This window comes from Gavia stellata, chromosome 11 (assembly GCF_030936135.1).
Source record: "Gavia stellata isolate bGavSte3 chromosome 11, bGavSte3.hap2, whole genome shotgun sequence".
Classification (NCBI taxonomy): Eukaryota; Metazoa; Chordata; class Aves; order Gaviiformes; family Gaviidae; genus Gavia; species Gavia stellata.
Window position 1 is genome coordinate 17,797,691 of NC_082604.1, and position 288,358 is coordinate 18,086,048.

Sequence of the window (288,358 nt, forward strand, 5' to 3'; positions counted from 1 at the left end):
GAGCACTTCTCTTACTGCTGAGACTCTTACCAAAGAGGGACATTCAAGGAAGGGGAAACTGCCCTGTGAGATCTGAGATGCACTGAATGGCACTTTGCTTTGCTCCTGCACCCAGGATCTTGCCCCCTCTATTCTCAAATCCCCACTGGTGTGGAGCACCTTTGCAGAAAGATCGCGGCCAGGCCTTACCACTGGGCTAATCCCAACCTGCATTGTGAAAAGCAGGCACAGAAAGAGGCTGAACATGCCCAGCTGTCATAAGGACAGGAGCAATCAAGCAGACACTCAGCAGTTACAAAGCTCAGCTGCACCTTTGCTTCGGTCACATCCACCTGCCTGCTGTACAGTTCCAACAGGAACCATAAAAGACTTTGGGACAAGCACTGGGCATACAAATGGGATCAAAATGGTCGTGAAACACTAAAACAAAAGACACTTTGGAACAAAACTGGCACAGCCACAATCCCCACAACACTTGCATAAGACAGAAAGAAAGAATCCCTAGTTCGTATTTATCAAAAGCCATTTTATGCAGATTTTTTCTTCTGAATATTTAAAACATGGTGAATATTAAACTTCAGAGATTCTTAATATGTTCCAAAGCCCCATGGACCTTTGAAATGCTAGCTCATCAATATGCAACATCTAATATTGTCAAAAAAAAAAAAAAGAGGGGAAAAAGAAAAGCTATTCATCCTCTGCACATAGAGGTTACAGCAAGAATCCCAAGGAAAAAAAAAACAACTTCCAGCATCTTATGCAATAGGTTAAATTTACTCTGGTTGGGAAAGTTTCACTTTCTGCAAGAGAGAAAGTGCCTGTACGTGCACTGCTGCTGGAAGCTTCTTCTGAAGTGTGAGGCTGAAACTGTGTAGCTGGATTACAGTAAGTCGTTTATTAAAAATAACAAGGCTTGTGGCTTTGCATCCTGTTCCAGTCCAATGTAGTCTCAGGATCCCCTCTCCAAAGGCTAGCAGACAGTGCGCCACCTAAAAATCCATTCTAGTCCAAAATGCTGTGGTTGAAATGGCTTTGCTTGTTTATAAAGTTTAGTGTTTCGTATCGCTTGCATCTGACCTTCAGCAGAAAGAAAAGCTCAGTTAAATTGTGCAAATATGTACCAAATGGGAGCAAGGGAAAGCAGCCAAAAATGCTGCATGAGCTTTTGCAGGGCTGCAGCCTTTTAGGAGCACCAGTGAGATGAACTGGATGAGAGGCCAAATTGATTTAGGCTCCAGGCAGGAGCTTAAAACACCATGACATCCAAATTCACAAAGAAAATGTTCTGTTACTGCAACCCCAAATTTCCTGCCCATGAAAACACTGTTTTCTTTCATTTTTGGGAGATGCTCGTTCTGTAATCCGACATTTAAAAATGAACAAACAAACAAGAGTCAGCTGACAAAGGATTCTTGCTGGTGAATGGAAGTAGGTCACTCTGAGTATTTTGCCTTTACAGTCTGGCTTAATATTAGTGTTGTACACAAAACAGTAACAAAACTACACTGGAGACAGGGATAGACTCTAATTTTGTCTTTTCTATGAAAATTAGCATTAACATTCTGCATTAATGTGCAATGCCTCCCCAGTACCCGATATCTGGTTAATTAAAAAAACAACCACAAAGCAAACCACACACTAAATTAAACAACAACAAAAACCCCTTACTGGTCAGCCTGCATTTAAAGACATCTAAGTATGAGTAACCGGGCAGAGAGGAATTTTCCTGAAGGAACATAAAAGAAAATGAAAGCTCCACATACAAGACCGAATAAAATCTGTCTCTCACGAATGCAAATTCTGGCTGCCCTTTTACACAAACATATTAAAGGAATAAAACTGGAGGAAAAAATAAAAGAGGAAAAACTAATAAATTTGTTTTTGGAGAAAAAAAATGTTTAAAAACAAACTATCCTTCAAACAAATTTCTTCATGATAAATCCCTGCAATCATGTGGTTCTAAATTACATGGTTAAATATGACTGAAAAAGTAAGGCACAATTTCATAATCATTTTAAAAGCAATAATTATAACAATTTTCTTTGATATCCATGTGGCAGGCCACTGATACTATGGATGCACAAAACTACTTGATTAAAGATCTGGAAAAGTTTTTCCAACTACTAACTAAGACTCACAATACCTCTGTGAAGTAAGTAACATACCATCTTCACTGCAAAGATGAGTGCACGTCGAGCAAACGGAAAAAGTGGGTAAGAGCTGCTTGCGGACAAAGGGAGGCAGAGGCAAAAAAGTAGAGACACCCCAAATACCACGTTCCCAGCGAGGGACTCTAACCCCTGGAAATGTAAAGGTAATGCCACCACCTGGGGCTTCTGTTTTCTTCCTCATTTTCTAAAAGGTCATGAGAAATGTGGACAAACAGCAAAATTTAAAAAAAAAGCTTGAACAGAGTGCTCTTGATACCGGTGATCAACCCCATTGCTTCCAACATGTAAAAAGAAACCAGGAACACACATTCCACACACAAGAGACTGAGAGACACATTCCACAAAGAGACTGGGAACACTTAGGCAGGAATAAAGCCCAGTGAGGCTTAAGTAGCAATGCTCAATATTGCACCCTGTATTTCGACTTAGTTGTAGCCCCACAACCACCTTACATGGGTGTGTGAGTGCGTATGCCAAGGCAGTCTGCAAGTGTTTGAGCTTAGTTTTTTTCAGATCACTGCAGAGAATTTCCAAACTGAAATGAGAGCTGTTCCCCAATGTCTACCAGGAAACCTACTGAGGTCATGTTTTTTTCCTTACATTTTTAGATGCTGGGTCAATGTTATAATTTCACAAGTTTAAAGTCTATTCTCTCTCATGCTCCAAATGACAGTCAGGCAAGCGATGGTTGCAAATTCAAACTTGAAATGCTGAGGAAGCCAGGTAGTATTTCTAGAAATGTTTAAGGAGAAATGCCATTCCCAAGCCCAGAAGGGTATGTGGAGATTGAGTTCAATCAGTATCTCTTGATCTTCATGGCAGTTGCCATAATGTGCTTACATTCTTCAGTAATTTCAGGGAGAAAAAAAAAAAAACAAAGAAGAAAATTGCAATTGCCACAGAAAAAGACCCTGGCACTCCCCATAGCCAGCCACTCCATGGCTTTAAGACAGGAAAGAAAAATGAACCCAACAGAAGTAACACTGTTATTTTAAGAGTCACATTGTTCGGATCGTTCTAACAAACAGTGACTTCAAAGTTAGCAAAACTAGTTAAAAATAGGGGAAAAAATCTTGTGAAAAATTTCAAAATTTATCTCACCAGGTCCAATACTGAACCATTTTTAAAGAACACATGTGCTTGTTTTTAAATAGAATTTTTATCCAAAGAAGTTTTCAAAACTGTCACAGAAACTTTAATTTACCAGCAGAAGAAACCCAAGAACTACAAAAAAACTGAGAAAGATGACATGGGTTTTTGAGAAATAAAAATACTTGTTAACAATTCTGAAATTTATTTAGATAAAAATTCAATATGGTTTTAATTATGATAACACGAAAAGAAACTGTTGTGGATAACATTGCAAAAAGAGAGAATTTCTCATTAAAAAAATGGCCCTTCTGATATCACATTATTTAGTGTAAAAATTGTGACCAGCTGTAACTGGAAATAGTGTTCTCTCAGCTCTCTCTTAGTTTATACTTTACTAACCTCTAGATAGTACTAAGTAGTTCCTGCTATCCTTTGGCAACAAACCCTTGATTACCATCACTAGTGTTTTCTCGTGGCAATTTCACCACAGTGAGATTCTTCAGCATGTCTCTCTTTGCTAGCCCTGACTTACAGCATCCAAGGTGTAGTCAACCCAACTCGGTGAACAAATAGCAAATCAACATGATGAACTGCAGGAACCAGATATCAATAGAAAACAGTTATAAACACAAATCCTTGTGTTTATAGCACAGGTGTCTAACATTTATCTCTGATGCTGAAGGAAGGCAAATACACAGGATTTCCCTCAAGGACCTTCTCTTGGGTCCTGTTATCCCTCATCTGCTGGACTTTCTCAAAATCAAAAGCAACCAGCATTTATCAAACCTAAGCTAGGCTTGGCTGACCATGGCCAGGCAGCAGCCGTCAGAAGTCCAAAGAGATTTCAGTAAACTTGTCGCATAGTCTCTTCAACAACCACCATTTCTCTAAAAGACACTTCTTTCTCATCCTTCTCAGGCACGTTTTGCTGATAGGCAGAAAGTCACCTTAAGGCCTGCATCTCATGAAAGTCTTGCTCCTGCCATCAGCTGAACACTATTATGTAGAGTTCACTATGATAAACACTTTGGTACTCCCACACCACTATGATTAAGCCATTACCCAAGTGTTTCGCAGCTCCAATAAAAATATGAGAATTCAAATATTAAAAAAACAAAAACAAAATTAAAGGTGCATTATCTGATAGGCTAAAGCAATGGTGTTGCTTTCTGTTTTTAAAGGCAGCGTTCAGGCAATGATTAAAATAAGTGACAATAAAACCACCACATTCACAAAACACTAGTGTTAGCCTTGGGGATATGCTTAAGGATTGGGCTGTAACCAAGGCAACCCAATCTTCTGGAGAAAGTTTAAGTAGACAGTTTTAAAGCCATTGTTCAAAGATACAGTAAATCTGGCTGTAGGGCTACTTGTGACATATGGAAAGTGCCACAGCCACCCAACATGAAGCACTGATCTTGTAATAACTCATCCTCCAGTTGTCCAAATTTTACGTTGGATCAGCCACTGGGTGCCCTCCTGCAGTTAGCATAAGGGTGACACAGGAGCCATTTCATATGTTCTGGGTAATTTGACTGTGCCCACATCCTACCCAGATCAAATCTGTATGACAGGGTGATACAGAATCAGTCTGGTATTAATGACTGTAAACCCCTGGCTTATGTCACACCATGCAATGGCTTTAAGCCTGTGCTTAAACAAACCCGATGGGCTTAAATATTTTGCTAAATTAGAACCCGATCCTGGACCCTCCTGGGCCCTGTCTGGCCACACAAATCACGGGATCAGACCCTACTTGCCAACAAATGCTAGACAAAGCCAAAGCAGCATAAGCAAAAATTCTGCAGACTTGAACAGAAATGCCTGCATGATCTTCCAATTCTTTCTGAAAGGAACAATTTGGACATTGCCACAGCCACAGATGACGTGAATTTTTATCATGGCTAAGAAGTGCACCTTAAGAAAAGCAAGGTCTCTTTGGCAAAAAGACTCCTTCTTTGGAACAGATAAAACAGGATATATTATAAATATGTGATAAATATTGTGATGAAGCAACATCCCAGTGGTTCTTAATTGCAGTGCAATTGAAATAAGTCCACCAGCATTTCCTAATTAAATCCTGACACATCAGAGGGGAGATTTCCATACACATGTGGATGATGAGAGCCTCTGTGATGTATATACATTTATGCAATATCTTCTGAATATATTTATAGCAATTTTAGAAGCCAAAACCACATGCATTACAGAAAATAAAGAAGAGTGCTTTGGACGTTCACTCCTTCTAACAGGCAGATGGCTTTGGTGTTTCAGGAGTGAAAACAAAAGCATGACAGTACCTTTGCCCAGATGTTTCATGTCTAGAAATTAGCCACAGTACCTCAAATATCAACACTGCTCAATCTTTGTCAAACATCTTCCATCCATGGAGCATTTAATACTTGAAAAGTTTGGGTCTCACCTCCCTGCATGCCAGCCCAACTCACCACAGCACCTTAACAGCACAGAGGATTCAGATCTAGATCTTCTGGCTGGCCCTTAGCTTTGAAATGGGCTGGAATCCCAAACCTACATACCAGCAAACTTTTCTGGGAAGAGAAGACAGAACTCCAAAAATCAGTAGTTGGGCCAATCTGAGATTAGTTTAATTCCCATAAAGTCCCTGAGAAGTTGGAAAGAAGCGCTCTCGTCCAGAGGGCATAAGACGAGAAGCCATATGACTTGCTCCAAGTCCAACCTATGGCAGGGCCATGAAAAGCCCAAAGGCTCTGGACTTCAGTTCTTCTTAGTCTAGGCCACATTCTGCAGGAAGGCACAACAGCTCATTTCCATCAACTACCCCAGTGTTGTTTAGGAGAGTCTCATCAGCCACTTGATTTAGCACTAACAAGAATAAGGAAGATCAGAGCTATGTTTGCTGCCTGATGAATGGCTTATTCTGCACCCTAATGCATCATGTCCTCCCCTGTGCTTGCAGAGACGCAAAAGCCTCCATGGGGATACAATGGTGTTAGCAATCCCAGCTCTGACCTCCTGTGTTTTTGTAGGGTTAGTTTAAACTGGATTTGCTCAATAGCTGCGAGGTTTTTTTTGACTGGTGGTAGTGCAGACTGCACGTAAAGAAGCAAGCTCAGAAGTACCTTACGTGCCACGGTTCAGGGAGCAGGAGCCCAGATGGAACCTGGCAGGAGTCACGGTGAAAAAAAAAAAAAAACAAAAACAAAAAAACCACCCCTGTTTATGTCTGAGGCAGTAAAATTCTTGAAGGCCAGGGTAGAAATCTAGTATAAAAAGGCAAACTGCTTCAGCACAGCTACTATGGTGGAGAATGATTTCTTTTGCTTAATGATGCCACCCTTCTACAAAGAAGGATTCATTCTGAGCTGTGAATTTTGGGAATCTTCCCTAACACTGGTGGAATTTGCCAACATATAAACCATGTAAGCAACAGAGGTTTCAGACTGGTATTTCTGTATTTGAATTTACTGTATACAGCTAAAGCTATCAAATTTCACAGTGCTCTTCCATAAAGGTTAGTGCTAAACTGAAAGGAAATGCACCATTTGCAGGAGCTGTAGTGAGTATCTCAATTTTTCCTCTTTGTTTCCTATCGGTCTAGCTCATCTAACTTTTCTTTTTGGCATTAGTGGGTATAATTATATCAGGCTTCTGTTATAGAGAATAAAGATGAAAGCACCACATTCTTACTGTTTTTCAGTGGGTACATGAAAAAAATTCTTATAACTTACTCTTGAAAAGTGCCAGTTTGTCACTTATATGGTCAATCAACCTGCAACTGTTTCAGTTCTGCTTCTTAATTTGTTAAGTGCAAAGAAAGGTATTTTCTTTGATTACATCTGCAAATAAGATATTAATGTCAATTCAGTGATATGAAAATTACTCCCTCACTATGTAATTTGCACCTTAGTTATTATGGGTTTCATGAACAAGAATATTATAGCTGCTCAGAGTGCTGTGGATTTCTAATTTTTTTTAATTAACCAAACCAAAAAAGTCCCCACGAACATGAAAAAAAAAAAATTATCATCTGTGCCCAGCTTTTATTTACCTTGGCATACATATTAATTCTGGACAGAAGATGAAAATGCTGCTGCTGGCCCAGCGCTCTTCTGCAATGACATTTCACCAGAGAGAAGTTATAAGTGGCTGGGACGAAAATGAAAAAGGAAAAAAAAATGCTTACTTTTTGGAATGGCATAGAGAAGGGTTTAATACCTTCTTCAGCTTTCTTAAGATAAAAGCTGAACAACAGCATGTATTTAGGAAGATCCTTTTTTGCCGTTGTTGAAATAAGATCCTTAATTTTTTTAATGAGAACTCCAGATCATGCATGTTAACACCAGAGAAATGTGTATCTCAAGGCCTGATTCAATCCCTGTTACAGCTGAAGGAAAATCCTCCCATGGCAATAAACAGGAGATGGAACAAGACTCTATTGCTTAAATGTCTACCCAGAAACCAACACTGCCAGTGGTCCCACTAGATCGGGGTGTGTGACAGAGTGGCATAAGAGTTTTTTTGAGCATTGCTTTGCACTGCAGTTCTGTGTAGTCTTTTTTTTTTAACCACTGGGATTTTAAAAATGTGTTTCCACCCCCACATCCTTAAAAGACCTTCTCAACGGACATGATTGGCTTATACCTCTGGTAAATCAAAAGCACATTGTGTGTGTGTGTGTGTGTAGTGTATAGTGTGTGCAAGCTCACATCTTTTTGTGATTGCTCATACATTGTGAATTGGAAGCATCACTACTGAATAAATTTATGCAACAGCAAAATACAATTTCATAAGAAAAAGAAAAACCCTATTGAACTGGAAGGGAATGGAGACAAGTAAGGGCCTAAGATAAAAGATATAGATAACAAATCTGTGTCCCAAGGATACAAGGTCACATCTACACTCTTAGGTGCAGTACAGTTGAAGTTGCATTGTTTGTGTTGTGATGAGAGGAGTGCTGGGCCTGCTCTCACACCTTCTAGGGCAGTGGAGCTGCTTCTGCTGGTGATCCAGATCCTACTGAAGTCATAGGGAAGCTCCCCACAACTTCAATGAGAGCTGATCAGGTTCTCAAAATAACTTGGGAGAAGGAACTAGCTCAGCCATCTTTCAACTTCTACCTTCACATACTTCTTAAGAGACAGGAATCACACACAGAAATATAGTTAGGACCATGTTCAGACCTCCTTCTACAGGCAGATAACTTAGGTGCTGTGACCACTTATCTCCATCAGCTGCAGAGACAGCAGGTGGTCTGACTCACTCGCTGCCCTCCTGAAAAGTCGTGTCTAAATTAGGTGCCTGTCATGGGCAGTCTGAACATGGCCTCTCAAACTGCCCTCTTGTTCCAAGGCCTTCCAGTTTTATTTTTTTTTTTTTTAAAAAAAAAATCAACAGAGATTCAGACCCTAGGCTGGAAAGAAATCATGCAAAGCTTGTGCAATATCCCCCAACTGGCATCCTGGGGAGGGTCACAGTTGATACTCAGAGATCAGTGCTGGCCTTGGCAGTCAGAGCCTGGATCCGAGCAGAGTTGCAGGTCTTGCAAAGGATGTGCCCGTCCAGAGGGTAACAGCCCTGGTTGTCCCCTTCAGACAGGAGGCCGCCACAGTCCTAGAAAATAAGCAAACAGAAAGAGCAAAGTAAATAAGAAAGAAGAACAAGATTAACCAAAGAATCTATTAGTCAAAGAAAGTCTCTCCTCACTCTCCACCGTGTAACAAGATCCAGCCTGAGTCAGCATAAAGCATGAAGCTGAGGTACGTGATGTCTTTCACGATTAAGCTATTTCCTGATAAGAGACAATGCTGCGGAGAAGATGGGTTCCCAAGCTCTCTGCTGAATTTAATCCAATTGAAAATAAAAGGAGATTATTCTCTTCACATTTCTGAGGAAGGAAAGGTGTTTAGCATTGGAGAAAACATCAAACTTAAGCACATATTTATTAATGCAAAAAAGGATAAAATAGAAGCATCACTGCAAAGGAAGTTTGGTACCAATATCTGACTACAGCTAATCTTCCTTTGGAAGAGTTAATGCCACAAAGCTATAGCATCCATTCCAGGGGTGACAGCTAAGCAAACTCCCTGCCTGTCTCCCCTTACCAGAACTGTCACCTGTGTTTGTACTGCAATTGGCCCAAAAGGTTGTGGCTGAAAGGAGGATGTCACTGAGACAGGCATGTGGAAACACCGCTAAAAGGCCCAAAACCTGCTCCAGAGACCTCAGCCTCTAAGTATATAAGGCTCAGTATAGCTGCTAGGGAAGTTGGGAATAATCCCTCACTGTGTGATCAGGCAATCACTTGGCCAAAGACTGCTGATGAAGCTCCGGTGAGGGGATTACGGCTTGCTTAGAGATGATGCCTCTTCATCATAAATCGGTGTTTGTAAATACACCTGGAAAGCAAGCGGTGGAAAGATGAATATCATTGTTGTTCCTTTTGAGATAGTTGAGGCACATGGAGATCAAGGCCAAATGTCTGAGTCCTGGGCTCTCTACTGCATCTACTTTTGACATTCATGTGTGCGAAGCCTAGGTAGCTCAGCAGCTAGCATGAGGACATGCTGTATGATTAATTAGGCTCTACAAATTTAGTGTAGGAATGCCCCCACCTCTTTGAAAAACTGGGCCTAAGTAATGGGCTGATACGTACCCTGGAAGCCAACCAAGATTGAGAAGTGAACCAGATGCCTCACGTCTCAGCCTAGACCTTTAAGCCTTAGTCCATCCTCCTTTACAGTTAAAGGTATTAAAACCTGCAACTGTGGTAAGAAATACATTTGGTCTCATTTTCTAACCCTGCCATCTGGCTGATGTATTATCCAACAAGTAACACTCGCACTGAAGAATCTTGAAGATTCCCTAACACAGCTGTTCCCACATGTTAATTGCTTTAAGGTGATTTTTCTTCTCTGTCTTCAGATTCTTACCATCAAAATTATATGAAGTGCATCATGAAACTTAACAGGAAAGTAGCACAAAAAGCATTGCACAAAACAAGAACGATCATGTTTATGTGTCCATTAAAATTCTTCAACCCAGAGCCATATGTTGAGTTTCCTGTACAGTCTTGCTCAAGTTCTAACATCCATTAGCTTTCATTTTAAGAACCTAAACATGAGCAACGTTTGTGTCCAAGCTATAATTTATGATGTTCTCAAATATTAAGCCCTAATTACCTGAGTGACATTCTCTTGCTCTCCTAATGAACCCATTATAAACAAGGGACCTGATTTTCTTCTCATTTGTGCTGATAAAAATGAGGAAAAATTCCTTGCATGCAGAAGTCAATGAAGTAATTTGATTGTAAAGCCAGTGTTACAATAGGGTATGCCTGTCGTGTGTATAACATCAGGCGCTGATGAAATTAAGCCAACCTTTGCTTTCTGTCCTTCACATGATTAGAATACTAACCTCACACCGGTAGCACTGGACATGGAAGTCACGATCCAAGGCAACAATGCGTACAGTCTCCTCTTGTCCTGGGGCTGGCATGATGGGCTCCTTACATACTGAACATCTTGGTGCAAATTTCCTGAAGAAAGAAAGAAGGTCCCGGTCATCCTCAAACTCAGAGTGAAAGTTTTTGTTAACTGCACCAGCAAGCCAGAAACGTGTGTGTTTGTACAAACACACACACACACACACGTACACATATGTCAGACTCCGCAGCTTTGCACAGCTGCCTGCTTGGAAAGAAGACAGGAAGGAGCACTTCAGTCTTACAGTGCAATTTCAGGCTTGCACAATATTAAAGAGCATTTTGCAGGCTACTAGGAGAGGACTTCAAGAACATCTGACAGGCAGCAAAGCATATTCTGCTTGCCCTAATTAACAACTAAAGTGCCTGTTGAATAACCCATGATCGTAACACCTATGCACTGCTGCAGCCCTCAGCCTAACTCTAAGAAAGTCCATGCAAATCCCAAAGTTAGAAAGATGACCAGGATCTGCTTCAAGAGCATCTCTTGAAAAAAAATCAAAATATTAAAAATTGGAGATTGGAACAAATAGGTAAAAAGTCTTAATAGAAATGGTAAAAATACACTAATGAGGTTTATCCCATCCACTTTAAACTTCTGAGCCATCTTTCCCATTTATGCACACAGGAGCATGCTCCTGGCTGTGCTCACTCTCAAACAAGAAGCATCAAGGCAATTCTGACTAGCTGTGTTTTCTAGCTAAAACCAGCTCTCAGTTACCCATTAGCGGGTTGCCCAGGCTTAAAAGGGAACAGGTTTGGGTGCAGAGACACCAACACTGTCTCTTCCAGTCAGCCTGAATCACAGTTGTATGGTGCCAATCTCTCATCGTGTGAAGGGACTGGCTTGAATCAGCTGGTGTGGTCAGCTCAGGGATCAAGAGGAGCACAGACCTTTCTTTTGCCCTTTATATTGCACACTGGCTAATTCACATATGTTCTGTATTAGCTCTGGTTTTGCTCCCCTCCCCTCCAGTTGCTCATGAGAAGTGGCCATCTCTGCTTCCCGGCAGGTGGGGATGCTTGAGAACATTTAGCCTGCGGTGAATCATTGTTTGCTGTTTTGATTCAAAACCTATGGGTACCAATTCCCTGGCTGCAAATTCTGCTCACAAAAGAAGAAACTTGTACCTACAGAATCTGCTGCCATGTAATGAGAGCTGGGGTCACGGGCTATGGAGCAACAGAGGGCAACGCTTATGGCAAACATCAGAACATGAGGAGATCAAAGGCCTTTCTCTTCTGAAAAGCCTAGGAAAGATTGACTCTGCCACCCAGCCTGTCACATGAGCCACCTCAGAATTAACTAGCTTAGGAAAAAAAAAAAAAAAAAAAATCTATCTGAACTAGGAATAAAGAAAAATATTAATTTCATTGGCAGCAGATGAAAGATGTCTGTGTAGCTGCGATCTAACGAAAAAATGAATTAAACAGTGGCTATAGCGAGTTGTCTGAAAAATAACTTAAATGGATCACGATATGACCGGAGCTGTAATCGCAGTTAATTATATGCTGCTTCATGCAGGCGCTTCCTTGTGCTGTTTAGCTCAAATGTGGTGCTTAAAAATACTTCAAAAATTTCTCTGTCCAGGCCACTGTGGGTAATTCATTATGAGCCAAATATTAACTCCCAGGACCCAGAGATGACTCCTGCAGATTTCAGGGTAAGTAGATGTGCTACTGCAGGTCCCAAGCTCAGGGGGTAGCTAAGCAACAGTGTAAGCATCAGGTACAGTTTTGTTATCAAGAGGGTGTACAAGATGTAGAGCACTCAACCTCTGGACCAGGAGGACATGTCATCCCTCATCAATTAAAACTGGGCTGGCTGAAGTGCTGCTAAACGCGTGGTTGGCCAAAGACATTCTGAGTATCCCATTAGGTCTTGTGTTATTCCCATCATCTTCCCCTCAATCTTTCACTCAACGATTTTGTGTCCTTTCCTTGGATTGACAGCCTCCCACCACCCACTCTCAGAGCCCTGAGGTCCAGATCCAGTCAATGCCAAAAGACTTCAAGATGAGACATCAGTTCTTGCTCCCAACCTTTCTCCAGAAGGCATATGAGCCCTTGGCCTGCATGGCTTGGGGAAGGAGCAGTCTCCAAATCATAGGGGTGTGTGAGGGAAACCCTTCAGGAGCCTGAGTGGTGCTCCTGCTGGGCTTTTGCTCAGGACCAAATTTTACCTTTCACACAACTGCTGGCACAGAAAAGCAAGGCAACACAGCAGCTGCCAATTAACCCAGTCTATCTGAGCTACAGGAAACATCCTCATGTTGGATTTTAACATGCCAGTTGATTGTGGCTGCTCCCCTTTCTGTCAAGTCAGCCTGCTTCTTTGAACTTTCAGGCCACGCACTGATGTCACGAGGCTCTAGTTAAGCCTACCCCCTTAGAAATTAAGAGATAAATGGTTGAGATGTAAACTCACATTTGTCAGTATTGATTTCATCTTTTAATTGAGGGGTGTAATGTGTCTGTCTTTTTCATACAGGGGAAACATTTGTGCTCTGATTATATCTACCTGTCTTCCCTAGAGTACTTGTGATGATGGGGGTGGTAGCGTGGCGGTGACAGAAACTACTTGCAACTGTACCTTTCAACTTAATTTAAATAGCAGTTTCACTATAAATTATTACCAGGGCCATATTTTTAACAGCTTTAAAAAGCTAATTAGTGACTAGAAACAAGAGGAGCTGCGAGCGTCCTGTGGCCACCTAGATCCCTCTAGCTGGGAAGCAAACACCTGCAGAGTGCAACAGTACAGGACCTCTCTTAATTGCTCAGTGGAAGAAGGGGGGAGACACTGATGTAGAAGTGCAGGTACAGGCAGTAAGGAGAAATGTGCACATGTTAAATGCAGGAGAAGGCAGAGGGAATGCAGAGCATTTAAAACAGAAGAACACAAAAGTTACCCATAAATTCAGATCTAAGCAAAACCGAGATCAAGCAGCGCTGGCCCCCAACCAATTAATCTTGTATGCCACGGTGTGCCTGCTTGGAGCAAAGCTCTGCCTATTATTTAAGAACCTATTTAAGGAAGTGGCAGAGCGTTCAGATTTTTTTTTGACACCCAGAATTAAAAAGGAGAATTTTTAGGGACAAAAGAGAAAGTCAATAAGCAAAGCCACTGATTGTAGCTTGGGCCATACTTATGGAAATCTTCAATGCAGTGGATGTTCCCACCGGCATCCACGGTGAAGGGGATCCCGTCCAGGCTGCGATGGCACATCACACAGGTGAAGCAGTGGGGATGGTAGGCCTTCCCAGTGGCTCGGAGGATCCTTTCCATGATGGGCTTTGCACAAACGCTGCATTGCTCCAGTGTGTTCTGCAAAGAAAACATATGCAACAGATGTGAGCACAGTCTTGGCAGGACGTTTACAGAGGTCAGCTGGGTTGGAGGCTGCTGCTGGTCTACTTAGAAGCTTTAGGTACTTTCTTTTAATTTCTTCTAGATAAATGCAGTAGAGTCAACAAAGAGTATGATAACAGCACAGGGTCTGGGTCAGGTCTTTAGTATAGTGTGGGAACACAAACCAGAGCCTTCTCACAGCAGCTCTGATAAACGATCAGAGATGGCCCATCAGGTGGGTGCATCTGAGACATTGCAGCTTCTGTAGCCAAGAGCACACAAAGGAGTCATGCAGCCTGCACTCCTGGGTTTTTACCTCCGGACTGCCCAGTCTGAATGACCTTTTGCAGCTGAATTGATTAGAGACAACCTCCACAGTGTGCAGTGCAAAGCTGAAGCGCAAACTCCTGGGGCTACACAGAGACCCCCTAACTGCTCTGCCAATACAGCTCCCATAAAGGATCTTTGTCTGCCTTGTAAGAAAATCTTGGTCTTCCTCTCCCACCACGGAGACTACTGTTGAGTCTGGGGAGAAAACAAAGCAGTGTCTGCAATGAAAGCATCACAAGGACAGGAGTTCAGGATGACTTAAACTGTTCATTTATCTCTGGCCCACGATGTTTGAGATGATGACTGTGAAATGCCAGCTCTAAGGCCATGCTCCTTGCCACACAGGTTTTACATACTGGCCTGCTCCCGAAGTGCTGGAGCCAAAAAACCCCACCTTTCAAGTGGGGTCCATTGAATGATTCATCTCATATCAACCCTTACTCACCCTCACAGTCAGTTACAGAAACACCAACATAATTTTGCTTCAGGTGGTTGTCTGTGAAGCACACTAGTCATCCTGACACCAGCTCTGCAACTTACCCTTTTAAACCAAGCACCTTAAAGACACACACCATGAATGGAGGATGCAACCCACATAGACAGAAGCAATCAATGAATCTGTGGCAATGATTTGCGTCATTTCACTGGAATTCAGGAAAGCAAACTTCACCTACTACTCTTGCGCGATGCATCTGGTGTTATCAACCAATGTTTGAATCTTGGATGAGGTAAAAAGTCTGATTACAATACTGATTATGATTAAGATAGACAGAAATAAGGAGTGGGGAAAAAAGGAAAGGAAAAAATCTAATAGTATAGAAATACAAAAAGCCGCTGGAAGGCAGATCATGTTGACAAACACAGGAAGGCTAAAGTTCTTCTGCTTCCTCATGCAACAAAATTCCCAGGGAAAGTAGGGCTTTGACTGACCGCGTTGTTATTGCTTCTTTGAGCCAATATTCTCAAGGGCAAGATCCAGCCCTTACATGTGCAGCCAAAATGTATTGTCAGGAGATGAATCACCCAGGAGTTCAGAGAGGTTACTTCTACACTCACATATTTGCTATCAGACATTATCTCCGGGCTGCAAATCACTGGTAACACACAAACATAGAAATACACAGGTTCATATCTGAAGATCAAAAGGATTGTTTTTGGAAAGGTCAATATGAAAAGTCCTGAATTTCAACCCATATGAGAACTGCCTAACACATTTGTAAAGACAGCACAGCCAGACTAGCATTGGTTTCAGAGTGGATTTTGCTTTGTGCCTTGTAATAATGGGCAGGAAAGAATTATTGCTGGCCTTTCTGTCTGGTTGCTGTCACCACCATCATCATTATAACAGTAGCTAGCATGCCAGAAAAAGCAAGGTCAATAATTTTCTCCTTGGAGAAATAACCTGGCAAATTTACCACTTCGCTTTGCATAAGCAGATCACATCATTTCAGTCCATATCCATGCAGTTCTCTGTATTGCTAAGGAAGGAATGCAGCATACCTGCAGATAACGACGGAAGATTGTGCCACTCGTAAGGCATTTGCTATGACACCTTCTGACTATGCGCAGGTACAGAGCGTTTGCCTCACCAAGTCACTGCTTGCTTCATTTCCAACAGTTGCCAACAACGGAGGCCAAGGCATAAGAACAGGGCAAGCAAAACACAGCAATTCCTTAGGATATGCTCCCAGCCTCCAGCAATTTCTGGCTTAGGGACTTCCTGAGCCAGAGCTCGTCTTCTCTGTACTTCGCCTTAAGCGGATGTTTCTCCCATGAACTTTCCTGATCTCTTTTTGAATTGTGATAAATATTGAGCACTCACAACATAGCCAGGAGTTTCATGGCTTACCTACACGTCGGGGGCTGATGTGCTAAGCAGGTCCCCCGGCCTGCTATCACAGCCTATGTAACAGCGCTCCAGACAGCAAAACTGAGCACAGTCTACCTAGTACTGTGAACAGAGCAGAAACCTGCAGCTGCAATCCACCCTGCAAAGGGATTTAACACCAAACAGCGTGGCCTGGAAATGCTCTCACTATGGATCTTATAGAACTCCTACTCACGCGTTTCAGACACACAGAGTTTAAGACCGCAAGGGATCGTTACAATCATCTTGTCTGACATCTCGTGTTAATGCTGACTTTGGTGGAAGTTTTGCAGTGACCACGACAGCAGGTAATCACGCTTCTGGATTACGCCTTCAGAAAACATGTCTTCTGCTCCCAAATCTCAGCTCAGTCACGCTGTTTGACATTCTTGCAGCTAACTAAGACAAGTGTTTTAAATTAACCAGCTCTTGATTAAACCTTCTATACAACCTGAAAATCAGACCTGAGAAGTTTATTCTTTTCATCCTTCCAAGTCTGTACCAGTGAGGAAAAACAAAGTCATTAGTTGCAGACTCCAGCTCACTCCCTGTCTGGGAGTATATTTGCTTAAGCCTCTTCCCTTGCTAGAATCCTGGCTCAGACCCTTCTCTTCAAGGTGTTACCAGAAGATGCCAAAGGGAAAGCTTCCTTGATTCACACCCATTTGACATCAGGTTGCTTTAAGGCAGGATTTGGCCTGTGGAGCTAACAGCGTTTTCTCTGGTTCTTTAATCAGGTTATCCCACACGCCTAAATGCTGCCCCAGCAGCTAACAACCTGCACAAAGGTATTTCTGCATATGATGGGAATAGCATCTCTGTAGGATTGTAAGTTTGGCTTCTTGATTTTGCTCTCTTTCACAGTTTAGCTAACTCTCCTAGCACCTCCTGGAGCTTTCAGGCCTTCAAAAAGCCAAACAAGATGAATAAAAAAACCTAACAGCCCTGTTTTTCTTCTTTTCTCCCAAGCTGCCGCTGCCAGCACCCTCTGTAATCAACAGGTAGAGATGAGTGCATCTGATGAGCTACACAGAAGGCCAAAGCAAGGCACACAGAAGAAATACAAGAACCTGCTAGGAAACAACAGACCTGTGGTCAAATTCATGTCATAAGAATATGGACCACAAATTCAGCATGGGCTGAGGGGAAATTTTACCATCCTTTTCCCATGTTTTTGGCTAAGAGGCAGGGAGTGTCCTTCTTTTTTGGAGACACTTGTGTCTCCAAATCCAGCTAGTTTATTTGGATTTGAAAAGGCTGGGGAAGGAACCATCCATTTCTAAATAGAAGGTTGGTTCATTGTTAAAGGCTGATTCTGTGTCCATGTCTCTTGAGGGCAGAACTGCTTATCCATGGCAAAGAAAAAGAATCTCACCTGGGGAGAATAAAGCACCCTAATACATCAGTAAGAAAAATAACCCCAAGCAAAGATACACTAAAACACAGGCAAAGAAGAACTGAAATGACGAGGACATCAAGAATCAGCTTGCAAGTAAAAACTAAGAAACTTAAACATGTACAGCACAATCAGCAGGAGAGTGGGAACAAGCTGCTTGGGAACAAGTATCTAATAGCCAGTGGTGGTGGGAGTTGTTTGAGGGCCTCCCTGTAGTAATACCTGGCCCTTCAGAAACCACAGAAAGCCAGAGGGACTTGCTCTGCAGATGTTAGGTTTAAACGTGGGACACAAAGTGAAAATCCGAACTGCTGGGAAAGCCGCCTGGGGTGCAAAAGCCATTGAAGACTGGAAGTGGTTGAATCCCCCCCTGGAAACTTCGCATCTCAGATGGAAAGCTGGAAAACAGCTCCGAGGAGCGGGGCTGCAGTGACAGCCTGTGGGCTGCAGCTCATCCTGCTTCCCTCAACCAAATTTGGGGTGACAGCAGTAACTCGCAGTATGGTGCAGCACAAGGACCCTCCCACAATGACCCAGCAATGAATGCAGAAGAAAAGCCACACAGAGATTAGTCATTGTTTCTTATGTATTGGCAATTCATCCGGAGCTCTAATGAACATAAATAATCTCTCCTGCACTCTGAACAGCAGACTGAGGAGAGCTCACACACAGGGACATGAGCATGGCATAGCTTATTTTGCTGGGAGAGAGGAGGGAAGTTGCTGGAATAAATTACATTGGCAACTCATACACAGGGACATGAACTCACTTTCTGTGAGCACTGCAGAAGAAATACATTTTTTGGAGTGCCTGCACAGAGGAGATGGTATTAGCTGCGGGAATCAAAAGTGACTGTTGTGCTAAAAACAGGCACATGGTCAACTACTGTAGCTGAACTGTAACTTAGTAAAGTGCGGTAAGTGAATTGCTTTAAATCTTGTGACTCCGTCCTTCATTTCCTCAGACTGCGAGGAGAGCAGTGCAGGAGACATTTTCCCCATTGTGGGATAATTTTTGAGGCTTGAAAATGTTTCCATACTTAAGTGAAGACAGAACACTTTAATCTCAAGAAGTCTGGTGAATTTATAAACCCCAAATTAGATCAGGTCAATTGAAACACTGCACTTCAAATAATTTCAAATGGTTTCATTTAGGTTTTGGGTCTGCAAATATATAGTTAGATTATAAATTAAATATAAAGCAGACATTGGTGGAGGGGTTAAGTGTCAAGATGTAATCTCAACACTTTCAAAACCTTTTTTTTTTTGGCATTATTTCTACAATAGGAAAATCCAAGACCCGACTTCTTCCCCCCACAATCCCCAGCCATCCCCAACTGCTATCTCCACAGATGGGTAAATCTTGGCAAACACAACACTGAATTCCCTAATGGCCAGCATGAAACTCCTTCCTCTGTATTTAAGGAAAGAATTTGAACATGGGTGAGTTAATCTTTCTCACTTAGCTTGACCAGCTGGACACATATTAGCAGTGGGTGATGCTCTCCTCCCCTTCTGCTGCTCTCAGAGGGGCAGGTCCAGAGAGGGGGAGCCCCAGGGAAGCACCTTGGCCAATTCTTTGATTTTCAGGCCACGTTATCATAGCTGCATCAGTGTGTTGCGGCAAGAGCCCAAAACATCCTGACAAAAACCCCTAATTCAGACACAGTGGTAAGCAGTGAAGGTGCTCTTTAGCTGGTATAGCTTGTTTTGCTGGAAGATGGGAGAGAAGATACTGGAATAAATTACATTGGCATCCCTGCAACATTACCAGCACGATGCGAGTCTGAGCTGGGCATACAGCTACCAAGTGCATAGTGTAGACTCAGGCCCTGGAGGCTGCTGTATTCAGTGGCTCTCAAACCGTTCTTCCATTTGGCTCAGTTTTTAGTGGCTTTCCCAGCACAGTAGCAATACCACGGCTGGCATGCTTCCCCTCTGTTGGAATCTGCTTTTCTTGTCAGGAAAACCTAATTCGGTTTTGCATTTTTGGACTCAGAGCAGCCAGAGGTGAATCCGGCAGTCTCCTCTCAACATACAGGCAGAAGGAGTCCCTTCCCCTTGCCCTGTAACTATTAGAGAAAGACTAGATATATTTTATGGCTTACGTTAGTAGGAAAGATAACAATGACATGCAATTGAGTCCACAAATGTGCAATAACATAAAGGCCATGATGAAAATGGAACAGGGCTTGAGAAATGCTTCACAAATGATATGCAGATGTCAAAATATGCTCTACAGCGAGAGGAGGAAGGAGCTCCATTTGCTCCTTCTTAAGATAGCTGTCTTACCAAGTGAAGGCTAAGGGATGGCTTTGCCATTGTCTGAGCATAGCAAAGGCTGGAGAGAAAACCTAGAGAAGGCTGCTGCATCTGGCAGGCACACAAGCTGGCCATAATACCTGGAGAAAGGTATATATTTTTAATGGTGAATGTAATTAATGTTTGGAACAACACAGGCAGGGACGGGATGACTTCTTTCTTGCTCAGCGCCAGTTTAGGTAAGACTCACATCCATCTCTAATACCACCAAGTTGAGAGTGATGAAGGAACGTCAGGGTTAAATGATCTGCTCTGCATTAGGCTCAACGTCCAACCACAATCACACTGACTCCTTCCAGCTAAAAATCCACAAGAAGCCTGATGTTGGAAATTACTTAACTACTTTCTGGCACTCAAAGCTACTCATCTTCTGTACATTCCTTGCTCTGACAACACTGAGATCTTTGTCACTTTAAAACAGCAGCATTTACAAATGTAACAAATGAGGGATTCGTTCTCTAAGCTGGTGGGTTGGAAGATAAAATGCCTGGATTTTACTTCGGGTTTTTCAACCAAGTAACTGTCAGAGGCAAAGCACTCCCATGTTCTGTGTCTCAGTTTGCCTGTAAATAAAATGGCTGTAAAAGTTATATAATCCAGTGGGAAACTGGATACTGTTAGGTTTGATAAACATTTGTAAAGTAGTTTGTGTGCCCAAATCATTATTCTATAGAAACAAGGTATTTTTAACAGCAACACCACCATTTTTTTATCTATAACTACTGCACACACCTCAAAAGTCAACAAGGTCTGACTTTGGGAGGCGCAGTACTGGGGAACAGCAGGTCCAAGCTGTTACTCTGAGTACTCCAATGTGACTGCAGCAATTTGCAAGAGAAAAGATTTTAATACCAGGGAAATGCTCCTAACTCACAGGTGACTTTAAAAAAGCATGGAGAATAAAAAAAGTCTATGCCTATGAAATTTTTTCAACAACAATAATTATAGTCGCACATAATCCTACAGTAAGCCAAGCAATTGAAAGCATCCTTAGCAACTACTAGGTAAAAGGACATTGCTATATATCTTTGTAATCAGTTCCTGTTCCTTCAGTAATTTTCCTTCTGGTGGAGATGCATTTCCAAACCTTCTCACATTTTGTCTACTGACACCAAAAAAGAGGAGCTGCACATTCTCCACAAAATCGAAACAGTGCATGGTGTATGTTGGTGCACGCAGCTCATGCTTGCTGTTAGCACTGCCAACCACACCGCACACCAGGTACGAACCCCAGTATAACTATGTGAAGTTGGTCACGCTACACCAGGACTGCATCTGGTCCAGAAAACATCCGACCACTAAGCTGGGGCAGGCTTTTGGAGTACTGGAGAGATGAGTATCCCTAAAGCACAGCAGCACCAGCAGAGCACAGGAGACAAGCCTGCCTTGGCAGGGAGGGATGATCTGATAAGACAGTTTCCATCTCTGATTTCTTCAATCTGAGGAGATCCTGAGCTCACAAGCAGACCTTTGGCCCTCATTCCAAACCGTTGCATAATACAACGCCTGGCACAAGATGCCGATTTTCAAAGATTTCCAATTTGAAAGGAAATCCCTCAGAATCCCTCCCAGAATGCCAGAGGTAAACAGTTTGTTCAAGGCTTCTGCAGCTCAGGCAAACTGGCACAGGGCTACCGCCAAAAACCCTGGACCCCGTCGCACAACAGCAGCCATGGCTCGGAAGATTAGTATTGCGCCATACCACTGGGGTCACTACCTAGAGAGAAATCACCCGCTGGCTTTGACGATCGCAGAAAAATGGCTTTGAGGATTTGTTAGGCCTCTTTTTCCACTGAAGTAAACCTTGGTAGTTTTAAAAACTACGATATTCTATTAGCTTTGCTCCTAAGGGACAGGGGGAATACCTCACAGGTTCTGATAGCCTGTGCTTTTACCTGTTATTAACACCCACACGTCAGGTGAGAGCAACTACAAACCATAATCATAACTCAGGGCTCCATGGTACAAAGTGCTCTGGGGGATAAAGCAAAGCTGTTCCCTATGCCCAAGTGCTTCCAGTCTTTGCGTTATAGATGTCATACTGTTTGGCTTACATATTCTCACCAAATCCATCTATTCTTTCAACACATGATGTGCCTAACCCTGTATGCTATCCCGGGAGTTTTGCCTAAATAAGGACCGAAGGTTCTGTCCTGTTGTGATTACTTTCTGCACAGGCAGCAAAATTATATGCAGCTGGGAGATGTGGCAAACAGTGTGCAGATACACTCTGCTCCTTGTTTAGGTACAACTGTGGACAACACAGAGATTTCAAGCTTAATTAGCAATGCCGAGGAAGCTGTTAGAGAGGCATTTCAAACTGCTTGCAGTTTAAACTGATTAGAACTTTGCGAAAACAAAACAAAATTGTGTAGCAAATTGTTAGGCTAAAATTCAAGTCAAACTGAACCGCATCAAAGGAAATACAAAAAAGTGACTATCGGGAAGAAGCGGGCTTTTTTCTTTTCTTTTGGTAGAAAATTTAATTTCATAGTCTTTAATAAACCTGATGCTCCAATCCAAGCTTGCCGCTCTGGCAAAGAGCTTAACCAAAATAACACTGGAACTCATAGCTGGCAGACAGAAGAGACTATAAATTGGTCAAATCTGGGCAGAACACAACAAAAAAAAAAAATCAAAAATTCCATTCAATATTCCTGTTTTAGAATTTTGATGTAACTGACCATTGACATGGAAATGTTATCTTGACCTTAACTGCTAAAGCTGACTTGTGGAGGAAAAAATGACTGACTTTGTGACATTTCAGTGGTTATTTATAGTTCCCCTCACCCTCCTCTTTCTTGGTATTTTTACATTAGAAATGAGTTCTTGCCTGCCATGCTTTTCCTGAAGGACTGTCTGAGCAGTGCAAGAATTTGTGACATACAAACCATCAAGAAAATGGAATCGTGTTGATTAACATGGAAATCCAATCCTAGTTGGAAACTCTAGTAAACTAGCATCCAGCAAAGATAAGCTCTTTTTTGGTTACAGATTGACCACCACCAGCCTTTTAACTACAACCTGTTTAAAGCTAGCATTTTATGCCTCCTGTGCTCTCCAAGAGAGATTTCCTGGAGAAACCAAGGGAAAAGATACGGCTACTATTTGCAAGTCCAGGTACTTCTAAAGTTTGCACAAAAAAAAGGCAGAATCCTTCCCCTTCGCTCATCGAGGTTAAAAAAACCTCATTTCTCTAAGCCACAAGGAAAGGCACACAACCCATTTTCCTGTGATTATTTCAAGTCACAGCTAAGGGCATCTCTAAGTTGCTTCTAATAGGTACCAAAGGTTAAATATTTCAGCTGAATATCAGTTTAACAGCTCCCCCTTACCACCTAAATTGCTCAAGCAAAGAAAATGCAAAGCTTCTTATGTATCTCTCATACAAGTCACAGAGAAAGCCGTGTTTTCTAGTGGCAGGGGCAGAGCACTGGAAACTAAGGGTGCCTGGCTTCTGTCCTTGGGTTCACCAGTGACTCTTTCTGAGAGTTTCATTTCATTATTTTCCACCTCTGTGCTTCACATTATCTGTGGAGTGGGTTTAGTAAGCTATTGGGAAGCCTGTGATGCTCTGACAGAAGTCACGTCTCTATTACGAACACCAAAGTTGGCACATAGAACTACCAAGAAATAAACAACTCCCCAAACCGATCCAAACCAAAAAACATGCAAGAAGGTAATGAGATTTTGCACAGAATTTCATGGAGCTTTCACTGAAACACCTTCTGAGTGCAAGATAATTTTTCAGTGTATACGTGCAAGTTGTGAAATACAGATCATGGCAACAGTTCAGCATAAAAATAGCTGCTTTTAATAGATAATGTAATCCAGTATAAAGCTTGGAAAAAATCCCCAAAACTCTCACAGCACTTGGATGCTGCTGCTACCTAAACTGACAGAATATGATTCTCCCAAATCCCTGATGTGTTTCTTAAAGAGTTGCCAAATGCATTTAAGTCCCTGACGTGAGGAGAACGTGTTGGAGCCCTCAGGGCAATGGGAGACTTCTCTGTGCCTGGAATACAAGGGCTGAAAACTTTGTGGGTGCTCTGCAGTCCTTGCAGGGGGAAGGGAAAAGGTCGTTTCTTATTTCCTGAAGAAATTCTCTTGAGTGAAATGCATATTTTAAAGACTTTGGAAGAACACTGGGCAGGGACCACAGGCAACCAGCACTGGCCACTGTCAAGAATAACAGAAAGCAGAATTTAGTGAGTCAATGTAAGATAAGAACTGTGTTTCTAAACTCTTTCCCCTCTATACCAAAACCAGGAATTCAGGTTTTTTTGGGGGGCCAGGATTTGTTCAGAGGCTTGAACTGAGTTATCCCCTGGAGCAACACCCGTTCTTCTATCTAGAGTCAGACTCTAATTGGAAATAAATGCAGGCTGATGAGTAAGTCCAGGGCCAAATATATCACCTAGCGGGTAACGGGATTATTTTTAGATGCAATGATATCCCTATTCTTTTCATTCAGATGACCTGGATGCTTGCTTCAGTTCCCTGTCTGGAGAAGCAATTTTGAGCCACCTGCTGAGATAAGAGTGACAAAGAAGGAATTGGTACAAAAAGGGAAAATGAGGAAAGCTATGTAAGAAGAATCCAGACAAGGCATGGCACAGATAAGAGAACTTCCCAAAGAAGTCAAATGAGATGTGAGAAAAGCGAAAATCCATCTGCTTTCTAGCTGGAGACTGATGTTCCCACCCTAAGAACCCATCCATTGCCTTCCTTCCTCCACTATGAGATGATCTCATCCACAGAAAGACAGAGATAGAGAAGATAATTTACATCAGCCCCTCTGCACCTCCAGCACGCCTCTGAGGGTGCTTCTGCTAGAACTCAGCTCGACGTACAGTCGGGAGAAAAAGGATGATACATTATTCCTTCCAACCTTACAAATTGATACCCACGCTACAGATCAGATCCTTCCTGGAACAATGTGTGAAAGTAAACCAGAAGCTTTGGGCTACTCTTCTGTTCAAGACACTGTGATGGGACTGTTGGGGAGAAGATTCTTTGCAACACAATTGCCTACATAGTTGATTTATCTCTTGGCACTGTTCTTCTGCTCTTAAACTAGAAAAATTAAGACTCCTTGTTAAAAAAAGAAGTTTTCTTACTTTAAACAGACAACATGGAGACTTGGATACAGAGATCTTGGATGGCAAAGCCATGGGAATGCAAATAAAATGTCTTGGGCTCAGAGATGCCATCAAGAGCAGACGGGCATGTCTGAATAGGTGGTAATTCTTTGGTGTCAGCAGGGTTAGTCAAGGATGTTCAGAGCAGGAAGCCTTCACTCTAAAGTAATTTCTTTCCCTTTCATCACTGCAAGAAATTTTGGATTAATTTAGAATATGAAGGACACTGGTCTGAGCTGTTGAGAAGGTTTATGTCAGAGGAGAGCAGACCAGACCAAAACTCAAGCTGACAGTTGGTATTTCTTTACCACGTCTTTTACCTCATTATTTAAAGTTGAAAAGCACAGCCACTGAACACTGTGCTAGTCAACTAACTGTCAGCCCCTAATACATACTAAACAGTTTACTCCTGAGTTTGTGAAAGCAACACCAAAGGTTTTCAGCCAAATATTACATTTAAAAAAAGAAACAACAGTTGAGAAAAACCAGCAAAACCCAAACACGAGTAGAGCTTTTGAAAAGAACAGATTCACTTGGGCACACACAGCAGTAACACAAACTCCACAGTCTTGTGACAGCACTTGAGAATCAACAAAGCAAAACAGCAACAGAAGGAGAAACCAACTTGTACAACCTCACTGTTTTCCTAGTGACACAGTTACATAAGAAATGTGCATTTATATAAACGCACTGAATGTATAATAGATATTATATAAAGTGTCCATTCTCTAGTCGATAGCGTCCTCTCAGTGTATGGACTCTTGGGCTGAAATCACAGTAGTTATGGAGTATAGGGGAAAAAAAGTAACATTATTCCAGGATCATTCTGTTCTGTAACTGTTCCATTCTGTTACGGGGATTTTCTTTCCATAACAGTGGAAAAGACTGTTCTCTGGTGCTTCACACAGTATTTTAAAAGGTCTGAGATCCCCTGCACTAATGGTTGTTTCTCATTAACATAACTGCTGAATTGCTTGTCTCCATCCTAACACAAGTTACTTCCAACTTTCCTCTCTGAAGACCAGAAATTGCCATTTCCCCAGCAAGAACATCTGAACACCCGAAGCAATCTGACCCTCACCTTTTGCCAAGCAGCTCACGCAAAGTAAAACTGGTATGGCCCACATTTTTCCATAGCTGCTGATTTAATGGACCCACTAGGAACAACAGAAGGAAGGGCCATTCTTCATCAGGCTCTAAGTATGGACCAGATCCAGATGCAAAGGGACAAGACAGTCTGATACATGCGGCTCATGTACCTGATTGATCCAGCTAATGCAGGCAATAGGGACAAGTGCTGGTGGTCTCTTAATGAAAGAAACACATTTTGTTGCTGGCACCACACTACCCTACTGTGCAAAGTGGTCCCTCCCTGCACACACTGCCACACCAGCTTCCAAAGAGATGAGGGAGAAGGACAGAGGGCCAGGGAATGGCAGTGAAGGGTGGGGAGCAAGGAAGCGATATAGGACTTTCTGAGTCATCCTCTTTTTCCGGGTTTGCTGCTGGGGCAGCATAGCCCAACTCTGCCCTACCTGTAAGTTTTCCTATGGAAAAGTTAACATTGGCTCCTTCACATGCAGCGTGAGTCCAGCGAGCATCCTCCTGCCAGTTCTGCAAGGGCAGCTAAGGAGTCTTGCTGGAAATCTGGCCCCAGAGAGAAACAGCAATGGAAAGCAGCCATTTCAGAAGCACATTATTAAGCCATCAGACCAGTAGCTACAGGATCCCCATGGAAAAGTTGATCCAGGCACTTTGTATAATTACTTGAGCCCTCCCAGAGTCATTTATTCCCCTTTGTAGTTGGCAGGGAAAGTCAATATCTTCTGGAGCTGCAAAGTCATAGGGCTTTTTAAGAAGCCAGGTTTGTAGGTGAAGACATTTCTCTTTGCAAAATCTTCGCTTCGAGTACACTGTTCAGCTGCGATCTAGGCTTTTTGCAGAGCTAATGCAGCAAGTTCAAATGAGCATGGCATGCAGGCAAGTTTAAGCTTTCCATTTGCTTTACCTACATATGTTTTAACACTCACATTTTTAGATGGAGAGGCATAAAAATAGCTTAATTGTGCATATTGCCTACAGTACTGCTGGACTCCACCTGTGGGAAGGAACTGGAGTTTAAATTTTATTAAAGTTACACATGTTTCCAGGAGGCTGCTAATTATCCTGCGTGTTTTATACACTATTTCTGGCTCCAGGGTCTTTCTGTACTTTTCTGAAAGAAACCCAACACAAAAATATTTGAGCTGAGATCTGGAATGCGTGACTGAAAACCAGGCATTCACTCCAGGGTTCATCTGACCCCATACATCCTTGTTCTTACCAGGCTTTGGAAAGTGCTTTGAGATCTGCTGGTGAGAAAATACTGCCTGGATACCAAAGACCTGTCTTTCCAATTTAATTCTCCTGCTTCCATGCACTTTAAATTCGCCTGTTTGCCTGGCATTCCTAGGACTACAGCTGGGTGTAGAGCTGGTCTTTTTAGGGCCTGATGTGTGAATTAATTCACTTTGGTTACAACCCTCCTTTTAACTACCAATCGCTCACAGTCACACACAGCAAAGTGTCCTCAGGGATGGGGTGTTCTATATTTTAGGGTGGTTAATTCAAACCGCCTTTTCTTAAAGACGGTCTATGCCTGCAGCTTGAGTTGGGGTATGTTCAGCATCTTGGAAAAACAAAAACAAACAAAGCAGCCCATAGTCTCTCACGGAGAAGACAAACCACAAGATGGCTAGAAAGAAGGCCAATTTTTGAAAACACCAGCTTTTACCTCTTCTGACCTAAACGGCTGACCACCCCAAGCACCACCTCTAAGTGCTTTTCTCTTGCTCCTTGAACAAAGGCAGACAAATCTCCAGCGGCCGTAAATCATCACTCTTCAGTAGTATCAGCTGGAGTTACTGACATCTGGACCTGCCATGGCAGTGGTCTAACAGGAGGAACTTGTTAGCTAGTGCCATGTACGCAGGGAGCTTGCCAGCGTACGATGTGCATGCTTCCCATCTTCCCACCATGCCTGGGCTCGCTGCTCTCTTTTGGGAACGTGACAAAAAGAAAACAAAACAAGGCACCAACCCTTCTACCCCAAATCCACAGTTTGTGAGGTCCTTAGCGCTATCACAGCATTGTTTCTGTGCAGAATCCCTGGCAACTGATCCACTTATGACATTTAGTGCTTTACAGGTTTGACTAAATCAGGACTTCCATGACAGTGCCCAGGCCTAGTCTGAAGACATCAAGAGATGAAGACTTATCGCTTACCAGTCTTTTGTTCCAGTAGTAACCACTCATATTGTTAAAGCGTTTCTCTCATTTCTACTGCAAGTGTGTTTGATTACTGCTTCCACCATTGTTCTGCCTTTCACCACTATAAAAGTTTCTGTATTAGCCAGTACTTTGCCTTATACATGACATCACACCACCTCTGCAAAGCTAAAATATCTGAACTGACTTTAAAATATTTTTTTTCTCCGCCCTTTGGCTCTTCTCTCCACCTTCTTCAGTCTTTCAGTGTCCTTCTAAGGTATGGACAGGCACCTAGATAGGGGATTCCACTCTCTCACCAACACTGAACTTGATATAAAATGACTCTTCAACTTACTCTTTTTGCAAGGGCTGGTATCAGCCCTTTTTGCCACAACACTGGAAGTCTTCCTTAGCTGGCTGTACAGAAAGCTCTGCTGCTTCTTAAGGAAGGCACTTTGCAGAATGAGCCTCCAGCTGTAGATAGAGCTGGTGTGCCAGATGGTGATGGTTTTGTTCCTGGACAGATAGACGGCCTCACAGTTGGGGGTATTAAACCAATTTTGCTCAAACGAGCCCAGGATATTCATCAGTCCATGCCTCTCCATTCCACTGCTCTGACATCTTACTAATCCACTAATTTTATCAGCAGTTTTTTTTTTTCCTTTGTTGCTAATAACAGAGTCTAGATAAGCATCAAGTACTATCAGACATAACAGCTCTGCAGTACCACACTAGAAATCTATTTCAGCCATGCTCTTTCACGTGGTTTCTCTTGCAGGGACAGTCATACTGGCCCCAAAGACATGGGGACAGATGGTTTCTCCTAGGCTACCCAGCTACCATCACAGGGAGTCTTAAGCAGAAGCCATTAACGGGCTGTGTGATTTAATGGCATTTCAGGGTTTGTATAATATGTGGTAGTTACGCCACATGTCTATACGAAATAAAAACTTCACTGTACAAAAAGTTTTGTGGAAAGATTTAAGAATTGCTTCAACAGGAGGAAAAAGTATTACCTTACTACGGGCAAAAAAAAAATTAAAAAAATTGCTTATCACTCTGACAAGCCCCTGGAAAGCAACAAGCTGACTCTGGTTACTATTGTGTAGGTGATAGTTGCATTTAGGCATGTCTGAGTGACAACATTTTCAAAGCTACTGGTCAAGCCTACTTCTGCAACAAGGATGCAAAATCACCAGGCAGAGATGATCCCAGGGCTGGAAGCATGGAAAGAGCTTGGAGACTGACTATCCCCCAAAAGACAAAACCGCAGTATAAAAGAAAGTGCATTCCTAATGCCAAACCTTTCATAAACAGAACCAGGAGAAAGAGATGTAAAAGATCCCTGTGGAAGAAACTAGGAAGCATCTGCCACAGCCAATACAGAGCGAGCGGAATCTCTGAAACTAATCTAAGTATAAGGTAGTTTTATGCAAATATAACTCCATTTCTGTAAGCTGCAACTTTATAAACTTTTTTAATTATTCAGTGTCTTTTGGATGTTACACTTACTTGCTGTAACCTTAACTCAGTTTGGATTAATGGTGATGATATTGCATTAACTTAAAGTGGAGTACCAGGAGCTTCTAGTGATGCCCTATGTCAGTAATACACTGCTGCAGAGAAGAGAATGTGTCTTCCCCAAGCTGCTCTGGCTAGCCTAGGAGATGGTAAGGTGTAGAAGAGAAATCCAGCTAGGAGAAGCTCCCAGCACCCCAGGCCCGCGGCCATCCAGTCAGTGAAGTCTGAAGTCACGCCATGCAAGTCTCAATGAACAAACAATTAACATCAACCCATTTCTCAGGGAGGTAAAACTGAGGCACAGGGAAGCAACTCAAGCTGAGCAGAAGACAGACATAAGGCAGCAGAATAACTGAGAGTAGGAGCAAGGGCTGGGAAATATGGACCCAGGACTGCATTCAAATAGCTTAGGCCCAGCTACTTTAAGTTAACCAGATTTCTCATTTCCTTGCTCCTGGCTTTAGGGCACTCTCAACAGCTTAGGCACACTTGAGGCCAGCGCACAGACCTGCTGGATTATGGATCTAGAAGCTAAGGGAAGCACCGAGGGGAAGGACTGGTAGGCACTTGAATGGTCATAATGATGCTCTGGGCAGGAGGAGGAAAAAAGCCATTTCCCAGCTGGCTCCCAAAGCCCAGACATTACAGAGTACAAGAGTTAACCCAAGCACCAGGAAAAGATCTTGGGGGAATGTGGACAGAAAACCTCAGGGCTGAGTGCAGCTCTAGCAGCTTGGCCATGCCACCCAAAATAGATTGTATGTAACCCATATGTAACCCATACAGGGTAAATGCAGCACCATAGGGCCACTTTGAGACCTCTTTGCCATGCAGCATACCAGGAGTTCCTTCATTTGGCAGACTTGAAGGGCTGGTTACATTTTCCTTTCCCATTCCTACAGGTGCTGCCATTTGGCACATACAGCTGACACATCAGCTGCACGTGCGTCTGAGCTTTGTACATCCCATGTAGGAACATGGTAGCTCAGACATGCAAGATGAAGTCAATGCATAATAGAAGAAGAGTGACATAAGTAGACCCCCATTTTTCAAATCTTTGGCAAGGATTTCACAGGGTAGCGTAGTCTCTACTCTGTTTTCATATGCCAGGATATTTTCCAAAATGGCTTGTGCTTTAGATCCCATTCACTTCTTAAAGATATTTTTCACCAAAACCTGCTGGAAAAGAAATCTATCTACAGAAAGGGGCAGCTGCACCTTGCAGATACGCACAGCTGAAGATCTTTTATGTAAGACTCCCCCTGACCGTGTGGAGAGCTGTTAAGATGTCAGATCATGGTTTGTTGCTCTCAGGGAGGCTGCTGCAGCACTCAGTCAGAACAAGTTTACATCTTGGAGGAATTAATTTGTCTGAATAATGTCATCCTGGTTAAACAAAATGTTAGGGAAAATATCGCAGTGTTCTGGTGCACCTCCCTGAACTGATGCCTATATATGGGGATTAGCCAGCGTGAACGGGATCCTGCTGAGTCAAACTGGATTATAGCAGTATTATTTTATAGAGACAGACGAGAAGGGGAGGGAGGGAGGAGCTAGGGAAACCTTGCAAAAATATCAGCCGTTTGACATGTTAAAGCAAACAGCACAGATGTGAAAATACTGCCCGCTTACATGAGTGCATCAGAGCCAAGTCAGCTGACAGCAGCAACCAAAAATAAGTTTTTACCCCTTTTAGCCCTGCACAACCCAGCTCCCAGAAAGCAAGGTGGACTCCAATCCTTTCCCAGGCACCAGGAGATGCGCTGGCTGTGTTGCCACCAGGCACTAGCCCCATGGTGGCACCCTGGTGGTAGTGATGTTCCTCACGTGGGGAGGATGTCCCAGGGAGCCTGGCTAGGCCTGCCCAGTTGCGTAAACAGCACGTAAGGGAGCAAACGAGCTTGCAGACTCAGCTCTCAGAGCCCTTGGGGAGCTGGTGCAGATGGCAGGATGGGAAAACATGCAGGCTTTCAATAAAGTCCCTGAGGTGCCTCCATTTTTCAGCACCAGGCATTCACACAACCATTTATGCACTGATTGTTCAATGCTGGCTAGAGACTCGGGGCTGGTGGCAAGTCACAAATGGGACATGCCCTTGTACATCTTGTTTGCAGAGCTGGATCTGCAGTGTGTTCTTAGAGCATGCCTGGAGGGCTGGTGTCCTCTCTCTCCAGCAATCAGCTTGACCTTACAGTGATAGCATCAATTCCTCTGCCTGTCTCTCTCTGGCCCAGCAAATATTTACCTGTGCAAAGCAGAAACGCTTGCCCAGGAGAAAGCAAGAGATGCCCACACCAACCATTTGCACCCTGTAATGCAAGCGGAAAGTAGTGGGACGTGGCTTGATGGGCATGGTGTTGTGTGGTGTGGGTGGTTTTTTGTGTGTGGGTTTATTTTTTTTTGGTAATGGTTGGACTTGATGACCTTACAGGTCTTTTCCAACCTTAGTGATTCTGTGATAGATTGGGGGCTGCCTTCCAACTCTCTCTTCAAAAATCAGCCCTAAATAGCCTGCATCTCAGGTCAGTGCTCTGAACAGTGGGACTGTACAAAGGGCCTGAGGGTGGGTGAAACAGACCCCCCTACCCTGCTTATGTCATTAAGGGACAGACCCTGCTTAAACATGGAAGAGCAGCAAAACTCAGGCAGGGAAAGTGGTGGTATTTTTCAGGCCAGAAAGAGATGCCAAAATAAGAGGCAAGGCTTGTGCCTCTCTCTTTGTAGTGCTTCTATTCAGCAAAGCTGGCCTTGGTGGATCAAAATTCCCATGCCTGCTCCTCCTGGGAAGTGTCAGAGCCTAACTGAGTGTGGTGGATTATGCTAAAAGTTGTGCTTTGCAACACTGAGCTGAAGACCGCTGTGGTAGCAGTGGAAAAACACTCCTCCATCCTCGACTGCCCAATGCCAGAATATCAAATGCAATGCTAGGCTAGCCAGGGCTTACAAACACATGGTTCAAAGGGAAAAATTCAAATGGATTTGAGTCATGGGAGTATGAAAAAAAAAAATTCTCAAAAAACAAACAGAACATATCAGTCATGTTGTAACTTAGCCAAAATTTCCTCCCAAAGCCAGCAGTGAAACAGTTTCCAAGATTCCAGGGCGCATCTCTGTCTGGAGCTAATATAGACTTTTTTTAATCCAAGTTTCAAGTCCAGTAAAATCCATTTCTGACAATAAGAACCCCTCCTGGCCGGCCAGCCAAAGAAATCAAGCCACTCCTCCTCAACCCACCTTTTCCTCCGCAGGTAGCATTGTAGTCCATACAGCTGCACCCCTCCAGCATTGCCATGCCTATTGCGGTGCTCACCGCGTATCTGCCATGCAGCAAGACCCTTTTCCACCCACTTTTTGCAGTTGGCAGTATTAGTCCTGTGCTTTTCCAAGTGGGGAGCTGGAGCAGGCTGGGAGTCCACGGTGGGAGGACAGGCGCAGTCCTGACCCACATCTTCCCAATGAGCACCCCCATCCCTTCCCTGCCCCTGCACATCCCAGGGTATTTTCTGCATGCTGGCCTCAGCTGGAGCTGCAACGAGACCTCTCTGCTCGTGTCTCCCCTACATCTCAAAGAAATGGCAGTTTTGGGGTGGTTTTGTCCTCCAGTTGAGGAGGTTTCAGAGCCCGGGTCACTCATGTCCAGGGCCCGTTTCCTAACCACATACATCCCAAAACAGTCTGGGCGTACTGCACCTCCGCTTTCTTTTCCTGGCTCTGTCACAGAAAATGGTCAGAACTGCTTTTTCTGGTGGAGCCAGCCCTGAACGAGGGTGAATTAGAGCATGACTAAACAACCAGGTCACTCGGGAGCTATAGGTGGAGGAAAACCTACTTTCTAGGTACTCAGATGAGGCTTGCCTTAAATACACCGAGCAAAGCTGACACAGACACTGGAGTGATTGCAAGAGGGTTGTAGGTAGGGCTGGTTAAAATATTCTTCCTTGAGAGGTACCAGCAAGTCTCCATCACTCCCAAGAGACACGCATGTCAGACCAAGCACGTGGCTTGTAGCTAGGTGAAGTTATCTGGGATGAATCCCACCACAGGCATCAGACACATTTAACAGAAATCCAGTTGTCTCCAAAGCAGACAAAAAATTTGCTCCCTTAAAGAAACAGCAGTAAAAACAGAACACCCCCCCCAATTCCCTGTGTGTAAACATCAACAAAACCTAAGTTGTTTAATACATTTTGCAAAAGTAAAACCAGAATAAATGCTTTGCCTCCAACACATAAGGAACATATTATTACCACATTGTCTTCAGTGATTATTCAAGTAATGCATTTAAACATTCAGGGAGAAGAATGTTTGCTAAAATATTGTTATGTAACACGGGGAAAATGACTAATTCTGCCCTTGATCTTTTCGTATTTTGCTCCAAGTAAGAGTCACTAGATCTTATTCTCTGGCTGAAGCAGCAGCACAGCCAAATTCTGACCCAATTCCCCCAGTGGCTTTTACAGTGGGACGAACCTATCCCCTGCAGCTGAGTTACTCCAGACATACTGAGCATAACTGGCGTCTGAATCAGCCCTTCAGGCCTGCACATTTCCAAAGACAGGTGGAATAAAGAACGCACATTTCTCCACGCTCCCTGCTGAACAGAGGTCAGAGATCATTTACTTCCAGTTCCTCATGACTTGCGCGGAGTCTGGAGCCTTACGCACATACTAAGCGGGGCCAACTCCATTGAGCAGTCATAAGCATACTCTAGCAACTGCTGATTCATGGAGTGGGTTTGCTACACGAACTCCTCCCCACTCCTCATAGCAGATGCAGAAGTTATTGAAGATCTGTCCTGTGTGTATCCTTAATTCCAGTTCATTTGCATCAAGAATATACATAAAAGACAAAGAGACCTGTCTGATCTTACAGACATCTACTAGAAGCTATTTTCCTATCCTAGTGTAAAAAAAAAAAAAAAAAAAAGAAATTTGGGGTTTATAAACTTTAAATAGCTTTTTTTAAGCTGTGACCCAATCCAACCTGTATTAGAGTGAAACCTGTCCCGTATACACAGAACAAAGGTGACACTGACCCTGGAGGGTATTTTCAGAAGAGCTGTAGATAGGGCTGGTGAAAAATATATTGTTTATAGCTTCAGAAATACCCCTGACTTCCCCTCCCAAATGGAAATTTCCATGAGCAATGTCTCATCCTGACATACTTTTGAGAAGCAGCTTTTCACTAGTGGGGAGAATAAAAGAAAAATCTGTTCTTGGGGTTTTCTTTCAAAGCTTTTAGATTCCATCCTTCAAAACATGTGATTAAGATTTTCCTTTTGGAGGATAAATGGGGTGAAAATAGCAATTCCCAACCATCTTCAGCTGAAATCCATTTCTTGTGCAACTCTGAGTACACGTCCCTAAGTCACTGGAGAGGTAGTGATGGGTTTTTGCTCTCACAGGGTTGTGTTGCCCCATCAGGTGATGCATCACAGCTTGGGTAGCTGCAGTCCTCATCAGGCTGGGATTGAGTTTTCATCCTTCCTATAACCTCCAAGTAGGAGTATAAGGCTATGCATGATGAGATGGACTGGACAAGTCTAGGTCTTGTTTAGCTTAGAGTTAAGAGGGAGGACAGTTACTGAAATCAAGAGTTTGGGATTTATCCAGATATTCCCACAGCCAGAATCCAGCTCCTTGGAGCTGACCCTGTAATTCTCCCTCTTTTCCTAAGGGCTTCCTCAGATTGAGGTTCAAAGGCAGTCATGAAACTCTGTCACTGCATTAGCCTGTACCAGTGAGATCTACCCAACCTGCCACAGAGGCCCTAGTCTTCACCCACTGAACACCTGCTACAGCACTTCTGTTATTTTTAATTAACAACAGCCAAAGTAAAATTACTAACTCAGTCCTCAGTGAGTCTGACTTGAACCTGTGCTCCCTCAGTAACAGCTATGTCTGCTGTACGTGGAGGAAAATGTATAAACCTGCTAAGGGATAGTGAGCCAGAAAGCCCCTAACCATACCAGAAAGTTTCAGAAGGCAAACAAGGCTCCTTCTTCAGCTAGAGCATCAGGGCTTACTTAGCAATTAGGAAAGAGAAGATAAAGGGACAAGTGAATTTCCTGCTTTGATGGGGCATTTGCAATACAGTCCCTATAACTACATCTTGTTGCTAGCGGTACCAATCTACACAGTGCTGGGTTATTATGTAGTGTCTTGGACTGCTTGGAGGTAATAAGCATTCACCGAAAATGGACTGCTATTAGCCACCGGCAAAAGCTGATTATAATAGTGCCAGCACTGGAATATGTTTTCCACCCATTTACAAGAGGAGTAAAATAACAGAAGGAAAAAAATAAATCACATTTGCCAGTGTTTGGAGCGTAGTGTGCTCTACATACAATTATCGAGAGAATGACAGGAAATTGACCCATTTACTCAGAAAAGTTCCTATCGTGTTCTGCACTATTTCATTTCATGCCCATTTGAGAACAAGTCATTTCTCTTCAGGGCAGAAGATAAATTGTCAGCTCGTACACACATCTCTTTTCATTGCCAGGCACAAAAATATCACAAAGAAACATTTCCCTGCCCTCTGCTTAATTTTCTTCTTCTTCATCTTCTCTAATAAATGGTGCTAACTATAAAAGTCAACGGACTGTAAATAAACTCAATTCTATTCCTACCTTACCTTATGATTGATTTTTGGACATAATGTATTCCACCCACAAGGTCTCTTGTCTGATTCAACCGCTCTTCTCAGTACCAGAGAAAAATCAGATAACAACCTCGGTGGAATAGCTTTATGTAAAACCAGAAACATTTGGCAACTACAGTTTTCTTAATGGCACATTGTAATACATGCTACACCGCATTACGGCCCAGCAGACAGGTTTTGCGTCAGTACCGACAGCATGTGTCCTGCAGTGGGAGTCTTCTGTGCGGGGCCTTCGCTGTGCATTTAGGCAGAGATGCTGCCAGCATTGCCACTATAGAAAAAGCAGCATGAAGCGGTGCTTAGGTTATGGTAGGTATGTGTGGTACAGGGTGCGGGGAAGCCTAGCCATCTTCCCAGCTCTGCCCTTCGGCTTAACCTGTCATTTGACCCAACCACTTCTCCTCTCACTCTGGATGTGCTTGACAGAGAGGGCAAGAGCAGCAACTGGATCACGATAACAGACAGCAAATTCACACAAAAAGAAGGAGCCAGACCTGAAGACAGCAAGGTCCATGGGGAGAGGCAGCACTTATGGGTAAGAAGAAAAAAGGATGTCATGGAAATATCTCTATCTTCGTCTACATCCTGAGCTCAGGTTTCTAGAGAACTGAGCTTGTTGTTGTCCCTGCTACTTTCAAGCAACGATGCTCAGTCCTGGTTAATATCAAGGACATCAACGAACACAGAATTAAATGGCATCCCCAATGGAAGTGCCAGCAGTCTGGGTCTGCAAGCAGAACACAGCTGTCTCCCGTGCTGTATGGCTGGAGAACTGCTAATGTAAGGATGATCCTCTGGCACGGAAGAGCCAGCATGGCAATAATTTTGTACTCCCCAGCTCCAGCCATATCCTTCAAACACCCTTCCAGTCCTCAGCTGTTTTTTTTCCAGTTTCTTGAGGTTTAAGTTAGAGCAGCCCAGCAAACCCTGAGTTCACAGAACCGTTCCTGCAGCTGGCATGCTGGCCAGCACACCTCAGCTAATCCTCCCAGCACTTGCTCTGCAAGGTGTAACCTCCTCTTTTGTATGTCTGTAGTGCATACAGTGCTGAACACACTGTTCATTTGCTCTAGGACTTCATATTCAATCGGATTACTTGCCACAGCTCTTTCACCTGGATATTAGCTTCCCTGTACTCTACCATCCTGGAGCATCATTGACAGGAGTGAAAATTACCAACCATTTGGAGCAGGAAATGAGATGGGGAAGGGAGCCCAGAGTGAGGACCAGCCTCAGTAGTTGCAGCACTTCAATCCTAGACTGAGAGCAGCAAAACTCATGTTTTGCACAGAAACTAGTCATGGGAAATGTTATTCTGACCACAGGTTTGATTATGATGGAGCTATGCAGAATATGAGCTTGGGAAGTGTCTTGCGAAGGAAAGAAGAGCCTTTCTTCACAAAGAAGCAAAGATGTTCAAGGTTCTGCTAACTGACATCCAGACTACTTCCCTCCCTACCCCCCCGCCCAAAAATAAAACCAAAGCTGTTCCCCAGTTAGAAGAAGGGCTTAGCAGACTAACAAAAGGAGGAGTTTCCAGGTCAAGAATAACTTGGAAATTATAGCCAAAACCAAATTGTTGGGGTCTGCTCTTTGTCCCGGGAAAAGCTGTTTGCTACTGCTTAGTACAGAGTGCAGCTGCCTCTGAAACCTGCAGTCTGCACATACCTATGGGGAATGTGAAAAAGAGGGTGAGAGAAAGAAAACAGCTCTCTGCCTCTCAGTGAGAGGGTCTTGCTCCTCACTGGCTGACAGCATGAACCTTTGGATATGTGCAAGAGAACAGCAGAGAGCATTACCTGCTTCGGAATAGGACTGCTGTTCGCCCCTGTGAGGGCAGCCAGATTCGCTCAACTCCCTAGAAAAACAGGGAAAGCATTAAGAGACACTTTTACCTTCCTGTCTTCATCAGCTGAGGAAAGAGTTTCCTGTGGCTAATTACACATTTTAGCACCAAGATAGTGATTGTCCTCTAACTGCAAACATCTGCCTCTAGCCTGGGGTAAAGCCCAGCTCTGACCACAGGACCTTGGGCACTGGCATCATGCAGTTGCAGGACGGGATGGCGGTCCCTCACCTGCCCAGTGGGTGATGCAGACGCAGCTACGGGAATGTAAACTTTGCTGAAATGGGATCCATCACTGGAGGTGCCGGTTGCTGACTGCACAGCCTCCCGCTACATGCCAGCCCCAACCAGACCTCCTCCCAGCCGCCATCCTTGCCTGCTCAAAGCCCACACAGGAGGCCTTCAGCTCTGCTAGCTACCAGGAGGAGCTGAGTTCTTCCCTTAAGGTTGGGCTCAAAGCCCACCAATCCACGTATATGTGGTAATTTTTCCACTGATGGGATATGGCTCTAGCTTTTATCAGGTAATTGCTGCTTATCCAAAAGCCAGGCTCATTGGGATCACTCTTGGTCCCAAACTCTTCCTAACATTGAGTAAAAGAAGACAGAGCCCTTCAAACGCATGCCCTACTCCCTCTCCTTGCTTCTTATTCCTTTGTTTATAAATGTTGAAGTATGAGTTATACCTTGACTGCTGCCACAGCCCTTAAGTCACATTGATTCCCATACAAGGGTGAGAGCAGGGATATGACCCATCCACGCAGGAGCAAACTCCCTTGCACACGAGGGAATTTGCTTCTCAACTCCCCATCTCACTTCATACATCAACGCTCACATTCTCTCAACTCAAAAAAGAAGGAAGAAAGGAAACAAACATCTTCCTCTGCCAACACATACATGCATACACATGTACAAATATTTTGGGAAAATTGAAGAATCTGTAGATGGAGGGGTTAGTGCCAGATTTGAAAAATTATTAAACATTATGTACAAAGAAAACATAATGAGCTCCTATGGGACGCAGAAAAAATTACCCATGAATGAGGGGAAAAATGGATAACCACTCCTGGGTTTGCCACTGGTGAATTATTTAATAATCACTCCCCAGCAGATGGAATATATTTATCCACCCTATTGGAGCACACTTTGCAATTTATTTACACTGCTTTACAATATGATTATTTATTTAAAAAATAAACAAGGTATTCACAAGGGAAAAGGGAAGTAAACACAAGCTGAAGGGGGGAAAAAAAGCATCTTTTTAGCTTTTCAGTTAATTTTAGGGAATTTCCACTAAAATTCAGATGAATCCTCTGTACTTATCTTCAACTTTCAAAACTAGAATTTGAAAACTCTGTTAATGTAGACAGTCTAGTCTTCTCACACAATCAAGAGGGTCATTTTATGAGATGGGGTCTATGCCTCTTACACTTTCATTAACCATGTTGTCTTGAGTACCAGAAATCTGATTCAGCTCCCAGTAATATCAAAGAAAATATTCAAATCAGGATCAGTGGGAGCAGGCCCATACCTTAGACTAATTGGATTTACAGGATCAGGTCCCTTGCCTCATCTAGAGTGACTCTACACCCGTGGCCTGCCAAACAGCACTTAGCCTTGCCATTTAATTAGCTACTTATTCTAAAACACAAAGGGTGCCATTTAGCAGAAATTGAAAATGCAAAAAGTACCATTTAGTACCGTATAAGTGCATGAGTATACCGCCTGCTCCCAAAATTAAAATAGCAATTGTGAGCAAAAGGCTTTGCCCACTCAACAGCAAAGTGTGCTACTAATAACTGCAGAGTGGTTTGGACAAACCTGAGGGAAAGTCCACAAGAGGAAGCAATACCTTTCCCAGGCAAATGCCAAGTCATTTCAGACTGAATTCAAGCTTCCAGACTCTTTCTGTGCAAGTCTGTATGTATGTAAAGGTATACATTGGCCATGGAAGAGCATACAGGAACTTTACTACCCAGTTGGGCACAGAAGCTTTTGGGAGCCAGAAGTCATCTGGGAGAGGAGAGGTCAAGAGACAGACCCCCACAGTGTAACACAAGTTTTCATACTTTACCGATACAAAAAAAGACAACCCCTAGCCCAAAACCACTGTCCCCTCACCAAAGAAACAGCTAGTTGCTGTTGGTGAAACCTCTTCAAAGTCAGTTTTTCAGTAATCCATTGTGATTTTCTTTAAGACCAGTGAAGGTTATTTATAGATCTCAAAATGTGGGAGAGTCCCACGGCAAAACCACCATCAACGGCTATTGGAGAGGCAACACCTTCAAAAGTGACTAAAGAATAAGATTACTTAGTAGTAAGAGTTTAAGTCTCATTGTCAAGAGTAGGTTAGCAGACCAAAAAGCAGCAAGTTCCTCAGTCATTTATGTGCTCTTGAAAGTGTTTCTCCAGGTCTCAAAGATAATTTCTTTCGCATACTTGTTTCCCCCTCCCAGACCAAGGAATTCCGCAACTAATATGGATCAAAATATATATTTTGCAAAAGATACCACCTTAAAAAGTAGACATATGATAGACTTAAATCCAACTGCAGGCATGGATGTCCATGCCTTACCAGCTAGCTAGTTCAGTAAAAGGGCTACTCTATAAATAAACTGGTATAGTGAATGCTATACATCTTTCAAGTTAAAATGAACTACTAGAACACTATTACTTAAAGAGTTCAGACTGAAGAGAGGCAAGTCAATGTGTCCTGCTTGCTAGGAAAGGGCTCAAACATAAGCAAGTCCTCTCATGAAATGGGAATGCTGCCCTGTTCAACAAGAAAGCCAAACTGACTACTACAGCCTCAAAATCCTGGAAAAGTAAAAGCAAGTTCACTGCATATTATCTGTGGAAAGACAGGCACTAGATTTTAAAAATGGCTTCCACCACAACAATCTAGCACATGATTATAGACACAGCTGCAGATGTGCACTTCTCTGCTGGGATACAGATGTTGCAGGCCAGGGAGCAAAATGCTCCCCTACTCCCTTCCGAGAATGCAAAATGGAAGTGTCAAACGCCTCATGTGGAGTTATGCACTCATTTATTTTAAAGACAGAAAGGATTAAATACATCTACATAAAGGAAAGAAAAAGTGTTTAAACAACAATAAAAAAAGATTTAGTGGTATTAATAAAGCACTCCCTTAAACCAGCATGTCACCATTAAGGTAATTAATAGGGCATGCAAGACACTTCAGAAGAAAGCGAGCAGTACTCACATTAGAGCCTTTTAAGTTTTCACATGACCTCAAGACAGACTACGGCATTTCTGTGCAAAAGTACCCTCTAAAACAGAGATGGGGGCATTCAAGTCTATGAAATAGTGATTTTAAAATTTAACTGATATGGTCTAAGTCCAAAATGCAAAGGTTAAGGTAATATTAGAAGGGCAATAATTCTATCTGATTAAACTTTTATCTGAAGTGACAATAAAATGTTCAAAATGAATTAAGGTTTTTATTAACAGATGCAGAGGCTCTATAAAAGAGTTTGAAATCTAAGTAGCAGAGAGGAGAGGTTTTATGTTTTTTTTTTTTTGTCTGGATGGAGTTGATATTGCTATAAAACATTAATCTTATTGCCATGCCACAGTGAAAGTAAACCTGTCAGAGGTAATAGAGCAAATCAGGACTACTTTCTCCTCCTTCTCTATGTTGCAAGGGCCTCTTTCCAGCATATAAGTAAGAATACGTACATTCTACATGCGGCATTGATACTATAGGTGACAGACATATGTAGACAGGTTATGTGCTGGTGATCCACCTGTACTTCTGCTGGTTGCAGTAGTCCCAAGGTGGTAAGTACAGGCAAGTTATATGGACCATTCCAAATGAGTACTGAGCAAAAATTGGTGCTACACCACCAGGGACTCTTCAGAACATTTCAGCCTTTCCAAAATGGAATTAACTATTTCAGGACTGTTTCAGATGTTTTAGTTGTTTATTAGTACTTTTTTGTAATAAGAGGATCACACCAATTTCTGAGCCCTTGAACAAATGCATTTCACTACCTTAGAGTGATTAGTTTAAGCAAGCCATAAGTCTGTGAAACAGGATAAAATACAAGACTTCTGTGAAAATTATTACTAAAAGCAGGGCATATATTACTTAGAGCAGAGCTCAGCCCCACTAGAGCAGTTTAGGCTCAGTAGCATTTGCCAGCCATGATTTAGGCCATCACTAATTTTTCCTTCTGCCTTGCTGCCACTAAATTCTGGCAACTTGGTTGCCTTGGTGATGGCTGCACTGTCTGTGGCAGATGCACTGGAAGACATCTTGCAAAGTCAGTTGGCTTTTCTGGGAGCTCTTGAGCCTTTTGCATATTGGCTGTCACCTGTGCCACGGTGGCTATTCCACCACCCTCTGACCCACCAATGCAGCAGTGGGCACAACCTGGCCCCCAACCCGCCCCTGTCCCACACTGCATCCTCCACGTAAGGACCCAGAGCTCAACCTCTCTCACGCCCTGCAAAGCCCCATCGTGTGCTACAGCTGCCCCTACTCGCTGCTGAGGAGTGAGCCCAGAGGCAGCTTCAGGGATGCCCATACCCTTCTTTTGCCCTACACTACCCACAAGTAAAGCACAGCTCCTAAGAGGAGCAACCAACTGCAAATTGCCAGGGAGACTAGGATGTCAAACAAATATTTTTCTTTTCACAACAGAACATAAATATTTGGCAGCACATTTAATTTAAAAAGTCTAGAAGTTACTCAAATAGAGTGGAGAACATTGCTGCGATGTTCGTTTGCTTCCTAAAATATGACCAGTCACAGATGGCTTGCTGTAGGAAATATTAAATAAATTTTTTAAAGTGTTGTCTGGCTTTAACACAGATTGCATTTACACAGATACCTCTGTTGGTGGAATGCCAAGATGGTGTACTGGTTCAAACATGTCCTTAAACAAAAAACTACATTGTCAGGAGCTAATGGAATATTCATACTTAAAATCTCAATCCCTGATAACATCTGAAAGTTAATTTACATTTCAATACTGTTTCCACACACACACACACACACCCCTTGCTATATTTCCCTTCACAAGCAAGGGAGAATATCCAGGTTTGGTCAGTAGCAACTTTAAGGTTTTAAGCACCATAACCATTATTTGTTTAGATTTTCAGAGTAGTTTGAAAAAATACCTACACAAAGAGCATCAGGTAACACGAGAATCTGAAAACAACAGAAGGCCACTTCGTGTTAAAGAGTCAAACAGCAAGGATGTAAATACAATAAGCTGCAGCATTAAACTATCACGTTAGCAGATTAACTTCAGCAAGACAATAAAAATCAAAACAATACAAAGATCTTTTCCAATCCCCAGTGTCTGCAGGAGCACATTCCCACGGTGCCTGAAGAAGCCTATCAAATCCCTGCTTTATACCTGAAAGCAAAGATGTTACAAGGGTTCTCAGTTTGGTTTTCTTTCCGAGTGAAGCTCCATTTTTGACAACAGTGAAAGCCGTTCGAAACACAGGCATGTGGCGCAAAGATTGCCACCAGTTTTCGATTCCCTGCACTGCCTCAGAGAGCTGGGCCGTAAGTCTGCTCAGAAGGTTACAGCTTCAGGTTGCTGTGAAAAGCATACATGGTGCTTCTACGTCAAACATTTGTGAGGAAACAGCAGCCAGGGAAAAGCAGGGGCAAAGCTGTGCGGATCTCATCACACTTTTTAAACCACCCAGACGCCCCACCAGCTCCGCGCTTGCTGATGCGCATGGTGCCATCGCTGCCTCGACTTGTACGGATGGTCCTCGCAGGGATGGGCGCAGACACAGGGACCGCAGGTCTCGCTGGCCACATTAACCAATGTGCTCTCTGCTCCTGTGAAAGCTGCTACCTACCACTGCACAATAATCTCTTGTCCCCAGCAAATGCTACAGCACCAGAGCTGAGCTATAATCTAGTCTTCCTTCTGCCCAAAATACCCCAGTGGATGATTTACCTCTTCTGTCAATATTGTACCTGGCCCACAGCTTTATAATCAATACAGCTGAGAAAAACCAACATACTTGCAATTTGCTTTGACCCTCCATGAGCACCAAACACTCACCATACTCTTAGAATCAATAAACTTTTTCTCGTCATCATTCATGCTTGTTGTGCTTTCCCTAAACTGGCATGATTTTGTTTTTTTTTCTAACCAGAAATCTACAAAGCCCACTGGGGTTTGTGTGTGTGTGTGATGGCAAGTTAAACAGTTTCCTCTACCGCAAACAAACACTGCACGCAGGGAGACTGATGTCCTGGAGTGAAGAAACAGAGGCACGACGCTAGAGGGAGGATCGACTCACAGACTGAGCTTTTGCCAGAGCAATTCCTTGGAGTGTGGCTTCACCAAGGAGACGGCTCAAGTGGCACGCTGCAAAATCCCGCTCACCTCCCTGGCACACAGGCTTGCAAATCGCTGTCTGGACCAAAGTAAGAAGGCATCTGGAATCAGAAAGCGAGCGAGACAAGACTTTCTGTTCTCTGCAAGGCTGCTAAGGGGAAATCATACCTGCTAAATCCAAACACACCCCTTCCAGGACAGATTCAGCTCTGTTACTGGCAGGTATCACAGCCTGGCTGCAAGACCTATGCTTCACCAGCAGCTCTGCTAGCATAGGATCAGCAGTGCAAAATAATCAAAACGGTTTGCTAAAAATATTAACCCTGTATTTATTTCAGTGAGTTCTGATTTTTTTTATCTCTGGACGCTGTGCAGCACTTTGACATCACTGCATTAGGAAGGACAGAGCAAACTCAGTAATACATGGATCTGATGGAAACACACACCTAAATTACAGGCCCTATTTCAAATAAATCACAGCCTTTCCGAAATAATTGTCTTCAGCAGTTTGAATTGACAAATAACTATGGAGGGCTACAAGCAAGCAGTAGGACTCCATGGAAGGGAACACTGTTGTGGTACCTCCCACCCTCCTGGGTTTTCCATGAGCCCTCACTCAGCTTTCAGCTGCTTGTTCATATTCATGCCCAGTCCCTCAACAGCAGGCATTTGAGAAGGGGAAGAAAAGAAAGGTAGCTCCTTCACTTGAAGATCTTTGCAGGCTGAACTGCAACTAGGCAGAACATTGGGACGTGGAAAACCTGAGCTGTACACTGCAGGCCGTGTTTGTGGTCCTGGACAGGTCACTTGAGCTCAGAACTGAAGGAAGCAGGGTTAGAAAAGACCCCTGGGTTGGCCCGTGCCTAGAGAAGTCTTGACTAGATCTTAACTGTTCTTTACAGACGTTTGCCGCACCTGTCCTTGAAGGCTTCCAGCAGTGGAGATCCACGCCCTAAACAAACTGCATTTAATCTTCTTGGGGTCAGTTCTCTACCTGCAATATGGAGGCAATGCCACTGCCTTTCCCCCCGCCCTGCTGCTGTTTACCAGAAAGGTTTTTAGAGGCAGAGGCTATTGCTTGTCATTCACTGACACACCACAATGAGAGTTTATTACAGTGGGATTTCTAAATGCTACTCAGGTAGCAAAGGGTGAAAACAGCAAATAGTTTGCTGAGAAGGTGGTGAAGTACAATTGAAAGAAAAGCAGAGATGAATGCTATAAACACTAGATGTGGCTTGCCACCTAATACCCATCTACACTTGACCGCAAATGAGGAAGATTTTTCCACTACTACAAAGATGCTGGTGCATAAGACTTTATTCTTTCCTTATAAGCTGTTTCTGCTAGTTTTCAAAGGAAGACAAGAGTTGGGCTACCTTCTAAAGGGAAATCTCAACACACAGCTTGAAGTAATTGCTAAATGACTTCATCATCCCCTCTACTGTAGTATGATCCATAAGCAGATGTACAGCCAGGAGCTGTAAAATCCCACTGGTCCTGCAGAAAGGGAGACTATTTCTTCCTAAGAATATACAATCGGTCAGTGGAATTCACCCTGAGGCAAGAAATTCACTGAATGGCAGCAGCTGGTCCTTCACAATATCATCTTATTTGTTAGACTAAGAACTCTCTCCCCAAAGTTTCCCAAGGTGTAGTTTTTCTAGACTATACATGTCAAATAAATGCTTAGTTCATAAGTCAAATATGAAAAATGTTTTAATTATAAAAGCACAAGGCAGAGAAAAGATGACAATTCACGTTGTTATGGCTCCCAACACATGCAGGAGGAAAGATCTGGATTCTACCAAGCCATCAGAAAAGTCTCAAGCAAGCCCAGGTGTGGAGGAGGAGTCTTCAGCTAATAAGGACACATTCTTAAATACGGGCTATGGAGAGGAATGGGAGATGATACATCTACCCCCAGCAAAACTTTGAACTACTAAGATATCACTGACCTAGTTAATCAGCACTTCATGCCCCATCTTCCAACACAGATGTATCTATTAAGATGCTGTCCAGCACTATGGTGACCTTTCCAAAATTACCCCCCCCCATAACACTGCTATCATTGGTAGCATCAAGTTGCTTTACCTCCACAATCCATAGCTGATCCTCCTCTAAAGCAACACTCCACTCAGCTTTCTGGAAAGTCAATTATACCAAGGTGTGGCCTGATCCTCTCACTATCTACTTCAATATCAATCAGCTGCATTCGCAACAGTCAACACTATGAAGGCAAACAGCAACTGTAGGTTGAAAACAGGGTGCACTACACCTTTAATCCCACCAAGTGATTCGGACCAGTTAGTGAAGCACATCCTGCTGCACTGAGAAAAGAGTAATTTCATCCTCTAAGCCATCTTCAGCAGACAAGTGTGCGGTCTCACTCAGAATCCTCCACCAAGGTGGACCCAGCGCAATTCTTGGCAGGGCTCACGCTCTCATGCCTTCTAAGAGTACGAGGAATTTTTCCTCTTACAGACTTGGTTTGTAGACTTCTTGTCCTGTCCTTGTCAGACAGCGAGATGAATTGGCCCTGTCCTCTTTGATATGAGCCTCTGAGTCTTCACAGAGGAGTTCCTATATAGCATACCCCATCATCTCATGGCATGCTTTCTCCTCTTTCTTCGTAACTCCAGTTTAGAAAGGTTATTGACCTGTGCCCCCCCCTCCCCAGAAGAACCTTTTCCTCCTGTCTAGTGACAAAATAAGAGGTATGACCCACCCCCTGTAACAGCTGGTAGGCCACTGAAAAGACAGATGCAGGCTTCAAGAGGGTCAGCTAAGTTCAGCACCCATCCCAGTTTTGACAGAAGCTGCTTCATTGACATATTCTCTCACACACACACACGTTTTTGTACCTCCTAGACTCGGACTCCTAGAAGCTCCAGGTGCAGCCTATGCAATAGCACCCCATCCTCCTCTATTTTATGCCCTGATTGCACAAGACTATTTACCACTCAAAATAGTAGTGCTGAGCTTATGGCCACCACTCCTCCCCCAGCTTCCATCTGTATTTTTTATATCAACTGTTGCTGTGTGGTATTAATAGAAAGGGCTGTTACACTCTAAAGGGATTTATTCATTTTTCAGTTTTACAAATGATGATCAGTTTACCGGGAATGACAGTCTTCCTTTGCCATGATTTTTTTTTCCAAAGATGTTACCCGTTGGGCCTAGACTAGCAAAATTATCAAAGCTAACAATTACTAGGATTAAAATAGGCATGTAACCAAACCAAAACTCTGGACCTGTTTTGTGTCTGCTATGCCCACGGACCTCTTCTCTTGTGGGTAAGAAATACCCAGGGCAGGAGCCCACTGCCGCCTGATGCGGCCAAGCTGCATCTCTCTGCTATGGCAGCTGAGACTTAATGCTTTTAGCTCCACAGGTCACAGGTTCAGCTCACTGCTGCTGATGACTCACGCAGGAGCACCGCACTAAAACTAGCAACACCAGCTTTTTTCTCGGAGAGGACTGAAGAAGAGCATTGATCTCAATGAAATATTTTGAAGGCAGAAAAATTCCACCACGTAAAGAGTGCGTGACTTCTCTTTAGTTTATTTTATATTTTTGTTCCAGTTGTCATTTGGAATTCAAACTCTTTGGAAAGCAGGCATAATAGTCTTAATGATCCCATTGAGCAGTCTGAATTCAAATTGTGGAGCACTTGCAATACCATGCTGGCAGCACTTTCCATAAATTACTCTCAAATTCAATACGTTGCTTGACAAAAACAAGAATAAAGGGCTTTTTACTTTAAAAAGAAGAAAACTTGTATCATAAAAAAAAATCTTTAAATTATAGTTTCTCTTTTCTGGTCCAATTTAAATTGTTACATGGTTGCTAAATTAGTGCTGTAATCTCCGCTTACAAATTGCAGAATTATTTTTAAAAATAGATGTAATTTTACTGCAGGGATCAACCTTACACTTTAAACTGTATGTGCTGGAGGTAGCTGCTCTTGCACAGCTTTCAACCAATGACACTCATGCGCGCACACAGGGCGAGGTTTACAATATCGGTCACACTGAAGCCGATAGCAGTTTTACCAGAGATTTCAATGAGAGCAAATTGAGTTAACACTGTCATTTCAGAACGATTAGCAAATTTAAGCTTTCCCAGGATGCTCCGTAGCATCAGTGACCCTGGTCATACCACTTCCTAGAACATCAGCATTTCTCTTGTGTTCTGGACTGAACTGTCTTCTCTTACTGAACTACAGCCTCTGAGAGGCCAGAAGTTAGAAGCTAGTAAGAGAGAGAAACCTTGAAGATATGGTTCTTTTGCTCACAAAACAAATAATCGGGGAAGAAAAATGGAGTGCTATGATCCTGAGTTTAAAGCTGGGGAATGGCAGTGATCAGGGCATGACTTCCACACACAATTCTTCCCTCTTCAAACACTTCCACAGCTTTACAACTATGGAAAGATGAACCTCATCCTGCAAAATCCTTGTAAGTAATCTTTGGGTTAGAGTTTAAGGTCATGTCCTCAATATCTCGCAGCGCACAACAGAAACAGGAAACCTTGATCCCTGGGTCTCCACAGGGCACTGCAGAGCATACCCTCCATCTTCCCCCACTCTAGCTAGACAGACAGAGACAGTTTCTTTCCTCTCCTTCAATCGCTCTTCATTTCTAGCCCACCACTTCTCTGAACTCTCTTTCATCTGACCCTGGCTATTTCTGCTTTGCTTGGTTAGTTATTTCTGCTTCCTCATGCCCTTCCCCATCGCATCATGGTCCTTTCCTCAGGGCCCAGCAGTGAGTCATGTTGACTTGGACACAACAGAAGAAACCCTTGAGGCCAGGAGCATCTGCAAGTTCTTGCTGCTTTCTGCGCTAACTGCAGGTGCTCAGCACCTCCCAACCTTCAGCCTCAGAGAGTTATCTCCAACTGCCAACCACTGGACTGCCAGGAAAGGGATAAAGAATGGAGGAAAATGTCCATGTCCTGGAGAAAGTCATCAGGACATCAAAGAACTTCCCATTCACAAAACAGCAGCATCACTCTTGCCAGACCTATGTGTCTGGTTAACCTTGTGTTCAATCCTCATGATAATACCACATTTGGAAAGCAGACAGCTGGCACTGCTCTAACATCTTGCTCTTCAATCTTTTATAACAATGGTTCCACCGATATTACTCTTAACCTTTTCTCTGCACTGGACTCAGTGCTAAAAATCTCTTCAACTACTTAGAGGAAGCAAACCAAATGTTTTTTGTCAGTAATTTGCCCTGTAAGGGAGGGGAAAAGTATACTGATAACACACTGCAGACACAGCATTCATCATGTGTACAGCAGTACGCTGGTTATACTGGAAACCCTATCATGATATTTCAGATGTTACTTGACTGTCGTAATGACTAGGAGACCATCTGTCTCCTATTAACACTTTATTTTTTACAGTTGCTTTTAGTTCAGCAGAAGTGTCTTAATGGAGAAGACTGGTACCCTTTTAGAAATAACATCAATAATGAAAGAATCCTTGGATGCACAGCAAAACCAGCAAACACATTGGCAACAGAACTCACTGCATTTGTAAGATGTAACAGGAAATGATAGTGACTGGCTTTTGGGTGGGGGGATTTTTGTGTGAAAGAAATTAACTCTGGTATTCAAATTCCCATTAGGAAAAAAGATTTTTTTTTAAAACAGGTGATTGATCTCCTTAGATGTTAAGTCAGACTTTTGGGGAATTTAATCTTAACTAGGTCACTGATAAATAAAACCAGAAACAAAAACACAACCCTTCTGCAGGCTGTTTAGGCTTGGTATTGACTAACCAGTAATTAAATACAGCTCTTTGCAGTAATCTTAATTATGGCTTCACTCCACCACAACTAAGAAGAGTCACATAATAAACTGAGAAGATTAGCCAATTCTAACTGTTGAAAAACGTGTATTTTTATTTTTGTGCATAGTTTTTATGCACATAGGGCCAGAAATCACACAAGGGAATTATTAAAAAAAAAATCAAAGAATTAATGAATTTCTATATCACAACCAGGCAAATATTATGGTTCATTTTCTTTATATAAATGAAGCAGTTTGGCCTAATGGCTTGCATAATAGGTCAAGAGGTTTGGACTTGGGGAAATGGGAATGTGTGCTAGAAATCAGTGTGAATTAGGTAGACCAGTAAACAAGCTTCACTGAATTACTCAGATTTATACCAGCTGAGAATCCTGTTTTCTCAGCTGGCCACAGCCATGGATTAGCTGTGCAATCTTGGGCTAGTCACACAGGCTCCACCTTTCACAGGAATTCAGGTCCATAGGAATCTGAGTCTGGGTTCTTCAGTCCCATTGATTTCCTACAGAACTAGGGCTCCAAGTGTCCAAGTTATTTTCTGATAATGGGACTTGGAGAAGCTCCAGAAAAATCAGAGGCTACAATTCAGCAAAATCCTTAAGCACAGGCTAGATTTTAAGCAGGTCATTAACTCTCATTGACTTCAGTATGACTGCATCACACATCTAGAAGCAAAAGCATTCAGGTTGTACCTCAGCAATTTAAGGGCCCCCAATCCATTTGCAAGAATAACTTGTAAGCCTAGCTCAGGCCCTCAGCATCCTACTGAATCCAATGCAGACGTCATTTCATTAAAAAAAACAACACATCAATGAGAGATACACTCTATGACAAATTCCTCAGGCCTAAAGCCAATAGCATGGCAGGTGCCTTGATCCCATGTAGATCTGGCTTTCGGCACAGCAGAGTCCTGAGCTTTCTGAAGGGTATTGAGCCTTAGGCTCCCAACACTTTTTTCTTCCACATTTAAGATTTTAATGTATGCTTGGGTGTTTTTGTTGGTTTTTTTTTTTTTTTTTAATTTGCTGCATCAGATTGCCAGATTCCTGCTTTCCATTTCCCACTCACGGTACCAGCTGTCCAGCTCCAGCTACGTATACGTAGCCCCATCAGCACCACCATCCTTTCTGCTGCATGTGCAGCAGCAGATGGATCCAGACGTGTTTTGGGTTATGTCCATAACCAGGTTTTTGTTGACTGCATGGATAAACATTTAAAGGCCCCTTCTGGTTATATAAAAGAAAGCTATTAAACGTTTACTCTTTCCTCTGCACTCAGAGCTGCAAGGCCGTATCACAGAACGTACAAACGCAGATGCAACCAGGCAATTATCATTCCTTTATCCCTTAAATAGATAGAAGATAAATTTGAAAGAAAACAAGGAACAGAATCGTTCTCCCTTTCCTTTTTTATCTTTTTATCTCCCAATGTAGGAAGTTTACTGAACCCTTGCCAACAATTCACTCAGGCTAATGAAGTGTATAAGTAATGGGATTAAATAATCTTAAACCATTACTACAGTGGCTAATGCAGATGTTTTCCCAAACTAAAGCAGATGAGTGGTAAAGAATGCGTGCTTGATTTAAACAAAGAGGAAAAGAAAGCATAAATTTGCAAGCAGATGAAGTCAGTTCCAGCCTGAAGTCAATGAAATGTTTAATTCCAGTTACATAAAGTTGCTCCAATCATATTATGAACTTCCTAAAGTCTGCAGTGCTTTGTACATGGTCAAACTTGCCACAAAATTAACCTTAAATTTTTTATGGTGCAATCATTTTAGTGCAAACAAAAATGGAAATGGTTTAAAAAGATACATATGCCATCAAAAGATCATTTAGTTTTTAAAAGCCAATTAACAAGGCCCATATATCACTGCCATTGTAAGACAGAATCCTCCGTTTTTGTGTTAAATATTTCAGCAATAATCCCACTGCAAAGGCTTTTCAGAAACAGAAGGAATAATGGGATATTGGTGGCATTTTCAGAAATACATATTATTGCTTTAATTATTATTGGAATGCCAGAAATATCAAGAAAAGCATCAATTTTTACTTTCAGAAGAGCAAATCCAATTCTGGAAGGGTCTCAGATCCAGTGTTCATAAGAACTCTGAATGGGAGGTTTAGAGAAAGACCTATCAATGCTTTAAGAATGTTTTGGTGCTTTTCTTATTCTAAATTACAAGGACTAGCCCTATATACTGTATGCTAAGATCACACCAAAGGAAGGCCTCAGGCACGTTATGTGATGTTTTAGTAATTTGCAACTGTTTCCAACTAGCTCTTATGAGAGCCTCTTAAAAGGTGCAGCTCCTCTGAGCAACTGTCAATTGTTTGCTTTAAGAGCTTGTTGGAGGCATGAAATGAAATTTTATGGCAAGATAAGCTTCAAAAGATATCCAATTCAAAGACCCTTAGTTCAGTAGAAGGACTGCCATCAAGCAATACAAAGGTCTTGATTTTTGAAGTTCCAGTGCTATCCTGCATCCCACCTCTTAGTGGGCACCACAGTCTGCAAGTATTTTGGTATCAGGTTTCTCAACACTGAAAGCTTCTGAGAGCAACACTACCACTTAAAAAAATCACTGCATAGTCTGCTCCTTACAGAGCTGAAATAATCACAAAAAGCACCTCTTTCCCCTGCTTTGGCCACTTCATTTCAGAAATAGGTTTAACCAGGAAACAAAATTCACTGAGGAAGCTGAAAAGATCAGAGTTCTTCTGAAGACCATGGAAAAACTGGTGCCCATGGTACTGCCATGGGATTGTCAGGTTTTAACTGCAAGGCAACTCTACAGCAATGAAAGCAATCAATGTTTCCAATGCCTGTGCATTAAAATCAGGGTGCAGACAAGAATGGGTACTTACAATATAGCAGGGTTCACAGTAGGCTTTCTTCTCCACTGCATAGAAAGGCTGTCCCCTCAGTTTGTTGTTGCACATCATGCAGGTGAAGCACTCCACGTGGAAGACCTGGTCCATAGCCGTGCAGCCGGTGCCTTCCCCAACAACATTCTCCCCACAGCGGGCACAGCGGCCTGTCACCAAAGGGAAGAGACATGAGTCAAAGCAAGCTCCTGGTCTCAACTGTGGAGTAGGTCCTCCCACAGGCCTCTGTGCTGCATGGCAGGTAAGAGGGACATGGCAGGTCAGTCAACAGAAGAACAATCTGTGCCACTGCTGGCAAATGTCCAGCGCCCCTGGAAGGCACTATGGTGCTGGCCCATATGAAAAGATCTAGAGAGGCTTGAAACCGGCTCCCGAGACTGCACCAATATCAGTTCTACCACTGCTGCTATCCGGTGATCATCATAAAGAGTCTGAGCCCCAGATGCAAACTATTCAGCTATCATCTAACCCATCTATATAGTCATCCTCAGCTCCTCAGTTAGATGGGATAAACCTGTTCCTAAAGCCTTGCCTCCACATGAAAGGATTTTGTGGTAGGATACCTCGTAAAGCTGCCTAGTGGCAGCACAATTGTTACCATTTAAAGAGTAGTTTTTGCTTGTACAGCTTAAACCAATTCCCTCAATGGAGCCAATTATACTGGCAAAAGGATTTCACTTTTTATGCTTTTGCCAGTATAGCAGTATCGATCCTTGCGCTCTTGCTAACATGCTGATGCTGAGCTAGTTGATATTTTAAATAAAAAGCAGTAGCTAAAGACTGAGTGATTACAAAGAGTGCAATATCATATCTTACATGGAAAAACGACTTTTTTTCTGTTTGAAGATTAATACGGATTAAGATATTGTGTCTATTTAAAGCACAGAAACTATTCCTCAAGAAACTGATGTGTGGATACTTTATTCTTACCGTCCTTCAAGAAAGGTGTATCAGAAGCTGCTAGTAAGGACTCTAAGTAAAGACAAGCCCTAAGAGCTCTCTCTGTTTCTGACAAAGGTCCCTAATGCCACATACAAAAATACGTAACACAAAAAAATCTGTGCACACATGCACATACACACGTACAAAAGGCTTGCTGCCTCATTCAGATTGCTGTTGAAAATGTTATGTGGCAGAGAGATTTAAAGTGAAGACAGGATTTCAGAGAAAGAGGGTTTCTCAGATCATGGGAAAGATGTTTTCCTAGGGAAGATTGTGGTACAGAGATGACAGAAGGTGGGTGGAAGGCACACCTTTGCATTTCCTCTGCCATTTATTTGAGTTCTAGAAAACAGAAATAGCCCATGCAGATCTGATGTTGAAAAATCAACAATCAGTGTTGAAAATAATTCATGCACAAAGTCATGGAAAGTATTTAGGACAACCCCAGCCACCCTACGCAGGACAGTCCCACTGAAGGCAACAGAGCAACTATGGTCTGGTTCTTTGTCCCACTCAAAACAGTATTCTCCAGTCTGAGAATAATTGTGGTGTCTCCAGTCTTGGGACCCTGCATTTCTCCTTCAAGGCTGTATGGGTGGAGTGGTGTTGTTGCTGAGGGTGGGAAGGAGGGGAAGGGAAGCGACAGCTGAGGTGCAAGCAGGAAGGCTGACTAAGTTCAAAATAGAATTACTCATAAATGTGTATAGAAACAATATGTCCCTAATAATAATTAAACAATCCAGCAATGATACGATGTTCTCTCATACTACGGTCTGTGTTTATTGGCCTTTTCAAACAAACACTGCAAAACTTCCTAAAAGGAGTTGGACATTCCTCGTCATCCCAACAGGAAGGCTGCTGTCTTTGCGCAGTGCAACATCAGTGTCCCCGCACTCACAACTTCTTCTCTGCCTGTCCCAGACTCCAACAGGAAGGGAATATCCAGGGAACAAAGCATGTAGGCTACTTTCAGATCCCTCAGGATGCAGCAGGATGATAAATATACACATCCGAGATATATTAGGAAAGCTTGGAAAAGAACTCAGATCATTCTGATTTGCTACAAGGGCACAACCGTAGTTGGCATTATACAGGACAGACAGTTCCTGACTCAAACAGCTCCCAGTCTGAGCAATTTGGAGACACAAGTCACCAGATAATCCAGACAAGCCTGGAAACCCCCCCCAAAGGAATTAATAATGTTGTTTTTATACTTAACTTTCTTTAGTATTTGTTATTAGCATTTTGATTGACAGTGTTGTGCTTTAATCACTCCATTGTAATACTTCTTGTGAGGACTTCTTTTTTATGAGCAGAGAAGGAATGCAGGGTTCCCAGCATGGTGGTGAGGCTACAGAGCATGGGGGAAGAATGGAAAAAAACCCATGAGGACTAGGAAGAAGAAGAAAAAAATCCCACTGGAGAGAACCATGGGAGCAGTACTGCTCTGGGAATGAGGCAGAAGAAACCTACTGTATGCACCACAGGAGTTGCACATACAACAGGAGAGCACTGCTTGGTCCTGTGTGTGGACAAGACCGAGCGTGTTCCAGGGCCTTCTCAAAACTGCTTGTGTAGCTGGGCTGTAATATGAAGAGACGTCTGGGGAGCAGTTAATATCTCTATATATAAAACATTAAATTGAAAGCCATTAGTGTATTACTTTACACAGTGTTTTTCCAGAGGGAATATTCCGCTGAAGAATTTATTTTCCCTGGTGTGCCATTCTGTGATCATCCAGTATTATTTTTATGAGGCATTTGGACACGGAATAATGTAGTGTCTATGCAAACACTTCTCAGCTTTCTTTGTTAACATCTGAGTAGAATGTGGGAATCTTTTCCTCCCCTCCTCCTCTTCTCACATTCATAATTTAGCCAGCTCTTGTATACTTCAACATTTATCTTCCTCTTTGACCAAGGCATCTCTCCATTTGCTGGAGAAGCTGTCTATACGTAGACCATGCTTCTGGCTGTACTTCTTGTGTCCGGAGACCTGGGTCTGTTTCCTCACTCAAATATATACTCTTGTAATCTCTGACAAATCACTTGGTGCCTTTGTACCTCCATCCTCTCTTTAAGCAAAGGGCATAAAGACATCTTCTCTGCCTCCCAAAGGTGCCCTGAGGCCACATTCCTGCACGGCTCCGAGGCATTCCCCAGCTACACTGCTGGTGGCCAGGTACAAACCAAAGAGCAGCACAACAGAAGTCTTGGCCAACCTCTCCCCTTGAAGTTGGTATTTCCTTAGGCTTTCCTTCCTCTTTCTGGGTTTTTCCACAGAAGATTCCCATTCAGGCAGCAACAGACTTAACCCATCTACATTTATGAGAAGTCCAGCTTCTGCTATTACGTACACAGACAGAAATGCTCCTGTAAACTGTCACACAGGAAAGCTTAAAGAAAGCTTCCTTTTTCATAAGTTTATATGCAAATTGTAACACTGTGGCCTGGAGCAAACCATGTTTTTCATGAGACATGGCCACTCCAGTGAGAATCAAAACACAAGCTCTGTGCCTAGCACCCCCCCCAACTGACTCACTCGCCCAAAGGGTACAAGTAAGCCAAAACATTCAAATTTGGGAGCTAACAGTTAGGTGGCTCGATCCACATAAAGGCGCGCGGGCAAATACACTACCGATCTGGCTTGCAGCGATGCAGCCATTAGAGGCTGCACCTTCTGCAGACTTTGGTGGTCCGGGAACTCAAAAGACTTGTGTAAAACCAGGTCTCTTGCCCCAACTCCTGCGCCTCGCTCAAATTTGGTTGAAAATGGCTATTAGTTTCAAGCGCTATTGGTGAGGGAGGAACTGACAGACAGGCACATGCACACAGGCAGTGCGATTGCACAAGCCTCATTTCCTTAGAAAACCAGAAAAACCCCACCAAAAACAATGTATCTATCATTATGTCTGATAAAAACAAAACAAAGGTCTGCTTTTCCTGTGTGCCAATTACCAACAGCGAAGGTATTTGTGGTCGGGCTCACCACAATTAAGTGCCCACACATGTTCCCCATTTTAATATTTTCACACTGGTTGAAATAACCCAGTCCGTTGTGCGCAGAATACCCATGAGTGAATACAGAACAAGTTGCACTGCTTATTGGGAAAGAAGTAGCAAAGGCAACGCTTGCAAGACTCAAGAACAAACAGATTGCACAAAAAAGATTACACAAATAATCTAAGAGAAAAATAGCAGGCAGTGTATTACAGTAGAAACATAGAACAACGTGACCCATTTGCTTCCCACAGAGACAAACAGCACTTAAAAGGCAGCTTAAAGACAAAGGACAAAATTAGTACTGAACTGCACGAAGATGAAACTATGTCATTTCAACATTCATCTTTTGCCCCTTCAGCTCTTTTTAGGTCCTTTTTCAACATCAGTTCAGCAAAACTAGAAGGCGATACGTTGGCAGCAAGCCTGGGAGACTGGGTCCTCTATTTTTGCATGAGAGAGGTTCATAACCTTGGCCATGACCTTCCTTCAGCCTAGCCTGGCTGCCACATGTTGGTCTTACCTTGGGGGGACATACAGAGATGCCCACAGAGGCTTCTCTGCTGAAGCTGCTGGAAGTGCCATCATTACTGAGTGGATCACAGGGAAACACTTCAGCAGCTGAAAGGAAACATCAGCTATGACACTTTATTCTGAAACCTCCTCATTTACTGTCTTCTGTTGTACAAAAAATTTGAAATATTGTGAATCTGAAGGAAGAGGGGGAAGGGAGGAGAGGAGCTCATATTGCACATGATGCCACGTTCTAACTTCTCGCTATTTTATTACTATTATTACATGTTTTTTGCTTGTACCAGCACAGATCCTGGCTGCTCAGATTGTGGAACAGCCCTGTTGTGCTGGGTACTGGACAAACACAGAATACAAAGAAGGGCCCGACTGCAGGAGTTTACAGTCTAATACAAGTAATAAAAACTGGGTATAGATAGGAAATACAAAGAAGCAATTAGACAAAACCAGTCAGCAAGGAAACTGTGGTCTCAGCACTCTAAACGTTTTACTATTGACAAGGAGTCTGTGGACAGCCCAGCAAAAGAAAAGGTTAAGGAAGAATTTGAAAGAGGATCCGGAGGGAGTTTGAGGGAAGTTTAATGGGATGCTTCTGAAGAAAGGACATAGACAGCACAAAAGGGAACGTAAGTGCTTGAAGATTGAACATAGACACCTGCAGACGGGAAGGATGAGTTGATATGTCACTAGAGAATACTAGAGGAAAAAACATTGGGAATAGGTCATTACAGGCCATGCAAGTAAAGACAAGAAGCTTCTGTTTGATATCATGCAGAAATGAAACCAGAGGAGAGATTAAGAGGCAGGAATGATCTGGCCTAAGTTACAAACTAGAGAGTGATTTCTGCAGCTGCATTCTAATTGAGCATGAACAGGGAGAATTTACATTTTTAGAAAAGGATGTTGCAGAGATTCAAGGTCACTGGAGCTCAGATGCAGGTTTTATCTGTGAAGATGACCAGGAAAGGCCATAATCTGAGCTGTTACTCAGCAAGATTGTTAAGATTTGGCCAGACTCTGGGCGTGATCTGGAGATGAGGAATTAGATACAGGGTGTCCAACCTTATCTGGGACATGAGTCACTTTTAAATGTCAGATTAAGAATGTGAGCCAATCAGACAAACATCTACCACTGAAGATGGATGATGGAATAGGTACATGCCATACTAATGCTTATGGCATAATATTCCGATAGCAATCACACTGGAGCCAAATACAGAGGTAATGTAACTCCATCCAGCTAGCTTGAGATGCTCCTGTTTGTACATCCAAGGATTGCATTAGCCTCTTTTAGGCTACAACATTATTTGTCTGTCTTACCTACTTAGACACTAAGCTGTCGGGGGCACCGACTGTCTCTTGCTATGTGATGTAGTGCCTAACACAGACAATTCAGGCAATAACTAGAGATACTAAGAGTAAAGAAAGCAGAGAGAAAATGTGCAAACCTTCTCCCTACAAAAAGCTTAAATTCATGAATTCAAAGAATGCATTCTATTTAAAGAGGAGATAGGGGATAATTTTCTGATAAAAGCATCAAAGTAGGAAGGTTCTGCGTTTGCTGAAATGTGGGGAAAATAAACGTTGATATCTCAAAAATTTCTGCGTGATGGAAAAAACTGTTTCCCACCTAACAGTACTGTGGGAATACACCTCAAGGTCATATCCTCGGTGCCTAGCAATTACACAGTTTCCCTTGATCAGCTAAGTGTAATCCCCAGTTCTCATTGCAGCCCTGATACACTATGCAAGAAAGAACTAAAGAAATACAGCATACTGCCTTCACAAAACTGTACTAAGAACATTTTTAAAATATGTAAATACATTGAACAAAATATCTTGCTAAAAGTTCCCCTGGCAGCCTCGAGACACCCAGTATTTCCGCTGCGTTATTTTTCTTATCATCTCTGTTTAGAGTTCGCCAACGAATGCATTTTAGAGATTCATGACACATTACGCTTTTGGACAGTTTTGAATCAGCTGGCAGTAAATGTGGAAAAATCATTATTCCTAATGAAGAAATATTGATGACAAAACAGCATTTCGAGGACAACGTTGACCATAAGTCAACAATGTAACAAGATTTTCCCCTCTCTCCCTCCTCTTTCCTAGTGACTTTTATCCAAAGGTTTTCAAGCATTTCCCAAGCACGTAGGATTCCTCAGGGCACCTAAGTCAGACAGGCACAAGTATTCCATTTTAAAGGGATATGGGAGCTGAGGTTCATCCATTAGGGTAACAGTGTAACAGCAGACCTTAACTACCAGTACACCTTTACAGAGTTAAGTCTCACTGGTAGCAATCCTGCACCTCATAAGCACCCAATGGGTCCTGGGTTCCTTGATTTGTCCAAAGGGAAAGAAATAGGAATGTCTGATCCACAAGAGAGGATTTATTCCCTTCCTGTGGAGCATGGGAGGTATGTGTCCCACTGTGATTATGTTAGGGAAAGATGCGTTGATCATATTTGTTCCAGAGTTATTCCAACACTTTGGCACTCCGGGCACTGCAATGATAGTATGAAGGCAAACCCAAAGGTAGTTTCCACATTTTGTAGGAAACTAAGGTATTTTTCTCATCTTATCCTTGGCTTCTTTAGCTACCCTTTGTTTTTTGAACTCAGACTTCTCACTGAGTGGGAAGCCCTTGGCAATGGTTTATTGTGCCAGGATCCGAGCTTGAAGTTTCGCCATTTGACAGTAGCAGGCTGTATGCATCAGTTGTCTTACACAGCCTTTGGACATGAGACAGATCAATCTTAATTCCCTCTTCTTCAGCAGACGTCAGAAAACACAATCTTTCACAGCAAACAGAGCTTCATGCTGCAACGTGTGCCCGTAACACTTCATAAATTAAATCCAAGGCTGCGATTTAATTACTGCGTCCTGGTTATTCTGCTTTAACTGCCTTGCACTTGTACTCCAGATGTACAGGTCCCTGCAGTGACCTCTTTGTCATTTGTACTGTGCTTGTCCAGCAGTAGCTGCACTCCCGTGTTGTTTGCATCCCTTTCCTCCAACCACAATACATCTTCATATTCTCACTTTGCTTGGCTGCAAACCTGACACATTCTCAGCATGCCCTGGAGGTCCCATTCCACTCTGCACAGCAAATGCACTGCAACTGTGCAGGCTCACGCTGCTAACGCTTTACTGTACACCTTTTCAAACACTTCTCCATGCTGCTCATCACGAGGTTACTATCCCAGCCAGTCACTAGCTCTCATGGTGAATCTTTCCAACACCCCAGGAAGGTAGAGGACTGTTAGGACATCCAACATGCAGGCAGGGAACTTGAGACCCACACAAGTTAAATAATTGTTCGAGGGTCACACAAAGAGTTTGTGATGGAGCCAGGAACTGAAACTGCATCTTCTCAATCCCAGTCTAGTCTCTTTAACCACAAGACCATCTCTGAAAGGGCTTGATAGTGAGACAGGCTTGCAGCACAGAAACTCCTCCATTTCAGAGGGAGCTCCCAGCACCAGTCCTGCTGGAATCCCGTCCCTGGCAGGAGGAACGTGCTCCCTGTGTGGGCCACAACGTTGCTCTCTGGTAGCCTGGCTAAGCCATGTAGCAACTGAGCACAGAGAGTTTTGTGCCTCTGCTACTGTCCTCTGTTTAATGAGAGAGGAAGAAAGGCCTGTGTTTCCTTCAACATCCATGTGGTAATGGTCCCTGTCCCTTACAGATCTACATCACCCTCTCCTCAACTCCCTGGGACACAAGAGACAATTTAGCTTGTTTCTGGTATAAAGCAGATTATGACGAGTGCTTACCAACACGGTAGAGGTACCTTCCTAAATTATTGCAACTGCAATGCATCACTGCCACAAAATAAAGGTTTGGAGAGGAGCACTCCTGATTTTCCCACAAAGCTATAAAAATTCAAGTTGAACAGGATCTTCAGAGGTTATGGAAACTATCTTACTGCCTCGAAGGCAGGATCAACTCTCTCTAAAACATTCTTGACAGATACTTGTTTAACCTGTTCCTAAGAACCTCCAGCAACGGACATTTCACCAACAACTTAGGCAAAAAATTTCAGTGAGTACCTAACTTTACAACTAGCAAGCCCTTCTTTCCATCCAGCCAAAATGTCCCTCGCAGTAATCTAAGCCAATGCCTTTTTACTCTACTCACAATAGACATAAAGAACGCCTACAGGCTTGGTTTGGTCTACACCAGTTGTATGGGACCTAAAGCAAATTTGCACCCCCTCCCTCCTCAGGCAAGACACCTTGCAATGCAGGCAAATGTTGACCTGACTACGTGCCCAAGACATCGATGAGGTACCAGTCCCCAACTTGGGTGATCTGCAGTGAGTGTCCCAGCCCAGTGGGGGTCAGTGATGCTCTACAATATTTAAGGTCCCAGATACTTGTTTTGCAGCATGCTCTGCCCTTTTTTCCTTTTTTTTTTTTTTTTTTTTTTGTTACATTGTGTCAACTTTTTGGCACATGTTTTACCATGTGCAAAGGGGTGGAAATAGAGCCTCAGTAACATCTGGAGCCAAAAGAAAGGGAGTAAAAAAAAGAGTGCAGAGAGGAAACATTCCTCCCTTTGCTGATCGATCAAGGAAATGCAAGGGAGAGAGTAAAATGTACTGTATTTCCTTTAGAAATGTTTCCTTTAATGCTGATGAAAATTGCCAGATGGCAGAGACTACAGTTGTATATCCACTGAAGAGCTCCAGCTCAGGAAACAGAGGAGCAAGTTGTTTGCATAGCTTTGCCAGGCGCTCTCAGCTGGGGCACGGGACTTGTCTCTGGAAGCAACAGCAATTCCTCCTCCATCCCCTGCCTCCCTCCCAGCTCTCCAACACCGCAAACAGGGTGCCATGTCCTATGGTGCTTCCTGGGCACTCCTTGCTACCTGCTTCTCTTCACTACTGCTCCCAGCCTGGGCTTAACACTAGGCATGGATATGATAAAGAAAAGTAGTTTTAAGTTGCAAGTATAGAGTTGGATGGAAAGAAGTAACATTTCATAATTTTTTTTTTTTAAATTAAAAAGATGTTTGTGTTTGGGGGCAAGACTTTCAAAGCATTGATTTGCACCAAAAACCCCAGCTGACAAACACTTCAGTAAATAAGGAATGCAATCACTTCATTTGGTAAAAAAAAAAAAAAAAAAAAGTAATTTAAAAGAATTCCTACTTTCATAGAAGTCCCTCATCTTCCTGTGCCATCACTCCTCTCCTTCAGGGGAAACTGATCACATACAGGAAGTTAAAAAAGCAAGAGACATAAAAAACTCCTTTTTTCCAAAATAAAAATGGGGCAAAATTTGTAAAGGCTGTGAGAAACTGGGGCTTTCCCATGCTTTCAAAAGCTGAGAAAGCTCTTCTTTTATTTTACTTTCATAGGAAAATGAGAGTTTTTAAAGCAAAGATGACTTTTCTCCTTGGAACACCTCACTAACGTCAAAATCTTACTTTTTAGCGAGACCTTACCATTACATGGCACCCAGGGAACAACCTCAGCTGCTCTTCATTAAAACCCCAGTGAGGGGGTGAAGGTAAGGGTATCAGTCAAGTCCTAGCGGGGCAGGCAGGAAACCTCTTTCTGGGCAACTTACCCCAAAGCTGATACTGTGGGGTTTTGCCCCTCCCAGGAAGGAACTTAGCGAGGGAAACTGTTGCTGGCAGAGCTGTGGATGAGACAAATTTTGGCAGTTCTGGTGATCCCAACAGCAACCACCACTGAGCCAGGTCCCTTTGCACTTACACTTGCAAAGCCACGTTGCATGATAAACCCTGGACAGTGGAAGTACCGAATATAAGACAGCACACAAGCTGAGTAACCATGCTTGTCTGAATCTCCTGCAGGGAAAGGAAGGCAGGATAGGAGGCAGAAATCACTCTTCCTCCTCCCACTCCTGTCAGCGGCAATGGGCAGGGGGGGATTTCCTGGGCGATCCCCTGGCCCGCTGGGCTCGCTCTGTGCCAGATTTCAGGATCCTCTTTTGGAAAGCCACAAAAAATACCTTGCAATTACTGGGAGGGCCAGTGGCAGAAGCCCCAGCCAGAGGCTACACGGAGGCAGCTCTCCCTGACCCATCTAGGTCCCCTTGCAGATGTCTCTCTGAGCATACCGTCCCAGCCCACTCGCCCACTGACACAGAAGATTAGACTTGCTGGTAGAGCAGTGGAGGGTAGTTTCAGTGGCTGCTGCACACAACCCTGTACGTAAGCAGTGGCTGCAAAACAGAGCAGATCTGGAGGCCAGACAAGCTGGTCTCCTCTTCAGATGCTTAGAGTTCGTTATGCAACGGTTCGTGCATCTTCTCCCACCCACTCCTCCAGGTGGGGAGGACCAGCGACCGGCTGCCCACAGGCTCATGCTGCTGCTGAGTTCAAGCATGCCTTAAATGCAGATCGAATTCGCCTTAGCATTTGCTTTCTTAAGAGCTGAACCAAGGGTGCAGTCAGAAGGGACCAGCTAAGACTCACAATAATATAGATAGCAGCCTTTATGTCTAGGTCAAAAAAATCAGTTGTCTTTTATTGTGTTCCCAAAGGACTACAGTTAGGTTTGCCACTTTCAGCATGAAAGCAGTCCCAAAGAGCCCAAGTGATAGGTCGAGGCCCTGTGCTGAACAAAGACAGAGCAAACAATGTCCCCTTTCCCAAAGACTTTCACCTCCAACTGCTTCCACGTTGTGCAAGGGCACTTCAAACCACTTCTGTTCCCCAGCCCAGACAACCCATTTCATAAGCTCAGGACAGGCACCATCAGTATGTTCACCAGAGTCAAGCCCAGCCAAAAATCACATCCGTTGCTGGGCACGGAAGACTCAATTCACTCTTCCATATCCTGGCTGTGCTCCGGCTGGTATTCGGCTGCTTGCCTGTGCCTCACTGCATCACTGGGAGGGCGGTGGCACGAAGTGATTTTTACCAAAGGCTCTGTTCAGCAGAGAAGGTGAAAACGCCTGAGTAATGGCGAAGTTTTGAGTCAGAGGTGCTTCCTGTGCCAATGGCTCTGGCCTACCAATCTGGCACGCCTCCCGCATGCCTGCCTGGGGAAAAACGTCTGACAAAAAACAAGAAACAGGGAGGGAACCTGTCTTACCCCTGCCAAAAGTGAAAAAAGAAAGGGAAAAAAAGGTGGAAAAAGGCTGGATCCCACAAAGAGTAGAGTCCTCAACAAATGGCAGCTCGCATCTCTCTAACAGCTTTGAGGCCTGGGGTTTTCAAAGGTGTCTGACTGCAGTAGAAGAAGATGTCCCACCAAATTTCCACCAACACCTCATTTATTTAAGGTCTTGTGAAAACCCCGCCTTTCACAATCCGGCACCAGCCCAAAGCTTCCTTGCTGTTTTAAAACATGAGCTGTCTGCGTGTCGACAGCAGCCCTGCCATAAATCATATCTGTCAGGTGCTGGAAACTGCCTCACCTGTATGCTGACCATCCGCTGTCCCTTGCACTGAATTCCATCACTCCAAATTTCTGAGCAGCTGGAATCAACTAACTGTTTTTTTCTCATTAAAGCAACCTACTGGACAGAGGTTTCCTTCTTTGCCCCAAAATCTGGGACTCTTCCAACCAGGTGCAAGGTCCAGTATTTGTTTATTCTCTTGGACAAGTAACAGGAGCTTTACAACCTGGGATGGAGAGGCACTCCCATTCTGGAGGGGACGTGCAACATTTGTTTCTACTCAGGATGACCAGACATGCCATAACCTTAAAATGTGTCATTGGTAGTGACAGCGAGAGTCCTTTTAAAATAACATTTGAAGTTGGTGACACCATATTAATTATACTCATGAAATTATGCAATAATTACAATTCTGCTCATCCTTTGGGTCATGGGACCTGCTTTTACTGGCTGAGGTAGATGGAAAGTAATACTGATAACTCTCTGAACTATTTTCAAAATGACCTCCCTGTGGCACACGCTGTATATCTGGAGTTCATGATGGAGCAGTACGATATCAAGTATCCATAGATGATTATTCTCACCTGATTGTCACATTCTCAGATCCTGATTGAAAAGGAGACAAAAGTTTTCTTGCTTGGCCCTCATTAGAAGTGAATTAATTTAAAATATGAGTTACATATTCATAAAAATTATTATTTTATTTAAAGAAAGTATGTGGAAAACCCATCTGCACAATTGCATGCGTCACTCACACATCCTACAGCTTTTGATTCGTAATTAGCAAGGCTTAAAAATAGTAAGTTAAAAAAAAACCTCACACCATAAAGCCAAGCTCTTCAGTGGCCCTAAGACTGCTCTGAGGTGGTGGTTTAGACTCTAGGGCCTGTTGACTAACAGTAGGAGACATGGGAAACATGGGTTGTGATCCATATTTATCATGATACAGATTGTCCTGACATTTAACCTGAAGTCCTCCATGAGGAGGCTCTGATGTTGATCAGCATCTACAAAGGCGCGCTCAAACTATTACTCATCACATTTCTAAGATGGAAGGTTCTTTCTAAATTGGCTTCCGCACGAAGGGCACCAATCTCTGTCTCCTGAATTATTCACACAATTCTTGACCTGAGAATTTTGCGCTGATGGAAACTGAAACCCCAAAAGCTTTCCCTCCTCGTGACAGGTCTGAACCAATCGGAAAAGACCGATCCGATATCCAGAGGTCATGATGAGTCCTGCCAGTCCAATGCCCTTGAGCGGGCATTAGAAAAGGCTATCATCAGTAGGGGTTATAAGCGTTTGCCAAAAACTTGGTGTCAAAAAACATCCTGAACATCCTGAACCAGTGACGGCAACCTCCATATGAAGAAAGTTGGCAAATCGTTGCGCTCTGAACTTTCAGGGTGCTCTTTACTGGTTTCCTACATACATAGGAGTTCACTGCAAAGATGGTAAGTATATTTAATCCTCATTAAGCACTTTGGTATGACAGTGGGGAAAACTGATGGCCTTGTTTACATGCAATAACAGAATAATTTGAAATCCACTGGACCTCCAAATTTAGATCTGAGGTACGTGTAGAGACACTCATTTCAGTTTACCCCAAGCCTGATTTTAACTGATGTAAACTTAGTCAACTTCAGGTACTTCTGAATTTATATGACCAATCCCAGAAAGCCAATGCTGGTTTAAGTCAGTTGGTTTCCATTTGCACCTAAAATGATGCAACTTTGTTATGCTGAAAAAAATCAGATGTGATGTGTAGATTGGGGAAGCTATTATTCACACCCCAGCATAGGAAACCGTGTGGGAGATTTTCACCCCAGTGAAAGGCCACAACTTGAAAAAGTGAGCATCCAAAACAGAACTGCAGCAACGTGAGACCCAATGCAAATGTTTGAGGCTTCAAACATTTTGGAAATATCTTTCATTGTTTTGCACTGCTCTAAGCATCCCCTTTGCAGCCTCCACACAAATGAGGACCTGTGAAATAACATGCATTATGCAGCTCCTGGGAAGTCTCCAGCCCATGTTCTAGACCAGATGACTCCAGAAGCATTTGAGTTAAGCTTCAGATCCATGCCCAAACATTAGAACACCTGGAAAAAGTCTGAATTCCAGTACTGCTACACAAGATAGTCAAAGCAACCTCTCCATAACAAGAAAGAGATAGACTGGCATTTTGGAAAACACAGACTAAAGACTTAGGAACTTCTGTTCCTGCAGATGAGCCCTGTCTGAGGTACTAAGGGTCACCATGGGATACTCCTAGCTAAGAGGGACACAAAATTAGTAAAATACCTGCCCAGTGGAAACAATACGAACATCTCATTTTATTGTGTTATTTGCACTGCATATTGTTTTGTTCTCCCCTGTCCCCAGAGCACAAGCATGAAGCCACTGCACTCACTGATCTCTTGAGAGCTTAGGCTATATTTAGTCAGCCAGACTTCTAGCCAAGCTGATGGCAGTTCGAGCATCTTCTAGTCAACACACACCTATTGAGATGTGACCCACTATGCATCACGATTAGACCATGCTCCAAAACATCATCCTGTAAAATGTTATTGTTCTTCCAAACAGCTGCAATTTTCCTAGGCCAGAACAGGTCTTGTAATCAGACATTTGCTAGAGGCACACCATTCCTACTTGCTGCCTAACAGCTGTTACTCATAGTCTCAGGACTTTAGTCATTTACTAGAGACTCAAGGCCACAGGTCAGCCTTCTTATCTTCTGTCCTAAATGAAAGTAAGTTGTTCTGCAAAGGCCAATAGGCAGCAAGACTGTGTATGAACACCTTGCAATTCTTCAAAACACAAGGACGCCAAGGCTGGCAGACCTGAAACAGCTTAGTTATGGCTCCTCACCCAATGCCCTGCTATAATCAGAGCAAAGAAATAACAGGAAAACCACTGAGATCCCAAGACTAATTGGCTTTCTATGAAGTATTGTTTTTGTTTAAAAGACCAAGCCACACTTAGATCAATGGGTCTTATGAACAAAGCCCTCTACTCATGAACATGGCATGATCAGGGCTAGCTCAGGGTACAGATCTGCAACCCCAGATGGCCATGTCCCTCTGCTCTAAGCTTAGGGGTGCCCTCTTTTCAGAAACCCATCTCTGGCCCTCCTGCTGAGGCTCCTGAAACTTGTGTTATCTGTGCAGTTTTTCCCCTAGGTCTTCTAGACCAGAAAGTATGTGTCTCTCCCCTACATGAGCAAATAGAGCAGTTTCCATTCCTCACTTGGTATAGAGACAGCAGTACAGAAAGAGACTGAAAGAGTTTAAACGACAAGTTTTTACTAGGAGCTGGCCATATAACTGACGCAGCCCTTCTGGCTCTCCTCTGAAGCTCTTCTGAAGGAGGGATGCCATAGACATGGCAATGCACCAGCTGTGCACATCTGCAGTGCACATGCTCCACTTTCTTCACCTTTTGAATTATGCCTGTGAAAAAGCAGTAGAAATAATTCTGACCATAAGCAACCTCCCTTTTTCACTCCCCTCTTCTTCTTGTTGCCTTGCATGGAAATTGAGTATACATAGAATAAGAGGTTATGGTTGTTTCAGCATCAGTAGTGGCCTAAGAGACTTACACAAGCATGGCACACTGGAGCCTGTGCTTTGTCATTTTATCTTTAGAAGAAGCCAATGTTTTTAGACATACACAGATAAATGATGGACTATTTAAAAACGTCCCACTCAATCATCTACTCTTATTGTAGCCATACCCTCCCCTATCCTGTCCTCCCTCCACACCTTCCTCCCTCCTCTAAACACACACATCAGATTTGCCAGCACCGGAGATAGTCATACTTCACAAGACCATGTAGGCATCAAAAGCTGGATCAGTTGATGCGAGATGTTGAGATGGAGAATGGGAAAGAAGGGAATGCCATCAGAATCCAGGGTCCAGGCGGCATCTTGCATTTTATATATATGCACACACACACATATATATGCATTTTTGGATTCTCACTAATTTCAGCCATGGGACAGGAATGAGAAGCAGCTGCCCAGCTTGTGGAGATGACATTGAGAACACATGATCAGAATTAGCTCCACATTGGCAATGATGACCACAAGGACTTTCCTGTCCAGAAGAGCTGACTGCACATGACAGTCTTCTGCAGAGCATAAATGACCCACATTAGTGTCCCTTCCAAATGTCTCTCTCCAGGAAAGCTCAGCCAGACACAATTCGTTAGCTCATGTGATCACAAACAATCCCCATGTTAAAAAGAGGTGGAAAATCAGTATTGTCATGTCCCAGCCATTCATCAACACAAGAGAAAAGTCTGCTTTCTGCAGGTTTTTTGGAAGCCAGCAGCTGGAACTCACTTGCCTTTCAGGGCAAGCAGATAATGAGCAAATAGTGGCATTTTAAAAGCTGGGTTTTTTCAGAGTGTAATTTTAAACAACAACAAAAACAACCAAAAACCCCACAAAAACTTTCCCTACATCCAACTCACCCTCACATAAAATGCTGCACATCATCTTCCCGCTCTGTCCCTGACAGCACAGACAGAATCAGAACACATGCTTAGTAGATACTAAGTTATTAACCTCTCAAGATATTGTCTGGAACCAGAATTTGTTGAGGAAATTGTATATTAAAGCTCAACACTGCTGCTAACTGAATACAGCTTGATTCACAGCTTTAAACAAACAGTTTAGCATGGCTGGGACAGTAATTTGGAAGGATCTATGAGAGAAAATCATTCACATCCCAAGTCCAGGTGCCTGTCTTTAGCTGCGGACAGTGTCTTACACTTTGGAAGATGGTTGCACCCACGCTTCTAAACTCTATAAATTATCTGTTATTGCCTCAGTGTTTTACTGAACCACTGTGCTCCATGTGGAGATTAGTTTCGTCAACTGTTAAAACCCATACACCTACCTATGCTGTCCCCTTTTGACCCTGGTGCTGTGAACATAGTTTTTCAGGGGTTAAGCTCTCACTCTTAAGCTCATGCTACCAGAGGTGACTATTTCTACATCTCTGTGTATGCCTTGGCAGACACACAAGAAAAAAAAGAAAAAATAAATGCAAATGAGCAAGTTCATAAATGAAAGCTGGTGACAAGGTATCAGATGTGGTCTTCCATCTCTGGTTTGCACCCACAGTGATCCTATTGCTATTGAAGTTTCCCATTTCCCTCAGCGGGGCTGGCTCAGGCAGGGCCACGGGACAGGCACGGTGCTTTGCCACACTCTCTCAATCAGCTGACAAAATCTGTGCTGGCACAGTCCAGGCAGGTGACATCTTAACAGCAAGTTTCACAAGTCGAAACAGGTTTACTCTCAGCTGCTGGTAGCATCCCAAATGTCTGCCAGGGCTGGCTTCTCGTGATCTGCCTGCCAGTTTGGGATGACAGTCTCCTGACTTTTTTGAGCAGTGGTTGTGACCTTGGGTTGTAGCCAGAGACGTGAAAACTGTGTTCATGTCCAAGATGACATGATGAACAGCAAGATGCATTAGCAGACATGAAAACAGTGCAACTCACTAAAAGCAGCAGGAAAGTTTGGCTACGTTTGATTCTTTTCATTCTTTTAATCCTTCCCTACCTCTTTGCACCACCGAGAAACACTCTGTATTGATTATGCTGACATTGACAGCAGAGCTGGAATTTTTTTTTTTTTTGCACATCTCAGATGAGAAAGTGGGTTATGATTCATCTCACACAATCTGAGTCAAAGTGATTCCTTAAAAAAAAAAAAATAAAGAAAAGAAAAGAAAAAAACCAAACAGTTTTGATGCATTTCTATCAGAAGAGAACAGGCCGGAGAAGAACACTCAGCAAATGAGACAGCCCTGTTAAATTCTTTTTTTACCACATTTCACTCTCAGATAAAATCTGGCCTTTCCCCCCAACTAAACTTCAAATGACACTCAAAATACCCCCAAAAGTTACTGGCAAGAGACAGCATGAGACGAAAGCCATCAGAAGAAGAAAAAACAAATGCCACACCATGCCCCCCGCCCACCCCTGCGGAACAGTGATTGCTAGACTGGAAAGTAACAGATTACTATGGTGAATTATCAATTTTCCTAATAGCCTTGAACTATCTAAATGCTGAAGTGTGATAGCATTAGCGAGTACATTATATTAACAGCAGTTAAAATTACCAAGTGTGATCCTGGAGTGCTTTTTCCCCCTTTCTTATTTTCACAGCCATGTTATTAACCCTGGAAAATAGGGCTTGTGATCTAAATGCTGGGAAGAGCCTCCAGACCGGTTGTGATCTCTCATCAGACAAGGCTCACGAGTCCATTTTGTTGATTTTCACATAAAATAAAGAGCGAGGCCAACGGCTGTGGGTAAAGCATGGGACTTGAAGGAATTCTAGGCTCAATTCCCACTTCGCTACTGGTTCTCTGCATGACTCTGGGTGAGTCATCTAAACTCTGCCAGTCAGCCCCTTGTTTGTAAATTAAGGACAATAATAATTTCCTAGTCCTTACTGTATTTTCAGTTTGGGAGCTCTGAGGGGTGCATACTGTTTCCTACTTCATGTTTAATTTGCACATAGTGCAGCATGACCATAGATAGTCTTGCTAGCAGGCCTTAGGTGTTACTGCAGTACAAATAAGCCATAAAATAACACAGAAGCAACTGCAAATTCAGTGCAACCAGTTTCAAACAACAGGTGAGCTGTTTTCAGTTTTAAAAAAGCAAAAAAAGAGTTCATTTATGCCAGGTCATGTGCATAACTAACTCAAAACAAAGAGAAATTAAACTGTTTTCATGTTACTGGGACAAAGATTTGTCCAGGACTGCATGGCTAGAAATGTGGTTTTTAACTCCAGCTCCAAAACTGACCACCTGTATCTCTCTCCACAACTTAGCCGTAAGTTACGACCAAAAAAAGAATGTCTTGAGGCTTAAAACATTCCAAAAGCTCTATCTGAAGTGCAAATTATTTCTATAAAACTACAATGCAGAAGAACGTTCTCACTCATTCATAGACACACATACATACACCCCCTCTTAAAATACCTGTGTGTGAGAATTTAGTGCTTATGAAATCCTGTATGGAAACTCCTGTTTTATGGAGACGAGTGAAACCAGATCTAACAGGAGGAGAGGGAGAACAAACCTTCTCTATCCCACATGCACCTAGACTAACAGTCTGCCTCCAGCTCCTAGCCTCCTCGAGGAGATTCCCAACCAGGGGTCCTCCAGGTGCCACAATTTATGGTTTTTAGTGAGGCAATGACGTACCCACAGAGAACCCCCCTGAGACCAGCCAACTCATTTCACGTGGGGCAGGAAACAGCCATAAGGTAGGTCACACTTTCACTTCTTAATGACCTGAGTTAGCTACGGACTAACCTGCAGCCGAAGACTTGACGGCTCATTATCAATTCTTCAGCCATTTCAGTCCATAGAGAGTTTACTTTGGGCATGTAAGTTTATCATGAAGAAGCTGGATTCTCTTTGAACTGCTTCTTAAATAAAGGTAGAAAGATTTACTTCATTTTCATGTAGGACTATTCATTCTTGGGGGTTTGGCTAGTAGCCTCATCATTGTCCAAAGTCTTTTCAGAAAGAGGCTGAACTTTGCTATTCATTTGTACAGCTCCTACAAGCTAAGGGCCCTTTCACAACGTAAGAAGTATCTACCACCCTCATGGACTAATTTTTTCCATGGATATGTCCATTTTTAAACATGCTGAAGAGTCCTGTAGAATACTTTAGAAAGACACATCCCTGATATTTCATTATCACATTTCACTCCTCTTAGAAGACAGCAGGAAATTGTCAGCTTTCATTTACTGACTGTTGGGACAAACCTAATTCCACTCATACCCTGAAACCCACCTTTCTTTCACAGCACAAAGGTGATCATGGAAATCCCTTTGATAAAATGCTAGCTTGGTACTCTGCACTTATTCTCCATTAAATGCCTTCTGCATCAAATCAGTTCTGTTTAAAAGTAAAAATATGTCTAGGTTGGCCGCCAGCAATTCAAACTAAACCAGGGACTTAAAAACACCAAGGAAGTCATGCTGCTTGCTACCTGTTCCAGCTGGCATTTTATCACCTACAGTAACAAAGGGTAATTTTGGGTTTGATGCAAGATTTAGATCACATCTGTGAAGCAGTGCTGGTCTCTGAAGAGACTGCGCTTCACAAACACTCATGATGCAAAGTCTCATCCACTCTTGTGCGGGTAAGAAGAGGAAAAGGGAATGTGAGTCTCCTGCCTCCTGGCACATGTGGGTACCAGGTGTTCAGGGCTTTCAGGAGTGTAACCTTCCCTCATTCCTGACTGCTACATCTGCTTGATCTTCATTAAGAGATGTGCACTCAAGACTTTACAATACTAAGATCCCTGGCATAAAAAGATCTAGGTGCTTAGCTTCACAAAACATGTTTCCTACAATTACTGCAGAGTAGAATGTGGATCACATCAACAGCAGGAAGAATCAAACTTTTGCATCCATTTACTGTGTCTTTCAAATGCTGAAAAGCAACTTAAACCAGTTTACAGCCTCTGTGTTCCTGTTTTCTCTTGCCTTTCTCATGGCTGGAGATAAATGCATGTAGGCATGGTATATTTTGCTCTCCAACCACTCCCTGGCCTCCCCTTTTTCTCTTCCCACTTTGGAACTGTGGGCAAAAATTTACTCTGTACATTGCATTGAGACTATCCTTATACATTTGCTTTCCAAACTCTACCTGCACTTGCAGTGCAAGGATGCTGACAGTCACAGGACCCCCTGAAAGAAAGCTAGATGGGGGTGCCAAGCATTGACAGAACTGAGACTGAAGAAACAGGCTCTGAAAGCCATTTACCAGGGAAATTAAAGCCCCTGGGGAGCAGAGGGAGGGTGACTCCCCTTGCGGCAGGCCACAAGAGGGCAGCTAGATGTTGATGGTACCGCACTATGACCCCCCTGAGCACAGGCTGCTCCCAGCCTTTGTAGCTTGTGCACAAATGCTGGAATATGGCTTGAACATAAAAAATAATAACTTGAACTACAATGGAGAAAAGGGTCCCCATTATATGTCTGTTCTTCCTGCTTTTGTGAGTGGTTACATAACAGAAAATGACCATCAGCTCATCAGTTGTTGAAAATCTAACCTACTGTTTTCTGACCCAGATATTGTTCAGATGAAGACATATGCTATCTTGCACCAGAAACCCTGCCTTTAAAGAAAAGACATGATGACGCATCACATTACATGGCAAAATTACGATGTAATTATGCTCTCGTAATAATAAGCTGCATCTTTTAATGATAACCTTTTCAGAAGAGACCTAGGAATACAGGCAAGATAGGACAACTTTCATTTCTTTTTCTGGTGGCAATTCAGATGAAACTAAGAGGCTACCTGAGCCTCTTAGAGGCTACGGAAATGCCTGACAAAAACTGAAATGCAATGCAGAACATGTTCAATTTAGAGACATTAGAACGGTTCAGTGCGCTCAGTCATGTCAAAGGAAACAAAGATACAATGAACTGTAGGAAGCCGTACCTGATTAAGCTAGTGTGCCTCCTCATCTGAAGCTTCTATGACTCTACCACGCTCTCTTCCATATCTTACTTGGACTGCTATCTGCTAACCCATGTCCTGCCTCTCAAGAAGTAAAATTAGGGAGCACCTTCGACACCGTTCGGACACCAGCTCTTTGGTCCTAGTGAAGGATTTTTAGCTTATGAATGGAAGCTTAATAGAGATGCAAAGCCAGTGAGTGGAAAGGTTGACAGAGCCTTGACAGATTCAATACTGGTGCCACTTATTGTTCTTTAGTCTTAACCATGACACAGTGTCTCAAAGAACCATTGGAGATGAAGGCGTCTCTGTGGGAGGCACTCTGCTGCTGTTAATCAGCTCCTGTCTGAAGCACTATGCAGATTAAGTGCCCTACAAACAGGGTGAAAGGGGAAAAAAAAAAGGAATTTTGAAAGGTAAAATGATCTGCCGCAGGTCTCACAAGAGGTCAGGATGAGAAGCAGAAAAGGAAGTCAAGCATCCTGCTTGTTGGCCTTGCTCCTCAGCCTAACTTTGCTCCACCTCTCCCATTGTCAAAGTCAGAGCATACAGCAAATACACGTAAGAAAACTACATATCCTGAATTATCAGCTCTGAGACAAATCAAGGTCCCTTTATTGCACAAACTGAGTATTTTCAACAGGACCATCTTAGTACCTCTCTTCTCCCCATGTGCATTCCTACAGCACCCTGGAACTACAAAAGGAGACTGCTAAGTTACCAAATACATAAAACTGGTGGTTCCTTTGGTAGCTCTGAGTGCTTATGGTAAAATACCAGTGAAAGTTTCTTCCCACCAGTCAGGGAAACTCCTCTGCTGTGGGGAGTGACTCAGCTGGGACATAGTCCAGAAGGCAACAGGAGATGAGGGGCCCCGATGGCACTTTTCCAGTCTTAATCAGCACTGTATGCATGGTGATGGACTGATAAGCTGCCAGAAGTCATTTCTTTCTATGAGACTTGAAACAGTGGTTCAGAACAGTTGTGATCTTTGTGTGTGTGTATTTTGTTTTTTTTAATGCAGAATCAAGGGCTTTAATGGTGGCCAACAAACACTTTTGATAGTTTCATCGTAATCTCCTGTAAATATCCATTTCTACTCCCCCAACCTTACCCAATTTCCACTCCACAAAGTATTCTTTTTTTCAACAAATCAGACAAGCCTATCTACAATAGCACATTTATCAATGGGGAGGGCTGTGACAGAGAGAAACCATCCCTACTGCACAGTGCATAACACATTTGGGAATCCTTTCTAATAAAAAGGGATTTGATTAAAGACAGCCAACTACCACAGATCAGCAACTGAATCAGCAGCAGAGAAGGAAGAGTAGCTTAGACTTAAGAGACTTCAATTTGCTGATCTGCCAAGGACTTCCCAGGAGAAGGCACTCCATAAGTCACTCCGTACCCTACATACACCAAAGATCGGGGTGCTTAGACTTAGTATGGTAGCGTGGCCTTTCAACGAAACTAAGTTAGACAGAACACCCAGCATGCACGTTTAACTCCTAAAAATTCAGAGTGGTTTTTTTTGCTTAGTGATGATATTTCCATGCTTAAGCACCGCTTTGCCAATGGCAGCTAGAGGATTTCCCAATGACTGGATCGTGCTGCTGTGGTAAGTCTAGGCAACAAACAGCTGCAAACTGTGATCTTGCTGCTCCAAAGTGTGTCTCCAGCATGCTGCTTCTGGCTCTCACCATATACCTGGGCTCCCCGGGAACGCAGTGGGAACCATGCCATGTTGCCAGCTGTGTGTGCTTGCATGAGTGATTACTGGCTAGAACAGTTCCTCTGACTCTGAAACCACCTTCAGTGGTTTCCACCCACGGAAACTGCAGGGAGGCGTAGTGAGCACAGACTTAATGGAAGTGCTGGCTGTCCTGCTCCTGAACTCAGCTCACCTGGTCTGCCAGCAGTACCAGCCAGCATTTCCAGGGCAAAAAGACAACTTTAGTGGCTCCTACTCCTCTTCCCTCCCCAGGAACCTCCACTCTGCCCATGCTAACTCCAGAATCAAGATGGCTTGATCGAAAAGCAGAGATACGGCAAGTGAAATTGTGGAAGGAAGATGGTTACAGAAAAGATCCCAGAGTGCTGATGGGCCAAGTAAAATGACCTTTCTCCAGCCTGACAGTTCAAATGTAATTATTCCAACAAATTATTTTCATGACTTAATATAACGCCTTGCAGCTTTCTAGCAAGGTTAATTAGATTCCTCAATTCAAAACCTATCTGCTCTTAACCAACTTCTAATACGCTGAAATCCAGTTTTCTAAATTCAAACTAATAAAAGTGATTAGCTGACAGCTATCTGGTATGCTACAATTACCATGGCATTTAGACCTCAGGCAGAAGATATTTAATGCAAATCAGAGTCAATGTCTCTGCCCATTTGTCCTTTTACTGATTATTTGATCAATGTGCCATATGAATCTTGTACAATCCACGCTACCATGCTAAATAAATAAAGAACAAAGGCAGGGATATTGGTTGAGACAGTTAACCAAAGTTAAAAGACTCTTTTTTTTCCTCCCACACTTAATTTGTTCGTTCCACATGATCATGAAGTTACTGAAAGGCACCGGCTGACAGCTCAAGTAGATGGGTATTTAGCTCTGACATAGCCAGAATTAGTACAAAACTCCCGGCCTGCACTGCCATATCAAAAAGCCGCATCCACTGTGACTCCAGAGGCCATCTTCCTCTGGGAGTAGCTCGGGCTGGAACAAACCTGGGAGGATGAGGGCAGCCTATCTCTTCGATTTTATCCAACTATAAAAAGCAGTTGTGCTCCAGAACTGCTGGTTTTGGTTTGTGTTTTTCTTGGTAGGTATATAATTAGTTGTGGCCGTGTCTCCCAAATGGCTGCATGGGGCACAGCACACTTAGAGAGCTGAGGAGGAGTTCAGCCCAACACATGGTTCTTCTCACATCAAGAATGCCAAGGCTGGACACTGCTTCAGAGATGACCTTCAGTGGCATAGACTCAGTGCAATTAGAAGATCAATCAGGTGCAGCTTGTAATTAAATGTCACCTGCCTGAGGTAGGACTAGGGTTGGTGTTTGGTTTTTATCTTCCAACTTACATGATGCATAATTATTCCATCTTTGATCATGCTACTGCTTATATAAACAACATCGGCAAAATTTCTGAATGCTCTGGAGCCTCCTTTCCACTTTCTTGTCTCCTGCTGAATTAAGAGCTCTTGGCATGGCAGTGGTCTGACCTCCTATCTGATAGCCAAATTGATGACTTAACGTTGAGAGACTTTATGTTCCAACCCTTTGAGCTATGCATCCCTTTTGGATGAAAAAACTTTGATGTACCACAGTCTTAAACAGAGCAGAGCCATCTTAGTGATACAGTATTAGTCTGCAAAACCTGAGCACTTCAGCTTCATAAATACAGGTGCTGAACAAAACTAAAGCTCCACTTCAGGAAGCAATTTCTGAGCTGTAAGGAAAATTAATCACTAGAACAGCTTATCAGGGTAGGTGGTTGACTCACCATTGCTTGAAGTCTTTAAGATAAGATTAGATTATTTTTTTTTAAGTCATGATTCAATCATGTTTCTGGAAGAAACTGAGAGTAGGACATTAGGCGGTATAATGGCAAGGTCCTCTCTGACCTTGGATCCTGTGAATCTCCAAGTTCTTTGTTCACCTGCCTACCTTCTTGGGCTACGATGAGAACTGGGTGGGCTTTGGTCCATCAACCAGTTCCTGCCACTCACAGCTCTGCATTAAGAAAATGACTGTAATAAAAATCTCATGCTTCAGGGCTTCAGTGATTTGCCGGAAGGGAGTGGGAAACAGGTTTCTCCCTCTTGCCCGCCCACACTAATGGCTAAATACATGTTATGTTTGTTTGGTTGTTGCTTTGCTTTTAAAACATCAGAGAATGAACACAAATGGATACAGGCAGAGATGAAGTCAAATGCAGCAGCACAGAAAATGCTCTCTGGTTATCCTCTCTTAGTCATTCTTGCTCACACCTCATATCTGTGCTCATCATCAACTCTGATGACTATCAGTGTTTATAGAGAAGACATTTCAGCTGTGAGGGTGGAGAACATAGAAGGTAGAAGGTACTGATGGAGAATAGGGACTAATATCAACCCCATCTACAAGGGCAATGTGAGTTTGATGAGAACATCTTGACCTTCTCATGTAATCAGATCCTTGTCACTGCAAGATCCTTGTTTATTAGTGAAACCTTGATCGCACCTGCTTTCCGATTAAACCAAACCACAAAAGTTTCTTTAAGCCAGAAATGTTTTGGTCCAAACAAAATCTATAGCAAATATACCTAGGGGGCAATCTAAATGTAGTTTTAAAGAAATTATGAAATAAAGGAAGATAATGAACCCAGAACGAATGGCCTACTCCAGCGTTTAACTCTACAAACTACAGCAGTTTGTCTCCTAACAACACTCTCACCCAAGCCTACAGAAAACTAAGCGTACAGACAAGATGCATCAAAAGTGCCCAAGGCTCTTGACTTTAATGCAGAGTTCAGAGGCCATATCACCTGTGTTTTATATAAAGGCAAGATAATATATTTTACACCTATAGATGCCTGAGATAATTCTGTTCTATACTACTTAAAAAGGAAATTAGCTGCTTATCTTTTTCCAGGCAAGGAAGAAGACATGTTTATGAGCCGATCAGTTCAGATTTGTCTTCTTCATCTTTGCTGGACCCAGTTCTGGGCTAATGTAAAACCAACCTGATTGACTCAAAATGTACTTCCTTTTAATCTATGCCAGCATACAGAAAATGAAAATCCATGCCTTGGGAGCAGAACACATTTACGCTGCCAAGTTTTTTGCAGCTGCAATGAGAAGGGATGGGGCCGGCGGGCAAGAGAGCGCACCACACCTGAATTCAGCCGGATAGCCTAAAAGCTGGGGACAGGTGGTGTGAAAATGAACCAGACACTGAAAAATTCAACTTTATAACCAGAAAGACTATAAACATACAGCAAGTGAGCATGAGATTTATGCTGAAATTACGGAGGAATTCCTATGGATGATTACACTTCCAGCCCAAGCATGGAAAGCAAATCCATCAATACGGATGTCACTACATTAAGAGCGCAGCTGCCAGGCCTCCCCGTTACCAAACCTGGTAAATACAGAAAGGGGCTACAGACACTTGTGATGTGGCACTGCTCACCAAAGTAGTCATCAGAGGGAGGATTCTCCATGTCATACAGCATTTTCTTGGTCAGATGCTCCAGCTCATCCTCAGGCCTGAAGGCAGGAGTGCTTGATGCAGGTCCAGAGCTTGGATACCCACTCTGAAAAAAAAGGACAAACAGTGTCTTATGCAGTATAAAAGCATTTGCCCACAGTAAGAGGATCTATTGGCTGTTCATTGTTGAACTTCATTCTTTGTCTTATTTTTGCTTTTCTTAAAACCCAAGGGATTCATGCAAGTAAACATCTCATTTAATGTAATGAAAATGGACTCCTAAAAACATCCAGTGAAGTGCTATATATCCTCCTAGAATGAGAAGTATTCTGTGCCTCATAATTAGGTGTCTACTGGGTAGCACATAATAATAAATAAAGGAGAAAATTATTCCAAGGATAACTTGATACAAACATTTTCCAACACTGAAAAAGGCTTTGGAAGCATTTCAGTTTGGATTTGGCAAAAGCTTCCATCACTTAACAACGCAATATAAAAGATGCTAGAACAATCATTCCTACAATGGTGGAGTATATGGACAAAGACAGATAATCCCAAGCTGCTAGTTATGTTCTCTTCTTGTTTGTTTTGACACAAATCCTGCTGTTAACTTTAGTGAGAGCAGGAGCTGGTCCACAGATTTTTAGTACTAGGGATACAAAGGTTTTAATATGTGCTTAGAAACTGAGACCTCTTGGCCTTCATATGCTAACAGCTGGCATACAGTATTTGCAGTCTGTCTCAGTGAGTCTTCTCCCTGGAAAACAGCAGAAGTACAGGCATATTTTGAGAAGCACAAAAATAGTCTCATGCCTAGAAGTTTCTTAGAAGAAGCTAAGTCCAAAATGAGAAACACAGTCATTTCAGGATTAAAAAATGCTGACACCAGCTTTCCTTGTGTGCACTGCTTTCTTGAAAGACTTGCATGCAAAAACTAACTTATTTATGAAATGCAGCATTTCAGTAAAGCAAGTGATTTCATTGATTAATTGCTGCCTTCATCAAGGTCTGGACCTTAGGTATGAAACTTATGAGCCTTAGTCTACAGGCAAGCATTCTTCCATGCTCCATACCTACTTAAATGGAAAGAAAATGTAAAATCACTGGAGAAACTATACACTGGCCACCTCTATCTGGCTTAGAGAGACTACATGTGACATGATGAATCTTTATTGAGCCAGTCATGTTCAACAGAAAACAGCAGCTTTAAAGCACTGCAAGAGAATTAACTAAATGCTTTCACGCTTTTTTCTTTCGGGCAAGAAGGAGATTTCAAATGAGACATCAATCAATGTAGAGAAGGTCTCAGAACAGCGCTTAGCAATAATACTTCAATCATCCACTCCCAGAAACCAAATACTTGCATGTTCCTGACCTTGTCATATTTATTTTTCTAGGGCACATGCTAAGCTGTACACCACCACCCCCCTCGCTTGTTGACCTGATCTGTCTCACAGGCGTTGCACCCACGAGCGCTGCAGCATGACTGCACTCCCTGGAAGTGCTGAATTTGCCGTGCACACACAATACAGCAGTTGCACCCGCTGCCTGCCCGCCGACTGCTCTCTAACGGAGTAGCAGCAGTGCACAAGGAAGATAGGTGGCAAGGTCCTCTGGAAGAAAGGGCACCTGGGATAAGCCCCAGGCTGGATGAATTTCCCTGGAGGGCTATGCGAGGTCTCTTTGCCATACGTTCAGCCTCCCTGACTGAGAATATAGATTGGACCTACCATAACTCAGGTTTTCCCAGAGATGTTTTCTTTTTCTGCTCAGGGATTTTTTTTCTGAGCAGTATTCAAGGATTTTATGCATTTGTCCAGGATTTCTGGATGCCTAGCAGTTGTTCTGAGGAAGCTGTTGAACATTTGGAAATCCTGAACATCCATACACAGCTCAGTAGACTCTATTGTACAAATGCAACCATGCCAATGTGTTTGGGTTACCACAACTTACTTTTTCATATGGGGAGACAGGTCTGTATGGTGCACAGGACTTGCATTTGCTTTTTAAGTCATGTAAGTGCCATCTCCGTGGGATATATCATTTTGGTGGGGATAAGGTCACTCATATGGCTAGGAGTTTCAGAGCCAGGTACTTGACCCAGCACACCCAGATCCCTTGGCCAGTGCTTTGTGGCTGTTTTTAGAAGGCTAGTCAACAACTATTTAATTAGAAATAATAAATAGCATAACCCTAAAAAAAAGGTTTATTAATAAGCCACTTGAAGGTGCCAAATGTAAAGCATTTAATTTTGGAACAACCAATTTTTTTCCTTTGCTCTCTTGTTCCTAAGAGCTGATCGTGAATCTCGCCTGAACATATATTTTAACACAGCAAATGCAGCCAAGGATTTATTAGCTTGAGAAATCAATCTGGCAACTGAGCCTCTTAAAATATGATTCCATCTATTGTACCTATTTCAGTTTCCATGCAGAAAGGAATGACCAGTGCCACCCATTAACTGAAACTCCTCCCCTAGACTTTGCACAGGGAAGACAGTACGGCATGAAGCTGATGATGGCCCCCATCCCTGTATTTCCCCTGTTAGCAATCACCAGTGCAGCACAAACGCGTGGAAGCGCCGTGCTCCAGCCTTTCTGCTGGGCTCTGTCCACACATAATCTGAAACACTGCTTTTACCCTTGGGCCTTATAATATAAATGGACCAAAACAGAAGGCACGAGCTGCTGTCTGTTCACAGAAAAGGGATGTGAGATGCATGGAGCTGAAGTGATTTGCCCATCATCACACGTGGGCTCTAAGACAAAGACAAAATCTGCAGCCAGGCTGCTGCGAGCCCCCCATCTTCAGCCTCGCACACAGCCCGCCGGCGCTGGACTCAGTGTTGCAGACCTACACCGACCACTCTCTGACCCAAAGCCGCCACATCTGCAGGCCACCACCAGCCAAGCTTCAGCAGGACACCCTGGGCAGGCGGTGCGTGAAGCCTCTCCCTCTCTTCCACGCCAGCTTCCCACACCTCCCGATCGGGGGCCCTACTCGTGCCCACTTCAGTAAGGACTTGGGCTGTGCTATTTAAAATGAACGACCAAAATCTGCAGATTTTCAGTTCTGTCTGACTTTCTCTGGTTTTGGAGGCCACGTTGCCTTGTACACACAGTAAATAAGCTGCTCTCGTATTTTATCTACATCGCACTTTTCCAAACCAGAGAGATTTCTTATCCAGTACCCAAGTCAGCAAAAATAACAAATACCAACCACAATGTTATGAGACGCTTTAACTTATTTTGACTAAAATGCTATGCCTTTTTGACCATCACTTAAGCAGTGCTAGGCACATCTTTTTTCTCCTCGCATGGCACATGCTGACTATGTGCCTCCAGGAAAATGAATTTCATGCATATGAACATGCTGTTGAGTTTGCTGGGACACGCACGCACACAAACATAGAGAGAAAAGTGTATCCGTAGTCCAATCTAAAATGCTCATTTCAGCAAAACAGTTTCCTTCCTCCACCTTTGTTAGGTCAGGGAAAAAATAGAACTCTGGCTTTCCTTACAAAACAGAGTTGTGGTGTTGTTATTAAACTTCCTCTCTTTTCTCCTGATCTGTACAATGATCAAGGCTGTCTAGAAATCCAATTTGCTGTCTAATCTACCATAGTTATCTTCATGCATTCTCTTTTCTCCACGATGCCTCGATGCAGGCAAATATATATTTCTGAGCTACAGACAGGTCAAAGCTGGGTCCACATTGAAACATGGCCTCCCAAATCCTCTGAGCATCACTCTGTCTGGCTAATCCCTGGAACATCAGAGATGATAAACTGACCCATGAAAATGGAGAAGAGCCTTGGTCAGCAAAAAGGCAGCAGGAGGGACCATGCTTTGGGAGCAGGAGCACCTGAGTCCAACCCTTGTTACTGCTATCAAATACAGAGCAACCTTAGGGAAGAGCATGACAATTACAGTTGCATGTGCAGATGCAAATGCATTCAGTAAGAAACACTGTCCTGTATGCTTAGTTAATGGGGTGTCTAGGAAAATGCCAGCATTCCCAGGGTTAAGCCCCATGGCAGAAAATATCTTCATGCTATAAACAAAAGGAAGTGAGTTAGTCGCTCGTGCCACTCTCAAAATGCTGCAACAACATCTGGCTCATCTTCCTCATTAAAGTTCAGTTCCTAAAAAGCCACGTCAAAAGAAGCAGTCGCGTGGAATCACTGCATAATTATTTTGGTACACAAAGTTGATAGTTGTTTCAGTGCTTCTCTGGCGCATGTTTTCTACTGCAGACCTCACTGGTGATCAGCTGTCTCTGACGTAATGGCTGCCCAGCAAAGGGAGCTCTGCAGTTAGTGAGGTGCAGTCACCACATGAACCTTCCCTATCCACATAAAAATTTTTACCTGAATGGGTAAAAACCACAGTGTAAAATCTGCAAAGACATCTGAAGATGGTACTGTGATGAATGCACCATCATTCAGAGTGCGCTATATGTGGTCATTTTTCGTGTCCATTTGCAAATGTTGTACAAGCAGCTTCTTCTCTCTGAGAGAAAATAACTTCAATTATGTGTTCCCAATTACAGAAACGTGGAAATTATCTTCTTTTCAGAAGGTAGAATTAGCCCAATTTGGAATTGAAAGGCAGCCAGAAACATCTTTCACTGATACTTACTTTCCCTTTCATTTTTTTCTTCTTGTTCATCTGCATAAAGTTAGCACTTCCCTTTCACGTCACTCACCAAAACTGATCAGCAGTTAAATAAACAGTTAAATAGCATCACAGCACATTTTTTATTCAATGGTCTGACAAGGACCATACTTTTCCATTTAAGTTATTGACTGCCCAAAACAATCGCAAACTCTCAGACCGAAAAATCCAGCATGGTGCCACATCTCTCATGAGTCGAGCTCCCAAAGAAATAACAAGATTGCCTGCAGCTGTAATTCAGTTTATAATTAAGGCCAACTGATCTCTCTTACAGAGGAGATGCACTGGCAAAAAAATTTTAATTCTTGATTTATTTTCCCATTGAAATGTTACAGCCACCAGAGTACATACAGATTCCTGAAAAGACGATTCTGCCTAGATTCCCAGCGACACTCACATTCCTGGATCTACTCCTGGTCAGAGAATAATTCATCACGATCCTTTGAAGAAGCTGCCCTGCACAAGAAGGTACCCACTGACAGCCAGTGACTTTTTGCCCACACCAGCAGCCCGAAATCATAAGTCTTTGGGGAGGCAGGAGGAGGACGAGCCACCAGTTCCCTCGCTGCCTACCTGCCCTGCCACTGCTTTCCGCAGCAAACCAGCAATCCAGAATGGGCAGTTCTGGCAGCAGAGCCCTCATTTGTTAAATACTGGCTTGCTTTGAAATAGGACACTTTTGTAACTACTTCAAAGCTCTAGAGGATATTTTTCTTTATTTTTAAACTTCATTATTGTAACTGTATCCTCACTTAGCTATCCATGCACATTCCCAGTCCTATTCTAATCCTGCTAAGCTCTTAGTTTCAATGATCTCTTGTGACAGTAAGTTACACAGAATTTGAGCAATAATAATAACAATAAAAATATTTTTCTCCATTTTAATTTCACAGCCTGCAATTTTGCCCAAATATCTCTTTTTTTTACATTGTGAAACTGAGATGCAGACAGGTGGAAGAGGAGGTATCTTGTCTGACAGTTTTAAAAGGAAGACAATAGAGCTAGAATGCAAAATCATTAAATAGCTGAGAAGTTCCCAGGACTTCTGAAAATCAGGCTGCTCATACATATGCCTGTTTTGACTCTCTGGAGCCCAGGTTTTAGCTTATATTCATGGAAACAAAATCGTGGTCTCTGTGTATTGATACTGAATTCATTACAAGCACCGTACGTGTATCCTAATTACTCTGTAAAATGGGTTTAACAATATTTCTCTCTTAATTAATCAGTGCCTGCAAAGCTCTCGAAGCTTCCGCAATGTAAGTGACTACACAGAGACAGAGTGTTTTATTAATCATCAAGCACAGTAATAAATGAGCATGACTGTTTTGTCCTTGGATTGTTTGTATTCTATTATATGCAAACAGACTAAGTAGTTTTTCTTGCTATTCTTCACGTTGTCTCTAATGTTTTGAATCTGGAAGGGCTGGTTATTTTTCCTAGGTGTTATAAAAGTTAGATAATCTGTAAACACGACTTTCTGCTGCTTGCTTCTGCGTTGAGCATGACTGTGTTAAATGACAGCTTCCACTTCTATTATGGAGAGTTGTTGTTTCTGTTGGATACTGTGGTTTGTTTACATATTCAGGGTTAATAGCAGATGAGCTAGATTTTTAGGGAGCAACATTGGCCATTTCTCATTAGAAAAAGCAAACCAAACAGATCCCCGAGTAATAAATTTTTTACATGTTATCTCAGGAAACAGTAGATTTAAACTATATTTCAAATCAGAACACCTATAAAATACTAGATTTTAATGTCCCATTGATGCTTAAATCTATATACAGAAACAAGTGCAGCAGTGCCCAATCTTGCCTGGGGCCTTTTGGCCCTATCGCTACATAAATATGCTTTACTTGTCAAAGCTTATCTCATATGAAAAGGAGAGTGGGCTGTTTTGTTTTGTGTTTTCCTATTAACCTGTTGGTAACAGACATTTTAGGCACTTTTTAAAAAAGCCAGGAACTCAAGGCACAAGCTGGATGGTACTATTGAGAGGGAGAATGAGGCATCACCATTATACCAATACATGGATAAAGAGATTGCATCATTTTAGCCCTATGTTTTTGGCTGGAAGAGCTTGGTCTACTTCATAAAATTACATCAGGAGGTCCTATGCTTACTTGTCTGTTTGTTTCAAGATTGAAGGCTTTATTCTGCTCTAAGCTGCTTGCCTTGCCACATCTCTCTGGGCTCTCTTACTCCCATGTATCATCACCAGCAGTAAAGACACTATAGGCTGCTTATCAGTTCCCCTCCTCTTTATGTCATAATACTGTAGGCTTCCAGGGCTGCCTTCAAAGCATTAATTAATTAAGCATTATATTTACTACTATCAGCAGGTCAAAATGTGCATTTCAGAGCAGGAGCCAGCCATAAGCATCCATAGGAGATGACAGACTCCAAGCCTTAGTCCCAAGCTGTACAGGGAAGTGCTGTAGATGGGTTTGAATTCGCTTCTTGTCATCTTGGCTATACATCTTGGGGTACATAGTGCCATCTAGGGCTTCTTGCCTGGGGAGATGATGAGCCTCAAGACCTGTACAGAGCTCCCTTGTGTAAATCCAAGGTAGCACTACTGAAAGACATAGAGCTGTGGGGGATTCTGGTCACAGCAAGTGGCACTACAAAGTGGGGCTCATGGTCTTCCTAGCAACAAGCCACATTCCCATCTTATAAGACAAGCACAGGGGCACACCTAGTAAAAATGGGAATGCTCCAAAATTCATACTGATGAAAAGAGGGGTGTTTCTGTGTCAGCACACAACTAGCCCAGGCAATTCATTGCCACAATAAAATCACCAAAAAAGTACTCTCCTTCCAAAACCTACCCTTCCAGAAGCAGCCCTAAAACACAAGGAAATAACTCAGCATTGTTCTATTTACATTTTTCTTTTGCAAAACACTTCACAAAGGCAGAGCTCAACCATTTTCACAGACAATGAAAAATGACACTGCACGACGGGCTTACACACACCTCTGGTGTAGTGCTTTCTCTGACAGACCACAGCGACAAGGGAGCTCACCGCCATTCACCATGTGGTGCCGGGGGTTGGCCTGGGTGTTTGTGCAATGAGCACCACCTGCCCTGTGGTTCAGGTTCGTCGCCTATTGAAAAAATAGGCTGTCCCAGCTGCAGTGCCTTATCAGGTAACAAAAACAGAAGTGCTGGGGCATCACTTGTTTCAAAAGAAAAATAAATCTCCCAATTATAATGGTACTAATTTTGCATGTGAAACTTGCATTCATACTGTATTAACAGTTTAAATATAGCTTTCTTGCCAGATGCCTGAATATGCTAGAAAAGATACTTAAAATATGCAAATTGTGTTTCTGTTTTAATACACAAAGAAACTTAAAATCACATCACTTTCCATCACCAAGACAGGTTTCAATCTAAGCTTTTTTCATGTGAAAACTATAACAGCAAACAAATGGTTAACCAAATGTGTTTAACCCATTATCTGTAGTCTCACTTTTAGTCAACTGTGACATGGGCCATTACACTTCCCAAGACACCAGTGACTTAAATGAAGACTACATATTTTGCTTAACTTTAAAAGATTATATATATAAATTGCAGTAAAAAAAGCTTCTCAGACTGGAGTGGGTGCTTGGTTCAGCATCCATAGCACTGGAGGGCAGGATTCCTGAGTTCTACCCTCAGCAATATTCTTAACCAGTCTCATCCTGCACCCTGCTGTTATAAATGGTGTTCATAATGCTTGGCTGTCTCAAGAGAGTTTGAGAGTCTGAATGAACTCTTGATTACAAAATGCTTTGAGATCCTTGAATGAAAGATGCTGAATGAGTACAAATTATGACTATTATTAATTATATTTGGTAGCCAAAGTTGTGCCTCCTTCCACTCACATGTGCCTATGTTTTGTCTTTTAAGATTAATACATCTTCAAAACAAACACTGGTCTCCCAATGTGCCCTCAGCGGTCCTGTTGTATAAATAAAAGTGATAAGAATAATATTAGTGAAAACAATAGTGTGGCAAAAGCAAATTACATTCCTGCTGGACTTAGAAATTTCTTCCTTATCTCAGGACAGGAAGATTTCTCCATTTTACCCATGTTCTGATCCCAGAATCACCTGTTCTCTTTTCCTCACGTGTAGCTGCTTTTGCTGGAAGAGTTTTGCTGTTTTGCTTTTAGCTTTGCACAGGCCATGTTTCCTGAAGTGCTTACTGGAGGGTCCCAACCCCTCTTAATAAAATGAGTACAAGTTCCTTTGGAAAGCAGATGGGGAGCTCCGAACATGTCAGAGAGCGTAAGCGCTGAGTATGATCCTTCATATGACTTTCAGTCTCTCAGGTGACTGAGTCAGGGGAAAGGAGGCAGAAACTTAACAGACAGACCAGACATCTGGATTCTGCCCAGGCCATCTACTGTGCTTGCCCCTCAGCTGAGGCGTGCTTCAAAGATGACAACAACAACAAAAAAATGACACGTCTTCTAGTGATGCAAGAGAAAAGAGAATTTGCAAATAATAAGATTACTATTCTTCAAAGTCAGAGGGAGAGCTCACTTGTTTGCAAATCGAGGACTTGTGGTGAAAGATTGTAGAGCATTAAAAGGGTACTGACACCGCTTAAGAGAATATGTAAGCAGTAAAGATCAGAATTCATCCTCTAATTTCTGCCTCAGAGTGTTTCTGTATTTTACAACATCTATGTGGATGGTTTTGTTGCTGAATTGGTTTATACACCTTTAAGAGACTGAAGCTTTACTGCATTTAAAACAATTAATCCTCCTCATGAAGAGCCCTCTGCAGGTATCTCTAGGTGGCTTGAACCCCAGCTCAGCCATCTAACATCATGTCAAGTACCATTTGCATAGATGCATTATTTAATTCATGAGGGGCAATTGCCCAGACCGTCAGTGCTGAGGCTCACAGCAGCTCACACGTACCACTTCTACCAGCAAGCCCTGGCCTCTCTGTTATCTCCAGCCCAAGCTAGGACAAAGGCCTCTTCACAAAATTACCACACTGGAGTTGATCATAATGACTGGTGATTAAAAACTTAAAGATCCCTCTCACCTTTTGTGAAATGGAGGTGTCCACCAAAAGCAGGCAGTTTGCTTGCAGACCTCATGCTACTTGCTCACATTAGAGTCTGGGAAAGTCTTTGGCAGCAAGCTTGCGGTGCAGCCCGCATCCAGAAGACATTAGCTGTACTTGCAGGTGCTACTGTGATGCTGGGCACTGCTAGGCGGAGGATACGACACATTGGCAGTAAGGAAAAAGGTGGTGAAATTCAACAGTGCCATCAGGAACAGAGGGAGTAATACACAAGAAAAGAAGGAGAAGAGAGCAAAGGGCTGCAGCCCCCAGTGAATGTCATAGCCTAAGCACTGCTGCCTTAGAAGAGACATGTACATGTTTCACTATCAATTACCTCAGGATAATCAGAAATAATATTTTCAGAACAAAGCAGTGCCAAATTCTATACAGCACTTAGGGGAAAAAGGCCAGGGCAAACGCTCGTCATCTAGATTATCATTTATTTCACCCAATGTACTTATGAAAATGATCTCTCATTTGGCTCACAGCAGTAGAAATTTCTCAACAAAGTCATAATTCTCCTGTAATACAGTCCAGGGCAGTTAAGTATTACTCAGATAAAAGCTCCAAGTCTCCCTTGAAACACTGTCCCTGCTCAGGAATTTCCCACAGTCAGAGGGAGGTGGGAGCTGAGGAAAGGGCAGGAAGAGATGAGGAATGATTTTCCCTCAGAGAGAACCACAGGCTGAGGACCCAGCACGTCCCACCTGGGGGCCAAATCGTGGCGTGGAGGCAAAGAAGCAGGGGTCATGGGCTATTGAAAAATGCTGCAGGAATTTTCACCACAGCTCTTCAATATTCAAAGGGTCTCAACCTTCTCCTTGCAACCTGGTGGAACAGGAGTGAAGACCTGAGTACACTGTGCTTGCTACTCACGGCTGTTGTGGATGCTACTCAACCTGCTTGTGGAGAGGGCAGGAGATGGCCCATGGAGGAAAAGAGCCACAGAAGCAGAGAGGTCAAAGTCAGAGCTGGAATGAGGACTCTGGCAACATGGGGAAAGAGCCAGGGGAAAAAAGCAAATTAGCCTTTTCCAACACAAATATAATAATTAAAAAAGGTAGAACTACAAAGGCAAGAGAGAAGTGCTGGCAGGAAGAGGAAGAGGGGAAGACCAGTCAGAAGGTAGTGTGCAGTAGGGGGTTTGAGGCAGACCCCAGCATCAGGGGACAGGATGGGAAGAGACAGAGAGGAAGGAGAAGGACGTGCAACCTGGCTAGGAGCTTTCAGAGCTGGCAAGAGCCCACAGAGAGAGGGCTGTGTGCACCCACTGCACAAAGGAGAGTGGCTTAAGGAAGACTAATGTGCAAGGGAGCTGGATGAAATGGAAGAATGGACTAACAGCATCCTCAGAGCAGGGAGCAAGCAGAAAAGCAAGAGCAAATGAGAGGTATCAGCATCAGCTGATTTTACTGAATCAGCTCCCTTGTACAAAAACTATCCAATGCTAACCAAAAAACACCAGTTTTAGACTATGGGATTGGTCAGATGCTTCCGGACTCATGTGCGTGTGTGTTTTTGCTGGGGCATCAGGGAGGGTGGGCACCCCAAGCAGAGCACTACTCTCTCAGTCTCACTCGATTCTCATATGGAAGGATTATATGGGGTTCAAATGTCACATGCCCTCCTCTCTGTTTCCCCTGCTGCATCTAGGACGTGATCCCACGTCCATCACAGGCACGCTTTCCAGCCAAACGGAAAACTACTTTGTGGTCGCGATGGTCCAGATGGTAAGTACATAGGTGCTTGTGCTGTGGGGATTGTGCTGTGTACTGCAGCAGTACTTGTGGTCTCCAAGCCAGATCAGGTTAGGAATAAAGAGCAAGGAGAAGAAATTCCCTGCTCAGCGCTGGAGCCAGAAGGGGATGCAGGGCTCCCTGGATTCAGAGCCATTCTACTGCTTTCCCTCATCCTCTGCTTTGCCATCAGCCTCTTAAAAAGCCCCAAGATCTTGGCAGGCAAACCAGGCTGTGCACTAAGGGAATCTGAATTTCCCCAGCTGCAGCCTCTAAGGCTGCCGCCAGCCTGAGGGTGCAGTCACTGCACTGACATACAGACCTAATGATCTGGGTTGTTCAAGGCATCAAACGCTTGAAGAAACTCACCCAGCTCAGAAGGCCACGCTCAAGCTGTATTTCTGTGCCGCCTTTTGTGTGAGTCTGGGACTGACTTTGAGGAGGTCAGGAAGAGCCTGATGGCTCAATAAGTAAGAGACACTTGGGAGAGTTAGCAGAACTGACAGCTCAACAAGATCCATGTTTACCTGTCAAAACATTCCTCCATGTACAGAGATGCAGCTAAGAAGGCTATCCACATACCTCCTGGGCTAGAGACGAACTTATCTTGCTAATTGGTCAAGCGGTACTTCATGGAGAATGGAGTGAACCAAAAGAGGCAGTGGCATGTGCAATTAGAGCTGAGGAGGCTGAGGGCTGTGGCAGGACATAACGTTGCGCTTGGACCACTTTGATGTATTAAAAATATCACTTTGTCCGTGAAACGTTTTCGTGTCCTGTCCAACCACAACAACAGCAGCAGCCCCCTTCTTCTGTTTTTTAATGATTAAGCAGCTCGCAGGTTGACTGAGCAAAGGCTGAAGGGGAAAATCAAAGAGATATATATAATTCTGCTTGCAGAATTTACTTGAAAAGGATGGGCTAGACATTCAGATGGTGCAAATCAGAGTCGCTCCAGGGAACTCGCTGATTTACACAGCAGCGGAGGATCTAGCTCAGCGTGCCAAAGTGAGCAATGTACTCAGGTGTACATCGGCTGGTTGAGAGGCACTATTTGAGTCAACAAGGCTGTCCAAGCCTGGCCCAGACTAACTGCAGCCCCCTGAGCCCTCAGCTGCATTTGTCTTTCACAGGAACATATGACACTGGGAGAAAACCGGCCCCCAGGCTGCCAGACCAAGAGCAAACACTGCAGACAAAGACCCCACTCTCTGGGGATATGGGTGATTGAAACCTGCTTCCTTGCAGGTGACACTCTAGGGCCTGCTTAGTTAAAGTCCCTGTCCCCAACTATGGGCCCCTCTCAGTCTGGCTTTCATAGACTCTGGCTACCACCTCTCAGCTCAGACTAACCTGTTTTTCAGGGCCTCCTCCCTCCTTGCTCCTTTTGGGGATCTGGCTCCCTCTTGGAGAGGACCTCGGAGCAAGCATGCCTCCTCCACCTCCCTTCTCACCTACACTTGCTCCTAAGAGCCAAGTAAATTTCAAAAGCATACCTAGAAAAAAGTTGTGAATGTCAAACACTTTGCAGACTCCTTCCTCTTTCTTTCAAAACTATGTATTCTGTTCTCCATCCTCCCTTCCTGCCCCCCTGCATTAGTTTTACACTATTAAATGAGGGGCTCAGGCCCCCTCCCTGTGTAGGACACACAACTGAAAATCACTCACACACTTTAGAGGGTTTGCAACATGGAAGAGGAGAAACAGGGAGGCCAACAAAGTGCTGGAAGAGATTGCATGGGGAGAGTCTGTGATTTCCATCACTGAGGCTTTTCAGAGTAGGAACAAACAAATATTTGTGAAGAATGGCTTGGGCAGAGTTGATCCTGTCTCTGAGCAGCAGGCAGATCTTCAAGTCTGTTCCAGCCTTATTGTTTATGCTTCTGTGATTGTGATAGCAGTTGTGACATATTCTGCAATGGAGTTGAGCCGTCAGCTGAAGGCCCTATGGATCATCTTCAGGGCTGAAGCTGCTTACAGGAAAGGAAGCTCATGTGCAGTACTAAGTTACTTTATGGTTTTGTTCCAGATGCTAAATCAAAGAAACTTGTTCAGAAATGGTATGACAAAGAAGCCGGGACCTAAACAGGCACAGTGACTGCCCTTTTACCATCTCCAAGATGCTCTGTCTCCTGCTTAGACTTGAGGTGTATGAGGCAGCTCACATTCACAGCACCCACTGTATGGGCTGTAAATATTTCTGTTAGACAAATAGAGGGCTTCTTTTGTCCTGGTCCACAGGAATGCCCATCCAGCACTCGGTGCTGAATCCCCACTGAAACCTCCCAGAAGCTAGACAGGACGCAGTGAGTCTTGCCAGGACCAGGGAAACGGCAGGCAAGGAAGCATTCAGAAAATCAGCATAGGTACCCCAGACAGCAAAATACTCCACGTGTCTGTTGTGCAAAGACCCACATGTGTCTGCAGTGGATGGAAGGAAAGAAGTTACTCCAGAACATCCAAGCAAGCCCTCCTTGCAATGCCCCCTTATGGGGAAAACAAACGGTAGGGGAGCTATCTAATCTACTCATCGCAAAGTCTTTGAGCCACAAGATGATATTTTCTAGCCAGTATCAGACAACATTTAAGCAAGAACAGAAGTCACTTTCCCAACCCTCCTTGTGAATTGCTCCCATCTGTGCAAGAGAGCAATCCAAAGTCCTTATGCCCATGACAGCACTGCAATCACACGCTTCGGTTTTCAAACCCAAAATAGCGTGAGCCAGACCACGGCAAGGCTAGTACATCACATGCAGCTGCGCAGATAAAGAGGAGACATTGCAAGCAGCTCTCTGGGTCGCGGGTTGCTAGGGAACGTTGTGAAGCCACTGCAAATTTCACTGCCACTTGCTGGCTCTTTCCCCTCTTCCCACCTCGCTCGTGCTGTGCCAGCTTCTTCGCCCCGAGAGTGCTGTTCTTCCTGTCTGAAGTGTGCAAAAACAAATCTGCCAGCAACAATGGAGCACGATTGCTTGGCATGTGTTCCCGAGGAAAGAAATCTCTCTAGCCTTTGATTTTCAAAGGCAGCCAGCTGATGGGTTGGGGAAAAAAACACTCTTGCCATTTTCTCCACGTCTGCATGTTATTTCATTCAACCTGTGCTACGATTAAGGGTGGGTGGCAAGCCCCGGTGGTGCAACTCAATGGACTGACTTCATGGGAGCCGTGCCAGCTTGCAGCTGGCAAGCCATGGTGTCCTGAATGCCATGCTGTGCCCTCTGGACCCCTCCTCTTGCCCTAACGTGCTGCTTTTTGGGAGGTTGTTGCTGGACCACAGCACAGCTCTGCAAGCATGGCTCGGCACCACCTGGTGCTCCCACCGCTCGAGTGGGCAGCAGGGCTTATGAGAAAGGGCACACAAGCAAGGGAAAGGCTGCTGGAGAATTGGGAGGGAAGGAAAGGGAAACTTCTGCCTTCTCAAGAAAGAGCTGTGGTAAGGGGAGACCAGTGAGTGACCAAGGTGGAAACTAAAGGCTTTCCAGCATTAATCAATCTTTAAACAATTTGACTGAATGATTAGGAAATGCAGTGCTCCCTACTGAGGCACTAGAGATTTATATTTATATGTTGGGTATTTTTTTCCACCCTGCATTATTTTTAGCTACTAGTTGATGCTAGGCTGGTGGTGGCTGCTGTCAGATCGATGAGGCTCTCCCACGATGGCAGCTGGGTGAGAGATGGCAATTGGAAGCGGGATCTCGTTTGCCCCGGGATGCTGGCTATTGCTGCAGCCCCTGGCCACATGAGAAGACAGCCTGAGAGCGGAGCAGTGCCTGGTTCCCCAGACCTGTACACACACACCAAGGTTGCGGGCCTGGTCAAATGTCCTTCAGTACCAACAGGGACTTAATTAAACTCTAAAAGCAGCAGAGAGGAGACACCTAACAAGTCTATATAACTCTAAGAAATAACAAGAGAGAACAGATTTGGAAGTGATTTTGAGAGATAGCTTCATAAACCTCCTTATCCTAAGAAGGTGGAAAATAAAGTATGTGTTTGAGGACCTAGTAGACATGTTAATTCTGGAGACCAAGGAAGAAGCATTTCATTTTCCTAGTAATAGCACAGCACAAATCTTGGGTGTCCACTATGCTTGTATTCACAACACCCTCTAGAAAAGGGGAAACTCATGTAATCCCCAGGGCAGACCAGATCTGCAGGTTCTACCCACTGCAGGGTCCTGCCTTCAAGAGGGACCATCACCTGATGATGAGGTGGTAAAAAATAAAAGAAGCATAAAACAATAAAATACTAAATAGTATGTCAAAAGACTAATTCCTCCTTGACTCCAGGTAATTTGTAATTAGACTACTTTGAGATAGGAGGATTTATGTTTTGTCTCAAAACCAGACACTTTTACGCAGTGTGACAGCATGCTTTCTTATCTCATGACAACCAGGAAAGGATGGTCAAGGTCTCATCTTGAACTTTGTTCAGCAGCACAGCAACGGCACACCAATATGCAAATACCCTCCACAGATTCTTGTTATGTATCACATGTTAACCTCTACACAAAGAAGGATGATTCTCATTTTATGAGGGAATGCAAAAAGTTGAATGCAAGTGTGTGCCAGTACATCAGCATTCCTATAGAGAACCTGCCCTGCACCATTGCGTCATCCTCCAGTGACCCTTTGGCATGACCTTAAAAATGAGAAATACTGCCAGCATCTCCTAGAGCAATTGTGTGAACAACACTAGCCCACCTTCATTTCCCCTTTAATCTACATTTCAAAGATTATATTCATCTGCAGAGACATGCTAGGTTGATACATGCCAGGCACACTTTATTCCTCAGTTCAAGCCATACGGTTCTAATAATAGTGGCTAATAAAGGAAGAGTATGTTTTCACCTGTAATTTTTCAGATCCCATCAAAAAGTGGTGCAGCACAGAACACTGCAGACTGCAGCACAGCACATGTGCTCAGTCACATTTTGCACTGCTCTGCACTTGCTCTGCTAATGGCCCTTAATTAATATGCACAACCAACTCAGCATCAAGGGCAAAGAGAATGCGGTACAACTATGTGTTTGCAGAAATGGTACCTTAAATTAAAACAAACAAAGCAATTGCAAGTTTATTAAAAGTGCATTTTGGGATCAGAGCCCTGTAGCAGACTTTGGAAATAACCAGGAACAGAGGACATCAAGTTATCTAATGGGTTTCTGGCAATCATTTTACTTCAGAAATAAATTTTCCAGTAGTACGGAGACAAATGCTCAAGGCCAACCTTGACATCTTGGTCTTGGCATGTCTCAATAACCTCTGTAGTAAAAATCATCCATTGGGCGCTTCCAGGAAAGACAGACAGTAGATTTTTTACAGAGGAAAATCAGCAAGTAGCAACCATAGCTAACTCAATAAAGCTTAATGGAAAGGAAGCAAGGGCTACGGTTGGTATTAACACCCTGATCTAGAGCTAGGGGTTTTCCACCTAATCTACCGTGGCAGAAAGTATCATTCACAAAATCATCTATAGAGTACATAATGCAACACAGCATTTAATATAATAGCCCAGCATCACCTGACTCCAGATGAAAAAGGATATATTTATACCGCACGTGACTCCAGCCTCCAAGAATGCACCTCAAGGCAGTGGCAATGTGGTCTTTTACCCAATGGTGTCCTTAGCCTGCCACAACTACTGTGCTAATCTGCCACAAAAGCATAGGTGTGTGCAGCCAGGCTTGCTGGGGGGGAGGTTGGAGTATGGATAGCAATCCAGCAAGCTTTGCTCCACCACTGAGGCACTCGCTGTCTTCCAGCCGCCTCCCACAACTCTGAATGAGCCCAAGGGCCAAGCAAAATCTTCCAGGTGATGTTTTGCTTATGGAAGAGAAATCCAACAAGCCACAGAGAGGCTGAGCTGGCAGCTGCACAAGGAGCTGCAGCAGATGGGTGCCCTTGGAGATCCCAGCAATATGCACACGACCAGCAAGGATGCATGGACTTGGGTTTCACAGCTCACCTCTGGGTTGAGCTAAAACCATGTTCTCTGAACCGGACAAATCCAACAGTGAAGACAGGCTTACTCCAAAGGACTGAGGTGAGGCACAAGGCCACCTCACCAGGATAGCTTACACTCCTCAGCACAAAGAGCGGTCAGTCCAGGGTAAGTCTGGGACACAAGTCTCCACTGAGGTCCATGCCATGAGTCTGTCTTGACTGCACAAACCCACTTGAAGAGACAGTCCGTCTCTCTAGGGGCTCCAGAATAAATAGGATCAGACTCAAATTTCTTATTAGATACATGTCTAATTGCTCAGGGTGTCACAAACTTCAGTACAACACCTAAAAATTAATTCCCTCCCTTACTGCCATGTTTTTTGGTTCAGCCCTTCAGCAGCTGAAGTCTATTATTTCTCATCTCATGGGTTACGAGACCAAAAGATAATGGAAAGGGAAAGAATAAGATGACCATTTGCTTTCTCAAGCAACTGAAAGTTGTTTCCTATCATTCAGGGGATCCAGCTGTTTACTGGATGCATATATTTCTTTAAATCCGGGAAAGTTTCCGTCTACAGCAGGAAGATTTTGCACACGAAGTGAATGCCAGAAGCTTACATTCTTCTCTTTGGGGTCATATCTCCTGATCCACATGACCCCTACTGAAAGGCATCCAACTGGGGACACTTCAACATCACAGAAAGGATCATCATTAAAAAGCCAAGCCCTCTGGGAAAGGAGGGGAAAAAAAAAAAAATCACGTTGCTAATAATCTGAGCTGCTCATTTCTAACTATGCATTTTTAGTCCAAGATGTATTTTTCGCTTATCAGCAGCTTTCGGATTTTCAGACCACATCCCCACCAACACCTGCTCTCTCTGCTCAGTGAGTACCAGCGCTAGCATGCTAGTACTAGCACTAGTACGGGAACTAGCTGATGCACAGTTCATGGCTGCCTCCACTTTGCATCCCATGCACTTTCCCAAAGCTAGCTGCTGTGTTTTCAGCGACCTGAGAAGAAATACTTGTTCCCTTCGTAATTAGATTCACAGTAAATGCGGGAAGCGAAGCAAAAAGAACACAATGTTCAAAGCTGCCACTCATGGTTAAATAATTAGTCAATATTATGCTCAGATGCTGCCTCCAGTGTTCATGCCAATCTGTATGGGGAGGCATTTGTCCTTACATTACTTTGGTGCCTCATTTCAGTAATTTCTATAAGCTGGCAGTCTGGCCTCAGCAGAGAATGGGTCACACCACTGCTAATTCAGATAGATTACTAAATACAAATAAGAACGGAGAGGGATTAAAGGTGGTGAGGTGTTAACAAAGCTTTGCAAGTAATATATGCAAGAAATCCTTTCACCTGATTTTTATAAAGTAGGCCTTGTCTAAAAACAAGGGGGCTAATTAGCTGATAATTAATGCAGAACCATAATCCTGTTTGGTCTACGTGTCTGTTACAGTTATACGCACAGAAGTGCTATCGGTTCCCAATGAGAGGGATCCGGGTGCTTCTCCACACTGCATAGGAGCCCACTCCTTTTGCTCAACAGTCAGTAATACTGTGGGCCCTGGTAGGATCCTGAAATACTTCCCCAGTCTGGAAACAGCAGTTCCCCAAGGCACTGATCCATCATCATCCATTTATGTTGCTCCTCCCAGTGCAACATTTATCGTGGCTGTATTTTTCCCCATAGCATTTGTGTGTGCTAGAAGGGTTTCCTGACAAAAGGAGTCGTGATGGCTTATAGCTGATTTTGAGCTGAACTTGATTCTTTTGGAGTGCTAGGTGATGCCTGAATGGATGCTGTTGCTTGCCTAAATAAGCTAACTTAGAAAGAAAGCACGAAACATTTTATGAGCAATAGGAACAAGTACAGACTAACCCCTGGGAAGTTCCTGTGTCACCTGCACAGCCTTCCTAAAATGCTTCCATCAAAGGAATGGAGACTATGTCAACATTTACCTTAATCGCCTAGCAGCTGCACGGCTGCCTAGCTCATACCTCGTTAGGCTGTAGAAGGTTCACTTCCACCTTATGCCACTCAAAGGCAGGAGTACTACAGACATGAATGAAGTTACCGTGTTGTAAAACAGAAGCAGGAAGAAAAGCCAGCTCTAGCACACAGCACCCCTTCTAGCTCTGCTGGACTACAAAGCCACTGCCTGGAAGCTGTCCACAAGGAACAACATTATGATCTTAGGAAAAATTTGCTTCCAATGCATTTCACCAAGACTGAACTCAGTAAGGGTCAATAAAACAGCCACACACCACACATACGGCACCAAAGGGTGATCTTCAGCATGAAGATCAAGCTTCAAATGCGGCAACAAATGGTGATTTTCAGCATGAAGATCAGAACAAATACCAGCTCCTTTTCTTAACACTGCTTGCTCCTGGAAAGGAGCCACTCCTCCCTGATCTTTGCCTAGTGCAGAGACTACTCTGACCGGGGCTACTAAGAGCATCACTAATAAAACCAAGAGCATCTCTGCTAAAATCAAGAGCATGTCTCACAAGCAGGTCCTGCAAATGCATCCAACCGGCTAAGTGCAATTCTAATTTACAGCACCTGTTGGACATGGAGACTAACGAGCACCGAGGCAGTGGGTGTGTGCCTGAACACCCTACCCAACCTTTAAGCATGTGAAAGAGGGGAGAGAGGAGAAACACCGATAAGAGAACTCTGAAATGATTCATTTTGTCTGAGTTTTACTATGCATGCCTGACAGTGACTTCATTAATCAGATAGCTTACATCTGGGTTGCCACCCTCCCCTGGCTGCTTCATCCATCCACACAGTTTGCTGGGGGAAAAGAAAGTGAGTTGGGAACCAAATTAGAAACTATTTCTGATTGTTGAAGTAGAAAATTAATTGCTTTTCTTCCCTTCTTCCCCCATTCTGAAACACCCCTCCCAGGGAAATTTGTGCTGAGAAGTCCTTCTGAACAAACACATGGAGAGTAACAAAACATGGTCCATATGTACTAGGAATCAAAAATAAACTGAAGTCTGAAATGTGTACAGTCAAGTGGATTCATAATGTCTGTCTCTACACCACGGTAACAGATGGTCAGTGAACTGTTACAAGACAGACCAAAACTAGTTAAACAGATGGGGAGTATTATATTTATACTGGTTTATAAGTGAATATTTAAGTTTCCACTAGGTTATCTAAATTACCATCAAAGAAGCACACTCCGACAGTCCCCATCCAGCCTAAACCAAATTCCATGGAAGCTTTTACCCAAGGAAGCTTCTGTGATTTCTTCTTATGGCCTTTTGCTGGTGCTGCTAGTACCTGTGGCAAAACCCCCTCAGACCTCAGCAAGGTTGGCCCAATGCTGCACGCCTCTGGAAGTCCTGCTGCTGCCTGCGGCAGCCTAGGGTGTTCGCTCTCCTGCCCCGGCCCCACCGTGCCGCAGAGCTCCATCCAATGCTGAAAGAGCCATGGCGGCGGCGGCGTGTGAGCCACAGGGCTCCTCTGGCTGCATCATCTTGTCTCTCTTCCTTCAGCAGGTTTTGTCCCTGTTACTAATTCACGAAGCAGGAAGGATCTAAACAGCTGGAGCTCAACTCAGGGGCTGAGTGGAGAGTGGTGTCAGGCAAGAGCCATGACAGAGGGGGAAAGGGAAATGGGGCATTTTAGAAAAGACATGCATTTAAAGACTTGTCCAAGTTGAAGGAGTGCATGAGAAAGACCAAAGACACAGATTTCTCTCCATTTTTGCAGTTTGCATTACATTTTTGCAAGTCTCTCACCTACAGACACACTGGTCTGGTTCACTTTCCTCTTCTCAGGGTTAAAGCAGAACATCTGGGTTCACAAGAGGGCAGGACAGACTAAAAAATAAGTTAATTAACAGCTCACAGTACCTTAAATCACATTCAAAAACCTAAACCAACATTTGCTGAAGACACTGACACATCTTGCTGCCTGACGTCTTGAAGGAACTGGGCTTTTTAAAAATTACTGAACACCCTTTGACAGTCAGAGCAGCTCACTGTTTTCAGGGTGGGCAGAAGAATACTGGAGACAATCATATTCACTTAATTGCAAGAGGAGAAAAATAAAAGTGAACCAAAATACCTGTGTACTGTAAGCGTCCATACCCTGAAAGAATCAGTCTCCTGCCCACAAGATGCCTGGTTCACATCTGCCCTACACCCTTTTAGCAATTCCAGCAGTGGGCAGGTGCAGATTACTTACCCCCCACTTTAAAACCATTTTTTTTACAACCAGAGGGATGCACAGAGGCTTCAAGTGTGACTATGATTCAGGCCTCCCTTTGGCATGACTCTGCTGCAACCAGATGTGGTCACAATGGTTGGAAGAGTGCTTGGTTTTGAAATCCCACCATCCAAAACCATTTCTTACCTTTCACAGTGACCATTACCTTCTTGCTGTTTGAAATTACTGCTGACTACTGCTATGAAGCTGCAGCGGTTTGCCTGCAAGCCCCAGAAGAGCTTGTACTTGCACTTCTTTATAAAGGAGTTCCACTTTGTGGCTGCATTATCTGTCCAGCTGCCATCAGAAAATAGTGCTAAACAAAAATGAAACACTCTTCGCAAGTATTTATTCCTAATTTACTAAGGGCTAACAGTATCCAGTGACAAAACCCAAAAAGTTCTCACTGAAGTATTTCATTTACCTAACAGCTTGAAATCTCCAGGCTGGAGATTATGTGCGCACACACGCCTGTGTGCTAAGTCTTCAATTAAAGAAAATATAAAAGCTTTGTAGTTTAGCCACTGGGAGACTTTTAAGCATTCGCAGCCTTTTCTCTGTGCACATGAAATGTTAATGGGGCAACCACGCACGACTGGCTCCGCAGATAATGGTTCAGATAACAGTGGCTTTGTGATACCTATCACTGGGCTTCAGAGGTGAGGGGGCCTGCCTTGCTTCATAGTTGATGACACCTTGTCAGCATGCCACGTTCTCCAAGTCAGTTCAGGAGTTCATTACATCTAGATAACACCCTTTTTGCTCTCTGGTTCATGTTTATTAATGCCATGCCCAACTCAGTGATTCAACAGAAAAGATGGAGAGGTGTTCTGCAGCAGGCAGACAGCCTCCAGTTGATCCACTGCCCTGGTTGGGATTCACCACAGGGCTTTTAATTTCATGAATTTATTTATTGCAATTCCTGAAAGTCCAGTGCTGTTACAGAACAAGCTCATAACTGCACCTGACAAAGGTTCAGGGCTTGTCAAAATTGGTCTAACTTGTATGTTGTGTAAACAACATTAAAACTTTGGAAGTTTAGCATTAAGCCTTTAGTTATTAAAATAGCATTTTAAAATATGCATGACTAGAGAGATATTTGCAGAACACATTATTGTTAGCATGGCTGATAGTCAGCACAGGCGAGCAGTCTGCGCTGTGCTACTCTGTGCTATACCACATACAGGACACAAACCTACTGCTGCTGTCTTAGGCCAAGTGTCACAGTTCAGTGCACTCTGCTGTGAGAATTAGTTTTCTGAGACCCTCTATCAATTACACAGAAAAGGCTTTGTAGTTTTGCTTGGTAGTTTAAAATAAACTCAACTGAGGAACTGGCAGTACCAAAACCCACTGAGGGCTTTAGGCCTGATGCACAAGAGGTCAACATTTTGAAATGCTTTGCATTAAACTTACATTACTTTTACCTCTTTCTCTTGGGCATGCTTGCAATATCCCATTTCCCCTCCTTCAATCTCAGTCCTTTTAACATACCCTCTCCATGCTCTGCTTTGGGTCTCAGCAGAAAACAGTTGCTGGGAGAACAAGACCAAGATTTTTTCGAGAATATAGTCCCAAGTATATAGTATACATATGTATAGTACATACAATAGACACATATACAGATAGTATAGCTATATAAACACACATCCACTTATAAAGCATCTAAATGATGAATCTGAGCAGCTCAATGAAGGGAGCTGGAAGTGCTACCAGAACAGCATTTAGAAGATCGAGTCACTTGTCTTTGTGCCTAATACAGATGAAGGAAATTCCACCTTGGGCCTGTGTTTCTAAACTCATCTCAGAGGACAACAGCATCGAGCCACTGGGGCTGTGATCCTCTGAGTCAGAAAGGCAAAAAGGAAAGAATGGGTCGGCACTCTATACCAAGACATAAGACAGTTCTGTGCTGCTAGTTTTTCTGATTTAGTGCATGCACGTTTTATAGGGGCTGTGGTTGAGTATGAGAATGTAATTTGCAGGAAGATTGATAAATACAAGGAATCTTAAAGGGCCTTCAATGTGACTCTGTTTCACTTAAAGGAAAAAAATTGATGCTTACTGTATCACAGGTGAAATTTCGGCTCAGCCAGAGTCAATGGGAGTTTAGCCAAGGGCCAGGCTTTCAAACCATAATTTCTCTTCAGAGGCTAGAATGATCTAGTATCGGCTTTATCTCACAGTCTGATTTTATCTCTGGAGAATGGAGATATTTTTGGGGGAAACACAAGAGTGACTGTTCCAATGAATGAATATACAAGATACACAAGATAACTATTGTTATAACAACAGATATTACTATTACATTTAACTTTACTTTGACTGATAAAATATACTACCACAAAACCACTGGGCCACAGTTTTCAGAATCAGCAGTCAGCTGAAGCTTGGAGGACCAGCAAATCCCTGCTTTTCAAGAAAAAGGGAAGGATATCCAAAACAACTTCAACAGCTAAAACCAGATAAAATCCATTCCCCTCTGTTACATAGAGGTTTATTCCTGAAACACACTTCTTAGACACTTTATTTTCAATCCAATTTGGAGTTTTATGGACCAACCTGGTGTTATGGTGGTTGCTAAAGCAGTTATTTTAGTTGTTACAATCATATCTTCCTTTTATCCAAAGCCATAAACCTTCCCACTTGTTGCATAATGCTGCAATTACTCCATAAACTCTGCTAGTCAGTTCACTGACTGCAAAATAACTAAGTGTCAAGGAGAGCCATTGGCCTGCACAGAGAACGAGAATGCAAATGGAAACCAGGGGATTCACCAAAGAGATTCACGGAGGAGACTTTATTGACCGTTATCAAAACGTCCACAAGATTCAAACTTTCCTCAACAAATAAAATTTGCAATTGTAAAACAACAATCTTGCAATGGAACTTTCCACTGCAGGATGTGAAGAGGGAGAGAAAGAAATGCTGTTGCTCTCAGGGAGGTCGCGATCGCCCCCACTGCCGCCCTCTGGGCTTCAATTCCCCTTCTCTAACCCCCAGGGTTAAAAACAGCCCCTTGCTGTACGTGGTGGTTGGCCTCTATAGGGGCTGGAAAAAGCTCAGACTCTCTCAGGGGTGTGAAGAGAAGCTCTCGCTCTGACTAGGAAGAAGGAATATGGACAAAATGCCAGCAAGTTGGTTTTTATCTTCAATTTCTTGGACTACTGCACACTATCAAAAGCCTTTTGCTTCTTCAAACCCTGCAGCTCCTCTTCAGCTGAGCTGTGAAGTTGTTTCATCAACAAACTCAATATAAACTCTCAGTGACAAGCCTGGAAGATTTACGATTTTTGTCATCTTTAAATAGCCATCATAAAAAAAAAAAAATATATTGGCAAGTTGCTGAAATCATTTGCTGGGAATTGACACTTACTGATGGCTGCTGCTAAGGGATAATGTGGTGACCTGCCACAGTAACAACCAGATAAGAGCTGGCAATAAACTGAAAGGGGAAAAGGACTTTAGGTCAAACATTTCAAATTCACGTGCCTGAAGTCAAGCTTTGAAATGCATCTGTAAACACTAAATCAGAGGTCAGCTCTTCCGAACTGCTGCGTCCCTGCAGCCTCTATTGAAGTCAAATGCATTGTGCTATGGAAAATTGTCCCTTGGGCTGCTTCTTTAGTAGCCAAATATAGATGTATACTGTCTAATTCTGGGTGCCAGAGAGAAAAAATTGGCCTCAAAGGAGAGGAAAACGAGAAGAGAGATTGCGATGTGTTACAGATGCAGTATCGCTCTCTCACTGCACAGTTATTTCTAATGAGAAAGATCAGCTTCTAACTTGTGTTTCGAAAACTAGGGTTCGAGGCCTTGATTTTATATTGTAGAAAAAAATTACAATTTGGCAACAGAACTGCAGATTTTCTTCTTTTTAAGAACAGAGAAGACAAGGCAGCCCAGGTCTCAAACCCTCCCAAATCTACTCCTAAAGCAGTGCAGCTCACACACCCCTGCCCCCCAGCAGGCCCCCATCTCTACTGATATCAAACTTGGCATGGAGGAAACATCTTGACAGGGCTGGCTTGACAAATGTATGCTGGGAGAGCCTGGGCGTCCTTGTGGCACCACACCAGCAGGAACTTGGGTCAGGAGCGCAGTGGATATTTGGTAGCAATAGCGGGATTCCCAACCAGAAGTGGCCTTTGCCAGGAGAAGTGTCTAGGAGCTGTTCCCTGGGATATACTTAATCCTGCTTTGCTGACGGGAATGGGATGAGATAAGTCTCCATCCTTCCCAGCCTTTACATTTCTAAGATTCAATGAACTGAGGCATCTTGGGTGACGCCAAGGCATCTGGCTGTTCCCTCAAGAATGTACATTTTTGGCAGCGAGACGTTCAAATTGCTCCTCTCCGCCAGCAGGAAAGACTTTTGGCTTCCCCTGCTGCTCTCCGTGCTGGAAATCAAGAGGGAAAGTGTAGCCAGAAAGGGGAGACAGCTGCAGGGACCTGTTAGTTATATTCCACTGTCACTGGGGAGTTTCCCTACTCCCTCTCCCTGCCTCTTTCCACACAGTCACATTGGGTGCCCCCCACTTTCGCTACAACTGTTGGTCACCATCACCCCATTTGTTCCACGCTCCCCATTGCTGCAGGACACGGCATGTAGGAAACGATGCCCCATCCCTAACGAAGGTCACAGATGCACAGACCTGGTCTACCGTGACTGCCTATCTCCAAAGCACCCTTTTTTTAATGCCACCAAAAAGCAGGGCAAAGGCTGCTCGGCTTAGATGCTGCATTACGGAGCGGCTGTCCTGTGATGGAGCAGAGTTAGGGTGGTGACCATATTGTTAAAATTTTGCTTTCAGCACACCAGTGGAATGTTGGGTGCTAAATGCCTCAGTCTGTCCCCACAACATGACCCAAAACCCAAAGAAATGCATTGGGTGGGAATCTTTCTGCTTAATTTGCTCAGCTTTGCACCAAACCCTATCAGCATGACTGTCAGTGCAGAACAGCAGCAACATGGAGAGAGCAGTGGATTCTCACCATGGACAAAAGCAGGCGGTGGATGTATGAGGCTGAAGAGAAACACCCAGGGCCAACTGGTGGCAGTCATGACAAGGTCCACCCAGACACCCAAACAGAGGTGGTGTCAAAAAGGAGAAGGGTGAGGACCACAGCAAAGAAGCGACTTGAAGCTGCAGGCAGGTGAATAAATCATGGATTCTGGAGGTGCAAACTACAGCCAGATAACCAGGAAGGAAAAGTCCATGTAAATGCAGTGAGCAAAGCTAAACCTACTCTAGCCAAGTCCAAAGAAAGGCAGCATGCTTTGGACAGTCTCAGAGATAATGAATTAAGGGGAAGGAATAACATGAACAACAACCTTACAGGCTAATCCAGAGATACTGGGAAATAGGCATCAGCACCAGCATGAGCTACCGGCTGAGGAAGAGCCCGGCCATGTCTAGGCTCAGGGACTGGGCAAGCGACACCCAGGTTACTGGCTTTCGCGGATGGATCACAGGGCCCTGCAAGGCATGGCACTCACATATTTCAGCATGAGCAACCTACAGGACTTAAATAAAACGTGGCTCTTAATCAACAGATTGAATGTTGAGAAACCTGAGTGCGAGGTGGGTGCCAGAACCCACAGCCAGTGAAAGTTGTTACGCACCAGAGGACATGGCCAGACCAGGCTTTGAGCCTGAAATGACTGTGACAGCAGCAGCATGTTTTCTCTTTTTAATGCATTGCTGTTTCCTGCACCGTGTGGTTACAACAGTGCAGGTGACAGTGCAGCTGAATGGCGACACCACATACCACAAAGACTAACTTCTCATAGCTCTTCTTAGGGCCGAAGAGGTGGAATCTGACCGTGGTTTTCATCTGATCAGTCTTAGTAAATTCAACAGGGTTGCTAAATGAGGTGCAGAAATAACAGAAGGACTGTTCCTTGCTTGAAGATGTTGCAGCCTCTCAAGCTCAGGGCTAGGCTCTTGTAACCAAACTGAAGTGCAAACCTCATGCCTGTAAAAACTGTCTTGCAGGTAATAGGAAGCTATGCTTCATTAAACAGCAACTCAGCAGCTTGCACATGTGCTGTGTTTTGTAGTGTAACAGATTTAGGAATAGCAATGGCTCAAGTTGACACGACAAGTTTGGAAAAGACAAAGACAGGAAGGTTTCTCAAAGCTTTTGACAAAGGGGTTTGCAGTCGTTTCCCTGTGGTTTCTTGTTTCTCTCACACTTAGCAGAGGAGTCACATGCTAGAGCTCTGTCAAAACCCTTCAGAGTCACTCTAGCCTAATTCTGAGCACTGGGGTACCTGAAGTGCTGTCCTATCCAACAACCATTTCAAAGCTGCTTTTGTTTGAGGTAGACCTGAATCCTTAGTGTCCTGCTTTCTCTGAGTCTTTCATTCCCCAGTTTTGGTTTGCTCTGGGGCGAACAGGGCTTCTGTGCTTTTTCAGTGCTTGCTCCTCTACTTTGATCAGAGTTTCTGCTTTTTCCTGCTGAAACCTTCTACCTTCTCTTCTTCATACAGGAAATTTTATCAATGGTTCAGAGGGCAACATATTCACCTCTAGAACGACTGCCAAATCAAGACCTCGCTGTCCAGTTAACATATCTACATTTTATTTCTGACTGTAGCCAAAGATCACAGAACACTAGAAATGTACAGGCTTTGCTATATGCCAGATTTCTCTTACTTTTATTTGCATTTTAGCTGCTGTAAGGTAATAAAGATACAATATTGCTCTTCTTCTTCTAAACGCTGCAGGTTCTGCAGGATCTCTCTCATAGCCAGCCCCACAAATGGCAGAAAATGCCGTTTGTGTTTGTAGCTATCTCTGGAGAAAATGTGTTTAGTAATGCATCCCTGAGTGGGGATTTTTCAAAGGGGATGCAAAACAAAGTACTTGACCCCCTTGTGATCACTGCTGCCAATACATACTAATGCTACCCTCCAGGCCAAATCGCAACTGTTAACATTCATTACAGGGCATCATCTCCTAAGCTCTGGGCACCCCAAAACAGGCAAGAGCAGCTGGGTGTGCTCCTTTTGAAAAGCAGGTGCGCGGGCACGTCTTCTGAACGCTGCAAGTATGCAAGAGAAAAATAACATTCCCTTTCTTGGAACTTATTTTCGGCAGTTGAACATTTCACAAAGAGAAACTGTTAGTGCAAACACTCAAAAGGTCAAGCTCTAAATAAACAGAGAGACAGAGTGATGAAAGGGGTTAGTTGTTATTAATGAAGCTGAGATGATCACAAGTCAAAAAAAGCAAAGCTGCAATGAAGATGGAGAGCTACGAGCACGCTAGAAATTTTGGCAAGATCACATGTGAAGATAGAAAAAGCAAAAGTTACATTCCCCAGCCTGAGATGTAATATGCCCCAAAAAATCCTTCTTTACTTTCCCCTGGGATTTTCAGCTACTTTTCAGCTACTTTTACTCAGTTTAGGAGAAACAACAACTGGTTTTGCACTAGAAATAAGTACCACCTATCCGCACATAAATACTATACTCATTCTAAGGCCAACGATGAAAACAAATCTAATTCGCTACACAAACCTTGCTTTATCTTCATGCCTGAACAGGATTTCCCTTCAAATCAGATGCATATTTTTCCCTGACACATAATGCCAGTAAAACATGGTGTATATCTCACATAAAAGAAATCTGTACAGAATCAATTAAGAAAAACAAAAACCAACCAACCAAGCAAAAAAGATGATGACAACATTAGAGAAAAGATAATCATTGAAAATATTCAGGGAAACTGTAATAAAGTAAATCCTGTCCAAAGCTTTCCTATTTTATTGGTGTTTACTTTTGGGACTTGCTTGTTTACCAGTCATGTGGCAGCATTACATTGACTATAAATACGTACTTTAGAGAAGATGAAGAACTGTAGAAGTTACAGATCAGTTCTTGGCTCTGAAGGGAAATTCAAATCTGATTATGTATCCCAGTTAAGGACTGGCCTCCTTATAATGAGCTAAGCCCCAAACATCAGCACAGTCAAAATTTGGCTCTATAGTTTGTAGCTTGACCCTAGGTAAACGTCAGACAGAACCATTTGTGGTTCAAAACAAACAAACAAACAGAATCCCTTGATGTTTCTGAGTCATCACATTGTATTATTTCAATTTTCAAAGGTGGATTTGTCTCAGTTGGTCAGAGAGCTTTTGGTGGGATCAGAAAGTGCTTCGTGGCTCAAAGGTGATTTGGCATCAAGGACACCACTCGTACAGAGGGAAGACCTATGTGAAAACAACCACATGTTCACACCAGGCAGAGCCTCACGTGCAAGGCTGCGAGCGGCTATTTGCAGCTGCTCAGAGCCAGGCCCTAGCTCGCTGAGAACAAGGAGAGCACTTTGAACATTCCTGTGAATATTAAACATTTGCTAAAAGGGCAGGATGAAGTCTTCCCTCACACATGAGTAAAACCTCTCCGTGCCACCTCACGTTGTGCTGTACATCTTGTCCTCCTCCTGCTGGCACCCATCCAGGACAGTGTAATTAGAGGACACATGGTGTGACAAGGGCAAACAATACGGCAAATACACACAGATCAGCTGCCCCAGCTGCACAAGTGCCAGTGTCCCAGCACAAGCGAACAAAGGTGCTCAAGAAAGCCAGCAGCTCCCTAGACACTGAATGACAATAGGAAACTGTCTAAAGCAAAGACTGGGACCAAAACAGCTCATGCACTGACAGACTAGCAGGTCTCCCAAGATGCTGATCTGTATACGTGGCACCAGCAGATTTGCAAATGACCAAAATAAAGAGAGCAATGGATATATGCAGTGGCCTTCCACAACACAGGGGATTGCAGAAACTGGTGAGTCTAATGGTCTCTTAGCTTGGGGAAAAAATGTGAAAAAAGGAAGGACTGCTGGTATTACAGATCAGGGTGCTGAGGAAACAGGAAAGGAAATAGCAATGAACTGCTGGAACTCACTGCTGAAAGAAATAACCAGGACAAACACTGCTGGGTCAACAGAGCATCAAACACGATGGAGTCTGGCCCTGGTCTCGATCTGTTGCCTCTCGGTTAAAACATGTTCGTGTTAAAACATGAACAGTGAGGGAGGGCAAAGCTGAAGGTCAACCCTGCAAGATGCCCTGTGCTTTCAACAGAAGCCAGTCAATTGCACAGATTCCTTCTTATATGTTAGAAGATGCAAGAGAGAGAGATGTAGAGTGAGGAAAAGGGAATGTGTACATCCATGAATCAGCTAGTACTAATGTGTGCTGTGGTGGCAAGAGAGTGAGAACAGGGAGAGATCAAACAAGCAGGGCTGACTATGCCTTGAGCTACACTCAAAGCCGTTCTTGAGGTTTGTTCTTTCAGTGCCATCCACAGAAGGAATTTTGGGCTTGCTCCATCATCAGGCTGCCCTAGCCTTTGGACTAAGACAAGGTAGGGATAAACTTACATGCTGTGTGGACAGTGCTGTCCCCAATAAACAACACAACCAAATGATTGATTGAGATAACGTTTTAGTAAAGGCGGCTGGTGACCGCTGGCTGTCCCCCTTCCCTCACGCTCTGAAACAAGCAGACAAGGCAGCTGCGCTCTGATGTGCCAACACACACATAAACCCATCCGTGTTTGTTTTGCTTGCTGCCCTGTGCCTGTGCATCCCAGCCAGCAAGGCAATGTCATTCTGTAGCATCACCTGAAAGACATCCCAACTCCAGCTTCTGGCCTAGGCTCTCCTGTGGTGCCCAGCAGCTCCCAGGAGGACACCCAGACTTGTCCCTTTCCCTCAGAGCTTCTCTGGCAACCCAGCGCAGCAGGAACAAAGGAAAACTGAAAGACTCACTGAAACTTGGATTTGGCGGTTTGGATGGCCTCACACAACAACCCTCAGACCTGACAGGTGCCATCACAACTTCTCCTTTTAGGAGGAAGCACAGACCGCTGCGTGTCAAAACCTCTGGGTTCACTTCCCCACTTCAGTACCAACTTGCTCTTTGGACTTAGGCATGTTAATTAACCCAAGCAAGGTTTGGTTTCTCCGTCTGCATGATGACTTGATGACTTTGATGGTTGGACTTGATGATCTTACAGGTCTTTTCCAACTGTAGTGATTCTGTGATTCATTGTAGTGATTCTGTGATTCACAGGACTGCCAGCTATTCAGAGGCATTCTTGCAGTCCTTCACTGCTTGCACACAGAAGTCCCCAGGCTTCTTCCCTTGCAGGTAGATTTAGAGATCCCACCAGAATCCTTATGAAAGAAGAATGAGCCACCTGAATAGCACATGCCTGGGGCAAGCAGGCCTATGTGGGAAATCAGTGTGGAACAGCTCATCAACAGTAACCCCCAGGGGAAAGGAAGGTAATACAGGGTCCAAGCTGTCAAAACATGCTGGCAAATTCTTTGATCAGAGTGTGCTAAAGGCTGACATTAGGCCGCTTAAACTAACCCATGTTTTGTTTGAAAAAACCTCATTGCCCATGTTCAGCTGAAGGCCATAAGTTGCAGTCCTCAGCATTAGTACTTCGAACTTCTTGGATAGGAGGCACAAAAGGAGCAGAAATCATGGGTGGTCACAGGTGACCAGCCAACACCGAGAACATGGGTAGAGCTCTAGAAGTGTAATTACCCAGCTGATATTTGCCTACATACATGCGCGTGCATGTGGATGTCAACATCCCACAGCAAACCGCTGAGTCAACGTGTGTCAGGCAGTTTCCAGGTTGCCTCCTTTTGTCAGGTAGGTTTTTATATTCATTCTTGTAGTCCCCTGATTTATGAGACCTCATGGTTTTCCCAGCACTCAAATCTCTTGGGCTCCTGCCAATGTAAATCTAACCAGTGGCAATCACATGGGTCGGAGGAAAGCTGCACACCTTTGCCGAGGAGTCAGTCTCCCGCAATTCAAGTGAAAAATCAGTGCTGGGGAAGAAAGGCATCTGCAGAACAGCTGAGGCAGATATGAGCTGATATGAAACCATCAGCAATAAACCCTCATCAGCAAAAGCTCAGTGTAGCTGCCTTGCTCACTGTCATCACAATGCTCTGGACCTTGTATATTGAACCTCACACACAGACCTTGTATATATTCTTTGCTGAGGAGGAGTGAACAGCTGCCTCTTGTGCAGAGTGTAAGAGAAGCAGGAAAAAACCTCTCTCCAAGAAAAATAGGATGTGAGATACAGAGAAATCCTTCTGGGAAAAATCTGGAGAACAGGGCTTGGAAAGAAAGCTTAGGAGGAAACACATATCTGTCAAAACAGCCCAGGTTTTCAGTATTGTTTCTGCTTTGTATCTGTAAGGATGAATATTCACAACCAACCCATCCTGACACCTATCTTTGCTCTCTACCTATACTGCCAACAGTACTTTCTGACCAGTCCCACATCACTGGTGGTGTCTGTGCACAAACAACCCCTATCAGCCACATCCCACTCCGCAAGCCACAGCAAATCTCCCCAGAAATGGATGGGTATCTACTATGGGGTGTCATTTACCCGAGCTGTTCTGTTACTTCATTCCTCTGCCTGCTTTTTTACAAGAACACACACATGGACACCTTGTTATATGGGAAGTAAAATCTCTGTTTGCTCAGTATCAAAAAATGTTAAGGCTAGTATACAGCAGCCCAACCTCTCATACATACCAGCAAGTATAAGGTGTCGATTCCCCTAGAACCAACCCTAAAGTCACTGCAACACCAGAATTAGGTTCAATGTGTAATTGTTTTAGGCCGGCAGGGAGCAACAGAATAGAAAAGGCTACTCTGTGATTTACTCAGTCTTCTAGTTGTTTCTTGAGAACCCCGGATGACAAACACTATGTTAGCCTCTGATCTGTACTCCCAGCTGTTATTAAATCAACATAGTTGTTCTGAAGTTAATACAGCTATACTGACATCACTCTGGTCCAATATACATATCACAAAATGGTAACCTGTACATTACAACTCAAGCGCCTTCAGAGGATAGATCAAACTCTTTGCCAAAATATTATTCCATATATATTCTGTATATGGGCTTCATATATGTGGTGTCATATCTGCTGCGGCTTTTTTGAATGTTTGCGTGTTTCCATTCCTGGCTTCTCGTCTCATAAACTCCCAACAGCTGGAATTACTGTATGGAGATAGCCTGACTCCAGCTGCAAAACAGCTCCTTTCATAAATGAGTTTGTTTTACAGCCTTCTAAAACCAAATGGGGCGTAACATGGCCACCAAATGTCAGATGAGCCATCCCAGACTGAACACCAAAGGAAACTGGTTGAACAATCCTGAACACTGGGCAGCAACATTTATCCTTTTCCTCATTTCCCACATTTTTTGCATCTGGTTCACCATAAAACATGCAGATGCTTCAGTAACAGAAAAGCCCAGGATGCTAGTAGTCATGCCTGGTCTCACTGGTCTTTCCCCATGCTTGGGAACAAAACAAAACAGGGACTTATGCCATGGTGAGGCACAGTCTATTCCCACTCTAAGCACACACTAAGCAGATGAGAGAGTGGGCCACATTCATCCTAAATCCCACCAAAGCCCTCAGACCCAGACAAGGTCAGAACACTGCATTGTTCCTCAAGGCTAGCATGTATATACGTCACCCTCCTAAAGCTAACTCATCCTTAAAACCATATGACTTGGTTAATTGATTAATTCTCCACTTCTGAAGCAATCTTTTTATCCCCTCAGCACAGGTATCTAGCTATCCCTCTGTCACTTCATCAAGACACAGACCAATGGAGGAGAAGGCCATGTGGCTGCTACCCACGTGAGCCTGGCTGAGTTACTTTCTCCCTCCATGAGTATGGGGAAATGACCATAAAAGCAGGATATTGCCACACGCCTTTCAGGGGCTCTGTGAAGAATTTAGTTAAGATTCATAAGAGGGCTCTGAAAATATAAAACACTACGTAAATGCTAAAAGTTAACTGTTTTTAACAGCCACAGATTTAAGAGAGGTCTTTTCTTCGTTTCCATACAAAGGTGCAGAAATATCCTTCATTGCAAATAACCACTATGCCTGCTGTGAGAGGCTCTGCACATGATTTCAATTGCCTTTCATATAGAAAATAGGAATAATAGTTTGCATTTATAGACTTTAAAACTACTTTGCAGACAATCAAGTCTCAAAACCCCCACTGTGATACAGGAGGCAAACATTATACCCGTTTTACAGAGGAAACTAAGAGGGAAAAAGGTTAAACTACGTAGCCTAGAGCCAGAAAGGAGACATTTGAGAAATCAGGCATGCTAGCAAGGCCTATCTAGTCCCACACTTGCACACTTGCTCTTCTTAGTAAACAGTTAACTCTTCTGCTCCTAAACTTCTACACAGCAGGGTGTACATGCTACATGTCAAGAGAGGCCACAGCATATTTAATCTTCTATAGATGCTTCTGTTGACCACAGAGAGTGTCTGGAATTGCATGAGGCCACTTATTCCATTTTCTAGCATGTGTGGCAGTAGAAAAGTTGTTGACAACTAAAAGTTAACCAAACATTTATTTTTAGAACCAAAGTCCGATGTTATAGTGTCTGGACTCATAACTACCCATTTCTCTGACATTAAGCTGAGCTACCACATAGAAAATTGCTAGAATGATAGTATTTCCAGGGCATACTGAGTCACTGTCCAACATCTAAAATGGGAAATAAAATAATTTCTCAGAAACTGTCAGCAAAGTGGGAGGCAAAGTTTGCAGGAACTCAGTTTGTGTAGAAAAAATCAGGTTTCTACTCTAAAATAGGTCCCTCGGCACTAAACACACTTTTTTTTTTTTTTTAATTTCCCAATGATAGGAAAACAATTAGGTCCCATGGTATTGATTTCTTGGCATTATCTAGTATTTAGAACAATTATTAAGCAACACTAGCAAAATTATCACGGTAATAACCAGGAAGCAGCAGCAGTACTGTGTAGACTCAGCAGCATGTATTACTTTTTGCTTTGATCTGATCCATCCTAGTGATGTGCCCTCGTCCCTGTCTGGAGGCTCTTTCTGTCCAGCCCCTGGAGAAAGATGCTCATGAACCTCATCTTCCCCTATAGCAGGAATTCCCAGCCCAAGTGAGACCACCTCGGCTTGCCTCCTCAACGGCCCATGGGGAATGCTAATGTGAAAGAGTAGGGAAGTCCCTAGTGCAGTGGTTTTCTGCCTCTTTTAATTTGCATACCATTTTTTATTTCTCCTTTGGACGTGCAGGCCCCCACATAATGAATTTAAGCTTCCGACAACAGGCTTTCATAGATCAGGGGGAAGTACAGCTCAGAAGTAATTTGCTGACGGTTGGGATTTGCAAGGTGAAAGCCACCGATCTACTGCACAGGTAGGGGATAGCCTGTCCTCCAGAGAAGCAGCTGTCTATGGTCCCACAGTTAATGATTAACTCCTAAATGGAAGCAGACGGGTTGATGAGGGTTTATGACTTCGTGTCCTTTGTATCCTTTTTAAAAGGAGAAACAGATGTTTCCAACAACCACAAACCTCCATTCTACAAATCTCTTGCTCTGGCTGTTACCTTGGGGCAGTGACTTCCAAAAGCTGAATTAAAAAACCCAAACAAATAAATTGTTTTGCTGGAAGGTTCAGAAAAGAGTCTGGGGTGGAGAGTCAGGTTGAACGCATTCCCTCACACAGCAACACGTCTCCTGCCTGCTCAGAAGGCAGGAGACGGCATGGGAAAACCCTGTCCTTGACACTGCTTTTTCTGCTGGTAATCAGGGTCTTCAAGACTGCCAGTTCAACTGGAGAAGAGCCCTGGAAAGTCTTCTGCTTTGTCAGCGACATGGTCTCAAGTATAAACCCCGTCTCATCTGTCAAAATACACAGTCTGGATGCTTTCACTAGCATTAATTTAGATTTCTAAACAAACACCAGACCCTACCAACTTGTGTAATAGTGAAAAAGTTAATTTTATCTGAGATGTTTGGGTTCCTCCCCTTTTCTCTCCCGCTTTAAATTGATGCCATCTTGATTTCAAAAAAAATAGAAAGGGGGGATTTTTGAGTGCTGCCTGCAGATATGCATTTGTATGCATTTTCCATCTTTTAACTAACAAACAGGAGGGAAAAAAAGTTAATTTTGCTAGCAGCCTGCTGTGATAGAAATAAAAATAATAGGTACATTCACAGATTTTGAACTTTTTACAGCCACTGCTGCAAAAAGCAATTTTAATTTATAACCACGGAGTCTTGCAAAACATATAACGAAGACATAATAAAATGGAATGTTTATCCTGTGGCTCCCATTAGACCTCTTCCGTTCGATGGTTGTAACTAATGACTTGTTTTTCCACTTTTGTATTGGAAGCCTTATTATTGGGCTGCATAGAGCATACCTTATTTGATTTCCCTAGCAATGCCTGCACCTCTTGCTGAAGCCTGCAATTAGATGTTTATGAAATAATATTAAAAAGCTGCATAATCTCGTCTACGGTCAAAAATTAAAAAAAAAAAAAAGAAAAAAAAAAAGCCAGCAACAAACCAGCCCTGTTTGTATAATATTATACTGAGTACAATAGACTAATGTTCACTCCAGTGCATGTGTCCTTTTGACTAACCACTTCTATCTGACAACCTTTTTTTGGCAACAGAACACATTGTACTTTTTGGATAATTGACTGTGGAATACAATGTTGTTTATTCAAAAGCGGGTCACACAGAACTGAGTTCCAGTTGTCTTTATCCTTTTACCTTTCTTATCTTCATGCTGATTAAATTTATGCTGAATTTCTTTTAATTACACATATGGTTTTAATTGCTGTGCTGTATTTATGCACCAGAAGGTGACCTGATGGTGAAAGGGTAAAGAAAGGTGGGTGGGAAACTGAATTCAGATTTGAAAACTATATTTGGACATATTTAGTGGTGAGCAATGTCACAAAGAAAGAAACACAAGCACATGCATTTCCAACACCCTTTGTTATCTACAGGGCCATGTTTGCCTGCAATACTACTGCGTTGTTTCTTTGTACTTAAAATCTACTAGAAAGACTCATCCACCACTTGCTCAGTGATCTGGAAATTCAATAGCAGCAAAAGCCCTAATTTTCAGCTTAAGCTATGGGGGACAAGCACCCTCAGGGAAAATGATGTGGAAACACGTAGAAGTCATGTGAAAAATCTAGATTATGGGAAATGCAGTTAAGGAAATGGATTTAGGAGAAAGTTTTAACTGAAGTATTCAAATGAGGCCGCGCAAGAATTGATGTGTTTCTAAAGCATGTTCTTGGGATGTAGCCTCGGGGAAGAGAGGTCACAAATAAGTGTTGCTTAACAGGCGGGAGAAAGGACTTTGATGCAGCAAAGGAAACAGAAGAGCCTTCTTCTAATACAAGCTGGAGGAGGAGGTGCAGGGCACCTCTGTGATGATGATCATCAGACCAGGGGAACACGATAATCACCTGGGACTTCAAGTCTGCAAGATACTCATGAAACTGAGTTTTACAAGAGTACAAATGTTGCAGGGCACTTCTTCACAGGAGATTTCTTCTGTCGTCTGACTTAGACTTTAAAATAAAACCCACCGGGTTTCCTGGTGACAGCCTAGAAGGAATCCATCAGTGGCAAATACACAGCAGGAGCTTCCCTGGCCACTTGTGCAATTTTTTTCCCTGAAAAAGCCATGACTTTTTACTTCAAGCTCTCTCACAGCAACAACAGAAAAGAAGGTGATTCATTTAATGAGCGACCAGCTCTCACAGAGCTGGAGGAAATCCCTGAAAAATATGTCCTTCAGGTGTTGGTAAAATAGAGCCTAAGTAGGCAATAACGGGATGAAAATTATTATAGCTAATCTGTTCTATTATAGCTCAGGTGTGGCTCCATTTTACTGATGTCTAAAGCAATCCTAATACGTCAGTTTAAGTTACTGCCAAGTCATTTGACGAAATTTTGTTTGTTTGTTTAGAAAAAGATTTAATTGGGGGGGATGAGTGATACTGACAGTAATAATAATTCATCTGTCTGTGCTGGTGCTAAACCACACAGTGGAAAATCCTTGCTAATGCTAGATTGATCAGCTAACACACAGCAGCTCCATTCTTCTAATTTGTTTTATGTAGTTGACTTCAGACAGCACATTTCAGTCTGGACTATTTTGAGGATCCATGTAAAACTAAGACACTGCCCTATTAGTGTGGATAAAGAGACATATGAATACTACTCTGCTACAAGCAACGCGCAGTTCATCTGCTATTTTTTCAAGCAGAGGGAATACACTGTGTCTGAAACAAAGAAGAAAATGTGACTGGAAAGTTTAGAGCCCTTAAATTAATTCCCTAGACAAAAAGTTGAGGCACCATATTCATAATATCATGTTATGTAACTTGCTCTGGAGCCAGGCAGCTACTAAGTGAAATAGTATGAGTTATAAAAACAAAATATTATTGTGAAAACAATTTTACAACTTTATAATTCACTATTATTTTCATTTAAGAACAAAACTGTCAGTATAATTGCAGATTCTGCTTGCCTTGCAGGAGTTCTTTCAGCTGGTGATAGGAAACCTCCTCTTTTTTTTTTTAAACTTTTTTTTCCAAAGGCTGCTATTTAATTTACTATATTATGTTTCTTTATAATTACCCAGAGGTAAATCTTAACAGGAAGCCTATTATGTGGGGGCCTAAGTAAGTTTAGTACCAGAACATTTATGATCAGTAAAGATAACCATATATTATTAATTATTTCTTGCCATAACTCTTGGAGGAAAAAATATTATTTCAGCAATCATTATAGACTATTTTCTACTCTTTATAACAGCATATCTATTTTAAGTGGGATCCTACGCGGCTTGCAGTGCTCACTATGCAACATGACCATTTTCTAACTTGCCTGCTCATAGAAGTACTAGGCTTAAGAATCTAGTTGTGGACAACCATGCCTATCAATGGAGAAATGAATCATCTTTTAAATCGTGCACAGCTCCCTACACAAAGTGGTGCTTTAGTAACGAACTGTTACTATAATATGTGTACACATGCCATTAAGGACTGGATTAAGACCACAAATATGCTTCACAGAGGTCAGCAGGAAAACCACCCAAGCATAGGATGATCCACTCCAAATGACAAGACCAAAATACCACATCACCCAAAGCGTCACTACAACGTGAGCAGTTCCTTGTCTTAACACTGGCATTACCATCGGGTCATAAGCGCAAAGAGTTTCACACGAATAGGGCAGCCAGAGCCCTTCTCACCTCAAACAGAAGAGCCATCCAATAACACCAAGATGCTCCACGTCTCCTTGTTCTCCCCAGCTCTCCTAATCGATTGCTGCCTAAGCTTGGGCAAGTTTCCCTACCCATTCATGTCGTAGCTGCATTGCAATAAACTTGACAATAACACAGAGGCTATTTGATAGAAGAACAGCTTCACCATGTGCCCTGGTGCCTTGGCTTTGGAAGAATTATGATGTGGTTGGACTCGAGTGTATTGGAAGGGAACAGCTCCTCCAGTAATCAGCAGCACCATCATACACAACAGCCAGAATATGCCTGACAATTAATTAAGTGGCACTCACTTTTATGGGTGCTGCTCCAGAATATGCCTGAGAATTAATTAAGTGGCACTCACTTTTATGGGTGCTGCTTTTTGAACTGAATGCTGCAACCCAGTAGTAAGGCCAACCGTCCCTGCCTCATTGTGCTACAGACCAGGCAGGCTGACCATTACAGACCTGAGCTCAGCCAGCCCCAGGGTTCAGGCAAGCACCACTGCTTGAAAATCAGACAGCCTCTCCAACAGATTTTCCTTTCCACCTATAGGTAAATATATGCTTACTACATTTTACAGCCTCAGATACAAAATCCTTATCTGTTAGACTGTAACATGATCTGGCAGAATCTATCAAGGTAGACACTTGGTTATCAAGAGTTAAACAGCACAGAGACAGAGCCCTTAATTAACTTCAAGGTTGCCTCATGCTTTATCATGTATGGAGGCATTGTCCTCAGCTTATTTTAAGAAGGAGCAAGAAAGAACATCCAGGTATTATGCCAAAAGCCTCTTTCTCAATTATTCCTCTTATATTACTAACCCATTGTGGCTGACTAAAGGCTAAAGCTGCAAAAGCTGCATCCTGAAGCTGTAAATTTAAGTTGGTTTCTCAGTATATGCTGACCTGACTTACTCCTGTAACTGCAGGCTCCCTGTTATCTTTAACTTCAAGGTAATTGTTTGGCAATTCGTTGTTTCTCTATTTCAGGAAAGCAACTCAAATACATGATTCCTAAGAGACAAATCTGATTAACTGCTCTGTCATCAGCTGGTTCCTGTTAGTATATGGAGTGCTTAAATAATAAAAATATAATACAAAGAACAAACAGTAAAGTTCTGAAATGAAAACGTTAAACACATTTCAAGCCAAGAATTGGGGTCTTTCAAAAGTTTAGGATATAAACCAGACTGTGTTGGATTCCTGCAGTCAGGATAAGCACACCATTCTGAAAACACCTCTTTGCAACTCTTGCCAGCACCTTTTCACCTGAAAATCCTGAAGAAATCCACAAAGAGTTTGATGCAGGGATTTATAATACCTTGAAGAGGAAAACATGATTCTCAATGCCACAGAATACCACCAAGTCCTAACTCTTGTTGTTAGACACCACTGCCTTCTTCCCCTCCTCCTCAACAGAAGCAACAGCATTTAATTTAATCCACTCAGAAACAACGACAGAGTCAGCAGCTGATACACAGCTAGTGCTGGTTAGAACTCAGAATTACTGTTTTGTGAAGAATGTCAACATTTTGACATTTGTTGCTATTTTCAGGGTAGAAAGGAACCGCATATTCATCTGGAAATTTTGAAATGTCACGTTGAAATCATAAATTCAACTCTGAATTTTGGAATTTCACCTTTTCTTTCATTTTACATTATCTTTCTGTCTTTTTTAATCCATTAAATGCCAAAGTAGAATATTTTAAATAAGCCTTTTTAATTTTACTTGGTTTTGCTTTATTTTAGAATTTTAAAACCATGGGAAGCCACTGTCTCACACTGATGGAAAACCAACTTCAACCATCATTTTACACCATCTCTGAATCCCATCCAGTGGAAATTTTTGATACATGACACTTGGGTGGAGATACGAGATTCTGGGGCAGAAGACACTCAGGGGGAGGCAGGCAGTGTACAGAAAGCTGCCTGCCTTTCTCCACAAGCAAAAAGCAAAACTAAGAAAGAATATATCCCTGTGACAGCAGGAGGGAATCTGGCAGATTGCATTTATTCATCTGCAGGGAACAAAAAATTCCTAGTCACTAGATTAACAGCAAACAGCAAGAGCATTAGTCTCAGTTCAAACACAAGTGCCGGAGGTATCTACTTTATGTGAGTGATGGCAGACTGTAAAAATTATTAAACCAGTACAAGAGACATGCATCAGTCATAGCAAAGAACACTGGTGAGCAGATGTTTCTGAGGCAAAGATGAAACTTCCAAGTGAATGTCTCCATCACAGGTATTAAATCAGTGGAAAAACTGACAAAAGCTGCGTAAAACGAGAAAACAGCGAGCCGTCACAGTCCCCTTTTGGGCACTGCAAGTTTCATGAGACCGTGTCGATGCTGGTTGCAGCAGGCAACAAAGAAACACCACCTCCAGCAGTATGGAAACGATGCGATGGTTGAGGTCGCCTAATCACAAGGGGCCACCACCACCTAAACCATGCCAAAAGCATAAGCTGCCTCGTTAATTTTACCTCCTGATTTCCAGCTGCCTCCCCACTTAATTTCCACGGCGCTCACCTAGAACAGTGTGCAACACGGAAGGGCTGTCTGAAGAGGAGGTCATGCTCCATATGCACCGATGCTTGTATATATGTAAATGGGAACAACGGGACTTGTGGCTGGTGTGGGCTAAGCGCGTTAGGGAACTCATATGCTTGTGCCATGTTAGTGAGAACAGACACAGCTGCCAAAGGGACACTGCTCCCTTACTCCTTCCAGCAAATCTGCAGCAAATGAGCATGGATTTGGATGTTATACTAAATCGGCGCTACACTTTTGTCCTCCCCAAATCGGCAGATAGCTCTCAAGAGATCAATGTTTTTGTTAAGATTTCCACCATTCTGGACCAAAATCACGAGCAGTCTCAAGTGATTTCAGTGGCACCCAGTCTGGATGCTGAAAATGTGTGGGTCCCTTTGGGAGGGAATGTGGTTCCCCAGGCCTATGAGTAGATTCAGAAAGAGAAAGGAGAATACAAGAGATCCGAGACCCAGGAAGGACAGATCTCCCAGGTGTCTACAGTGGCCACCCCTTGAATACACCAGGAGCCACATGAGGTCCCTGAAAGGTTCACAAAACCACCTGGGAGACACGCAACAGTGTCTCAAAAATCACTCAAATGTGACCAAAACCAGTGAAAAGACCTAGACCTATTTGGAGATATGAGAGCTCGACAAGGGTATTTGATGTCTTAACCAGTCCAGCACAGAAACATTTGACGATAGCTGAGCTGGTCAGTGGTGGGAGCTTCGTCAATGCTGGTTTGGCCACAGGGCAAACTTGCAGGAATTCTCCATGTCAGAAACCAGCTTTACCATTTTTGTTTTTTACCGTGGACATCTTGGTGCCAGAAATAAGCGTACCTAATGAGTCACACTGGTCTTGTGCTCTCTGGCCTTTGGGAGGGGAGAAGTTAAGAGAGCGGCTTCAGACTTTGACTTGGTATGAGCGGGCACAGCACTGCTGGCAAAAAACACAAGAGCAGCCAGTGGTGTCACATGTTTCTGTGATGGTCTCATGACAACTCCACTGCTGCTCCTACAGAAATCCCCATCACCTACCACCCAGAGGAGAAAGCTCCTGAGGTTTCTGGCCAGGAATGTCCTTGAAGCACATGAAGGTTTAAATGAGGACATGTACTCCACCAGTTCATTTCCTAACTAGGACTTGGGCATTAATGCTAGACGGGGTGCTACACAAGACTAAAATGCACGGAGGTTTCACATGCATGACTCTCACTTCCATAACTGGCCCAAGGACAGAATGCAATGCAGCATTTTGTGTGAGTAAAACTCATTGTTCTCAGTGGGCTTAAAGAACCAGTACAGATTATTTGCTGTTCCCATACCGATCCAGATTTAGTTTGGATCAGCAGCGACTTCAACAAGATTAGTACGCAGCAAAAAACACAGAGCCACAGTACCATGAACCTCTTCCTAGCCAAAATGCAAAATATGAAAATATAAACATCCTTTTGTTCTTACCCTTTGAAAATCCTAAACAAATTTAATGAAAAACTTTACCTCTCACAGTGATGGATCATGGTATGTATTAGAATTAAGGACCACCAACTTCTAATCTGAGATGGATTTTTTACAATATCCTTAATATTTTGCACACAAAGTGTGTTCAATATTAGGAATGCATTTTTTTAATACATTTAGAAATAGTTTTAGATTTTAAGATTGCAAGAAGAAAAATTCCTAAAGGTCTTGCATTTTATGTGATATGTATTAATGCCTACTTCTTACGCTGGCTTCTCAAATCAATTTCCTTAACTGAAAGGCCTCCAACTAACCTTGAAAAGGCAAAACACAACAAAATGCAGAAGCTAATTGTGTGTAGGAAAATACATTAAAATTCACATCGTAGCCAACAAGTCAAATTATAGCGACAATTCTCCCTATCAGATACCTGGCTCTAACATAGCCTTCCTTTTTTTCTCTTGAAATAAAATAGTTCCAAAAGTTGATTTCATGAATGAGTTAGTCTGCAAAGCAAGAGAACAGCATACAGTAAAACTGGACAACACTGCTTCATTGGCAAAGCATAGTGTTTAATTATTGAGCATTTCCTGTTAGACTGTAAGATCACCTTCAATTCTTCACCAAAGCACCTTCACCTTGTTACGAAGCAGCAGTCAAGCAGAGTTTGCCGCCAATATGTCAGAGAAGACTTGTAAGTTCAAAAGTGAAATAGGTAATAATGCAGATATTTAGCAGGCTCGAAGAGAATGAAAGTTCTGGAGGGATTTATCACCAAGCAAATAATAGTCTGTTTTGCAGAAGAACTGAAATTATTTTTATAGAGATATATATGAAGTATTTCTGCATGTGTATTTGCAAATGCCACGTGCACACACACAAACATATATATATATATAAATATATATACAAATATACATGAAACCCCAAACTTGAGCTAAATTAAATTGTCCCTGAAGCTTTGTAATGCAAATGAGACTAACAGGCTTGTGCTGTTTGTGGTTCGAGACGATTTGTGTTTCCATAGAGATGCTGACTGAACTAAAGTTTTAAATTTTTTTTATATATATAAGCCTACTTGTATCTATAAAAGTCTAAATATGGATCTGCTGTACCTCAGCAGTTCCTCAGTGACTCCACTGGAACCACAGCAATTTACACAAGTTAAGGCTATGTGCAAATTTTGTGTCTTTCACTACTTTCCAATCTGAGCTCTATACCAAGTACCTGCAGAGCTGAGAGTTTATTACTTCTCTCCCCACTCCTAGCTTCTTGGTAAAGAAAGGGAAGAAAAGAGAAAAAGCAGCTTCTTAGCTGCTAGTAGATAATATTTCAAGGACTTTTGTAATTTATTGCACTCTCTAAACTGCCTGGATAAACATCTTTGCCTTCAAAAGTTCCCACTGTCAGGAATTCAGGGAAAACTGTGTGCTGCTAGTGAAGGAAATGCCAAAAGGACAGACTTTCTGTTATGTGACAGGAGCTTTCTCGCCTTTCCCTATGAGCACCCACAAGCTGAAGAGCAGGGACGTGCTGAGACGAGCCAGGGCGGGCATGGGCAGCGACGGCCTTACTGCCTCCCCGCCTGGGCTTGGCCATCCTCACTCTTTGGTGGAGCCTAAGCCCATCGTACACTACGAGGACCCCACAAAGCTAAAGCTCCTGTACCCCCCCAGAGCCACATTAGAGACGGCCACCAGCAGAAGCGACAAAAGCCAGCCCGGGTCAAAGTCTGGGCAGAGAAACCAGGCAGACCAGTTTAACTTTCTATTTCAAATCGGCTTCGCTTTATGAGGTCTGGGCACCGGTTCAAGTGGACGGAGGCCACCCGCCGTACCATCACCTGAGAGGAAAATCAGAGCTGAGCTCTGTGGCAACTCATTTCCATGTGGTTTCAGCAATAAGTGATTTTTGAACAGCGACACACCAGAGGTCAACCTCCGCAATCGCTCTGAACCACAATCAAAACCAGCCTCTTGCGTATCTCCTACCTGCCTGAGAAGAGGAAGGATTTGTCTAGTGAAACAGAGGTGTCCACAAGCACACAGAGCAGAAGCTCACACCCAACCTCTTTTTTGATCTTGGGAGGGCCTGGAAGGAAAGACCCAAGTGCAGCGACGCCATACAGAGGTACAGCCAGCGAGCTCCTCGGGTAATGGCATGTCAGAGGGACGAAACCTCCCTCCTGCCTGCAGGGTGACACTGCCCCTCCGCACGTGACACCGTCTCGCCCTTCAAGGCTGACAGCGTTTCTAAGCTCCCACAAAAGCCTCTTTTCAAACCAGACAAGAGTTCCCTGCTTTCCAGCTTTTAAGAAGCTGTATGGAGGGCGACTTGCCCCAGGCACCATTTAACCCCCCACGCCGCCTTTCAGCAAGGGTCCCAGGGCCTCTTCAGGCAAGTGGCTCTCCGCTCCCCCGGGGAGGCTGGCGAGCACCTGCATCTCCTACCTTTTGCTGCATTGCGGGCGGCTGCGGGGCCAGCACCGGGTCAGTGATGTAGGTCTTCTTCGTGCTGGGCGGCTGGTAGAGCCCGGGAGGAGCCTGGCCCACGGTGTTACTGGTGGGATACGCTGGCTCAACCTTCCAGGTGGCCTGCGGCACATAGGGAGCTTCGGAGCCGTTCCTCCCCCCGTACCCCCCGTAGTAGGGGTCCTGGTAGCGGCTCTGCGGAGGTGCATAGCCATAGGCGGGCTCCGAGGGCCGGGCAGGTGGTGGGGCATAGCCATAGTCGGGCCCGCGGGGCTGCGGAGGGCCGTACTGCGGGGTGCCGGGCGGGCGGGCTGGCGGAGGAGCGTAGGGCTGGCCGGGCCCGAGGCTGCCATAGTGTGCAGGCTGCGGGCCGGGCGGCTGGTAATGCGGGCTGGGCTGCGCCGTCCTCACCTGGACATTGAAGGCTGGCCGGCTCGGGGTGGAGGCCGTGGCGTAGGAGGCCGGCACTGGTTGCGGCTTCAGGGTGCCGACAGGAGTCACCGGGATGGGTGTCGGCTGCCCCGGGCCCTTAGCGGTAGACTTCTTGGTGGCGGTGAGGGGAGGCTGGTTGGGGATGATCATCCGCTTGTGGCTGGTGACAGGGGTGGACACGGATGGCGTGGTGGCAGTGGAGCTGCTCGAGGTCCCAGAGCCCTAGGGAGCAAGGAGAGAGAGCCACAGCGTCAGCAGGAGGGACCGCTCGGGCATCAGGTCGAGCAGTGAGGGGCTAAGTGGAAATGGGGTTTTCACAGTAACATCTGCGCAGCAACTCAAACTGCTTAGGAAAGCAGGAATGTACCTGAAACCACACAGTATGAGATGGTAATAGCAACCTCTCCCTGCTCTGACAGAACAGGGATCGCACCACGGCAGCCAAGCAGAACTGCTGCGCGTGCCGTTTTGTCTCTCCTTGGAGTTTTTTCCTCCACCTCCAAACAAACAAAAAAACTAAAAAGCGATCAAAACAAGAAAAAGGGAGACTCACTGGAGAATAATTAGGGGAAAACCAATGCATTCCTGTGAAAATGAGAGTGTTTTGAAAAAAAGAGATTACAGTCTCTACATGAAATTCCTTGGGTCCCTGTATCAGCTGTAGGGTACTGCCCCCCATACGGCAGCTCCGTTATCAATGCAGGAGGCAGCAGAATAGGATGGCCTAAAAGCAGCTCCCAAGCCATAAGAATTAACTTAGATCAATGCAAAATATGGAGGTGTCCCTGTCCCTGGCTCTGCTCCTAAGCACTGTCGGTTGAAAACCTGGAGTGACCCCAGAGAAGGCAAATGTTACACATGGCACATTAAAGGGCAGAAAGCGGGCCAGGATTCCCGAGAGCTTCAGAAGTCAGCTCTCACCATGGCAGCCATGTAACCCTGCACCGGCGCCCCAGGCACAGCAGCACCTGGGCAGCCAGGGAAAAGATTCACAGCAAGTGCTGCTGCTTCCTGCGATTTGGCCACCAAATGAAGATTTAGTGCAGTAACACTGTCCTAATAGGCATCATACATCCTTCTATCTGATGTACTTGTTTGTCTGGCTTACCTTTTATTTAAATCCCATGTCCAAAAACACCAGTGTGAAAGGACATCTCTCTTAAAGAGCTAACAATGAGAAATAGTTTCTGAAGAGCACTGAAGATCACCCTTAAGACTTTTCACTAAATCAAAGGAGAGCAAAGTTGAGTTTCTGGAGTTTAGGATTAGGTAAAACTTCTTGCCTCTCTATTTTCCTTCGTTCTGAAAGAGTACCTGAATTTCATGCCTTCCTATACAGAGATGCATCAAAGTGAAGACATGCAGTTTGACAGTATTTCTTTGCTGTTGCACTTAACACCACAGTTATATGAAGTTATATCTCATCCAAACTTCCTGCACTGGGCTTGATCTCACTCGTGATCTGCTTGATAAACTACAAGTTCACAGCAGCCCAAAGTCAGACCAGCTCAGCCCTTACCGATGGTTGCGTTCACACTAAGGCACATGCCACCTTTCCCTAAATGACCAATCTTGTATTTGTCCCCAGGTGTTCCTGCTTTATGCAGGCACCCTGACATCTACCTACTGCCCCATCACCCTCTTGCTGGGACCGTTGGAGAGGGGAGAGAGCCGTGGGGGCTCATCAGGACACCCCACGCACAAGCTCTACCCGGGCTGAAGAAATCCTCTGCCTGGTCAGCAGGTGGCGGCAATAAATTGCTGCCAAACCAACCCAGGCCAGTGGCTGGAGAGGAACTTCAACCACCCATTTCTCTGGGCCTCCATGGGTACCAAACTCACCTTCCACTGAAGGTGGGAGAAAGGCAGACCCCCCCCCCCAACACACAACATTTGGCAACCAGCACATGTGAAGAAAAGGGAGATAAGAGCAAGCCCCTCAACTTCTAGTCCACAGCCCACAAGCAAGCCTACCAAAAGAATAAGGAAGCTCTACTACCCAACTGGTAGCTCTTCCCTGGTGACGTGCAAATGCATTTTTGCTGATGCATTGATAAAGACCTTACTCCTGCAATCACACCTTCAGGGCAAACCTCTCATGAGGGTAAACCTCCCATGAGGAATCACTATAAATGAGCAAAAAACTAGGCAGATAAGACCATCAATCTGTTTTGAGAGACATAAAAGGTGTGTATGCAGAGGTGGGGAATAATAAGGCAGCAAACTTCTACTGAAGAAAAAACATCTCGATGTATTCAAACCCTGACCTTGCCAACAGATCCATGACAAGGCAGTACATAGACAGACTGAAGAGATTTTGAAACTGAGAGCAAGGAAGAGCTGAAGCATGTCTCAGTTGAACTGCAAGGGCAGAGACAGGTTAAGGGTCTGTAGCCCCCCGTTAATACTGCCCGATTCTTCTATTTCTGAAACATCTGATGAGGAGCAGGCATTCCTCCATCCCTGCGTCAGAGCAAAACTGTACCAGCATTCATTGCTAGCAAGAAAATTCGCTTTCTGTCAGAATTATTCTCCCATGTCAGCTTGGCATTTATGGCCAGGAGTGCTAGAAACTTTCCCATTTCCTCACCTATTTCACTCTTGTAAATGACAGTAGTTTGTCCACTTACTGTAATGGGATGAAAGGTCCACAACGCGGCACTGTGTAATTACCGCCAGAAAAGCATTTTTCTTTTCCATGTGAAGAGGGACAAAGTAGATAATGTTTTAAAGACAATGGCCTAGCGGGGGGAGGGGGAAAGCCCAAACCAAAACAACATAAATGAGCCCTATTGATCACATCTTATGTTTCTGAATGCGGGCTCTGGAAGCAGGTGATGACAGACTGCTAGTAAAGCTCTTGCGATGGAAGTGTATTCCATCCCAAGAACCGTGGGACTTTAACTTACCAATAAACATCCACATAACACTTAATGTGTTGATGCCAGTCTCCTGCCTGGACTGGAATACACCTTAAGAACAAAGGATAACCCCTTTCTCCAAAAAACCCCTCACTGCCTATTGACTGGCACTCTGAGAGGCTCTGAGCAGCTCCCATACTTGGCACTACAAAGAGGATGAGCTGAGTCTCCTCTCCTGCACCAGAGCCCAGTGAAGGAAGGTGGCAAGTTGGGGGTGCCCAGGCTTGAGACCAAGCTTTGCCATCAACTTCACAGCAAAGGCTCAAGCTGTACAAGTACTGGCTGCATTGTGGCATTGAAACCACAGGCTGCCTGAGGAGGAGGAAGTTTGCATCAGTAGGAGTCCCCAGAGGCACCCTGCGTGACTCATTCTGAATTCCTCTGAGGGCGCTGGGCAAGTGTGTGATGAAAGCTGGGCTTTAGGGGGAGGAAGAGGGTGAAAGGCTAGCTAACGTGGTGTAGTAGAGAAATGGGACAGGTTAGAGGGAATTTAACACTACTGGAGCACTGATGATTTATGAGGACGCAAAGAGGAACATTGGCTGCAGCTCCTGAACAAGGGCACAGATGAGGTATCACCATAAACCCTCTGCCCTTTTGCCTGAGAGAGAGACGGGTGGCCACAGTCCAGCCTTCTGTATGTCCAGCCATGCACTCAAATATCACCCCAGGCTTAAACCTCTAGATTATTAATGGATTAAGAAAAGACTTTATAAACACACATGAACTACGGACAAGATTTCTGTTCTGAGGAGAGGCATGTGCAGAAGGATGAGAAAAGGGTACTCAGATACCACGGGGAAGAGTGATTTCAACAGATGTCTGGAAGGCACTAGGAGGATAGGAGGGATGGATGAGGCTATAAAGATGCCAGGTAGATGGAGAGGGAGTAATGAACAGAAAGCTGGAAAGGGCTATCTATATCACTAGGTACAGTCCTAGCAAAACAGATGACTGTCACAAATGTTTCATCCAAACGAGTCCTCAGAACTTCCACTAGCACAACGGAGTAGACTCATCCAAAAGCACAGTGAAGTGACAGCCCAAAAGCAAGAAAACAAGTAGAAATAGGAGACAGAAAAAGGAGAAAGATAAAGACAAAGAGTGGATTCATAGGAGTGCAGGCATCCCTTCCTCCAGCAGCTCCTGGACAGCTCATTTCAAAACCATATTGCATTTGCAAGTGACTGTCGCAGCCAAACACGCTCTCTGACATCCTCTAAGGGCTGTTTCCAGAGGAAGACAGGCTTTCCTCTGCTCTCCATGCACTAGATGAAACTGTCTGACACACTTTGCAAGTGCAAATTAGAACCACGCTACTTACCATCATCCCCTTCTTGCAAATTCATATTTGCAAAGAGAGAGTAAACTAGAAACCCCAGGTGCTGATAACGCAGAGTTGTTAAGAGAAACTAGAGCAGGAAGGAGTTAAATTCAGAACCTCATCTACCACAAGCATTATAATACAATTTTTTTTTTTAATGGGGAAAGCACAAGAGCCTTGTTTAAACACAGATGGAAGTACCTAAATGTACTGCCTCTTCTACAAATGAATTATCCAGCAGTTCAAATAAAGGTGAACTAATACTGACAAAATCAAGTAAAACTCAATCAATGTAGGAGGAGAAAACCCCCAAAACACTTCTTCTAAAAGAAGTTCCCATGTGTAACCATGAGGGGAATAATTTCGCTTGGTAACTCCTGACCTGTCTTCTTAAATGCAGTGAAAGTTTATAAACATTTGCAGGAGTTTCTTGCACCAACCATCATACGAGAAGTCTACGGTGTTGTGATAAAACTGTGCTGCCCTAGAGGTCCGACTGTCAAAGCTGGGTATCTGGATTCAAAGCTACCCTGGTGGGGAAACCCAAAATCCTGAGTATCTGTGTTATTCTTCATTCTGTAGAAATTATTTACATAGATCTTAAATTAAATTCAATGTATACCTACAACTAGAAAGTCATCACATAGGTACTAGGGATGAAACCTGTTGTTCTACCGAAATTAGCCTATAATTCTATACCATTTGTCGGGGTTAAATCTTAAAAAGAGTACAGAATAACTATAGTCTACAGCAGGAGCATGATTCTATATGATCAGCTGGAACCCTTATGAAAAGGACTTCATTCTCCTTTTATTTTGTGCATTTGTAGAGTATTTTCTATAGAATCCCTTCAGTTATTCAGTTTCACAGACTGGATCAAAACTGCCAACACAGAGTTTATCACATTCTATTCAATTCTCCAGGCATTTTTCATAAAGGTACAGTTGAATAGCTTTAGCCCTTTAGCTGTCAAATTATCACATATAAAGATACATTACTCCAGCTCAGTGGTTTTCAACCTTTATGCTCGGCAGCCCCCAAATGTTTTTCAGGAGAGACAGGCTCCTTTACGGAGAGAGTTAATCTACTGACAATAAACATGTTTTTTTAAGTTACCTTTTACTGAATTCTTCTTAGTTACCTTAGGAGTGACCCACAGAGGCCCAGGGTTTGCCGAGCACAGGTTGAGATCCACAGTTCTAGCTGTGGCTGCCTTTTTCGAGCAATTCGGTCACTATTTACTCCAGGATAGAAATGAAACAACCCTTCTTCCTCGAAAGGCAGAAACCTGGCAACTACTGATGGGCTGAACCCAGGATGCAGCGTTCCCAGGGGGCTGCCAGTTCACAGTGCCGGCACAGCATCTCCATTCCTAATTCAGCCACTCTTCTGCATGGCCCACCAGCACAAGCTGGACTGAAACAAGGGGCCAGCTCAGGCACGTGCCAGTTGAAATTAAATTTTAAGTATCGCTCAGTGGTGGTGGCAATTGGAGGCCTGGGTGGGAAAGGCAGCAAAGGGTGGAAAATTAACTTGGCTTCTCCTGATGCCGTGAATTGGTATTCATCTCGGCTAGCTGGAGGTGCTTAAAACTCTCTCTGCAAAATGCATCTCCATGGGGTCATTTATCCCATTCTAATATTGAAGCCTAAAACAGGGGAGATGAATCATCCACTGGGGGAATCGACTTCACTCCACTGACTGTAAAAGAAGCATAAAAACAGCCAAGACAAGTCACTGAATATTTAGACAGCACAAGTTAGTGTAGACAAATTCCGCAATAAGCAGGTAATTTTGACATGACTGCAAGAAGCACAGATACCTTTTCCTTGCATTAAGTGCACTGCCACTCAAGCTCAGCTAGTGCTCTGCACCAAGGGGATTTCTGAGTGCCAGCAGCTCAGACGATCAGCCAGGACCTGGCCACACTGTGCAGCCAACGCAAGACTAAGAGGCTGGGCTGCAAAGGCATTTCCAGCGTGTGAAGGGGGGTGACATAGGTGGGCCGCCCTTTCCCCCCTCCTTTTCCACCTCGGTGCTGAACAGTGGCTCCCGCTGGAACTGGAGCTGCTCCTGCCTTGCCAGGAGCAGTGGCTGGGCTGAGCCTCCCTCCTGCCTGAGGTAGCAGATTCCAGCTCCCCCTCAATTTGGGAAGGATAACCCCTGAGAAAAATCAAGTACTCTGCTTTGAAACCTGGGCCTTTAGGTACCTGAAAATGCGAACAGGCATTTTACAGGATTTCCTGATGTGCAGAAACATCTAACTCCCGCTGACTTCAAATTCTGTATTTGAACAAGCTGCCTTGCTAGTGACAATGTATGGCCAGGTTCCCCTGAACATATCCTCTTTTTCTGTCTGAAATAACATCTGGCTGAAAAAGAGAAATCTGGCCTTTCATTTGGGACTTGCAGATGCCTGGAGTCCTGGTAGAGCTCCAGCTGGATTGCTGAATGTCCAGAGATCCCAGGCAGATGCACTGCCCCCATTCAGCACACCTGATGCGTTTTCAATATACAGGATTTTCTGGCCTTCTTTATAATGTCCAGATAGTAGGCCAAGCACACTGGGGACACGTCAGTCCCCTTTGCACTGCTGCTGTGGTGCACACAGCTTAGTTGCTAACACAGATTTCTTTAGGTGTCAAAATGCCCTTAGAATCCAGTCCAAAATTTTAAAGTCTGGTCCAAAACCTTAAAACCCTCAGCCAAAACACATTTATAGAAGCTTTTCTTTACAGTTTCATCATTCTCTCATTTCTAGTTTACAGCTGACAAGCGAGTGTCACGGAGGCATGGGCTGTGCGTGGATCAGCAGCCACACTCATACTTCCTAGATGTGTTTATATGGGATTCAGCTTGTTGCCTTGATCACCAGAAGCTATCAAGGTATTTGAACAGATTGCTCCTAGGCATTATACCAAAAGAAGAGGAGAAATCTAATAAAGTGTTCATCTCTGGTTCTCAAATGAAGAGAACACCTTACAGATGCTATAAAGTGTTACAAGAACACAACTGCTTCTGAGTTTTTGTGTGTTTTTCAGCTGCTACCACAGGTGGAAAAGGAGTCAGCATAGTAGTTAATGTTTCTGTTCAGAACCTCTTTCATACTCCTTGTGATGGCCCAGCTTGAAACACAAGGGAGAAGAGGGTGCACAAAAGAAAAGGTGGTAACAAGTTGACCTCCAATATTTTATCACAGAAAACAGCCGTTCACAACTGACGCACGCAGTTATAGACACACACCTTGGTTCAGCTTTCAGTATGGGTGTCAAGTGTTTCAGGCAATCTGGGTTTCCACTTTCCAACACTCCATTAATTCCAAGGAGCCTGAACACATCTGAAAAGTTTGGTCTCCAAAACACAACAGTGTTATGTCAGGGAAGAATTTTGCTTTTCCTTCTCAGTTTCAGATTTACTTTTTTATTTGTTTACCCCAATACTATCACTACGATGACTACTATGAGCTTTTTTATTCATTTTTCCCTTTGTGATGAGTGATCATCTGATATTTATGAGAAGGACTATATGAGAGACCAGTTTTAAAAGATGTGCAAACAATTGACCTAAATACTTCTAGCTCTGGTGGACAGTCAAGGGCCATAATTTTAGCTTAATTCATTGAAAGGTCTAGTTACGATTAAAACTCTCCTTCTTGAGCAATTCCACTTGACCAGTTCAAATGTAGCGGCAACTTCATCTACAAGAACATGTGATATCAGCACAAGAAATATCTTTGTCAAAAAGCTACAGAAGATGCCAGTCATGAGAAGTCAAATGTTTTCTGAATTTGTCTTGGGATATTTCTGTAATTTCCCACTCCCATCACTAAAATGACAAATTTGCGCCAATCTGGACCTCAGGAACGTGCAGTGGCAGCCCCCTGTGCTGGCTGAACCAGTGGCACATCGACTCAGCAATAAATTACATAAGGAGCTGTCCACCACAGCCTGTTGGTTCCATCAAAATGCAGAACTACTGAATATAATCCTGGAACAGAAGACCACAGTAAGGGTAGAGTGATACCATGTGAAGACAAGTCACTATATGCATGGAGCAGTGAAACTGAGCTCCTTAAGGAGCACCTTCTGTACAGCTTAGCAACGCACTAATATTCAAAGCATCTCCATTAAGCAAACTGGGTCCTTCTCACGGGCTGAACAAGTCTCCTTGCTTAATTTAGGCAAAATGTTGCCCTGCCTGACAATGGGGAAGCCCCCACTCCCCCATAAATAAGAACTTTGGGCAAGCAAAGTATTTTTATGACTTTTGCTATTACTAAGCTAGTGAAGCTTAAAGTATCATAATTACACTGTCCACAGACTTAAAAACGTTTTTTTCTTCCTTTTATAACTTGCTATTTGTAATGGAAAAGAAGCTCATGTGCATGATAAATATGAGCAGGTTGGAGGGTTATACAGATCATGCCGCTATCCATGGATGTGTATCCTGATTTTAAAAAATGGATTAAAAAGGTATAATGGAAGATGCATGAGTGAGGGGAAGGCATATGCACCTGTGAGTGACAGGACGAAATACATATATTCATGAAGTCTTCTGGAGAAGTCTTCTACAACTTATATGGAAAAGTTATCATTTTCTATTGCATGTTGAACAACAGATGTAAAGAACAGTCCAAAAACTCTATAAAAGCTTCTCATTTCCCACTAAATTGCAAAGGAGTTTTAGAGTGTTTATAGTGTATGCAAGCTTTCTTCTTTTCTTAATTCTAGAGGACATTAAAAGAGTGTGCGTATGCACACATAAATAATATGACATACATATACACTCAGACACTACTTGGTTTACTTTGTGTTACCTGTTATTTGTTTACGATTCCATTTATTTGCTGCATTGCTTGCATTTATAACCTATTTATCTTTTCAAATTCCAAAACTCTATTAAACCAGATTTAAAAAATTATCCTACCAGAGGACATAAACATTTTCGAATGTCAGTATTGTCTCTTTTTCCTGTGAAAACCATGTGTTTTCATTCTTCTTTCCCCCATGTTTTAAAGTCTGTGCGAATAGTAGTACAGAAGAGCAGAAGCAACAGCGAACAATTCCGTGTTCATACAGCATCTGCTTTCTTACGGTTCACTTGAGGTCCAGAACCCACCATCATCTGCCAATATTTTTAGTGGGCTACAAAATGATTCAAGTTAGTAACTTGAGTGGTTAGCAGCAGAGAAAAACTATACAGCCTCACCAAAAAAATAACAGCTCAACCAAAAAAACCCATAAAAAAAAGGCAGATGTGACAGAGAGGTGATTTTCCTATTAGGTCCAATGTACACCTTTCCAAAAGGCTGACGAGCTCCAACAACAGGTCAAATTTAACTGTTTTCCCAGATGGCTCCTTCTGGGAAGTGGAGTGGAACGTTCCCTCATTTATCCGTCTGCCTGGGTTATCACCACTGCCCAAAATACCTTAGTCTTTCCACAATATCGCAGATTCCAAGTACGATGTTGAGAAATCTATCTGATTGGAAAGGTTTTCTTTCACCTGCTGTGGCTTTTAAAATTATTCTATGGGTGTATAAATACATACACCAAGATACATAGAATTTACCCACTGCAACATGTCTAGTCAAAACATCAGGGCACTACTATAACAAGTCAGGAAAGTGAAAGAGAGAGCATTAATTTATAGCACAAAAGAAAATCCCTTCTGTACCACAGAAATACTCAAGTATAACACAATACAGAAAGTTAGAGTATTTTTAGATTAAGGTATTAACTCAGAATAATCACTGTTTCCTCACTATTTTCCTCTCTTCATAGAGAACATATAATTACATTAAACATATGATTAATAAAGTGTTTACTCAAAAGACACATTGATAAAAATTTAGAATCAAAACACTCTAAAAAGCCTGTTTAAAGCAATGTCAAAGCCATTGCCTCACCAGGCTTCGTTCTGTTGCAAATAGCATTATAAATTAATCCAGTTTTCCTAAATATGCCTTGAGGAAACAAAACCACAAATAGCCATTGTAAGTTTTAATATAAAAACCACAAAAAAACAAAGAACAAAAAAATCTTCTCTTCGTTCTTAACTGGAATGCAAGAGCTGTGTTTTTAACAACTGATATTGCTGAATAGGTTATATACTTAGTCCAAAAATGTCAACTTTTTTTGATGCAGCTTAGTCCCGCATACTAGTTTAATACTAGGCTTTCTCCTATGCCACACTCCTCTCAGCTCAGCAGTTTTGGGGTGGTGGTGGGGGGGAAGTTGCTAAACTTCACCAACAATGACCTAATGAGCCCGATTAAGTTATGATTTATAATTTTCTTGCTTACACTGTTCTTAGACCAAAATAACATCGCAAGACACTTGCCCAGTGCCTGCTGATTGGGTTAAGGTTATCACAGTCACAGCTGAGAATCAGAATATTCTTCAATACCTCTTGCTGCCCGAGTTACATTTTTTTTAAAAGTGCCTTATATCAAGCCAAATTCTGATCTCAGTGACACTGGTGCCAGCTTAAGCACGTCTGTTGACTCCAGCAGATTTACTCCAAATATGCTGGCTGATGCAGATCGGGATTTGGCCTACTATTACCTCTGAATTTGGAGGGGTTTTCGCCCCACTGGGAACACAGCTGAGGTTTCTGTGCAAACTGTAACGAATCCCACAGATCTAACCTCCTCCAGGTAATAACTGTCTAGCTTTGCTTAAAACTCAACACATAAGGAGATCTTGGCAATTCATACTGCTGCAACCTGAATGAAAGCAAATGAAATTTATAATTGAGGCTAAATATAGCCTGCATTGGACTAAACCTCAGCACCTCCAAGCACCCAGCTCGGCATGTAATGGCAGCAGCATCGACCAGTCCAGCTCTCAGGCCAGCTGTGCACCCTGACCTGTGCACCCGTCCAGAAACACTTTTACATTAGGAATTAAAAACAAGCGTGCTAATTGAAAACAAACAGACATATCCTCCCTCTCTCCTTGCTTCTTTCCTTGTGGTGGATGTATAAATGCATACTGATGGCTACTGGGATTTATAGCCTAACTGATTTTGACATTTTTAACTTCAGAATTTGAAACAGTGACTTTCTAGCCCTGGGGCAGGAGTGCTAAATGCTAAAAACTTTGGGACTAGGGAGTATTAATTTAGTCCTTCTGAACAGCTTGGCTTCAACAATGTTCTAACAAGGGCTCAACGCTCTCCAAAACACAGCAGTGGACGCCCAAAAACTGCAAGGAATTTTGGATCCAAACCGGAGATTCGTGGCTTTAATTCTTGTCACAGGTCAAATTAAGCTCCGAACCTGAACTTGAGGGGAGTGAGTCTGGGTCTGAATTTATGGTGGGATTAAATCGTATTTCATGTCTAGCTTGCAATGCATATTTTGGGGGTTTTTTGCGGTTCATGACGTATTTGTATTTTAAGAAAAAAAAATTTATGCATGGAGAAAGCATCCTGGCATCACAAGTCATCAATAAATCTCTTTTCCATAACAACCCACAAGAATTCACTGCAGGACCCAATTGTTAAAACACAAAGCAATGACATTCTATAAGCTTTCAGAAGTATCATTCTAGCCCTTGTGGACTCACTGAATTCTCTAAATGAGTCACTGGCCTCTCAACGGAATTGTCAAAACTTAGGTTAAGCCAGGTTAATTCCCTCCCCCCTTTAATTTAGAAGTCCAGCTGCAGCGTGTGGCTTTCCAGTGAAAAGATCTAAATGCAGAGCCCATTCACCCCGAACAGGAAATCTCACAGGGCCCAAAGCTCACTTTTTCCTAAAAGCTAGAGGTAAGCCACACTAACGGGAAAAAATGTGATTTCCAAAGTCTCATGGGCCATGTGATGTAAAAATCAATGTTACTCTTATATGGCACAAATAATTTTCTGCTGAAGGCCAAAGGATCATAATTGAAGCTACCACAGTTGGGGAGGAGGAAAGGGCAGCTGTAAGAAATGTGGGATGAGGAGAGCACTTTAACCAGAGCAAGAACAACCAAAACCAACCTTTCTAACCAAAGCAAGCGAGCAGATGTGACATTTGGGGTTGGGCTCAGGGCTTTAGCTAGGTGGGACGTGGAGAGGACATCCCCTCTGCCCTGCACGCTCTCCTTGGTGGGAAGCGAGATGATGGGTACTCATTCTCTCTGTCCAAGGCTACTTGTGACAACCACAGCTTGCAGCATGACATCCTACTTTAGCTACCCTGCCTCTAACTAACCACACAGTATCAGCTACACTGGAACTGCAAAAAGAAAGTTTTTGCTGGGCAGACACAGCGTATCATAAAGGGATAAACTACGCTGAAAGTAGCTTAAGTTTTTGTACCCCCACCCCTACTCTGCTGGAAGATCATTTGAAAAAGTCACTGCCTAGTTTGTTAGAAAAAAACCTGTATTTCCAAGCTAAATATTTTATGTCCAGTTTGTCCTTAGGAAGGGGTACAACGAACAAAAATCAAAGCAGATCATGCCGTTGATTTCGATGGTCTATACAAATTTGGTTGAAACCGGTAAACTCTCTTTAACCTTCCAACAGCACTACAGTTTTCACCATGGAGAATATATCCTAAGGAGGAAAGGTTTTGCCTCAGCTGTAATTAATTCTTTTTTAATAATAAAAGAAAAACCTACCAGCATTTTTTTTAAAAAGGAAAAGATGGAGAAGGAAAAAAATGAAAAAAGGAAAAAAATGAAAAAAGGAAAAAGGAAAAAAGGAAGAAGGAAAAGAAAAGTTACAGCTTATGCTACTACTATTACAGAGATATACTTAATTGAGGATTTTGGACTTCATTAAAAAAAATTAGTTTTCAAGATTGCAGAAAAAGCTTAAAACATGGTAAAAGTTAAACAGCCTGATGGAAAACTAAGAAGAAACTGAAATACGTTTTTTTTAAAGAGAAAATACAAATGATTTTAAACTGATCCCATGATATTTTTAACAGCTGGAATTGATAATGCTGAACTCAGCCATAATTCTACTATATTTAGTTTTGCATCTGTCAAAGTCCACATGACTTCTCCATGAGACAGACAGATAGATATATAGGCTGATAGACAGACGGATAGATACATAAAAAGAAAAAGGAAAAATATCATTAGGAAAGGGAACATTTTCTTGTCTGTTCTTTCAGTATGATTATTTTTTTCATTTCAATTTCTACCTTATTATTTCCTATAAGTAGAAACAGATTTTTCTCTCTTTCAAAAAATTCTTAAACAGAAAACCTCTTTTGACAGTTTCAGCAGCAGATTAATCACTTTTGCAACCCACAAAAAAAAAAGTTTTCTGGAAAGCATAACTGTCTGTAAATGTAAATGACAGAATTACTCTCTCTTATGCTAAGACGCCTACACATTCTCTCACTTCCATGACTCAGCAACAGATAAAAGCTTGCGAGATAATAAGCAGCAAACTTTCCTTTAGAACAATAATAATGGTTAAAAAAACAACTCTTGCTCCCCCCCAAAAAATAAGAAGAAATCCCCATGGTGTTAAACCAAATTCTGCCAACAGACTCCCCTCCCACTGGAATAAAATAGAAATATCCCAAGGACTTCAGAGAGGAGAGGGACCAGGCTTGAGCAGCATCAAAATCAAAACACATGCAAACATGAGAGGCTTTTATTATTCTCCAAATGAGCAAGAATGGGTCTGTTTCAACAAAGAGGAATTTTATTACTGTTCATCCCCTGCCTTGCTCTAATTTGGTAGACAAATGAGTTGAAATTTTGCTCACCTATAATGAAAATTTCCAGGCACTCTAAGGCAACGCACTCATGCCAAAAATCACAGAAACCTGTGGGGAAGGGAGGGGAATTTCAGTGGGACTTTCCCTCCTGCACTCTGGTTGTTGTCTGACTTGAGCTCGTTAGAGCCAGAGTAACTTCTCCTTCAGCAAACCAAGTCAGTGGCAGACCCTTCAGACCAAAAGATTACTCTTCTTTTGGACAAATCTTCGAAAAAAAAGCTGAAAAGGAGGGGCTCAGACCTCAGCTAGGCTCTTATGATGCCCCTGAAATGAACAGGCGTGGTCTTGACGCCGAAATATTGCCAGTCAGCTTCCGAATGCTGCTGGAACAAAGACAGCCACCTCCTCTCCATGCATTCTTGTCAGCCCCAGCACACAGTTAAGTAAACAAAGGGTGGTAATTAAGAGAGGGCTGATTATTTACTTATTAAGCAGAGATGCCATGGTCCTGAGGAGGAAAGGGGCGAATTCCCAAGCCCCGGTACAGTCCAGAGTCCCCGTTGCTGAGTGATGGACATTTCTGCTAAGAGCTTCCATCACCTCATGTGCTGAGCGGGTCACCGTGAGTCCGTGTCCCTCGGAGGCAGCTCACTCTGCAGGAGCTGAAAATGATCTAATAAATAAAGCAGCAAAATGCCACTCGTGCCCATCACCTCTGGAGGAGGCACAGTCCAGCCAAGGAGTACCGCAGCCCCTCCTGAACATGCTGCTGCTGGTGGCTTTTACATTCTTTATGCTGGAAATTGTCAATTAATGCTATTAGCCATTAAAGTTTAAACTTAAAGCCCCAGGGTAAGGCTCTTTCAAGGCAGCACCCCTGTTAGCTCCTTAATCTCTCTGCTACGAGGATTAATGTATGTACAACATGCACAAATGCAGCCAGCTTGTGCGACAGCATCCCAGGCCATGGGTGCGAAACTTCTCAACAGAGGGATGCTTTGAACTGAGCCAGAAGTAGAATCAAACCCTTCAAAATACCTTCATTAATAAAGTGCACCTGCTCTGGCAGGAGGCTGGTGAGCAGAGCTGATGTCTCAGCATGGTGCTGGCAGGGCTGCGGCTGGAGCACACATGCATCCCACACGGACCGAGGAGCGGGCAGGAGCATCCCCATCCTGGCTGCTCCCCATCACTGCATAGGGAGCACTGAGCAAACAGAGCAGCGTCCAGATGCTCCAGCTCAGCTGGCTGCCAGGCGGGTGAAACACTGCTGCTGACAAATTCAGTGCCCCTCATCTTTATAGAGCAATGTCTTGAAATTTTGGGCAGGGTCCCCCAAGTGCTGGATACTTCCCAAAGAGAGCGACCAGGGCTGGGAGAGACATGGGGAGGGGGCTCCCATGCACCCAAACACCATGCCTTTTCCCCCAGCATTCCCAAGGAAAAGCCCTGTAAGCTCTAGATGAGATTTTGCAGGCCCAGAAAATGACCACACTGGCCTGTTGGCATTTGTGTCTCAAAACCACGCTCTTTATTTCACAAATAACAGATTTCCGCATCCAAATTCCGACTCAAAGCAGGTGTAGCTACAGCGGTTTCTGTGCAGCCACATCTGCTCACACTCCAGGGCAAACGCTAAACTATTTATTGCTACTTAAAATTTATTGCATTTTTAGTCCTCCATCCTGAAACTGCTTTTGTTCAAAAATTCCTTTAAAATCCTTCGATGCTGACTGGATAAATCAAATCTGACAATTAAAATAGTAAATTGTTCAGAACCTCAGAGTTTCCACCTGAGGATCTCCAAATACTTTTGGAACTTAAACGCACTTAATCACTCCCATGCCTCTTGCAAAAAGGAAAAAAAAAAAAGCGCATCCTTTTTAATTCTTTTTTCACAAATAAAAAACTGAAGTCCTGGAAGTCCAAAATGGCCTGCTAGGAAGCCGCCTGCCCCAAAGACTGCTTATCCAGTAAATCAGAGGCAGGGCTGGGAAGGGAAGCCAGGAGTTTCAGCAGCTCTCAGTCCTCTTGTTCTCACCACTTCATCAAACAACAGGCACAGCTATGTGATCATGCAGTTGTCAGTGTTTTCCCTCAAGGGGGCTGGTCAGAAGATGCTGAAAGCATTTGATCCACATGGTATTAAATGCTAGCACTGAACATTATTGTTCAATGATGAAAATTCAGACATAAATAACTGACTTGTTTCGAATGAGTAAAAGGATGTCTGTGTTTGCAGGAAACTCACAAGAGGGAGTAAAGAACCAGTTTATTCCTTTTCTTTTATTATTACCCTTTTTATTTCTTTTGTAGCAGTGTCTGGAAATAAACCATCAGACAGAGGAGCTGCTCCCGCTGCTGCTGTGGCAGATGGCAAGCAGGGCTCGAGACCGGGGCTCTGCTTCGGCAGGGCTGCGTGGGGAATTCTGCAGCAGGAGGAAACAAGGCGAAATGTGCAGGCTGCCGTCTGCATTCAGATAAAGCGCTGTCTGTTGCTAGCAGCACAAGTTGTTCTGAAAACAAGAGTCAATCATCTGTAGCCTTATTTCTGTACATTTCCTGCAGGGGTCTCAGGAAATAAATGAGAATAAATGTAAGGGCGAGAGTTCCTATTAGGAGCAGCCTCGTCAGCATCACCCAGCCAAGCATTTACGTCATCAGCATGCTAATTTAATCAGACCTGAGCAGTGATGCTATAAATGGATTACCATCCCAGCTAGTGTGGTTACCGAGGTAACTCAGCCCTTTGTGCCACAGATACAATCGGCTTAATGATAATAAAAACCTCAGCACAAATGAAACAGAAGGAAAAGCCTGACAGGGCTGACGCATACGCGACCCTTTCTCTCCTCTTCCCCCTCCCCTTCCTCAACCTCAGCCGCTTACTGCAATAAAATTAAGTGCTGCTGTGATCTGTATGCACAGCATTCCCATAGGGAACACGCAAGTAAATAGAACCCGCGGAAATAATTAATATAGGCCAACAACTAATGCCGTCAGCACTACTTAGTCATTGCACCAACCCTGAATGGGAGAGGGATACACAGACAGAAACGCCGCACAGACAGACTCCAAAGAGCCTGCAAAGGGCTTCAGAGAAGTAGTCGCTCACCCCCATGCAGCATTAATTATACCAATGGAGCGCTTGGGCCAAGAGCTGACTGCAACAGTGAGTTTAGTCACTGCCCAGCCCTGCCAGCAGCAGGGCGTTTCCACATCATCTCCTGCTCATCCGAAACAGGAGAGCGGGCAGCCCAAAGGCCAGACAGAAGCTCAACTGCAATGTCACCAATCCAGAAGCGGAGGGGACCTGGTCCTTTGTGGGGAGGGCTGAGATGGGATCCTGGGCTTTCCTGCGTTTAGACAGCTCTGCAAAACCAGCAGCCTACTCACCTCCCAGCTTAGCCTGGGAAAGACATCCCCTGCAAAGCGCTAGCCTTGACGGGCTAAAAGGCAGTGATATCCCTGCCTTAAAATGGACAGAAGATCATAGTCTTCAGCTCCTCAAGCTCTTTGCCCAATTGAATACAAAGCTCCCTGTTGATGCTGAATGCCACACATTTTCCTACTCAGATGCCAAAGACCAGATTTCCCATAGCTTTCAAGATTTGATTTTCTTTTCCTTCTACCCAAAATCTCAGTGACGATGACCTCAAACACCAGCATCTAAGTGCCCAGCTGCCAGAGCAGCTCAGGCATTTGACCTGCCCTTACTGCAAGTCACCACCTCCCCACCTATCAATGCTTCATCTGAAAACACCAAACACTACAAACGGATCAGTATCAGAAGTGCGTACCATAACCTCAGGCTCGTCAGGCTCCTGGTGGGTATTGCTCCAGTCCAGGGAGGATCTTAAGGGATTAGCATGAGACCAATAGCTTTTGATGGATTCACCAGGAGTGCAATGAATTCTTCATTGCCTGTCACATTAACACATGCATCGATCTTGTTGCTTTGTAAATGCCAAAACACAGCTCACGCAGCCTTTGGAAAAAATCCACAGAGACTTCCCAACATTTACAACTGGACATGTACAGAAATGGCTTTGCCTTTGCCTTCATTTCACAGATCAAAGCTCTGTGTGTGTTGGTGGTGGGACTGTGTGAGGGCAGCTCATTCCACCTACAGAAGACCATCCCAGCAAGCCAACCCAGCACTTTTTCACCAAGCAGAGGTACCCAAGTGTTTGGACCCAAAACAAGCATTAGTGAGAACAACTCTTCCAGAAAAAGAAACCCTTTCTGAAGTGGCAGAACACCAGCAAAGCCAAAGCAGCCTCTGTGCACCGTTGCATGTCCCTGCAATGAGCAATAATAGCAGATTTGTCTATAGAATAGACACAGTCAGGCTCATCTCTTGGGAAATCTCACTAAATACTTTCTCACTCCTCCACCATGCAGAAGAATACCAGTCATCCCGGGAAATTTATTACATGCTAGAGAAATAGTTAAATAGTTCCTTTAGGAGCCCTTTTAGATCAGATTACAGGAATACACTTTTCCCTGGAAGGAAGAGAATCCTATGCAAATGACACCAAATTACTATGAAAAGCTACGCTCTTGGCTGGAAACACCTGGCTGGCTGAAAGCACAGAGTTGTGTGTCCTGATCTAACCATGCCCTCATGGCAGCCAGGCAGGTGAGCTGGGAATAACCCCAGGAAAGGAGGTTGGGGGGATAAAAATCCTCAAACCAAAAGGCAGATGGCAGAGCGCCAGAACGCACAGCACTGGAAATGGTGCAACTGTTCATGTGAAAAGGAAGCCATCACCTTTGCTTCAATTTAAAAGTCATTGTGACAGCTTGAGAGATTGCAACATTTAAGTGACACAGTGACAGCTTGATCCAGTCCAACAATCGCAATTCGCAGACGTGCTCTAAACACAAACCCTGCTTCCCTAGGCGCAAAGCAGCTGCTCACTTGGGAAAGGCATGTTATCAAAGGGGCGGATGTAACATTAGAAACGCTCCTCCAGGATGGTCACTCAGCCAGTTATTCTGCATATACCGCACTTGTGAGACTGGATTGGGGCTCTCTCCATCCTTGTGGCACAGAAAGGATCTGAGCAAGGACTGATAGATGGAAAGAAAAGGAGAAGAATTGGCATCAATGTTGAGCATTCCATTAATTTCAGTGGGAGCTACAGGTGTGCAGCACTTCAGAGAAAGCCCTTAAATATCTTTGCTGCCATAATCGAGCGAAAACTGAACCATGCAGCCTCCCTTTTTCCCCTTAGACCGTGCTCCTCCTGCCAGCCAGGTGGGCCCTGAGGTGGTTACAGCAATGCAGGGCAATGCAGAACAGCCCCATCCAGCTGCAGGTGTCCCAGCCACATTAGAAAAAGAATGAGGTGTTCGTTAAAATTTATAGTATACTTCTAACCTCTTTATATTTAGGTGCTTGTACTCTTGGCCATGAAGTTATATGAGGTATGCTAGGCCTAATAATGGCTTTTTTTTTTTTTTTGCCTGCCCAATGTCCTGCTTATTCAATTTAGCGCTGTGGATTGGTGCCAGAGTAACAACTCCAGCTACCAATGTCTTCCTCAGCAGATGCAGAAGAGACAGTGCTGGCATTTCTTTCCCTGAGGTGGCTTCTTTTAGCTCCCCACAGCACATCTGGGAGGGATTGCTCTGAGTGCCTCTGGAGACGACTTCTCAACACGGTAGGATTTCTGGCCATTTGCAAGTGGGTCCTAACCCTGGGCACCAGTTAAATTGATGACCAAAAAGGAAATACTGGAGAATCTGTCCATGAAAAAAAGAGTCACTAGGCCAAATACTTATTTCACCCCTTACAACTGTAATGCTAAAGTGCTACTGTGCCCCTTCCTGCTGCCCAAAGGCCTGGTCATCCACAGGCAACATCACAAGAATGATTTTGTTATTTTCATTATTAACATGACTTTTTCAGTGACCCACAAAGGTAGAGCAGCACAACACACACTTGCCAACGGTCATCACTCCACATATAGTCTAATGCCTTTAAAAAACAAGTCTGCTCTGTGTAACCAAGCTTATTTCACAGTTTCAGGTTGTCTCAAAACCAAAGCTGAGATATTTTTGCAGCTGTTCAGCTTCCTAAAGACATGTTATATACTTAAGAAACATTAAGACAGTGACTATCTTGAACAGAAAAAACAGTGGCTACAGAGCACTCTGTCTTTGGAACATCTGCTCTGCTTTGCAAGTCCCTCGTATTACAATGGAAGCCAGAATAGGAAACCTTCGGTAATGGCTCATTTCCAAGGCTTTATGGACAGATCAGTTGCAGGGCACTGAATTATTCTTAGAGAGAAAGCAGGGCATACTCCGCTGTTCGCTGTGCACAAAGGCGGTGAATGACTGCGAGGCAGCCGGGGACTTGCAGGTCTCAGAGGTGCAGGGGGAGGCCACGCGCTGCCCCCGGCTGAGTGCACCTGAGACTTCAGCTCCTTCAGGGAATGGGAACTGGTCAAAGGCAACCCCCTGGTGATGTAGTATAGCCTCACTTTTCTTAAGCAAATCTTACAGGTTGAAAGGGACAGTGCAGCTCAGTCCTCTCCCTTAAGATAGGACTGACCCTGCCTAAACTGTTCCTGACAGATGTTTGCACAACCTGACCTAAAGCCCCTCCATTAATTGAGGACCTACCATTTCTCCATGCCGTCTTTTTCTGAGGTTACCTATCTCTCCTATAGCAGTTTTACCCTAATGGCTAATCTAAATGTCTTCAGCTGGATTTTAAGTCCTAGACATTGCACTTTCCAAATTAGATGTGCAGAACGTTTCATTCCCCTTTTCTTTGCAGCTGGAAGCAGACAGACCCTGAACAATTAGGAGGCAAGAACACCCACAGAGAAGAGGTTATTTACATAAACAGGATCACAATGTGTGTGTGTTTATGTATTTATTACTTATAAAAAAATACCACAATCTCTTTTCTTTTCTAATTAAAACACCCAGTTTGCCCTGCTGCACAATTGCTAAGCAGACTTAAAATGGGGGCTTCAGTAGCTATTTTATGGCTAATCAAATGAGTAAATATAATGATCTGCTCCAATTCCCATTTTGATTACACAGTGTAGCTATTTCATTCTCGAATAAGATCCCTGCACCCAAAAAGAATAGTTTAACAAGCTTAAGAGCAGAATGTTAGGCTCAATTTCTCTAAAGGGTAATAGAGTGGGAGTGTCTGTATAATTAGCTTTGTTGGGCTCCCTCCCTCACTTTACAATACTTTCTATACAGAGCTTTCACTGTCTCTACAGGTCCTCATGTTAAAGCAGCAAAATAACGCAGAGCACATTAGAGTCATACTGGTTGCACAGAGGAGTTTTGGAAGACAGAAAAAGAGCTGAAGAAGTGCTAGTTATTTCAGACCAAAAGGGCTTAAGTTTTAATTTAGCTTTAGCAATAAAAGCACACATGTTCGTGTACATATCTTACTAATCTCTAATGTATTGAACTCTCAGATGTTTCTGAAAGTTAAGATCTTCCAGACTACTAACACTCTGATCAAATCATAGTATAAATCACTAAAGTACACTCAACATTTTCTTCTCTGCATAGAACTGGAAATTAAATTCACAGCACACAATCTATAATGCAAAACATTAGCTAACACATTTGGAAGAGTCTGATGCTGAATTCCCTTATAGAAAATAAAAGTATTTGATTTACTGATTTTTCACTGTAAGAGACAATTTTTTACATAAGCTCGCAAAACCATAATATTCTGTGCTTGCAGAATAATTTTTAGCCGAAGATCTGAAAAACCTTTCTGAAGTCAGCCAGCCAGGTGGGATATGCGATTATTACGACCTCTGTTTTACAAATGAGAAACTTAATGCTAGAACAGTTCAAAATTTTACTGAAAATACAGGGAACATGTCAGAGATCTGGAAGGAAAGGGAGAACAGCAGATCCTGTTTGGTTCCAAAGTACTGTGGCTGCATCAGACCTCTCCCAAATCAGTCATCTTGTATCTCTCCTATCACTTTGTATTTGCAAGCATCAAAGTGCCCATGGATACTGTCTTCGGAAACTATCATGCAAAAACCTTGGCGAAGAGGTCAAAATCTACTCAAATTATTTAATCCTGCAATGACTGAAAAAAAAAAATACTTGAAAAAACAGGGCACTAGGGAAGTTACTCTGAAAAGAAAGTCCCGCAGCCACATCACAGGCTTCACCCCTAACAAACAAAATCCACAGTTAATCCATAGCTTCAGAGTAAGTCAATAGGAAATAACAAAGGGAATAAACATGGGTCCAAGAGCCACTTCAATTTTTTTTTCATTCAAACTCACCAGTTTGCAGTTAGACAGCAATACCTGATCAGAAACAAATGGGTACTGCACTTAAATTTTTCAAATTCCTCTGAAGCAACTAAGTACATCAGGAACCTTCAGCCTTGAAAAGAGGCAGCTAAAACTCTGAGTGGTACAAACAGGAGGAATGATTGTTCTTGTCTATCCCAGTGCTAGAAAGAAGCAACATGAAACCACCCTAGTGGGAGGCAAATGGAGAACATAAAGAAGAAGATGGGTCTGCCCCACCTCCATGGGACTCCTTTGCCATGGGATGCTTTAAATTCCAGAGATTTACATGAGTTCATAAAGCACTGGATGATCTGATGGAGGAAAAAATCCCTGAGTATATGGAGGACATAATTTTTATCAAGCCAATCTCTGTGAATAGCAAATTCTTAGATAAAGGGAAATATTCTGGGGCACTATTGCTACAAATCTGCATTACTCTTGTCTTCTTCCTTTGGTATTTACCAGCATGAACCAGCATTTAAGACACTCAAGAAAACTTGGCAAGTAAATAAGATATTAAAAATTCCCCAGGGGACAGTCTTCCAACAGAGTGAAACTGCAGTCTCTTCTGTGTGTGAGAAGTTCATTTAATGGAGGGCCAGTCAACAGCATGTGATGGAGCTAGTGCTGGATGGTACATCCGCACACAATGCAGCTCCAAGGGAGATGGCAGTCCTGAGCAAAGCTTTACTGCCTCCCTTACATCGTACTGCACTTGTCTGCAGGAAAAATTCCCAGCTGTTGGGCACAACATCCCACTTGGGAAGCCAGTTCAAGCATCTCTGCAGAACAAGAGAATCTCCTTCATGTTTCCTTGAGTTGTGAGCTTACAGCTCCTCAGAGGTGTATTAGCAGATTGAGGGACCTGGTTTGGATGTATGGGGAGTTCTTAAGCAGTCCAAGCAAAGAACAGCCTGAAAATGGAGAACAGCACCTTGGTAAGTATTTCAAAGACAAACAGACACCTGTTTTGGTGTTGGCTGTGCCAGCTTAGCCACACAGAAAAGTGAAAGAGCTGCACATATTTGCAAGGTTGTGCTCAACATAAACCTTGGAGAAAGACAATTTATCCCAATCCACCCATGCTGCAGTCACAGAAGAGTGGAGAGAAGAAAGCCCCAGAGGTCTAGATGCAAATACTACAGGTCACAAATAGCACAACATTACCTACGCATCCTCACTGCACCAGGTACTGAACACTCACCCAAACAACTTACACTGAGCAGGCGGGCAAAGAAATGAGTTTATCCCTATTTAACAGAAGGAGAAGCGCAGCCCAGAGACACAAGATGGCTCAGCCAAGGTTACACAACAGCAGGTGAGAGGTCTAGGAGTCTCAGGGACACATCTACAACACAGGTCTGAGAGGAACTTACCTCCTTCTCAGGTTCAGGGTGGGACTATGTTAAAAGAAAGTCCAGGTTAGTAATAGGTGCTTCAGACTGAGTATTTATTTGCTCGCCCCTCTTTCAGTACAGCCTTACTATCTTTAGTAAGCTTAGAGGAAACAATTAGAAAAACTGATGCCAAACAGTCTAACCTGACCTTTCTCACGGCCAAAGCCCCAAATTCCTACCTGGCAAAGGTCTGACGGACATACCTGAGAGTCCTGCAGAGTGCAGCAAGGAAAGCCCCTTCAGGGCTCAAGCTGCTATTTTAAAACAAGAGACATTTTTAGCCTATAATTTTATCTCTTCCATCTTTCCCCATTGCTTGAAATTAAAATAAACATGGACCAGGGCCTAGGATTTTATTTTATCTGTCACATATTGCTATCATTAAACACACTTGAAACGAGTGGGTTTAGTTCAAATAAAACTGTCTCTTCCCTCTCCCTTTCTCAGCTCAACAAACATAAAATAGGAAACTGCACTCCAGTACATTCAGAAGCAATACACGTTACATCATGAGTAGATGATCCATCTGGCAGGCTGACACGGTAATAAGTTTGCTTAATTGTCAGGTCAGGCATATTACAGACCCAGCCTGTCAGTCCTTTTATTACAGCTTTGTACTGGGGAATTTCAACCTCCTTGTACTCTGTATGTATAGACGTGGTATGGGAAGTGAATGCACCCCCATGCACGGACACATACATGAAGTGTCACTCAGAACAAGGAGATTAAATTAAGCAAGGAAATGCTGAACTCAAATAGCTCTTAGCAGCTGTATATGTTTCAGTCTGGAATAATCACCCAAAGAAAGCAATGAGATACTTACATTTAATTTATTTGAAACCGGGCTGGGAAAGCACTGATTATAGGGGATAATCCAGCACTGGCTCATAAGCAAAAAAGCCAGAGATCCTCAGATGTTCCCTCCATTTATACTTTCTAAGCGATCAGCCCATCGTTTAGTTTTTGGCTCCATGCAGTTCCTATCGTGCAGACAGTCTCCTGAGATTGTCCATATGTCCTCCTGAGAAATCACTGAGTACACTCAGCAAATGATCAAATCTGTCAAATGGTTGTTTTGCCTTTAAAAAGCCCACAAAACAAAAGAAAAAAAATCCTTTTTCCTCCTTTGCCTTTGTACCTTACCTCATCTCCTTCTCTTCATTAATGAGCTCAATTCTGAAATTATTTTATTTACAGGAAGACTTTAAGGTGTTCTAAAATGCAATTTGTAGGAAAGATGCCAAATATAAATTGTCTTCTCTAGACCTGCATGCATTTGTGATTTTACATGAGCACGCACGCATATGTTCAATATAGAAACAGCAGGTGTTCTCTGAAGTTTTATTGCCATTAGTTAGAAATGACCACATTACTCAACAGTGTCAAATCCAAGTCTTGTCAAAGGCGAGTCTTGCCAGAAAGCTAAAAAGCCTGATGATTTCCAGTGTTACACAGCCCTGCTTTGGGGTGCTAGCTCTTCCAGATACCTCCAAAACAGTGACCGACATTTACCCTAAAGCAGCACGTAATGATTGCTTCCTCTGCATGGTATCTCCACAGCTTTTCGTGCGAAGTGAAGAGCACGGTCTTCAGCACGGTAGCAGCTCTCTGTCGCTGGAGCCTCATAAAATACCGTGACCTTCATGGCCACCCTGTTCCACAGCCAGATCCCCTGTCTTGCACTTTGGACATTAGCCACTGATGGGGACTCCAGTCAAAATGTTTCCAGAAAAAGATTAAATAGAGTTCAATACAATATTTGTACTATCTCCCTGCTGAACTATACAGTGCTCAAAAAATCCCAGCTGAACAACAGTGGCTTATCCATCACTTTTTAAGACTGCAAAACAGTCTTAACTGCAGAGATATCTCATGTAATGCACAGCTGGTCTTTCTGCAAACCAGCACAGTAATCAACCCCGACACCTTCTCTTCCCCTCTTGATAATCACAGCTTGAAACTGCATGTGCATCCCGGCTTTCTGCCGGATGGAAAGAGAGCTGTGCCTCCCATCTTTCTTGAATTCTCCTTGGATCACGAGTTAATGGTCTTGGAAGAGGGAATCAAAATTGCCTGAGCCCTCAGGATGACTGGAGTGATTGCTGGTATGCAAGATGGCAATTCTTCATGGCTCTGAGCTTTGTGGGACAGCAACTGGCTCTCACCGACTTCTTACAAATCACTCCAGAGGGAGTAACATACCCAGTCTCTCGTCAACCCAAAGATAACAATGCTTGCTAGTTATGACAGGATAGCAAATTCTCTGACCTGGGTTATGCTAACAACTGGGTGAGACGATTGCAACAATCCTACCTGTCTTCACACACAATGACAGAAAAACTGCACAACCTGCCCTTGCTCTTGCTGTACTTATGCACATGAAACTACTTCTTTCCAAGCAAAGAATTCATTGTAAGACTTTGAATTGGGCAGGAATTTTGAATTTTTTGAATTTTGCTTGGGCAGGGAGGAATCAGTTTCAGACTGCAAACATTGGCAGAAATATTTATAACTGCATCAAAATCTCATTTTTCTTGGCCAGGTCCATTTTTTGTTTGTTTTTTTTTTTTTGTTTTTGTTTTTAAATCTGTGGGAGAAGACAGTAATACACATTGAACCAACGCATTATTGCTTTCCCATAGAAACAGCAGTTAGTTAGAGTACTCGCTTTCAGCTGTGAAGCAGCATGTTAGGTTTATCTTGTAATTTTTTTTTTTCCATTTCATCCTCTTTTACATACTCATAGAAGTTTCCTATTTGCTATTGAAACACCATATGGCGATAATATATGCTAACATAGGCACAGTGACACAGTCCACAAGCCTGCTATTGAGCAAAAGTTGACAACATAAGGCTGAGAAAATTGTAAGTGCTTCCAAGCCACAATATGTACGTCACCTAATTGCATTTTACTGTGATGCAAAGAAGTCTGAGTGAAGGAAGGAACTTCCTTACAATGAAACTGTAACAGCCTGGAGTAATTTACAGTTATTTGAAGAGCTATAGAGCAAGGATCTATCAATTCATAGCTTTCAGATACGGGGTGGGTGTGGGTTGAGTTCTTTTTTAGCCTAGGCAGCTTTAATATACAGAAAGAGACAATGCATCTCAGCACCGCAGTCATCTCTCAAAAGGTTCCAGACAGGAAGGCAAAAGGCAATCAGTAAGAGAAAATACAGACACAGCCCCTTAAACTGTCCACAGAGGCATCTGCCTCTTACTTTAATGGTTAACGGTTTTGAACTAGGAACATCTTGCAACAATCCTGAGATATGTTCAGGCTATAAATGTATCATGTTTATTCATGCACTGGTAGCAGGGTCTAACGTAGAAACTGCATGGCCAGCTCTCGCTTTTCTGTAGGGCTCTAGATTCTTCCAGGCAGCCCTATGTGAAACGAGGCTGGGAACAGATCTGGTCTGCCTTTGGACTGTCCAGCAAGGGCTCTAGGAAGGGGTCCTCTCTCCCCAGTAGGACAGACCCTTATAAAAACAGACCATGAAAGACAGCACCAGCGAATGACAACAGTACCCCAGAACGTCACCGATGTGTGTCCAAAGCACTGTTTTACAACAAGATGCACAGTCTCTCTGTGCCTCATCTCTCTATTTGCAGAAGAAAGAAGAATCAAACCTCTCCTTCCTCAGGGCATGACAAGTTTAAATGCATGAAAAGCTGCAAGTGCTCATGCAAACAGGCACCGGTAAGTAACCAAGACAAACTCGTGAAGGCCATACTTTAAATGCTAGGGCTCCCTAGCGTGTTTTAGCCTTCACCTTTCAAATGTGTTTAGAAACTGCAACCGCAGAAGTTCGTTGCCCTCCTCTTTTAAAGAGCGCAACTCAACAGTAAATCACATCAGCGGGATCTACGCCTGCCCTTCAATGGTCTCTGGATAGATTCAAGGCAATTTGAAGGCATATCAAAGGAATGCTCTCCTTCCTGTGAGTGTAATGCACAATCACAAAGTCATCATTCCCACTTTGGTGGAAATGGCCTGGGTAAGACATCTAGCGCAGACCACAGTGGGAGCAAAGTCCCAAGTGATGCATTGCCATGCAGGTGTTTCTCTAAGTTGCTGTGCTGTTCCCTTTACTCTGAACTATTTCCTTTCCCTAACAGGGAGGGAAACGCAGCTGGTTCCTAGTGTGTGCAGAAGAGAAATAGTCAACACAAAAGGAACAGAAACCATAAAGAGCAGAGCAAAGGAAGCCTCATTTCCTATGGACTCGTGTCTTGCATCTTGAGCAGACTCTGACCCTTCCTGTTCTCCTCCATCACCTCTCCTGACCATCCCTCCTGATTCCCCTCTCCCCCTAGCATTAGCCTTGGCATTCATCTGCGTATGTCAGCCAAACAATCCGTGTTTCAGGTCAGAGATCCTGGTTAAAGCGCAGTCTGGAAGAGCAAAAGTTCAGGTTGCCTGCAAGACGTGCAGCGGGCTCGGAGCTCGCTGTGCACATGTGTGGACAGGCCAGCCCACAGGCCACAGCGAGGACAGCCAGGACCAAGTTGCAGCTCCCCGAGAGACACGGGTCTGGGTCCCTCCTCGCCAGCCACTGAGTTTTGCATACATATACCCCTCTCTTAGACCCACTTAAAAGCGGCCGCTGGATTCAAATGGTATGTGGGAAGGAGCCAACTGCTGGACACCGACAGTTGCTGGATGGGAAGAATTAATCAGCCACCCTTTCATTTCAAAACATGCCAGCTATTCCCTTGGCGAGCAGTGTGCAGGAGAGTTGCTGCCACATGTGTGGGGAGATGACCAACTTGTGTCATAGGATTAAGTTCAACTGCATACACTTTCTTCCAGTTGTATGCAGGTGGGGAGAACACCTTCCCACTTCTAAACTGTTGGTGAGATCAGAGAGTGATGATACAGGTCCAGAGCATTGCATCTTTCTAGACCTGGGGGCTTGAATCTTTCACGGTTTGCTTGCAAGACAGTGCATCAAGAAGTCTATTGCCTGTAGATCACAAAAGTGCAGCTGAGTATCAAGCAACACCCTCGCACAGAAGAAACATAAAGCTTTTTTATTGCCCCTGCCTGGTTCATACACTCCAGGACAGAGACAGACGCATTTCCCAACACCTCAGATCCTTCCAAAGCCCCTCTTGACAGGGAACATTCCCACGTACTCTCTGCCCATCCACTCGCATGTGCTACAAGAGGAGGATAAATTCATGATGGGGTGGCAGGGTGCCCATGGTCTGGCTTCAGCTCCTCTGGTAACCCATGCACAAACCAAGTCATCTAATCTCCCAGTGCCTCGGTTCCTCCCTCACCCGTGAAATAGCAAGCATACTTCCGTATTTCACAGGGCTGCTGTCGTGGTGGTAAATCTAATGCCGCTGAAGCACTCGGATGCATCCACCCGTGCAAGGATGCAAGCAGAGACTGCGTCCCAATGAAACACAGGTCTCAGCCCCAGAGGTGACTGCTCTTTGTTGGCTGGACACACGGACAGCTTGCGAAGCACGCTGGGTCCCTTTGAGATGAGTGCCAAACCACTGTGAGTGCCAAAAACCGAGGATGGGGAAATGATGACAGGCTTCCTGAGGTGATGGTATATAGCAGCTTGGTCCCATTGCAGGGAAAAAGAAAACAAAATATAACAATAGGCAGAAGGCCTTGAACAGCTTTAGAGAGTAAGAGCCCAGCTCTCAACCACTCACAACAAAATAATCGCAAATGCATAAGGAAAAAAAGAGCAAATTATGAGGTACTATTTGCTTTTTATCACTGTTCCCAAAGTAAATGTTTCTCTTTATGCATACACAAATTTGAGATGTCTGCACAGATTTTAAAGTCTAATATATCCAACACTAGTCGTCATCTAAAGCTGTAGCCAAGCACGTAGTCAGAAAACCCAAATGGATGTAAAAAATAGAAAGGGGAAGGGGGATAAGTAAACCTAACTGAGATTTCTGTGAACTTGATTATATATCAGAAAAAAGAAACAGCAGGAATAGTGCTGCTTTATTTTCACTCTGATGATAGTACAAGAGAAAGAAATAATACCCTGCAAAGGTCACTCTTATCCTGTTCATCTGTGACGAGCTGATAATCTGGGATCTCAGAAAACTTTCTTTAAAAATCTTCACGGACGTGCTCTTATCAAAAGGATTAAGCTTTAATACATACCAGCAGATGCAACCGATTCGAGCATCTGCTAATCAGAGCAGCATCAGTTTGCTGCACACGCCGGCTGGAGCTGATGAGCACAGGAAGGTTTCCCTTTCTAGTAGAGAAAGGCCAAAACCAAACATACGTGAAATCATCTGTTGGCTACGCCTCTCAACTCACACGTACGCGGCTAACATCCCTGCCCTGTGCACGCTCCTCTGCCCGCAGGCGTGTCGGGGACAGAGTGACAGACGTGCCCTGCTCACAGCCAGCATGCCTGCAGCAGTGCTCCTAGAAAGCTTCAACCTTGGGACCATCTCAAACACCACCCACGTGGGGTGGGAATGTCACTCTGCCTTTGGAGAGGGGAACCGCAGGAGGAAGAGTTTCCTGGATGCAGAGGCTTTGCTTCTTGAGCGCTGGGAGGAACCCACTGTAATTGCTCCAGATGGGATGCTTCCACTTCTACTATAAGTAATCCACCCAGATTTTCCAAACAGCACAAAGCCAGTGTGCTGCAGCCAGAAGCGGGAGCGCAGCTCTCAGAGGTGACCCCATCTTTAAAACAGCCTGTCAATTCCTGATGTCCGTGACTATGTCAAAAGTGTCACAGCGCGCTGAGAACAGCCCGCGCCAGCAGCCCTGTGGTGAGCCTGCATGAGCCCTCCAGTGCTGCTACGAGCATCGGAGCTCACCACCTCAATGCCAGCTTGGGCACACCTCCGTGAGACATTGTCTTCCGTCTGTGTCCACACAAGCCATCCAAGGCAGTGGGGAAATGGCAGCCGCTCACAGCCTTCATGAAAAGTGTTGTGTAGTGCATGTAGCTCTGGAGTAGCCAGATGGTCCTACTAAAAGGTCATCAACACTTTAGGATGGACAGGGGATGCTTCTCACTTTCAGCAGGTGGGCTTACTCCCAACATGCCTTTCTGTCCCACAACCAAAGAGATTAAAAAGCCCACAAAAACCAAAATGCACAGACCTCAAGTGAAGAAATACAGAGAGCCCCTTGCCCCTGGGAAAGCACTGCCTGGCTACCGTGCCGTGCTGCTGGACTCAGAAGCCTTTTTGGCACAGCTACGCAGATGCCCACAGATGAGATGGGCTCAGACCAGCAGAAGGAGGCCTGGGTACTTTTATTTACCCCAAATATCATATCTGAAGACAGCAGAAGCTCAGCCACTGATTTCAGCCCAAATCGCATTGAAAAAGACTCAGCACCATTCTGAACACCTGAAACAGCTGAATCCCACTGACCCCCGTAATTCAGGAACAACAAACTCTTTGTCATATAAATGCTAAAGGAGGGGGGAATAATTCTGAACCCTCCAAATTAATCTTAATCTGCTTGTACCCCTGAATTTTCTTTCTTAAAAGAAAGAAAAACATTCCTGACCACAACTGGGATGCTAGCAAATACTCTGTGGACTGTGCTCGCAAAATCCTTTTGGTGCATACCAACCTAACAAGCCAGGCTCGGGCAATAACAGGAACAAGGAAATCAGACTCTGAGCCTGGACTAGCAAATTTGCACAGACTGTTTTGAATACAGATTCAGCGATCTGTTTTTCACAGAGCCCGTATGTCAATCCCACAGCCCAAACTAACAGCAATCGTAGGGCTTTTTTTTCGATGCTGGGGGAACGCGTTGCTCTTTGCTGAGTAGGAGGCTTTGTTCATGGCTGGAGATACAGCTCCACGTAAACAAAGATAAAACACCCGAACTCTTAGCCGTGCATTCCTGGTGCAGTTATAAGTGGGGCACTAAAATTATAAATGCACATGGAAGAGCACTCCTAAGAGTCTTCAGCACTCAATATTTTGCCCTGTTTCATGGTTTGCAATCCTACAGCTGAAACTGTTCAATCCTGTCCCATCACTCTGCAAGAAAATATGTCCATTGCCTTTTCACTGCTTTTGTTATCCCCAGCTAGTTGTCAAAAGAAGTGATGGAGTAACTACCAACACTGTCAAACATTTTGAATTCCTTTTAAATTCCAGTCGTTAGAAGACATTATTTCCCAGTATGTTTGCAACTTACTGAAAATGTATCACTTATTTTCTTAACTTAATTTTCTTTACTTTTTTATTGTTCTGCAGCCCACATTGAGAATGAGCTTCTTTTCCTTCAAAATATTACTCACTTAGACTGACAGTGTTCGATAGCGGCAGATGTCTAGTACTGGGGGCAATGACACAGAGGCAGGGACACAGGCATGAATCCTTAGACACCTCGCCTAACTCTGCCTTCATTTTCCCCATCTGTTAGATGAAAAAAATAATTTCTTTCTCTTTTTCATTATTTGTACAACCACATCACCTAAAGGCCTTCAACCCAGATGAAGGTTTCACTTTGCTAGATGCCATGCACATGGGTAGTAAGAGGCAAATCACATTGAAGAGGTTGCCAAGCTACAAGGACAGAAGATATTTTGAGAGGAAGCAGAGTAGAAATGCTACATTCAAGGTCATTTAGCACAGTGGTGGTAGCTGGGAATGAAACAGGTCTCCGGAGTGCCAGCCCCGTCCCCTCTGGATCAAGCTGCCTCTGAGAGCTGTACACAAGTAGATTAGATCTTGACCATCAAAGCATTTTTTTTTTTTTAATATTTAAATACTCCATAAATTTTGACTGCCCAGTATTTCCTTTTAAAAAAAGACTAATTACCTTTGGACCAGGTACACCTTGCTACCTGTTACACCTCCCACAAAGTCCTATTTTGCCAAACAGACAATCTGTTGGAAATTCAGCATAAAACTCAAGAGTTTCAGAAGGTAGGTGTCCAATTCTGGACAAAACAATCAGCATTCAATACATAATTCGCAGCAGGGATGAAAAATTCTGAGCTTTCGTATGCTGCTATTTCCAGTATTTCATTTTCACAGCCTCTGCTGGAAGCCCTCTCTCCAGAGTCACAAAGTTTTCTTGTTTTTAAAAAACTGCAAACATTTATTTTGTGGGCTGAAATTTGGCATTTTTTTTTGCTTAAGGCCTTGCTGCACTCATCTCTTAAGCAAGGATTTAAGCAGAACAGGTAAAAATTGGGGAAAATACCTTTAATAGAGAAGCCAGATGACCACAGCATTCACCAGGTCCCCTAGTCGGGATTCACCCAATTTAGGAATAGCCCCCGCTCCCATCCATGGAAGTTATGCACCTAAATGCCTTTTCTATACAACCTCCTTTTCTAATGAAAGGCAGAGTGGGTTCTCTGCCTCTGAACTTTCCAATGGGTTACTGCAATTTAGAAGGTGTGATATGTAAAAAGAAAACACATTGCAGCTACACAAGAGGAGCTCTGTACCTTACTCATCACACTAGCATTTCTAAACTTTATGAAACAGGACGAAAATATTAATTACATTTTTTCATAATGCATCTGCAGTTCTTCAAACAATACTTAAGGCAAGCCCATCTACTAACATGCCATTGCAGTCATGGTAATTTTGAGATCATGTTTGTCTCCTCCTCCATTTCAATTCACTGCACCACAAGGCTGGAACTGGCCATCCTGGTGAAGGTCACACAGAAAGCTCTCAAGCTCAGGTGATGTTTGGTCCTTTCTAAAACTCTGAATTCTTGAAATATGGTCTCTCCCTACACCACCTCACATGACAGAAAGCATCCTTAGAAGCTGCTGTTTTGCAGCTAAAGATGATGATTTAGTCTTGTAATTTTCTGCTCTTTTTGGTATGTGCAATTTTGAAAGAAAAAACCTAGCATTTTAATCACTTTTGACTGCTTCTGTGACTCAGTCAGGGAGACTTTCACTTGCAAGCCATGGGCTCAGACCAGGGTGAGGTGATGGTGATTGAAAGCTGCTTCTCACCCATGTGTTGCTGATGGCCAATATGAAGTAAACTATCAATGCCTAGAAAACCTCTGCTGCAGGGGACACTCTCAACAACTGCCTCAAGAAAGAGACAAGAACTAACCAGAAACAAAGCCTGAGGGAATCTTTAACTTGGAGTTTCGGCAACATTGGGGTTGACTCACACTGGGGTACCAGACTCTCAGAAGGACCTCTTCCCACCAAACCTGCTCCTGTGGGGAGGAAAGATCTTTTATGCTCCATAAAGGATCTATGTTGAGAAAATGCTTTTCAAACTCATCACTTCAGAGGGCAAAACAGTTCTGCAGGACAACAGCATCCTACCACCTCTGCCCGAGGCATGGGAAGAGCCAGCAGGACCTGGGTGACTCCTCTACCTTCACTTTCCAGCTCAGCTGCCTTGAATTAGGCAGGACCACTGGGTACAAGGAGGATGCTGCTGACCACAGGTGTCAAAACTCTCTCCCTGCCCGCTATTAATGGTGGTCATTTTTAGCCCATGACAATGTCCTTGTCACCTGCCTGGCACACAAAAAGAATGTTACCAGAGTGATGCCCAGGGAAGCAATGCAGGGATGGTGCAGAGATTTGTACTCATCCATGTCCTCAGCAGCAGGTCTGTTGGCCAAGGGGAATTGTCCAGCGCTGACGCTGCCCCACCCATTCCGGTAGGTATCATGGACTTTCCAAACCTACTGCAGAGGCTACAAATCCCTCTGCTTCAGAGGCATCTCCCAGGGCAGTCTGTCTCACTGCAATCCTGAACTCTTAACCAAGGATCAAAAGAGCTTCCCTTTGTGTGAATTTATGCCAATGGGTAGGGTATGTTAAATAAACTGCTTGTCATTATCGTGCTATCACTCCTACTCCAGTGAAAGAGGACTATTTTACAGTTTAGTTTATACTGCTTTAAAACTATTCTGAAGATAAAAAAAAAGACAACAAAATTTCTCTTATTCCAGAATAGGAGTATCCCCAAGGGCAAGGTATACCTGTAAAATTATTACAACGTTTTAACCGCATAAGCACAACTGAAACATCTCTGAAAACAAGTCATAACTCTATTTTCCTATCTGCAGCCATTATCTTGATAAATTTGGGAAGGTCAGCTAAGATGTAATCCAATAAACATGCTGATGTTCTGAGTAAGTACCTCACAATGTGCAACCTAATCTATTATCCTACTATAAGACCATCAAATGACTCACCAGTTTTAATACTTAATACAGATCAAACAAAGGAAAATATCAAAGCTTTATATTGTAGTTCCACCTTTCAAGGACTTGTTTGAGTACTCTAATTACAGCAGATGATACATTCAACTCTGGCATTTTCTTTTTTAAACAGCTATAGTTAGAAGTTGCTGTAGCTGTACTTTTCACAGGACATAATTACGTTAACCAATAAATACTGAAAAGTCTGATAAACTGAACAAATTGATAAAATGAACACTGGATTGCACACAGTTGTTATAATGCACCAGAGAGCAGTGGCATCCCAACGCCCCCAGGTATAGGGGACAAGTCTTCAGAGCCCCCACCTGAACTGTGGGCAAAAAGCTGCAGGAACAAGCATGTGCACCGAACAGCACGCATCATCTTGGAGGCTGATGAACTTATGAAGTCAGATCAAGTCCAAAACTTGGGCTATGCCTTCCAATTCTCCAGAAACTCAAATACACCTGCAGAAGTTTGCATTTGACCGCTGTGATTTATTTATTTATTAACACTATAGGTACAAAACAAAAGTGAAAAACCAATCTATTCAGAGAACGCCAGATCCCAAAGGCAGCAGTACTATCAGCAAACTGCAAATGCTCAGAGAACTGTTTACAGAAGTTACATGTCTCTACGAAGATGCTGGAGCTGACCACAGGCATTGCCAAGGAAAATGGTGAGTACAAATCTCTTCCAGTTAACTCTCACAGTGTTTTGACACTATAAAGCATTTCCCAGGAACAGTATGCATTCATATGTGTTTGGACCACACAAACAAAACTATCATGGGTTATTCGACACATGTGCCTGAGCACTATCACTGTTAAAACTTGGCTCTTATCACAACAACAAAAACCCACTGGGAAAGGGGCTGAATTGTATCTGGTTTACATTGTTGCTCTTTTTGAATGACTGACCCAAATCGGACTGGTTTTCAAAGACAAGTCTGTAAGTTTATGCAATAACTATGTACATGCTGCTAGAATGAAAGACGACTTTATCGGGAGGTCCCTGCAGAAGGGACGGAAACCACACAGGCCACCACGCCAGAGCCTCTGCACATAGATGAATGCTTTCAAAAGTGCATAAATCTGATTTAGCTCTGCTTTTGCTAAGTTCACATACTTAAACAAGAGCAAATCTAAACGAACTCTGATGACTACTTTAGTTTTGCTCCAAAGGTATCGGTTCTCTCTTACTTAAAACAAATACAACAATGAAAAGAACAAAAAAAGCCACAAACTAAACAATGGCCTATATGGATAATGGGTGTGCACTGCATCAGTCAACTTTCCCTTTGGTTCTTTTGACTTTTGGGGTTTTATTTAGGGCTGACGTTGGCAAGACAAACACAACATACACATACAGCTGCATACATGCCTACAGACCCGTATACATATAAGAAATGAGACCAGTCATGGAAGTGAAGGTGCTGCACAACTGGGCACAACATCTGGGATGATTTTAGAGATCTCAAGAATTGCCCTTTTTAAAGTGCCACTGGGGTGTCACCGTTTCCTCTGATAAATACATGACACCTTACCAGAACTTAAATAGCTCCACTCGAGCACTACCTAGATGAGTGACAAAAATTAGCTGAGCTGCTGTCACCCCTGCAGTCCTCGTCTAGACACAGCAGAGTAAGTGCCAATTCCAGTCTGCCTTGCTGGGCTACAGCCACCCTGACAGCTGAGCTATGATCCAAGCCACTTCGTCACCACTGATCAGATGACAAAAACAAAAGAAAACAACTTGAGACATGGATATCTGGATTCTTCTGGCAGTATGACAGATAAAAGTTAACAAAACAGAAAAACAATGAAAAAAGACAAGCGTGGAAGTACTTGGGAACTGAGCAGGTTTTAATTCACAAGCTATTGTTGGTGGAAAGTCGAGGTGTATGAAATGCCATTTTTTGCAAGTATTTTTCTAACAATCTCCATGGCAATCTAACAATCGGGATCAGAGGCCCTTTGCTCAGAGGTATGGCAACTTTCAGGCTGGTGCCCCCTTCAGAGCGGCTGCGCCCTTCTCCCCATTGACAGCCACATCTGGATGCTATCAGGAGGAACTGGCATGCCTGCTCGCAACAAATACCAAGCGGTTAGCAAATTGACTCCAGCAGTCGATGCTGGCCACTTTCCCACTCTCTGTTTATGCAATGTGCCACTAACCTGTTGAGTCCGAGGTTTGTAAGGAGAGCTGCTCTCTAGGTCAGCCAGGATGCTGGTCAGAGAGTCGATTTCTGCATCTAAACTGGACCGCCTCTCCTCAAGTGTCTTGCCACCAGGATTCACCTTAAAGAAGAAAGAAGAGTTCCAGTTATTCAAACCACTTGGCCTGGCACATGGTTTCTTACTGGCCTCATAAAGCCGCTACCATGCCCAGCAATAACTCTTAGGTTGCAGGGACAAACACGGTGAAATGCTATAGCTCTCTCCCAGAACCAGCAGCAAGCTTCCATCTCACAAGGATTTAGGCTGCTTTGGTGGTTTTTTTCATGTATTTCCCACAATGGTCCCATTGTGTTAAATTGACTTGGAAGATTACACAACTCAGCGTGCAATCTGCTGCTGAGGTGAAGAGGCAGGACAATCCCCGCTCCCACAGATGGAGAAGATGTATTTTAGAAGGATGCCTGGCTGGGCAGCCAGGGCTGGGGACAGGCTTGAAGCACCTGGATCCTGAGAGCATCTCTTCTCCCACATCCCCACCCCAGGCAAAGCACAAACAGAGAAGAGCTGCAGCTATTATTATTTTAAATCAATTAGTGGTAGCTGTACCTGTCTGATTCAACACTTCTTCACAATTTCCATTTAAAAAATTAGTTCCTTCAAGGAGGAGTGAAAAAGCTCAATTAATTTCTAGTAGATTCAAGGTGAAGGGCATGATTTGCAGTAAGTGGTCACAAAATAACATAAATAAGGTCCTTCTGAAAAGGGCTATTATGCAGGAAAGCTCATGCCCAGAGCAAATACCAACCTACAGCGAGCACCCCTTCTGATTCAATATATCTTGCTTTCTCTCTGCTTTCAGAACAGCCCAACCCCACTTGTACCCAGGCTGGGAGGGACACTCACTTGGAAAGGAAGAGACATGAATTTTCACCACCACCACCCATCTCCAAAAGTAAAACCCAGGTCTTAGCACCGCAGAAGAATATGTGATCCCCAAGCCACTGTTCAAGGGCTGCACTGCAATCCCTGCTAGAATAAGTATTTTAAAAGAGAGGACTTATTCACATGCTTTGTTTTTGAAAAATCAACCTAGTCCAAAACCTCTGCGAAGGACCTCTGTGCTATACAGCCCAATCCAACAGTGGTACCTCCCAGCAGTGCACAAAGGCAGGTATAAGCTAGGAAACATCTCCCTCCTCAATGTTTTCAGTGCTTTGGAAATTAGGTAGGTCCATCAGGAATGAGAAGTTCAAGAAAACCAGCTAAAGATCCCTATCAAATGTGACATAGGTTCCAGAAGCTAGCCCCACTGAGCCAGCCCACATTTAGGGCATGCGCAGAAACCAAAGTTCTTGAGTCAAGTGAAATACTACACATTGAAAGTCTTTTCTCAACCTGACTCATAGTCAATATTTTTCTCCTGTCCTTCCACGCCTGACTTATCTGCACATTCTCCAGACAGTTTCTCTGTGTACGTGCAACTACAGAGCTCAGTGCAGAAGAGCTCATTCGCAGCTTGACTACTACAATAATGAAAATACTAAAGAATTACCTAACAACTCACCTGATTTCAACTGCAAAGCCTGTTCAGACCATACCAGCACCTCCCCACAGACAATCCAGCTCTGTTTGCCTTCACTCTCACCAAGTTACTTCGATTTTCCAAGCCAAAAATTCACCTTTTCCTTTGGCTCACTGGCTGTTCCAGATAGTTTTTATTTAAACTTCATTTCAGGAGCATTCGATCATTACCTGTTTTACAGAACTCCCTAGTCATCAATCCAACACACAAATGGCAAGTTGGTCAAAGAGAGACAGACTATGCAAAGCAGGCAGGCTCTGATCCGTCAAGCTTATACGTGCTGAAGCATTCATTAGTTCCTAATGATTATTAAATTTTATTGGATTACAATAAATTTGGCTTGACTAACAAGAAAATGGAAGCTCCAATGTGCTTTATGCAAGAACACGTCATTTAAAAGGCTGAGAGTCAGGTTAGAAACTACTTACAAACTCAATTCTTCTTGCCTATTTTTATTATAGAGCCAAAGTTTTCCCATCCAAACTATTGTTCAAAAAAAAAGAAATACTTTTCACAGGAATTACCCCAGACCATTACTCCTGGCTAGCTGTAGGCACCTGGATTTTTAAATTTGCAAAAGTCCAATTTCCTTTCCACTATTAGTGCACTTCATGGCTCTTGTTTGGTTTTTCTCCATCCTCCAGCTGTTGGCCTATAACTACAGGGCAGCCACAGGCTTCCCAGACACAAAAACTGCGATTGCTCTGCTCCAGAGAATTTTTAAGCTAAGCAGCCAAAAGCCAACCTGGAAAGGGGGGGGAGATGCAAAGGGCACCCAAGGCCCCAACATTTGAGGTGATAAAATCAAGTCAATGGCAGACCCAGGAATAAAACTAGAGCCCACACACGGCCTGTTTGGTACCCTGACCCCGGAGAGGAGGGATGGTGGCATTAGAGAAGATCAGCCAATTTCATTTCTGCTTCTTAGCATTTCTGGGCCATATCATTCCCAGGTTCTCATTCCCCAGAAAAATTATGCAATAGCTGACTAGCAAACGCTACAGAACAAGGTGGAAGGTTGTAAAAGTTAAATGTCCTTAGGAAACCTAGAAAAATAAAATAAAATAGCATGGAAACATCTCCATTGATTCTGGGCTCTGTAAAAGATTTATTTATTCAATTAAAAGACAATCAACATAGATTAAGAGCCCAATTCTACAAATGCTGGAGCACAATGCAGTACAACAGTGCCAACGAATAACGCTACCGATGTGTGTAAGGGCCTATTGGGACAAGACTGGACTTCAAGTACATTTAAGAAATGGTAATCCTTGCAAAGACAGGTTTCTGCTTGCTCTCTCTTCCCCATCTCCACAAATCTCGCATTTCTCTCCCCACAGTGCTCCAGATTCAACCAAGGGATTTGCTGCATGTGGAAACAGGAGAAGAATAGGCAACACTAACTTCAGCAAGAGAGGGTTAAGCTATTTCTCTTGTCATGCTCCTCATCATGACATTGCTATAAAAGTTTTATGATATTGCTCTGGAACAAAACCCAAGCACCAGGTCCCAAGGCTCAACAGGTTCGCACAGACACAGCTCTGCTCCGAGGAACCCAGACTGGTTAAACCCACGACCTCGCAGATACAAACACCGGAACCAGAAAGAACTGCTAATTCTATTTCTGTCTGGATTTATGGCACTGTTGCACACACGTCACTTGCGCGCCCTCCCCTTCAGCCAGCAGAACACAGAAAAACGGGTTTAAAAAGAAAAAAGATGCTATCATTGGCCTGGCCAGTGTGAGTTCGACAAAAAGCAAACATAAGCCAACCCAGTCCAACAAATTACTCATGCCAGAGACTATCCACGCACGTGAACTTCTGCAATGCCTGTACTCCTATCCCCTGGCTCAGTCCCTGCTGCGAGGGAAAAGAAAGAAAAACAGCAGAGAGCTTCACTGCTTGGTTTGTTTGTCCACCCCTGAATTCCTGGTGTGCAGCTCACAGTGGCTGTGATGATAATCCACTCCTGAGCCCTGTCAACCCACTCTGTTCCGATGAAAACTGGCTTTAATTTTGCTAATCCTACCACGCAACACCAGTCAGTGCCACAGGTCCCCCCCGCACCACCCCAAGGGATGTTCCTTACAGAACATGCAGTGCAGAGGGCAACGCAAGGCCTCAAAGTTTGCCTCACTGTGCTAAAAAGACCGTAAGACTATTCACTGAGCTAGAAGACATGAAAAGCACAATGATTTCCCTAGATACCACCTTTTCCTACAACCTAGATCACCTACTCTTATCACATTTTGCAGGTTACAGCAGAGAAACAAGAACGCTTCTGTTTGTCCAAGCCAGCTCCTTGCAATGGGCTCAAAGAAAAGAATCTGGTTCCCAGATGTCCTTCCTAGCTCCTGCTCCAAATTCCTTTCCCTACCCAGACCCAGCCGCCTCTCTTTTATTCTCTGTTTTCCCCTCTCTCTCCATGCCCTGTTTGCTGCCACGCAGTGCTGCAGCTTGGGACACTCATTAACCCCTGGGACAAGAGATGCAATGTGGGCTGCCAGGTTGGCCTCTGAGCCTCTCCAGGAAATCACATTGATGCCCCGCGGTATTGCTGCATCAGGGAAAGATGGAGGGTGGCTTTGTAGTAGCGACCTGCTGACTTACATGGACAGCAGGTTAGAAGTAACTCCAGAGTCCCAGTATATATTTTCTACCAACACAAGGCAACAACCAAACTGCTGAACACTTTCAGAGCATCAGGACTTTGCTCACCGCATTGCAATTTTCCAGCATCAAGACCCACCTTCGCCCCATCCACCTCATCCTTGCTCAAGTCTTCTCTAAAGTAGGTTGAGCTGAGTGCGATTCATCAGTGTTGTGGTGAGCTCATCCTCTGAGCTGCACCCCAGGAACGCAAGCTGTCATTACTGGGAAATGCAATGCTGTTATATATGTACAGACACATCCAAGACAGCAGAGCTACAGCTAGACACACAACCTTCTTCGTAGCATCAGCTCACTCTGCATGCTGCGCTATCACAAGTCACTGATAACCTCATAACTCACAACTGGAAAAACGGAGATGAACACCATGGATGTTAAGAAAGGTCGTAGCTAATGACTCAAAACAAACGGGCTAGGGGCCCCCAGTGTCTTCTGCTCCTGGCACATTGGTTTTACTGGGAGCCTGAGGTGCTTGGGGAGCTCTCTTTGGGCTGCGATAGGTCAACACTGCTTGCATTTACACATCCAAGAACAGGGAAAAGCAGGGAGCAGAAAAGCCCTTTGCAGCAAAGGCAGTCATGGAAAGGAAGGACTGAAGTAACAAGAGGAGCAAGGAAAAGGGGAATTTAGGCAAATCAGGGTTTGTGAGCAGGTAGATAGTAAATAAGGACTTTTGCCCTGAAAAACTTCATTGTCTTTTCCTCCAGTAAATGCGACTGAGCCACAGACGAGGTGGCAGAGCAGATAAATGCACTGACCACTGCCTGCTTCCACCGGGTTGCACCCACAGCAGCCGCCTGCCACGCTCTGCAGGCTGTGGAAATCCTCGGGTAGGCACTGGGGTGGTAGGAAGAGCAAATGAAACAGCTCTCCAAACAAGGAGTTAGCATCTCTTTCTACTCCATGGCCTCGGGCGCTGGGCTTAGACAGAGCCGCAGACAGAGAAAGAAGGATGGGGCTCTTATTTCCTATTTTAGCTGGGGGCAGGTTGGGGAGAGGAGGGAAAGATGTTTGATTTTGATGGCATCCACTATACATACACTGTGAGAAAGACACTGTGAGAAATGTTAACCAGGAAGAAAATAAGCGATTCAGTCTTGATATACTTCAGGCTGGGCTTTGTGTTTAATTTTTCCTTTTTTCCCTTTCTTTGCACTTTCTCCAACAATACCACTGCCAGAGGGAAGATCCTTTTCAGACACACACCCTTGCTACCCCGTCCCTCTCGCTGTAGAATTTCCCAGTCTTCTTTCCGAGGTCACAAAAGCCACCTAAAGCCCAAAAAGACACTGAAGTGGCAATAAAGACACTGCAGTGGCAAAAAGACGCATCCTCAAAGGCATCTATCAGGAAAATGAGGCACCCTGAAGATAAACTGCTGTGCCTATTCTTCCGTGAGCCTAAAGACAAGTGCAAACATTTTCTTTCAAATTCCGTACTGTAAATTAAAACAGTCCCAAGAGGCTGCCCCACCAAGCACACACATGGAGACAAGAGCTGACTGCAGCATTCAGGGTGAGGGGCGACTAAGATGCTTGACTGATGCCTAATCACAGTTCCAGGCACCAAGGAGGGGCTAGAAAAGTAGTCGTGCACTTTAAAAACAGAAAGATTTAGTCTTTTGAAACAAATCCGAAATGATGGAAGATTTCAGCAGATGTGACCGCAGTGATTTCGCCAGACGTGATTGTATCAAGGATCTAATAGAAAAGAACTTCCCTGCTGTTCCATCAGGCTGAAGCCAGGCCTGAAATATCCTTTTTAGTCTTTTGATGACATCAAGGATAAAAGCCAAAGGGAAGTTAGGTTTTGATTTATTTTTTCCCCTGCTCTTTCTTTTTTTTTCCAGGCACGGAATAGTTTTACCTGGTTTGTGTTGCTGGATATTAGCTGGACCAAAGGAAAACACCTCAGAAGTTTGAAGTGGGCTGTTCAAAGGTGTCATTCGGTGTCTCTTGGGTGCTGCTGTCATTTAACTGAGCAACATTTCTACAACTCCAGCCACTTTTGAAGATCTCCCCATGGAGGGAGGCAGGTGGGCCTACCTGGAATGGGACTTAAATGAGGTGGGGGGTGATCATCCACTAAACACCAGCCTACCATCCCGCCCCAAAAAGGGCCAATAAATGTGCTAAATATCTTCCCTTGGCAAAGTCCACAACAGCAGCTGTGCCGCAGCAACTTGCAGGAGACACAGCGGGGTAAAGGGGGCTGCGGTCCTGAGGTTAAAACTCAGCTCAGTCCCAGACCTACAGCGTGGGTCTGGGGTAGCCACAGTCCCACATTCAATTTCTCCACCCATGTAAAATGTAAATAGCACTGGGTATCCTGAGGATTCACTGATCTTATCTCTGAAGCACCAAGGTGCTGTAAAGAATTGCATGGGCTTACAGCTGGGGCAAATGAACAAGCAGGCAAAGAAAAGTTACTTGCTAAGGATTGCTAGGAGACATCTTGCGAAACCTTAACAACCAATTACAAACTCACTGTGGTGTAGGAGGCTGATAAAAAGGACGAATAATAAAAATAAAAAAACAAACCAAAACAGAGAAAGCAGATAACAGAAGAAGAAAGCATGAAACTGGAAGGCATCAGTCTCAAAACAAAGAAAAGGGGGTAGGTGTTTCATCACACAACATGCTGCTAAGCTGCAAAGCTACTTGTGCCACAAGATGCTGTGGTTACTATGAGTTTACATGGACCTCAAAAGCAGCTGGAGAAACACATGGAAGAAAACTCCATCAATATACTTTAAAAACAAATAAAAAATCCTGTGTGGTGTTTTTTTTTTTTACATTTTTCTCTGGACACTTATTACTGACCATTGCTGATCTGATTTGGCTCTCTATAGACATTTACATGAAGCCTCCACTTATGCTTTATATGCACCAGCTGACACCAGCCAGGAGTCACTTCTGCTGGTGGGTACATGTCAGTCTCTGCGAGTTAACAACTGACCATCACCTTAGTGCCAGGGCTTGGACCAACACCTGGAAACCAACTTCTTCCCTCCTTGTAGCCGAGACAACAGAAATCACAGCCAATTGCACTCAGCCTCCTGGGACACATAGATGAAAGACAGCAAAGACTTTGTTGCAGTTATGAATCTGTATGACAATAAAGATTTATATTTCCCTAGAGATCAGTGCAACTGGCACTGCTCACATACAATAGTTAGGAAACATCCCCGTCCCAAGGAGCCTATTATCAACTGGATACCAGCCCTGGGAAGAGAAAGCACCTAGAGGGAGTGGGAGCGAGGTGCTGCAACTCAGAGACACAACCAAGCTCCTTCTGGCCATCAGATGAAGACACTAATCCACCGGGCCAACCCAGCTCCTTAATGGACATTTCATTCTCTGTATGCAATGTCCTAGCCCTGACAAAACATGCCAGAAGACAAAACCGCTGTCCAGGCCATCCAAGCTCCAGCTGCAATTTCGCAGGATGGCCCTGATTTCACATGATCAGAGGGCTGGATCCGAGCCACCGCCACCCCAAGCACTGGCTTGTGGGCCAGTGGCCCCTCTTCCATCACTGTTTAATAAGCCATTGCCCTCTACACATCCTGAGAGGGGCTCCAATCGCAAAACCAACACCTCGGCTCTGCTCAGGGGCAGGATACCACCAGTGCGGATGGATGGACAGCGCTAATGCCAGGGCAGAGCCCAGGACTACGCTCCCTTCCAAACAGCGCCTGCTGCTAACGCTGGAGAGAAGCTTTTGCCACAAACACCCACGGTTTGTCCAGACTTCTAAGACCACAGAAGAGGATTTGGCCCTGGATATTGGATGAGTGATGACAAGGAAAAAAGGATGAAGCTGCATCATAGAGGTTTAGCCAACAGCCTCCACGGCCTGGGGCATGCTCTGCTGAAGCACTGGGTCCAAGGCCAGCAGCCAATGACCCTGGTGGCTGTGATGGGGCATGGACAATTCCCCATGAGAAGTGCAACGCTCCCTGTCCTGCTGCCACCCTTGAGGACAACAGAAGGCAATTATGCAAGAGGAGTAAAGAGGATGCAGCAAATAGGTCAAAGCACTCAACAAGATCTGCCTTGCAGCCTAGATGTGTGCTTGTAGATGCCCCAAAGTTGGACATGCCAACACAGAGGTCCTGTGCTGTCTGGTCCCCTCAGCCCCCATCTGCTCTGCCCCAGGACAGTGTTAACCAGCCCCCCACTCTCTGCATGACAGACTGACACCTCTACCTTGGGCATTCAAACCTGCACCTGGCTTTTTTGAGTTTCTGACCGCTGCATTTTGCTTATGGAAGGAAGTTCTGGAGATTCTGAGGTTGGCTAAACGGGGCTCTCAAAAATGCCATGCTACTGAAAAACAGCAAAACAGCAAATGTCATTCAGTCGACAGGAGGGTCTTCATACTGCAGGCCAGCTAGTACATGGGGAAGAGGCACCGTGATCCTCAAGCACATGAAAGCAACAGGATGGATTTGATAAGGAACAGTCGAGGGATGAAGAGAGAGGAGGAGGCCCATGAGCTGACGTCTGCCAGAGCAGCAGACCCGACAGTCCTGATAGTTTACTTAACATGTCTGATCAAAAGCTTTGGGAGTCTTGTCTGTGTTAAGTGCTACCAGATGCAAAATCAGCAGCAAGATGAGAAGTGTATTAATAAACTAAGGAGGCACATAAAGTTATTTGAAAACTGAATGGGGAAGACGGGGAGAGAAGGGGGAGAATAAAACCAGTTTATTTTTCCATTAAGGCAATTTAATATTCTCCGGGTGGAGTTACAATCACTCGTCCTTGGGAATTAAATTGAATTAGTGAAATGTTCCTGTTCATCCGCAGAATATAAAATATAAAGTGGAATATATCTTTTTTTTTTTCTTTATGCCTTCTGTGGGACAGCGCTGCCTCTCTGTTCATGGGACAAGAATAGCTGGCCATGAATTCCTTTTGATCCAGCATGACTTTCACTGACTGTAACTAACTTTACAGCAGCAGGGAATATATCCTTTTTCTTTTAATTAATGCAATTACATTAGGACTCGTTATTGATAATTATGGTGACTGTGAAAAGTTTCCCCTTTCTTTGCCCACTCCCCCACCAACTTAAAATCTGCTCCAATATCGTCACAAATTAATGTTTAATTAGCCATCAAGCAGAGCTGATGTTCCCCGCAGAGTATTGCTGCTTACAGAAAAACTGAGAACTAAGAGGAGGTATCAGATATTTCATCATCTGCCTCCAAGGGGAACCATAACTGAAGAGTAACCAATTACTCCAATACAGTTGCAAAGATTTATCAATGTAGAAACCAAATAGCTCATTAAGTGTCCGCTGCAATAAAGGAAGACCTTCCCACTGAATCGTACAATGTGAATGTTACATTTATAAAAGATCCCATGGCGATGTCCAAGAGCAAAGACTCCCTTCACTTCACATCCTGGCCAAGTCGTGATCCTCCTTTTTCCTTTTCTGGCGTAAGAAAAGAGGGAAGAGGAGGATGCCTCCACCGGCACAGGACGTGTCCGACAAGCCATGAATTACACACGCCTACGCACAGGGTAAGCTGTCACACCCAGCCCCCCGACTCGGGATTTATATTCCATAGGGGAAAACCACACCAAACACCAGCTCCTGCCCGGTGCCACGCCATCCTGGACCAAGGAAAGCGCAGAGCTGAAGGTGATTTCACTCCTTTCAACACTTCTGAAGAGTCTGGCGCTGAAATACTGTGTCCAGTTTGGAAGGCAGTGTTTTAAAAACTTGAGACACGCCAGAAAAGCAGAAACAGCTGACAACGAGACACGTAGAGAGTTCACTTGGTTTCACTTATGAAGGAAATTGAGTAGCTCGATAGCAGTATCTAAACAGCTTCACAGAACAAAAATGCCAGATACCAGACTGTCCAACCTAGCAAAACAGAAAAACACACAGCAGCCGGGAAGCTGAAGCCAGGGAAATTCTATTTAAAAATAACAGAGATATTCACTTATGCATAACACTGCAGGTAATTAAATGCTAGAACAAACTTCCAAGATTTCTCCATTTAGATGTCTGTGGGTCAAGGCTGGATGCCTTTGGTCTCCCTGGGTGAGTGGGTGAAGCTTTATGATCTGCGATACGCAGAAGGGCGCAGCCGACAAGTTAACGGCTCTGCCTGGCCCCACATCGACAGAGGTGAGAAAGCAACAGCACTGCCGTATTCATAAAGATCTATTGAAATCACTCTGTGTTTGTACCACTTTAACTGGAAATTAAATTTGCATGAACAAACTCTATCCCACACAAGACTGTATATTGTGACAGTTAAATGAAGAGCTTTTTAAAAGGGACACATCTCAGGCAATTTTAATCAAAAAAGATAGGTTTTGTTAAAGCTACCAATTTCAGAAAATTAAGGTTGACTAAAACTGTTTTTAAAAACTCCTTTTGGAATTTAATCACATGCTGGAAACCCATATGCAGCTGCTTGTGTCACCTGCAAGAAGGCTCTATAAAACATAAGCATATGCTTAATTTTACACGTGTGCTTAAGTTCTACCAACTTTAATGAAGTTTAAGCACACAGTCAAGCTTCTCCAAATCTGAGAAAGCATTCCTGAACATGGGCTGCAAAGCTATTAGGAAATCACCACCAAAAAAAAAAGTAAAATTAAAATTGGCCAGTTAATTTTCACAGCCTGAATAAACTCCAAGTCCAGAAGTTAAACATGAAACATACTTCTGAATTTGTTTGCTTGTTTTGCTGTAATAGGAAGGGGTGCGTGCCAAAATGTTTGCAAGGATTCAAGAATCTCCCAGTGAGCCTGGCAAAAAGTCAGCAAAATGGATGTATAAAACTACATGAAATTCAATGGCTTGGGTCTGGCTTCTGCAGAATGAGTCGCATTAAAAATCTACTATACGTCTCTCTCAACTGAGAAGAGGAAAATCTGGACTCTGCCTCAGTCCGCACGTTTTTGGGGTGGTTGATGGCTGCAGTCCACAGGGCGGGCAAGTCTCAGCCAGGCAGCCCCCACACTTCTGATTCACGGACAAAGGTCCTTTCCTTCAAGAAGTTTGCAATCTCATTTTCCAAACCATTAGGCCCACTTTTACCTTCCCTTCGAGGCTGCCAGATGTGTGTCTGGTATTTGATTTGGCTGGATGACCGCGAGTTTTCTTTCTTTTTTAACAACCTCGTCGTTCGGACACCTTACCTTCTACACATTTCCTAAGTGGAAACTCAGATGAAGAAAAATTTCTGAATTACACAGAAAGCTGAACAACAAATAACTTGTGCTGCCCAGAGATCACTGCAAAACCCCGCAGAGAGAATCGCCAGTGTGCATATCGTTCCCAGGTGAGCTCGGAGGTTCATTTTGACACTCTCCATATGCAGATAAATGAAAGTAAGTTGTTGCTTTTCAATAAGAATTCATGCATCAGAAAACGTGGTGTCACATTAGACCTCAGGAAAATATCTTCTAACTGTATTTCTGCTTGGGGCCAACACAGCCACAGAAGCCAAATGGGATTTACTTCTGCACAGCAAGTACATTACCTCCCTAAATGTCTTTAAGAGGCTCACCCGACCTTAGCACCGAGCAAACGCCGCTCCCAGAGGGCTGCCCTACCACCATCCGCGGGAAGTGCTGATGCCTAAACATCTGCACAGACCTCAGCAGTGGCATCTTTTGGGAACACACAGAGGGGTACTGCAGGGCAGAATGAGGGGAATTTGCAGAGCCAGAGACAGGGGGAGAAGGGGGGAGCGCCTCAGGAGTGAGTGGAGTAACAGCTGAAGAGGAAGGCTAGACCTGGGACGTGACAAGACATGAGGTTGTTTCCATGTCAAAAGAAAGACGCGGAAATGAGGAGATGGAGAGGGAAGGAGCTGTAGCTCGGGACTGTTGAATGAGACAAGATTGTACAGCACCTCTGGCAGAGCTGTCATTTGCTGGCTTCAGCAGCACTTGGAGTTGCTACAGCTTTCCCCAACATTTCTATTTTACCTCTCACACCACTAAAACCAAAACCCTAAAAACGTTCCAGATGCTCTTCCTTACCTGTTCTTTGTGCATTAAAGCTAATCAATGTCCTGCATTTTCATCAGCAAACCAAAACTGAAAAATACAATTGCAGGGAATAGTCCTGCAAAGACTGAGTTTAATGGCAGCAGACACTTAAAATCATGCCAACCCTTCTGTCCTAGAACAAATTCCTTCAGCTCTGGCTACAACATTTCTCATTGGTATTTCTACCACCTTTCAGCTTGCTTAGTCACTGTGCCTCACACTCTTTGCAGAAGCAACATTTTCTGACAACAAAACCAGCCCTCATGACAGCTGAAGCTGTTTTTCACCAGCGATGGAAACTAAAAAACAGCAAGGAACCTGCATTTGAGCCACTTCCATTCTTGGAAATTAGATGCTCTCACAACTTCTCCGTATCCACATCTCATAACTGCCAGGCAAAATTCGCATCAAAAACAGGATGAAGTTTGCCCTACTCTTTGAACTACTCCAGGGCTGTAAAAATTAATTTAGACAGACAACTGGATTCTCCAATCGGTATAGCTGCATTTCCTTTCATCTTGTTTGACCAAAGCTTATTTCTTTACCACACAGCATCATGGTACTTAAAGCACCAAAACCAAGGTGGGAATCTGACTCCGTCTGCTCTGTCACGTTCCAGCCTACCACCATGCCCAAGCTGCATGGAAAGACTTTGACCTTCTAAACCACATCTTCCAATCCCAGCCAGCTTCACAGAAAAGGCATAATAATTTGTCTGCTGCAATTTTTAGAATTCCTTCTTGCTACTGACAGTCTGTTTGTCTTAGTCTCGCCACTGCATTACAGTTCCCTAATGCAACACAGGCTACCCTGGATTTGACACAGGAGCAACCGATCTTGCAAGAGATCTTTCCCAGGACCTGCTAATTCAACAGAAGATTTGAATAGCACTCAGAAATGAAAAGAATTGAAATTTCTTCAATTCTGATCATGTTATCTCACTCTCTTCCATCACTCAGCTCATCTGCGTTGATGGGAGAATTCCTACATCTTCATTACCTTTTTATTTTCCCTCTGCTTAAATAATTCTACCTTGGATACAATGATGTTTTTGCTTCCTTTTTGTCTGTCACAGGCCAGTACTAGCTCTGACAGGATAAAGTTGCCTGCTTTTTCTGCATGCTCTCCATGCCTCCCTATTACTTTCCACATTCATGTCTCTATTATCCACGGGTGGATAATCCAGGTTACAGATTAACCTCTCTGCAGGTACCAGCACTGAACCCGACTCCAGCGCCAGCAGTGTAACAGTGTCCCACAAAGAGACATACCCACACGAGCCAGGAGGTGCTCACCAGGGCTTGTAACCTCGGGCACAGCACTGGGGGACCACAGCCACGCTGTTTGGACCCAAGCCAGCACATGTGCATAACACTGCCCTGTGTCTTAACCTGGGATAGTTCTAGCTTGATCATCTCTGAACATCACAAGCAGCAACATCTCTGACCTTTCTGTTTCCTATCACAACTTTTTAGATGGTCCCGTACCCTTATTTACATATGATCTGTGTTAGGCTTTTGCTTTCTTCTGCTCCCTCACCTCATCACCCGCTGTATGGCAGATTATCAAAAGCCACTCTGTTCCACCTCCAAAAGCATCTCCCAGCCTCAGTCACAACCCTCGTCCCAATGAAGGCACGAGTGTGCACCAGTGCAGGCCCTGGCGCATCCTGCGTGCTGTATTACTATATTAAACAATAACATAACAAATACATTAAATAACACAGTAATAGGCATGACGAAAATAATGAGCACAGTTAACCATTTGGATCCTTTCTTCCTTTGTAGTCCCTGCCGAGAGGTTTAGCTATTAAAGGCTGTATTGCATTATAAGATTGCCAAGATATTAATAGCCAGGCAGAGAGATGAACGGCAGGCTTACGCCGTACAATTAAAACTTTTCCAGTCTACCCTTTCAGTAAAATTTGTGGTTTATAATAAGCATCTTTGTCTATTCTGAAGAGAGTAAGGATTGGAAAGTTACATAGATGAGAACAGAGGTTCATTAAAGATTTAAAATAGAATGTGGTTTGGCATTGTAAAACAAACATGCGTATAAGATGGGTTGCATCAAGAGCTGCCTGAAAGAAACACTCAGTGTTCCTTTTCTCCTGTGATCCTGGATCTGCTGGTCATGCTACCCACAGAAAGGGACAAAAATCAGCAGGGATAAAACATGCATGCTTGTTCCCCAATAACGTAGAGGTCTGCTCTATATCCCCACTCATTACACATTTCTCATACATATATAGAGTGTATTTATAGATACATGCATGTGAGAAAAACCTGCATTTTATCTATCATGCATCCAGACATTCACCAACATATACAGACTTGGTATTACTGATTTTTCTCACCTTAGTGCCTAGAAACCCCTACTGCAGAGCAAACACATATTGACCAGTAGAGAGCCAGTGAGCATTTAAACATGCACAGACCATACATGTTATTTGTTCAAGTCTAATTCAGAGCACAGCACATTCCTGTTTCTCAAACACACGAGGAAGGCAGAAGAAGGGAGACAGATCAAAAGCATTCCTGCAAAGCCAAGGTTTGAGTAAGAGGGTTAGCATTACCAGGTAATTTATTTATACTGTTGGACACGGCTTCAATTTAGATAAAAGGCAGTTGCTTATCACCTGGATTTTAATAAATCAGGTTAGGAGTCCCAGAAATCTGCAAAAGCTGGATCTCGAATGGCAAGCAATACACACAGACTATGGCTTTATTTACAGTCACTTGCCCAGAGCCAGGCAGCCCCGCTGGCAGCAAGAGCTGCATCGCGCTACCCATGTTCTTCGCCAGCGAGCACCTACGCCCAGGCCAATAATCCCGATGATTAACAAAATCTAGCACTAGAGGGAGGCTGAACACATGTTCTGCTCTCTTTGGCCTTTTCGGCTTCTCCAAACATTAAAAGGCAGGCGATTTAAAGCAAGCCCAGCACCCAGGCAGAGCCCAGCCATCACGCTGCCCAGCAGGAGATATGCTATTTAAGGCAGCACCCCCTCTAGGCAAAAATTACACTCTTCCTTTCCCAACTATTTGTCAACATGTGCACCCAAAATAAAAAAATAAAAAAATTCCTCCATTCTGGCTGTTTCCTTAGCCGGTGAGTCACGGCCCGCGAAGAGGCACCACGGCTGCCACTCGCTGGGAGAGAGTCAGATGGCACAATGACTGGCAACCTCCTCTGTAACGAGGATGATGCTCTCACTGCTTGCATCTATCAACACATTCCCACCTTCTCCCAGGCATGAGCGCTAGGGAGGAGCGAGACAGGACTCCTCTGAACAGCCTCGTAGAGGAAGGTGCATACGCCTTCAGACCGCGTTTCGGCATTTCTCCTCCCAAAATTCCATGGCAATAGGAATTTGAGCATTTCGGCTGACTTCCTGCGTATCAAAACAGGTCAATACAACCTGGTCCATTGAGTCCAGTAGGTCTGAATGTGAGAATAGCTCCTGCCCACGTACAGCGCAGCACTGCAGCCCCTCCATGCATAGGTGATTATAACAAGAACTGGTGTATTAAACTATTTTATCATAGAATGCTTTGGGTTGGACGGGACCTTAAAGATCATCTAGTTCCAAACCCCCTGCCATGTGCAGGGACACCTTCCACTAGACCAGGTTGTTCAAAGTGCCATGCAACCTGGCCTTGAACACATCCAGGGAGGGGGCATCCACAACCTCTCTGGGCAGCTTGTTGCAGCGCCTCACCATCCTCACAGTAAAGAATTTCTTCCTACTATCTAATCTAAATTTACCTTTCATCCAACTGTTCAAAGTCTGATTGTTTCTTCACTCTAAACCCCATCCTAAACCACTTTTGCACATCCTTTTTGGTATATCCCAAATTCTTTCTGATTTCAGCCACTAATGGTCTTTACTCATTAATTCATGTTTTTTGCAGTAATGAGGCGGGGCAACGTAGCAGACAGAATTGCTCTGGGATGCAGGAGATCTGGGTCCTATTTTTAGCCTGCCACTGGTCAGCCTGGTGACCTAGGCAAAGCACTTTCCCTGCTTCAGCTCCCTTATCAGGCAAAGACTGGTATTTCTTTTGTAAAGTGTTTTGTGGCCTGTCAATAGAAAACACACTGATAACAGCCAGGGGTTGTTGGGAAAGAGGCGATCTCCCAGCTGAATACAGTCCTCTCCTTTCCGTGTTGCGGTAGCATCTATAGAGTCCCAAATGAAAATCAGACCCACCCTGCAGGTGCAGCACCTGCGGGTAATTAGCAACAATTCATAAATTCATGTTTTTCCAAGGTGGCCCTTGGCAGGTCCGCAGCTGAGGGTCACATCCGCTCTGAGCCACCCAGGTCCTGCCCCAACATGCAACACCGGGCTCTGAACCTCTCCTTTAAGGAGAACTGGTCGTTTCAAAGCCAGTGGAGATCTGAAGCCCCCACGATACAGCTTATCAAGATGCACCCGTAGCACACACGGCTCCAGAGCCAGCCTTCCCAGAGATGGGATGCAGAGTAGGGACTGGCTTTACATGCCTCTGTGCACAGTCTTCATCCCTGAGCAACCCTTCCTGGCAAGGAAGGAAGGAATTGCTGGTGCCACGAGCGAGGGTCCCTCTCTGTGAGCAAACAGGACACTCGGAGGTTGCTTGCGAGAGTTTTTCTCTTTTGCTTTCCCTGGATAGGCAGAATGCCTGTTTTGAAACTAGAAGGCAAAAAAAAAATAATAAAAAACTGCCTCCCTCCCTCCCAGATCTATCTATTTCCCTTTGACAAACAGTGATTTCATTTTTCTTCCCGTCCAGGATTTTTTTTTTTTCTCTTTTAAACTGAGCCCAAGCCAACGTGGCAAAAGGCTCTTTGCTCGTGTCCTTATTTGTCAAACACGCCATCGCCGCGCCCTCACCGCCATTCTGGGAACAAGCCCTCGCCTTCGCCGGCTGACTTCAGCCAAAGGGGAACTTCCCAACACAACTCTCCCCGAGCCCCAAAGCACTCTTTTTTAAAATAATTATTTCCTTTTCTTTTTTTTTTTTTTTAAGCAATAAAGTTAGTAAGAAGGTAGTTTAAATTTCCTTCCCCTTTCCCCCTTAGCCCTGCTGTAAATCCAAACGTGACAGATCTACATGGGAAAACAGAAATTACAAGAAAATGCCGGATCTATTGCAAAGGTATTTCACGACCTAGTCCTCCTCTGATTTCCATCACAGCATAAGCACCTCAAGGGAAGTCAGATACTAAAGTACCTTTTTGGACCTGATCCTAAGTGGCCAGTTCCACTGTCCAAACAGAGATCCAGAGATAAACAGGCCTATGAAAAATGGGCATTATTATTTTAACTGCTGCTCTTAAGCTACAACTTAAACTGTAATAATCTGTGCAGCTTTTAGCTGTCAGCTAACAGTAACGCACAAAATTATAATAAACTAAACATATATATTCTGCTGCCCTCATCAACTTAACACCTAGCATAAAAAGCTTTATCTGGAGCCACAGCACACGTATTCCATAAGCTGTCATCAGCACTCTGCCATCCAGAGAGAAATTTCTGTTGTAAAGGGGCTGAGTTACTGGAGCAGACAAATTTCAAACTCTGGAGTAAATCTGGAGGGCTCACACGGGGTCCGCAGGGGCCGAACCGCCCCAGGCAGGGGCCTTGGATGTGGTTCATGCTCAGGAACAGGGTCATCTGCTCCAGCACTTACATTTAGCAACAGGGACACTGAGGCATGGAAATGTAGTGGCCTGGCATCGGAGAGCAGAATCAGGCTTGGCTTTAGTTTGCTGGAGCCTGATCCAACACATGCTCATGGGTCCCCTGGCTTCAGGCAACCATGTCCTGAGGGCTGAGAAAGGATTCATAGCAGAAGGAATACAGCCACCATTCGTTCTGCTCCTTCAGCATGGGAACCTCCGTCTGGAGTCACGAAAATGATTGTGTTCAATGCACAAAGGCATCAAGCAGCTTCCTCCATCGCCACCTGCCCTTTTTCCTCATCTCTTGGGCCTTACGTCTTGCTTCAGCACAGCTTTTGCTGCTCCTGCAAGATAAGGAGCTGATCTTGCAACACGAGACCCTGCCCGCTCCTGACTTAGCCCTGGCTTTTGTCTGCTCCCAATCTCCTTCAGAGGATGGAAGGGAAAAGAAAGGGGAAAAAGGTGACAAGAGAGCACAGATTAAAGGCAGGGACCCGTGTTTGCTGTGTAGAGTCAGTCTGGGGGTGGTGACAGGCAGGAGTGCTGGGGTATGACTGGTAGGCTCGCCTTGCTCTGAACGGGATGCCACGCGAAGGAATCTCGCTCTAACCAAGCTCCTGCCAAAACCCAACGCTGTGAACACGGCACCAGCCCCAGCTTCCCAAAGCCGGAGAGAAAGGGTGTGACAAATAGCAATTTCATGAGCTCAGTGGGGAAGAGCCATCCTGTCGGACGGTTCTACCAAGGGGCACATCCCAGTGACAGCCCCGAGTGGCTCAGGCACATCTTTGGACCCATCGCAGGAGAGAAGCACGAGGAGCTGAAGCCATGAACGCCTTGCAATAAACACAGCAAGGTCCCCTCCTTGGGGGACCCTGCGAGGGGGAAGCCTGACCCCAGAGAAGCATGTGAAGCGCCGCAACCCTTTCCCCCTGCTCAGGCTCCTGTGCAGGCAGCCATGCAGGCAGCGCCCTGCCTTCGCCAGGAGCCTGCCGCTTCTCCGCTTCCCGGGGCGGTCTGGAAGCTCCCCTTGCTCCCACGGGGTCCACTCTTCTCAGAGAGATAAGAGACAGAACAACACTTGCTGGGGAATTACTTCATTCCCCCAAGGCTGGGAAAAGCCATGCTCTGCACTTGGCTAAAGTCCCTGATGGCTGCAGCCTTTCCTGGCAAGGGAGAGCGAAATCCTCATTAACCCCTTCCCTCTTGAAGGCTGCTTATAATGCTGAACCATTTGCAGGAACACACTGAGTCTTTGTGATAGCATCTGAACACCTCACCACAGGTAAGAGATCACAGGAAGCCCAAGAGGGAGGGAAATGTTTTCTTTTTACAGAGGCACAAAGTAGATGAATTGACTCTAGAGTTTGTGGCGGGGTCACGAACTAAGTCAGGTCTCTTGAATCCTGTTTAATGTCTGCCCGCTAGCCTATTCTCAGGTTAAAATCCATCGAGGGACAGAGGACTGCCACAACCTTCCAGGGTCATCAAGGGCAGCCCCATGGCTGTGGATATGTGGTTATACAGCTCTCATCAGCCTCAAACCTAGATCACGCTTGCTTTGCTCCTCCTCCCAGAAGGCCCTTCCAGACCTTTGCAGCCTCGGTGCTTAGAAACTTTCTAAACACCAGCACAAAGGTACTTCTGGCAAGCTCAGCCTCCCCTGATCCTGCACCAACACTCACCCAGAGCTGAAACAGTTGTTGTTCTCCGGTGCTTATTCCCCAAACGTATTTCAAATTGGCAACCATACCCCCTCCTCAGCCTTTATTTTGCTCAGCTAACAAGCCAAACTCTTCTGGTCTCCACTGGCACGATCAGCTCCTCACTCCTTGATCACCTTGACAGCCTGTCCCTGCAGTCTGAATACATCTCTCCTGAATGTGCCTGAGTTAACACAACAGTAACCAGCGATGTCTGTACAAAGGTGTTCATACTTTTCAAAGGTGTTCAAGGTATGTCCCTATCCACACAGGACATGCCATCACCACCTGATGCATCTTAGAAGTTGCACTTTCATCCAGGTGGCAAATCCAGAGGACGCAAGCCAGCAAAAAGGGGATGACAAGGGTCTCAGAGACATCACTGGAGCCTGGGCCAGGGCTTATTTACTTCACTTAATCTTAGGCATCTAAACAAAGCACTTTTAGGATCAGATTACTGCCCAAAAGTCTCTCCATAGTCCATGGAAGGAGATGGCCCCTCCAGAAAACAATTCATTCTGGGAAGGTTTCACTCCCATCCGCTATCACAAGGACATAAGGCAATTAGTCTTCTAATTCAAGCCGGATGGGAAAAATCCTTTAATAGCCCAGCAAGTTTTGAATGGAAATACTCCCTACTTGGGAAACACAGCTTGCTAAAGCTGACTTGGTTGTTCCTGGCACATGCCTTCTAACCACAGCACTTTGCCACCTCGTTTAATTATCATCCATTCATTTCCACGATTTTTGGATCAGTTCTGCACAAATGATAAAATTCTTGTCTTCTTACCTGCACACTGAAAGTAACATCATCCAGAGGGGGTGGCGGGGGGAAGGCACCTTGTGATGATGTGATGTTCCCGAGGTCATCCACAGGAGGTGGGGGTGGAGGAAGGAAGTCTCCTAGGAGAGAGAATGGGAGAACTTAGACTCACCAGCATTTCCCCACATCATGACATGGATGATGAGGATGAACCCTGCAATACTCACAGCTCTGCCACCGGTTTTGTGACACAGGAAGTAACCCATCGTTTAACCATTAAATGCTCAGCTGCACCCCTCGCTGCTTCAGGAGACTGCTACTATAGATCAGTAACACTGGCAGATTGCTTAGAGGTGCTCAAACCCTGCAGCAGAAGGTGACTTGCCACAAAGCCTGAAGGCACCAACAACCAGCTCCACAGATTGAAGCTTGCATTCCAAACCTATCACAGGCAACTACGAAACTTGAAATAATGAATGCCCTGCGTCCAGCCTTGCAATGGATCACATCCAATTCACCCACTTCATATGCTAAATTATGCCAGCTCTTCTTGATCACTATAAAGACAGTATCGGATGCTGTCTAAAAGCAGGGATTCCCTGTTGCAGAAGACACATAGAGGGCTGGAGACGGAGCCCAAAATCTAGACCAGCCCATCCCCTGCATCCTTGCTGCTGGCAGGCAGCCATGCTGTTTGCATCTCCCTCTTCCTATAGGGACCTCATAGCTTCATGTAAAGAATTGCTGAGAAGATCACAGGATCTTCTCAGTTGACAATAGGCATGTGATGGGCAAGATCAGAAGCATCCACCTCTTTTAACTCTGAGGAGGCTTTTTACCTGGGGCTGGTGTACAAAATATCTACACTTGAATTTGCTCATCTTAAACTTCCAAAAGTGCTGATGTGAAGACAAAGCATCATACTGGCTGTGAAGCCATCCAGCTTGGTGTAGAGATAGGAGACCTCTCCTTGAGAACTTCATTGGAGGTGGGAACACAAAGGAAAAAACAAGGACAGAGCAGCACAGCCTGCGGGCAGCAGGATACAAGGCTCTGAAAGCACCTCCTAAGGACTGGAAAAAGGGCATTTGCCATTAGCACTGGATTTGGCTCCTGGGGAGACAGCTGCCTTTAATTTGGACCGCTTTGGTATATTTTTATTTCTTCTCATAAAGCTCGATGCTGCAAGTAGAGATGTTTGCTCTTGGCTCTCCTGTGTGCAGCATCTGGGATGGAAGTTCAAGATGAATGAAAGTGTGATATTTCACATATATAGGAACTGTTGCTTTTGGAGGGTTTTAACCCTTTTGGGACGAAACATGGGCCCCGTACTTGACCCTCTACATTTCCATGCAGTGCCACACCGCCTCACAGCTACAGGCCCTCAGCGCCATTCCCAAATGCCAAGGAGCAGGCTCCAAACTGCTGAGAGACATGCTGAGCCAAACCCCAGTGACCTGCAGTCCTCTTGACCTCACGTGCCCAGGTTCAAAGCCCGGGGCTCAGCCCGCGCCAGGCATGGGCACCAGCTGGGCAGCACCGCCGGCATGGTACCTTCATGCTATTTGCCATGGGAGGCAGATGGGTCTGCAACCCTGGAAAGCTTTTCTGTTTGATTTCAAATCACTCTCTGAAAGGTACAAAATCCCCCTACGACTTAAACAGATCTTATTTCCCAGGAAAGTAATTTCTTCTCATTTTCCCCAAAGTGAGCATGGATAGGACTCAAAAAACCCCTCTGAATCCCTAAGAAAGTATTATCCTAAATACAGATGCATGAAGACAGTTAGAAAACAACACACTGAAAACTAATTTAAGACAACCATGTTGCTCCAATACATAAAATCCTGTGAAACCTACTGGCTCATGATATTACAGAGTTCAAGATTGATTTTTAAAAAAAAAATATGTCCAGTAACATCTGCAGTATCCTCCTCTTTGCCCTATAATTAATCCAATCTTTTACTTCAAATCATATGAAATACAATACAGAGTAAAAGGAAAAGAAAAAATATTTTGAAATTAATATCTTGGTGTTTAGTTCTAAAAAATGCTGGGATGTTTGAGTGCTAAGGAAACTTTTCTCCTTTGCTCTGAAAACGACCCTCCAACCAACCAACCTGATTTTGCAAACAAATTCAACTCCAGCGGACACATACTTCCCAAAGAATACACTTCAGATGATGTTTCTCCAGTTAGTCTCAGCTCCGATGCCAAAGACTGATCTCCCTGCACAGCACATTAGTCAGACACTCTTGCCGTATTACAACCCTCCTAAACACCTAAGCAAAATCGAGGTAGAGAATGTGTTGAAGGCGATGAGACAGGGAAGGGACAGGGTTTGTGCATAAACAGAAGGGAAAAACAACAATTGCTATAACAGAAGGGGAAAACAACGATTGCTAGAACAAACACAAAACAAATACCATTTTGCCCCTTTGGAAGATCCGTTCATCCCAAAAGAAAAAAAACATTGGCAAGATTTTTCAGAAAATGTGCAAAGGAGAGAACAGAGAAGAGCCCTTTTCTAGAGTTTGGAAGAAAACACTTTTCTTTGCAGTAGGAGACAGCTGGATTTACCACATCCCAGCCCAGCTCTGCTGACTGTCCTCTGTGTCAGATAAGCTGCTGGCTCCACTCTCCCCACAAATGGGAAGGTTTTTAGATTGGGAAGCAGAGAGCAGATGCCTGATGAACTGGGGGGACCTTGCAGATGTTTGGCCTTTTCCTGGTCCTCTGTGAACAGATGGACTTTCCTCCTTCACAGCTTTAGTTATTTATTCTGCCACTGCACGTTCCTCTTTCCCACACACAGCCATAGGACCTGATGCTGTTCCCACTGCACTCACGGGAGAATATTCCCTTGGATGCAGGAGAGAAAGCTGTTACTGTATTATTATTATTATTGGCATTGCTGGAAGTCTCCCTCCGGCAGAGAGGGAAGCATGCAAAGACTGTAAAATCTGCTTCCTGAGCAGCATACAGTTTTAGATGACATGTGGAAGAAACAGGTCTACATTTGAGGGAGTAAAGGAAGAAAAAAAGCTGAAAGCAAGCTTACGCTCCCTTTAAGCAGGATCTCCCTACAATGCACCTTGGGGACCTTCCCTCACCCCCAAAGCTTTGCAAGCCAGAGAGATTTCACTTGCTTCGAGCTGGGCAAGCCGTGGGAGGAGGCAGGAAAGTCCAATGTGCAGGTGGAGCATATCACTGTCACCCACTGCTGACCACCTCCAGCACCAGCCAGCTACATGGGGAGCTGTCTGGGGAAGGGACTGTCCCCTGGTCTGCATGGATTCACCGGCGGCTGCGGGGAAAATGGGGTTCTGGGGTTACCAGAGTTAACCATGGGCTGGTGGAGGACACATCCCACCCTGAGCGCTCACCCTCTCCTGACTGATTTAACCCTATTGCCCCCCCATGAATAAGGGATAAGATGGGCAAAAGGCTCATTAGAATAGATTACTGCTCAGCACCAAGACTGGCATTTTGGTTGACATTCACCTGGCATCAGCCCACACACTTGGAAGTACTTAAGTTATGAGGGTGATTGCACCAAGTTTGTCAACAGAGAGACATCAAGTCACCTCCAGAAGGCAATTTATACTTCAAGGAAGGTGAAATCACCTTCCGAAGGCAAGTCCCCCCACGGAGGCAGCCTGGGGCTGGCATGTCTGTGAGCAGGGAGCCGCATCCTGCCCCTCCTCGCACCACAGTACAGTCTGCCTTCAGTTCTTGCAATGAGAAATGTCTACCCATTACCATACATTTAGAGGAGAAAATAAACACTCCTCATTGCGCCAGCTACTTGTTTCTTCTTCTTACAGCTGTGAAGACCATGAGTCAACCTATGAAGGGGCTGCGCAGTGCGACACATGCACCAGCTCAGTAATTTCAGATAGAACGGCACAATGTGCCGTGAAACCGCAGCTCTGAGCTCTTCTCTCGGCACCCGTGCCCACTCCTGCACCAGAGCATCACCCGGTGCAACCATGAAAGACGATACCATCAACCCCGGTAATGCTCTCCCCCATAATTTAAATACAAGTAATTAGACACAGAGTAAGTCAGTCCATGATGGTTACGTTGAGAAACTATAGCAGAGCCATAAGCAGAAGTAATGCCTCCCAAGCCCCAACCCGGCTTCTGGTTCAGATCAAATCTGTGCCATGCAGATGGATTTGCAAGGTTTTATCCCTCTTCTCCCCAAAATTTCCCCTCTTACGCTTTCCAAGGAGATTCAGGCATTTCATTATTACACTTTTCAAATGTACAAATAAAAAATTGTTCAAAGTCTTAACAGACATCTACATCAGCACGAGCCTGTCAGGCTGAGTAGAAGCTCGGAAGATCTTTGCCATTGGCTGCCTGATGCCTTCTGGGTAAAAGCACAAGCTGAAAAAAACATCCTGTCTCATGCACCAAGCACCTTTCTCACTTACAATCTAACCTTTAAATTTTTAAGTGCACTTCAGTTTTTGCAGGATCAGGCTCGTGTCTCAAGCCTTTGTTTTCAGGGAGATATATCTGCCAGTCAACTAATGAATTGCAGCACAGTAATTGCCTCCCCCCTTGACTGACACAGTTGGTTAGACGTGAAGATTTGCAGCTTTGAAACTTCTAGACATGAAGATCTCACATGTTTAGTAAGAAGAGACTGTTTGGGGCAAAAACCCTCAGAAACACAGAAAAGCAAAACACCGTATTTTCCCCTGAAACAATAACTGAAAGAAATCTATCAACCAACAAAACAGGGTACACACTGGTCTTCCCAGTTCTCTGGCTGACGTCTGAAGACTACATGTCCAGATGTTTTTCATTTTTCTCCTTCCAAACAAAAAATAACCCTCTCTCTCATCATCATCTTGGTAATTTCTGACTCTGAAGTTGGTTCAGAATCAGTTTGAATCACCTGAAAAACACAGCTCTCCTCTGACTCAGAGACCAGACTAAGGACAGTGATGGAGCAAACCCCCACTGATGTGTTTCCATTCTGATCCAAACAGGCTCCATTTGGCAAAGCACTGAGCAGATACAGGCATTTCCCATTGTCCGGTCAAGTATTTACCTTCTACTGCAGAAAGCCAAAGTTTGCAATTTGAGGGTGATCTACGCTGAAACAGTTAAGATTTACACTTAAACCCTGTTTTGTTTAGCACTGGGCTAAAATCCTTTTGATTGAGGCTACCATGAACCTGTATTCCACAATAACCACTGCAAAAACCTGAAGAATATTGCAGTATTACTAAGTGGTCTGGGAAACTTCATACTGCAAAAGTGATGCCAGAGGATCTTTATAGAAAACTTCAGCTAGATATGACCTGGTGACTCTTAGGTGTGAACACGCATCTTACCAAGTTTCCCAAAATGAACATTGTCCTGTAACATCTGTATTTACCACACATCACTGGACAAGGAAAACACACGATTAAAATGATGCTTTGTGTTGGCACTTCCTTGGTCAAAACCATGTCGTGAGGGGTCAGTGACACCATGTCAGTGCAGGGAAAACCATCGCATGATTACACACCAGCTCCGCAATCTACCTAAATATACCACATTGGCCTGTGATTCCTAAAAGAAAGCAGCTCCACCAACCCAAAGCACTGTTTAAATTACCACTCTCTTACCAATCTCTAATCCTACCATTTGAACTCCTTTTGCTAATCAGCTACTGTATTAATAAGCAGGAGGGAGGAAAAAAAAAAACCACATTGGCTAACTTAATCCTCAGCATTTAAAAAAGGAATACTGAGTCTTTCAGGCAGTTGCACTGAAAATTTACTTCACCACCTGCTAGCTGAAATATTGCTTTTATGGATTTATATTGTATTAAAAGGTCACTGGCTGTTTAAGTCTTAAACAGTTTTAATCATTCTAAAAGTCTCTTACCAGTAAGAAAAGGAAGCTCAGAACAAACAGCAGCAGGGATTCTAATTAAAAGGGCCAATTCATCTAATTTTATTTGGGGTTAATTATTCAGGATTCACTCTCTGATGTGTAAGGAATAGCAATTAGTAATTTTAGTGATTTGAGGAACATTGGAGGTGTAATCAGTTAAAATGAGTGAGTGTTTACAACACAAGATGTTGAATTAGTTTCTCCCAGCTGGAGAACAGGAACATTAGTCCCCTACAGTTCAGGACTATGAATCGCAGTCCTGCTTAAAATAGTCTCTTCAAAGAAAAAAAAACAAAAAAAACCCCACACGCCAACAATCAACTGGTAATTTTGTTTACTACACGGGAAGTCAATAGGTAACGCGTACCACCGCAGCTCACGCATCCTCACCTCCACCTTCATCCCCCCTCGTCCAACTACCCAAACCCCTAGGATTCATTGGAAACAATTCCCAGCATTTTTCCTATCCGCACTTCAGCCGGAATACCACCCTCCTGCCATGCCGCCTTTTACCAGAGCTAGCTGAGATAATGAAAGAAGCAGCCTGTGAAACTTTCAAATGTTAATTAACTTCAGCGGTTAAATATACAGAGAAAAAATGACCGTGCGATTAACTTAAAACCTCTAGGTACAATTGCTCCTGCAAACAAAAATCCAAAAGAGCTCCACTGGAATCGCTCTGGATTTCTTCCAGTGTTACGAGAGCCAGAATAAGTTACTAAAGCTTTCAGGGGTAGCAGATGAGACTCTGATGGGAACAGAGGAGCTGCGTCAGAGAGCGCTAACAGGGAGATCCAACATGGGCTGCTTTGACATTTGCGTCTGAGCTGAGGCAGCAGCTCAAAAGCCATTTTTTTCCACCTCTCAAAAGGTAACTGGGTTTTACCAACATTTAGCCATTGCCAGGTGCTTTGGTGGGACTGGAGCTGGACCCCACATCTTGCCTACAAGTTTGTGACTGCTAAAAGGAGCGGCATTGGCACACCATGCCAGGCTCACTTCAGACGATACAGCTTTTATTGAGCAGCTTGATTTAGCACAAACAGATGCTATCTTTAGTGTCCTGTACACAGATCTTTCACTCCAGCTCTGGTCACCAGTGGGGAAAATCCCACGCACCTCTGGTTCACATCAGAACTCACTGACCTCCCTTTCAAAACACCCCAAAGGCAGTAATTAGCACGAGGGTAGGAAACAAGGGCTCAGTTCCCCAAATTATGCAAAATCTCAGCTGCTTTGCCACAGTGGATGTCCCTCATTATGAAAATGCTTTTGTTTGATGAGACTGCATTTTTATCCAGCTTATGTCCATAGATACCTAGCCGTGCCATCCTTCCCAACAAAATGCAAACGATGCTCCTGCAGCCCCAATGGTCACAGGATAGGGGGAGGCAGGTATAACCACATGCTGGGCTGTTTTCCCCCATGTACATCAACCGAACATCCTACACATCATACGCTCACGATACACGCCACTAAGTACAAAAGCATCGATAAAGGCTGCATTTTGATTATTTGACTTATTTTTCCATATGACTGTTGGGCAAAGCATTCCAGCTAATGTCCCATGCCAACCTCTCTACAATAGAGATGACTTATTTTGCTCCCCTCAACAACCCGTTTTGTAAACATGATGTGAATGAGCCAGTTCTGCTCCCGCTTAGATCACGTTACACTTAATGGTTATCTCCATAATGCTGATATCTCCTTAGAGGAGAGGTCTGCTAGTATCAGAACTCAGCTCTATGGAAAATAAATCAGTCCTTTACTAAAGCTTAGTGAAGGACTAAAGCTGAGCCAACGCAAGAAACAGCCCACGGCACTGTAAAACTTTAATTAAAATCTGTGCTAAAATAGGAGGAAGAAGAGCCATAAAATTAACAGAAAAGCTCTAAATACTCTTCCTTGTCATAGATTTCTTTTAGGACTTTGGGGATGCCACCTAGCCCCACTGTGCCTCACTCCATGGGCATGCAAAGCCTTCCTTTGCCTTCCCTCCAGTGTTTATTTGTAAACATAAGGATAGAGTCTATCTTACTTGGTCTGTGCAGCAATTAATACAATGAGATCCCGCCTTCAGTTGCAGCTGCTCAGGTCCAATGATGGGGACAAAAGTAGTTCCGAATGATTTTAAAAAAAGACAGAAAACTGCCTGCTGAGATGGAAAGATTTCAACACAAACAACTGGAAGTATGCTGAAAATCAGGGCATCTAAGTCAGAAGAGTAAACCCTATCCTCAGAGGGGAAACACGGGCTGCATTCCCACACACCATCCCTCTCCTCTGCAGAGCGAAAGGTCCTTGAAACAACTCAATGAAGGAAACACTGCCTCAGCCAGAACAAAACCGAAATGGGTTATCTATTTGTTTATTAGATTATGGTGTTCAACTCATTTGTTCATTGCTCAAAGCACCTGACAAGAGCTGACATATGCATTAATTTACTAAAGAGGGCTGTTGCGAAGGAGTTGAAAAAAATGAGCTACACCACTGGATTAAGACCTCTTTCTCCCTGGCTGTTGTTGCGCAGCACAATCAAAACAAATCTGTTTTTTCAGTCAGCTTTCTCCCCTGAGGAGGCAGCCAGGGAAGATGGGGACCGTGTCCTTCAGATACATCCTTTCTTATCATCAACCAAACCCTCTCTGTGCCTAGCGATGAAATACAAAACACTGCATGGGTCGCAAAAACCATCTCCTAGAGCTCTTTACTGCCAAGGGACTTCCTCAAGTTTTGGAAGCTGCAGCCAACAGTTTTTAAGCAAGCTTGGACTTAACTTTGCCTATAATTGTTTGTGTATTCTTTTCCCACTTTGGGGGTGAATTGCAGTCTGAGCGGTCAGAAGAAACCCAATGTGCTGCAGCCTTGCCTTAAGCCTCGGAGCCAGCAGTGGCCCGTGCTGCAGAACGTCTGGAAGCGCTGGATCCATTCTGCTTGCCCAGCACACAAAGGAGAGGGACAACAAAAACTACTGCTGTAACTAGACCATTTCCCTGGGTGATGGGGTCAGCCTTCCTGCAAGGCATGCTCTTCACAAAGTCTGCTGCTGCTGGCTTGAGAGACTGGAGCAAAAACACCCACAGATGAACTGATCAAAAAACCCCATAAACTGATTTTGAAACTGGCTCTTTTAGTTCCTCCCATCCTCCTCCCCACCCCTCCCTATGTAACTCCTATAAACATCCAAACTTGGAATATTAAAGCAAAACATGTGTCTTTATCGGATGTGTCTTAGTTCACTGTTTTCACCAATACAAAAAGGCCTGGCTTTCCTCCTTCTCTTGCAATTACTCAGTGCTACTGGGGAACAGAAAAAGTAGTTAGATTGTCTTTGTGCTTAAAATGAATCTCTTGCTTTTTCACCAGTGTAACAGTTGAATAATGAATTACATTCTTAATCCCTGAAGATAATTTAAGATAAAAATCAAGTGTTGGATAAATAGAATTCACCTCTATCTTCTTCTTTCAAAGTAAATAACTAATGCTCTGTATCTCCATATATAAATTTATATAAATATGCATTTATATGGAGTGGTGGTGGCTTTCATGGAGGGAGTTTGGTTCCTTTGGCTGTTACCTACCAGAAATGTCATACATGGTCTGGCCAGACCATGGATGAGAAATGGGATTATAATAAAAAAAAAAAAACAAAGGGGGTGTCTATCTTTCCCTGGGTAGATTCCACCTGGAGGTGCTCTACATCTTCTCTACTGTATTTTTGCATAACAGGGAAGGCAGAGGAGAAAAAAACATGATGCAGGCTTTCTCTTCTTTGAGATGAAGTTTATCCAAAAACACTGATGTACAAGCTTTTCTGTACCAAGGATCACTGCCCAACACCCCAAAGTTACTATACATACTTACATGCACAGTTATCACCATCTTTTGAGCAGAAATGCTTTAAAATTTACACTTTTTGCATAATTCAACAAAGTGACTGGTTAGGAAACAACATGCTAAACTGACTTTTTGGATAAGTAACTACATTTATGTTTTCCATGTTCCACAAAATCCCCTACCAAGAACCGCCCCGTCCTTCTTGCTGCTCAGAGCCCAGAGCACTGCGGTGGAGAATACAAGAGGAGAGAGAGCACTTCCCAACAGGAGCATCCTAAAGTGGGCTACGAAGAGGTGGGTGACAGAGGCACAGAAAGGACTTCCCAAGGATGAGAATGATATTCCCGCTCATGACAGTGATGATAATAAAACTGACTCCGTAAACTGACCCAGGCAGACTGTCTATTCTTGGAATAGAAGCAGGGATAAATGGTGCCACCGTGGTACCTGTGCTGGTTTTGGGGGACACGTGGCACTCATCTTGCTATTCAAGCAAACATTTCAAGCTTCTGACCATTCTGAGAAAGCATTCACTCAAACCAGCAGTTTTGCTGTAACTCTGCTCAGCGTACGGTGCCTCCCTTCCAGAGAAAAAGTACCAGCCCAGGGTAACTGAGAGGGTGCCCTTGCAGTAAAACATACCACACCAAAAGCTGGGTCAAATTATTTGGTGTAGAGAAACCTGGGTGAGATCGTTTTCAGATTGAATTCAAACTTTTCTACTTAACCAATGGAAAATGAATTACTGAAATATTTGTGGATATTGGTAAAAGGAAAAATGCGAAAGAAAATTAAAATCTTCTACAAAGATTGTGGTTTTGTTTGAAAAGCCAGAGATTTTATTATTGAAATAAAACGTTGTGGAAAAAAAATGATAACAATTTGTAGTAACATATTGCTACAGTTTCTAGGCTGGACTTTTGAAGTGTTCACTCTGAGGTTTGGTTTTCCCTCAGAGCTGCTACTTGGACAACTTTAGGCAAGAAAATTAATTTAGGTTAGGTGGGGAATCTCGCTTTATTTTCTTTCATCCTAATTTATTTTCCAGCCTTGCTGCATTAAAGTGCAAATCCATTCTTTTCAGATTAATGATTGATCTTCATTCTAAATCCCCATTCCAATATTAATAACCTCTCAGAAAACAATTAAAATGGATATATCGTTTGAGCATGTGCTCAGGGAGCAAGAGAAGAGGATAAATCTTCTATGAGCACAAAAACCTCCATCATACTTTGAGACCTGCTGATGCCTGCAGTGACATACAAAGGTTTTTCGCTGTAACATACGCATGTCCCCATGCTACCAGAAGCACATTCCTGGAGCTCTGAATGGGAAGGAGAGAGTGCTTAGCAGCACAGGGGAAGAGTGGATGGTCCATCTCACTTCCTAACAAAAATCCCTCCATCAGTGAGATTGAATGAGTAGACCTTTTCCTCCATCAGGCAGAAGATGCTCTGGGAAGGAGAACGACTTCCAACTCAATGTTACTAGCAAGCGTAAAGAGCCAGGGAGAGCCCAAGCAGGCAGTTTGCTCAAAAATTATTTTAATGCACAGAGATGCCTGATGTGCCGAGGCTGTATGATGAATCATGGAGCCAACACCATTCAGAGTTGCTTATTAGCCCAGTTTCCCTGAGCTCTGAGAATTTTGGAGCCAATGTCTCTACTTTCTTCACGAAACACAAGGACAGAACCATCTTCTGGGCCAGCTGCTCTGGACTGGCTTGTCTCCACACTGCTCAAAGCTAGTGCTCTCTGTAGCAGACTGGTTGCACCAACACTATCCAGCCCCTGGCCTAGATCTCCCCCATGATCAATGTGGTGCCCTGGAGCTGAGAACTATCACTACTCTTTTGCCTTTTTCCAGTCCCAAGTGAAATACTGGGAAGGTTGTGGTGTTTTTACAGCATAACAATGAGAAAGCATGCTGTCTGCCCGGGTAAGAGTGCATATGAATATATTCAAGGGTGAAGAGTTTTCTTAGAGGACCATCTTTGGCCCAGGAAGACAAACTTGAGAGTCACGGCACTAGTGTCTGCCTAGAGAAGAAAACTATCCTCCTTTGGAGAGCACTGACCAGCTTTGCTAAGCAAAACTGAACAGCGGGTTTTGAAAACTCACACTGCAATTTTTAAATGCATGACTTGCTGCATGCAGTCATCCAAGGTGACTGCTTCATGCAAAAGCAAAGCTCATTCCTAGAGGATTTAAACAATCACAGTCAAATTTCCATGATGAAAGACACCCAAGTGAATAACAACCTTATTTAAAGAGAAAACATGGCATGTTTGGGTACCTGGGCTGTCAAGAAAACAAGAAGTAAGCAAGAACACACCTGGGAATGATCTGAAATTAGCCAATATTTATCTTTCTACACAAAGGAATAATTCTAAATTTAAAAATACAGGCATAACCTAGCTTTAAAATCCAGTACTACATCTAGGCAAAACCTAGATGTGGATCTTGAGGATCATTTAAGGAACCGGATTCTCTGCTTTCAAGAGACTGAGAGATTTACTCTATATCCTTATCAGGCCATACATATCACATCATGTCATGGTGATTAGCATCTTCCTCGATTAAAATCTTCAATTTAAAAGGCTGATTTGAGAGCCACTCAGACAAGAGGCCAAGGCTGGAGCTGATCACAAGCACAGAATGGCACACTGAGACTGCTGCACTGATAGCTGCTCCCCTGGTTCTTCAAAATGTTGGAGCTAAAATCATCTAGCCAAAATGGGTAAAAAATGGTGTGTGTCAGGTCAGCCAGCAAAATCTGTCAAGGCAATGGCTCCACACTCATCAAGAGAAAGAAGATAAAACCTGCTTTGGCTTTCCTTTACTATATATTTAACATTTGCAAGCGAAAAATCAGATGGCTGCTTAAAGCTTGGGATGATGCACGCCATCTTCAAGCTATTCTTGAGCTAAATGTTTAATGTTTCATGTGGTTTGGAAATGGTTTAAATTCCCTCCTGAATTTTTCATGCCTGTACACAATTTAGCCTTTATCAAAAAATCCCCTTCAATTATGTACTCTGCAGAAAATGCAGAAATTCTTCAGAAGGATTCTAGCCGCTTTTTCCCCCCCCCCTTTTCTTTTTGTTGTTTTTCAGTTTGCTAGGGTCTGCATAAAATATCCTTACTTGGATATGCCCACTAAAGTTATCTGGACTTCACCACTTGTGCTTCTCACAGAAAATCAACTCCACTTTCTTTCCCGCTCTCTCTCCATGCCTTTATTTAAATTGAGGGGAATGGGAAGAGAGAAGAGCACTGAGGAGGGGCTAAAATGTTGCAAATTTTTGGACAGACCCTGCTTTTTACCCTGATACACAATAGGGAGCTGTAAATCTGCAGCAGCAGGGTCATCGTGGAGCAATCCCGCCAGGCAGGCAGCCTTTGGGCAATAAAGCCTGCAGAAGGCACGCCGCTCCCAGCGCAGGAGATGCGGCAGGAAAATGGGCGTAATTAGAGCACTGCAATGTGTCAGCTATTCTTGGAGGCAGAAGAGCCCCTCAGGAGCTATTGCAGGAGAGCGAAGCGAGGACAGCCCTCGGACCACTCTAACCCACGTCACAGGCATCCCCAGGAACATGAAGCCATCCTCCCATGTTCTGTCCTGCCAAGCAGCTCAGGCTAAAGACACCGCCTCCCTGTTGCTTTTGTTCTCTGAACACCTTCATTTTGCTGAGTATACATCCCCTAAGGTTCCAGGAATATTAACATAAGCCACACACAAGGATTATTTTAAAGAAGTGATTCCCATAGTTCTCCTATTTTTGGAGATGCATCATGAAAAAGCTTCCCTAATATACTGGAACAGGACCCATATTATCTCTTCATAAAAGGCATCCAACTTCCAGGCTCCTAAATTCATTGGTAAGCAGTTCAGACTTCCTTTTATACTGTAAGATTTCCTTCCCATAAGACGCAAGATCTATTGCCTCAAGGGAAAAGCAGCTTTACGAAGAGGAAACTACATGTGCCAGAATTGTTCTCTTCCATTATTTGCAACATCCTTTCTCCCTCCCATTGTTTTAATAGATTTGGTCACTAGAAGAACCTGCAGCAAAACCACCAATTCCCTCAGCGGAGCAGCTACCTGCCAAGAGCCCCAAACAACATCTGCTCTTCTGCAGAGCCATCTCCATGTTCAGAAAACATGTTTTCTGTGCATGCCCTATATGCAGTTCTGGTAGAAACATGACTTTGCTAATAGACTTACTTTCTGCTGTTCTCACCAGAACAACGTTTGAGGAATGGATGGCTCACCAGTAATCTCACACCTACATATATTTTTCTAGAACTTCATTGAATAGAAGGATGAAGAAGGAAAAAAAGAGAGAGAGAAAACACATTCAGTAGTGACCAGTGTTACAGGGAGGAAAAAAAAAATTAAAAAAAATCTAGTGTCTGATGTTCCTACACGTGATCCAGAGAAACGTTCCCCTTGTGCATGCACGTGCTTGCATGTAGCGTGGACTCAGGTACACACTTAAGTTCAAGTGCATGCTTAAATGTTATGTCCCACAGGCCTTCAGAAAGCATGTATCAAATTAGGCATTTGTTGAAATGCTTTGCTAAGCAAAAGAATCAGTTTACGTACTTTCCCCAAAGATTTTGCTGAATTGAGGCTGAATGGTTGCAGTGGTACCCCTCAGGAGATCCCCAATTCTTCCCTGAAGCATTCATTTGCTGAGAGTTCACTCTTGCACATTCAGCTTTGGGGAATCAGTATGGGAAACTGGGAACAGGGAATTTGCAGCATTAGAAATTACAGTATTACCAGGGGCAGCTAATGTAACCACAAATCCCTCCCACTGATTCAGATCACGCACCCCACCCAGGGCCACTGACATCTCTTCAATTTCTTTTAAAATCTCCACTAAGGGGAATAATCTCACCAAATCCAAGCAGAGGGAAATCCAGGGTTCCCCCAAATCAGAAACTACTTGATTTGAGACAAAAGGAATCTGCTGCCAGGAGGACTGAATGGAGTTGCTAAAAATAAACAAATATTCCCACTGTTTCTGCACTTCACTCCCTGAAGTGAAATGATCAAGAGGATTAATTTTAGAGTATGCACAGTTTTAATGTGAAAAAACCCAAGCTGCATCTTAGCTTTTAAGCAAAGACCAGATGGAAAGTCTATCATTAGAAATGCCAAAGGGAGAACACACTCAAAGTTCGCTCCAGGATGGAAAGGTCATTTCTAGTCATCCTTGTTTTAAATGTTCTCAGAAGCGCTCAAGCTTTTTGTAATAAGATGGTTTTCTTTCAGTTTATCAACTTGATTTCCTCCAAAATAAAATAAAAAAAACGCCAAAACAAAAATCACCAAACAATACAAGACAGAAACTTTAAAAGCAGGCGCCAGCTCTCTTTTTCCCTCTTCAGAGCAAGAGAGTCATTAAATTTTTAATGAATTATTGTTTAGATGACAAGAAATGCCACAAAGATGATCTGTTGATTCCACCCAGGGGTGTTTACTTAGAGCTTCATGGGAAGATTTATGAGACAACAGGCAACAATGTGCCAATGAAGTCTGAGAAGCAAGGCTTCGCTTATCAGGTACCCATGCCGATGAAGAACACGTCAAGCTGATGAGAAATGGATCAGGTTTCACCACTGTGTTCAAAGCAACATCCCAAACCCCCAGCAAAGACCATATGCCAGCTGGCCGATACGAATCCACCAGCCCATTGGCATTGCAACTACCACGCTACTAGTATAAGGCCTGAGAAGTTCAGTAAGGACCTCCTTAGGGCTAAAGGTGCCTTCTTAACTCTAATAGCTCACATATGATGACTAGGAGACAGCAAAATTGTGATCGGTGGTTTTCACCAGAGCTTGGGTAACCTGAAAATAATGCAGTGCTTACAGCTTTACTCCATTTGCTAACTCACATGAGAGCGACAAACACTCAGCTTCAACTGAGATTTCACCAGACCCGAGTCTCCCCATACCAGCTAACTGTGAAACAAACTCCCTCCCCATTATGACAAGCCCACAGATGAAGTACAGTATGTGAATAAGCCTGTTGGGACACAGCTTCCAAACCCTAACAGGACAATATTTAATAAGACAGAAAGCTCCATTCTCTTATTTTCCAATAAATATAAAAAAGCGCATAGATATGATGATATAAAACTGTCATTTTCACAGTAAACACATCTGTGTCCTGGTGCAGATTATTCCCAATAAGAACTGGAACTACTGGCTAAAGCTGGAAGTGTTTTTTCCTTGCAGGCTATGCTTTTTCTCAGCTAAACTGGGCCAGCCCTGACAAGAAAGATCTGGCCTCACATCTTCCTTGTGCATCAATAACAAACGTATTTGCAAGGTCCAGACAGCTGCATTTATGTAAACCCACTCTGAGGAGCCATCGCTGACTTAACTTAGCAGCAACTGGGCTGCCCAAGTGTCAGAGGGAAACATCAAATGCACTACTGATGAATGAGGGACAACCAGAAAAAAACCCAGGATTTCAGTCTCAAACACCATGCTAAAATGTTGGGATGAGCAAACAAATGCTTTGTTGTTTCTTGGCCACTTGCAAATAGTGATTATTCCACATGAAATAATTAACAAACAAGGACAGAATCTTCCAAGCTCTCTTTAGAAATCTTCTTTTCAAAACACAGCCTTATTTTAATCATTTACCATTTGCAATAGAGAGGGAAAACCAAGAAGGTAAGAAATCTGAGACAATCAAACCTTCCCTCGTCCCCACAAATAGACATTCGCTGCCCTCCAATAGACTTGACTAATCATTTTTCTAAGTAGCCAAAAGATTTCGCAATTAAATGCTTATAGAAATAAGATGCATCTTCCTGCTCCTTCTGATGCCTCTGAGTTTTCCGGCTCCTCTCATAAAGAGCTTTCATTACTCTGGGCATGATAGAGCCAGAACTGCTACAAGGGAAAGCTCCGATTTCAGCTCCATCCCAGTCACCAACTGAATGCCCAGAACCTTCATCACCACTTTTGGATCCCAGGGAAAAAAAACCAAACAAGAAAAGGGGAGTTTGAGTCCTCAGATCAGAACCACATTTGCTGGACAGTTTTGTTAGAAAAAACAATCTCTGGACTCGGTGTAAACTAAGCATATTTGGTGAGGTACTAAGAGATCAAATAGATAGGGAGCCTCACAATTCCCTTCCTGCAGCCTCACGTTTGTGGTGACAACTGCACTTTCCACCAATGTAATGTGACCTTTAGGCCCTGACATTTAGGCAGAGATTTTCCAACTTGTGTTACCTCCGCCTCCAGTTTCACAGGTGGAATTCATAGCACTTTAACGTTTAAATAGTTGGCGGTGTCCATCAAACACGAGCCCGTATCTTACCCAACAGATTCTTAAAATGGAATATTCCTGCTCTGGAGACCCATGCCATGCTAGATGGTCAACTTACACGAGGCATTGGACGTGCCATATCTCTTGGGAAAATCAACATGCCAAGCGAAAGCTCATCTCTCAAAATAGTTACCCCTACTACCTTAGTTCTCTTTTATTTGTTTCCCTACCGCAGTTACACAACACATTCTCGCTGGGGCAAAAGGGATCATTAGCAAGAGCACTTTTGGACACATACAAACAGGCAGCGCTAAATGTGCACCAGAAACAGGAAGATTAGTAGCCTTCCCACGTGAGAAGGCATAACAAGGCAAATGGATCCTCCGTTAGCTTGTCTCAGTAATATCTCAGGAAAGCACCATACACTCAAAGTGGAAACATGGTGGTTCAGCAATTATTTGTTTAAAAAGTCCAACTGCGATTGTTGGGAAAGAGCTCAGCTGTGATCACACATCACATCTCTTTTCTTGGATTAGCTGCTAAGTTTAAAGTATTTTCTGTCTGGCCAACAAGAGGGATTTACTGGCATGGAGAAATGTTTTAAATATCAGGAGTTTTCAGGCTCAGCCAAACCAATCGTTCCAGCAGCTCTATAAAAGACTCTTGTCCCTAATGAGGGCAGTGAACAACTGAACGAAGCCTAGAGATTTGGCAGCTGGAGATCCACCAGCCCGACCCCCTCCTGCTGCCGCAAGGTCATTTCTCTCTCTTGGGGGCATATGTCCCGTTTTTACACACACAGGCTGAGAGCCTGATGCGCCAAGAGAAGTCGGTCAAGTATTCTCATGTTACAAGCCCAACTGCCTTCTCTGCTGTAAAGAAGGGTTACAGGCTCAAACTCTGCAGGACCACTGTTGGCAGGGACGGGTTAACAAGGAAAATAGAATTATGAATTTAATCCAAATCTAAGGCACTGAATGGACTAAGCAGAAGATGAGGAATATACTGCAACACTTCATACATTACCCATTATGACTGTGTGGTCTCACATCCATGCTGATAGCAGAGGAGATGCAGGCCAGCTGTGATTTTACCCAGCTCACACTTCTTTCATGTGTTGCCTCTTGTCTTTATAAATTCATTTTTACGTAAGACAGCTGTGTCAGACCTGAGCTCCCAGTGCAATTTTCCTTCTATACTTGCAGAGTTAATTCAGTCAGCCAGGTCCTATTTCTCCTTGGGCACCACAGAAAGAATTACAAATGGCTCTATTTGTGCCCAGTCAGTACAAAAAGTGATACCAAAAGCATAACGGGAAGGAGGAAAGGACCCAATTACAAAAGCAAGATCTGTGAGATAATCTTGGTCCCAGGACAGGGAGAGGTGGCAACTAGGAACATCTCATCTGTCTGTCAGTTGGGGTCATTAGACAAGCGTGTTACCAAGAGGAAAGGTGGCACCTCAAAACGTCAATTACAACTTTCCAGACCCAAACTGTGCTTCAGCCTCCTCTGCCCCCTCTGCCTTCATCTCTAACATGACAGGAAGGTAATCTTGAGCAACAGGAATTCAGTTTTCAAGAAGGAGCCTAACTGTACTGCAGTTTAACAACCAATTAATAGTTTTGCAGAAGTCGCACTGCCTGGCTGCATTGAGGAAGTGCATGGTGTTGACTTCCCAAACTGACTCACCATTGTAAGCCCTGGGGTGGTATTTATAGAGTTGGGGGAAAATTTCCAGGAAACATCACTTACTGGCACTCACAAAAATAGCAAGGGAACTCTTCAATTACTAAACTTTTAAGGAAGAAAGTCTTTCTTTATGACAAGACAGCAAAGCAGCAGCATCTATGATTTGCTTGGAAGCAGTTAGAATTAATATTGTTCCTTATCTCACTTTTCCCTGACAGTAGTAGATGTTGCTCCTAAGCTATTAATTCTGTACAGCTGCAAGGTTGGTTTTTTTCTCCTCTCTCTTCTACTGATTATTTCCAGGATAAGATGCCGAAGTCAGCCTTGTGTCCAAAAACTTTAGCAATTCTCTCCTGGAACATGTCTGCAATACCATCCATAGGTTGAACCCAAGCCCATGCACTCAGAGACTCGAGCAAACCCGGGTACCAACAATAGCTCAACCACAGCAGCCCAGAGGTCAGCCTGAAGCCTTTACCCAACTGTCCAGGATCCCAATTTGGGGGAACGGTTGAAGCCTTCATTAAACCACATGAATCTGCAAGTCAAGCTATCCCATGCAGAGGCGAGCTGATCCCTCTGCACAACCTAGACATGCCCTGGGATCACAGAGTGGACAAAAGCAGAGAAAGGGCACAGATTAGTAGCTGGATCAGTCACCTGATCAGTATCTGTTCCCCTCCACATATGCAACAGTTCCCTTATGTCTCCTCAGAGCCAGGGACTAAGCCAGGCTTTCAAAAACATTTTGTCCCCACAATAGTTTTAAGGATGCATCCGCAAATCTGGGGGAGACTCAACCATCTTAGAGCATACACATTAAACACACATGGATTTATGCTCTTGCTGAGCGAAGGTGGGCAGACTATCCCAGACATGGTCTCCTTCCCCTAAGCAGCCAACATACCCCATCAGGAAGGACGTAGACTAGTTGACCACAGAAGTGCAACTTTCTGGAACAAAAAAAAAAAAATCTTTTAAAAGCACAAGATATGAGCATACGAGCTTGTCACCATCCTGCACACAAAGTGCAAATTCCTAATTTTATTACTATGACTCCTAGGCTGTCCCCGTGACTACCCTCCCCTCTGAGCCCTGGGGCCAACATTGGCCAAACAGTCTTTGAGAAGGCCTCAAAGATGTTCCTCTACATATCTTACACAAACTAGTAGCTTGGAAGAGGACAGAAAACCAGGGTAAAGAGGGAAAGGCTGCTGGCATGAACTCGACCAGTTCCTGCCCCATTTGACCTCTCAGCTGGGCTGTCCCAGCACAGCTGCTGGGAGGGCACATCGGGTCCAGCTCTCTGCCAAGCTGTCAGTCAGCATGGCAGACGGTCCGTGACACTCATGGGACATGACACCCTGCGCAATGCAACAGAGACCCAACGAGTTTGTTTTGTACATGCCACTGTGGCATCGGCAGATACAGCAACATGCTTTGGCTAGTACTGACATGGGAAGTATTTGAAGCACTCGTGCAGAGATAAGAGGCTCCCCTCATCTCCCATCTGAGACACACTGACCTCCCCCTCCCTCCATTCTCCCTGGCATTGTTAAAGGTAATACAAAAATCTGCCACTTATTTTTTAAAACGTCTCTGTTTCAGAGGGTTTTTCGCCCCCCTGTTTTTCAGAGGCCAATTAAAAATAAAAGTTTACCAGGAAGACAACAAGAAAAAAAAAGTGTCTGATATCATTGGATCCAGCCTTTAAGGATCTCACACATAAAAGAATTATGTCCCTGAGCACTTTCCAACAGACTTTCAGAAAATTTCATCTTTCTACTTCCCTGGCTGGATAGTCTGTTTGAGTAATTTTCTCTTTCTCCTGGGGCTGGTTGCTAAGAGACGCACTATTACTTCTCCCTCTCTTATGACCCGATTACTGTGATCAGCAAAGACAGCGTGCAGACAACAGCCTGACACGGCTCATACAAGAACATCGGGCTCGTTACAAAATGATGGACTGTATTAACACTCCGCAGCCCCTTCGCTCACCGTGGCCTTTGCAGAGTCTCCTGGCACGACTGGGGGCTTTTACTTCCCCAGCTTCTGAAGCACGCGTTCAAACATCTTAAATCACAGGACTGGGAAGGGAGAAGAATGGACTTTTACCTCCTGTGTTTCACTGCCTGTCAGCTGGAGCGATGTTAATGGATCCTCGTTGAGTAACCCTCCTTTCCTTACCCTTCCCGAGAAGTGGCCCAGAACTATGATTATCCCGTTTCGCTCTCCTGCAAAAAACTTTGCAAATATATAACATGCAGCAGGTTAGCACATTCCCTTGCAGAGTTCAACAGCACACCATAAAGCTGATTTTGATGCTTCAGGGGCTGAGAGGTAACCTGGGCCTGCAAAGAGCTGAGCTGGATTGCTCTGGATGAGGAAAGCAGCTGGAAATGCACCCAGCTGTAGGTGCCTGGTGGTTCCAAGGAAGCCACCAGGATGCCCAACGTGCTCCCAGCGCGTGCTGACACAGCCACAGCCTGGCACCATGCCCTTTGCAGAAGAGCCCTAGGTGAAGGGGCCAGCGCAGGAGATGGGGAAACTTGGAGCTCAGATTGTGAGCTTGCGCTGGGGGGCACGTGGGGCAAAAAGTTAAGGAAGGTTGATTTTGTCGATGCTGTTACCAACAAACAGGTCTGCTGCCAGCTGGTATGGCTCAGGATGAGGTCAACAACCTCAAAGACCATCAGTCTCCACGTAGTAAGCATTTAACCCTCATCGCATTCACTTTTTATAACATACATTTCAAACCTCTATAATTTCTTATATTAAACCTAACTTTTGAAAGACTGTGTTTACTAGTACTGTTTTAGTACCATTTTCCTATTCTTGAGGGCCCCCTCTCCTCCCACCAGCTTGGCTCAGGGGCAGCTCCCGCAGCAGGACCCCTGGACAGGCCCTCACACTGTACAAAGCCCAATATCGTTGCAGAATATCTAGAAAAGCCAGTTGCTAAGTCTTTCCAAATGAATCCTGTAACAGAGGTGGCCCAGATGCACAGGTCCCTCCTCTTATAATTATTCCTCACCTCCATGGCATTTCCCATAAACTCAGTGCTTGGCAAAACAAATGCCAGTTCTCACATCATTGTGATATCTACCAACCAGCCCTTCACACCAGGCTTTGCATTATGGTTTGCTCATGTCTAGACTAAACCAAAACCTTTCCTTAGCCATTGTCATCACAGGAATTAAGAGTTGGAAAAGACCGGTGAGTCTTTTGCACTTCACAGCTCCTCAAATAGTTTGGGTAAATCCCCAATCGAGCTCCCAGAGCATGCTTGCACGTTATTCCGTGGCTACGACTTTCCAGCATGCGTGCTAGTTAAAGACAATGACAGAAGGGGAATTTTTAGGTAGTGATGTCTGCTTATTAGGAACTAGACCAGATCCCTGCTTATCGCCTTCTGCATAACCACCCTCCCCAGGGCAGCCAGAACCGCAGGACTCTCAGTCCTACCCAAGGACCCTCAGCTCTTGCACCCAGTCCATCTCAACCAACATACTTTGCTTAGCAATGAGCATTTTTGGCCTCGTATATTTAGTCCAAATTGTAATTGTGTAGTGTTCACTGACAGAAATGCCTGCTCTTTGGCCACAAGTACAGCTTCTGTGGCTTCAAGAGTTGCTCATTCATTCTTCTAACCTTTTATTAGACCAACCTGTAATATAATCCAATAGACATTTATTGGTTGCTCTGACTTAGCAGTACTCTGTCTGGCAGAGTAAAAAAGCTTTAGGCTAAGAAAAGGAAAAATATACATATAATCCTTTACTATAACAGTTTTCACGGCACAGAAGAGCTGCATTTTGTGAACAAGGGCAAAAAAATAAAAAATATTACTTGACTGTTAACTGTCATATAACAATTGTTACTATTTAACAGACTAGCATCTGGAGGATGTTAAAATTTCAGATTAAAATGAAAGGGACAAGTGCTGCCTGCTTGAATTCAAGCTATTTCTGCATTAACATTGCTGTCTCACTTTGATTGGGCACCACAGCCCTCTAAAACTATATAGAGGACAAACATTATCTTTTTAAAAGTAGGTTTGATATAGTCGATGACAGATGTTTGCAATTCGAGTTATAAAAAGATGGCTTCTTTCCATTCCAGTGCATATCAGAACTGTCTTTTTTTCTCTTTTTCCCTTCCCTTTTTTGCCCTTTTTCTTTATTCTACCCAAACTATTGTGGTTCACAGAACAGGCCACTGCAAAGATGAATCACTATTCAATGTTTGAAATAATGAAGTGGAAAAATTAAATATAGTATCTTGGAAGAACAGACAGACAGGAGGAAAAGAAAATGAGAAAAAAAATAGGCATGGCAGAAAAAATTAAAAGTCTACCTGCTGAGGAGTGTAATGTTTGCTTTATGATACCAAATAACAGAGAAAATACGAGCTCGCTCACCAGAATGAAAAACAAGGCTAGGCACTACTTCAAGTAGTTCCCAAGTAAGAGGCAATGTGTTCCAGAGCCTGTGGAAGTTTAATATTTGTAATTCTAACAAAACACAGTCAGAATTGTTAATAAAACTTGGTGGCTTGACTTGACATTTTGTGAACTAGGCATAAGTATACTGGTTCAATAATAGTTTTTATGCACCTGTTTTATGTTGCATTTTTCCCAGTGCCATTACCTGAGGTGGTATTTCAAAGAAGAAAATGTTCATCCTGAGAGCAAAGCCAAGAGCACAGACCTACGTGTTTGTCTCTAACAAAAAAAGCAGATGCAAACACTGTGATCCACAACTTTTGGGATGACTGCAATCAAAACAGTAGGACCCACCCTGAGCCCGTTAATTTACAACAGTGAGAATCACAAGTCCTGTCACTGTGCTGTGGACAAATGGGCAAAACTCCATGTCTCCATAACTCATAAGCTATCGAGTAGAGTGATGCTGCCCAGGCACAAAGGCACCAGCTTCATGTCTCACGCCTCTTCAACACAGCTTCAGCTTGCTTGGGGCAGTTTAAATCTGCTATTACACAAACGAGAACCACCACTCGTTTCCAACTGGTTTCACTTGGTTCTTAACCAACGGAGAAGAGGATGCCATTAGAGAGAAATCAATGGAGACTTCCGAAAGGCTGCTCCAAACTGGTTCACAGCTACCCCTTAACGAGGGACCCCCGCCTTCCCACTTATTCTGTGGGGTTCGGGCGCTTTGTTTGTGCTTTAAATGCTCTTGTATAGAAGGTAGCAAAGCCACCAGCCACCACAAAGAGGCCTGGAGCTTCAAGTCCATTTTCACTGGCTGTATTTTCTAAGAGCCTGTGGATGATGGAGTCCTGACACTAATGAATAAAGTATTGTTTCATCTGCTCCATGTCGTTCAGCACAAGAAACACTTGGAAGAACGAGAACAAGGATTAAGAAGGGCATTAAAAGTTTATAATACTCAATTTAAAAAAGCTTTCTCTAATAAAAGAAAAAAAAAGCACCAACACGGGGGCTGCGCTCAGGCACAGTCAGGATGATTTGCAACAGTAAGGTTACCTCTTTATTTCCACAACATTTTCATCTCTGTGAGCTCACAATCCTAGAGGGACGGGACCATAGCATCCACTGCAATGATGGGACCAGAAAAGAGTGCACTTCTCAGCCTATATTTTGTCCCATCACTGAGACACTGCCTCCCCCCTGGATCATCAATGATTTTTTCAGCTGGTGGAAGAGCTGAGGAGCAAGGCAGGAGGCAGAGACCAGCAGGACCCACCGGAAAAAAATCTGAAGACTCAATTCAGCATCCAAACCACCAAGTAACAATGTATTCCTGTGCCTCATCTGGGCTGCAGCAATGGCCCACGTGCATAACTCATGACATGTGCAAGACAGCAAGCCTCCACTTCCACTGCAATGAAAGACCAAATTGCATTATCTCATGTTAGTGTTGGACGAGGCACACACAAATCACCGCCGGAGCACAGCTGAGACACAGCTTGCTTGCTCCTGCACCCCAGCTTCTTCCAGTGACGGGCACAGCACTGCAGAAGCTCACGAGAAGCACCAAGGAGCAGGTATGCCGCCTCTCAACTAACACAGCCCTCCCACTAGCAAGGATTCCTCTTGCTATGGTGCAGACCCAGCACAGACAACCAGAAGAAAAAAAAACCCACAAAACCTGAAGACTCTCCCAAGTCAGCCTGAATTTATTCTTTCAGGGCTCTCATCCAAGTAATGAATAGACTCTGGACCTGCTTAGCTTCTAGGAACTGTCAAAGATTGCAGAGCAGGGAACAGCACAGCTAAAACATGGAGTGTCTAGTCCAATAAATCCATACCTAAGCTTCAAAAATTAGACAGAGTTACTGATAGCAGCTGCTGTAAACAAAACCCACTAGGTATATCTGCCTTTAAAAGAAAAAAAACAAACAGCCTGACAGTTCATATTTCCAGTCCCCTACAGACACAGCAGAATATAATTAGGCAGTGCTCAAGAGCCTCCACATGCATGAAGGTGAGGAGGGCAGGGAGGGCCAAGTCCTGGGAAACCTGGATCAGCCAGATTCAAGCATACACATTGGTGTCAGTCACGTAACCTCGCCCTGGAGCTGGTGCTGCTGTTGTGCCTTGTCTCATGAGTCACTGCCCTGTCTTCCAAGCAAGGTAAATGGAAGGAGATGGTTTAAGAAAAAAAAAGTAATGAAAACCTCAAAGACATTCACATGAGTCTTGCTGTTCACCATATCTGAAAGTCGCCCAAGGAAAGGAAGGAGAAGGGAAGAGCTTGCTTTGATTCTCATCCCTTCATTTAGTTTCCATTACTAAATCCATATTAACTGTTTCTGCAGGTATTCTATTCACCAAGGGTGGCAATTACAAGGAATAGACATCAGCACTAAAAATACTGAATTTAGAAGGACCCAGCAGCATAAACCAAAGCAACTAATTTTGCAAAGCGTCTCCTCAGAGCCTCAGAGGATGACAGAGAAGCACGTCCAAGTGCTGTGCAGCCCCGTAAACCAAGCAACTGTCCTGGGAGCAATGCTGTCTGTGCATCCCTTTCTGACCAGGGTTGGCTCTGCGGTATCGCAGTCTGTCTCAGGCAGCTTGAGAAACACACATGGTCGGACTTGTATGAATGAAAGACATTGCAAGAATGAGGAACTTCGTTTCTTAGGAGCGGAGACAGTCATCTTTGCAGGGGCAGAAGACCTCCTGGGTGCCAAGCAATGATCTGGCACTTCCCAGTAGGTGAGGATGGACTCATTCCCTTCCCTGCCACCATCAAATCACCCTTCAACTGACCATGCACGATGGCAGAGGAGGTGTATTCAATCCGCAGGAGCTGTGGCAGTGCTTGTGAATGCTGGACTGGGAAGCCCAACCCGGCAACCTGGCCAGGCTTTATCAGCAGCGTTGTTTCTCCTGAACTCGCACTGCTCATGCCTGCAAGGTTTGATTTGGAGGGGAGGGGGGAAGGCATAGGGAAAAGAGCTTTCGCGGTTATGAAAATGAGCTTGAAACCAAAAGGATCCAAAGCAAAAGGCAAATCACAGTGCAAAGCCTGCCACTCACTGTGGTCATGCCATCCAATGGCCCAAAAGCCCTGACTCAGGCTTTTCCAAGCAACTCAGGCTGAAGACAGATTCTTTACATGTTTTTGAAGCCCCTGATTTTGGCCTTACAACCCCTGGTGCCGTCCCAGCACACCCCGACTGCCCGCCACAGCGGCACTCATTTGGGAGCGGCTGCCAGCTCTCCTCCCCATGCCACACAGCATGAAAGCTCACGCCAGCACTGCTGCCACCAGGCCCACGGCAGTGCGCACAAAGCCGGTGGATCAACCATCACCAACCTTGCTCCATCCCAGATGCCTCCTTCGTCTGCCCTGGAGGGTGAGGCCCTGTTTTCTGGGACTAGCGAAAGGAGGAGAAAAGGGAATTTGCCTCATCTGCAAGCTATAAATCCTCCCCATCTTCCTGAGCCCAGTGTTGATGGGAACAGCTGTGTGGCACTGTTTCCCTAAGGCCCCAGTTCTGTTGATGATGCTGAAATACCAATTTAAGTGTAAAAGCTGGAAAGCAGGAGAGAAATAAGCAGCCGGGAAAGGAGGGAGGGCAATCATAGAATCACAGAATGGTTTGGGTTGGAAGGGACCTTCAAAGATCATCTAGTCCAACCCTCCTGCCATGGGCAGGGACATCTTTCATGAGATCAAGATGCTCAAAGCCTCACCCAACCTGACCTCCAACACTTCCAGTGATGGGGCATCCAACGCTTTTAAAGGAAACAAAATTAATACTTGGAAGAAGGCATTATTTTGCTTCAGAGATTTTTTTTGCTCAGTGAGTACAGAGGACGAGACTCACTATGCATGCTGTTGGATGGGGTCTGGTGAGACACAGAGGGAAGAGGCAGGTAGCATCAAACACATGTGAGCACAGAAAGAAAGGAGCCAAATACAAGAGGTGGACTGTCAGGACCCATGTTTGGATGATGTCTCATCCACCTCGAGACCTGTCTTCTCCCAACATGCATAAGATGCTTTCCAACTGCAAACACACCCAGCTCAATCTATGGACCACCCTTGGCCACTCTTCTAGAGCCACTGCTCGAATGTCTGGACGCTTAATTTTGATTTCCAGCCTAACTCATTATCAGCTACACTTCCTCCCCATGCACACTTGTTTATCTTGTAGAAAATCATCTTTCCCAAGCTCAAACAGCTCACCTCCCTCTGCAAGGTAAATACAGAGCTGTGTAAGACAACAGGCACCTGTACATCAGGGACCATGGTGCTCATGCGTCCCAGGATTAGGCAAGGTTAATCCCCCGCGAACTGCTGCAGTGGGGAACACTAGCACTAAAACCTCCAGAAACCCAGCCCAGCACACAGCACGTGGAAGTCTGGTCCAGTGTTTGTAGGACCTATAAAAACACAGCTGTGCTCGCCTCTCCAGCCAGCTGCACAGCAGAGACCCATGCAGGACATTACTCAGAGCCGCGGTCTTATTGATTATTATTACTATCATTATTATTACTAATACTGTAGTCATACCCGGGGGCCCCCACACGGATCCCTGCGACAAGACGACACGGTCTCTGCTTTGATGAGTTGACAAATCTAGTTTGAAACAAGTCGCAGCAAGTCAGTGTGGCGCATAGAGAGGAGGGGAGCTGGCAGCGCTGGGAAAATCACTCACTTAGCTGGTCTAAACCACGCATGCCTTGAGTGTTTCCAGTCACACTAAAATGCTGCTGGTTTATAAACCGCTAGCTGTTGTGATTTAACTTTTTTTCAGTCATTTAACCATTTCTAACTTGTTTTGAAGTACTGTTGAGTAGCTTTTAATCTGGCTGGTGTAGGTATCAGGGGAAAAAATGAATTAAATCGAAGTCAAGGTGAGACCAAGGAAATGCCTTGGTGGGAGGGAGAGGTGAGGTACAGCCATTACCCTGCCGTGCACACAGCGCCTGCTCCACAGCCTGTCACTCCAGTGTCTCTCCCCTGCACTTTCAACTCGCTGAAGAAATAAAACCACAAATGCTATCAGCCAGGCAGACCTGCTACGTGCAAGCGACATACCTACAAAATAATACTGAAGAAACTCAAGGCCAGAGAATGCATTCTTCTGAATGTTAAAAGCAACAAGCTGAAGAAATTACCGGGACCAGAATTTGCCGCTCTCCCAGAGAGATTCTTAATACCATCCCTGCAGCCTCTGGTAGCAGGGAACGAACTTTGGCAACACGGCTGGGGCAGGCAAGGCCGTGCCAGGCTGTGATGTGCATGGCTGCCACCTGCCCCATCCAGCCCTGGGACAGCCCTTCCCTGGAGCAGCGCCACTGCTCACACTCATCTCTGGCAGAAGGTGATGGATGCTACCCGCGCGCTGGGCGGAAAGCCCGTGTGCCTCCAGCCGAGCACCTCCGGAGGGGCAGGAGGGATGAAAACACACTGGGGTACAAGGGGATGCTGCAGCTTTTCCACCTACAGACTCACAGCTAACCAGATGGGAAAGTCCTGTCATCAACGGAGAACAAATTTAGGCAAAACAACTCATGGTGCACCTTTACACAGGAAACCAGTGGGGCATGGAGCCATCTCCCAGGCTGAATTGTTGCAGCAAAACAACGGAGGTCATTGAAAAAACAATTAGGAAGCCACAGAAAGTGAATGAAGCATGTTGGGATAAATATTTTCTTGCTGTCCCCCCTCACCTGCCAGATCCCAGAAGTCTCATGTTCTCAGCATTATATATGGCTGGACTAACGGCTTTGCACTGGCTGCTGAAACCAACCAGCAGCGTGTCACCTTCTGAAGTGGATTAGCTTAAGCTGCAGGCACGCTGTCATATCACTAAGCCGGTCCCTGACCAGGTCTTGGCCAACCCTTAGCTCTTCCAGGACTGTCAGATGACGAAGGGATCTCCAAAAGCCCAGCATCAGACAAGGCAAGGGACTGGCACTGAAAAAGGCCTCCTGTGACCTCCTGATGTCTCCTGGTTTCTAACAGACCTGGCGATGCTCAGCTGCTTGTGGGACTGGGTAGTCAGTGTTGCACGAGAAATGTTTGCGTGCCTCATCTCCCCTTCTCAGCCTGCAGAGTCTGCTCTGCTCTTCGGGAAAGCTTCCTTCCCCAAATGCCAAGAAATGCAGAATTTTTTTAGGAGGTGATAATGTTCCTGAGTCACATATAATCAGATCTACAATCACTAAAGCACCGACAATTAAGGCATACCGATATTTTTCACAAAAAAATAGTGACTGATCAACAACAGTTTTCCTACAAAAAAGTGTGATTTTTCATTATTATTTTAAAATTTAAGAGAATTAGAAAAATAAGAATTTCCATTTGACTTGAAGGTGACATTTTCATTGCACTTCAGAAATGGATTTTTTTTTACTTTTTTAATTCCAAATGTCTTTCTCTTCCTCTTACTCCCTAATGTTTTGTTACTGAAGGCAACAGAACAGGTGCATGACTTCGCTTTTCCCCTCCAACACATTTTCTTTTTTCGCTCTGAATTCTCCGAAGTTAGAGCAGCAGAGGGAAAAAAAACTAAACACTTGTCAGACTTTTCCAACTTTCCTACAAAATGTCCTTAACTTTAGAAAATCGCTCAAGTGCGAGATTTAACATGCTGCTTTGTTTTTTCTTTCTCCTTTCCATTTTTCTGTAGTCTTCCTGAAAATTCATATGCTTTCAAAAGATAGTGCAGAAAAAGGAAAAAAAGATACAGATGACATTTTTCTTCTTGCGCTCAACACAAAAGAAGGAAAAGTGGTGATGGAACAAAGTAGAGCATCCAAAACCAAAAATCAGAAGTTGGTTTGGCAATTTTCTTTAATACAACTGAGTCTTTCTTTGGGAAGAGGATGGAGAGGAGGAAGAGTTTTCCACCCATTTCTAACCACAGTAAATCACCGGGAATAGAAAAGTCACTACTCTGCCAAGACAGCTACCACCCTCTCCTGAAATCCTTGGCTTCCACCTTGTTTCTGCTGCAGTACGGCACCATCACACACTCTCCACTGTCAGCTAGGGGCATCCCGGGTGCTCCAACTGGCAAGCTTCCCGTTGCAAACCCCAGAGGTGCTCCCAGCTGTGTGGTCCTGCTGCCGGGAACTCCCTCCCTCCATGTGTCTACAGGCCAGAAACCCAACTCTCACGCTCACTGCTCAACTATGTGAAGACAGGAGGACTTTATAGCAGGAGGCAGAGGAAAGCAGACACATAGTGATTGGCAGGCATTTGTTTTACTGGCATAACAGCTCCAAAGGCTATTGCAATGGTCATGTAAATATCCTCAAAATTATATCATTAAAATATTTCATAAACAAGAGCATTCCATAGTAGAGGGAAAAGAATAAATGTAAAACTGAATCAAATCAGCAGGCGGGAGAGGAAGGACTCCTTCTGCCAAACTTATGCCCTATCACCCCAATTATACCCATGCTCCCACAGCTCAGTCCCATGTTTGTAAAGGATTCCCATTGTGCTGAGATGAAAGAACCAATACTGAAAAGGGTTGTTCAAGCCCCAGTTCCTTGGATCAACACACACCAGCAGAGACCAAACAAGCAAAAACCCCTTGAAAAGTACCAGTCTTGGACATAGGACATCTGCTTCCAATTAAGAACAAGAAAGATCTGTCCCCATGTCCTCCCCCAGCCCTGCACCTCTCAGGAGGGTAGCTAGCCAGAGAAAAGGTAAGAGATAGCTTCACATTCTTCTTGATTTGAATGACCTGAAACAGGAAGGCTCCCACAAACTCATTAACAAAGAGCAAGTCAAGAACAGCCTGTGTTAGCAGTCAGTTCCTCTGAATTAGACAGTTGTGGCTCCTTCCTAAAAAAATACTTACCATCACCTCCTGGTTGCTTGTATGGGTTGTACTTTGGCTTGGGGGCAACAACAGGCGCAAACTTCTTTGGTGTCTGCTGGGTGGACACTGAAATGCTGGGAGTCCCAAAGGTGTGTGTGGTCTCCATCCTTGCAGTAACGTGACCAACAGGCTCGTTGGTACTCTTGGGTGGCAGCCAGGACGGGTGGGACATGGTTCAGATCTGAAAGGAGAGGCAAAGAGAATCACACGTCCGTTAGGAATTTAGGCTGGGGAAATAACAGTTGCAAACTTACTGCTTTGCTGGTTTATAAAAGGGTTTTGTTGGTTTGATTTAACATGTTTAACTTGTGCATGCTTATCTTTAAACATATTGGTACTAATGTATAGGACTTATGATACAAACTTATCTTTCTTTCCCCAGTAGGTCAGAATTACTGGTCAGCTCATTGGTGGTGATGGCAAAAAGCATTGCTATTTTTCTACTTCAAACCAAGGCGCAGGCAGGCTGATACCCTGGAGAAACCCATCAATCCCACCATCCATTCAGCATAGTATTGATATATTTGCCTTTCCCTGTTAGGCTTTTGTGAGTACATTAATGTACAACAGCGCGGGTGCTCTGGGGACAAGTGTAGTCACAGACAGGCAGACACACTTCCAAAAATGCACCTTTAGCACTTTTTCACATGTCATTTAGGACCCCACATCCCCGTGACTTTCATTCAAACTTTTAAGAAAAAGGATTTCAAAAGCAGCTAATCATTCTTGACGCCTCCATTTCTGAATGCCCGTCTTAAGATATTTTAAAAGCATGTCAATTTTGAAAAAATGCCAGAACCCCACAACCGCTGACAACCAGGCTCCTTTTAGACATCTCGAATTGTGTAACAGAAAACAGAAGCAGCCCAAATCATTACTTATTTATGATAATCTTGGCTTTGGCCTCTTAAAAGCCTACATCACTTTTGAGAACTGGACTTAGATGCTGCTGAAAATGTTGCCCATAAAAAATCTGTTCATTGCAATGAACAAGTGCTATTCACCGAACACAAACCACGCTCACTGGGTAGCAGCAACGGTCCTACAGTACCATCAGATGGTCCTACAGAGCTGGATTTGAGATGTGATGAGGAAATGAAGATCCCACACAGACAAAAGCTAATGCTAATTTTGGAGCTCTTGAGCGCCCTGTCACTTCTGCCCACACTGTGCTTTAGTGTCAGGACTCCTCAAGGCCACCGAAACCAGCAAGCAGCTGTAACCCAATCAGGAAAGATTTGGTTTAATCCTAGAAAAGGATCAGTGCAAGAGATAGCACCAGGCCACGGGAGACATTGGCAGACTGTCATTGCAGAAAAGCACTTTCATCTGGGAACAACAGAACAAAGCAGAGGCACTGCTGGATTTGCAAAGAGGTGGTCTCTAACTGCAGCAACAAGTGCAATCTGCTGGGGCTGAGATGCAAGAGAGAGTTGTAGCTCTGCTAAGCATGGCAGCAAAGGGCTGTGTTAGCTAGTGTGGACAGTCTTCTGAGCTCAGGGTGGGAAGAGGAAAGGGGACAGACGAAAGGTGGCCTCTGGCAGGTGTAGGGCCCCTTGGAGTGGAATCATTACCAATGTCCACAGTGTTACAGCTCTCTATTCTGACACAGCTCTGTGGTCATGCATGCAGCCATCTATTTGAACAGCTCACAAGGAGGTTATTTCCAAAGCTAGGAAGTGCAGCCACATACAGCTCAATGATACCATGCAGGAATGCAGCCACAGGTCCATCCCAGCCTGCCTGGGCATATTCTTGGTACCTCACAGCTATGACTTCCATGCACACATGCTTCTCAGAGAAACAAAAAACACCGAGTTCTTCAACCAGCCCCCAGGATTATATGGAACATTTAGGCAGGAAGAAGGCGTATCTGATAGCATATTTAAGTCTACCTAGAGAAAACAAAGCAGAAATCACACTTCATTTCCCCTTTCTCCTAATTTGGGCTCACACATCACTAGAAACATCAAGACTAAGCTGTTGGGACTTAGGAGCAGAGCTATTTTGCCAACTCATCCTGGCTGGCAAAGCATCTGCATCCTACAAGCTTCATGGTGGAGCAAATTCAGTTGAGTCCTTTATCAAAGAAGCAAATGAAGACTCTTGGGTATAAACTAGAGAAAGTAATCCTGTGGGTTCCTGCATGGATAACTTTGTCCTAGCAATTTGCTGTTAGCAATGTTGAGTCAGTCTGGGGGAAAGGAGCAAGGTCTCCACATGTTAGCGTGGGGACAGTACCTCCAGCTAACAGCAATGATTGTTAAAACTGATGTATATGTATGTGTGCTTATTTCAGCCCAGTAAGTTTACTCCAGGTAAGAGGTTGCCTACTTGAGGAGACATTTCTACTTAAAGTCCCGATGTCTGACCCAACGCTAGGAGATAGACAATTTGTGGTCATCTTCCACCTCCATCGCTCCTTGTGTGGGAGAGACACTAGCAAGTGCCAAACATCAGCCCCAACACTTGTGGCTCTTCCCCACCATGCAGTCTGACTGCTCGGCGTGCATGCAGCAGTTTCACAATCCCTAGCACCAGAGGATGAGCCTCTTGTGCTAGACATCTGATACCAGTGAAAGGACACCACCAGGGCCAGCATGGAGGGACTGGCTAGAAATGAGGCAGACAGGATCGTGGCAGGAGCACCCTGGAGATGGACAAGCATCCAAGGCTGAGCTCCAAGGACGTGACTTTCCCTCCCACATATGCCTGCCTTCCAACCTTACATTAACAGTGCAGAGCATCATTCTGAAAGCAAGAAGTGAAAGGCAGGTCCCCCCCACGGGGCCGGAGAGGAAACCAGCCACAACGAGTGGGGGCGGAGGGCACGCGAACCGTGCTCCCATCGCCTGGTACTTCCCGTTACCAACACCAGTCCTGATAGACCTAGAAAACAACTGCCACTTGAGCAGTAAGATTCACCTACACTGCTGCCTCCTCCTCCCACATCCTTCAAAAATGTAAAATGCAGCAATAAAACTCAGGCAACTATCTAGGTTTTAAGAGCAGAAAGTAATGAGGGCACTCAGCCTTAAGAGCTGAACAGGACAACTCTGCAAAGTTATTACATCCACAGATGGCTATACCTTACCCATTGCTAAAAGCATCCTGGAGTTTTATTATGACAGGTTTTCAGCCCCTGGTTTGACATCTCATATGGAGGAGTGTCCTCTCATATGTCCTGCTGTGTGAAGCACCCTCCGACCCTGGACACTACCTCCATACTGATTCAAAGCAAAAAAAAATCCCAGTACTGACCAGATTATCGTCATTCCTGTCCTGGCAGCTCCCTAGTTGTTCCTTAACCACCTCCCAGGCAATACACCTTGGTCCCACTGAGCTCTCATGGTCTGCCAGGTTCATGGCAGGGATGGGTTGAGTGATGCACAAACAAAGAACACCTGCTTCAGTAGCCAGGTTGCACAGTGCTGGGGACACCTGAAGATAATGTGAGTCTCAATGTATGAGCTTAAAAAGCACAGTGCTCTTGTGGACAGTTCAGGAGCGTGAAGATCACACTGCTGTAACTCAGTTACCGTAAGCTGGCATGCAGCTCCATCTCTGCTACCCTCTAACGCATTTGTTTTGGCGGTGGTGGTATTTTCTAATTGTTTCCCCATTAGCCCTTTCTCTTCCTTTTTCTCCCCCTCTCATTTTCTATTATGCAAAAAATGCATTTGCTGCCATTCATTTTTGCTATCTGTGCCTTGACGATGTTTTCATCAAGTTCCCTTTTCCTCGTCTGTTCCAGCCCCAGCTCCCTAGCCTCAATTAAATTTAGCCTAGCTACTTTGTGAGATCATAAAAAAGGGAAATGAATTAATTTCTTTTTAACAACTGAAGCTATACTTCTGGGTTTGTCACTATTTTGCCCCCATTTTTTCATCTGGTAAAAGGCCAACAGTAAGGCAAAATATAAGGGAAAGTGGCTTGCAGATAGGCAAAGCCCCCCACCTCTCTGTAGACTTCTCCATGGTGGAGCACCCTGGCTAATTCAGACAAAGCCATCAGTGCTCCCTCACCATTCCCTGCAATATTGCCTGGTTTTCAATCAGAAGCTTCTTTGGAGCAAAACAGATGAACATTTTGTGATGTGGACAAGTAACAGTTACTCTTACACACGCCACTGCCTCTGTGGTGCCATGGTTCCTGCACTTGGATAAAAACCTCCAATAGGTAAAGGCAGTGCTTTTCTGCCTAGCCAGTAAATACAGGTTTTTTTGTCTCAGAGGTGTTTTCTTCTGAAAGAAGCTATTTCTGCCAGTTCTACAATAAAAAGTATTGTTTTCAGAAGTTTCTAGCTAGATGTGGGATGTGGGGGATTGCGGAAGTCAGTGGCTGCAAGAAGGCTAAAGTCACTGAGAAACTCAGAGAATATAAAGAACAAGCTGCATTGGATATTGCAGGCTTGAGAGAAACAAGAAACAAGGAAAAACACAATGAAGGGAGAATCAAGATGGATGGGTGGGGGGAACCCAAGAAGCAGGACCAGGAAAAAGATCCTGGAAGCATGCATACTTGTAGGGGATAATGTGGTAAAGTGGCTCACCTTGGCCGTCAGGGATGGAGCTGTTACAATAGCTGTGTCACACATTTCTGAGTGTGAATACAGCAAGCTCGTCCTTCAAGGGTAATAGCAGATAGAGTGAAAAAAACAAACCCGCTCTGGTTCTCCAAAAACAATCCCCTGCCACTGAAGAATAGCAAATCCCACCAGCCTGTCACTGGACAAGCCAGCTATTGCTGCTTCTTGTATGCCAAATGCAATGCATTAAGGACCTGATCCATCTGCTGCTCAAGTCAATGGCTGGACCACAGAACTCTCACTGAAAAGTTAAACTGCATGTTAAATCTACAGCTGCCCCAACATTTCTGCTCCACGCAAATCATTCCTCAGGCATGATTTCCCTTAAACACGCCCCTTCCTAGCAAACCTGAATAAATCTAGCCACCCGACATTTAACACAGCCAGGCTGGAAGGACCTTTGTCATCAGAGCCCATGCCCCTGGGAACCTTCCCGCAGAGACAGCAACCTCTTGCTTTCCCCATCAGTGCCACACCTCCCTCTCTCTCAGCTGAAGCTTTCTGCATTTCTGCCTGCCACTCTCACAGCCATCCTCCTTGGTCAGCAGTAACTCAACAGCTCTGTTCCTGATCTAGCTGCCACAAGCTTTTCCCATGACTCCTTACTCACTGACCACTCTGGCAATACCCCTTTCCCAAATTCACTGCCCCACCCCAGACAAAAATCTCCTAAATCTTCCTTACGTCACCGCTTTAAAAGTCCTGTTGACCGTCTTGTCTAACCCTTCTGCACTGTGCAAGGCACTGAACTCCACCCAACTATTTCTCCATGAAGCTTTTGTTGAGCTAAAGAATATTTGTTAGAAAGTACACATAACCTCAACTAACTGAATTCAAGTATTGGAGAATCCACCACAGCTTTAGGTAAATTGTTTGGGCAAGCAATTAAGTACCATAATTACAGCTTCTCCTTTATGTCTGGCTTTAAATTTTTCTAGATCCGCTTCCAGCCACTGGGTTTTCTAACACTCCTATCATCTGCATTACAGACCTGCCTCTCTTCCTTACACAGATTCTTTCAGAACAAAGCCAGGTCATTGGTTAAATCAAATCAAAACGTTTAAATTAAGTATCAATTAAACTCACTGTAAAGAGCAGACTTGATTCATTCATGTATATTTACTCTGAACTCTTTTCAATTTTTCAGCAACCTTTTATGAAGTGGTGGATGCTAGCATAAGACCATTTTTTCAAGAATGTTAACTTAAAATGGAAGGGGTAAAGTGATGAATAATATCAAAGACAAAAACCAGACTGAAATCAGCTGCGGCTGCCCACGGTTCTGTTATCCTTCCTTCCTTGGAAGCATTAGTCATCACCTACTTTTGGAGGCAGAGGATAAGACTGGACTAACCATGATAAATAACATTAAGAGCAAAGAGTGAAATCACGCTGCATAAATAAGGAAAACAGTGTGCTCTGGTTCTATCATTAGAATGATCCTAATGCCCTAGGTTCAGAAAATTCTAAACATGAAAGAATACACCACAGCAGAGGAACCAGAATCTATGAATCCCAAGATGAGACTGCATTATCTAAAAAAGTCAGACCAGGAATATCAATAGAAGATAACACCAGGTAGTAATAAAAGCCTGACAAATTTTTTTTGTTCCTTTTTTCTTTTTTTTTTTTTTTTCATGTGTGGGCATAAGTACTTGTTTTTGCTTTTAATTACAGGATGTCATTCACCTTTGAGAAGCAAAGGTAAAACAAAGACAGTTCCAAGTCAATTTAGCCTCATATCAGATAAGCAATGGAAGGGTAGAGTACCAATTTGTCTACTCTCTAAATTGTTAATACATTCATCTCTGAGACAAGCTGGCTTTTCTGTGATTAGACTGTACCCAAATAAATCTTCATTTCATTTTCATATGTATAACATGGACCAAATACTCCTCGGATGTTGATGGACTTTGCCAAGAGAGAAGAGTTTGTCCCTGAGTTAATTAAGCTAATGCTTCAGAGTGGGTAGCAACAGTGTTTAACAAAAAATGAGCAACAACCGTCTGTGCTTCCAGAGAGCCTGCTCTGTCATCCATCCCTCTTCTTCCTAAATCCACTGGCTTGATGTAGGTCCATAATGTTCTTAGTATCACCCATGCACAGTTAACCATCACTCCTAAGGCCAAGGGATTGACCAGATACAGGGAGCCAGGACCTTGTTTGCTGACAGGAGATGCAACTGGAAGCCCTATTGCAGCTTCTCTCTGATACTATTCAGGAACACGATCAAGACATCCCCTTCCCTGGATAACCCAAGTTTGTCTCCAAGGGCTTACAAGAGCCATGTGTAGAAAGGCAGACTGCATTCTCCCCACTCTCTCTTCTCTTCCATCCATGTAAAAGAACTCAACTTTTTACTTCACTTCACCTTCCAAATTTTAAAGATCAGCTCTAGCACTGAACCAAGTGGACACCCTTCATGATACAAAATCATGCCACACATTGCCCCTTTCAGTTAGAGGTGCAACCCATGAGACTGGATGTTTCTACTCTAAGCTCAATTGTCTTCTTTTTTTTTGTCTGAAATGCCCAAAAGCACAAACCAAAATGCCCTGCTAAAAATACAGTTCTTTGCTTTGTCCTCATCACCTCCACTCCACTAATTAGCCAAAAAGCAGTAATTGAGGCTGACCAGAGAGATTTGCTCTTTACAAACTCCCAAAGCTGCTTGTTTCTCTTGGCACCGTTCCCCTTTGAATGTTAAATGAATTAATTTCTCCATTTATGGCCGATGGTCTCTAGCCATGAAACTTTCCTGCTTCTTGTGGCCTCCAAAAGAGGATATAATGTCAAAATTCTGGTCTCATTAGAGGTCTTTAACCAAACATAGGAAGTGCCACAGGTACTTACAAAGTCAGCCCAAGCTCTCCTGGGATGTCTTTCCCATATGGTACTACTTATCCTCATCAATTTTACACCATATGGCAAATTATGTGATTTGAGGAAATTGTGATTCCTTTTGAACTCCCTTAATCATTGCCGATCTGCACAACATCTCACCAAATTTAAGTCCTGTAATATTAACCAGTCCAAAGAAACTCCTCCCTCAGACCCTCCCAGCAGCAAATTGACTCTTGCCCTTCATGCTCTTCAAACATCACGTCAGCAACCAGGAGAACTGCAAAGCTGCAAGAACAACTCTGAGCACTGGGAATGCTCTGTGTGGAGTCTACATGACCCTGTTGGCTGCTTAGCAGTGGAGAGCTAACAGGAGTCAACTGAACCACCAAGCGACTCAGAGACATGATGAAGAAGAATGGAACATGCTGTCACCCTCCAGTGACTGCCTTCTTGACCATATGCAAACTTGATGCACATGGACTCCAAGTCCTTGTGGCACATCTCTCCCTAAAATCAGGTTCCTTTGCTTGCACCCATTTTACACTGTTTCTGGACATTTCTTTCACAGTCTTTCATAGCAGGTATCAGCTAGAGCAACTTTAAATCTTCCTCTCCCCTCAGACCCAGAGTTTCCTCCAATTGCCTGGATAAGGCAGGGTTTTGTATCTTCAGCTCAATCCCCTCAAAATAAATAAATAACTGAATTTAAAAAAAAAAAATATCAAAGTCATTTCTTCAGTTAAACAGGTCTGAAAGCATTCACCAATTTCCTGCTGTGGGACATCACTAACATAGTCACAGGAACTAAAAGAGAAAGAAACCTAGTCAGAGCACTGCCTCTCCTGCATTATTCCTTGAAGCATATAATCTAGAATCATCTCTCTCTGCCTTTAACAGCTTCAATCAAATTTCCATGGGATCCTCCAGAAGACCTGATTTAAATTTGAAGTTCACCCTGCTTTGAGCAAGGGGTTGGCCCAGATGACCTCTAAAGATCCCTTCCAAAATCAGTTATTCTATGACTCTAAAACCCCAGACTTCCAGCTGTGACTTTATCTTCACTCAAAAGGGTTTGCAGCAATAGAGCTGTATCCCACTTCAGATATGCCAGCAATATCACCTACTGGCAATGCAACATTATATTCCTTATTCTGTAGTTGCAATGGCTCGCAAATGAGCGCAGCATGTGCCCATTCTTTTTACTAAATAATCAGTAATCAATAATAATAAACTTTTTTCCCCTAGCATAGCTGCATCCACACTTCTTTTTTTGCCAGCAGATCCACACCAGTTTGGGATCTGACTTTTGGTTTATGTACTAAGTCACTACAACTTCTACAGTATTATTCAGACATACAGGAAAACAGCAAGTCTATAGTGGAGATAGTAAAGACATGATAATAAAGAACATTCTACATGTTAGAAAGATACTTACCACGGGTTAACATCACCATGAATATAGTTCATCAGATACCAACCCAATATGACATTCATTCGTATACCGAAATGCTGGTTCTGGGACAATTTTGGTATCAACCAAAAACTTAAGGGTAAGTTTCTTTCTCAGCTCATTTCTCTCGTATCAGCTTCAATAGTGGAAAAGGTAGAAGGGCAAACTAAACATAAAACTCCTTTTCTTTCCCAATATAATTGCATTAGTAGTTTTGGAATTAGATGCATGCTATTTGAATTTGACTGCTGCTGCAAAACATGCACATAAAAGCTGATGAACGAGATCTTCCTTTTACAGCCATGTCACATCCTGGTGTTGGATGACAAACTAGGCTTTAAAATCCCAATAAATTGAACTTGACTGGCCCACGTGCATTGAAACAAAGAGATAGTACTGGCTCCCTGGAGATAGATAGATTTATCTAATCTAATACAACTGTAATGACAGCATTACAATTTCGCCAGAGAGCAGGCTGATTCTTAACTTCTGTGGTATGAGACAATACTCAGCAACTCCAAACATAATCATACTGGATAAAACGCTAATCCAAGGCCTCAGCCACTTGTGGTCACAACAAACCTCTGAGCAATTGCAATGGAGGAGGTAGACCTGGTGTCCTGCCCAAAATGCTTGCTCAAATACAGCAAAGTTTGTGGTTGAGCCGTAAGAGCTGAGCCAGGAGGTAGCTCTGAGCCAGACAAATTTCTTCCAATTCTTAAAGCTTCTCTTCCTAATAACATGACCTACAAGTTTGTGAGGGTGTTGCTGCACCACAAAAGAAAAGTTCAAGATGGATGTTCCGGAATTTTGTGTATAAAATGAGAGAGGAAATATATTAATAAGGACAGCAAAAGAACAGGTGGAATAATGCAGAAAGGTTACTCTGGGAGCCTCAGACCATGAGCTCCCTTACACAAATACTGTTTTCCTGAACACGATTTATTTTCAAGATCCCTTTGCCAAAAAAAGCTGCCTTCATTCCTTCTGTGCCCATATTCATTGTCTTGCCTATCAGCGCAGCTCAGTACTTGGCTTCCTACTTCAGCAAGACACTGCCAAGCAACAGAGAGCTTATCCATCAAATAAAATGGTTAAGGGACTAGACTTGTCGAAGAGTGGAGACGTACTGGAATCAGGCCTATCAAGATGGTCCCACGTAAGAGAAAAGAAATCAGGACAACAAGGGATGGCAAGGTTAAAACTGTTAGAGCAATCCCAGGCTGTTTGGATGCTGATGCTGGCTGTAAACAAGAAGGAACCGTGCAGAACTAACATTCAGCTCAGCAGTGAGATATCAACAAAGACCCCAGTGGGACCAAATGGGACCGTGGCAGCATATTGACACATAGATAATTGTATTAGCTTTGCAGAGCGCTGTGTGTATGTCTCAGCCTGGGGAGAAACAGCAGGGATCTGAGCTCAGTAGAGCCTGGGAAACTGATACAGAGTGAACAAGGAAGCAGTGCAGAGCATGAGGTCCTATCCAGCAAGGCTACCATGGGTGTAGGTGGGGTTTTTTTATTTTTGATGGGTTCCCTGCACTCCACTTCTGTTCTAAAATAGCTGTGGTTGCAGGAAGCGTCAGCTGCCACCGTTCCTGGAAGAAAACAGATCTGCAACTGGCAGTCTGAACCCCAAGCCATTGAGAGAATTTCTGTGAATGGAAATGGAGCTGCAGCCCAGGATACGGGCACAGCACGGGCCCCACTCAAGAAGGTTGCGAGCGCAGGGCCAATGCCACTATAACCTTCTTGTGACACCTCAAGGAGCTGGCAGTATGAACCAGACTTTGAAACTGTAATGACTAAAAAGCAAGCAATTAAATCAATCAGTGGGCAGAAACTGTGTCCAGGATGAAAATCTTTAATCCCTGATTCTTTTCCTCCCAACCTGATCCACTTAACTTTTCCTCCGTCTGATCCCAAGCCATCCTGGAAGTCACAGCCTCAAGTATGACAAATCCCTGGATGATTTCTCCTCCTTCCTGAGCACTGCACCAACCTGTGCCTCATTTTTGGCAGCTCACCTTGCAAATAATCAAGGGAAATGGCTTTTTTCCTATGGAAGAAGAGTGATTGCTGCCAGATGGCTGGGAACTGATGCTGTGTGGAGATTGTTAATGGAAGCAAGGTATCTGAGTGCATGAAAACTGTAGGAAAGGAAGTACACAGACCCCTTTGTATAAATGGTCAGAAAAAAGACTACATTTCTCTGAGTTTCACAACATCAGATGATTTGACATCATCAAGACATGAGGACCCCAATGTATTCTTTTCTCCCTTTTGCAACACAAAGCAAAAATAAAGACTTAAGTGCTTCCTTCTTTAAGAAGCTGAAAGCCTGCAGTACTGTCAGGAAAGAAAGAGGATCTCTGCAAGTTACTGAGTCCTGCTTTTAGCAGGAGACTGGACTATCACCAACACTAGTTAAGACTTGCTGTGGCTTTGTCCTTAAAAACCTCCAAAATGGAGAATCCCTTGCTATCTGGTGACTTGTTCAAGAGTTGGGTTATTTTCCCGATGAAAATGTTTTTCCAACTCTCCAGATGAATCTCCCAATCCACTAGGCATGTCCATGGCATTTTATTTTGCCATCTGGACAGAAGCATTTGGCTCTGGCATCTTCGTAATGCCCCTGGCAGTAGTCACAGGCTGCTGTTGGATCACTCCCTTACCTCCTCTCCACCAGAGAGAGAAGGCAAAGCTCCCTCAGTTTCTTCTTGTAGGCGATGTGCTTTAGGTCCTTGACTGCCACAGTAACCCTCCTCTGGACCCTCTCCAGCTCTTTAACATCCACTTCCACTGGAGGACTCAAGATTGGTTAACAACCTTGCCGGCAGGAAGTAAAGGTGAACAATAACTCCTCTCAGTCTACTGTCCGGGTTTCTCTTGAAGCAACCCCATATGAAATTTGCTTTATTGGCAATAATAGCACGCATTGGACTCATATTTGACCTGGTGTTCTCTACCTACTCCAGGTCCTTTTGTCAAGGAATAAGGAAGAATAAAAGGTGTATTTTGAGATGGTGCCAAAGCTGGAGGAGCTCCAGAATGTCCATGGCCACGAGGGTAAGTGGGTAAGGGTAATGTGATGTTAGCTACCCCTATGCCATTTGCAATAAACACAATATAGAGCTCATAGAGAAGATGGCTGTTCAAAGAGGGGTGTTCTGGAAACATGGGGAAATGGGTGAAGAGGAATATTAAGAGCAAAGGCAAGCGTGCCATGACACTCTGGAGCACATCAAGATAAAGCTCTGTTTTAGTAACCATAGGGCATTAGTTCTGCTCTGAATAGAAACTTGTGACTGAAGACAAGTGCCTGAGATTTGATTTTCAATTCTTCTTTGAAACTCGTAAAACCACCAAGCACCAGCCTAGGAAACTGTTGCTCTTCCCTTTTTGCTCAGTGTCCGTTCATTCAAGAACAGTGATACTCAAAGCTCTGGGAGGTAATTCCTCAGCTGGTGCAAACCACAGTGCCAGCAATAAAGTCAACCCAGCCAGGCATCCACACTGGCCTTGCAATTTTGCTAAACAAGCTCATCATATTCAAAAGCTAACTCGAATTGCTCCACCACTATGACATTGGTGTCTTCTGTTTTTGACCACCCAAATTAATCGTTTGTTCCCTTTCCCAGAAATCAGTAGGAAGTTTTGTTGTGACAAAAGAGTTTCCATACTAGACTGGCCGTATCAGTTCCCTAGATGTGAAATGGCTCAAATCTGACAGTCTCCAGGAAAACGCTGCAGAGCTCATCTATCTTCACTGCACCTTCTAAGAAGAGAGTGTGGGGGGCTGGTGGAAGAGAGGAAATGAATCATGAGCAGAGGGAATTTTTGGAGGGAAGGAAGAACCAAACTTTTAATGTATCTGGAGACAGTGATACACTGCTGCGTTTTAGCCACTGCTGGCAACCACTTGTGTTCTGCTTTTGAACTACACTAGGGCAGCTGGGCCATGAAGCTGGTAAGTGCACACACAGCTCAGTTAATCAAATGCCCTCCAGTAGTTGCTACCGCTGCCTCACAGGTCTAAGGCAAAGCATCTTCCCACACACAACTTAAGCGTCTGCAAGGCATTTCAGCATGCCTTCGCTGTGCAATGCACATATTTCTCTTTCAAAGTAACACAGTTGCCAATACCTTAATCTTTCCATGGGGACCTTCAACCCTGCCAGCCCCTTAAGTGCTTCATTACCTCCAGTGCACTCCTGCAGAGCTCACATCCCAGGCGAGCTATATGAGCACAGCTCTCTGTCAACTAAAGAAAGCAAACTGAACTGCAGGAGATCAGAATCTGTGCAAATCAGGTCTAACAGCCTATCTACCATCAGTCTTTGTTCCCGCAAGTTTGGCCTCATTTACTGCAAAATATCTAGGACAAAAGGCAAGACAGCAACAAGAAACCACCTTTGAGACTGAAATTATTGCATGTTTCTTTTCATGAGATCCTGTGGGAGAGAAGATGCTTGCTCCTCTGCATGGATGCTCTAAGGGGCTCTGGAGACCAGCCAAATAACATAACTGAGGCACCTGAGTTGTGTGAACATCCCCAAAGCTTTCTTGTTTTTAAGTCAGAAACTGCTGCCTCAAGTCATAAAAATACTATGTTTTGAAATTGTATTGATAGGTTCTTGGCACTGAAAAAAAAATGAACTGCAAATGCAACCAATATGGAAACTTGAGCTGCCCTTTGTTTCTGCAGGACTTAAAACACTAAGGGGAAAACCTAAGCAACAAATTAAGTTGATCCATGCAAAGATGCAGTCTGTTAGGACTGGTACGCAGATACCTATTTTGAAACTAGCTTGAGCACATGAAGGCATAACCTATCCTTTGAAGTTTCTAGGCTGCTCGCATCAGGTTCCTTGAGATGACACTGCTAGAGATGTCATCCTGAGGAATCACCTCCAAAGCAAGTCCCTTTTTAAAGCAAGCTACCTCAGGGCCATTTTTTGTGAAGCAATACTACCAAAGAACAGCTTCACCTGCTCTCTTCGTGCCAGCTCACCCTTCCTCCTCTGCAGCCCCCTCTACAATCTGTCACCCTTCCAATTGAAGTTATGATCTAATGGCCCAAGATGATATAGAAAGGTTATTTAATCATGCAAGGAATATGAACACATACACATATGTACGCATACACAAGTGCACGTCCCTGGTTTTTTGATTCTACATCATTTGCTCAGGAAACTGGTAAAGGGAAGGAATAAGGAGAGAAACCAACAGTTGCTCACATGGATCAACACTTCCAGGCTCTCTCTTTTGCAGCTCATCTCACTCATACTTGTGGTTTCAACATGTGATTCACATTAGGCCCCTCTGCTCTCCATTTGATGGTTCTGCTAAACAGATGTGAATTTATTTAGTCACAGAGCTTGCTCTCTACACTGCCGCTTTGTAGAACAGATGGGCTTTTTTTTTTCTGTTCAATAATATTCAGATAAAGATCATACAGAATGCACAGGTTTGCTTGACAATTTCATATGAAATGGAACAACACATGAACACAGACATGACCTCACAGGAACTCTCTTCAGCAGCTAGGACACACCGCAAGAGGCGACGGTACTGATGGAGAATGCCAAACTGCAACACCAGTAATGTCTAGAGAAGCCCAAGATCTCAGGGATCCCTGACGCTAGCCCCATAACTTCAGGCAAATGAGTGATGCACGCTGCACCTAGCAGGGTCAGAAGACACAACTCCACCAACCGCCCATAGCAAAGAGTGTCTCCCTACGCGAAAGCTCTGAAGGGTAAGCTCCTGCAACATTCATGGGGACATGAAACCATGTGCATCTCCTGGGACTCCTCAGCATGGTGAAATAGCCTGGAAAAGCTATTCGCTCTCTGTGTGGGCATTCTTCTTTCTGCACTGAGAGTGCCTTTGGCAATGGATGAAGCAGAACTGCACAAAGGCCCTCTCAGAGCAGAAGACGACTGCCCACATGAGAAGGACGCTCGGAACAGCTATTGCACTTTAAATTCACACCCTGGCTTTGTTTCACAACACTCTCCCTGTGCAGAAAGGCCCTAGGCTTCAGATTCAATTTCTGCCCGTATTATCAATAGCTAAGCAATGCTGCTATCTGAGGGTAGGATATGGCCTATACAAGAGGCCAAAGTACAATCCGGGAGGGAAAGGATGAGCTTCACACTTACTTTTCGCTGTCCTGCATAAGGATGGCCTCTATATTGCTTTAATAACTGGACACTGATGACTTCACCCTAGCAAACGGCCCTGCTGTGTGGGTAAATGATCCCTGCTTTACCACAGAAACCAAGCACAGGATGCGTATACATGGCACACACAAATGTCATGCCCCCACCTGTGCAAGGATCTAATCCTTTTCCAAAAGCTGCAGCCCCATCCCTCAGTCACAGCTTTGCCCTCCACGCATTGCCCACCTGTTACAAAGATGACCTCAGTTTCTAGGAGAATCTACTTAGGACTTACATTAACTCGCCAGAAAAAAAATAAATATTATATGTATATATACACACACACACACACTTTAAATGTGGTTATATTAAAACTTGGATTATCTGGATAATGACTCCAAGTTTCAGAAGGGAAGCAAAAGTGGCATTCTCTGCTTGAAAGGCACCCGGGACACAGCCATTAACACCCCTCCCTTGGGGCCCTAAAGCTGAACATTTACAAGAGCAGAAAAATATGTGTGGCTTTCTTTTGGGAGAGGGTGGGCATACAATTAAGCACTATTAAAAAGCTAGTAGGTATTAGGCAGTAAAATATTTTCAATAAGAGAAGACTGGAACTTAAAAGGACAGCTGAGTTCCTTGCAGGGCGACAGACGCTTCCAGCTACAAAGCACCTCATGTCTTCTGAGAATTTTTTCTTTCTTTTTTTCTTGGCAAGTTCTGAGCCACCCCGGTATAATTTTCATTCCCATTAATGATGGTGCTATCCAAATATTCTGTGCATGGACATACAACAGCACTTCACTCTTTCGTACATCTTGGGAAGAAGCGACGAAGTAAAACACTGAAAGAGAGACTTTCATAAGCACAAAGCAAATTTACGTGCCCAATTCCCAGAGGCTGGTTGCCTAACCTTCAGTATGCACCTCCAATAACTTTCTCTGAGCAGTCGAACAATGTGCTTTCTTTCCTCCATGTAAGTAAAATGAAATTCCCTCCCACTTTGCCCCACCTGCCCTGCAGACCTGGTGGGGCTGGTGCTCCTGCTGGGGCAGGACCGATGACAAGACAGAACACGGCATTGGGGAACAAGGTTCCCCTGCCGTCCCTTTGGGCCGTGTAGGAAATCTTCCTAGGCGTCACTCCTCATCTGCATCCTCCCTTCCCTGTCACCTCCATCCAGACACTGGGGATAACATTTAGCCCCTTCTTTACAACACTTGGAGCTCAGAGACCAGAAGTGCTCTGTAAGGGCAATCCCGCTGCAAAGTGCACAGAGCTGAAAGGCATCCAAAAGGCAAAGTACGGATATACAGATTTCAGTGGAGGGTTAAAACCAAGGGGGAGCAGAGCCATCTCAGCTGGGGAAGGCTCATGATGGATAGCAGTGAGCTGTTCAGAAGACAATTAAGAAAACATTTTGAATGCCCTCCTAAAAAGGAACAAATAGGTCCAACACTCCAACAGAAGGGGATTTTTTTGCATCTCTGAATGATAGCACTTCGCTTTTATGGCCTGCGGCTGCTTGGGAAATTCAAAGCTATTTCTCTGAAGAATTCACTTGGACAAGCTTTATGGCTTTGATCAGTTAACTATTTTTTAATGCTAATCCACCCCAGTGATATTTGTCCTCCTTTTCCCCATGTGCACAGAAGCACAGACACAGACAAATACTACACAAAAGCAAACATTAGCCAGATGAACAGCCAGGAACAATGACATCCAGAGCCCATAACCAAACACCAACTTCATTCTGTTTTATTCTCTTTTTCTAGTGGCTCAAGATCCTTTGGCCCAGTGTGACCTGCTAATTGAAATTTAGGAAGAAAATTTTGGTGCTCAGCAGGTAAAATGCTCATGCAGAAATTTGGCCACAACTATTCTCACTCAAGTAAAAAATTTAAATAATTTCCTCTAAAAGTTGCCATAAAACATGTGGCTGAAAGGTCGTCTTTGAAACTCAACACAAACCCCTGCAAGTAGCCCAAGTGCTGCCCCATCCTCCAGATGAACAAATAAAGGTGCAGAAATAGCAACTTGCTTACATTTATGGAGCAAAGAAAAATGAGCCAAGAACAGGACTGAAGTTACCGGACACCCATCATGTCACTGGAATTGCTCCAACCTCCCCCACAATCTCAGGCTTATAACCTGAGCACCACGCTAAGCAAAACTCCATTTACAATCTCAGCATACAAACTTGTCTCCTTGTTTAGGGCACAAAAGTCTGGAGATCAGTCCAACTGTGTACCAGGAACACATCAAGTATCTAAGCCAATACTCAAATATCTGTCATACTAGTTGCATCACTGTGACATCTTATGACATACATAGCAGCCACTACACCAAAAAAAACCCCGAATACGGGTCAGTCTCTGCCCTGCAGTACCTTTGGTATTCAGGCGGTTGTCTAAACTCTGCTTGCTGTCTTTGGGTAACAGATTCAGGCCATATTTCCCATGGCAGAGAATTACACAGGCTGATTACCCTCCGCAAAAAGTGAAGAAATCCTGGAAGCAATTTTCTGTCTCAATTGTTCCCAGAGCGCAGGAACAATCTTTTAGCCCTCTTCTTATTTTCTGCTCAATGCCATCCAGGCTCAGTGGGCAGAATCCATCACAACGATGCCTCAGGTCTGGGTCCTGCAAACACTCACCCAGGTGAAATTTTACACATGAGTAGCCCTACAGCCTTCAACTTGCGTCAGCCTTGAACTTGGCCACAAGCGTTTAGAGGACAAAAAGAACGGAACGAGATAGGTGAGAAAGTCAAAGTACCTGGGAAATGTTCAGTCCTAGGTAGGACCAGGCTTATCTCAACAGCATAACACAGACAAAGTGTTTCTGATGCACACTTCTTAACGTAGCTCTTTCAAAATTCATTATCAGATTTTTAAAGGAAATCAGGAAAGAGCAGCTGTACCTGAGAATTGTGCATCACAGGTAGAGCTCAGACAACAGATCATTTTCTCAAACTAAAAATTTCATTGCCCTGGAAAAAAAAGGAAAAGAAAAAAAGAACAGATATTTTCTATGGGGGAAAAAACCCCACACCACTTTTAAGAGAAAAATCTAAATGCTGATGGCTTTCTACCAGAGTCTGACAACTACCGTGCAAAACTACCATCCCAGTGCTGACAGTATTTGCAGGTGGGGAAGGCTGGTTTCCAGCTTCTGAAGTGCCCATGTAGACCACACACCCCAGGAGGCACCACCATCCCGGTGCACCCCAGGCTGCACAGACTGAGGAGATGTGGTTTGACTGCAAGACTGACCTACAAGGGGGAAAGGACAGGGTACTGCATACCAATCCGCACCCCTCCGCATATGCTACAGCAGTGACTCCAAATACGAATTTTTCAGCATTTTGACAGCAAATACTTTTCAGCCAGTTACACACCCACACTCAGAATTATTCAATCAGAACCTTATTTTCCATTCAATCAGAACCTTATTTTCCACCCAAAAGAGTTTTGATAGAAAATGTTCAATTTGCCCTAATCAATAGGGCTTAAGCATCAGTCAAAATATTTTCTTGAATTGACGCCGTCGGTGCCAGAGCAGGAGAACAAGCTCTTTAGATAATCTGCCTCCAAAGGCAGGTACTGACCTTTCAGTTGTATTACTTTTTTTAATAAAGGTAACATTTAAAATATTGCTACTTTTCAGCTGACGCTGCTGGGAGGGAGGGAGGGAAGGGGGCTGCATGCCTGCTGCAGAATCGCACGGCCAATCTTAGTATCGCTTAATTTTCAAATGAGGAATTTGGTAGTAAACAACCTTTTTCTTGTACACAAACATTTTTAATTTCATGCCCTGCTAATCATACATCTGTTAGAGCTCCTTTTCCATCCATTGCAGTAATGATAATAAAAGAAAAATCATCGCACTAAAAATGTGGTTTGTCTAAAATTAAAATTGAATAATAATCAATTTTTCTCCGCGGGATGATGGAATGCAGCAAGCAGCAGCACTCGCTCGATGGAGGTGACAGAGACATGGTTTGAAAAGTGACACCTTCACATTCACCTTGCTGGTGGCCCTCGCTGCTGGCAGCCCCTCTGCCACGGCTGTGTTTGTCTAAGAGCCTTTCCGGAACTGGCTTCACCAGACTGCTTCTCTCAGGCTTCCTGATGGTCCATGCCAGGCACCACCACCAGCAGAGCCTCTCGTGCCATCAATCACCTCACCCACCAGCCGCCTCCTTCTCCCCCTTCCTTTCCCCTGCTTTTTTTCCTCGCCACCTCTATCAGCAGGATATTACCACAAGAGATGCTACAGCAACTCCTCCACATTCCCAAATCTCATTCCACCGGTGAGACTCAGTGGGCCTCAGCGTACCAAACTTCAGGCATGTTCAGCACCCTTACCTGTGCCTTCGACATATGAGAGCTGGCTGCTGCGCTACTCAAAAGTGCACTTAAATATGTGATTATAACCCTGAAAACAAGTTGTAATCATCTCTTCAATAACATTAGTGAAAGAGTTGAGGTTGTTATTTAATAGACATGCCCAGCTGAAATGCCAAGTTAATCAGGCCCCAAGAAACACCCACAATCAAGAAAAGCACTTGATTTGACCTAAGGAAGAGATTTTTTTATAATGAGACACTGGAACAGGTTGTCCAGAGAAGCTGTGGATGCCCCATCACTGGAAGTGTTCAAGGTCAGGTTGGATGGGGCTTTGAGCAATCTGATCTAGTGAAAGATGTCCCTGCACATGGCAGGGGGGCTGGACCTAGATGATCTTTAAAGTTCCCTTCCACTCAAACCCTTCTATGATTTCATGATTCTACGATTTACTGTCTTGCATTGCCCACACTCCTCTTTTCTGGACTGCTGATACACAACTTTTGCCTTTTTAGTGTCCTCCTATTCCCATAGCTGTGCTGGGCCAACTCCAAATCAAAAATACTGCACTCGTAAGACCTACACAATGGTAACTCTGCGAGTTTTAATAAACAACGGGAAGCCATCTGAAGCCCCAGGCAATGTGGCACAAAGACATTATGGGCAGAGGTACATGGCTCTGCTACACTCGAGACTCCTCTCTGGCCTCAAGTCTTCATATTAGCATGCCAAACCCTCTCCTTCCAGAGCCTGTTTTCTAAAGCACAGTTATCTACATAAGCTCCCCCTTGTCTTCATCAGGAAGTACAGTTGTTTGAGTAATCGGCTTTAAGGAGACTTGTGAGTTAACTAACATCAATTAATTACTCCCATTTTGCAGATAAGCAAACAAAAGAACAAAAAAAGGGAAGTACCCTGGTCTAAATTCACAGAGGGGAGTTCAGGGCACAAACATACCTCTTGACCTGGGTCCAGAGTAACCAAAGCCAGTGGGGAGAGGACCTTGGCATCCCCAGTCCCCTGCCGCCTCCTCCTCCAGGAGCCACACCAACACTTCATCTCACACGAGTATGCACAGGCAGCCTTGAGATCTTTATTTCATTTGTCCCTTCATGCTAAAGCTATAGGGATTAGAAATGTCACTGTACAAGCCAGCTTTTTATTACTCAAGAGACAGTTTTACCCCAGCTGCCCCAAATGCAGTTGTATCTGGAGGCATCAGTGCTGCTCGGTCAGGGCTCATTTCCACAAGCGCTGCTGCCTGAGCCCCAGCACCCAGCAGGCTTGGGGCAAAAGGTGACACAAGGTAAAGGTGACCCAAACCAGGCTGTACCTAAGACTAGGTGAGCACGATCAGCATGAACACAGGCATTGATACATCCTATCTGTCAATATGCAACAGCATTCAGCTCTGGATTCTTCCGACCTCTAATCAAAGTGTGTTCAGTCAAACAACTCTACCAGAATTAACAGTGAAAAGGGAGGGGGAAGGAATAAAAAAAGACTTTGTTGAGCAAAAGTACTGAGACACATTTGATGTAATAGTCATATGATTAACAAACTGTCATATCAAAGTTTTCTGCAAAGTAGGAACACTCTGACAGTTCATATTTTAGAAACTGACATTTTGATTCATTACTGTAAATAGCACTCTGTATTAAATATTGTGACAAGGCATACAGTGTATTTTTTGAGCTCTATAACATTTAGGAAGTACTGGATTTTTTTTTTTAAACATGTATAATACCAAAAGCAGTTAAAGCAGAACTCCAAGAAAGCTTCTAGAGGAGAGAATCATTATTTCTGAAATAACCTACTTCTCTGCCGTCATCTCAAGCACTGCTGGGAACTTTGGCCCACAAGGATCTTAATGTACTGTTTGCATAATAAAATAGGGAATTGTCTCGTGGAACAAAAGAGCTATAAGGAAAGTGGCTACATTAAATAATGTAAAATTACTCAGTAGCAAACCATCCCGAAGTTGGCATAAGAGGAAGAATACTAAAAGGTGCTGAATTACCACTCAGAACATCTGAGAGTGCAGGTTCATAACCAAGATAAACAATGTGACGTCCAAATGACTGTCCAAATGTACATCTTGCTTATCCCCTCAGTCTCTAGCCACATGTTTTGTGTCCTCCTGTCTCACCACTTGTGCCTGTAAAGGATAAAAGTGACTGCATGGGCAGAAATGAGGGTTGGGGACACACAGACAACAGGACCACCTCTTCTAGCAACGGTACAAATTCAGACTAGTTGAGCCTGCTCATGAAACCACCTCCAGAGTTCAGTTACTGCCCATCACCCTGACACTCAGAGATCATTACATGCTTCTCAGCAGTTCTGCTTTGCCTATTTAGACCGTGAGCTCTTAGGGACAGGAGGTGTCTCTCCCCGGGCATGCCTGCGCAAGGAGACCTCCATCTCAGCCAGTCCCCTAGGACCTGCTGAAACCCATACCTGGGCAGAGAGCTGCTACCAGCCCTGCAACCCAGCACAGCCGTGCCCATCGCAGGCAAGGGCAGGCAGCACTCCCTCACTGCCAGGGCGAGCGGGAAGGGCTGCCCAGACACAGCTATCGAGGACCTCTCCTCACTTGGAGGCCCACAGCAGGGCAACTCAAGTTGTAGGGATGCTGTGACCCACCAGAACTGACCCACCAACCAACACCACTTAATCCCCTTACAACTCCCTACCAAGTTCCTCGCAGCTCATGGATCCCTTTCCCTGGATCACCAGTATCAAGGCAAACAGGACTGGGCCCAGAAGCAATAACGCAAATGTTTTGCATGTCCTCAAAAGCAGCCCACGTGATAGAGAAATTAAAAATAATAGGGCCAGCTAACACAGAAAGACCTTGATAAAGCAGCAGAGGAAAACCAGAGGCTACCTAGCCTGTTTGCAAGATGCTCATGTGTTATTAGGACTGCAGTCAAGGGCTTAGAAAGAAGAACGGTTACCATTATCATTACGTACAGCCAGCTGCAAGTGGAGCTCTGGGCTCAGTCTACTGAGAGAACGGATATGCTGCCATAAACACGGGCCCAGAGCCTAGTCCAGGGCACGGTGAGGCAGTCATGCACACCAAAGATGGATCACAATGCTGTTTTAACAGCGGGCTGATCCAGCACAACCTGTGTTTCCCCAGGAGCAGCTACACACTACTCACATGCTGGAAATCTTGTGGATGTGTTTACATGCCAGCAAGTGTGGTAGTAGTAGTGGTCTAGCCAGACATCCAAAACATATTGGCACGACTATAATTTGTCCATTCACCAATATGTTTTCCTAAGAACGCCCATATGCTTTTCCTGCAGTTCCCATATGCTTTTGCAAAGAGAAACAAAAACATTTTGTTAGTTGCACACGATTGATCACCACATATTTCACAGAAGTCAAGTAGAAAAACAACAACAAAAAAAAGCAGTCAGCTGCTTCCCCCTCCCTTTCCTCTCTGTTCACGGAGGGAACTGTGAACAGCAAGAAAAAAAATTCAGCCCACAGCAAAATACACACACAGCTCATTTTTTGCACTGCAAGATATTCTAGGAATTACAGGAGGAATCTTCATTAAAAACAAGCTATCAAAGATCTGGCAGCCGGTGGCATACCAGAGAGTAATTCAGTGTTGGGTGTTCAGCTCCATGTTCGGTGCTAGCTCGGGTCCTCACCACGGGTAGCGCAGCCCACAGGAATCCGGGCTCCCAGAGGAGCACATTAAACGAGCCTGGAGGAGGGGGGACAGCGTGATAAAGAGGTTACAGCCTTTCTGATTCACAGGACAGCTCACTTGATGCCAAATCTATCTCCGCCTGCAGGTATAAAGCCCCCTCTCGCATGTAGGGCTTCCCAGGGAGGTGCTGCCTTGCCAACGCAAATCCCAAAGCAGCAAGCGTGCGAGGGGAGCGGGCGGGCTGCTCGGTTCAACTGGGAGCAAGCATGTGGGTGTACAAGTATGCGTGTGTCAAGGCTGGAGCATGTGGGAACCGTAGCTGTTTAGTTAGAGACTCATTAAGAAATGCGGGAGACCCGGGACCAATGTTCAAAGAGGAGCGGTGTGAAACATTTCTCTGGAGAAAGATTAGCGCATGTTGTTCTTTACACAAATAAAATTAAAGACAGAACCATAATACGGACAAATCAATTAACTTCTGAAAAGCCAAGGGCACCACATGCAAGAGCAGGCAAGAGAGGAAAAGCTTTGTTACAGGGACACTGGAGCGGTGCATAGCCTTTCTTCCCTGGAAAAGAAATTCAGCTATTGCTTCATGAAGTTCTGATGTTAGCCCTGTCTTCACCGCACTCACTGTTACGAGAACACAGCTGCTTCCTTCCCAAAATGGCCATGCTCATACCTGTATATTGCTATAACCCAAGGCATGAAAAGCTTGGGATCATCTTTGTGAAGACTATAAAAATATACAAGGGCAGATGCCAAAGGACTACTGCAGTGCTAGACTTGGCAGTTTCAGCCTTAAGTTAGGAGTTTGAGGCTGACCTTCTATATAGGACACCCAGAACAGCATGCACCCTTCTACCAGAATAAAGACTTTTTGTGACACAGTCCCATGTTCTACAGTTCTCCAGCAAGTTTAACCAGGGATCCTCTTCGCAAAGTTAGTGTTTCCTTACAATGATCTGATCTCACACAAAGCCTAATGAGAGGCTACATGCAATAGGTCAAAAGCCCAATTTTCCACAGAATCATAGCTGAAAACCCAGTCAAGAGAAGAGAAATCAATCTCTTGCACAGGACACAGTTAAAAAACAATTTGTTGGAGAGAGCTTGCTTGGCAAGATACGTTTTATGATACGTTTTTGTCCTGAGAAGAGTTGTAAGCACCTGAATGTCTGACTTCACCACTCACAAATATATTGATGCTGTTGCTTAAGCTTTGAATAGAAAGCAAAACTAATACTGTTTCATTTAGTTAACAGTCTATAAGGATGGGCTTCTTCCTAGATTTCATATTTACAGCAGCCCACTGGGACAGTTTATTAGATTTAGCCAGGAAAGCTGCAACAGAAAGAGTGAGACTAACAGAAGAGCTGCCATTAATCTTCCATAACCCAGCAACTGGGAAGACCAGGCCTTGAACCAAATTCTACTCTCTTGCTATTAATCTCCTGTCCTCTACTCATTAATCCCTTGTCTGTCTTTGTCTTTCAACATTTATTAATGTCCCCAACTGTTTGCAGTAAACAGGATGCTGAAATCTCATCTCCAGCTAGCCATAATTTACACAAAAAAAAAAACCACAAAAAAATAAACCCAAGAAGAGAGTAAAGGAAGAAAGGAAGGATGTGCATTGCATATCAAAAGGGCAGAATGAAAGTGCAGTTATATTTAGTGACACAACAGGGTAAAGACGAAGCACTCACGATTACAGTGTGCAGTACAGACATCTTACGATTCTCAAGTCAGGTAACATCAAGGCAAATGAAAAAGCTCCACTAGTTGGAACCACCAGGGTAGCAGAAGAACAAAACCCAGCGCACACCTTCCCACACAGCAATGGGTTGCTCTGGACCACACTGGCTCACCACACAGCCTCTGGTGCGTGTACCATGCATGGCCTTCTGGTGCTGCCACTGGGCTCAGGGAACCATCACCACGGCGAAGACTGCCCACAGCCACTGCACCCTCCTAAGGCACGTCTCCTCCTGGAGAACTTCATGGCCACTGAGCAGTTATAGACCAGCTACCAGCTATCCCTGTTCTTTCATTATCTGCTTCTCAACAGGGCTGCTCACTGCTTTCTTCCCCCAGTTGCCATGACTTTGTAGCACTTCTAGCACTATTCTGCCTCCTGGGATGGCACAATTGAGAGAGGCTTGAGGATAGATCTACTGCCTTGATGCTGCTCCTGTTTTGCAACCTTACCCTTGCTGCAATCGAATCATCGTATCATGGGATGGGCACAAAGCACAACTCATGTCCTACACATAATCCGGGAAGAGACTCCTACAAGAGTTTAGGATACTTTATCAGGGTGATCCCTAAGTCACAGCTAAGTATCTCCAGTGAATTTGACCAAACTGGCAATTCTGAATAATGAATCCATTTTCCCCTCACATAAATTTCTATTCAGGTTATTCTTAATAGGCTTACATACTTCTCTGCTTTTGTCCACAAAGCATGGTTAGATTAAAGCTAGTAATATAGTCAGCTCTCCATCATCAGCGGGAAGCATATCCAGGCTGCAGAGAGCCACGCCATGGATGGGGAGCAAGTTCAGGTCCACAAGCAGGAAAGTCTTGTTCAAAAAGGAGTCAATTAATACAGTCCACAGGCCCACACAATCGTTCCCATACAACACTCCCATTCCCAGGAGGGCCTGCACATTTGCTGCTTCCAGACCTGGACCCAGAAATAGTAAAACCACCTCGAGCCTCCTGGGTTAGCCTGGCCTCCCACCACCCTCGGCTTTGGAGAAATGCCCATCATTTGCTGAACGACTAAACCTGGTCCCAGGGTCTTCCCACTTTCTCTAAACTCAGCAGTTGGCAAAGCCCTGGGACCAGATCCATTCCTCACCTGAAAGCAAGGCAGCCCTGTCAGGCACCCAGACAGACGTACAGACAGGCTCTTCCAAGGGACCTCTGCGGGTGCAAACAGAAAGGTCAGAATCAACATTTTGCTCATAAAAGCAGAAAGTAAATCAAGCTGGCTGTGACACCTCACAAAGAACAGCCCCAAAAGGGCCCGCAACGCCAGCTGCTCTCCTGTACGGAGCAGACCATAGTGGTTTTTTCCCCCCTCTGATACAACTCATGTGTCAGTCTGTCCCTGTTTTGACCCATATAAGGGTTTTTCACACGTTGGCAGGACAGATTACATCTGAGCAAGTGTCAGAGTAACTGAGGTTTATTTGGGAGAGAAGCTACTTGTTTTAAATCACTGTAGAGCTGGTGAAAGGCACTGACGTAAGGGCTGCAGGTAACAAAGCCTCTTTTAAAGCCTCACCAGACGCCCTTCTGCCTCTCACACTTAAAGGGCCTCTTCTTCCCAAGCCTCCTCCGCTGCTCAGGCCAATGGTGAGTCACCCCCACAGCACTGGCTTTGCCATGCAAGCACCAAGAAGAACTGAAGCTGAGATGGGACGCATTAAACACACAGCAATTGTGGAAAAAGCGGCAGGGTGGGACAGCCCAAACCCTACCTCCACCTCCAGCCCTGGCTTCCTTTTGGGTGCCTCCAAAGATGCCTAGTTAAAAAGAAAACACAGATTTTCTAAGTTACCACAAGCTGCTTTCAAACAGCAGCATTTCATACTTCCAGCTTATTGATATCTGAGCCTACTCTGGTGTTTTCTATTTCCTTTCATCTCAGTCCTGGAGAAGAAATAAGCAAGTTTAGAAAATACTAGCGATGATTAGTGAAAGGTCCAGTCCATCTCTGCCTGCCCCAGCTCTCCCAGCCCATCATGCTCCCACCTGCCCTAGGTCACCCCCAGGTCACCCCTGTTTTCCTAAAGCCTAATTATCTCGTAACAAACATGGCTAAGATTAGCCAGAGAGTTAAAAATCATTAAAGAGAGGGAGGAGAGCCGTATCTAGCCAGTCACATATATTATCTTTTTAAGGAAACCAGGCTGAAACCCCTTAGCCCCACCATCAGCTGTCCTTGCTCAGGAGAACCTGGTCTGGCAGGGCAGCAGCTTCACCCTCCTGGTCCAGAGTGGAGGAAGGGGAGCACAGGGAAGGAGAACTGCAGCAGTTGCTTCAGATCCACACCAAAGCACAAGAAGCACAGAGAAATTTGCCAAGGACCTGCCCACACAGACACTGGATATTCCTTTCATATTTGCCACGACAAAAAATTCATGTTAACATTTTTGCAAGCACTGTAAGCTCGTATCAAGTAACAGCAAACGGGCAGACAGGTGTCCTGACCACAGAAGAGACAGCATATGCGAACAGCTTGGAATTTATTATTATTGTTATTTTTTCAAGGGGGAAACAAATCCCAGAGATTTTTCTGTGCATGATACATTTTCTCCTCCCTGTTTGATGTTGCTTTCTGACTGAAGACTTCAAATAGCTACCGCTAACCGATGCCTCAAGCCTGCTTTAAACTAATGCCCCTTATGTGACCAGAAATGAATGCACGGTGAATCACTTATGCCACACACAGTGGGGGTGATGAGCAGTAGCCCATGTCTCCGGACTGCCACATGGACACGAATACTTTGTGGGAAAGGAGAACCCAACTCTCTCTGCATTACAGCCTGATAATTCAGCAGTAGTGCCTTTGGACTTTTGGAGCTGGAAAGCATAAGCTCCAGATCAACAGCCCAACCACGAGCAATCAGAGAGAACAACATAACTATTGGCATTTTCTGCAAAGTATGTAGATATATATATATATATAATCTGCATAGGCTGCACTTCCACTCTCTCTGCCTGCCTTTGGGAGATGCTTAAAAGAAGCTGCATTTTAATTACTAGCCCCAATCAAGGGAATCTGATCTTGACAGCAAGGGAAAGAGAGCAATCCAAAGTTACAGACTTCGGGGTATGTGGGTCCCAGCTCTTCACTTCTTTGCTGACACTACTGCTTCCAGGAATTAAATCAAAACCCCACTTAACTTCAGAGAGGTTGCAATTTGCATCTAAAGCGCTGCCTAAGCCTCAGTTGTAATAAACAGATACAGCTCTGCTGAAATCGAAGGAGTTATTCTGATTTTGTCTGGTTATGGATCTACAGACCCATAAACATTACAGCTCATCCAACCTCCAGCTAAATATCTTCTATTAGAAGACCATTATCTTTGTCAGATTGATTGGGATAACTTGTTTAAAGCACTCTTGAAGACTCATTAGCATCACTGGGTTTTGGTGGTTGCATTTTAAGAATAAACCCCAGCAGCTATTAAACATTTGAAAAAGGCATGTTAACAGTTTACGAACAAAGCTGGAGTGGAGATATAACTATATTTTTGGATTTTCTTTGGGAAATTGGTAAAATGGAAGGAGCAAAGAAAATGGAAAAATGAAGCTGAGCTGTGCACACACACTGAAAAGTCACTCATGTTATTTGACAGATATGAATTAAAAAGAAACACAGGGATGAGGAAAGCAAAATCATGCTAGAAAAACCCAATCCTTTCCTCCTTTTGAGCCTTACTAAATTATATTTCAGGTATAGCGGACAGACAAGATGACATGCACCCCAGGAAATACAGATGCACTTCATTGGCCATCTCTGGCCATAACAGCTGATCAGATTGGGCTCCTCGCCCTCGAGCCTTCCTCATCCCCCTGCAATAAAGCATCCCAGCGACAAGCTTGTGCTGACCATGCTCCCCAGCAGCAGAGCAATGCTACTGACTAGTTTTACAGCTCTCTGCCCAAGGGTGGATTCTACTGACCATCACTACATCCATACCACGGACGCACAGTTGTCTTCTTTAAACCATCGCACCAAATGAACTGGCTCCCTTGGGCAAAAGGCCACCCCATCCGCTGTAAGCGAGCTCCTGTACAGAATGTTTTGTTGCCACAGCTTTGTTGATGAAGGAGAGTCTTGGTTTGTTTGGTTTTTTCTGTTGTCCTGCCCAAATTATACTGCCAGAAAAATCCACGAGCATCCCAGGCCTTGCCCCAGAGTTCAGGTGCTGATTAGGAAGGGCCACCAACATTTCACCACAAAGAAGCCCTTTTTAGCAGCTCCTCGACCTGCGAGCCTTCCGAAGGGGCAGCCCTGACCAGTGTCACCACTTGGGTCAGCCAAACAGAGGAGTGGTGGGGAACATTTGAGCTATTTCCTCATCTGATTTTCTTTTCATTCATTTATCACTCAAGTCAGGGAAATACTCTTGAGATCCTCATGTTTGGATGTCTCTCACTTCAGAAACAGTTTTGCAAGCCAGCACATTAAGCACAGCAGCGGCACTGCTGGGTCCTGTGCTAAGAGCCTAACAAGGGCACTGTGGTACCAACCCATGTCTCGCAGCTATCAGGCTGCAGGATGGCAGCAGATGGGAGCCACGGCATGGCATGTCACCACACTTACAGGTACAGCTGCGACACCCACAGCTGCGACACCCACAAAGGTACCTGCACCGACCACAGCTCTCCACTGGCTCAAAAGGGAAAGGGCAGAAAGTAGCACAGCCACACAACATGCATCCACCATCACTCTGTGCACAGGAGTCATGGGGAACAGTGACATTTACAGCCCCCCAAGGTGCACTCCACCGTAATTCCCTTCTGCTCTTCAAGCCCTGGATGCAACCTTAAAAATCCGTAGCTCCAGACATCTAGCCCACATGCTGCTACTCCAGCTCAATGAAGAGAGGATGAGCTCAATTTTGCCAGTCAAATGGGAAGCAACCAAAAGAAAAAATCAGTAGCAGTAGCATTTTGTTAAAATCAAACAAACACGCCCCCAGCAAATCAAAGACAAAACAGAAGAACGGATATGGAGAAACAGTCTCCACTGTTGCTTCAGTGGCAGGGAGCAGCTCCCAGTTACAACCAAAGCTCAGGTGCAGGAGGAAGGCCATCACAGTCTGCCAATGTCACGCTCCACAGTACCGTCCTCCTGTACCAAAGTGCTACTGAGCTGTGAGAGGAGCTCATCTGAGAAGGGAAAAGATGCTCGGACACACTGCTTACTGCTCCCCAGCACCACTTGCTGAGCTGGATCTTCAGGAAAAGCAGATCTGGGACAACAATCGCACACGTTCCTCTTGCATGGCAAATCAATAGCCAAACCTCAAGCACCCAGGTGTACAGGGCACCACGAGCACCCAGGGGTACAGGGCAGCCAGCACCCAAGTAGGCAGGGGCTGCCAGCCCCGCACCCAAGCCCCCACCATGCACAGCGTCTCCAACAAGCAGTGGGCAGGTTTGCTCCCTGCCTGATGAGGACCCTCTTTCCGCCAGCCAAGTCTCCCCACTGCTATGTAGGAGCTTCCCAGAGAGACCAAAGAGAGAGTCAAGCACAGCTCAAATAAGCACCTGGATCTACAAACAACAGATTAAATTCTCAAGCTACAAAACTATGTTTTAGCAAAAGTGCAATTGAACTCCATGTACTTGTTACATTTCTAAATATACTCCGGTTGTCAAGACAACAAAGAGACTGATGGATCTCTAAAGTGTACTGTATCTATTTAATTGTCAGCATTTCAAACTGACTCAAGGAGGGAAAAAAATGCTGCGTGATAAGTCTAATCGTCATGGTTACCACTGGCTAACCCCATAATAAAAATATATATATTCCAGCTAAATGTGCCAAGCCATGTGAGGAGCAGATGGGAGACATTCTCATTACTGCGACAGCCTCCACTGGAAAACTAAACTTGAGGAAGGATGTGAGAGACTTTACAGAGATCTCAGACACAACAGACATCGTGGGCTGCATCTTCCCAGTCGTTTGGCAGCAGTCGCTCAGGCTTTTCCGACTTATTCGCCCCACGCGTGCTGGGACAACCTGTGGGGCTGAGGCTGCCTAACTTGTGAGTGTTCCAGTTTGGGGATCTCATCCCTCACCCAAAAAAGCCTGAGAGGCAAGTTGTTACTCCTTAAAAGCCTCTGACAAAATCTCATGTGCAGCCGCCTTGGTTTTGCACTCCTAGCCTCGCCCGCTTGCTCTCCTCCCTCCAGACAGCCATAGCCGAGCCCACAGGCATTGCTCCGGCAGAAGGCTGCTACAGCCTGCCCTTCTGCTCTCGTATTGTTAACAGCTAAAACAAGGGCTATGTCCAGCCTTGGCGAAGAGAAACAAGCAGAAGGAAACAGCCAGCCACTACTGCAAATACGCCAGCCTGAGGCTGAGCTGGGAAACATCACGCACCCCCAGCCAGCCTCTGCACCCCGTTTGACAAGTACGATGCAGCAGCATGAAAAGCCTCCTGAGGTCCCTCCTGAAAGAGGTGCTTTCCAAGAAAACACCTCAAACATTGGCTTTTTACATGGACAACCTCCACAACAACATCCAAGATATCTACTTGTGTATAAAACGATTGTGGCTTTCCTTCACTGACCAAAGCTCATCCACCTATGCTCAGTTCTCACTTTCCTTTCATTAAACCAAAGTTTAAGCTGCAGGAGAAAGGCACAAGTTTCATCCAGGTATGAGAAGCAATGGAAAACAACTCATGTTCACCTGGTGAGCACTGATGTCAATGAATGGTCAGGTTTCTAATCAGTCTGAAGCTTCCCCAACATTTTTGACAGAAACCACATCAAAGTCAAATCATCCTTAAAAAACTCCCCCAAACTGTTTCACTCCTTCATACAGATAAAAGCTCTGTATCTCTGATGTCAGATGCTTTCATGGAAACCATAAGGCCTTGCCTAAAACCATCTCCAGGAAAACCACAAAGTAAAATTCAACCTGGTTGGAAAACACTACATAAGAGAAACACCACTTTCCAGGTGCCTCAAGCAACACGTTTGAGGTCGTGACATTTTCCCTGGAGCTTGCCCCCACTTATCATCAAGATGAATAATTTCTGAATTCCAAATATGAGAATTTCGGTGATGTAAAATCAGCTTTCATGCCTACCAATGCAGTCACCATGCGGTTCACCCTCACATACTGCTTCACAGAGAGGTCCATGCACAGAAATGGGCAGCTAACATCAAAACAGAAGAAGCCCAGAAGCGTTATTTCCAGGGTTTGTGTAAGAATTCTTTCAAATACTACTAAGGAGCAGGCCCTCCCCATGTGCCAGAAGATGAGCCGGTGGGGAAGACGACCAGCCTGGCTGAACAGAGAGCTTTGGATGGAGCTCAGGAAAAAGAAGAGAGTTTATGACCTTTGGAAGAAGGGGCAGGAGACTCAGGAGGAGTACAAGGACATTGTGAGGTTTTGCAGGAAGAAAATTAGAAAGTCCAAAGCCCAACTAGAACTTAACCTGGCAACGGCCATAAAAGACAACAAAAAATGTTTCTATAAATACATTAGCAACAAAAGGAGGGCTAAGGAGAATCTTCATCCTTTACTGGCTGTGGGGGGAAACATAGTGGCAAAGGATGAGGAAAAGGCTGAGGTAGTTAATCCCTTCTTTGCCTCAGTCTTTAAGAGTAAGGCCACTTGTCCTGCAGGTACCCAGCCCCCTGAGCTGGAAGATAGGGACAGGGAGCAAAATGAAGCCCTCACAGTTCAAGGGGAAATGGTTAGCGACCTGCTAAACTACTTTAGACACCCACAAATCTATTGGACCGGATGGGATCCACTCAAGGGTACTGAGGGAGCTGGCAGAAGTGCTCATCAAGCCACTTTCCATCATCTACCAGCAGTCCTGGCTAACAGGTGAGGTCCCAGTAGACTGAAGGTTAGCAAATGTGACGGCCATCTTCAAAAAGGGCCGGAAGGAGGATCCAGGGAACCACAGACCTGTCAGCCTGAGCTCAGTGCTGGGGAAGATTATGGAGCAGATCATCTTGAGTGCCATCAAGCAGCACATACAGGACAACCAGGTGATCAGGCCCAGTCAGCATGGGTTTATGAAAGGCAGGTCCTGCCTGACTAACCTGATCTCCTTCTACGATAAAGTAACCCGCATAGTGGACAAGGGAAAGGCTCTGGATATAGTCTCCCCAGACTTTAGTAAAGCCTTTGACACCATTCCCCACAGCATTCTCCTGGAGAAACTGATTGCTCACGGCTTGGATGGGCGCACTCTTCGCTGGGTAAAAAACTGGCTGGATGGCCCGGCCCAAAGGGTTGTGGTGAATGGAGTGAAATCCAGCTGGCGACCGGTCACAAGCAGAGCCCCCCAGTGCTCAGTTTTGGGGACGGTCTTGTTTAATATCTTTATCGATGATCTGGATGAGGGGATTGAGTGCTCCCTCAGCAAGTTTGCAGACGACACCAAGTCGGGTTGGAGTGCTGATCAGCTCGAGAGTAGGAAGGCTCTGCAGAGGGATCTGGACAGGCTGGATCGATGGGCCGAGGCCAATTGTAGGAGGTTCAACAAGGCCAAGTGCCGGGTCCTGCACTTGGGTCACAACAACCCCATGCAGTGCTACAGGCTTGGGGACGAGTGGCTGGAAAGCTGCCTGGCGGAAAAGGACCTGGGGGTGTTGATTGACAGCTGGCTGAAGATGAGCCACCAGTGTGCCCAGGTGGCCAAGAAGGCCAACGGCATCCTGGCCTGTATCAGAAACAGTGTGGGCAGCAGGAGCAGGGAGGTGATCGTGCCCCTGTACTCGGCACTGGTGAGGCCGCACCTCGAATACTGTGTACACTTTTGGGCCCCTCACTACAAGAAGGACATTGAGGTGCTGGAGCGTGTCCAGAGAAGGGCGACAAAGCTGGTGAGGGGTCTGGAGCACAAGTCTTATGAGGAGCGGCTGAGGGAACTGGGGTTGTTCAGTCTGGAGAAGAGAAAACTGAGGGGAGACCTTATCACTCTCTATAATTACCTGAAAGGGGGTTGCAGAGAGGTGGGTGTTGGTCTCTTCTCCCAAGTGAGTAGTAACAGGACAAGAGGAAATGGCCTCAAGTTGCGCCAGGGGAGGTTTACACTGGATATTAGGAAAAAATTCTTTACTGAGAGAGTGGTGAAGCATTGGAACAGGCTGCCCAGGGAGGTGGTGGAGTCACCATCCCTGGAGGTATTTAAAAGACGTGTGGATGAGGCGCTTAGGGACATGGTTTAGCAGCGGACTTAGCAGTGTTAGGTTAATGGTTGGACTTGATGATCTTAAAGGTCTTTTCCAACCTAAATGATTCTATGGTTCTATTTTACGATTCTAAGGTTATGAGCTAAAAAGGAGTCTTAGGCACAAAGAAGCCTATGTCTGAATTAAAGCCAAAGGGACTTAAAGGCAACTGTTTTTTTTACAAGTATTTGGGTACACCCAAAGTGAAGCAGCATCAGCATTTCATCCCTAGGTGCCTAAATAATTCTGAAACTAAGCATTATGCATGAGGAACTTCAAAGAGATTACAGCCCTTCTGAAAGCTGTATCCAGAGCTTAACTGAGCTGAAATCCCAAACAACCAAGAGCTTAAAATCATGCTCTAAAGTGCGTATTTCAACATCATACGGGTGCAGGAACCTAACTTTGGTTTTCCTGTTACTGAAAGTGCTCGCCTAGGGCACCAGGCTCTTACGGTTATGGCTTTGGGACAAGTATTACATTCTGTTCTAATAAAGTACGTGCTCTCTGGAGCAAACTCCCCAGGATGACTCCTTTGCTTTGGCACAAATGGACTCATTTGGTTGAGATAAAAGGATGTTCCCTTGCATCGTTTTCATTTGATTTTTTTTTCGTAAGATAGAGAAACAGTTAATTTTGCTAAATGAGTGCTCTGTTGCCATGACTTCACTGCAGATAAACACAAAGCCATCAAGCTCCTTTTCCTTGGGCGTTGTTTTTTTAAACAGGTATTTGATCATCTTGATTCTCTTTTTCTTTTCGCAACATCTGGATTTCCAGCAACATCCCACAGTCAGATACATAATGGCTATAGCTATCACTAAATTAGAGATAGTCCTGCACATATTCATCTCCTCACAATCCACCTCTGCCAGCTGTGCCAATGCACCCTCTGTCACTTCAACACGCAGGGGAGTGCTGCCCGCAACAGCGGGCAGAAAATTTCTCCAAAGGAAACCCTAAGTTTATGCAATTAGTCCCTGAAAGTCAGAATTCCCATGCTCCCACCAAGGACTGAAGGACAGCTCCATCCTGCTCACTGGCAAGCCAGGCTGTTGACCAGGATTTTGCCCAGTCTAAAAACAGAAGTCTAAATTAAAGTCCTTCCCACTGCCTCAGTTTCTCAGGCAGATGAAAAAGGCTGCGCATACCTGTCATCTGCCTCCGTGGGGTGTTGCGACATTGGCTGAGTCAATATTCATGGAGTACACTGGGGATTAAAAGTATTATAGATTTTACTGAGGTAAAGGGGTTTTTCTTTTTTCTTTAATGTTTGCATTGAATAGACAGACTAAGTAGAAACGGCATTTGTAGCCTGCAGCCATTATCCTAGTAAATGGCTTATTACAGCGTGCAGCCTACCAGCTCACCTCCATCCTGTCTCACTTAAACGCATGTAGGCGGAAGTGCTGCTCATTCCAGAGAACTTTCTTTTTCACTGTCTCTATATGATGGAGACTCTTGATAGCAGGGGTCACAAAACAGGGCTTAGGATATACATACTTCAGTACGAGCTTGTTGTTTGGTACCTATTTATGACAATCACAGAACAATTAATTACTTCCCATCTAAGACTAATTCCTGTCTCTTCCAAAAAGGCTGAAGAGGGCTAAGTTTTGTCTCAAGACTTTTTATTTCCTGATGAGTCACAACAGATCCACTACAATAAGCTCAATACTTTAATCAGACTGTTTCTTATCAAGGTATATTCAACACATCACTAAGATGCAGAGTGTGCTATTTTAAGGGCCAATTTCAGGCATTGTATGCATAATGCCTTCTCATCTGAACACACGCTTTCTCCTGGATGAGACAGATGTACCTCCTGCACCCCCACCCCTTCTCCCCCCTCCAAATCATATAGATAAACAAACACTGCAAGAGCAGAAAGTGAAGAACTGTACATTTGGTGCATTGATTTTCACAACACATAGTCCTGCAATAAGTAGTCCTCTCTCACTTCATTAGTTCATTCCCTACCCTTTGGCAATAAAATCACTTATGTGACAGCAGCATCTGACAAGAAGAAAACATTCAGACTGCACGGGTTGCAACAAGTCCACAGCATCTTGCTTTCTTCGTTCTAGGGCCAAGAATCATACATTTATTTTTCTGCCCCAGGGAGCAACTCTGCATCCCTGTATGAATCCTCAGTTGTCCCCAGTTCCCACGCCACCCACTCACAAGCTCCCAGGCTCCGTGAAGCAGGCAGGAGACACCTTGCCCAACCTCCAAGCAGCAACACAGGTTATGGGGACCAGCAGGTGCCCTCTGGTCCTCATTATTTACTTAATTTAACAAACTCTTAGATATAATTTATTGGGTCAACTAGGCAATTGAACCCAGACAGGTTGTTTGAGTCTACAACAGGTTGCACTCTGCATCAGCCTGACCACAGTCAACTGTAGTGGAAACTGCCTCATCCAAGACTATGAAGAGCAGAGCAATGGTTACACCTCCCTGGACCATGCCCAGGCCGTAACGTTTGTGTGAGAGAGACCGGGTACAGGGGACAGACAGCTATGCTCTCACTTTTCGAGTTGCATCAAGGACATCAGCTGCTGTAAGAGCAGTCACCGCACAGACACCACCTCAAGACTACACTTGTGCTACTTGCTAACAGCAGTTTTCCCCATGGCACAACTGGACTATGCAAACAGTTTCTGTGCAAACAGCAGCAGTGCCAGTTTCTGCCAAGCCCATGCTAATTGCAAGTGATTCCAGCTCAAATGCTCTTAAGTCAGAAAGCATTTAGGTGACGTGTAAGTAAGGTCTCACATTTGTCTCACCAGCTCTCCAGTGGTGAACAAACCTACAATCAGCTATGAAGACCTCTCAATGCCTCTTTGCTTTCCTCCTCCTTGGAAACACTTTCACGTAAATTCTAATTTTGTGCCAACAAAAATGCAGAACATTTTTGATCCTCACAAAGCTCTCGTCCTGCTGGTGTAATTGAACTGTCAAAGCAATGCAAAGGATAAGGCCACGGATAATCCATCAAAGTTAACAGATCCTCCAAGGCTCAGTGGCTCCTCAGGTGCTACTAAAAGCGTCAATGTCTCTTCATGTATCACATTTATCTAAAAACCTCTGGGCACCTTAGGAATAGTCAACCACTTTCACAAAGTCTGTGGGAATGAAAAGGGCAAGTGGTGAAGGACCATTTCACATGGCCAAGTTCAACTTGAAAGAACCAGCGAAGCAAATAGACTGAGCTGAGCTTTGCATTTAAAACATGGCAAATCTTTTGAGTAGGCTCCATTAGTTAAGGTCACTTTAATTAAGGTGAGGATACTCACCCGAGTTTCCATGAAATACACTATTATCTCAGTCTGGATGTTTATGGGACAGGCAGTAGGCTCCATGAGATCTACAATGACATTCACTTTGAGCTGTAGGTGACAGAGCAACACAGCTCTGAATACATACGAACGCCCAGCTGGAATCTCAGCACCCGTTCTCTGTATTTTAGAGTACCTGTTATAAAGTTTCTTGAGCAAGTTTGGACTGGACTAAGCAGCATCCATTTCTAACAAAATCAGAAACGTGGGCTAGACTGTGCAGCTCTGCTCTTCCGTGGATGGCAACCAGCTCCTTTGAAGAAAGCATCAGGCAGCAGCAGAGATCATGAGCTGATGGCCTCGGCTGTGCTGCAGAAGTGCTTGCGGAGTCACTGCCTCAGAACAAGTGCAAGCAACTTTCTTAAAAACTAGTGTTATGAATAAAGAGAAAATATAGGACCACATTAACAACAATGACAAAAAAACCACCACAAAACCCAAAATCGCAACTTAAAAGGGATTATAAATTCTCTTTTTTTTTGGACAACATTCCTGACAGAATATGGGTCTGCAGCATAAACAGACAAGTGATGAGATTCAGACTCATCTCATGTTCTTTAAACATGCAAGACCAGGATTCTCCCATGCCAGGCAGTTAAGTCCCCATGCCTTCCTAAAAAGCCATTTGGAAAGTTTCTAAATGGAGTAGGAGAAAAATAATCCTGCTCCGTCTATGCCTGCGTCTCCCTCTCCTCCCATTAGCACATGGGGAGAAGGTTGGCTTAGAGCAATACAACATTTCAATCTGAATATGAATCACTCCTCTGGTGAGAAAACAAAACAGAAGCCCATTTCACATGAGCCTTATCTGAAGATATAATGAAAACCGACATATCTAACAGGAGCAATGAAAGTAAAGCATGGTGAAAATACTGGCTCAGACAAACAAACAACAGGACTTTCCATCCTAGAGGATCACAAAGTGCTTTACAAACTCATAAAGGCAGGAATCATTTCCTCTGTCACTGAATCGTGGTCATCTCTGGGTGGGCACTCAGCTCAGCACAACGCCATAGTTCATGATGGAGGCAAGAACAACATCAAGCAGAAACTGTGTGAGAGTTTAGGAAAGCATGATCCTTTGGTGGGAACTGGACCACTCCCCTGGAAAGTGGAAGTTGGTCTAATTTTGATTCATACGATTCAGAATGGCATTATGTGGGCTGAGCACCCAAACACCAGGCGCACACGATATTGTACTTAAAAGTGACCGGCTGTAAAAAGGGTGGAAATCAAACTCGTGTATGCTGGTGCTCTCCAGCTTCTGGTTCAAAAGGTTAGAGAAAAAAGCAGCAAGGTAGAGGATTAAAATTTCTGAACCTGCCTGAGGATTACAAATGAATTTCTTATCATCCACAGGACTGAAGGATCAGGATTTCCTGCCCCTGGTTCAGCTGCTATCTCCACATGGAGTGTAGGGTAAATCGCTTCTCCTCTCCCCAGCTCCCATCCAGCAGGCACAGTGATATTCAACCACTATTAGGAACAGTCTAGAAGAAAGCAAAGCATTACTATTCAACATTGCTACTGAAAGCGGGTCTTGCTTACCACCAGCTTTGCCAAAACATTCACAGAAGCACAATTTTCATCCTCTCTCCTTTGCTCCTTCACTCTTCCCACCCACCTGCTGCGTGGTCCATACTGTCACCTCACTGGAGGTAGTCATGGCCTGTTGTTACAGCGCTGGTCAACAGAGACTCAACCCAAACTCAGGCTTTTCACATGCTACTGAAACGCCAAACAAGAAGTACAGAAATCCTTCAAGGAAGAGGCCCTGAGCTCTGGAAACGTGCAGATCACTTGCTAAATGTTTACTTCTCCTGGCAGCATCTGGAAGCTTGCAGGCTATTTACCTGCATCTTGGAAACAGCTATTTAATCTTACAAACACATCAACAATTCACCTTGACTCAAAAGAATGGTTTTCTGAGCTCTGAGGAAACAATGGACAAAATCATCTTTTTTCTTTTTGGCAAACGTCTGATAAAGCTTTTCTGAAAGGAGCTTACTTAATCTTTTCCCACACTGTATTCTATATACAGCTGCCATTCCAGAAACAAAACAAAACTTGGTGCTCAAATGCAAACAAATCAGAGTTTGGCCTGAATTGCCTAAACTAAAAGCCAACTTCCTCTCCTACTGGCTTAGCATCAGAGATGCAAAGCCAGTAAGTTCCTAGCATTTCTGAGAGGCTGACTTTTGGATGGGTTTGTGCGAGTTTGTCTTCAGTGCCTTGGGACTGCATGACAATTCAAGGGAAAATGCCCTTAAAAGGAACAAGGATGGTGATGAATCGATTTGGACCACTACTACTAAGCCACTTCTCTGTAGAAGTGACCTCTCTCCAACCCCACAGTCATGTTCTTGCCAGTTGGAGACTCATCCTCATCTTGGTTTAAACAGAACTAATGAATTTGGTTTTACTGGGGGAGGGAGAATAATCAACAAATCAATAAACAAGAAAGGAAAATTACAATAAGCTAAACATGATTTACAGGTAAAGTGAATTGCCAGGGGTTTCAGGCAAAAATTCATGGCTGATTCATCAAACAAGTCATTGAGATGTCTTAGGAACAAGCTATCAAGACAAGCCACTCTTCTTCTCCCCTTCTTATTATTAGTTACTGCTGGAAGTGACCTTTTCTGCAAATCTCTAGACCATTTTGAAGTGCTGGAGACTTTAGGAAGTGAAAATTAGTTCTCAAAATGAACTAAACTGCTTCAAAAACATTTTATTAAAGGTTGCATCTTGCTTCTCTCTCACCCTTGGGTATTTAGGATGAACTACCCACTGCAGGGAAACAGCCACTGTGCAGTTTTATCTGAGAGTCCCAAATTCGGTGATACAGGTGCCTATTAAGTTGCAGAAACCAAGGGAGAGAGAAGTTGCTGAAACTAAGGGAGAGGGAAGGTGCCCAATGCCACTGGAGCAAGCCAGTAGCAAAGCCCAAGGGGAACCAAGGAGCCCCGTCCCTCAGCTCTGCCTGCAGCCTCGAGAAAAGCTTAGGCAGGGTGCTGGCATTGCCTGCAGTCAGCACAGAGAGCTTGCCTGACTCCAGAATCTGCTCAGCCCGGCAGAAGAGTAGGAGGTGCAATTGCTGGCAGGAGCAGGCAGAGCAGCAAAGCTGGTAGAGATCATAAATGGAAGAGTGTTGTAAAACATGGAGGTGAGCACAGACTGACACTCACCTTCACAGTTCCCCCACAGAAAAGGACGCCTCCCTAGACTCTCAAATCTTTGAAACGCATCCAGCCTTCACTGGATTGATCCAGGAACCTCATTCGTATGCATGTTTGTTCTCACACGCAAACACAGCAAGGTTTTAACCACACGCATTTTGCACAAGTCCCGCAGGCCCAAACTTACAGGTTACTTGGGAAACTTGGTCTTAAATAAGATTGTAAACCAAAGGAAAGCGATTACAGTTAAAGGCAAAGACCACAAAGAACTGCAGAGCAATTTGGATTGGAAGGGAGCTTTGGAGGAGCCCAGCCCAGAGGTTCCCCAAAACACCCCATCTTCAGAGGATCTTTTTCTTAAAACAGGACTTACTTAAAAGATTGCACCGACTGATCTTCCAAAACTGATTAGTCACATGAAAATATGGGCTAGGCTCTCTTCATTTAATATCACTCCCAAGTGGAAAGTTCTCATCAAAGCTGTAATATATTCAGTTCCAGAAAAACAATTAGGTGACATTAGATAGGTAGTTGTAACTCTCAGAATTAAATGGCTTTGCTATATATCAGTATGTGCTGTGCCTTTAAAAGTTTCCAAAAGTGATGGTCCTTTTTTGTGCATGCTGGCATACTCAAGAGCATTTCATATCTATTCTCATATCAAGAAAAGAGCAATTAGATCAATAATGAAACAGGAGTGCTCCCTTTTACTTTCTGTGGTTTGCAAAGAGGTTCATGTTTCTGTGTGAGCACAGCTCTTGTTTTAGTGATGTGAAAGTGTGTGGTTTGTGTGATACCCAGTTTCTTCTAATATTTGAGTTTCTGTTGTTATCTACCTACAATTTACAGTAAAGCATCTTTTATTCTCACACCTCTCAATCTCAAAATTAGACCAATTTTCCCAACAACAAGATTTTATTACCCCGTGTAGACCCTTTACAAGTACTGGAAAGCTTGCCGACAACACACTCCTTGCTAATACAGATGGCATTAGTGTAACCAAGTCTACCTATGCACACGTCTGTGTATACAGACACTTGAAGCAGCAAACACAAGCTTTTCTTTGGGGAGAAGGATGGATTTTGTGTTTGGAAAAGCAACTAGAATTCGATTGCAATCCATGCCGAGGGTCCCAAGGCACTGCACGCAGTGGGTGAAGATTACTCAGTGACATTTGAACCACTGTTTGCACACCACTATTGTGCTATTCATTGTGATTAGATTATTACTATTTTCAAAAGTATTCAAAATATTTAGCACTTCCCCCCTTTCCCCACTGCAGAGCACAAATCTAATACTAGCAAAAATTTCTTAAGAACCCTGCAAACGGGAAGGACACTGCAACTACTGGACGTGGGTAATCTGCTGGCTCCAGCATTAAACGAAACCATGCCATTTATAGCATTTTGACCCTCTTTACAACAGACAAGAGCACTGATATTTTAGACAGAAATGTTCATTTTCCAGACAGCTGTTTCTGGCCGCATGCTCTACTCCAGAATCCTTGACTGTGCTATCCCTGTGGGTCTCAGAGAAATGCATCTTTGTCAAATATACTGAAGGTCCCAAAGAGAGAATTCACCTCCTGCTAAAACACAAACATCAATTCAACAATAAAAATCTCAAAAAAACCCAGAATACTAAATATCTCTGAAGAAGAAAAGTAAATCACCAACAGCAAGGTTTTCAACTCTGTGGCAAGTCGTCTGGTCAGCTCCGGTGTCTGAACCTATTAAGTGTGCACGCTAAGGACTCTCCACTTCTTAGTGTTTTCCCTGTTCTGCACCCCTCTGGACCAGCCTCGTAGTTTGCACACAAATATTCTTAATGGTCATAAAATCGTCATGCCCTATCTGGCATTAATTAACACCGATGGCATAACACTGTATTACCTAGTCATTCAGCTGTTTCGACTAAGATTAATTCAGACAAGCCAGGACACAAATGTTCAAACTCCTTGATGCATCTTGCACCCATCCAGGGAGGATTTGGCTTTCAGCCAGTCTGCATAAACCCTGGTGGGATTAGCCAATATTCGAGAGGCTCCTTTATGGGATAAGTAAGGAGGTCAAGCACTGCAATCTAAAAAAGGCCATGACGGGTGTATATAATCCCCCACAAGGCACATCCCTCCACCCGTTACAGCCAGCAACAGAGATGACTAAGGGCATACAGCAAAAAACATGATAACCAAGGCCATGGAAATGAAAGTGGCAAATGTACCGTTTACCCTGTCATCTTAACATGAAGTGAATTTATCTGATGTTATGATCAAACATGCCAAAAAGGACATGGTTTACTTGGTTCTAGCTGGAGCAGAACTGTTGAAACCTTCTGGTTTCGATCCTTTGGATTCCCTTCAGATAGCCCTGATGCTATTGGGAAATGGCAGTAGCTAAATCTGGACTAATGCAAGGCACTTTAAAACAACCTTCTCAACTGCTTGGGCAATGCTCAATAAAACTACCATACAACACACTCTGCTATAGAAGTACCCCAGTTAGGTGTTGACACTGTGGGCAGCCATAGGTCAGAAAGTGCTGTTTGACCAGACGTTTAAATTAAGGGTAGGTGCTAAACCAAAAATGTTCTTCTAAATCAACATCACAATAGATCACAGTGACCATGGAGGTCAAGCATACCAAATTTCAACAGCACTTCGTTTTCACACTGCTATCTCCATGCAGGAGACCTGACCGCCCCCCACAACCAAGCTTCTCCAGACCCAGGTATTTCTCAAAGTTTGATGACATTGTGGGAATCTTTCTTCGGAATATAGGCAAGGAGACTTGATACAGCAAACAGACCATGGGAACAGCTTTGTTTATTTTAACATGAACTCCTTACACACCTTAGAAGAGCCATCAGCTGGACTATCCCTCACCAAAACACCAGAAAGGAGCTCATGCTGCTGCTGCAGCTTAACCCAATGCTGGGAACAGCTCCAAACATCTCTCTGGAAATTAGCGTGGTAATAAAACTTCTGCTGAAGTCGTATGGCTCTCAGGCAGCTCAAGATGAGCTATCAGGAAGTGGGACCTATCTCCAACTAGCCACAAGCTCCTCGCCAAGAAAGATTCCCATCAGCAACACAGCACCAGCCGTTGCCCTCAACTGGGCACTTGGCCATTAGAAAATGTTGGAAAAGCCTCTTCCATTTTCCTCCTCCCTCAGACAAGTTCACTAACCACCACCACTGGACGACAACTGCCTTCCCTCACCAATAACCTGAGCAGGATTTGGACCACTGCAGATGAGGTGAAAAGTTTTCTCCCCATCCTCCAGACCAGCCTGTGCACCCTTCTCCCCCATCCCAACGTTAATGGAGTTTGTCATCAGCTCTGAGTGACCTTGGCGTGAACAATAATTCCTGCCTCTCTAAGCAAGAATTTGGAAAAACAGCTTTTACTGGACAGATCTGTCTGGCTGAGATTCGTGATCAGATGCAATGCACGGTACAGTGTGTGACCTGGAGAAATATTACTATCAGCTAACAACAGCACAAATTTCTTTCTTCCCTGTCCTTCATTAGACTCAGAAGCTGGCCTTGCCAGCAGCAGTAATGCAAGCTGAGACAACAAAGCACATTAATGATGGGCCCCATCATGTTCCGTATTAATTACTGTAGCTGGTAGTAGACTGTTGGTTATAAATTATATTTTGATAAACTGCCCTTTCTTTGACAAGCCAGCTCCAAGTTTAATGTTGCACTTAATCCTCAGATAATACCGCAGGAGTCCTCACTGTGCCCAGCAACAAATCAACGCAACCTTCAAAAGGCTGGCACAGGTCCCTTTTCCTGTGCACCCTGACCTGAAGCTATCCCATTGCACCAACTTCATTACAGGTCAGCTCCAAAAGCCGAGTTGCCAAAACCAGCAGCATGCTCGGTTACCAAGGCTCCTACAGAGATGCCCCACCACTTCTCTGGATGAGGGAGCAAGAGAAAAGCAAGCACGGAGCATGTTTATATACATGTATAACAGTTTTCCAGAAATGCTGCATATTACAATGTTCTGCAAGGTAAAATAACAGGGTAGTAATCCCCAGAATATCTCAACATTCAAAACAGAGGAGGATTTCTTCTCCCTGGGACTGAAATGGTTAACCAAAATCTTTATCCAAACACATCATATTCTTATTTTTGTTTCTTTTTAATTCAGTGACATTTAACTAGCAGAACAGCTGTTAGCAAAGGTCTAGGAGAGGTGGAATCCCATTTTCTATATAAAGAAAAACATTCTGGAGGAAACTGCAATTTGACAAAAATACCTGTTTGGCAAAGTACATATTTTAAAATAAGTGGAAAAATATGTTTTGTTTTTTCTAAGGTAGCACAAGATCCACCACAGCTCTTGGAAAGGATGCCAAGTCCTAGGAACAAAGGTATAAAATTATTTTACAACACACATCCAGGAAAAGAAGGAGGAGGGACGTGCCCTTTAAGCAGCAGCACAGGGAGAGACCGTCCTCCCTCTCAGCCAGATGTGCACATCACCTCCCACCACCATCAAAACACGTGAAAAAACTAGCCATGGCCTTCCCAAAGAATGGGTCCAGCTCTCATCGGTGACAACCAGGAGTTTGCAGCTGGCTTCAGACAGTTTCGTCAAGTCTGGCACAGTCAACACTCTATTTTATTCTGAAGGCACAACTCGCCACACCGACCAACGACAAGATGTTGCATGTGGGATTTACAGTGCTAAAAACCCAAAAGCTCAGGGAGCGGATCAGCAGCAGCAACTGAAAATCCCACCCTCTCCTCCACAGAAGGATGCGAAGCCCTGAGGCCTCGCTGCAAGTTGCAAATTAAAACTGCTTACAGCAGTCCAGGGTTTGGTCTTGCTCTTCCACCACTGGTGGAAGACGGTGCATGCTGTTATTAAATCTTGACTTCCAGCTTATAATAGTAATTGTATAAAAAATTCTGCCCTTGGACAACAACTCACTATCTTTATTTTGGGAAAAAGCAGAAGTCTTGCAGTTAAATAACTTTCCTATTTTAACAATTTAGAAAAAAAATAGTAACATACTTCTCCTAATTGGAAACACACAGAAAATAGGATATGGCCGTATTAGTTAAAGGTCAATGCACATTTATCCACCTCTTTCGAAACTGACAGTATTCTCGTGACAGCCATAAAAGCTGCTTTGAATTTTAGTTCCCTAGAAAGTAAATATAAGGAATCCCAAAGCCATAACCACAAGTGCCACAGCTCTTAACACTGATGTCATATTTAGCTTAATGTGTGCTGCAGAAGTCAGGATGGTAAAACTTCAAAATCATCTCATCTATGGTATAAGGGAAGAAAACAGTAATTATCCCCCAGCCCATCGCCCCGGGCATGTACCACAATGCCTTCATTTGATGCAGCATTAACAGCAGGACGTGTTTGATTCCCAAGCATTTAGCGTGGGACACTGTGGGGCTGGTGGGACCCTTTACAGAGTCTGTTACAGCCAAGTATCTCACGCTACCGTACTTTTTATTTCAGCTTGCAACTGTTCCTCCAATTCCAACTACCAAACAAATGTTCCCTTTTTTTTTGTAGGAACTAGTTTACATCCACTTGCACCAATTTGGTTTTGTATCAATTAGCCAGGGCAAAGGGGGCTGCCTTTCAGGCCCTCTTCTGCTACGTTAGACGTAAGGGGACAGTGTAATTAATAGACATCGGGCACAGTCACCCCCTGATGCATTGATTTCTTACTACTTCGGAAACACTTGAGGAGAACACAGTCACCCCTGGCTGTCAGGGGTCCTCATAAAATCCATAGGCCTGGATTTACAGAAACTGCTAATCATTTTGGATGCTGAGAAGGGGGAAGGCGGAGTCTGATTTTGTAAAACACAGGAAATCTCTCATTAACTGTAACGCCTTAACGTACTTCAAAGGGAGCTTACAGGAACACAGAGCTGGACATCCAAAAGACTTCCAGAGCAAGAGGCAACTAGGAAAAACCCTTTTGGTCCCAAGCTGCATCGAGGGAGATGTGAACACCCTCCCTGAGCTCAGAGCATCATCATCTCTGAGGTGCCCAGACCAGGGATTGCTGCAGCCGGATCAGTTTGCTCCCCAAACACCTCCACTGTCACACCATATGACAGTTATCACCTTTCTACCATGGACAATTTGGATTTCACCAAGCCATCTATATATAAAGTTGAATGTCTAGAAAAAACAACATTTTATGACTATACGCCTTGGTTATTTCCTCTTAAGGTTTAGTTTTTCCATCTCTTACATAAAGTCCTCAAAAAAAAGCTCAAGATACTTGATTATTTTCATTGTCCTCTAGTTCTGCCTAGGAGTGCACAGCTAACAAACCACGGAAGACCAATATTTGTGCAAAGCTAGTTAAAATATCCTCATTCTGCAAATACTAAACCTCCCAACACACACCACACAAATAAAAAGCACAGAAAGAAGACAGTTCACAAGCACGTCAGGCAATCTTGCTGAATATTATGCTTAGCGTTGCACAAGCAATAAAGCATTTTCCACTGTGCACAAAGGCTCCAACCCAAAACTGGCTACCCAGAATGGTTCACTTCTACCCACCCCACAAAGCACAGGAGAGACCAATTCTGCTTTTAAAGAAAAATCCCCTTTTTTTTATTTGCTGAGTGATGCTGAATCTCTCTGGAGAGACAAGAGCACTTTGGCTGGGCAGTGTGTTTTAATATGAGATGATAAAGGGAAGAAAGGTTCTCCGAGAAAGGAGATGTCAGTGCCACGCAGCCAGCATGCTGCAAACCTCGTATTTCAAACCAATATACATGGCAAATTGTTATATTTCTCTCTTTAGAAGTCAGAAAACAGCCCTCTTCAGTGTTTCCCTTAAAAATACTGCCTTATGTAGGCATCTAGACAATCCAGTCATCTGGTTAATGACACAGAGACAGAGACGTGTAGTGGGGAAGAGAAGGAAGTAAAGGCTGATCTGAAACAATACCGTATGCGCATGGTCCCGCACCACCACCCACCAAAGTACACATCTAATAGCACCTCAACGTCTGCAGTCTGCAACTGCTGAATGTGTCTTCCACTGGAAGCCTTTCTGCAATGGTAATCTACTGCAGAAGGAAAATCACTAGAGGGGGACACCCAATAGCTTCCAGTCAGAACACAACATGCCTTCAGCAAGACCTTTGATTTTCACAGGCACACACTGAAGTTGTTCCTCACAACAAAGAGCAGCCCGTCCGTTGCATAACTAACCTTAGGCTGTGTTAGATCAGTCATGCCTTCTCACAGATCAACTGACCTTAAATAATGTCCCCAGTGTATTCAGCGCCAATAGGTTTCTCTTTTAGAGCTCAACTGACAGGTCTTCTCCTTCCAGCTATTTCTTCAGAAAGGCACACAAAGAAGGTTTCATGAGAAATCTTATGCTTACTGTTCCAAGAGCAGCTTTCCAGGCCAAAAATGAAGCACAAGATATCAGCTCCAAACTTGCATCTCCCTTTGAAGGCTTCTTCAGCAATTCATTGCAGCAGAGAAAGTGAGAGCCTTTGCAGGATGGAACAGGGATTGAAGCGGATGATAACTGGAAAACCCACTATACTTCAGGAACGTTTGCTGCAGTTCTGCCACTGAGTCAAGCCAAAAGGAAAACAGCCAGCCATGCCGATGAAGCACTGCTTTGTATTTTGGATAAGGCAAAACAAAGGTCTGGTGATGAGGAGCTCTCGCGTGCAAGGGTCAGCAGCAAAGGCAAATTCCACCATGGCATTTCCGTTCTGTCGGCCAACCCATTACTAAGAGTGGATACAGCAGGATCTTTCATTGCTTATCCAAAAATGCCATTTAACATAGCTGTGCAGCATCACCCCGCTGCCACATGCCACTCCAGAGGTGGGATATCAATCCCCACACAGAGCTGAAGCCGCAGGGCACTGTGCAATGAGCGGATGAGCTCTTCTAACACCATTTCTCCAACCCCCATCCTGGCTGCGAGATGATGCAGGAGCTCTGCAGCAGCCTGAGACGTGGAAGCAAGCAAGTCTCTGCACCGCTCCTGGCAGGTTGTTTTGTTGTCCATGCAGATGTCTGTGCATTCCCCGCTGGTGGGAGCAACATTTTAGAAGTGAAACGCTCTGCAAAGCAAGGACATATCCCTCTGGGAACGCAAGTACCAAAGCAAGTGCCCAGTAAACCTGTGGCAAAGGCAGAGACGCTAAAAGCCTGGCTATTTTCTGACACCAGCTTAGCTGTCATACAGCCTCTACTTGAGCACCAATTTCCCTACTTGAAAATCAGGGCCAATAGGGCTTCCCTTCTTGCTGTGTATTGCTCCACTCACCCAACTGCTGCTTGATGGGAGATGTGATACAAGGGCAGATATAACACACACATCCAGCGACTCCCTGACCTCTTCAGATGGAGCACATTAGGGCAGCAGCTCTGCCTCACCTCTTGCAATCGGCCAAATAGGGCTTCACTGATACGGCTCTGCCCTGCGAAAGAGCCACGTTATTTCCTGTACAAGCCATCATCGCCTCTTGCTAGAACTGTGAGAGCCCAGACTTGCGAGGATTGCTCATGCCAGAGGAGCTTCACAGCCACTGAGGAGCTTTCTAGTAAACCGAGCCCTGAACACAAAGCAAAGGGCTTGCAGAGCCGTGTTACAGGAATCTACTCCTCCCGCATTAGTCAGCATATATGAATACATCCTCTTACTTCATTAAATTTTAATTGGAGTACATGTGAATAGATTTTGCTGGTTACTTAACCAAAGGGAGTCTGAGTACACGGCATTCACATGAAAAGCTAGAAAGCAACATCCTTTCTAGCTTTTCTTTTGGATTTTTTAAGCATCCATTGTCGATTTCTTCAGGTCAGTTGACATTTTGGGGCTGCTGCAAAGAACCATGAAAAGCAGCCACAAATTGCAAATAAAGCACTTTGGAGGGAAACCGGACACAGATCATTAACCCTGTGTTCCTCGTTATTATCCAGATAAAAATTAAACGCAAAATCCCAGAGCAGCTGTTGCATTAGCTCGCTGATTGGTAGTGCTAAATACAACGATTGCTTTGCTGCTGTGTGTCACGCATGTTTGGGCTGGACTGTCTGGAGTTTCATTATTTTAAGTGTCCTTAGGTACTCTAAAACCACAGCAGATTTGAACCTATAAAAAAATCCTACTTGTAAACTTTGAGATTTCCTCAGTAATCGCCTTCTCTTGTACTGCAACAGAGATGCTTATTTGTTCACACACGCTCTCCTTGAGCTTAGAGAAACTTTGCATGTACTTTCTTGCCTGCCTAGAACAGGACAACCGTCTCCAGAACTCCTTCCTTACTAAAAACATGAGCTGTATGACCGGATTCTCAACTTCCATAAAATCCACATAGTATAGTTTGAATTGACTTACAGCAGTTTACACCACTGAAAATCTACCAGTAAAGCAACTTCAGTCTGCAAGAGGCACAGCTGGGGATGGGAGCTCAGTGCCTGACTGTGAGAAACAAAAAGCAGCTATATTGTTCTGCACGACACTGTTTACTAAATGAATCCACAAAACAAAAAAAAAAAAAGAAATTGCAGCCATTTGAAACCACAATAAAGAATTTACTGGACTGCACACTTACTCAGAAATGTATATATTCTGTACAGTGGTAGGTTCTGGCAGCCTGGGACTCTGACACACTTTCTATGGCAATGTCCTAATATTAGCAAAATTTGGTCATAAGCTAAAAATGTTACAGAAATAGCATAGGATCATAAGTTACCAGCTGAGTCAGAACAAAATCTGCTACTTGACTTTTATACTATTTTACTCTCTTTAAAAAAAACAAAACAACAAGCACACCACACTGACTTTTTTTTTTTTTAAAACAGTTTGCTTCTGCCATCACTTATGAAGAAGAATGAGCCTTTGTAGGGGGGAAGTCACTCAAAACGGCAAAAACTGATCTGCAAGGAAGCAAAGGACACAGATCCCCTCATACACCACAACCATGTGTGTAGCAAGCCCTTCACTAACAACACAGCCCCTCTGCGTGCAAGCTGTGGTGGGCAGGAGGCTGCTTCGCGCTCACGCATGCACGAGGAGTCCTCCATTAGAAAGCCCAGGGATGACGATGGGATTGTACCTGGTAGTACAGTGGCATAAATCCCAGGAATCTTAGGTGTGCAATGCAGTCTTCAGCATAAAAGCATTTTATTCGCACTCTGCAGTTGTAAACCCTTGGTAAATAATTAACAGACAGCATAAGCATGTAACAGAACTGAGTCGCAGGTGTTAGTGAAGGAAAACTGCTATAAATGGATATGTCACAGTAATAAGCCGCCTGTTCACCTGTTGGGTGCTGCAGAAATTAATTAAACAATTTAGTTTTCATAAATTAACCCCTGACACCCAGAACCTCACTAGAAAGCACACTCATATTCCTTCTCTGTTATTTATGACCATAGCTCTTTCTCCTTTCAAAGCTCGGGCAGTCTTTAAAATGAATAAACCGTGGACTGGCCCAGGCTCCTCTTGGCGGGGAGAGCCCTGGGGCCACACGTGGGCCCGTTCATTCATCCAGCGGAGGGAAGGGGAGATGAGAGTGAGGAGGCTGCCCCAGCATCCCGCTGCGAGTTGCCGGACTCGCTGGCTGCAGCAGCGGGAAGGGATTTGCTGAGTACGAACATGTGAACGTGGCAGCGAAGGAGAACCCCTTGTTCCACATGTCCTCTTCATTTTCTCCCTCCTTCCTGCTGCCCCTCATGTCCTACAGGCTGTTTCTGCAAACGCAGCCCAGGAGATTTTTGGTTTCCTAGGCACAGCAGGAAGGCGGAGGAGCAGAAATCCTCCTGCCAGGTGTCGCGCTGCAAAGAACCCAGCTCTGCAGTGGGAGCTCTCCGTGCTCCTTAAAACACCAGAGACACTCGGCATCACAACATTTCAGCCACAAACGTGCAGCTGCTTGAAGAGAAACAGGCAGAAGCCTGCCAAAACGACAAGGAAAGGGGAAAGGATGATTCCTCAGAGAAAAGCGGATGACTAAAAAGTTAGTCAATCCGAAGCAGTGCACTGAGGAAAGTAAATTGTCAGTGTCTTGCAATTGTTTGCTGCGTGTCCCTCAGAAAACACGCTGATCCCGGCTCATCTGCACCTCTGCCTGGAAACAAAACCCATAAAAGGCCCTTTTCTGACAACAACTTCAAAATGTTTAAACTCATTTCACCATGTTTGTTTTGGTTTTGAATACAGTACTATACAAGCAATGAATTCTTGATTTTTTTTATTATATTTTTTTTTTTTCAAAGTACAGCTCCCATAAGCTTAGAAGTAAATGGGAGTGCTTTGCTTCCTGGGGTATGTAACTGGAACATTTTTCTAGCACCTAATAAAACATTGTTTGGTTGATACTAACCATTAAAATATGTGTTTCAAGTCATGTAATGTTCCCTGTGAAATTTGCCTTTTTGGTCCATGAAAAAAAGGGCACTGAAAGGAATCCTGCAGCCATAAGGATCTCACTTATTTCATGGTAGTATCATTTTAAAAGCCTCACAACACGATCAAAGCACTGTCGAGAACAGATGTTACAGGCTTTACAAATTCCAGCATAAGTATTTTTATGACATTTATCACTGCTAAATTCTTTCAGCCAATTTTTTTCCCTGCAAGAAGCATGGAGACATTTTCCTCCTCGAGGAAGACGTGTTCATGCACAGCCCGAGCTCCAGCTGCCGACCTTCTCCTCCCATCATCCCTCCCTGTCCATCATGAGTGAGAGTCTTGTGGTTTCCGCAGCGGCTACAGTGGCAGCCAGCCTCGAGCAGCACTGGTCCTGCAGAGCTGGGCATGGTGTTCCCCACTTCACAAGGGGAATTCGATGTAGGACCTGTGCCACTGTCGTGCAGACTCTGGCTCTTAACCGACTGTTCCTACAGACCCTCTCCCAGAAACCTCATTGCTCCACTACCTTAACACCAGACTACAGCCTTCAAAGCCCTCCATAAGGTTTCTTCTTCTTGACCAAGGTGCACACCATCACCATCCCTCAGGATCACACCAGACCATCACTGCCGTGACAAGCCCTGAGCAACTTCACCCAACCTTGAAGCTAACCCTGCTTTGAGCCAGGGGCTGCACAAGAGACCTGCAAGGTCCTTCCTACATAAACTGTTGGAGGACTATAGATCTCAGGTAGGAGCCACATGGAAATGCCCTCAATCATGTCAACACCCCAAGAAAGCACCTTCCCATCCTTCTATGGATGTGGGAACCCTTTGCTTGTGCACAGCACCTAGAAGGGTGCTTCCCTGGCCACAGCAGAAGACACACACCACTACCTAGCCACAAGGCTAGACTAGACGCAAGCAGGAGGTGCTCAGGTAGCTAACATATTGGACGTTACTAAAGCCAGACCAGCAGAGCCAGAAGGAGCAATAGTGGGGAGCTGCAGGACTGTGCAGGAATCTGCTTGTTCTTGGGAGAGCAACAACAAGTCCCCATTCCTGGAGGTGACCACCGAGGCAGAGAGCATATATTTCAACTGCAATTCAAATCACAGCCAGATTTCCACTGAGAGCAGAGTTGCCAGGAAGTTTAGCTCTCCACAGTTGGTTTCTGTATATTCCATCTTCCCAGGAACATCACCAAGCTCTCTAGCTGACAGAAAGTCCAAACACCGTGCAGTACTAGGCAGTTCCGTGAGACTGAGCTGTGTACCAAAGCAATACTCACAACTACCCAAGAATCTGAAACACACAGTTTAATCTCTGAAGAATAACACGAGTTTTTGTACCCCCCCAAAAAAAATGGGATCTGAAACAACCAGCTCCTTTCAATTTTCACATATTCACAGAAGAGGGTGTTTGTGAAGGGGACCCCACAAGCACATCACTTCTCTAATATGTGCCCAGTTTAGTTTCACCTGTTTCCATGCGCTCCCTTCCCAATTCCTACAACCTGCTTGCACATCCTGTTTCACTATGAACACAAGCTTCTGCCCCGGGGCAGCACTGCCTTCACTTCTCCTCAGGGGGTGAGCTTAGATAACAGTCAAACTGGGAGGAAAACACACCCAAACAAGTTTAGCCCCCTTGCTCGCCCAGGCTGCAAGCCCAATGAAGGCATTGCAAGGACTGTGGCAGCTCTTCACCATGGGCATTGGGCATCACCGAAATGGCAAACAGGGACAGGTCCACCGTTAGTCATCCATCGAGAAGATAGCAGAGCGACCTCTGAAAAAGCAGCACAAGGTAGATGAGGTCTCCCAGAACAAGGAAGGATGAGGAAAACACACAGCAGGAGAAAGATACCAAGGTTCAGTGATAGGGAGGAGAACAGGGATGCTGGAGGTGAACAGAGGTCTGAGGAACAACAAGGACACCAGACGATGACAATCAGAAGAAGTCAAGCAGAAGCTGAAGGGTGTGAAGGAGCCCACTCCACAAAGAGGGGTCTGAAAACACCCTCCACCCACAGAGGAATCATACAGAAAAAGGGGGCACATTTCACTCAAATAAATATGACACGTTGCATGTCCCTATCAGCTGTCACCTCAGAGGACTGCAGAAGATTCAGGTCTGCATTTACCCATGAGCAATCACAGAAATGGTCTTCCTCTTGCCAAATGCTTGTGCTTTTCTTGATAGACCTCTTCTTTTGAGGACTTCTTGTGTTGTTTAAAACTCACTTCTTTATTTAAGAGGTACAATTTCATATTTTAAATGGACATGGAAAATTTGCCCCCAAAATGCCTTTTGTCAAAAATTACAATACACACATGAAATCTTGCCATGCCGGCAACAGGGGTTTTCTGTGTGTGTCTGCATACGTGCGTGTATGTGCACAAGCAGGTGCACACAAACACATGCACATTCACATCTCCGCTACAGATTTTCTGGGAAAGGACTCTTCCCCTATGTGTCCTCAAAGGGAGAACAGAAACAGGGAGAGCGTGCAGTGCTGTCACACAGCCACACCGTGGTCCTCCGCTCCAACCTCAGAGACAACCAGCACCGACAGCAAAGTCCCATCTTCCCATAGGTCCTGTCCAGTCTGTGGGCACCGTTGGGGTGCAAGGCTGGGCCACCCCTGTCCTTGCACTGCTCTGATGACAGTGCCTTTGGTTATGGAGGGGGAGGATGGTGTCTTCAGAGCCTGAGATGTGGTGAGGGGATTTTAAAGGGGCGCTCGAGATGGCATCAGGACTTACTGATATTATTCTGCTGAGTTACTAACGTCACAACCCTGCTCCAGACCTGGTTTTGATTTGTTATCTCATCTTTCCACCCCAAGCAAATTTGCTGAGCAATTTTAAGAAACAGAGAAAAAGGCTCTGACCAATTTTCAGGCCTTCTGATTTAGCCATTAAGAAAAGAAAAAAAATCCTACATTTCCCTCTTGTTTTTCTAAATAAAAATAATGTATAGCCCTAACTTGATAATAAATATGCTCAAAAGCTGTCCTTAAGTAAAAGCTTTTGATAACAAATTGCCTGTGCTAACTGCTATTTTACTGTTGAATTTTTTATTGTTGCTTAAGCACTGCAATTATGCTAATAAGCCTGAGAGGATGGTACACTAAAGCATTGAATGTGACAGATATAATACTCAATAAAATGTTAATCTTACCTGAAAATTGGAATCAAACAGCCTTATTAGTATTTATGGATATGGCATCTCCAACATGTTTCTTAAGAGGAATATATATATGTATGCAATAGATATTTCCAAATATACCTTGCTATTTCTCATGCCTCCATACAATTTAGTTCAAGGTGGCTGTTACCCCTGCTGCTAATTACCAGTCCCTTTTGGAATAAGAAAAAACAAGAGTGTCAGCGTCCAGGCCATGCAAAACTCCTCCGTATTACAGGGCTTTTCCCCTTGGCACCACGAGGATGGCAGCTATCCATGGGGACGGGGACACCTCTCCCCAACTCATGGCAGGGACAGTGGGCTTGGGAGGGTGCAGCAGCACACAGCAAAGGCACTGCTCTGCCACACTCAGTCATCCGTTTTTCCCAATATCTCTAGTCTTATATACAAGGCAGGTAAATCCAGCAAAGGGTTAAGTTATTTACAGGCACTGGAGAAACAGCTTTTGGATTTTAAGATGGGACTAAACACTAATTTATTTATTTTATTTTTAAACTTTTCAGCTGGTGCAGACAAGGAACCAGACCCATCTGTTGCTCTGCAAGTTACAGCCTTGCAGAGCTGGACCCAGAGCCACTGGGCTGTCGCAGGGGATTGTCACTGAGGTGCCGCATGACTCTCCACAAGTCGCATTGCATTTTGCGCCATTATTTCACCACCCAGTCCAAGTCTGTTTTCTCAACTGATGGCATATTTTTTTCAGGGAACAAGCTGCCTTTCACCACATGTAGCTTTTTTTTTCCTCTGGCCAAACCGACGGGTCTCAAACCCAACCTCAGGCTCCACTGCCGTGCACTTCCCTGTTGGTAAAGCAAGAGGTCTGCAACACCTTCACTTTCTCATCTACGAAAGGAGGGAAAAAATGACCCTGGAAGAGCCACGTGCTTCTGACAACTATACTTACATCCATGACCAGGCTCTATAGAGACACCATTTCTACACAATGGACTGGTGTGGTTTTCAAACACTACAGGTTAATGCTTAAACAGCAGCTGCTGGCTCCCAGCTTCACTCCTCATGCTGTTCTCACCCACAGAAGACAATGCTGTTGACAGGACCACAGAAACATTGATAATCACCATTATACTTTCTGACAGACAAGCAAGATTCTTGCCACTGGACGTGGCAAGCCTCCTCGGTGGCAAACATTAGGTGGGAGACACCTAGGAACTGTTTCAATGAATAGTCACAGCGGAGAAAACCCAACCGACTGCCCACCAAAATCTGGTATTCCCAAAGCGCTCAAAGATCACAATGAGCAACACACAGGGCGCTACTCACAACGCACCAGGACATGCTGGGACTTTCTTGAGCAGTGCTTGCAATGCACAGCAGCTTGCACGCAGACCGCAAGGATGGAGTGCAAGGATTGTTTTGCAAGACACAGACCTTAGAGCAGCTCCACAAAACCTCATCTGCAGGTGTAAGCAAGGAGCGCAGCATTAGAAAAAAAAGGAATTTTCAGTTGCAAAAATCAGAGAAAACTACATAGTAAATGGAACTTACACATCGGAGAGCCACAGAGAGATGCACCTCGGGGCTCCTCTGCCCCAGGTCAGCCCCAGCGCAAGATGCCAGACGCCAAATCTTCAGGCGCAGCCAGCAAGTTAACCAGGCACATAGCTGCCATGTGCTGCGGGACCGTAAGGCAACCGCTCCCATAAAGGTGGCAGGACTCATCTCTACCATATTAAGTGAGTCTTGTCATTATTTTCAACCCTGCAGGGAAATCTAAATTGAACTTTGGCATGTTGTTTTCTTTTGCTAAGCAGCAATGCTTGAATGTTAACTCTGGTCATGACAGGCATATTTATGGAGTATTCTTTGCAAATAATCTTACCCTGACCAGTCCAAAAGGTCAGAATCATAAAAAATAATAACAACAATAAAAAAGCAGAAGGCTGGAAAACCATCACTGCCATTGGCACAACCTCTCAACTTATTAACCGTCCTTGCAACAAGGTGAACTACAAGGTCTTGGATTTATTTGATTGATTGAGATCAAAAGATCAGGGGGCACACAGTAAATTGTATCTTTCCATGAACGCATTTTGCTTTCAAGATTTGAGCAGATAGTTGCAGGAATTGAAAAGCTCAAGAGGGGGAAAAAAGAAAAAAGAAAAGAGAAAAAAAACATGTACAAAGGTGACTTCAGAAAGGCATGCCCTTATTTCTCTCTTGACACCATCTGCATTTCTTAGAGCTATTTGAAAGTTTCTTCCATGTTCCCATAGCCCTGGGACACAACAGCTTATCTCTGCTAAGCAGAAGATGATAACGAAGAGTAAGACACTAGTGTAACTCCAGGGGAGACACCAGTATTTGCTGACATTAAGGATGAAACATAAATATTAGAGAAACACAACAAATCCCAAACACAGACCAACAGGAGGTTGAAGAATTTTCCATTGAATTTCAGGTGTCCTATGAGACAGTACAGGTATCTCACTGTCCTCAATCGGATCAAAGAGGATGAAGCACCTGAACCCCGTTCTTCTCATGATGATGGCTCAGAGGCTGCCTGAGCCCAGGCTAGTTTGTCATCCGCAGCTCCCAGGGGAGTGAGGGAGAATCACAGAATCACAAAGGTTGGAAAAGACCTGCAAGATCAAGTCCAACCATCAACTAACACCACCATGCAGAAGCAAGAGAACGAAATGAGCAGCCATCTTCAGGACATAATTTCAAGATCCAGCTGGTGAGCCATCATTTTTAAACACAGAAAAAGCCTGCTGTGTTCACTGTCAAGACAGGACAAAGAAACACAATGGCGAACAGGTACAGCAGAACAATAAAAGAAAAATTAAACTCTCCTCCATTTCATCAGCCCCTGGAAACAGAGAGCAAAAGTAATCACTTGGTTCCTCTCTCTGTGTTCCACACGATATTCGTATTTTGCTCAGTATACCTGTATCTGTAGCATTGTGTTCTCATGTCACAATAAAATAGATGAGATTACCCGCCTGAGAGTAAGAGTAAAGCCGTTACATGGTTCACAGAAGAGACTCAAACTCCCAGGAACTTGCTACAAAGGAACCAGAATTGAAACAACCTCCTGTTTTTATCACAAGTTTACATTACATGCCAACAACAGAGGTTTAAACTCCTTTTCCATGAGCTTACACTTCCCACCAGAAGAACATCACCATTCACTGAGTACCAGAGTTAATTGCTGCTGCATAAAAGCTCATCAGACCAGGCAACTCCTGCTGCACAGATACACTGAGCTTTGCCTTTTACCTTATCAGTTTTGAATAAGGTTGTTAAGATAAGAATTTCACATACTTCCCTTTCTAACCATCAATGGGTTAGGAGGTCTCTCCAGAAGTCATCTAGTCCATTTCTCCACCGCATGGAAGGATCGGTTCTCCTAAAAGCATGTCTGCTAGAGCTTTTCCAACTTGTTCTTAAACCTTTCCAATGACTGAAATTGCCTAAGCTCCTTGGGCAATCCACTCCAGCGCTCAGCTATTCTTAATGCAGGAGATCATTTACTAATGTCTCATCTAAATTTCTCTTGCTGCAACTTAAGCTCATAATTTGTCTTATTTACAGTGGGAAGACTTACAGTTTATCCCCTCTCTGCACAACAAGTTCACTATTTCCAAAATTTGCAAGCTGAGGCACCAGCGTGGCTTGCCCTCTCTTTGCCATTCTGCTTCTGCTCAAAGCATGTTCTTAATCTTGTGTCTCTGCATGTGTATTTCTTTTCTTACCCCAAGAGAACAGGCAGCTAGGATATCACAAGGCTGTTTCAAGAGAAGACACTGACATCCAAAGGCTGATGCATTCAGGCACAACCACTTATAAAGTACTCTGAAACAAGAAAAAAAAAAAGATTTGTCTTTAGGATGGTAGGCAGAGGGTCCAGAAGTAAGGAAACCCAACAACTCTGAAGTGCAATTTCTTCCACCCCATTATTTAACATTCAAACAGATCTTCAAATACAACATCAATGACTGTAGATACATCATGCACCACCACTTAAACTTCGCCACATTTTCTCTGACAACCACCATAAAGATTTGATAAATCCGTGTTTTAGGAAACAAAGTGCTCACTGACGTTGCAGAAAGTTCTGCCGAGCTATAAGCAATACCCAGCACACATCAAAATGAGATGGTTCCAACTCCAAAGCTTTATTCACTGTGACATTATCTTAATGTTGCCACCGGTGACTATTTACAGTGTCACTGAAACCAACAGAGGCAAGACTTCTAGCCTACTCTGAGATTTGCGTGTGTGTAATTATGGGATAGACTCAGAGGAGAAAAGTCAGGTCTAATGAAAGACTAAGTAACTTTTATGTTCACAACACAGTCCTTACCTCCTGATCTTCAGGATGTTCTATCTAGCAAAAAAAAAAAAAAAAATATCTTTTTCCTGAACCGAAGGGTTTGGTGACAACAAGGAAAGAATGAAGAAAGGATCTACATAAGCAGTGTTTGGAAACACAGGGGAGAGCTCTAAATAACAAAAACATCCCAAATTTCATGACAGAGAACAAGCAACGAGGGACAGCAGCAATAATACATTTGCCGTCTACTTTTGGAGGCTCTCAGAAAAACAGAGCTAGACGGTAGCAGACAATTTGCCACAACAGCATCTTCCACCACCTTCTGCACCCCATCTCATCTAAATTTCTGGCTCCCCTTAGCAGGGGCTGCTGCTAGCCCCAAAGGATCAAGTGGCTTTGTAGCAAATATGCCTTTTCCAAAGGCTGAAGCCAAGAAACACTCAATTTGCCAGCTGCTGTGAAAACAAGATGCCTGTTGCACATCTAAGGATGTGCCAATGCAACAACTCAGTGTCTTCTCTCTTGCATGCATCATCCATCTGACTATCCCTTTCCCTACTGAACTTTGTCCATCTCCAAGTTTCCACTTGGGATGTGGGGTTTTTTCCTTTGCAATCCTTCTCAGCTGCCCAGGGCTTTTGCTGTCCTTGATCATTTCCACTCTTACCAATGCCAACAATTACAGCGAGTCCAACTACTGTCAGCACAGGAAGGTGACACGTTCCTATTTAGCACAGATTTGATAATAGAACTGCTGATTCCAAGGCTAAAGAGGAATACCTGCACCAATGAAGTCCCTACAGCAGCACACAGTAGCTGAGGAGACTGAGCAATAAATGCCTGTTACTGAAGATGAAGAACTCAAAATAATCTCAAAACATATGATGGCCAACTAATAAAGGAGTTTAAATGCATGTCCATCTTTAAAGGTGAAAGTAGCTCCAAGGACTTCAGCAGGATCATCTGCAGCAAACACGTTACCTCCCAAAATACTAGTGAGATAAGGATGTTTAGCAAGGGATAGAGATACAAGGAATGCTTCCACCAAGAAAATACACTCGTTTCTACGGCTGAATTACGACAGCTGTTGAAAACCATGGAGTAGCATTGAATGGCAGCCCAGGACAGGGAGCCAAGACGACTACCACATGCAATTGAAACTGCCAAGGGATTAAGTTAGGTCAAATGTAATTACATAAACTGGAACCTGGCCAGGGTACTGGCTGGTTTAAGAAAATTAAAAGAGGTGTTCAAAAGTTTCAGAGATGGAGTCCTCCTCCTGTTAATTATTTGGTGAGTCAGTCACTGAAGCCTCAGTACTCTGGGAGGCTGTTTGAAAAAGGGGAAAAAATGAGGCATAAACTTGAAAGGCATTAGAAGCGATTAGCAAAAGCCTTTGTTCTCCATGGCAATCCTTGCTGCACTAGTGCACAAAAGCCTTTCATGTTAATGCTGAAAAGTGGCCTTAGTTCCTTTGATACTTCTGGGAGGAAGCGTTTAAATTTACAAATATCCCACTGCCAGAAGTTACAGACAACAGTCGAGGAACTTCTGCGTATCCCAGCCAGATCATACCTAGCTCTAAACCCAGCTCGCAGGCAGGCAGTGCTCCTGCTGAAGGGAGGAACGCGAACAAGGACACATGGAAGCTCACTGAGACCTGGAGCAACATCTACTGTACTTGCTAGTGGTGTATGAAAGCCAGGCCGTGCGGAAAAGGAGATTGCATCCACATGGGGCAGTGGCCTCCTCACCTTCATTCAGGGAGCATGCAAGGCAGGCAATGGAAGGAGACCAGAAAGGATGCTTCGTGGTCTGGCAGCTAAGCGTCACTTTGAAAGATTAGATCCTGTTTATGCCTCTGCCATAAACCTCATGAACTGCAAGAGGAAAGTAACATATATCAAATTCTTCCCAGGTATTTATGGCTGTGCCTCTTCTGGCTAATTAAAGATGCAGAAAGACCATGTCCAGAAGGGGCAAGAACTAGCAGTCATGCACTGAGATTCTCTGTTCAATCTCTGAGACTTGTACTATAACCACATACAGCGCTACAAAACATGAAGTGTTGTGAAAAAACAGGCCTTGTAAGTCTCAGTTTTGGCACCTGAAAGTAGTAGATGCCTCTGCTACCTCTGCATCTGAAAATCGTCATTAGAGATACACTCATTTGAAGCAGTTGGATGTGACAGGAAAAGCAGTACAGAATTGGAGATTAACCTTTTTGGGTAGCTTATTCAGTGAAATGTTCAGATGATGCACATTGAATAAACCAATTTTTTTACTGATGTGAAAAAAATAGAAAGATTAAATAACTATCTCCTCAACAAGTGCTGTACACCAGGCATGTTGAGTGACATGGTTTCCTCTCGAAGCGAGAGCAGGTGAACACACAACTGAAGGCTCTGCCATATTGATTTTGAGCACTTTTTTTTTTCCTTTTCAGAAAACAAGCCAGGAAAAGGCAGACATTTCACAGCACAGATTGGTGCAATTTGTGCTAATGGCCTAAGCGTAGATGCAAGCAGCAGCTCGCTTCTCTTCATGTGGAACGGTCAGCGGAGACAAGTTCTGGTGGGACAACTGCTACCACAGCACACCTTGCCCCAGCCCAGCCACACCTCCTCCAACACACGGCTTCGTAACAAGCAGGGCAAGAACTAAGAGCACAGGAGAAAGTCTGTGCTGTCTTGCAATGGTGTGCAAAAACCAGGGGCAAGCAACCATGGAAAAAGGTTGCAGTGTCTGCTGGGTGTGTGCAAGCTGTCGCTCTTCCAAAATGTACTCAAAAGCTCTTCCAGATAGCAAAACCACAAATGCCCTAAATCCTTCATCCCTGGCACTCCTCTGACAAGGCAAGTCACTTCTTCAGAGTCCTCAGGCACCACAGAGACGGCAAGGACACAGATTTCTTTTATAAATTGGAAAAAAACAGGACTACAGTTCTTCCCATTCTTCCCAAATGCCTTCCAACCAGCCTCCTCTGAAGCAGCTCCAATGCTTTAGCTGGAAAGACCCGCAAAAAGAGGGTTTTGACAGAAGCAGAGACCTAGCGTAAGAAACCAGAGCCAAACTGGTACAAGTCAGAGAAGATTGTAAGCAGCAGTATTACAAAGCTTTTTGAGTTTAAAATATTCACCAAGGTCAACACGCAGCATGTAGTTATCTCTGGGCCTGTATACGCCCCAGGCTATACGCACCGACAGCACTGTGCCAAAGGCAGCCATCTCTCTTGTGCTGGGTCTCTGCAGCAGAGCCACCAGCAGCTCTGGGCCCTAGGCACCCTAATTAGCAAAAGGTGGGGAAGACACTTAATAACTATGTCATTGCCCTGAACAGCAGCATGCCTCATCCCTTCTCCTTGACTTGGGATGAAAAGCCATGCAGTGCATCGCCATCGCAAGGAGCCCTCGCCCCGCTCCTTGATGCGCGTCATCACCAGAGCCACATGCAGGCACCGTTGCACGCAAGGAGAAAGCACAGGACTGATGTTATGCAGACCACAAAGAATATATTTTTCAGCATGACCACACATACCAGAGCAACCCACACAGCAGAGGCTGGGGAGAGCAGGGCAGACTGAAGGCTTTCATGCCAAAGAGGGACCTGCTGACGAGAAGACAAGGAGGCCAAGGTGGCCGGAGCGTGCAGGGGGAGGTCGCCCTGCGGCGGCAGCGGTGATTAACCGATACTGATAATGGCCTCTAGTGCCTGAAATGAAGCATAAGGAAATGGCATGGAAAGGACTAATGCCAAGCGGTAATAAAGACAGAGTCAGGGCTGTTGTTCAAATAAGAAATTTTTTTTGCCTAGGTTACTTGTTAAAAAAAAGTTTCCGCATGCAGGGACATCCTGTTCGCTGTATTAAATTAAAGGGATGATTCAAGAGGGAACAGCTTTCAGTAGGCAGGGGGGGAAATCAATTTCAGGTTGCTATGGACAACTGGGCTGTCTCCTGTAAAACTAAATCAGATTCAGCTCTAAACACTGAACACTAAACATTCCCTGAAATACAACACACACACACTCTCTAAATAAATAAGTACAATAAAATACAGTCTTGTGTCATCTCCTGGCATTTTTTTGCTGAACTAAGGATGTGCTCAAACCTGCTAATTACTGCAAAACACAGGACTGGAGTTTTGGCTCAGCAGTGGCTTTCTGACTGCCAGTTCAACACTGACCGCTGCCTTACAGGGGAAAAGATATTTAATGGCAGGGTGGCATCTGGCAAAATGAAGCAGAGCAGTGCCCAGATTCACCTCGTTCTGGGCCCTTTCCTGTGCTCTGGGCTTGCAGCGGGATCTAAAAAAATGTTCTGCTGATCCATGCTCCTGCTAAGCTCAGGTAGCAAGGGCTGGAGAAAGCTCAGCCTGGGGCTTTCAAGCATGTCCTAGCCGATACTGGATGGAAGCAGTTTAACCTGCCCATGGTCCTTGAATAGGCTGAATAGAAACATCCTCCTCCACCTGAGCAGCTGACCTGTGGTCACAGCAGCCAGGTAGGAACCTCGCATGGAGGGACCACTGGGGACAACACAGTGGCCATGGTCTGACGGCTGTCCCCTCCCCACACCTTGCACTGGAATCATTTCAAACAGGTTTTAAGCACCATCCCCACTCCCTCCAGCAAGTAAAGATGCGTGGGCACAGGGCTGCATCACCTCCATGCCTGTGGGACGTTCTCCTCCAGCACACCCTCCATCAGCAGCCCAGAGCAACTGAGACCTGCTCTGCAAACCACAGATTCCCCAGTCCTCATACCCCCCTGAGCGAGGAGGGCAAGGACCGATGGCAGCCGTGGGAGCCTCACCACCCCGCTGTGCTGGGTTCGTCAATCCCTGCAGTCCTCAGGAGCCCAGGGGAACTGGGAGCTTGGGAGAGAATTTTAAGAAAGCAGAGGCACAATTTGGCAAAATTGTGCAAAATTTGGCAAAGATCAGGAGCTGCATGAGGCTCGTCATGGGTTGGAACAAACAAAATGAAATCAAGGTGGGGGGGAGCCAATGTCCCATGAAACAAGGGAATCAGGCAAGGCACGACGGTGCTCCATGTGTGCAAATACCTGCTATGCCACGGCCTCTGGCACAATGCCAGGCTGGAGCCACATGGTTACGTTCCTATAGTCACATTGAGCTCAGTGCCAGCTGTGCAGCATCCTTCTGCATCACGGACAGACCCAAGGGACAGACATCGGGCCATCACGGCAGCCCACTGAGAAAATAAAGGGTAAGAGCCAGACACTGAACTCCAAATCCCTAGTCAGAGAGGACAGAGCAGAGATGAGGCATCTGATTCTGTACCCTTCCCCAATAGCTGTTAAGCAACCCAATAAATCCATCTAGATCAACCTATCCATCAAGCCAACAGGAAACATCCCCATCCCACGATGCTATGAGTCTTAATTTTATGGAGCAGTTGATGTTTTTCCAATGAAATGTACCATTAAAATATAAGATTTTTATTAGCAAAATCAATGATGTGTGCAGAGACAGTCCCTCATGACTTTAAAAAAATCTATGAATAATTATAAAACTCAGCAATAGAGAACATTGTGCAATTATTACAGCTGTTTTACAGGATTCTCTAATAATGATGGCCCCTACTTCTGGTAAGACACCTTAAGGCAGTACAAAAAAAAAAATAAAGAAAAAGCAACAGAAGCTCAGCATTCCCCTGCACTTAGAGGTTGCAAACACGTTGCCTGCTTTGTGTTTATTGAATTACGTTTTTTTTCCCCCAGAAGAGGATAACAGTCTGGAAACAAAAACACCACAGCATTTACAGAAATACTTGCCAGTCACCTGTCTCTTTCCCCTTCTCCACCAGTTCCAGTGTTTTGTTGCATTAGAAAAGCAACTGGGGGAGAATTACTCCCATTTAAAGCTAGCAGAACTGGAAGCAACAGAGAGAGGCTGTGACCTTTCAGCACCCACAAAATGCATGATGGTCCTTAACCATGCACACAGGTCAGGCATCTGCAGCATCTGAAAACCTTCTGCAAACAATACATCCAACTGGGAACCCAGGAGTGGAGTCCTGACACCTATTTTCCCCTACCAGGCTCACTGGTTTCCCACAATGTGCAGCCACAACACCCAACCTGCAGCTGGGGCTTTGCCCGAGCACAGGTCCCCTCCGATGTTTCACCCAGCACCAACTGTGGAGCTGTGGCAGCCAGGGCAGCTGGATCTCCCCATCTCCAGGAGGAAGCCAGATGCACGCAGGAACCCAACTGCAAGTCCAGCACCCCAAATAATCACCATCCTCACCTCCCACGGGACGCTATGAGCATACCCAATCCTCCCAGCCTGCCAGTCTCCTGTTCTCAGCTGGTAGCTGTCATCCATTTCAGTATCATCGCAAAAAGCTCAGACAGTCAAGAAATTCAGGAACTACCAAATCCAACGCTCACCAAGCTCACTGTCCAACTTCTCACTCAGCTCTGGCTAATGCGCAAGGAGCACCATTAAGTCCCAGGTATTGCAAAGCACTCAAGAATGCGCTTATGTGAAGTGGTCCCAAAAAAAAATACCTGTCAGTTCTACCCCAAATGTTTTGCCTTGCACCCATACCTATTCATTTGCAAGAGACTAAGGTACACTCAGAGGAAAAATAAAGTCTCTCTACTCCACCTGGCTTTAAACAACCTCTGGATGCGTGTGGGCATGGATGAGGAAAGAGTAACAAGAATACTCAACAGATGTTTTCATTAGCATAAATTTGCCATTCATTCCTCTTTCTTCTACCATCAAACTCCTCTATTATCCTCGCTGGATAATTTACAGCGCTTGTTGCAACGTACAGTCTCTGAGAACAGAGACAGCATACACTTGATAATGTAGAAGTTCAAAGAGCTGAGCCATGCATGACCTGCAAGCAGATTGTTGCTATTTCCTTGCATCTATAAAAGGGCTTTGCCTTCATGCAATGCTGGAACTTGTCATCATGAAACACCCTCCTATTACAACATGGCCCAGAGGAGCTACTATTTTGGGTCCTAATAACGTGCTTGGTTTTACAGGAAAGCGAGAAGGCAAGTAACATCGAACAACCCAGCTGTCAAGTAGAGAAACAGATGGGATTCTCATGAAGCTACGCAGATTGCCTTAGTCAAGTGCTGTCACAGCCCATCCTCAAGATGGGAAAGCACGGTGCAGGAGCTAGATGAAAGGAGCTTGTGAAATTAAGTAGCATCATCACCTCCACAATGCTTGCAAAGGGACAATAGAGAATTGCTTTCCAGGCACTCTGATCCCAAGGCAATAAAACATGACTCAAAGCTGTTAGGCTGTTTTTTCCCCTACTAGAAATGCCTTTTGGCTGACTGACAGTCGTCCAATTCTCTCACCTGCTTGGCCCCCAAAAAACAAAGAGAGCATCCACAAAAATATGCACCAGGAAGCACAGGTCACATCTATGGTCTTGGACCAGCTCTCCCTTCAGAAGTGAGCACAAACAAGGCTGGCTGGAGGTGTCCCTGCTAGCGTGGCCCCAGGTGCCGGCAGGCAGGCAGGCTGCCCGTGTGCAGGCAGCACCATGATTCACTCCACTGTGGCTTCCAGTCCACAATTTGACTTCCAAACAATCTAGGAAACCACAACACCTGCCATGGCGGTTCAGCTCCGGTGTCATTGAAGGAGGTGCCTTTGCACACCATGAGTCAGTGGCAAACCAGGAGAGGTGATGGACTGGCCTGACCTTCCTCATTCAACTCAAAAGGATGCTAAACCCAAGCTAACAAACCAGCGCTTCGGAAAACCGAGCACGCTTGGAGATATCAGAGCCTGTATCTAATAAATACAGGGCCTGTGCTTTGTACCTACAGTCCAAGCTTGGATTAGAGCAGCCCCTGAGTGCAGCCGGCCATTCATGCCCATAGTTATTCAAGCAACGAAGGCTGCACGGAGAGGGAAAGCTGGAGCCAGATTATGAATGAAGCACTAGGATCGATTCCCTTATCTACCCTCCACCTCCCACTAACTGGAAGATGCTATTCAGGGAAAATACAATTTAAAGGCGGAGGCTAATAATGAATCAGATTGATTTTTAGGACAAGAAAATAGATGTAATTGCAGTCTACCTGCTTGCAGCTTGCCAAGTCATAGCAAGTTTCAGGACAACCTGGCCTCTTCTGCCCTTCCTCATCCCAGCCCCTTTCCCTCCTCTGTCCCCCCCGCCAAAGAAAGAAAAAACCCTCACAAAAAAGAAATTCCTTTAGACAAGACAATTAAGTGTTGCCCGGAGGCAGCTCAATGCTGGCTTCCTGCTCCCTGCTAAACAGTACAGAGCCTGAATTAATGAATGTGCAGAGGGTCCACTTTCCGGGGAAAAGCAAATTCCGAGCTTGCAGCTGGGAGGAATGCATCGTATGTCTGGTATTCACGCTGCGCCCTCTTTTCCTCTTCCTTTTTTTGGCCGTATAAGGAGCTGAGCACAGCAGGCTGGGCCGGGGAGCACAGCGCTGCCTGCTCAGCGCCATTAGACTTCTGACTTTGTTTGTCTTTACTGGAAATCCAATCAATCCATCTAGGAAAAAAGCTAGTGCATACACCACGGAACATCGGGCTCAGACATCACGCTCCTGAGGTGCAGGATGAAAAGAGGAATGAGCTGAACTAGACCAGCCCAGCAAGGGCTCCTGCAGAAATGCATGCACATGTATGCATGCACAGGCAACAATTTTCTTCACTACATTGGAGGGAAGGGGGGTGCTAACTTAAAAACGAGACTATTGCAGCTGCAGTCCTAAAGGGTTGTTTCGCAGGTTAGCAGCACTCAAGTCATATCTATACAGGAAATAAAAGGCAACCTGGACTTCAGAGTGTGCACCTGGGGCCAGGAGGATTACGTGCCCTCGGCCAGAGAAATACGTCCTCTCTTACACGCACAAGTTATAAACAGGAGTGTGGGACCATGCTTTAGAGATGCAAATCACTGGGAATTTTTCCTGAAGTCCTGACAATCTCTAAGTTACAGTCTATTGCAGCGATTTCAGCAGCAGACTGGGATTTCCATATCCAGGATGCAATTGCAATATTACATTCTAAAAAATAAAACCTTTTTGCCATTGCTGCTTCTACTGTAAACAACAGACTATTCCTGTAGGCACCCAGGACTTTGTAGGAGCAAAAAGGAGAAGAGAAAGACCTGCTCCTCCACCAAAGGCAGGAAATCCTGGATCACAAATACCCAGGAAGAATCTGCATCAACTCCCCTTTCTCAGCCCTGTTCAGCATCAGAAGAGCAGCTCTCGTTTCATCCTGCACAGGAAAGTGGTGACAACAACCGCAGGGATGCAGAGACAAACGTGGGATTGACCACTGTCGGAGCACAGCAAACAGCCCCAAGAAAGGAGGAAGCCCACAGACAGACTGCCAATGTCTGGATTGTCTCCAGTTCAGTCCTGGCTTTTCCTCCATACAGAAGACCTGAAAAGATCTGCACAACCATCTATGCTGTTCCTTACCATCAGCTACTTCAGAGCAATGTGCTTCTGTATGCTTTCCTCAGCCAGGCATCAGGGTCCCAAGCGAGGCCATGATAGAGCTGGCCAGGAAGAAGATGGGGAACCTTAAAGAAATCAGCAACTTAGCCCACTTCCCCAAGGATGTTGCCTTTGACCCAGACTGGTTCTCGGTGCCTTGAAGGATGATGCACAACAGGCAGGTTCACAGCCTTCTGCCCCAGATACCACCTCATTCCAGTGTCCAAAATATAAAGATTGATTTAATCCTGAGGCAGGAGTTTTAATCTTGCTCCTAATTCTATTTTGTTCTTTTGACAATAGTCATTAGCTCTGAAATAATTATTCACACACACAGAAGCATCTGGTCTGCCTTCAGATCTTAGGTCACTGGCCTCAAGAGTCCCCTCTATCAACAAGCCCCATGGTCCCACTAACAGGCTGGGTGACAGAGTTGTTTCTTTTTTTGGTTTTTTTTACCAGCTTCAAGACTCTCATCTTTCAGCTTTGACTGACCATCATATGTGTCTGTGTATTGGGACAAGGAGCACAGACACACCAAAGCTGCCTCCCCACTTACAGACATCTCTCTGTGCTTCAAAAAGAATGATCCCAGTGCTTTCAGTTCCTCCACAAATGCATTTAGAGGGCAGGACACTGCCTGCGCAGAAGCAGGACATTCCCCATATCAGCACCACGCTAACTTCCCTCTCTATGGAGGCTTACGGGTGCTGCCCTGTTGGATGACAATAATGACCATCAGAGCCCCTCACACTTGTCCCCAGGACCACAGCAGCAGGCAGCAACTCGGGAGCAACCCAAACCCATCCAACTGCCCTGTCCTGTCCTCCCACCTCTGCCAAACACTATGAGTCCCATCCCCTCCCCACCACCAGCATCTCTGGGCTGTAGTTCCCCATTGCCATCCTCTCCTTGGAGGTCCAGTCCCACCTCCTGCAGCTGCCTGCTCCCAACTTTTTCCACCAGTGCAGAGCTGCCTGCACCAGGGAATGGGAAGGATAGTGGCCAGAAACCTCTTCATGACATCCAAATACAGTCTTCAACCTTCACCTGTTGTATTCAGATGGAGTCAGGGATGCTCTGAAGCACCCAGTGGAGTGACTTGGATGAAGACACATGGTTGAAATTCAACTGGGGGAGGGGAAGATTTCTAGCCTCATTAATAACAGTCTGAAATTAAAAGCAGAGCCTGTAGTACAGCTGCAATTCCAGCTACCCCGCTGCTTGTGTTAACAGTGTGGCTTTATTATGGTCAGGGATTAAAAACAGCTCCAACAATTAAAGGAGGGGAAAAAAGAAAAAAACAAAACCCAAAAAAACGAATGAACGAAAGAATCGACAACAACAAAAATCAGTAAAATAAAAAATTCCTGTGGGCTGGAATGATTAGCAAAAATAAGTTGCATGCCATGAGAAGCAAGAGTGAACGCTTCCTTCCCTGCTGCCAACAGGCCCACACATGCCCCCCGCCAAGTATATTTGTCCCTTACCCACAGGAAGCCACCCAGCGCCCTGTGGCTCAGCACCAGCCACCGTTGGTCCCCCATGGGGCATCAGCGCCTGTCCCAGAGTAGGTGCTCTGCAACCACCCTGCTCTGAGCAGACAGCTTGGAAATACTCCTCGCTCCCACTGCCTAGATGCTACGGCATCAAGAAAAAAAGGAAAAGAAAAGTCTTGCAATAAATGACTAACATGCCTGGAACTCCTCAGGAGATATTGGTCCTCACCGAGAAGCCAGAGGAGGTGGAAGGGAGAGAGGTGGGGAGGATCAGCAGACCCATGCAGCCGCTCGCAAGAGCTGAGCAGAAGCATGCCCACTGGTTGACCAATGGTTCCTGAAAAGGCAATCAACCCTGCGTGCCCCGACGCCTGCCCACAGCAGCCCTGCTGCCAGCCAGGATGAGAACGGGATGAGGAGCCAGTGGGAAGCCTCAGTTTGTCACGTCTCAATATAATAGTCATTGCCTTTGAGGGCTTGGTCAATAATGCTGAGCTTGCACCTACTTTCTCTTCTTTATAAGAATTAAAAACAATAAATTCATGAGAAAGAGGAAAACTATCTCCCTTTACCTCCTTCCCCCTCTTCCTGATACAGAACATTCCCCTCCTTCTTTTCAAGCACTGGCAGCTCACAGAGAGGGCCAAATCTCTGCAGCCGAACCACTGACTAGGCACAGGTTTGGCAATCAGCTGGGCTGCAAGCCCAGCCCTTCCCAAGGGGAGAGCCCCAGACCTCCACAGGAACAACTACAGGGACCAGGGGCTACGCAGGGGCCTCAAAAGCCCTGGGAAGCAGAGAGAAAAATTAAAAAAAAATTAAAAATAAAGAATCACCTCCATGCACGCACATGAGCCAACAAACAGAATGGGAGCAGGCAAAATAGACATTCAAAGCTGTTTCTCCAGGTCTCCAAGGATGAGTGATTCTTCACACCTCAAAATCCTGTGCAGGGGCAGCCCCCAGCCCAGGGAGAGGGGTCGCAAGGAGCAGCCCACCCTGATGCCTGTGTGGGACCTCCCACCATCTCAGCATGAACAGCAGGACCCACTGCTCCCCTCCAGTTTTGGGGGCACAGAGACAGGAGGTCCGTATTCAGCAAGGAAGAGATGATCTTTCAACATTTGTTTTTATCATCACTACCATGAACACTACCATGGTTTTAAGCTTGGCACCTTTCATCTCCATCAAGATGGGATAAAAACTAAAGGTGACATTTCCAGGGAAATGATCTACGTTCACTGCAAAGCTACTAAACGCCACGAGTCCTTTACAAGCCAAAAATATTACACACAAGGCTCACACTTGTTTTTTCCCCAACAGCGTTTCTCCTCTCTGCCCTCACAGGTGTGTAGCCCAGTTGCACAGAAGCTTTGGAGTTTGGGATTTCTTTTACTTCTTTTATTTCACTGTTGCTTTTCCCTTTGAACAACAAAAGAAAGCAAGCACAGCCGCAGCACTGCGGGAAGGGAAACATTTCCTCTCAGCCAACACAGCCACATGTACAGCTCTTCCACCACTGCAGAAGGCTTGGCCTTCAAAAACAGCCCAAACCTGGCCCATCAACCAAAGCCGCCTTCTTTGCACTATGTGGATATAAACCCAATGACCAGAGGACATCCACAGAGATATGCTCTAGGCAACAAATTCCTGCAGCTACCACAGGATGCTCCAGAGGCAATCTTCCAACACAATGGTGGTCACCTACACCCAAGACAAAGACCCAGATTCCTCCAGTGTTTCCCATGGAGACACACAGGACAAATCTGGTCCTCATGGCTGCAGCGCCCCAGCAGTAGAAGCCATCTGTTGGGTGCTCCCAGAGTCTGAGCCCCATTCCTGCTCGGGGTTGGATGCAGAATCATTTTCCATAAGAGACTGAAGCTTAACAGGGATGTGACTATTAGTTGAGAGAAAAAGTCTTCGCCATTTTTGGAGACAGAACAGTGGATTCAGGTAAGTTCTTGCGGCTGTAATGAAGGATGATGATGCACAACCCAAACGAAGAAGATCCGTCGCTATACGACAATGCATGTGTCTAGACAGCTGGTCTCAAAAGCCTGCCAAGAACATTTTACACTGTTCATTTTCATAAGCACAGAAACTCCAAGCCAGGCTGTGCAAACCCTTTATAATTCCCTTCACTGTAGGGCTACAAAGGGCTTCAATAGAACTGTACTTAAAGCCGTGTCTGCAAAAATATCACAGCTAAGGTGGCAAGTCCCCAGCAACCACCCAGCTGTCTGCACCATGTCCAGGGCTGGTTTGATAGCATAAGAAAACCAAAACCTCCATTCTTTTTCCCAGCAGAAGTCTCCAGTATTTCGTAAACATTTAAATTAAAACTAATAAACCCCACAATACACTTTCTCAGACACCAGAACACTTTCTAAATACCAAGGTGACTGCAACCAGAAGTCACCGTGGCTTAACAAATTTGGGTGAAGTGACTTCTCGGTGGTTTCAGCTGAAGGGCTTTGCCTTGCGTTTGCAGCAGGCTGGGAGCACACACATTGCCGCAGCTCAGCCAATGTTCAGCTGTGATAACACACCATGTCCCTGCAGCCTTGCAGCCCCACGAAGGGACACATTATCCCCACTCTGCAAAGAGGAGGAATGGAAGCTCAAGAAAAACAAACCTCAAAAAAACAAAATCAAGCAAAAAAACCACCCACCCAAGAGGTGAAGTT

The 288,358-nt window shown here is 44.2% G+C and overlaps 1 protein-coding gene across 1 annotated transcript; it reads right to left on the minus strand.

Annotated features, from left to right (window-relative positions):
- Positions 1-8,726: 8,726 nt before the first annotated feature.
- LPP (LIM domain containing preferred translocation partner in lipoma) lies at positions 8,727-241,193 on the minus strand. Its single transcript, XM_059822779.1, has 10 exons — positions 241,168-241,193; positions 215,210-215,411; positions 184,184-184,296; positions 163,734-163,856; positions 126,305-126,979; positions 80,008-80,131; positions 53,439-53,608; positions 13,875-14,053; positions 10,659-10,779; positions 8,727-8,855 (listed from the first exon to the last, which is right to left on the minus strand). Exons 2-10 carry the CDS (start codon positions 215,400-215,402, stop codon positions 8,727-8,729), a joined length of 1,827 nt encoding a protein of 608 aa, XP_059678762.1. The 5' UTR covers positions 215,403-215,411; positions 241,168-241,193.
- Positions 241,194-288,358: the final 47,165 nt, after the last annotated feature.

What these genes read in the sequence shown, in the direction of transcription:
- LPP (XM_059822779.1), bottom strand. Translation starts at nt 215,402, where the DNA reads ATGTCCCACCCGTCCTGGCTGCCACCCAAGAGTACCAACGAGCCTGTT. An exon ending in CGCCCGCAATGCAGCAAAAG is followed by an intron (nt 80,132 to 126,304) that starts GTAGGAGATGCA and finishes CTTTTTTTTCAG; the next exon opens with AGTGGGTATCCAAGCTCTGG. An exon ending in TCCCTCTGATGACTACTTTG is followed by an intron (nt 53,609 to 80,007) that starts GTGAGCAGTGCC and finishes CTTTGGTGACAG; the next exon opens with GCCGCTGTGCCCGCTGTGGG.